Source organism: Caretta caretta, chromosome 17, assembly GCF_965140235.1.
Source record: "Caretta caretta isolate rCarCar2 chromosome 17, rCarCar1.hap1, whole genome shotgun sequence".
Classification (NCBI taxonomy): domain Eukaryota; kingdom Metazoa; phylum Chordata; order Testudines; family Cheloniidae; genus Caretta; species Caretta caretta.
The window spans coordinates 11,459,260-11,747,617 of NC_134222.1; the positions used below are offsets into that span (position 1 = coordinate 11,459,260).

The 288,358-nt window shown below is 41.6% G+C and overlaps 1 protein-coding gene and 1 long non-coding RNA gene across 2 annotated transcripts; both read left to right on the forward strand.

Moving 5' to 3' along the window:
• The first annotated feature begins 1,681 nt into the window (after window positions 1–1,681).
• Window positions 1,682–60,644, forward strand: WSCD1 (WSC domain containing 1). Its single transcript, XM_048824119.2, has 9 exons — window positions 1,682–1,944; window positions 14,673–15,381; window positions 24,453–24,567; window positions 27,438–27,622; window positions 38,086–38,207; window positions 50,387–50,564; window positions 54,179–54,343; window positions 56,408–56,608; window positions 58,272–60,644. Exons 2-9 carry the CDS (start codon window positions 14,955–14,957, stop codon window positions 58,622–58,624), a joined length of 1,746 nt encoding a protein of 581 aa, XP_048680076.1. The 5' UTR covers window positions 1,682–1,944; window positions 14,673–14,954; the 3' UTR covers window positions 58,625–60,644.
• A 36,652-nt stretch (window positions 60,645–97,296) lies between these two features.
• Window positions 97,297–223,110, forward strand: LOC142069513 (uncharacterized). Its single transcript, XR_012665368.1, has 3 exons — window positions 97,297–97,470; window positions 142,397–142,505; window positions 222,861–223,110. It is a non-coding gene; the product is annotated as an uncharacterized LOC142069513 (long non-coding RNA).
• The last annotated feature ends 65,248 nt before the right edge of the window (window positions 223,111–288,358 follow it).

Consider the following 288,358-nt stretch of genomic DNA (forward strand, 5'->3'; position numbering starts at 1 on the left):
ACAAAATCTTACAATATACTGCACAGAGATGAGCCCAGGTCATAGCTCCAAACTTCAGGTGTGTTTGAAATCCAGATCTGCATCAAGACTGGAATATTTTGCAAATGTTTATAACGAACAAACGAAACCATGGGTTTGACCAGTTGTGTGGTGACTGAAATACAAGTACAATTTGCCAGCTTGCGCCTCTCTCTAATTCAGAGACTCAGGACTGAGTGTTAGGGGTCTGCTGTTGGTGTGCTTTCTGCTCAAATAGCGCCACTGAAATTAATGGGCTAGTCACAGAGTAAGGCAATAAGCAACATGAAGAAGATTGACAGACTTATATCCTAAGCAGCACCAGAGACCCTGACTATCCTCTCTAATTAAAGTTACAGGTATAGTGTTTGGATTTTTTTTTCTTGGTTAGAAATAGGGTTGCCAACTCTCCAGGATTGTCCTGGCATCGGCAGGAATTAAAAGATTAATCTTTAATGAAAGATAATGTCATGGAATGAAATCTCCAGGAATTTGTCCAACCAAAGTTGGCAACCCTAATTAGAAAGGAATGTGATTCTGTATTAGAAATCTGAACACTTGAGCGTTGAGGATAAGAGGCAATATGGGTCATTTGTAGGATGACCAGACAGCAATAGTGGAAAAATGGGATGGGGGGGGGTAATAGGCGTCTATATAAGAACAAGTCCCAACAAACAGGACTGTCCCTTTAAAAACGGGACATCTAATCACCCTAATTATTTGAAATCCAGATCCAAAATTGGATCTGAGTTTTGCATGTAACGTCCACAGCTATAATGGTCTGATCCAAACATGCTTGAATTCGGGAGTGGTCCAAATCCAGGTGCAGAGCTGAATTTGGAGCTCACTCCCAATCTCTCATTGAACACTGTTTTAATACCATTTCTGTTGTTCATCTCTGTTGTTTTAATACCATTTGAACAAACAGGACAAGGGGCACCAAATACACAGTGAAGATGATATTGCCGATCAGTCAATCTTATGGACAGCCAGTGAACTGTCTTTCAGCTCTCACATTTATAAATAATTTACTTCCATCCACCTGTGCCTTGAATAACAAGATGCTGTCTGAAATCTCTGAGCCTGTGCTGGAACAATTTCTGCAGAACCATGTGCCTGTATTTCTCTCTCACCTGTTGGGAATGCATCTAGGAAAAAGTGGCACCAAAACAGATCTGATCCTAGTGGAAAAGAGGCATAAAAAAGCCTCCCTTCAGATGATAGTATTAGATCTTCTGTGTTGCGGATGATTAGATTTATTTGCCTTCCTGGACAGGTCTACAGGTAGAAGTCTATAGCTGTGAACGAAGTCTATAGATTTCTATAAAACAAATGTGAAGGAGGGGAACTTTTACAGCTCACTTGAAAAGGGAAAGCAAAGCACACAGATCATGGCTGCTTATTTTGACACAGTACAACATACTGTGCGTGTCATTACTTCCCTTCAATTTTACATGCACAAGAGCATGGGTTATTTCTCCCTGTTCTGCCCTCCCCAACCCCCCACACCAAATACAACACTCTAAAAACAAACATCTCTGGTATTTTCAAATCCTAGCTCCTGAACACTGGTCTGAGTCACTAGGACCCTGGAGATCTCCCAGCTTGGCAGCAGCAAAGACTGGTGAACAGTGAGCATGTGCAGACAGGATATGATCTCTTGCTGCTTGGTTAGTTACTGATATAAACAGCTGGAGGTATTGAAGTGCAGAGCTTAGATACAGGCAGAGCACTGAGGGGGTACTCAGGAGGATTACAGCTCTGTGTACTGAAATCTGGGAGGCAGAAGAAGGATTAGTGGGGAAGGGCAAAGAGAGAAGGATTTATCAGGTTTTCAGATATGCATTACAGCTTTTTCTAATATTTCACTGGATTGTCTAAGACTCTGCCTCACAATAATAGGAGTTCCTTGACCATAAAAGAAAGGTAAGTTTTTCTTCTTCTTTTTCTTATATAGTTGAATTATCTTCTTCTGGAAGCCATTCATATGCTGGCCATCACACAAATAATAACCAGACAACTTTTTGCAGACATTAGGGCATTAACATACCTTACAGACCCAAATGGCTGTTTGATTTATTACATTTATCCATGCCATCTCAAGCATGCAGGGCTTAGCTGCATTGTTTGTGAAGATTGCAGTTTGCTGCTGAGATGCCCTTCCCAGAGCAGCTAGGAAATATTATACTTAAAAAGTAGGAATGGATCGTATGTGTGTGTGTTTTATAGCATGGCAAGGCAAATTAGGAAGCATTGTTTCTTTAAGCAGTTTCAGAAGCCCCACTATACCGTATAAATAGAATCTAATAATTTTTGGTATGCGACTCTTACGACACTTTGGCTGTTTAGGGTATTGTCAGTTCAATGTATTTTATTGCACACAGAAACTGCTCTCATGTTTAGCTTCTGTGGGATGTGCAAATCCATTCATCGTGCATTTTCTCCAACAGTCTCTTGGAAAACTTCAGCTTGTAGCAACACAACCATATTGTTTTTCAGAAATTGCACATCATTTGCTGTGTCTTATTTTGAGTTTCTAACATCAAAGAGATGTATGTTACACTAATGTGATTTACCTTGTACTAAAAGACTTTCCAGCCTCCAGATGACTTTTTGTAGATGTCTCTTTCCGTTGTTGTTTTTGAAGGTATGTGACAGGTTTCATGCACTCTATGTGTCTTTATGGTACACAATACTCTGTATACACAGCGCATCATGTATATGCATGTCTGCGTTTATTCCACAGTGGTGTGGGTTCATTCTCCCTGATAATCAAGTTATTGGATCACTGACCTATAAAAGGTGTTGAGTGTTGTTTTTCATAAACCCTACATATCACTCCAGCACACTGAATGTTACAAACCTGTCATTTTAACACTTGCCAAGTCACTACTCTATCTCAAGCTCAACGATCTTTAACTTATTGTTACCTTTGGTGTGATCTCTCGCCATGCCTTCCTACAGGGCAGGGCGATGGTCTGTAAATGATCCTCTTGACTGACATTTACTTATGATAACAAATTATCCTTGTATAAATGCACTACCCAATTAGAGAGCTGTTATGATCGGATTTGCACAAGTTAAATGCTGACTTCACAACTCAATTGGGTTGTAGCTCTGTTGCTATTTGGTAACATCACCATTTACTTTTAAGTAAATGAATTTAGTACCAATTGTAACACTGCTTATGTTGTATACTATATACCAACACCTCCATACAGCATGTAGTGTGTAAACACATATATTTTAACATTGACATGATAGTTTAGGGATTTTGTACATTTTTGCTGCCTGATATCTCTGCATAAATTTTTTCTGCTTTGCTTAGATCAGCGTTCAGAATTATTTAAAAACTTTAACATGATACCTGTGTTAAGATAAACTTGGTGGGCAGATTAAATTATACAGCCTCTTCACTTCAAAAATAATAGGGGGAAAAAAGTAAACTCAGTTAGGCATTCTTCGCCAGCTGCAGCATTTGCCCTTGGCTGTGTGGAGAAATTGTGTTGCTCCCATCCCACTTCCAGTTTGCTGACTGACTTTATATTGTGTTTAAAGTATAATAATTCATTTGAGATCCATTACTCACAAGACTTGCGTCTGCATCTGTCACCCTTTAAAGTATCAATGTGGCAGCGTTACTCAGGGATTAAACTTTACTAATGAGTTGGGTAGGAGGGCCCTTTTACAAAAGGGGAAAGAAATAATTACAGTTAAACGAAGATGAAGTGAACCCCACACTGATGTGTTGCACCTGCATCTTCCATTGATTTCAACTAGACTTATGGGTGCTTAGCACCTCAATGTCAAGGTGTGAGGGCCAGATCCTTATCTGAGATAAACTGGCATAGATCAGTGAAGCTATGCCATCTTACATCAGCTGAGGATCTGGCTCTCTACATTTACATCAAAGCCTCTCTGAAAAAAAAATCAACTTTTAAAAAAAACAAATGATTTCCCGCCCAAAAGCTTGCAATGGGAATTCATTGAGAGTTTCTTATTATCATTAGTTTCTTACAGGTAATACTCATAGGATACACTAATTTCTATGGAAAGGGGATGTTAGAGTTAAAAATATCATATTTTTAAAAATATTTAAAGCAACATTTTGTTTTTGTCTAACTCATGCAACCAGGGGTGGGTTTGGAAAAAATGCAACCTTAATCTTAAATATAATTGTTTAAAATACATCATTACTAAAGTAAAAATAAATGAAAATATTTAGTAACTGTCAACTCTATACAGTGTTTGACAGAGTGTGGTCCCAGGAGGCTGTATGAATAGTCAACTGCTACCAATTCACAGTTGTTAGCCAAATATTTTTAAATTGAGATCATTGCTTGAGCCACAAGTAAATATGATTTTGCTTTTCTGCTATGCAAAAGGGAGGACATGGCTGAGAAAACCAATGAACAATGCAACCAGACTAACATAGAAGGGGCTGAGGTGCATTGGTAGGGCTGTGTGTGATAGCTTTCATGGCACTTGTTTGCAATATACCAGGCTCAAACCAAGGCTATTATTCTGTCTCATGAGCACTGTGTTCACTGAGGTTAACTAAAGTGCATTCCTGGGAATGTTAATGAGTCTAAGAGCTACAGTCTTAATACAGGCAAAAGTCCCTTTGACTTTAGGTGTGAACAGGAACTGTAGGATTTAGCCCTATGTAGCTATACTGGTTTTTACCAGCTAAGGATCTAGCCCTATGTTAGCTGATGAAGAGAAGTCCATTTGTCCCTGTATCACAATCCTTCCTTTGTGTTTATTTAGGTTTATGGGATATCCAGCTTTCTGAGCTTCTGAGGCATGATTGCTCCATGAATTGTAAACCTATAGCTCCCATTGATTTCAGAGGGAGTTGTACCCAAAATTGACCGACCGGATAGTTAAAGCCCTGAATTTTAATTCTGAAGCTGAGGCATTTTATATTCCTCCCTGTATCTCCCCTCCCTCCCTCCATCTGAACAAGAAAAGCCTCTCTGAGACTTGACTTTGTTATTTTCTCAGTGTATAAACTTTGACTTGTGCCTAGAACTGAGCCAACCACAGAGCTTATCATGAATGAGCTAAACCACAATCTTGCTCCCATTGAAGTGAATTGAAAAATTTTCACGATCTTCAGTGGTGTAGCACCAGATCCTTACTGGGCATCATCACTTTGCCTGAGGTCATACCTCCAGGGTCCTTAACCTTTGTCATAAGTGTGCCCTGCTGCCAGGTATACTGCAGGCTTGACCAAAATGCTTCAGCAAGAATTCTAATTCTGCTTTAAGAATAACCATCACTCCTAGAGTGCCTCCTCCCATCGATCTAAACCAAAAGGCACTCTGAAAGCCAATCTACTGGATTCTAGATGAGTCATATCTGAACGTAATATTGTAACTGCCAGAAAAGTCAATTATCAGCTTATCTCCCACAGACCGGTCTCTTAGGTTGTTTCAAGTAAATGAGCTATTTCGATAACTCTTCTTAGAAAAGCTTTGTTTTTGTTAAATAAAAAAAGAAGAAGAGAGGAAAGCGTGCTGGAGAAGCCACCTGTTTTTCTTGCATTTGCATCAACCACCAGAGAACACTGTGCAACAGCTGGGACAGCCATGCGAGTGCCTTCTTCAGAGGCCTGATCAAAAGTCCATCAAAGTCAATGGGAGCCAGTGGACTTTGCATCAGGCTCTGTAGCAGCAAGATTTTTCTTGTAAGCTCTCTTTATGATGTTGTGATTTTCCACTTTAACATGAAATCCATCACCAACAGTATATTTCTGATCCTAGGCAACAACGATAAGATTTGTCTGGTGGGAGAACATGGAATATTCTCATTGCCCCAAATTGGGAGGGTGGAGTGGTTGGAAACATCACCTTTGTGCGTCCTTCATTTGATTTCTGACAACTCAAACAAAAACCCCCACCCATATTGGAAACTATGGGGCAAGCTTGGTATTCACTTTTGCAGTAGTGGTGATGACAGATGTTCTGCAGAGTAGTTCAATCATTTAGAGCTTTACACTCGACACGAGCCACAAATTAAAGCTTAACTTCAGGCATGAGGCTGGATCAACTTTGTGACTTTTCCCTTTCTCACTAGTTTGTTTTCAGCCTTCTGTGCTCTGATTGAGCCTACATTTCATTATATTAATCCTTACACTCCCCCCCCCAACCATAAAGCCTCAAGAAAATGACCATCTATATCCAAAAGACAGGCTGCAAGCCAAAATCTATTTTTGTTAGGTCTTGAAATCATTTCCAAGCTGACTACATTTGTCTTCAAAGAGAGCTGACAAAGGAGAGGAGAAATGTGGGAGACAGACGGGTTTTTTTTTCTAAAAATAATGTTGCTCAGGCATCCCATTTCATTTAGTTTAGGATACAAAATAGAACCTCACCTTCATGCCAAGAACTCTGCATTTGTAAAATCCTGCTGTTCTGTAACTACATTGTGGTATTGACCCAAGTCTGAGGTGCGCAACATAACTTAGTAACAGCCCTGAAAAGGGAACAAAATTCACCTGTCAGTCAACGATGCCTCTTCTTCAGGTTGTCATCTCTGAAGCCTGAAAAAAGTGAGTAGTATTCCCCAAAGGTTTCTGTGGTTACCCCTTGGCTGGGAGGATAGAATCTCCAGTGTCTTTTTTTTTTTAAATGGTACTAATGCATGCCTCATGTGATTTTTTTGTTTTGTGGTCAATAGGAAAAGTGACTAGTGCCTGTCAACTGCTGTCATTTTAGGAGCATATTATCAGCCTGCTTTTCCTTGTATCCAATTCTTTATGGCATGAAAGAAAATCAGAACTGTAAATGCCTCAGGTCTGATTTTTAGCACTGTCAAGGCACAATGGGATGCTAAGCGCTGAATGTTTTAGAGACGGTGGGGATTAAATGTGCTCTCACATTTCTTGACACTATGTGTAACTTAGTGTTGTGGAGACACTAACTACAAGCAAATTTTCAAAGCTATTCAGGAGAAGCAGTACATATAAATCCTTCAAAAAAAACCAAACACACCTCACTGTGCACATGTTAATGATGTGTGGGTGTTAAAAATATCCGTTACTCATGTCATTGCTATTAAACATTTATAGAGCACTACAGGACACTTTACAAGACAGAGGCCTACCACTACCATCAGGAGGGAATTAGATTAATAGGGCCAGATCCTCATTACAGTGAACGGATCTACATTGATTTACACCCATTAAAATTCTGGTCTATAGGTTGTAACTGCGCCAAGGCAGATACAGTCTCACTCACGCATCTCTGCAAGTCACACCAACTCTAGTATGTTATACTTTTTGGCATGACAGCCCCAGAGGCAAATCTTGCCCCCTTGTGCCATGGCTATGGGGGACTTAGAATTACACCGAGGGGAACTACATGGAAGGGTACAGGATTTCCGGTGACTGGGCTGGGGACCATGCCTCTAGACTGCTACAGAGCCGAGTAGAATGATGGGATGAGGTGGTCTACAGGAGCTGGAGGTCTGGGTGATCCACTTGTCGCAAAGTAGAGGTGTAACACCAGCTGTCAGGGTTAATGTGACCTTTGGGTTGCAACAACCACCACTGTACTGCTGATGCCAGTGCTTTGTGGATTGTAAGGTCTTTGGGTCAGGGTCTTTTTATTACAGGCATGTATAGCACCTAGTAATATGGGGCATTTATGCATTATTGTAAAATAATTAATGAACGTGTTCGGGGGTGGATTCTTTCCCAACCATCCCCACAAGCCCTCTTGTGCCACCCCAGACTAGAGTTGAGTGGGAGGACTTGACCGCTAACAAATTAACATATCTGGTATGATTTTGAGCCATCTCCTTCTTGAGTGGCTATTTTCAGGCCTGGTGGAAAGAAACGTGACTTTAGCTAGTTTAGGAACCAAATTTGAACCATATCTATTTTGAGGTTCTGAATGTTCAGATATTTTCTCACTTCTGGTATCTTGCTAGGAAATGTAGTGTTGTAAGGTTCTCATGGTAATTCCACTGTGGCCAGAAGCAAGAAGAAAAACTAATTGTTCTTGTGAAAATTCTACACAAAATTCTGCAGACATAAGCAGTTAGAATAGGCTACAGATGCCATAAGTGTTCAGACATTTCAGCACTTATCTGATCTGAATCTGGCCTATGAATATTTGGAGGTTCACCCATTGCTAATACAGTAAGAAAGGCTGTGCTTTTTTATATATTAGGAACAGAGGAATTTTCACACTTGATCAGACCCAAGGTTCCTTTGTCCAAAAATACGTCTGACACTGGCCAAAATAAGACACCTCAGAGAAATACAAGATACCGTATACTGGAAGATCATGGAATTATGGAAGACGATCCATAGAGGGAATTTCTTCCTAAATCAGGTCCGAAACCAAGCATTAACGCACAGGAATTATGGGAGTTTATATCCCTTCATATATCTTGACTAATGTCATGGTGGATGTCTCATTTGCCACAAAAATGTTTATTGCTTTTTTCAATCCTACTAATCCTGCCTTCAATGATATCTTGTGGCAATGAGTTTCACAGGTTAGTTATCGTTTGTGTACACTGGCATTTACTCTTCTAGATTACATTGTACTTCATTGTCATTGAGTGCCCCTTTGTTTTTGTATTATGAGAAATAAGAGCACCCAATTTACCTTCTCCATGCCATTCATTGTTTTATGCCTTTATTATGTTTTCTCTCTACCCTGAACAATCCCAGTCCTGTTATTTCTCTCTTCATTAGGAAGCATCTCCATCTCTTCAATCATTTTCATTGCCCATCTCAACCTCCCTTCTGTTTCTACTGTAAGTTTTTTGAGATGGTGTGATTAGAACAGATCCTGATATTGCAGGTGTGGGTGTAGTCCAAGTACATAATCACATATTTTCAACATTATCCTCTATCCCATTAATTATACACTCTAACAGTCTGATTTCCTTTTCTGACTGCCATGGGACTTGTAGCATTCCTAAACAGGAATCCCAAATCTGTTCACCCAATCTGTGTTGTCAATTAATCTGGGGCTAATAGACATCTAAAAAGATAAGTCCCCTGTCATATGAAAACAGGGGTAAAAGACTCTTCTGCTACTAAGGAATGCCTTTTTCATATTGATTCCAGTAGTTTAAAGTGAACATTTATATACACAAGACAAATTTCCGATTAGCAGATCTCACCATGTCTTTCTTATTCCTTATTTTTTTAATATAATTGTCAAAAGTGATGTTTTTCTAGACTTACTCGGGAAATACTGAAATACACAGTTCACGGAAAAATCAAATGGCATTTTTATATGTCAGTGGCAATGCTTGCTAGTGGCACTCTGCTGCTTTCCCACTAACAGAAACACTTACTTTTTGTGAGCTGTACATTTGCAGTATTGCTCCAGTGGAGTATTTTTGCAATTTGCCTACAATGTACTTTTCTGACAGCTCTATTAAGGGACACTGGATTTGGGGCTAATTTACACACATCACACTGCCTGTGCTAAAATTCACTTCTGACATTTGAAACTTTTTAAACAAATGGACAGGGTTCGTTCTTTATTTGGACCTATGAATAGGGGAAAGGAAGCTAAAACAGAGAGTCTGCGAGTCTCCCATTTTTTATTAATCCAGCCCGATTCAGGAAGATAGGATTTAATGTTAAATTATTTTGCATGGAATAAGGATTTATTATTGTACCTCTTTTCACCCCTCTGCTCCTCTTCTGTGAAAAACAGAGGAGCATAGCATTCATACTGTTGTGCATGTCAACTGATGGCTGGACACAGCAGTGCTGTCAACCCCAAACTTTCAAAAATTGTGTCATTCCTCCAAAACATATCATGAAATTAGCTTTAAAATCATGAGAGTGATGCATTTGGGGTCCATTTGATTCATCTTCTGGTTTCTAAGCCTTTAGATCATACTTGCATCACGTTTCCAAGATTTTCTCTACAGCTGTAAGGGCTAGAAATTGCCTTTTTTTTTTTTTTAATGAAAGCTGAGATTCTCCTGTAATCACCAGACTTGAGCTGAGGCTTTCTGGAAAATATAATACATTGACAGGCTCACGATGGAATCGAAAGAGTTGGAGTTGTACACGAGAGTGGATGTAATCAATATAGCTGAGCTCCCCCTCAGTGCTCACCCCTCCCATTTATCTCTAGTCCACGCACCAAATATGGTCTGTAGGTTAAATGTTTGTGAAACTCTTGGGAAATCCATCTGCAGTAAATAAATAACAACAATATAAAGCTTCCCTCTTAGTCAACACAGTGGGAGCTGTGCTGAGCGTCTTTTAGATTGAAGTTGTTCTTCTGCATATGTTAGATGTCTTGTGCGTTCTTTGCATGCTCAATAAACAGGTGGCAAACATAAGGCTAATTCATGGCTTTCCATACTGGTGGGTGGAAAGAGAGGGTGCTGGTAGTCCCTTTCCAACAGTGCCCTGACACAAGAGGCAATCAGAATGTGGCTCTTTGTGCTCCGAGTGGAAGAGCAAGGCCTGCTAGCACTACCAGCAGCACTGCATAGCCCAAAGGGGTTGAGTCTGGCCAGACCCTTCTCCCCAGACACCTGATGGGCATCACTAAGGAGCAAACATGACACCTTTTCGAGGCAGGTGTAGCAGGTATCGCTGTTGAGTGAACCACCCTCGGTGCTCCTAGATACATTGGACTTGGATCCTCTCCCACTGTTTTACACAGCTTACCTAAATATGGAGTGACTCCATTGAAGTATGTGGAAATAGAGCAGTGTAAAATGATTTTAAGTGAGAGCAGAACAAGGCGCATTATACAGTGTTTGGGCACAATGCCTCCATCCATTTGCACTCAGCTTCTACAGCTGCTTCTAGCCACCACCATTTTCCAGTGGATCTCAGAGCCATGATGTAGCTCATAGGGTGTTGCATTATTTCAATGCCACCATTACACCATTGCAGGGGGGGAAGGCTGGGAAAAAAAAAAAAGAGGCGTACGCTGCCAGAAGGAGACTTTTCTGTGATTAGCTGACACAAAGAAATGCAGGTGTTTACAGTTCCCCTGCTAAGGGTAGAGATAAGACACTGGTAGCACTATCCTGTTAAATATGACTTCCCCTCAACTTATTACCAGTAATACCCTAACCTTTCGGAGTCATTGGTATTTAGCACTAATCTCTGCAAGTTCTGTCCCCCTTGACATCCATATAATGGATAAAGCCTCTGAGGTTGGAAATAGGTGTTTTTTTCCCTCTGCCCCATAAACAAAAGTGTGAATATCCATGTGTAGGTAGATAGGGCATTGAATGGGGAACTGGGAGACCTGGATTCTGCTCCAGGTTCTGCCACTGCCCTGTGGCCTTGGGCAAATCATATCAGCCCAGATCCACAAAAGGTATGTAAGCCCCTAATTATCTCTTGAGACCTGGACCAGCCCGCTTTGTGCCTCAGTTTCCCCATCTGTAAAATTGGTCCCTTGTAAAGCACTTTGAAATCTTTGAATGAAAAGTGGTAGAGAACTACCACCTATTGTAAACTAAGTATTGTGCTTGTCAGAGATGTGTGTTTTATTTCTTTTCCACCCAGCAATGCATTTTATTCATGTTCCTTGAACATTTTCCGGGACCTTGGTTTGAACCATTTTTCCTAATGATTACTGGAACTTTTTTCGAATATCAAAGAAAACCTTTAATTAAAAAAATGGGCAAAAGTATTGTGAATATATGAAAAAAAATCTATATATTCATGTCTCAGTTGCTAAGAAAAAAGATCATAAAAACATTTGACTATATATGATTGCAATAATCATTGCCTTAATAAAGAGATCATAGTATTGAATGCTATAGCATGTTAATAATTGCAGTTATGAAAATCTACATTATGAATAGGTTTGGAAGGATTAGATTTATTGGTAAATGTTGGTAAATGTCAATTTTGCTGCATACACACACGGAGATGAAAAATATTTCCATCAATAATAATAAAAATTTATAGATGGGCAAAATAAAAAAAAAGTGGGTTGAGATCTTAGAGTTTAATTTAAGGATATGTACTTGGTATAATTTGACATGTGATGTTGACACTTTGTATTTTAATAGTTATAAAGCTTTAACTTTTTGAATCTCAACATCTATTAAAAAATTATCTGACCCCCCCGATTGTCTCACCCCTCACAATTTCCTGCAACTGTGAACATTTAAATCAATGAAAATAGGAAAAAATGCTTACAAAACAATTTTGCACAACTGTGAAAATTTAAATTAACAAAAATTCTTAAAGAAACATTGATATTATCTATCAAAATTATTAAAAATATTAATTCTGACAAGCCTTTTTATGAATAGACTCAGACTTTTGTGGATCTGGGCTGATGTGATTTGCCAAGGCAGAAGGAACCATCATGATTATCTAATCGGACCTCCTACACACACCACCTACTCCTGTAATGGGCCCATAACCTCTGGCTGAGTTACTGAAGTCCTCAAATCTTGATTTAAAGACTTCAGGTTTTCAGAGAATCCATCATTTTCTCTAGTTCAAACCAGGCAATGACCAAGACCCCATCCTGCAGAGAAAGGTGAAAAAGCCCCCAGGGTCTCTGCCAATCTGACCCAAAGGAAAATTCCATCCCAAGCTGAAATATGGTGATCAGTTAAACACTGTGTGTGTGGGCAAGTCCCACCAGCCAGACACCAGAGAAAAAATTCTCTGTAATAACTCAATGCCTTCTCCATCTAGTGTCCCATCTCCAGCTGTTGGAGATATTTGCTAATAGCTGTCACAGGTGGGCCCCCCATTCCCTTGGGAAAGCTGGTCCAGAATATCACTCCTCTCCCGGTCAGAAACCTTTGTCTAATTTCAGCATAATTATAAGAGTAATAATCTGCACTATGTAATTATTATAAATAATCTTCTATTAATCTCAGTATTTATATAATCCCATTGTCATTTGAGCACTCAAAGGTTTTGATCAAAGATGTTAAATAACTTAATATTAAGGGTCAAATCTTCAGCTGGTCTCAATCAGCATTACTGAATGGAGCCATGCTGATTTGCACCAGTTGAGGATCTGGCCTTAAATAGTTTATCAAATATGATGTGTCTTTTGGAACACATTGAATCTCTCAAAAGTTTGTCAGCTGAATTATGGATGTGAGCTGCAAAGTTCCACAGTTATTATTGGTGAGAAAATGAGAACTGCTTGTGAAGTTTGACGTTTGAAGAAAATGGAATGGCAGATATGAACACAGCAAAATCTTACCCCATGTCTCAGATGCTACTCAGCCCTGTGGGATTAAGAATTGGATACTTTGGTTTTAAATTAAGAGCTCTCTAAATCAGGTCATCAAAAACCTAGTCAGCCAAATCTGCAAAGTTGGAATGTATTGACCTTTTTTCCTAAACCCAATCTGCTATTTAGGAAAAATAGACTAAAAGGGGATTGGACAAAAAGAATAGATGGTCAGATGAACTGTAATATCGTTTTGAATGAGAAAGGTTTACCTTTCATTGATTGGTGGTTAATAAGCAAAGAGCTTACACAACTAAGCAAAAAGAGAATGAAGGAGAAATTGTACATGATCATATATGTTTTAGCAAGAGGCATATAGAAGCATCCTCAGATATTTAATCAGGAACTGCAAAGTGTGGAGGAATGCTATGAAAAGAATGGCAGATGAGTGGACAGCAAGTTTCCTTGTCCTGATGCTGGTTTGGAGGGTTTCTGAATGCAAGTTAAACAAGAGCCATAATATTTTCTTTTCTGGAACAAACTGCATCTTTTCTCAGTGCTTTCATGGTTCCACAGAAGAGCAATTAACCAGGAACTCAGGCAACATATGGCAAGATGCCCATTTTTATTTGTTTCAGAAGGTTAAAGGTTACCTAGATCATAAAAGAGCTTTTTCTTGCTTGGACAATCCCGTCACTGTGTAGATCAGCATAACTAACAGCCTGGCAAAGCCCCAAAATAGTCTAGAAATATTTGGAAAACTTTAAAAGAAAATATAAGATTCCATTAAATTAAAACCTATACATATATACATACTCCCATCCACACCCACTCACACAAAAGGTACATAGAAACATACACTAGATTGAAATTAGTGGAAACTTTAGCTTTCTTTTAAGTTTGCAAGGCACAAAAATACACTCTCTCTCTCTTTCTCTCTCTCTCTCTATATATATATATATACTGGAGCTATCCTTCCAGCATAAAGCCTCATTTTATTGTGATTCATGGAGATTAAGAATTATTCTCTTATCCTTTGGGAGCTGATGCCATTTCGTTTTTCTTCACCATACACCCACACTGCTGTTTTCTTCTGATCTAGATTTGTAGCTTAGCTACTGTAACACTGAAAAGAAAGTATCCAATAATATCTTCCTATAAAGATGTCTATATTGTGACTACCTGGTTCCAGTCAGTAACAAAGACCGGAGATGTCAGCTATTTACCAAAGGAAATAAAAGGACTTACTGTTCCAAACATCCTGAGGAGACTATTCTAATCATGCAGGTGTTTCGTATACATTTCAAGTTTAAAATAAAGAAAAATGTAAAATTAGAAATCTGTAACTGGATCCTTTTTAAATCAGTCATTGTACCAGGATTATTGTCTTTATATGTTTAGCTAAAATAAAATAAGGGGGAAAGAACTCGACATGGTAAGTGTTTGCTAATGGGATCAGAGCCAACTTTATTTTTCTTCATATTTCAGGTTTCCTATCCTTTTGGAATGTGATGTTATAAAGTGCAACTGGTCACAGTTATGGAACTGTTCATAAGTTCACCTGAACCAGATCAGCTGCCCAGAAATCCCACAGTTCTATGGATATAAAGCATGATGCATTGTAGTTGCTGTTGCTACTGAAAAAGACAATTTTTATGGGGGAGGATACATTAAAGTGATGGGATGAACTTATGGGAGGAACTAATACAATTTCAAACAGTGATTCCAGGGCCGTTCTGAAGGCGTGAAGTGCCCAGTTTCAGTAAGGGTATGGCCAAACCTTTTTTCAGACTACAGAAATTTCTTCGGCGGACCCAGTTTCTGCTCTTCTTTCTCACAGCAGCTTACCTAATGGCTGGCAGCCTTCTCCTATTGCAGCGATCCCGCTTGGTTATCCAACAAGGCACACGTGGGACCTCGAATATTCAGGTCTCACCGGTTTCAGACATGGTGATAGGAGTCGGAATCCTAGATACCAGAACAATGCAAAACCCTCGTTTGAGTTCTAAGCTTCTGGTGGACATGGATGTGCTCCATGACCCAACATCAGATCAGAGGTACGGGCCACGGTGGCTAATATCCCGGAACTCAGAACTGAGACAGTTAAGAAGAAGATGGTTTCACAGGTTCATTAATGAACAAGAACCCATGCAAGCAACGGGATCTAAGGTGACGCAACATACAGGTGAAAACAAAGGTAAGGGCTTTTCCCAACTTCCATTTTCTGTCACGTAGGACTTTGTTTCAGGCAAAGATTGATACCGTTCATAAGCATGTGAGAGTTATTCTGACTCCTTCCAAGAATGTATTTCTGTATTAGCTCTTGAGCATTTACAAACCATTTTATACAAACTAAGTATATGTATGGTTTCAGAGGCTTCTAAAACCGTGTTATTCTGTATCAGTAAAAACAATGAGGAGTCCTTATGGCACCTTAGAGAAAAATAAAGGACTCCTCGTTGTTTTAAGTATATGTATAACAGCCCAAAATATTTAGGATTCTACAATCCTCACTTGTTTGAGTAGTACCTTACTCCAAAAGTAGTCTCACTGAATTTAATGGAACTTCACAGAGATAAAAAATGCTTCATGTATGATTAAGGAGGTCAGAATCTGGTCATAAATGAGGAAATAGTTACAAGCAGTGCCCCAATCATAATCCAACTCTATGATTGAATGTTCCTTCATGTATGTAAAGCTGTAGATTCTCCTATGTCTGTCCAAATATACGGCTGCCAATGCAGCCTTCTGTGAATGGTTTCTCAGGGGTTGGACTGTATAGCGCAGATTTATTTTATTCTTCCTTCAAGCAAGTGGAGATGAAAATTATTAAATTGGTTTTCTCCTCCCAGGATCATCACGAAAGAACAGAAAATCCTGGAACTGATTGAACTCTTCCTGGGTATTAGAAGAGTTTGCTGGAACATAACAACATGAAAGCAAACTGAAAGGGGAATGTACATCATTGCAGCAATGCTGTGAATTAGAAGCCAAAGCACAGGGTACAAGATTGTGTGTTTTCACCTCACGGTTTAATAATAGTCTAAATGGAATGTCATCAGATTGATATAAACTAAATTCACCTCACGGTGAGCCTGATTGTGCCACCCTAACTCATGCTGAGAAATACATACATGTGCTGCCCCATTGAATTCAGTGGGGAAACAGGCATGACCAAAGCATGAGTTAACACAGCAGAATCAGGCCTTATATTTTCTCTTTTTGTAAAACACAGACTAGTCTCCTTGGGCTTGATTGTACCTTTAAGGCCCAGCCCGGCATTTGGATCAGTGCAGAGCTGCACCACCACAGTGAGGGTACTGGAAACCATTCTGCCTCTCTGAGCTCCCTGGTGCATTGTGGGAGTGAGTGCAAACTGCTACTCCCCTTTAAGGGGTACAGGATACTCTCCCCATGTGACTGTCTGGTTCCACAGGCTGGTGTGGCATGGAGGGAGGGGAAATGGAGCCTTGTCTTGCTGTACTCTCTTCCCCACTTTCGGGCACTGTGTGACCTTGAGGAAACCTTGCACTCTCTCTAGTGTGTGGAGCTGCTATTCTAGCCAGTCTTAAAGAAGGCTTCACAGTGGGATGAAGGCTCTGTACTCCCTCCCCACACATTACACAGCCAGAATTTCATAATTGCGAGCCTCATTTTTAGAGCATCCCCAGCCAAAGGCTCAGTATGCGGCCTGAAAATTCATAGTAAAAAGTCACAATGATTTTATATAGAATATCAACATATAGAATATCAAGTTAGGCACCTAACCCCCACTGGTTTCAAAGGGAGTTAGGCTCTAACCTGCTGAGGCACTTTTGACAATCCCATTAGTTTCCCATCTGCATCTTTTGGCGCCTAAATATCTTTGAAAAGCTGGCCTGAAAAACCTATTAGAGTACATGGGAAGACTCCCACTGATTTCAGTGGGAGTTGACTGTAATATAGCCAAGGCCTCTACAAAAGAACAGGTTAAGATGGATTCAGTCAGCTGCATTAAAGACAGTCAGCCTTAAACAGATGTAGGACAGGAGTAATGTGATCAAACGTGCTGCTTCATTCCGAACAAGCTGAAAGTGATAGGAAAGCCCTACTCATAAGACCTATCAGGGAATTACAATAATCAGAAGGATTTGAGTGACTGGTACCAGGTCACTACAGGATAAAAGAAGAGCACAGCCATTATGTGTACCATTATATGTTGAGCTCATTGTAGTCATCTGTAGCAAGTCCAGTAGGACGCTTTAAAAGTGAATGCGAGTTTTCAACACCCAATGATAGGGAGCCAAGTCTTGCGTAAGTATGTGGAAATAGTGGCAAAGGCTGCCACAACAACATGACATGGGTACTAATGACCCCATCTAAACTTCACTAGCTTTAGGCTGAACTGGGAAAGGCTGTGGTCTTCTGGCATGTTCCCTGACCAATAAAGACCTAGAGGAAAGGGACTCCAAATAACTAGACGTCACATTACCAACATTAATCAACAATATGAAGAGCATGTAATCCAAAGAAATAATATTGTCCGAAATTTTTGTCACAAAAAGATGCCTACTGGCTGCGCCCAATGTGGACATTTTTTGAAACTGAGACAGGAAGTTATGATTAACGGTGAAGAATAGATGGATCGAAGTATTGCAGATGGAATTCTCAGGCTCACGGAGAACCAGATTCTAACAGGACTCAGGGCTTTACAGAGTAAAACTTCACAGTTAACTGGCTTGGGCGGCAAAGATCATAAGGGTTTACGCAGTTTTAATACCATGGAGTCTAAGGGCATGTCTACACTTACCGGTAGATTGGCACTGCTGCAATCGATGCAGCGAGTGTCAATTTAGTGGGTCTGGAGAAGACACGCTAAATCGATGGGAGAGCACTCCCCCATTGATTTGTGTACTCCACCTCCCTGAGAAGCATAAGGGAAGTCGATGGGAGACACTCTCCTGTCGACACAGTGCAGTGTAGCCACCGCAGTAAGTGGATCTAACTACGTCGACCTCAGTTACGTTCTTCATGTCACTGAAGTTCATAGAATCATAGAATCATAGAATATAAGGGTTGGAAGGGACCCCAGAAGGTCATCTAGTCCAACCCCCTGCTCAAAGCAGGACCAATTCCCAGTTAAATCATCCCAGCCAGGGCTTTGTCAAGCCTGACCTTAAAAACCTCTAAGGAAGGAGATTCTACCACCTCCCTAGGTAACGCATTCCAGTGTTTCACCACCCTCATAGTGAAAAAGTTTTTCCTAATATCCAATCTAAACCTCCCCCACTGTAACTTGAGACCATTACTCCTCGTTCTGTCATCTGATACCATTGAGAACAGTCTAGAGCCATCCTCTTTGGAACTCCCTTTCAGGTAGTTGAAAACAGCTATCAAATCCCCCCTCATTCTTCTCTTCTGCAGGCTAAACAATCCCAGCTCCCTCAGCCTCTCCTCATAACTCATATGTTCCAGACCCCTAATCATTTTTGTTGCCCTTCGCTGGACTCTCTCCAATTTATCCACATCCTTCTTGAAGTGTGGGGCCCAAAACTGGACACAGTACTCCAGATGAGGCCTCACCAATGTCGAATAGAGGGGAACGATCACGTCCCTCGATCTGCTCGCTATGCCCCTACTTATACATCCCAAAATGCCATTGGCCTTCTTGGCAACAAGGGCACACTGCTGACTCATATCCAGCTTCTCGTCCACTGTCACCCCTAGGTCCTTTTCCGCAGAACTGCTGCCTAGCCATTCGGTCCCTAGTCTGTAGCTGTGCATTGGGTTCTTCCGTCCTAAGTGCAGGACCCTGCACTTATCCTTATTGAACCTCATCAGATTTCTTTTGGCCCAATCCTCCAATTTGTCTAGGTCCTTCTGTATCCTATCCCTCCCCTCCAGCGTATCTACCACTCCTCCCAGTTTAGTATCATCCGCAAATTTGCTGAGAGTGCAATCCACACCATCCTCCAGATCATTTATGAAGATATTGAACAAAACCGGCCCCAGGACTGACCCTTGGGGCACTCCACTTGATATCGGCTGCCAACTAGACATGGAGCCATTGATCACTACCCGTTGAGCCCGACAATCTAGCCAGCTTTCTACCCACCTTGTAGTGCGTAAGTTCGATCGATTTATCGCAGTAGTGTAGACCAGCCCTAAGTGAGATTCAGCAGACTGCACTGTGTCCATAGACTGTGGACTTCAGACCAACAGAAACTCCTAGACTAGCAAGAAACACAAAGCCAAGCTATTCCTTACATGTCTTGTGGTTGACTCAAACTTGTGACTGACCTGAGAATGTACCAAAACACTTAGGAATGAATCAATTTTTTTCAGCTAATAATTCTTCCCTGACATTGGTTCCCACATACTTTAATGTACTTCTGTCCAAAGGATGATTGTTGGTAAGAACCAACTGAGTCACCTGGGAGGTTAGTATTTAACAACTCAAAGGATCTCTTTTTTGATCGTAAAGACAGTACATACCCTGCTTTTGCTCACCCAGTAGATGACTGGTGATTTAGCAAGGCAAGGGCACATCCAGTACACGGGCTTGACAGGTTTGTTGTATCATGTGACGAGATTTGAGGGGAGGGGAAGAGACCTTCATTGAACAGGTTCACATTATGTTCACTTCATCCAGATTCCCTGTGATTTGTGCTTTCATGCTGCACATTTTTACACCCCATATAATTCTGATGAGTTTCAAGGTTCCCTCTGAAATAAACCTGATTTGCTGGCTTTGATAAATGCTCACACGCCCCATGACTTAAAGTCTGGACGGTGGAAGAAGCTATTAAGATGATAGCTCTGATTCTCCTCTCACTTACGACAGCTGTATGCTGTTCTAGCTCTCTTGACTTCAATTGATTTGTTGCAGATTAGCTCTGGTGCAGGTGAAGAGAGGGCGAGACTGATTGGAGAACTGAGAAAGGGTGGCCTAATGTGTAAGGTGCTAGCTTGGTAGTTGGGAGATACTGGTTTATTTCCCTGCTCCACCGTAGTCTTCCTGTGTGACCTTCAGCAAGCTACTTAGTGCCTCAGATCCCCATTTTACAGATTGGGAAAACAGCGGGGTGCTGTGAGGATAAATACATTAAAGATTGTGAGGTGGTCAAATACTACAGTAACGGGGACCATAGAAGTACCTAACATAAATAAGTATCTAAGGTTTGCTACCTACACTCACCAAAGATTTGACTTACTAGCTATTCAAATGCTATGCTTGAGCAGTTGTGGGGTGGACACATCAGCTAAACATTTGAGCAAGCCCACATGCTATCAGTATGAAGCCAAGAATGGAGGTGTATACAAATAAAATAGCCACTTTAAGGCGATGTGACATTTTATTGAAAGGAAATCACTGTGTGGAGTTGAAACTTCAGCAGGCATTATAATCACTAAGTATTTCATTATATCTTGGAAGGGATCCATAATGAAATAAAGAGCCAGTAAGTTTACTAGGAGAGGGGGAAAATAGCACACTCTATACATGGAAAGTTTAATTTTTAATTGATAGTAATTTCCAAAGACTTGTTAACAATGCTGTTATTAATATGGTCACTTCATGTACATTTGAATATTCAAATGATGAATATTCAAATGTGCATAATCCAGTGAGCTACAGCAATAAATAATCTCTTGGCTCTCTTTCAATTCGCAATTATAACATCAGCAGGGCACCAGATTAATGGCTGGTACTGGCATCGGCATTAACTAAGTTTATGGATATTTCAACATTAATGTATTTTAATGTAATCATTTGAAGAGCTCATAGTTCAACAAGGCCAGGATTTACAAAGGATCGTAAGGGTAAAATTTTCAAAAGCACCTAAATCCCATTTTCAAAAGTGACTTAGGGCCAGATTTTCAAAGCTATTTTGGTCCTAAAAGAGTCAGATTTTCAGGGCAAAGAGGGATTTTCAAAGGAAGATTAGGCTATGGGAATTATCAGTTATAAATCAATGGGAGTTAGGCACATAATGTACTTAAGTGCTTTTGAAAGTCACACTTGGCACCTAGCTGCATCTAAATACCTTTGAAAATCTGGCCTTTAGAGCCTTTGAAAATTTTACCCTAAGGAAATAAGGCACCCAGGACGAGATCCTCAAAAGGATGGGCCTAAAACCCATATCTGGGCTGGAGCACCGACTGAGATATGGGCCAAACTCACTTAAGCACCTTTAAAAATCCCAGTCTGAGTTTCTTGAGCAACAGTTTGGCCATTTAGATTGTAAAGACACCTTGGTGTGAAATTACTGTCAACACAATACACCTGGATCATTATTTTAAAAAATAATTTTCTGAGAGGGAAATTTTACCCTGGTGCAGAGAACCAGCGAAAGGTCTGCTTTCCTACTAAGATCATCACAGCATCCGTGATGCTCCTACAGTCTTATTCAAAGGATACAGTCTCCTCAACTTTGGTAGGGCTGGAAAAAAATTTGATTTAAAAGGGGAAGGCAGTGTCATGTTGTGTATAGGATGCTAGATGTGGTTCTATTCCGAAAAGGGGGTCAGCAAAATTTTTTGACAAAACTTTTTTTGTTTTTGGTAAAAAAAAATATAGATTCATATAGAATATGTATAATCGTTTGTGTCTAAATTCCACCCCCAATAATTCCCCTCTACAAAATCAAAACATTTTGTTCTGACATTGTCAAAACAAAATGTGAGGTATTTTTTTAATTCAAAAATGACTTCGTTTCCAAATTCGTTTTATTGTTTAAAATGTTTTTTTTTTTGAAGAGCTCAAAATCAAAACAAAACATTCTGTTTGACTCAAAACTATTTTTCCTCCCCAATTTGACAGAAATTTTGAAAACTGTCAGATCCGGGTCAACTCAGCAATGCCCCTCTCACCCCCCCCCCCCCATTTTTGTGGAATTGCCAGGTAACTGAAAAATCAGTTATTCACACAGCTGTAATTTACAGCTTTGCCACTGACTTGCTGCGTAACTTTGGACAAGTCATTCCACCTCTGTTTCCCTCCATCATCCTTAACTTTCTTGTCTATTAGGATTCTAAGCTCTTCCAGGCAGAGAATGTTTCTTCCGGGTATTTGTACAACACCTATCACAATGTGGCTCCTAAGTATTACTTCTAATACAAATAATAATAAATCGTGTGTGGAAGATATTTCCAGCTAATAATAATGCATATTTCTAGGATACTTTTTAAGAGATCATATGGCTTCATCGGAAATTATTGTCCCATTTCATGTTATTCCCCATTTGACAGACATTATCACTGAAACACCATTGCATTCTAAGGTCATGTGGGCTGAGTGATCATATAAGGTGAGGATTAAGGCAGATATTAATAAGTAGATAAGAGAATTATAGGAGTCTTCAGTGATGGAAATTACTCATAGAGGCTAGAACCAGGTATAATTTACATTAACTTAGATTCTCTTACACTATCTCTGTGTTTGACATGAACCCATGTTACATTTTCAGCAGCAACTGGTGGAATCAAGCCCCTGAAGTCAAAAGGCCCCATTGAAATATAAAAAATTCTTATTCCAGGTGCATAACTCACATCTCATTAACAGCCTTTTGTGGGTGTTTATTCACAGCTTGTGGATTTTCTAATTGCATGTTTGCAAATTACCAACGTGCAGTTCTTTGAAACTACTGTGGTGTGTGTGCCATTGGAATGCTGGATTTATCTTCTTAGCTCTGAATTCTCCATTTGACTCTGGAGTAACTCCCCCCACCCTGTAGTTTTATTTATTACTCTTCAGAATGGTTTTTATCAATTCTCATCTTATTTTCCCTTCCTGTCTACAGATTACCTGATACTTGTATCCTCTAATATTTATATTTTAATAGGAATCAAATTCCAGAATCAAGTTTCCTCTCATCCTTTATACCTGATGACTCCATGTACCTGAATGACTCCACTGTACATTATAAAGCCTCTTCATATTTCTTCTGGTGTGGAATTCTTTTCCGTATATCACAGGCTACACGTGGTTTTCATGTAGTCTGTTACTGACATCAAAAAGACAAGATGCTTAATATAGGAGATAGGCTAACTGAAATATTTTGCTTTCAAACGCTAAGTAACGCCAGGTGTATTTCAAAGGTCTCAATAACAGCGATGGGAGAGGAGGTGTGGTTCAATAGCATCGACAGACAGATAGCTCCATAGGTAAGGCTAAAGTTATCTTTCCACTACAGACTGAGTTTTCAATACATCCCTACCTATTTCAGAAAGAAACTCATCTTCCTGACACTTCTCACATCTCATTTCATTCCAGGGTAGAGTTTTTCAGGGAAGATTTTTAACAATCCAAAAAGGGTTTTCCAAGTCATGGTATTTGTGGAAATATACTTTCCCTTCACTCTGAACATTTTTCCTAACTCATTTTGTTGGCTTGTCATAGGCCATATCTTGACCAATTGCTGCAGCTGCTCTGAGCTGGTCTCCTGGCCCAAAGCCGCTACAGAGCTAGCTTACCTGGCTAAGGGGAATCCCAGGGAGGCATAAGGGCCAGTATGGCCAACACTATTCCCCTAAATAGGTGGACTAGCTATAGAAAGAAGGTGGAGTGTTGTTGTACTTTGTGAGTGTTACTGTGGCTTCTGGCTGGTGGGGGCTGTTACAGCCAGGTGCAAGTTAGATGCTGCCATAACTTGCGCTGGGGGCTTAACTTGGCCCTGGCCTGGCCCCAGGAGGGATGCAGGATAGGCTGCATGGAAGAGGATATAGGGTACTGGGAACATAGATGGGGCAGGGGACAGAAGTTGTGGAGGTGTGATGAGGACTCAAGACAGGATGACATAGAAAGGTGGATCAGGGATGGTGACCAGGATGGATGGAGGGCTCTGTTGCCATGGGTGATGGACAGAAGGAACTACAGAAGGGAGTAAATGAGTGTGCAAGGGTCTAGGAAAGACATCAGGATCTTATATTTTAAAATAATGTATGTACATAAGTTTCCTTTTCTCTTACATTTCCCTCCCCTGTCTACTCCCCACATACTCTACCAGATATAACCCCCACCAGCATTCACAACTATCTCCTTGCCTTTCTGTGGTGAGCCCCATCCTGACTTTGCCCCATCTCACGCAACCTTAACTTTGCCCCCTAGATTTCTTAGGGGAGTTGAATGTCAGCGCGACTAGTCTACGTACCAGCCCAGGCTACCAAACATATTGCTACTGCCTGAGCAAACAGCAAAGCGCCACGTATAACTAAGGGCCTTGAATTTGCAGTTGAATGTTCCAGAACGTAAGATTATCTCTAACTCTTGTGCTATTTCATGTACTTTAGGCACTTACGTTGGATGCTTCAGTGATGATTCCAGGGAGAAGACATTGAAGGGAGCTGTGTTTTATGACTTAAGAAAAATGACAGTATCTCATTGTCAAGAAGCTTGTGCTGAGAGGTAAAGAGAGATTTTTCACTGCACTTTCAACTGTTCTCCGATAACAAAGGGAACGTAGAATTGAGTTCACAAGGGGGAAGCACGTGCATATATTAAAGAGGAGACAAACCGTTTTGAAAACGTTGTTTACCTCATGCCTCCAAACATAAGGTTGCTTGGCAACACTGCAAGAAGGGGACTCTTTCACCTCTGCCTAATCACAGAAGGAAAGCCATTTTGGGGTCAGTGTCCTTCCCCAGAATTACATGGGAAATGAATGGAGAGTGCAGGAAATGTTAGCTAGCCCAATTTGTGGTCTAAACTGTAACGTGACCTACATACTTGTGCATGGGGAATAAGAGGGGGGTAAGAACCTTGGGTCTGGGTGCAAAGCTACTCCCCTGCTTACCTCAACTCTGGAGCAGGGGGTCAGAATGTTGGCTCTGCCCCCAGGCTCACTGGCCAGATTAGCTGAGCCAGCATGTGGGTCGGCGGTAAGAATTTATGGCAGGTATAGGCCTGCACTTCTCCACCAGCCTCTCTGCTCCCAGGGGCAAGAGGAAGCAGCAAAAGAATGGAGACTCAGAGGTGTGTCTCAGGCACATTGCTTCCTAAGATGCATCATCCCAGGAGTACCCTTTTGTGCTACCCATTGTTCAGGGCAATGCCTACAGTCACTGTGTAATCATGGGAGACTCGCTCTTGGGATATGCTAATTCCTCCAGCTGTAGCGCTTCCGGTTAGTGGGGCCTCACAGAGCCCCCTTATGGAAACTGGTGAGACACTTCCTGATTCAGGGGGACAGCTTGGAGTATTGGAATCGTTGATCTTGCTCAGGATTTAACTTGGTGCACAGGGGAATTATACTCCAGAGCAGGTGCTCACATTGGACTCAGGAAGCAAGGAAAATAAACCCCGCGTCCTCCGCAGACAGGTTTGTTCACCTGTATTCATGTCTCCACCTGGAGCCAATGTAAACCGCAGGCAATCAGCACTTCTACAAATCAGGCCATTTATTTAAATGTTGATCTAGAAATGTAGGAACCAACTTTTGGTGACCAAGATTGAAAACCTTTCCTTTATGCTTCCTAAGCTGCATTTGTAAAAATGCACAATAATAGACATGCCAAAAACAATCTAAATAGATAAGGCAGACAAAGAGTGAGAGAAAGGAATGGTTATTATCCCCATTTTACAGATGGAGAATTGAGGCACAGGGAGATTCAGTGACTTGCCCGAAGTCCTAGAGACAATGTGTAGAAGAGTTGGGAACTGAACCCAGATCTCCTGAGTCCCAGTCCAGTGCCTCAACCACAAAACCACCCTTCTTCAAAGCTTATTTAGTATTAACTTTTAGTAATGATGATTGCGATTACACCTATTAAATGAAAACAGGTTACATTCAGACGGGAGAGAAGCTGAAGAGGCAGATACAATAAATAATACTGCAAGTAATAATACAGCTCTGCTTGAACAGCAATAGGGAATTAGCCATTAACTCTTACATTTCTTTTTGGTGCGGTAAGTGGGAATCCCTTTACAAGCAGATTCTTGTTTATTGATTCTTGTTTGAAATATATTTAAGAATAATGAGCCAGACCTTAAGCTGATGTTAATCAGCATAGCTCCAGATCTCATCTTGTGTTCTCACAGCTGTGTGTGTGTGTGTCTGTGTGTCTGTGTGTCTGTCTGTCTGTCTCTGTCTCTCTTGGTGTGGGTAAGAAACTCTGAGTGTGAGAGGTTTCAGAGTAGCAGCCGAGTTAGTCTGTATTCGCAAAAAGAAAAGGAGGACTTGTGGCACCTTAGAGACTAACAAATTTATTTGAGCATAAACTTTTGTGAGCTACAGCTCACTTCATCGGATGCATTCAGTGGAATGTGAGAGAGTTAGAGAGACTCACCTTACGAGACAAAGGCTTTCTATTTGTATGGCATCATTTTGTACTGCCAGTTAAACTACATCCCTTCAAATTTTAACTTCCGTACAGCAAGCCATATGTTTGAATTTTTAACAGACACCTCCCTAATCAAAGCGGATTGCCCTTTCATACTTATTTTTGAGTTTTCTTATTTTATATAGCAACTGTTCACTGAAGCACACTTTTACACCTTGAAAGAGACAGCAAGCCTTTAATCTAAAATTGAAGTAATAGCCAGTTCTTTGTTTTGACCATTTGAAAGTTCCTTGACTGGATCAAAAGTGGCTCCTTGTAAAGGCTAGTCAAGATAGCTTCAGCAATGGAGTTTTCTCCTGTGCTGCTCTAAATGGTCCAATACTTTACAAAAAGTCACTGAAATATTTTGGCTCGACCAAGACCCATCTCCCCTGGAGCTGCGATGCCGTCACATCGGGCATTCTAAACTGGCCCAGACCTGAGCAGTGCTCGGATGAGAAACCTCCAGCAAACACGGACGTGTCAAGAAATGGTGCTCTGGTTCAGTAGGAGACACTCCTGAACCAATGCCCAGCATAGTCTTAAGGGCACTGTGCTGCTGGGGTGTCATTTGGCTAAGGCATGAAAATGAAGTCCTGGGAAAATATCACTATTCATATTTCCGTAGCACTTCTTTCAAAAGCAGGAGTATTAAAAACCTGAGTGCACTGGTCAAACTGCCTTGGAGACCTTTGTATTCTGCCTAACAAAATTCCCTGTTTACTTTCAACTGGATGTGTTATTCTGCACTTCTTGCCTATCACTGTTGTGCCGTGCTGTTATTCACTTTTTAACAGTTGCTGCCTTGCTCTCCAGAGTTGTCTGCATTTCTTGGTGGGGGTGGGGGGTATTGTGCATAGTTTGTATATACAAGTTTCCCAAGTTTGCCAACTGTGCAGAGGAACTTTGGAATACAAAGGGTCTAGCTGTATTCAAGGTATTGTTTTCTTCCTACAGGGCTTATACCTATGCTGGCTTGGAGTATGGTGCAGAATGTTACTGTGGGAACAAGCTCCCCATAATGATTGCAAAGCAAGAAGAGTGCAACAATGAATGTAAAGGAGAGAAAGGTTCCATCTGTGGCGGGGTGAACAGGCTGTCTGTCTACAGGGTGGAGGAACTACGGGCAGGGGCCAAACGACGTAAGTAACATAGCGCTATTTGATGAGTATTTTCTCCCAACAGGGACAGGGCATTCAGCATGCTGTCCTGAGTGATGTTCATCCCGCAAACAGGGCGCATCAGACATCAGTGGGAGGGCGGGGGTGGGGGGAGAGATTATCATTCAACCCTCCCATCCTGCTCCAGAGAATCCTTCACTGGGGTTTTAAACATGGCAAATAACAGAAGCATCTTTGCAATGTCAGCTAAGGGCATGAGCCCATATCTTCAAAGTTACTTAGGCAACTAATTCCCGTTGATTTCAATAAGAGTGAGGTGCCTAAGACTTTGAGAAGCTGGGCCATGATGTCCACTTATGGCTGGTGCCAGTATCTGGCTCAGCTAGGATGGTCGTTCAACTGGTTATTTAGGAGGAGCGTGAAGCATCTGACTCAGTTGCATCAGAGTTGCTACACAAAGAGTTTGCATAACCATGGGAACCAGTAAAATATAGAGCATTACGACTGTCACCTCAGCAAGAGTTCATCTGCAAAAAAAACCAGTCTTGCATTCATTATCACAGGGCAAAATGCAGGTGTATTAGAAATTTAGGAAACCTTATATTTCTTCTGCCATTCGCTTAAGAGAATGCATGTACCATTCTCACCCCAAACTGTCTCTTAAACAGAATCAATACATTTCTGTTTCCAGTGGTAGAGGAATATGCCTCTGTCTCTTCTAGATGAGAGCTGGTAATGATATGACACAAAGATTTGCTAGTTCCTAAAGGACACCTATTCCCCTAATAGCTGGAGTTTGTGGGGAGTTTTGCCTAATTTTGAGTCAATTCTTGTTTGCCGTTCAATTAGGATTTATCATGGGAGATAAAACAGATAGACCTTCAGACCAACATAAACCACATACACGTCTAAGCAGCTGAACAGTCTTTACTTCTACAAACCTTCTGATTCCTTAACGCTGCTATTTGCTGGGAACAAAACAACAAAGACCTTAGGTTGCATCAGCATATATGGTGAAAGAGGAGTCAAGATTTGTACAATAATGCACACTGCTATACATTAATTATAAATCACAGGTACACAGACCTAAATTGCCATGTCAGGCTGACAGGCACATTGGCAAGTTTCCCACGATTTGCATCACTGTTTAATTCTGAATTGGGTGTGTGTGTGTAAGAGCCAGACTGTGATGACTTTGCTCACCTTGAGTAAGATTTTACTCTGTGAATGGTCCCACTGACATCAGCAAGACTACTGGCCAAGTAAGATATTAATTAAGGTAAATAAGGATAGCAGAATCTAGCCCTGGAAGCTCTGTGGAGTGAAGTGATCTACGGAATACGGTCCACAAAGCAGATACAGGGTATGCTTCTGCCCCCTTTCCCACTCTTTTGCCTGTAACCTGGCCCAAAGGGTCAGTGGTAGAGCAGGTCCAAACGTTTCCAGTGGAACAGTGTTCTGATCGGATAATGCTGGTTTGACAGAATCAAAACACAGGAATGTGTCGACTGTATCTAAACTTTCCATGGAAACCAGGCAGGCTGGCAGGCCAGCCTCCTTAGTTTCTCATCAGCCTGCAACTCAGCCCACGAGGTGGTGGATAGCTGCAATGCCAGAGTCCCCAGACTCCCCAGCAGCCAACCTGATGGAGTTTCTGTATTCCTAGCCTCCGTTGGCCACCCAGCAGCTCAGCTGGTGGGTTGCCTGAGCTCCAAAGGTAGGTCTCCCCTGCACACTAAGCCGGGGTCTGTGAGACCTGAGCCTATGGACTCTGTGTTGCCAAGCCTGCGCTTGGAGCATCCACACCATATTGTAAACTTGGGTTTAAAATTGCTGGATCTGGGTCTTGCAGCCAATAGTGCTCCGTGCACACCTTCTGACTCGGGCGTGTCACTTGCACTGTAGCCACACTGCAAAATGACTGGGCTTGGACCTGAGTCACAGCAGGACTTGATCCTCCTCCCTCGCAAGATCCCAGGACCTGGGTCTTCAGTGCTCGCTGACCCAAGTAAGACTGATTTGTGTGTGAACGGAAGGGGGATTTGGGGTCAAAGCTGAGTCAGAGCCTGGGCTTAATGCGTAGTGTAGACATACCCCAAGGCTCTCTAGGTTGCCCGGCTCCCAAGCAGCACAGCTGGCTGCCAGGGCACCAGTGTGCCAGCCTGGACTCTTTTTAAAAAAGTCCATTTTGGTTCATACCACTGAAAATTTCACATTTCCAACATTTCGTTCTGATTCAGAATTTAAAAGAATTATGCAAATGTGAATTTGTCCACTGGGTGGAAGTCAGTCTTTATCAAGAGAAATCTTTTCACCAACATGGTCAAACCAAGGTATCTAAACTTAGATGCTTAAAACTCAAAGGAAAATAATAAACTAGTTACTGATTAATTGCAAGACTGATCCATCCACCATTGATAAAGGCAGCAGGAAAGTTGGTCTGTTCCTTCTTTCGGTAAAAAAATACATTACTGGAATCCACTTCTTTTCAATGTTGACTTTGCTTTCTGATGGTCAGCTGGGGATCACTTCAGTGGCATATTTATCAGCATTTATAAGTAGTCAGTGCCAGTGAAATTCACTTCTTTGCAGAGGTCTATGCATCCCTTAAGGCCTCAGAATAGGGCTAGTGTGATTTAAGGGATACAAAGGCCATCTGCTGGCCCTCTGCACTTAGATGAATATTATATAGTTTAAGTAATATCATATGCCCCTTATGCTGGAGGAATTCTTATCTGTGAAGTTAGAACCATATCCTGGCCTTTTTGTGCCATTCAGAAAGGAGAGGCTCTGTCCTGCAGTGTAGCTGCAATCCACGAAGCGATCATGGCTCCTGTCTTTGGGAGGGGGGGGGAGTGTTTGGTGCAAATGGAGGCACTAGCATGATGCTCTGGCTATGCAGAGAACAGAATGTAGAGCCTAAGCTGGGATGCTGGATGGCATGGGCCACGGCTCTGAAGCGGCACTGAACAGTTTCTCTTGGGTGCTTGACTGGCTGGTTCTTGCTCACATGCTTAGGGTCTAATTGATCGCCACTTCACTAGATCACTTCATTCTACAGAGCTTCCAGGGCTATATTCTGCTGTCCTTATTTACCTTGATTAGTATCTTACTTGCCCAGTAGTCTTGCAGACTTCAATGTTCAAAGAGTAAGGTATTACTCAAGGTGTGCAAGGGGATCAGGGAAGAATCTGAGGGGTCACAAAGGAATTCCCCCCCCCCGGTCATATTGGCAGCGATCTTGGGGGAAGTTTGCCTTCCTCTGCAGTAGGGGTATGAGTCACTTGCCAGGATTTTCCGGGTATCTCTCACTTAATCATTTCCCTGTCAAATACTGACGCAGCTCAGTCCCTTCTATTCTCTGCCTGCGGTACCTAATACTTTAGTGTTCTGCGGGCTGCAATGTTCTGGTCTCATTTTAGTTGCTGGGATTAGTGTGCGGGGTGGTGCTGGTGGCCTGCGATATGCAGGAGATCATGATCTAGTGGTCCCTTCTGGCCTTAAACTCTGGGACTCTAAATTACAAGCTGGGTCTCAGAATTCATTCATTCAGAATTCAAAAGCATGAGCACAAACAAGTGAGGCTCTCTGTGGTTTGGAATCACCACTCTTTTTCCCACTCACTTTGTTTGGGGGAAGGCTTTTGGAACAATAGGGGAGTGTGACTGCCTTTTGCACAGATCTTATATAAAAACAGAGTACATATCAGGCTGGGGGGGGGGCAGGAGGGCGCTTGAGAGGGCTTCCACCCATCCGTTGTGTTCCTTTGCAAGACCTCCTGGGATCAGGTATTTCAACAACAGCCATCTTGACTGAGTCAGGGCCCTCCAGAGCAAAAAGCAGCAGTCTCTACAGCTTTAAAGCTCTATACGTCGAGCTTGGCTCTGTTACCAGTGTGCAGCTACAGCTAAACACAATAGAGCCCATCATTTCCCTAGGGGCAGAATTTGGCCATCTATTTATAGATTTCTCCCTTGCAAATCAGGAAGACTAAGACAGAGCAATGCAATATGTTTAAAATATTATCTGTTGGCTGTGTACAGAGCCCGCTGCTCTCTGGTCCCTTGAGAATGTAGGTGGAGGCTGCTGGAGCTCTGGTCCAGATCAGATCCGATAGGATTCTCCATATGTTCATAAAACGTTTGTTTCATGAATCAAGTATTAATGTGGGAAGCAATGAGTCTTTCAGGAGCGTCGTGGGCAGCAGGGAATCTTCTATGCTTTTCTTTTTCTTTTTTTTTTTTAGTGCTGGGCTCTTTGTAACAGTCTGATCCTAGGGAGAGTTCTTTCTCCCCCTGCTTGTTATTTGGCTTGCACGTTTCTTGAGGAGCCCCACGGATAGGACAAGGCCTTCCTGCAATGTAGCTGGTATTATAGCTTCTGTTAAAGTTACAGGTTTCAGAGTAGCAGCCGTGTTAGTCTGTATCTGCAAAAAGAAAAGGAGTACTTGTGGCAGCCGTGCTACAAGTACTCCTTTTCTTTTTGTTAAAGTTACAGTTCATCTTGAAGGGTATCACTGGTCAGAGGAACAAAGAACTATGGCAGAGGACCACACAGCTCAGAGTGCGGGTTGCTGTAATGCTTTCTAGAGATGTCCAGAAATGTAAGTCACCCTGTTACCCTCTGCCTCAGCATAAAAAGGATCAGCTGGTGCTAGACTGTGTGGCAGCTCCCTACCAGCCCAGCAAACTCTGTAGGACTCCACCTGTCCTAACTTCAGTTTTCAGGTTAACCCTTGGTGTACTTCAGCTCCCAAATGCTGCAGAAGCATTTCCCTGCAGCATCCAGCCCCTCACTGGTTACTCACATAAATGATCAAGTCCACTGCCTCCAAGGAGACAGAATATACACACCAGCTTGCTGGCTCAGCTAAGGATGCACATCTCACTTGAATGTAACGGCACTGAGATGAATTTATCATATGAGAAGAATATGTTTAGTAACAGATTTAAGTGATAATAGAAAGAGATAATAAAACAAAGGTACAGTCACACTTCCTCATGACTAAAACTTAACTCAACAGGCTACAATCCTTGACTCAGACAAGTTTTTTCCTACAGCAACCTTTCCATGTCACCACCCCATAGGGCTGGGTATCCACCATTCATACAGTGCAAAGAGCAGTGGCCTTTTTGTTCCCTCAGTAATGGATAACAAAAGGGTTCTTTCCTCTTCTTATTATTATACTGTGTACCTTTGAGATATATTCTTTTGACGCATATCTCCATATAAAGTTCTTCTCCCTTGCTGTTAGTGCTAGTAAGAACATAAGAACATGTGACACCGATTTTTAAAAAAGGCTCCAGAGGCGATCCTGGCAATTACAAGCCGGTAAGCCTAACTTCGGTACCAAGCAGATTGGTTCAAACTATAGTAAAGAACAGAATGATCAGATACATAGATTAACATGATTTGTTGGGGAAGAGTCAGCACAGCTTTTGTAAAGGGAAATCCTGCCTCAACAATCTGTTGGAATATTTTGAGCGTGTCAAACACGTGGGCAAGGGCAGTCCGGGTGATAGAATGTACTTGGACTTTAAGAAAGCCTTTGACAAGTCTCTCACCAAAGGCTCTTACACAAGGTAAGCTGTCATGAGAAGAGGGAAGGTCCTCTCGTGGAACAGTAACGGGTTAAATGATAGGAAACAAACGATAGGGAGGGCAAAGGCAGAACAGGAGCCACATCACAATCTCTATGCCACCAGAAGATCCCTTGTCTTGAGGTGATCCTCCCATGGTCGGCTTTGTTGACGTGAGACCCATAATCCATCAATGATGTAGGGGAAGGTAGTCGTACCACAATCCAGAATTGAGGCCAAAGTCTTTCCACCAGAAATGATCCAATGGCCTAATTCAGGCCTTCTCTATTCATGCCCACAGGTTTTATCCTACATATACTGGGGTAAGGTCTGACAGCACTACTATTTATAGGGAACTGTACAGTGTAATTGAGCAAAAGTCAGACCGCAAGCACAAGAAACCTTTATTTTGGGGTCTGAAGCAGAGCTGCAATTCACAGAATAGCCCAATCACCCCTTCCAGCATTTGCGAGGCAATTATCAACCAGAGTCACCCTTCCCCAGACAGGGGTATTGGAGTGGAAGGAATTTATACCTCAGCCGGTGTGAATCATTACTGATCTAGACCTACTAAGGATCAGGACTATAATGTATTACACCTCTGATTCAAGGAAACATTTGGAGCCAGATCTCAGAGCAGATCCTGGTTGCTATTCACCAGCTGAAGATCTGGCCCCTAACAGATTTGAATAGAGTGGAGAAAAAGAGCAAGTGAGAGAGTTTCAGTTTTGACCGACTAATTCCCCTTCAGTGCCACCTTCCAGCTATGATGTCACCAAAGGTCGGGGACTTGTTGCGGGGTGGAAGATAGTGCAGGACTGGGGAACTGTTCTTGGTTAGGGGTTCTGTTTGGGGCCATGCAAAAAGAGCTAGAATATCAAAGAGGCCTGATGGAGATAGAGGAGAGGATTGGTGGGGCATGGAAGAGAAGGATGGGATGGGGATGGGGGAGCTTCTGGTTGGTTCAGATGGTGGAAAGGAGGAGGATAGGAATAAGGAAAAGGGAAGAGTGAGAAGAGACACATCAAAATGTGTGGCACAAATCAGATAAGTTTCAGATCAGCATGTGAACATTCTGATCGTCCTCATCTAAACTAGTAAGACTTAATAGGTTTGCCCAGTTCTAGCCTTATAACATACAGGCATGTAGGATGGCTGTTCTTTATAATCAGCTGGTCTGATGCACATTGGCATGTTCTCGTAGTGGGACAGCTCTGGGGGCAACCACCATGTCATCTCGTTTGTACAGTGCTTAGCACAATGAGGCCTCTGCCTGCTCTTCTAATATACCTAGTAAATTATTATACCACTGCAGTAGATGGAGAAATAGTTCATCTTGAGCTAGTACTTTGAATTGGATTGGTGTGGGTGGGGGAGGGAAATCAGAAAGGAATTTCAGCAGTTCCTGTCTTTACCTCTGTCATTCTCTAATCTCTGTCTTTCTTTCTCTGATGTTCTCCCTATATCTTTGCCACCTCCCTCCTACCTCCCACCCCTTCCACCCCACATTTATCGATGTATGATTCTCAGCAGTGCCATGCTATACGAGACTGAAAGCGGACAATGTGACAGGGATGGTGTGTTCAGATCACATGATAAGATCATCATCCACTGAGCACTGGTATCCTATCTAACCAAGCAGAGCACATCAAAAGCATGGCACAGAAATGCAGCTTCCTTACTGGAATAAAATAAATTACTTCTAGGAAACTTTAGTCCCAACTCCTCTCAGATAGCAAAACTGTTGGGGGTGGGGTAAATTGTCAAAGCTATGGGGCAGGGTTACATGGCCCAAATTATGATGAATTGCTTGGAAAATATTCACTTTTGTCTTGGGACAAATGGGGTGCTTATGAAATTGAAGTGAAGATGTGACATGGATGAGGGAAGATGCATGTATATGTATAGAGAGATCTAGCAAGGGATATGGACTCGATTTGTCTTTAAATGCAGCAAAGAGAACACAGGTTGCTGTTGGAGAATTAAAGACCCATGCTGGACCTGCACCTCTTCTCTTGCTGGTGTAGATAAGCAGTAACGTCACTGAACTCTAATATTAGACCCTGCACAAATGTGCACGAGATCAAAGTCTACCATAAGGATACATTCATCTGTGCAGGAGCCAGACTGTCTCAGGGGCTGATTCAAGGCTGTGGAAAGAACTCCCTCAGAAACTGAGGACCATCACAAATCTACCCACCTTCCCCCCCCCCCAAGTGCAAAGTGTATTTCTTCAACCCATTTTCTCTCGTATAAACACAGAAGTGTGGACATTTAAAAATAAACACTAAAGCTCCACCGCACATGCAGTTCTCCTGGGGCGAGGATGAGAGAGAGAATGAACCACACGACAGATCTTGCTCATGTCACTTAGTGTTCTAATGGGACGGGCTCATCTACGCCAGTGTTCTGAAAACCTGCATAGGATCAGACCCTTTGCCTCCTGTAATCTGATCACGTTAGTGTGTATCCTGCTCCTGCCTGTTTTACTCCTTGTTTCCTTATTCCTGTTGACTATATCTTGGACTCCACTTTTTTTTTGGCACACTGAGCTCATTTTGTTCCCCCCTGAAATAAAAACAAAGAAACAAAAAGATACTTTTTGCCTGAGGATTTCATAGATGGCCAGTACCCTTTGAACATGCCATTTTCCCATTCATTTCTCCCAGTCGTTGGGCATCCAAATCCTGGAAGTCACTTTGAAAATCTCAGCATTAAAAAATAATCATTCAGTTCTGCGAACAAAATGGTAACCATGGCAAGGTCAGCATTTGGCACTAGATACTGCAGAGTGGTATCTGGGCTAGCATAATGTTTTCTCATATTTAAAATAGGGAGATGGCTCAGTGGTACATGATGCTTTTAAATGGTGATCACTAGATGTGTATCATCAAGCTATTGAGATGCCAACACAACAGTTTAGCTTATCAAAAGAAGATCAAGAGGTGACTTGATTATGGTGTAAAGCTACCATGGAGAAATAAGCTCCTGGTGAGATAATACTGGGTACTAAATGGCTCTTTAATCTAATGGAGAAAGACATATCAAGAACAAAAGGCTGGAAGTTAAAGCCAGACAAATTCACATTGGAAATAAGGAACACATTTTAAACAGTTAGAGTGATTATCGCCTGAAGTGATAGATTCAAATCAAGACTGAATGCTTATGGAAGAGATGCTTTAGTCAGACAAGTTATTGGGCTCAATACAGGGTAACTGGGTGAAATTCTTTGGCCTGTGCTATACAGGAGGTCAGATTAGATGGTTGAATGTTCCCTTCTGGCCTTAAAAATCTATGATTTTATGCACAAAAGATTTTATGAGAGTGAAATGATACCGGCAGTGTGGCTTCTTCAGATCCCTACTGGGAAACAAACACATCACCTTAAAAATCGCATCTCAGTGATTACATCTCTGATTTCTTCCTCCCACTGAGAAATGTAAAATTTTAGAGTCCAGATTCTATTTGCATATACTCCTTTGTCACTGAGGAGCAATTCCATGGAAATCTGTGGATTTACTCTGAATTCACACTGGTGTAACTGGTTTCAGAGTAGCAGCCATGTTAGTCTGTATTCACAAAAAGAAAAGGAGGACTTGTGGCACCTTAGAGACTAACAAATTTATTTGAGCATAAGTTTTCGTGAGCTACAGCTCACTTCATCAGATGCATTCACTGTAAAATTGAAATCTAGGCTATGTTGCGAGACAGTCATATGCATGTAATCTCTTCAAGGCCCCAAACTACATCTCCTATTAGTTCAGTCCAATATTAACTATATTTGCCCATTTACCATGATTTTTGTTTTTGCTTTTTTGGTAGATGCACTATTGCCTAGTTGATAGAGCACTGGACAAGGACTCAGCAGACCCGAGTTCTATTCGCAGGTCTGTCACTGGCTTGCTGAGTGAGCTTGGGCAAGTTGCTTCACTTTTCTGTGCCTCAGTTTTCCCATCAGTAAAATGGGAAGAATGATATTTGCCTCCTTTGTAAAGTGCTTTGAGATCTAGGGTTAAAAGTGATGTAAAAAGTAGGTACTGTTGTTATGTGACTGGGTTAGTAAAATATCATTACTTTCTGTATCATCATCATTCACCTTCTCAAAGACTAGAAAAGCCAATTGCATGACTAGGCTAGTATATTTCCAGGCCAGGGACATTTGTCCCTATATGGTAAGTGGGATGGAACACTACACTCTAAGTACTAGCAAGACTCAGGGCCAGATTCTGATCTCAGTTACTCAGCTCTAAATCTGGGGTAACTTTACTGACCGCTTTAGTTACTGAGCATTTACACTGGTGCAATGGAGATCAGAATCTGGTCCTCAGGACTTCAGCAAAGAGCATGCATTCTCCCTGAATGACTTGTAAAAGCTGAGTTTAGATTTTGAAGGCTGCAGTGAGCTCATCTGATCTGAAACGAATGCAAGTGCATGGGAAGGGGGGACGTCTTCATAACTGAACAGATGTGCAGAAAGGCGGGTCCCTAAAGGAGCTTCTGAACTCATTTAAATTCCATTTCTTTTCTGGTGCAGATCATGGGAAGCTTTGTAGATTTTTATCAGGGCTTTTAAGCCTTTCAGGGGAAAAATGTCTTCAAAAGAAAACTGGGGCTTGCAAACAATAGGAATGCCCTCCACCAGCAGAATTTAATTTAAATTCTTCTCTGCAGCCCTACTTTCAATAGTTAGTATAGGGCTAAAGGGATGTGCTCCTTTCAGTGTAGCAGGACTTGCAATACATTTTCCTAGTGTCTCTCTATTTCTCTTATTTCTAAAGTACTCTGAAAAACCATATATATGGAGAATTTTCTTTAAAGATTCAAAATGAATATTGTCCTTTGTGATAGTGACAGGCTACTATGGATGCTGTTTTCTCAAGAGAAACCTATTTCATGTCCCTGCAGGGAGGAATGTTATCTATCGAGGATGTTTTAAAGCTCCAGAAAATTTAACAGTCACCTTTCCAGCCTCTTTGATACAGCCCAATTTGACGGTGGAGATGTGCTCTGAATTTTGCTCCAAGAAAGTAAGAACAGTTCTCATTTCACTTTTCTTTGTGTGTGTGTGTGTGTGTGTGTGTGTGTGTGAGAGAGAGAGAGAGAGAGAGAGAGTGTGTGTGTGAGAGAGAGAGAGAGAGAGAGAAAGTGTGTGTGTGTGTGTGTGTGAGAGAGAGAGAGAAAGTGTGTGTGTGAGAGAGAGAGAGAGTGTGAGTGTGAGTGTGAGTTAATTTATGAAGTAAATAGAGACGCTTAGTGCCTTTGGAGCTGTGGATTCAAAAATTAGTTTCCAAAGGACAGATTTCTTCAAAGGAAGCTCACAGTGGCATACCCAGTCTAATTATTATTGCTTATGTGGGGGGGAGGGGGGGAAGGAGAAATCAGAATTCTGCCACTAAAGATGATGTTCACGGAAACCAATCCTAAGTGACCATCCAATGGGCCAGCAGAAAGTCAATATTGTATGTCACATTACTAACAAGTACAGACCCGAAATTGATGCTAAATAGGACAAATTCTTCCCTTAGAGATTCAAGTTCAGCACCTTGTGTGTTCATTGTGCATATTGAATGGAAGAATTACATCCAGTTGTACCTCCCTCTACACTGCTTTGTACCTTGTGGGCCTGATTCTGATCTCAGTTATACTACTGTCAGTCACCCGTCACACTGCAGAACTCACTGGAATTACAGCAGTATAACAAAAAAGAAAAGGAGTACTTGTGACACCTTAGAGACTAACAAGTACTCCTTTTCTTTTTGCGAATACAGACTAACACGGCTGCTACTCTGAAACCTAGCAGTATAACAGTAGTGTATGGGTGATCAGTATCAAGCCTTGAGGGCCAGATCCTCCACTGCTATAAATTTATACCAGCTGAGGATTTCGGCTTCTGTGTTGCCATCTACACACCTTTAAATAAACAACAACAACAACAACTAGTAGTATGAATGGGGGAGAAATATTATCTGGTAGCATTTTACACCAACTGTGCACAGGTGTAAGGGAGTGGGTCCAAAGTGTCCAAAATAATTTGGACGACAATCTGATCATCATTGCTTTGACCTTATTTCCCTTTCGCACCAGCTTTACCGAGAGGTACCTCCGCTAGCTACAGTGGTGTTACTTAAAGTTTACCTGAATGGGAGGAGTTTAAGTTCCACTTTGAGTCTGGGAATGATTCTCCACTCTTTTGTGTCTTGTGTGACCATTTTTACAGTTGTCCAAGGTGACTACAAAGGATCTGATCCTCATTTACACTTGGGGCTTTAAAGTGGATGTAGATTATGTTTATCCCCACTTAAAGGCCCCTTTGTACTGCCACAGTGGTGTAAAGAAGCCAGAGTAATTGATAAAGTGACTATGAGCCTGATTCTCATTTACACTAAAGACACTTTGCATAGCTCTGGCAGCATAAAAGGAAGTGCAGTGCATTTACATTCACTGTAAAACCCCTTTACATGGCCAGAGTGGTGTGGAGCAGCCTTAGTTTAAATGAGAATTAGGTTCTACTACTGTTGTAACTGAGGCCTAGTCTACACTCAGTTTTGTTTGAGTATAACAGGTTGGGGTGTCAGTTTTTTTACTGAAATAACTATATTGGTACAACCTCAAGTGTGGATTCAGTTATACCAGCACAAAGGTTCCTTATACCAGTAGCTCATTCTCCTTTTCATATGAGTCTAAAGCTATACTGATAGAAGCACCTTTATACTGATATAATTGTGTCCACACTGCAATTAGGAGGGGTGAATGCAGCATGTGTAGACACGCCAGCTTTGATCTAGGTAGCTTGTTACAACTGCAGTGAAACCACACAGATGTTATCAATTTTTTTTTTCAGTGTCCCAATTTTTTGGTCAAAGTATAGTTAAGGTCCAGACTCCATAGAAAACAAAGCAACAATAATGATAAGTAAATAAGATTTTGTGGTCCATTCAAAAGCATCTGGCGGTCCAGATTTGGCCCCCAGTCTGCCTATTGACTACTCCTGCATGGCAGCATGGGCTGTACAGGCGGGGCCAGGATCCTGACTGGGTATGCACTTGAGGGACTATCCTATCCTGCCACAGCTTCACTGCTATTATTACCAAAGGTACCTAGATCAAAGCTAGCTCAGGTCTGCCTATACAGGTTGCAGTCACACATCAATTGCAATGTAAACATACCCTAAGGGGATTGTACTGCCCCTATAATGGCATAGTTAAAGTGATTCCACTTGTGTGTTTAAATAAACCCTGAGTGGAGAATTCTGACTTGGTAACATCTTACACCCACTTTATACTGGTGCAAATGACCACACAGTGGCTAATAAAAGTTCTGATACTTATTTATTGGCCTGTAGACTGACAAAGGGCATAAGAACATAAGAATGGCCCTACTGTGTTAGACCAAGGGTACATGTAGCTCAGTGCCAAGTGCCCCAGAGGGAATGAACAGAACAGATAATCATCAAGTGATCCATCCCCTGTCACTCATTCCCAGCTTCTGGCAAACAGAGGCTTGGGACACCATCCCTGTCCATCCTGCCTAATAGCCATTGATGGACCTATCCTCCATGAACCTATCTAGTTCTTTTTTTAACCCTGTTACGGTCTTCACCTTGGCATACATCCTCAATCGGCTCGGTTTACATCTGCATAACTCACTCCATTGACTTGAGTAAAGATGAACTGGTGTAATGGAGTGGAGCATTTGGACCAGGCACTTTCTATTGAAAGGAGGTCCTCCCCCCACACCCCAAAGTTGGGTTGTATCTTTGTGCAGAGGAAGATTCATTTTGTGATCAGATTTAGCCTAAAGCCACCCTCAGATGACATGGAGTAAACCAAACATTCAATTAATTTGTCTTCTAGTAACACAAAGTGATTAAAACTATTAAGGCATGAAAAACAAATCTTCATAATCACTAGGTAGAGTAATTTTAGCAGCTTTTATCCCATGATGGGGAGTGGGAAGTCTTTTTCCAGTCAACATATCCTTTATGCCACCTCCTCAGTTCAATGTGTTTCGAGAAAATGCCACTGAAGCGTTGTTCTGTGTTAATGAATTACCATAGTACGTGTGCGCGCATATGTAATACTGATATAAGGAGTATGTGGGAATAAGGGGTAGAGCAGAGCACTGAATTGAAGGACTCCTGGGTTCTGTTCCCAGCTTTGCTCTTTTTTACACAGGGACACGCAGGGAAATCAATCTGAACTACCTAAAAGTGTGAATTTTAAATGAATTCATTAAACCACATTGAATCTCTGTGTGGACACTCTTATTCTGAATTAAAGTGGCCTTAATTCAGTTTAGAAGTGAATTAAACTAAACCTAATTAAGACAACTTTAATTTGGAATAAAAATGTCCACACAGGTTTAATGGGGTTTACCTAATCCACTTATGAGGTGTAATTATTGCTTGTCAATTTCTGAGATGATTGTAGGGAAAACCCTGGAGAAGAAAAGTTATCATCATAAAATGCACTCAAACACTGATGCCTACATTTTCACAAATGACTGATGATTTTGGATGCTTCTGTTTTTGGGACACCTTAAAGGGGATTGGTTTTCAGAAAAGCTAATTCATGAGTACTTAGTTAAGATAAAGTCCTTAGGGACCAGATCCAGCTCTCACTGAAGAATATGGGAGGCTTTCTGTTGACTTCACTGGGAATTGGAACTTGTCTTAACTCAGTAAGATAATAGAAACTGGGCCAGGTTTTCATCTGTGTAAATCATCATAGCTCCATTAGCTTTATTTGTATTCCATGAGAACCCATTCAGTATCACAGCCCCATTGTGTTATATGTTTGTATTGCGCATAAGAATTTTTCCCTGCCCAAAGACCTTGCAATGTAAAATAAGCAGAGATTTTTATTTCAGGGGGACAGCTAATTTCAAGGTATTTTCCTTTTTACTCTTAGAACAGGCCAGTTGATAGAAAGTTGCTAAATGATGTTTGACTTTGTTGCAAAATGAACAGGCTTATTTTCAAACAAATCTCAAATCAGCAGCTGCACTTGAGGGATTACATTTTTCAATGATGGGCACTGTCTGTCTTTGCACATTTTTGTGCCTCTCTGTGCATTTTGGGTAGTTGCAACTGTGTCCCCCTGTCTCAAGGAAAGCTGCATCAAAGATTTAGCTGTGATCAGAGTTGAACTAATTATATATGCTTTTGATCTCTCAGTAATTCATTAATTGAATGGGTTTATAATAAAAAAGAGTTTGAGAGGCTAGGGTTAGGATGCATTTATGTAAGTGGTGAAGAAAATGCTGTAAGGAAGGCAAACAAGAATAATTAGAGCTGTTTGCAGCCTTATATTATGTCTTTGTGTTAACTAGAAAACCAATTTTAAAGTGCCTGGGCATTGATATTAATGGGACTCTGGTGCAAGTAGGCGACTCATATGAGCAGTGAAGGCTTGCAGGCCCTGATCCTGCAAATGTTTACACAAGTAGGAACTTAACATAAGCTGCTAGATTCTGCCATTTTGGGGCATGTCAGGTAGTAACTTACTCTACACAGGTGAAATCCTCGCTCTACTGAATTCAATGGCAAAACTCCCAGTGATATCAGTGAAGCCAGGATTTCACCCCATGAGCCCAAGTTTCAGTAGAATTGTGGGTGCAGTAAGGCTGGACCCAGCAGAGTGCTTAAGCGCATGCCTAACTTTAAGCATGTGGGTAGAATCATAGAATATCAGGGTTGGAAGGGACCCCAGAAGGTCATCTAGTCCAACCCCCTGCTCAAAGCAGGACCAATTCCCAGTTAAATCATCCCAGCCAGGGCTTTGTCAAGCCTGACCTTAAAAACCTCTAAGGAAGGAGATTCTACCACCTCCCTAGGTAATGCATTCCAGTGTTTCACCACCCTCTTAGTGAAAAAGTTTTTCCTAATATCCAATCTAAACCTCCCCCACTGCAACTTGAGACCATTACTCCTCGTTCTGTCATCTGCTACCATTGAGAACAGTCTAGAGCCATCCTCTTTGGAACCCCCTTTCAGGTAGTTGAAAGCAGCTATCAAATCCCCCCTCATTCTTCTCTTCTGCAGGCTAAACAATCCCAGCTCCCTCAGCCTCTCCTCATAACTCATGTGTTCCAGTCCCCTAATCATTTTTGTTGCCCTTCGCTGGACTCTCTCCAATTTATCCACATCCTTCTTGAAGTGTGGGGCCCAAAACTGGACACAGTACTCCAGATGAGGCCTCACCAATGTCGAATAGAGGGGAACGATCACGTCCCTCGATCTGCTCGCTATGCCCCTACTTATACAAGCCCACTGTCTTCAGTGGATCTACACTGCCATAGCACTGGAGTAAAGCAGCAGAGAATTGGGCCCTTTGAACTTCAGTGGGACAGTTCACATGTTTAAGTTTAGGCACGTGCTTAAATCCTTTGCCAGATCAGGGGCTGTGTCACTATGAAGGGGAGACTGACAGAATGGGGATGGATTGTAGTTGTTGATTAAACAGTAAAGGGAAGTCATGGCTGAATACATTATTTTGCAATCATTCCACTTTCTGCATAAGATATGCACAAAATCTGAATAATCAGGAGGCTGAACATAAAGAGTTGCAGCCCTTTGCACTCATGCTTGGACTCCTGGTGTGTTTCCCAGAACGGTTGCTGGGCTCTCAACGAGTACAGTACATTTGCTGAAAATTGTTCACTGATGAAGCCAGCTCCCTGTTTTTTTCCCTTCCCCGACACATGTTGAAGCCAAAAAGGAAGATTATATATTAATTTTTATGGAAATAAGCTCTTAGAAATTCCCTCCAGGATTGAAAATTGCTCTGCATTTTCAGAATCAAGTCATGTTGCTGAAACCTTAATGTTGTAAATAAAGTAACATTATTATCTGAAATTCTCCAGTCATTTTGAAAATGTACAGAGATTTGACAGTTTAATATACGTGATGAAACAAAACAGTTCAAGCAGTTGAAGGGGAGATCTTCCTTTGATTTAAAAATTGCCAACATATTAAAGTCAATGGCATTGAAGGAATGGGGAAGGAACTCTTATTATCTTGGGTTCTCTTTGGGGCTGGCAAATGTGCCAGAAACTTTAGTGAAAAATGCAATGTGTATGCTGAGATTGGCGACCAAGCCATGTTTTCAGGCTAAGCAAGGCAGCTCACATTTAATGTTGTTGGGGGAGCGATTTCTGAAATGTGGTAATTGATTGGCTTGACAGTTTTTTTCCATTTGTTTACAGGCCTCATTGGGGCTGACACGCCAGCTCACAGTATGAAGTAGGGGTGAGAGAGTAAAACCCTGTTTGTGGTTTTCTTAGGAAGAACCTTCACAGAGAGCCAAATTCTACACCCAAAATGGGCATTTGTGTTAACTTCAAAACTGATGTTAGAATGCATGAGCATCTGTATTCCAGCCAGTGGGAAAGCACTGGTTACGCCATCCTCACACATAGTGATGCAATCACAGAGTGGGGCTATCAGGAGTGAGAATGCATTAACTCAGCAGCTGCATTGGAAGATATCCTCATGATAATAAAAAGATGAGGGGCATGCCCATCCTTTCCCCCAAGGGTAGCACCTATGCTCACACAGCACAGACTATTCCTGTTAGGAGCACAAATAATAGGCACGGAGGCTTATACGTTGGTGCTGTATCTGGGTCAAGTTGAGTATGTGCATAAAGAGAGATCATTACTCAGTGAACCCCTGGCACTGCTCCAGATAGCTCCTTTGCTTGGAAGTCTTTAGAAAGATTTCTCCCTGAGGATCTAGGGTTTCAACACACAACCCCCCCCCCCCCCCCCCCCGCTTCATCCCCCTTACTGGATACAAATTCTCTGATGCATGTTTACGCACAGCATACTGGTAGAATTTGGCCCATTGACTAGACACAACTAGTGGAGGTACCAGGTACATTTAGCCACAGGATGTAGGATTCGTTCCAAGTTCTACCGCTTGTTTGCTGAGGCCAAAGCTCCACTGACAGCAGAGAACCCTGGGAAAGTCACTGAGATACAGATATAGAAAGAGCAACAAGAAATAGCTCCTGAAGTCAGTGGAGTCTGACCCGCATGATGCTTATGTAAGCAAGAGGAGAACTGGGCTTTTCGTGTCTTGCACTAGTTTGAAACACTGAGCCTAGTTCACCACCACACTGTACCTTACACACCAAACCAGAGTGGCAGCATTTCAAACTTGCTTTGTTGTTGGTGGAAACAACTGCAAAGGGGACAGAGGATGGTGAATCAGGACCATTTGCTTAGCTTTGCTTACACTTTTGCAAGCTTTCCATAGGTGCCATCTTGCTAAGAAAATGATGACATTTTATTCTAAACCAAATTAGGAGAGGAAATTTATGATTTTACCTATGCTGAAAAGCTGCAGCTCTGTTTGCAAACAGAAATGGGACCATTATGCCCTTGGACTGAATCTGCAAATACTTTTTCACAATCTCATCTCTCACTCAGTAAGCAAATGTTGGTAGTTTGGGTACAAATAGGGCACACATTGTATTTGACTCCTTATCAGAGGCTAAGCACTGGGGAAGAGCAAGAGATAAGCCACTCAGCAGTTTTGTCTCGTGCTTCCATAGATGAGAATCAAGATGATTTTTTAAAGTCATTTGCTAAAAGTGTAAAGATAGTGGCAGCTGAGCAAGCCATTCAAATAGATTCAGTGGAATTCAACCCTCTGTATGCTTGAGCAACCCTTTGAACTTCTAATAAATGCTTGGTCGTCTACATTTAGCTTCCCTGCTGCGTGCACGTGCAAATACACCCACACTTCATGCAAACATTTATTGGGACCCTGCCTTTAAAAGTTCTACAATGTCACTCTTCTATGGTAAAAAGGGGAAAACTCAGATTCAGCCATTTTGATTCTATATGTGCGTGTTCAGCAATGCACTTCAGCACATACTTCACTTTAACCACATAAGTGATCACATCCTTATTAAGAAGAGAATTTAAGCATGTGTTTAACTTTAAGCTCCAGCTTTAATGCCATTGACTTCAACATGTGTTTAGATGCATATGATACACATATAGTGAGTCTAATGCACCGGCTTTATACCAGTGTAAATTCATTGAGGTCAGCGTTTTACTCCTGATTTACATCAGTGCCAAACGAGAATCTGGCCCACCGGATTTTTCATCTCTTCCAGAATCCTTTGGATAGTATTTACTTTGGGAAAGAGGAGCTGGCTTCTTCTTCAGATCTGAAAATCTAGCACTAGTCCTGGTCCTACTGCCCTTGCTCCTTGACCTCACCATTACATGATGCAGTAAGAAGCCATACGGCTTTCCCTTTCTGCTCTGCCTGCTGGCTAAGCTTTGTAGCATTTCACCTATTTCACCATTCCCCGAGAGGGACTGCTGTGCTGACAATTCAATGCATTGCCATTAGAATTGGTTTAAAAATTCCAGTTTTTAGCTGGAAAGTTCCATAGGGAAAAATGCTCTCATTTTCATTGACATTTCCTACAAATTCTTTCCAGGTTTTTGGTGAAACACTGAAGCCAAAAACTGAACATGTTTTGGAAAACTGTTTTTGGTTTAAATGTTCCATATTTTTGGGGGCAAGGGGAATCTAAAGTTTTGGGTTTCAGTTTTTTTAATTTAAAAACTGGAAAATGGCATAAAAAACGCAATTTTCCCATGAAAATGTTGGCTTTTCACTTAAAAGCCATTTTTCTTCAAAATTATGTTTTCATGGGGAAAAAAAATCAGCCAGCTGTAATTGCCCCTTTCCCCCCCTGATGAAAATGTGGCTTTTGACAAAGGGAACAAAATCAGCCTTTACAGTCACATGACTCAGCACACCTGGCCTATTTAAATCCATTTGTTCAAAAGGCTGTGAGCGCCTTTTCAGGAACAGAAGCACTTTGCAGAGGGACTTTATGATAGGAGGTTCTTCTTAACATTGCAGATGTTAAAGAACAACACATCAGTTTAATTCTTAGGCAAGCATTGGCATAACTCCTCATTCCAGGAACTAAAGGATTTCCATCCTTGTAACAGTGAGAGATATTCACAGCTATAATCCAACAGGCTGTATTAGCATCCATATGGCAGGTGTTAACCCTTGTGCCCAGAAGCAACCTTGAGACAGGTTTCCAGAAGAGTTCCGCTCCTTTTTAGATACCTAAATAAGGGCCATATTTTCAAAAGTGCTAAGCACACAAAAGAGTGGCACTTATTATTTAGTTTCCTGAGCTTGTGTTTATTTATAAACACTATGCAGTCTCTCCTCCCCCTGCCTCCCATTTTCATATCTAAAATTAAATAAATATGCAAAACCAGAAAATTGCCAATTCCCATGTGCAACCTTGCAACAATACAAAGCTTTGTCCTTGCATAGTGCCTGTGATCTGAAGATCTCAAATTGTATTGCACTTGCTAATTAATATAGCCTCATAGTCCCCAATAAGGCAAGTATTGGACCCATTTTACAGACAGGAACACAGTAGATGTTCATGTATTGATAGATTGTAAGGCTAGAAGAGACCATTATGAACATCTAATCTGACCTCCTGTATAAAGCAGACCATAGAATTTCATGCATGTTGTGTTACCTACAGACAGTGTCACCAGTGATGGAGTCAGGATTAGAACCCCTCGGTCTCCACCCTCAAACATTGTGCACCAATTCCTGCACTGCAGTCCCTCTCTATAAAAATTCCTAGCATTTCTGTCCCAAATGTGCATGCCAATAGAAAAGTTTTTAAGGGGAAAAAATATCCAGTTTCAAGACCGAGGAGTTATTTTATAAACAAGAGCCCAAAAGAATATTTTTAAAAGGATGAAAAATGGGGATGTTGTTTAAATGGGGAGAACGTTCATAAACGTATGGGTTTTTCAAGCTCTCCCAATCCTTCTGCTCCATTCACACTTCCAAAACTAAATCACGTTGTTATAACCCTTCCCAACTGTGTACTTAAAGCATGTAAAATATACATCCCTGTGTTCCACTAGCTCTGTGCAGTAATCTGCCTTGTTTTCGTAACCCCAGTGAAGTCTATGGGCCTGATTTAACATTGAATCCAACCCAGGATGTGCTGTCATATGGAAGGGAAAAGACATCAGGGATTTTTAACAGATCTCAGGGTCAGATTTTTAGGGGCTCAGCACCCACAACTGGGATTAGGTTTTCAAGCGAGCTCAGCTCCCATGTAAGCATATAAATAAATGGCCAGATTCTCAAAGAGCTGAACTCTTGAAAATTTTGCCCATAAATATCACCCCCAGTGCTCTGGGGCGCTGAGAACTTTCGAAAATGTGACCCTTATTTTGGTTCCTAAATAGGAGCTGAGCTCTTCTGAAAATCTGCCCTCAATTGAAGGTGCACTTAAAAAAAAAATCTAGTCTGAGCTTCTTTAAAATCTGGTTCCTAGTATCTGGATGTGTTGTTTAATTTTATATATCCCCAGTCACACTTTGATAGCAGCATGGTAGGTATTGACCCACATGGTCTATGTAGTGTCATATTTTCAAAAATTCCCAAGTGACCTAGGAGTCACAGCCCCATTTTTCAAAATGATTTAGGGGTGCCTGCAGAGTTTAGGTGCCCACAGGGTTAGACAGCAGTTGAGCAGGAGTTTGGCGAATGCCTGTAGTGCCTAAATGTTAGACGTAGTCCCTCTTGTGAATCCCACCTTAGGTGCTTAGGTTTCCAACATTAAAGTCTAGGTGCCTAAATTTCAGCAGCTGGCCATGCGCAGTCACCTGCGTCCTGACACTACCAAGCAGCTCAATGCCTAACTCACATCTAAGCCCTGGGATTCACAAACAAGACATTCCCCTGCCCATCTTGCCTTCGGCACCCCGATCCAGTAGATATACTTTAAGAGAGCCATAAAGTAAAATTGTAGTATGAAGTATTTATTTCAAGGGCTGGTCTACACTGAAAAGGTACACTGGCCTAGCTACATCTCTCAGGGGTCTGTAAAATCCACACCCCTGAAAGACATGGCTAAGCTGACCTAAGCCCCAATGTAGACAGTGCTAGATCAATGGAAGAACTCTTCCGTCAATCTAGCTACTGTCTGTCAGGGAGGTGGATTATGGACAGCAATGGGAGAACCCCTCCCTTCACCATAGTGTCTACACTCAAGTGCTACAGCAGTGCAGCTGTGCCACGGTAGTGTTTTAAGTGTAGATGTAGCCCAAGACACAAGGGAAGTGTGTGTCAAAGGTGCCCATCCTGCCTCTTTAACAATGACTGCATATAACTGTGAATATGGTACCATAGATCTCCCACTGGCTCTGGAAACCCTGATTCCATGTGTGCTGTTACTTCAGTCTCTTTGTCTACAATGGTGTAAACATTTCTTCCTACTATATTTTTAACAGAGTTTGGTGTAAAACTGATTGCCTTTGTTTTTAAATGACTGTTTTCTGCTCATGATTCATCAGCTTGGGAGATTCCCTCTGAAAGCTATACAAAATAAACACTGTTTGGGCACTCAGACATGTGAATGAGTCAGACTAGGAGATATTCAGTTCTTCATGGTCTTCCATCGTTTTTGTAAATGTATTTAGCATTTAATTCATCTAAATCCCTGCTTTCCCCCTTGATCCCTTTCCTGAAAATAGAATTCTTGAAGTCCAAGGACAGTTTTCTTCTCCGCGGGCTCTATCCTGGCAATTGACCTCAATGGTTATTCAATTTTGTACTTAGTCTGGGCTAGATCCTCAGCTGCTGAAAACCAGAATAATGGTGCTGATGTTGATGTGGCTATGTTGATTTACACCAGCTGAGGAGCTGGCCTTTGGAGTCTTTAAATGGTGGATGAATATCTTTCTAAAAAGTTATGCTCTAGTTCAGCAACAAATTATTGGGATTAGTAATGTTGACTTTTATAGTAAAGAACATCATCATCCTCCACTGTAGGAATTACCAGATAGAATTCTATGGCCTGTGTTCCACAGAAAGTTAGAGTGGACGACTATAGAGGTTTCTTCTGTCCTTAAATTCCATAAATTAGTAGTAGAGATGGAATGTGTTTTGAATCTCCAAGTTCTCAGCAAAACCATCAGAAAAAGATTCAAAAACTTGTCCTGAGAAATGGACAACAGGTCTAATAGTGACATAGGTATGAGATTTTTAGTGAAAACAAATATCGCTTTGATCCTGACCATTTACCCTTTGAAGATATAGTTTTTGCTTTTATATTAGGAGTGTCCTTTTAGGATTGTTGATGCCATGGCATTTGCGTTCTGATCTGTTTTCTTTCTTGGATAGGAATTTCCCTTGGCAATCATCGGACGGCCAGAATGCTACTGTGGCTATCCCACAATGCATTTCACTCTTCACGACAGCGTGGACAGGTTGTTCTGCAGCAGACTGCAGAACGTCAGTAGTATGGCTGAGGTGCCAAGAGAAGAGAATTACTATCATGTCTATCAGACTCCAGTACAAGGTAAATGCTGCAACTCAGCAAGAGCCCCCGGAAGTCAATGAAGCTATGCCTGTTTACACCAGGTGAACATCTAGCCATAGAGGTGTTAGCGCTAATATCCAGGCCACATGCTGATTTGAATCATTGCAGCCTGCCTATACCTAAATTCCCTATGCAGTTTTAGTTGTATATGGTAGTCTTTCACTTCCTTTTTACCAAACTGATGTGTGATTTTGTCAGGCACTATTGAAAAATGGATCGTTTTCGAGCCCAGATATGGCAGCATTTCAGTGGTAAAGTGGTTCCAAACTGCTGTAGGATTCTTTGCTGTGTATGTGTATATAAACATATGTGTTAAGTAGCCTTAACATATATGTTTTATATACACACTATCCATATGTGTAATATAGAAATTAACACAACATTAACACTGTTTTATGTGATGTTTACAAGAGTAAAATAGCCATGCAAGCAAAACAACATGTTTTGGAAATCCCCGGCCTTAAAATTCCTGGATATTTTCATGGGCTTTTGATTTTTCAAACAAATTTAACGAAACAAATTAGAACTTTTCCTTCACCCTAAACTAAAACTACACCGATTTCGTGTTGAACTTCAATAAACCTCCTTTCAAAGGAGAATTTCAAGGATTTTTACAATGAATGAAGCCTTACAAAGCCCCTGTGGGTGTAAGTAATTATCTTACAGGTAGGGAAATTAAGGCACAGAGCTTAGCCTGCACTTAAACACTATGACTAAGGCCAGAAGGGACCACCGGATCATCCAATGTGACATCCTGTATCTCACCGACCAGCAACACCACCCATCACCTACACACTGAACTCAGCCACCGCCACCCCCCCCCTTGCCCAGAGCCAAACAATAGCTATGTGACAGTCCAAAATAGAACCTAGACTTCTAGTTCTGTGCTTTAACCACAAACCATGCTCTCTCTGGCTCATACATATTGCAATTATAGCTGCATTAAAACCAATGCTACCAGCATTTCTAATTTACTTGAGACATCTTCCTCTAAATGCTCATAAGCATCTAGAAGTAGGTTGGTAACATTGACAATAAGGCTTCAATCCAGCAAATCACTTAAAGTTAACTGGATACTTAAGCGCATGAGTAGTTTCACTGATCTCCGTAGTACTATTCATAGGCATGATGCTGAGCATATCTCTAAGAGCCCTGCTGGATAGAGGCCTAAACTTCTGCTCATAGCCCATTTTCACCAACACGTATCAAACGAAGTAGAGTAGGTAAGGCCCACTTCTGAGCATTTATTGGTTCACACCCCTATTGGACTGCAGCCCTCTGAACTGATTTGAAAATCCAGAGATTTAATTGCGCACATTTCAAGATATTTGGAAGTTCTAGTTATTTTGAATCCAGCAGTTCAGGCTAGGAATTTTCTCATTGACTTCAGCCAGAGCAGGATCAGGGTTCCAAATATGAACGCTGAATACTTCAGAACATGCTTTCATTTTAGAAATCACCCTAGGGAGGGATATTGGGGCACCCTCCATGCTGGATCATGTGCAGGCATTCGTCCACAGCAACTTTTAAATGGATGGCACTGCCTGCGATGGGATAAGGAGCAATGTGCAGCATTTCTTCTTTCTATTCATTAGAGATGACCATACATAGCCCCTTCATGGGTTATGCTCATTCCCTGTTCTGAGGTTAGGCAGGCATTAATAAGTATACGGATATAATGCCAAGCTCTCATGTCGCACTTTTCACCAGTAGCTCTCAAAGTCCTTTACAGAGGAGGCCAGCATCTTTATCCCTGCTTTACAGATGAGGAAATGGGCATGGAGAGGCAAAGTGACTTTCCCAAGGTGGAGACAGGAAGAGAACCCCGACCTCCCGAAGTCACTGTGGTGTGGCATCCACGAAGGCACACGGCCACATATCCGTAGACAATGCCACTAAAGTTGTGTAATGATTGTGAAACCTTTCAGTTCCACAATGTAAGATGTCCAAACAGATTCTAAAATATAACGAGAGAAAATAGTTCATCGGCCACCACTCTCTGTTTTAAAGTTGAATCCATTTCATGTGAACATATACATAGTCAGGGTTTGATCCTTTCTTCTGAGTGAGAAACGCTCACCCTAGACAGCTGACCTTACCTTCCACAGCATCCCTTGTTCTGTGGATTGAATTTTGAGGCTGCCAGGGGCCCTGTTTGCAGCAGATCTGACAGAACATGCTTGTGAGACAGGTTACACCCAGCCTTTTTGAAGTGCCAGGAAGCCTAATTTCTTTTGATTTCCATTTCAGCACAAGCCTCTCAGGAAGGATGTGAACTGAAGTCTGAAGCTTAATCCCTGCCCTTCCTCCCCCCCCCCCCCACCACATTGATTATGGCCAATTGACTAATTTTCAAATGCAACAGGAACATTCTTTACATACATGTTTACAGGTAGAATATGGGTTTTAAGAGACTGCCTTGAGTTAGGAATGGTGCATCACTTCCCTGCCCTATAAAGAGCCCTATACAGACAAAGACACAATCTTGCCTAGTGTTGTTCCATAGTGGGTGAGCAATCTGCCTCCATCCCACCTTTATCATTTGCATTAATTTATGGCTATTTTCTTTGCAAAGCACTCAGATGTTCCCCTGGGAGATAGCAAAAGGTATGGGACATACAGTTACATATGTAAGGCCAGATCTTCAGCTGGTATAAATTGGGATAGTTCCATTTTCGTATGGAGCTACACTGAGCTACACCAGCTGAGGCTCTGGCCCATATACTGCAGATAGGCAAGTATGCACTGATGCTGCATGACACATGACTGTTGGAGGATTAAGTGCCAAGGATGCATCATTCTGTAATGCTGAACCTGCTTCTGTAAATGGAAAGAGCTACATCTTCTACCTGTGGTGCTATATTTTTTAGTGATGCTTCTTTGCAAGCAGTGGTCCCGATTCCCTCCCCTCCCTCAAAATGTACCTACATCTTTTCTCTCTGTACATTATTCTGTAAACAGACACCATAGTCAGCAACTGTCACCAAGATGACATTTACACAGGTACAAAAAGAATGACTGTGGCTGTCCTGAATGGCAATTATATTTTTAAAACACAGCACATGCAATCTGTCTTGACTGCAATATTTTAGCACTGCTTTTGCGACCATGAAAGGCCTTCAAAGCATGGAATATTGCTTTGCTTTTGAAAATCCCAGGCTAAGAGGTTGAATTGAACTCTAACTTATAGGAAACCCCTCCTATTACAATGAGACACTTGATTCACACATCTAATGGCACATTCAGGCGGGCAGTGAACAGCCAGCCTGCCAGGCAAATAGCAGTTAAAAGCCCCTGGATGCATGTTTTTGTTATTAGAACCTGTAGGTAGGTACAATAATTTCCTGCAGTTCTAATAATAAAGCATTGCTTAACATGACGTCAGTCTCTTGAAAGCCTCCTGTAAAGATAAATTCTTTGGCCTGTTCAGGCTGAATTAATTTTGAGAAGTATCTGAATCACAATTGGACTCAAACTGATATCCTATGGTATACATAGAAAAAATGAAAGCAATAAACCTTGTAATCAGTAGCTGTCAGTAAAATAAATAAGAAGGCACCATGCTTACAATGAAATATCTTCTGTACTTACAGACACCCGATGCACAGATAGGATATTCCTCACTACCAAATCCAAAGTATTTGTTGCTTTGTCTAGTTTTCCTGGGGCCGGGAATACCTGGGCTCGTCATTTAATAGAACACGCCACTGGATACTACACTGGAAGCTATTACTTTGATGGAACCCTGTACAACAAAGGTATTGTTGTCGGAGACACGTGAAAACCTGAAATCAGCTTTAAACATGCACGTTTACTTGTCTCGACATTTGTTTATAATATTGATAGATGTATTTATTATAAAAACCTGTGTTAAAAATTAAACACGTTTGGAATTTGAGAGCACCAGCCTTTCATATATATTGTACAGTGTACAGAGACTGGTTGAATAGTATACATAAACCGATTCACATACATTTTCAAGAGTAAAAACTTGCTCTGATTTGTGGGGTCACATTGGGTAAACTATGCAAACTTGAGCATCTATTATCATCATCCCTGTGTGTGTGTGTCTCTCTCTCTCTCTCTCACTCACACACACACACACACACACACACACACACACACACTGTCTCTCTCTCTCTTTCTCCCCTTGCCCCATTGTCAGAACAGGCCCATAAAAAAATTTTCAGCAACAAATGAGCTGCATTCTTGGGCTAAGATTTTCAAAGGCACGTAAAGAAGTTGGGCCACAATTTTCCAAACTGACTAGTGGCTGTGGGCCCAGCAAAAGACAAATTAAAGGGCCCTAAATTTTTTAAAGTGCTGAGCAGCTGTCTTCTGAAAATCATCTTTAAGGTGTCTCAAGTTGGGCACCCAAAAATCACTAAAGAAAATAACAGAATGATAGAAATGTAGGGCTGGAAAGGTCCTCAAGAGGTCATCAAGGCCAGGCTCCTGCACTGAGGCAGAACCAAGTATACCTAGAACATCCCTTACAGGTGTTCATCCAACCTATTCTTAAAATCTTCCAGAGATGGGGATTCCACAACCTCCCTTGGAAGCCTATTCCACAGCTTAAACTACCCGTATAGTTAGAAAGCTTTTCCTAATAGCTAACCTAAACCTCCCTTGCTGCAGATTAAGCCCATTACTTCTTGTTCTACCTTCAGTGGACATGGAGAACAATTGATCACTCTTTTCTTTACAACAGCCCCTAACATCTCTGAAGGCTATTATCAGGTCCCCTTTCAGTCTTCTTTTCTAAATGATTTAACATGCCCAGGTTTTTTTAACGTTTCCTTGTAGGTCAGGTTTTGTAAAACCTTTTATCATTTCTGTTGCTCTTCTCTGGACTCTCCCCAATTTGTCCACATCCTTCCTAAAGCGTGGCACCCAGAATTGGACACAGTACTCCTGCTGAGGCCTCACTAGCCAGGACCCAAGACTGACTCTTGCAGGACCCCACCAGATATGAATAACTGACAACTACTCTTCAAGTACAGTTTTGCTCTTTCAAGCAGTTTTGCAACCGTCTTATAGTAATTTTATCTAGACCACATTTCCCTACTTTACTTATGAGAGCATCATGTGGGACTGTACAAAAGCCTTACTAAAAAATCAAGATATATGATGGCTCTTACTTCCCCACATCCACCAGGCCAGTAATCCTTTCAAAGGAGGAAATTAGATTGGTTTGGCATGATTTGTTCTTGACAAATCCATCCTGACTATCCCTTACAACCCTATGATCTTCTAGGTGCTTATAAATTGTTTAATAATTTGTTACAGTATCTTTCCAGTTATCAAAGTTAGGCTGAGTGGTCTATAATTCCCTGGGTCCCCTTTGTTCCCATTTTTACAGATCGGTTCTGTGTTTGCCATTCTCCAGTCCTCTGGGACCTACCTATTCTCCATGAGTTCTTGAAGATAATTGCTAACCATTCTGAGATTGCTTCCACTAATTCCTTGGCCACCCAAGTCGCATTTATTTACAATTATTAATATTGTGGTAGTACCTGGGAGTCCCAGTCATAGACCAGGACCCTATTGTGCTAGGAGCTGTACAAACCTGGGGGGGGGAAGGTGGTCCCTGCACCAAAGAGCTTACTGGCCAAGGAAAATTAAGAATTAATAGTCACATAGCTGGTCATTGATAGAATCAGGAATTGAATTCCAGACCTCCTGACTCCCGATCCAGGGCTCTATCCACTAAGTTACGTTGTTTCTTGTAGTTGTTAGAATTTTACACCATTAGAGGATCTTGTTTATAACATGAAACCTGAATTTTTTTAAAACAATGAAACCCTCACATTTTAAAACAGGTTTTAAAGGAGAAAAAGACCACTGGAGAAGCAGGAGGACTATCTGTGTAAAAACACATGAAAGTGGCAAGAGAGAGATTGAAATGTTTGACTCCGCCATCTTGTTGATCAGGAACCCATACAAATCTCTAATGGCAGAATTCAACAGGAAGTGTGCTGGCCACCTGGGATATGCAACAGATAGGAACTGGAAGAGTAAAGGTAACATGCCAAGCCATTGCTAACCAATGGGTGTTTAAAATGGCTTTCAAACAATAAGGCTTGAAAGTGGGGTGCTATGGGTGTTGCTCGTAGGGCAATGCACCGAGGGCCTAATCAAAAGCTCATTAAAGTCCATGGGAGTTTTGCCACTGAGATTAGTGAACTTTCCATCAGGTCCTAGGGCAGAGGGAGGCCCCCAGAAACCTCAGATCTGAATTTTGGAGGTGGTTAGAGTCTTAAACCACATCATCTGTCACAGAAAGAGAGCACAGCCCCAGGACTAGCACAGCACAAAGGATAAGCAGCCTGGCAGAGAGAATTTCTCTTTGCAGAGAAATCCTGCACACAACCCATTTAACCAGGCTGTATGCTGTGGTGAGGATTTCCCCCGCAGTATCTAATAGGTGAGATATATTAAAAAGATTAGTTTAAGATCAAGGATATGATGGAACAGGATTTGTTGGGGTACATTTGTATGCATTTTACAGGCATTACTGTAGTACAGATTAGTAATAATAAGACTTGTTGACCGTTACTCAGAGCCCCTGGACATGTTTTAAAAATGCAGCCACCATGCTTCATTTTCCTTTTGATACTTTCAACTAGCAAAGCAAATGACAACTTTAAATTCCCCACTGAATGCATTGCTACATTCATACTTTACCATGCTAAAGAATTCAGCATGGGCTTCTCCTTTTGTATATCCTGAGCATTAGAATAAGGGATGGGCAAACTGCACAATCCCTGTTGGATGTTCTCCAACATTGTATGTTTCTATCCTGAAACCCTGGTTCCCCCTTATCCCGCTCAACCAAGGACCATGCGTTTACAATTTCACAAACAACACAAATGATAGGAGTGGAGTGGAGGCACTGGGTGAAAGAGTTACCTAAGATCAGGCACATTAGTGGTAAGAGCTGGGATTAGAACCCAGATCTCCTGACTTCCTGTCCAGTGCCCTCTCTATTAGAATCACTCCTAATAAATAAATTAGGAATAAAATAAAATAGGAATAAATAGGAATATTAGGAATAAAATAAAATAAATAAAATAAATCGCTCCTAGTAAATAAATGTGCTGCAGGTTTCAATATACCAGTGTACTACTTGTGAAGAATTAGGCAAAGGCTTTCTAGTTCAAGCAGGAATTAGCTCAGTGAAGTCCTATGGCCTGTGTTATACAGGTCAGATTAGATCATCGTAATTGTTCCCTCATTTCTGAAAATTTTATAGATTTCCTCCCCACACACACACCCCTTTCTCTGCTTCTATTTTTCAACAAGTTTTCTAAGCAACATGCAAACTCAGCAACTTTCATATTCAGACCAAACACACAGAGTTAGTGGAGGGGCTGAAACTAGAGCTCATTTTAAAAACAGAGAACATTTTCTACTAAAATGTTTAAAATGTAAATGAAATTTCAAAAATTTGAAAAAAAAATCATCTCACCAGCTGTAGGTCAACCTTAGGCAAAAAGAAGTCAGCCGTCCCTGACAAACAGGACAAATACTGCTCCAATTTATACTTTTGCTGCCCCATTCAGCAAGATCAGATTTTGCCCCATTCTATTGCTGCCCCAGGAGAATGTTTGGGAAATTATTAAAACACAGTGTGGATAAAATCTAATATTTCCCCCCCTTCCCATCTCTTTCCCCAATGTACAGAATGGCCAGACTTTGTCAACAGCTACGCCTCATGGTGGGCCTCTCACGTCTTAGACTGGTTAAAATATGGAAAACATCTTTTTGTTATTCACTATGAAGACTTAAAACAGAATCTCATCCCCAAGCTGAAAGAAATGGTGGAATTCCTAAACATGACGGTGACAGAGGACCGACTGCTCTGCGTCGAAAACAACAGAGATGGGAATTTCAAGCGGTCAGGTGCTAGGCAGAAGGATTTTGAACCATTCACCCAGGAAATGAAAGATCTTATCAACAGCTACATCCTAACAGTGGATGAAGCGCTGAAAAGAAGAAACCTGACAGGGCTGCCAAGAGAATATGTTCCAAGATGATATCCCAGTTGCAGTTAGCTGTGTTTTTAAAATAAAATAAAAATAAATAAATACGAGACCAGAGCTTTATACCAGCAAAAGCAAAGATATTCTTGGAGTCTGCTGAGGAATGCAAATTCTCTCCACTCTTGGATGTTCTTCAGGGGCATTAAGTGCTTCAAAAGGCAAACAATGAAGGACGGAAATTGGGTTATAAACCAAGGAAAAAGCTATTAGTGTCTGCCTATGTGTGTCCTTCCCTATATAAACGGCTACAAATTTAACAGTTTTGCACTGCTAATTCTGGAAAAGGATTCCTTCTTCTCATCCTTACTGCCTACTAGCAATACCTGTCAAGAATAACTTGAGATTTTGCAGTGCTTGATTTGGAAATTCATCATACATATGTATGGAAAACCCTCAAAGGTGATAAATATTTTCATCCAAGCTTTTAAGTAAGTTAGTTGCTTTCTTTTTAAAAATTTTCCCCTCCCATCTCCTAAATTCTCTAGTTGCCAACCACTCATCCCATACATCCTCACATTAGACTTTTGTTTGTGTGCAAGGGAGAAATAGAAATATACCTGCGGTGAACACTTCCACAGAGATATGAATGGTCAGATAAACCTTGTCTAAGGCTCACCTTAAATACCTAGGCTTGGACTGGTCCACTAACTTGTCAGAAACTGCATTGTTGCATGGTAGATCTGATTCAAGACTGACCTTGGGTTTTCATCATAATATGGACTCAAAACATGTGCCAGAGGAGATATTAATATAATCTCCAGGAGGGAGGTGCATCCTGTCTCCAGCTTGCCTCCAGCTCTTTGGGCTGGAATCAAGGAGAGTGGTGGGTCTCCCTTGGTGGTAGGATATATAGCCCCACGCAGAAGGGGCCTGAGCAGGGGAAAGAAGGAATTTCCAACAGGAGAAAATGATGATTCATTATAAAGGGATGGGCAAAAAGCTCCATGATATCATCCCGCTCAAACCAGCCCCGAATTCAGAGGCATACCTCAGGCTTGGTAAAGGCCCCATTGTATATTATATCCTTGCTGGGTTGAGAAAGGGTTGATGAGATCAAGAGAAGAACAAAGCATTTCATTTCTGTTACGAGTGACACTCAATGCCTGAGTGGGAACCCTTTGTCTTTAAGTTTATGGTCTCTACAGTCGGTCTTGTCACTGGGCCTGGTGTGCCATTTGGGCCCAAATGACAGCTTAGCTGTGTATAGTGCTGAAGAGTCAAGAAAGTGCTTTTCTATTGCAAGGATAGTGGCCACAGTCAAGTGATTAAAACTAATGAGTTGGAGGATGGGGAAGGTGGCACTGGCAGCCATGGGAGAACAGAAGCTCTATGGGTGAGCAGTGCTGCTAGTAGACATGGTGAGTGAAGAGGACCATGCAGCGTTCTGTCACACAGCATGCTTGTTGGCCTCTTAACAGACAAAAAAAGTCCCACCTGGGTAGATTCACCCCTTCCAGACGTCTAAGCTCTCTAGGTAAAGACTAAGCTGCTCACTGTTGTCCTCAAGAGCCATCTCCAGCTTTACTCCCAACCTCTTAAGGGCTGTATTTAGAGTTAGCAATGAAGTAACTTTTCCTTTGAGACAACGTAGGTCCAGTATGTAACTATGGTTGTTGTACCCTGAAAGGCGGATGATTTTCCAGGTTGGGATTGGGGGTGAGGGGGTTAATTCCATTATGCTTCCCTTCAGTGTGTTACATTTAATTCTTGAACACATGCAGCAACATGACACCAATTAGCTTTGTGCATTCAGCTAAGAGCCACCCTTGGTATCAGCAGGAGTCACACATGAAGCTCAGAGACATTTTATCACCCTACATGCTTTGGGGCTAGGCCTGGAAGGTTGTATTACTCTACAGTGTATTTGTTCATGTTAACTTTAAAAAATTCCCCCGAACCCCAATGGAAAATTAGTTTTAATAAAAAAAAATAATAAAACAGTTTATATGAAGGGAGCTGGCCCTCCTTTGAGTATGTACCATTAATGCTTTGAAAATATAGTAAATCAAGCACAGTCTGGTCTGTATCTTTTATAAGTTTTCCTTGTTTGTGCTCTGCATGCAATTGTCTTGTTTCTTTCTTCCTTCCTCTGAAGAATTGCTCATTATCATGAAACTAAACTACACAGTAGTCCCATCTCAGCTGGAACCAAAAATGGATGGAGACTTTTTTGCTTGAGTGAGGAGAGATATTCTGGTATGAAATGGAGGAAACTGCCCACTATGTGCCTGCTTTTCCACTCTATTTCTGAAGTTGACACCAGTGTAACTTCCATTAATCTCAGGGAAGCTGTTTATGAACACTGTACACCAATGTGAGAGAGTTTACAGTGAAGCCCAATAAGTCTAATTCTCTTCTCACTTACATGAGTAGTAAATCATAAATGAAATCAATGGAACTATGCTGCTGCAAATCCAGTTTAAGGCACATGGAGGATGATAGAGAGAGAAGAGTGTCCCTGGACCAAAGAGATTTTCGAGGCTCCATTCAATTCTAATTAGTTTTAAGTGGAACCCAGGTAACCTTCAGTATTTTACTCAACAAGATATGCTAAAAGAAAGTAAGAGTTGTCTTTAAAACATATACCAATAAAGATATGGTGGATACAGACAGATCTTTGAAAGGCTTTCCTCCTATCTTATAAATTAGGAATACAGTAGTGCCCAGAACTCTTGGTCAAAAGCAGGGCTTCATGGTTCTAGATGCTGCACATACAGTCCGAAAGTGAGGGAGAGGAAGCATTTCTAGATAAAATTTTCATGAGCACCTAAGTGACGTGGATCTTACCTTTCAGGATCTTGGCATAAGTTCCCATTTTCAAAAAGGGCCTAGTTTCCTTAGGTGCTTTTGGAAGTTATACCCACTATCACATTTTAGGGATGGAGAACTGACAGATACAGAGTGTGTCACTTGCCCAAGGACTTTTATTGATTTCAGTGCTCACTGGATCAGACCCTCAGTACATCCACAGCCTTACTCACCACATAATAATTTGTTTCAAGCAGTGGGTAACTAATACTGCTGATGAAAATCCAAATGGGAAGCAGTTATGCATACAGAGTACGAACAAGTCAGTCTGTGTGCACCAGTCTCAGACATTAATGAGAATTGGCTTCATAGATCAAAAGGCAGTATATAGTCCCATTTTATTTCAGAAAGCCTAAATCTTCTCTGTCCACCATCTCACTAGCTTTTTAGCTAGAGTGGCGTTTACCCAGAACATGGGTACAGCAATGTAACAAAGGTCATATAATTTTATTTTAAACTGAGGGGCCTGGCAGCATCATTTGAATTAAGATTATGTTAGTGTTTATTTTATAAGCCATGTTTGTAATAGCTTATAACACAGCTATTTTCGTTTACATCAGGGCAAAAGAACACAACAGAAGTGATTAACCTAGAAGCAATAATAAAAGACTGATTTAAAATGTGTTGGTTATGAGAAACATGGATTCCATATAATTCTAGAAGAAGGAAGATATTGTCACTTCTAAAAAATTATGAACACTATACAGGGTCTTCATTTCAGTGCATATTGATTTAGTCGACCACATTCTCCAATGGTGTCATAAGGTGTCGGCAAATGGAAAGTGGACGTTAAGACACTAAGAAGTCAAAACGGTACCATTTTATGCCCACTTTGTAATGAGTGCACATGGTGCAGGGCAGTGAAGTATCTAGTCTATAATTGTTTAGGCCCCAATTCCTCAAGCTGGTCTGCCCAGGCAGACCCTGGTGTACACAGAAGCCCCCTTGATTCCAGTGGAAGGCAGTGTTGACCAGTGGATAAAGCACTGCACTGAAACACAGGAAACCTGGGTTCTATTCCTAGCTCTACCCCTGGCCCGATGTGTGACCTTGGGCAAGTCACTTCCCCTCCTTGGGTCTCAATTCCACAGCTGTAGAGTGGGGATAGTGATACTGACTGCCATTGTAAAGCAAAGGTAAAGTTCTACTAATGACTATTATTCTTCTAAGGCTCTATGATGCGAGGCAGATTGCAGGATCAGAGCTTTAGAATGTAATGATCCCACTTAAGGTACAAGGCCAAGAGGAGATAAGAACACTGGGCTCGATTCTTGTTTATACTCCAGGCCTGATTCTCTCTTACAACTCTCTGGCAACACAAAAGGGCCAATATATTACCAATGAGACTCGGAGCCAATAAGTTGCCAATGGAAGTTTTGAAGGTGAGTGGGTGGGATTGTTAGTTTTAAAAACACTTTCATCTTTATTTTTATTATTTTCCCCAATATTTTATTACCACTAACAAAGCAAAGAAAAAACCTGCACCAATTTTTGCAGAAACTGGCTGGAGAATGTATATGTAGTGCAACATACTTAGGCGCACACATTAAATTTTTCCCTTTATCATTGGTTGAAGTCACATGTGAAGAGGCCCATTTGCAAATCGTCACTGAAGTACCCAAATGAATATTTGGCACCCACTGATAACTGTTTGGGCTTCAATATGTGGGATTTATTCATTGAAGTTTGGCCCCCAACCCTGAAAAACTTGGGCTTCTCATGTGTACAAAGTTACTTATATGTTTAAGCCATTGCAGATTTGAGGTTAAAATTTGGTGTGAAATTAAATGTTAGTGGATTCCTTCTCTAGCTGTGCATAATTTTTTTTAAAAAACTGAAAAGCATTTGGATAATTTCAATTCTGTGCAAGTGAGGAAGAATAATAGGACAGTTCAAAAACTCTTGGAAGAAAGCCGTTCAATTATGTGAGCATGTTGTAATGAAGTCTCAAGCTGGCTAAAATTAGATCTTAAAGAGTATGAATATGTAGTAGCATTTTGCATGCCAAAGTGGGTTTGTTTTCCAAAAAAAGTAACACTAGCTAACTTAGGACCTGCCTATACAGGGAGCTATTCCTGATTAACTATATGGTGAATGCTCTGTGGAAGTGATTCAGAATAAGGCACTCCTTTTCCAGAATTAAAGCATCCACGCGTCAGTCAGAAATAGTTAATCCCCTTTAAATTAACACCACACCATATTCTGGTTTAATTTTCCTGTGTGGACCAGCTCTAAATCTTACTAGAAAGACATATATAGTGCATTCTCCATATTTATCAGTGGATAAATTAATTTATGCAAAATATGAATTAAGAGCATTTGCAAATGTAAAGAACTGTTCCTGCACAAAAATACATTAGCACCTTGCACCAAAATGCACTTTTTCACAAGTGCAGCTGGCATGTCATTTGCCAGTCTCTAACTAAAATTTCTGAGTTAGTGAAGCTGGACAGGAGAAACAGCATTTATCAAATGAAGGACCCAGAGGCTCTCCTTTTTACTATTATTATTTTAAAAAGTAGCAGCAAGCAGGGATTTGTCAATCTTTGCAATGAGTTGATGCATTCATGCATCTCAGACAGTGTTCTACAAGGGTATCATGCACTTATATTTTTCAGACAGCATTATGTGCTATGAAATTATTCACAAATATTACACTGCTCTGTAGAACCTGAAAGCTGCCGTGTCTAATGAATAAGACCCAGCCAGTGCACCTTTACTCAGCGTGGGCTCGCTTCTTTAACTCAGGTATGAATCAGAAGTAGCTCTGTGGAATTAAGTGGGCCCAATTCACTGTTGCTCTGCACCTTGTGCAGCCATGTACACCCTTGTAAAGTGAGTATAACAACCTATCAGATTAGCATGATGGCATTTTGCACTGATGTGAACGACTACCCAAGGTGAAGGGCAACAGAGAATTGAGCCCAACTAGGGTATGTTGGCATAAAACTGGTGTAAGTGAGAAGAGATGGATAAGGCCTCAAGTTAACCTGGCCTTCCTTCCCTGGACCCAGGGTTACAGTTTTCTCTGACCTCAGTGCAGGTAAAGATTTAAAAAAAAAAAAAGAATCAGTACAGTCAGCAATTGAGAAAGAAGCTACCAAATGAGATCTGTATAGCCTATTGACCACTTGACTTTTTACTCAAAGTAACATTAGTGCGTAACATACATAGGTGTAAATTCAATCATCAGAATTCAACAACTAACAGAAAGGATCCATTCTGGAGAGAGAGCAAAAAAATCCATGCAACAGAAAGACTCCCATTGACTTCAGTGGGCTTTGGATCAGGACTTACAGAACTCAGACAAAATGGCAGCATCAGATGCAGTTGTCTTCTGCATCTCACCCTCACAAGTATGTACCAGCCTTGGCTTAGGGACCATTGATAAAGTTCTAAGGGTCTACTTAGGGATCATCTCAGATGAGTGAGCCCTCTCAAAGGTTACATTAACATAAGAAAGGGGCTGAAAACTATGCAGATGCAATTTTCAGTTCACCTTCAGCAATGCAAAATAATGCACTAAACCTAAGCTCAGCAACCAGAATCTATGTATAGTACAAATGCTGTATTATTCATAAATTGAATTTATGAATTCAATTAAATGAATTAAATAATAAATCCATAGGTTTGTTCTACCCCAAAAACTCTAAGATGTGAACGTAGGGCCAGACTCATGTGTACAACCTGCCTGCCCCATGCCAGTTCAGTGATGCAAGTCAGCCATAAACCTGGCAAAACCAGTCAATTAGGATGTGTTTGCAGCTGCTTTGCAGCATTGGAGTGATGCAAAGAAGCCAGAGTGTTTTGAATTTGAATTACTTGATTTGCTTTCTTTCTATCAACTTCAATGAAATTCATGAAGCTTACAAAGAAGAACTTTCTATTCAATTTTAAAAAGCAGGAAGCAACCCTAACAAGGCAGGTTTTCCCATACTCTCCAAGCTCTAGGCTTATTATTTTGGACCTTAATTAACCAGGATGTTTTAGTTAGAAAAATAGGTGTTTATGCCATAAAAAACTATGCTGATGTTCACCACACATTCTTTCCTATTTTGTATTCATAACCAGCCTATTAGAAGTAAAAACACGCACTCAATTCCCCGAACTCTCAGATTTTCCTCAGGAAGTTAAAGCTATGATGATTCATAAGCAGAAAAGTAAACACAAGCTCTATATGAAAGGAAAAAAGTTTCAATTTTTTTAAACAAAAGTTGCAGCCATAAATGCTTTCAAAGTAAGCTTCCCTCGGTCAAATTACAACATCTTGCCCATTACTCTGTTAAGCTTCAGTTTAGTCTGGAAGCAGAGTTGTGAAGGGTTTGGGTCACATCTGCTTCTGAGTGTCTTCGTTTCACATTGGATCATAGTTTTCCCCATTCTCATCTCTAGTTCAGACTTGGATGGACCCAAGAACTGCAAGCAAGACTCCAGCCATAACCACTAAGGCTGACCTGGCCTTGTACACATTTCTAATGATTTAGGCCTAGTCCAAATCGCACTGGCTCCGATTACAGCCATTGTTGGCTAGTCACACATTCGCAGAGATCAGATGTGGGTGGTCGTGTCTAGGGCTTAGGCCTGACTCCTCCAGTGGTTGGACCAGGAGCCAATAGCCAGGAATAGGAGCCAAAAGGTCTGTCATAGGCCAGATGCCAGAGCCATAGTCACGAGTCAGGAATTGGAGTCAAGAGTCAGAGCTGGGTTACCTGAAGTAAGGCAAGGCTAGGCCAGGCCGGGGCAAGGCTTGGTCTGAGACAGGAGCTATCAGCTACTGCAAGCCAACTGCACTCATCAGGTTGCCAAGAAACTGGCTCTGCTGCAGGCCCTGATTCCTGACAAACATGTACCTTAGCATAGACAGATGTAGTTGCTATTTGCACCACTGTACTGCAACCGAGGTAAGCTCCACGCCTGCAAATGGAGTGCAATATAGAGTTGGGGGTTGCAATGCTGCAGCGACACCAGTGGCAGGTCAAGCAGGCTGAAATCCAATGTTAAAGCTGTAGGACAGCTGTCAGGACAATGACTGTCAGGACAAGTTCTTGCCAAACCAAGCTCTTGAAAGACCAAGCCTTTGGATGGACCTAGGCTGACTCTCAAGCATTTAATGGAATTCAAAACAAAGTGAATATTGTTTAGCTTGGCTTTTATTGTGTTTATTTCAGTATGGCACTTCCTGTGGGGAAAACAGGAAACAGCAAACTCCTGTACATGGCTTACCACCTGCTAACGCACTGCCTGGGAACAGTGTCATTCTATTGGTGGGAGGGCAGGACTGGGTATCTCGACTTTTATGAACCACACTTCCCAAGAATCCCGCAGTTTGGGACTCAACCAGGATCAGGGCTGCACTTGGCCTGTAGCCTCCTCTAATGGACCAACATTCTCTGTTACAGTTCTTACGGAAGGAAAACCAGGTAAGTTTTGCAATGTTATGTTTTGACAGTGATAACCTGACACTGCCGACATTGCAGAGGATGCACAGTGGTTTAGTTTCATTTTGAAATATTCGTCTTTTAAAATTTATGTATGATGCTAGTTGCATCCTGCCTTGGAACCTCTGGGAAACCACCTAAGAAATTTTGGGAAGATCTTTGGGAAGATCCTGCAAACTCTGAGCTTCAAGACTTCTCCTCCCTGTGCTCATCACCAGCCTTCATATTTAATTCCAACAGTTCTGTGCTGCCTTATTAATTTTCCATTAAACTCATTTCTGTTGCAATCTATTATTCACTGTTAAGTCCAAGCTACTACTCCACTATAGCCACATTAACCTCCATAAAATAATTAAAGGCTGGATTTTCAGCAGGAGACCTTGTGTCACCTCTCTGGAACCTAATATGTCTTTCAATGGCATGGATTATAATGAGATGTTCAAATATAGAAAATTGAGTTACTGCTTGTTTCAGTTATGACATTTATCCAGCTAGAATGATCCTTTCCTTCTGACCTTGGTAGTTGAGAGTAGTCTTTAAAGGAAGCTATCCTTTTAATCTCTTATTTTATTAGCATTTAATTACTGTAACAAATTTTCAGACATACAAATTCTATAAGGATTTTAATTCAATTTTCCCCCCTCAAAGTACAATATGACAAAGACCAATATATTTGTTTGAACTTTCTTCACATTCAGGATTAGTGAAGCATTTCTATCTGCATATTTGTTCCGTTGCCTCCCCTTATGGCACCTGTAAAATATATTCTATTTATTTTTAATTAAATGGTTTCTAGTGTCGGGACTTGTTCATAGCTCAGTACAGTCCATTTCTATCTACTAAGTTTCTCACTAATTCCATTTTACTAATAGAGTAACTTTCATAGTATGTGTCCAGGAAAGTGAGAGAACCACATCAGAAGTTAAATCATTTCTAAATGTGTGGCATGATTGCTGTTAATGGATCGTTATTTTTGTCCAAGGCATATTACATCTATCCCACACTCCCACAAATGAAAAGATATGCAATTAAAGTGCATTATAATGAAATGTTATGCAACAGAACTGTTACAGATCCAATTTTTTTTTAAAATATTTGTATTTATATGATCAATTTTTACTCATTTTTTGCATTTCTTATTTAAACCTCCAAGCTTTGTCTATTCTCTTATTTGGACCATATGCTACTCTACCTTATGCAGAACAAATAAAGATAGTCAACATTAGACTGAAAATTCCTTATGGGTGAAGTGAACCCCTGTGCAAAGGAGCAACACAAGGTGCATGCAACGTTTCAGCATCCAAAGTAGGCCTTACATTAGGTGCAAAGACTTTAGTGCTTTGCACTGGGATGAATATCCCCTCATGTGATGAGGGAACCACTTGTCACTCTGTAAGGGAAGAATAAAAGAACCTGTGTGCATCAAAGCACAGTGATATTTCCATAAGGGATTCATGTCAGACTGGCAGTGAAAGCTAAAGATCCACAACTGTTCCATGGACTGGGTAAAGGAAACTGTGCACAGGAGAGAGCTGAATCAATCCCCCTCCCATCCCACCCCAATTTGGAGAGTGAACCAAGAAAGCCAGGGGGAAAAAAAACCCCTTGTTTGTCTCTCACCAAAATGGAGCTCTCCATTTCTCACCAAAACAAAAATAAATTTTGTTATGGATTAAAAGAATACTAGAAGTTAACTTTTTAAAAATTGTTATTGATCTTTTGTTTTTAAGTTAAATATAGCAAAATTTTTAAATGAAAAGTCTAAATGTTTAATTTCAAAATAGTTGAAATGAAATATTTTGACTTTTTCAGGAGGAAAAACAAACAGAACATGACACTTTTTTGGCCAAAACCACTTCATAGCTTTGGTGCATCCAAAAGACTGTTTTTCAGTGACTTTACTATTCACCAAAAACTTTTTTGCACAGCTCTAATGATAATGGTAGGAGGCCTTTCAATGTGTAGCTCTAGTGTATTATGATACACATATGAAGTCACTATCCTATTTGAACATGTTCTGTCTTGTGGTAAATACTAAGAAAACATTCAAGTTACTTTATATCACTCAGAGAGCAAATTCAAAGAGAAAAACTGTTTAAATTTAAACTAGTTATTGACAGAATGTGCAGTTTGCATGGACTTAAAAAAACATAACAATTTAGCAGATTGTTCCACCCAACTGCTATGTTCAGTAAAACTCAGCTTAGAACAACTCAGCCCTAGGGGCAGTGGAGAAGAATGCTGGTAAATGAATTTTTGTTCCACATTGTATCCACTGGGTATGAAATATCCAGACTCCCTGGAATTTGTTTAATATCACCAGAAAGTCAAAGCGCCTCAGTCACCTGAGTCCCCTGTGGTTTATTGAACTGGAGGGAGGAATGGTGTTTTGTCAGATGAAACCTGGAAAGCCCAAGGTATCATCTTCATCCAGTGTAAGTCAGAAGTAACTTCACTGGAATTGATGGAGTTCTGCTCCCAGTTCCTGCCCACTTTGGGTAAGTAAATATGAAACCCACGATAGTTTTCATAAAATTAAAACCTTGCCAATACCCTTGGCCAGAGCTCCTCCTCCCATGCCAGTGTAGCATGTTGTCCACCTGGTTGCATTTTGGTGGTGCTGTTTGCAGTTAGCACCTTTCATCCTGATAACTGCTACGTTATTACAAACTGTAGTCACTCTTCCATCAATGTGGTATGTCAGGAGAAATACTCCACAACTGGGCCCTTTTTATTCAATGACTGGAATACAACTAGTTACCATAAAACCACTGCAAAGACAGAAGAAACAACCATAGCTTCTTTTTCTTTCTGGTGTTGAAAGTCTTCATTAACCTATAGTGCTTCTAAAATGAAGCACTTAGCATTTTCTTTGTCAAATTATACAGCTCATTTCATAGGAGAAAATTTTCATGTCACAATGGATAAGAAAACAGGTAGGGAAATGATTTAAAGGAAGCACCTTGCCAGTGACAAGAACATTTCCTTGAGATGAAGTAAAACTCCATCCTTCATGAAGCATCAAATATGCTGGAAAATGAACCATATCTTGCTTGCTGGCATACTTTAACAGTTTTCCAGAACGTCATTTTAATAAATGCAGGCTTGTGAACGCATTTTCTTTAACTGTATCCCTTGCAGAAGGGATTGACACTATGGGCCACATTCATACAACTTAAGTAAATGGATATACACTTGTGACGAGAATCTTGCCCTGTGATCACAGAGGGTTGTAATTTGTAGACCCAGCCTATCCCTGAAGCTAGCAGGAGAACAAGCTAGTCCTTCCTGTCCATTTAGAAAAGGGCCCACAGCTCCTGGCACTGAATGCAGGCCAAGTGTGGGGAACTGTTCACCATGCACAATACTGAACTGGGGCCCAAATCTGGCAGAAAGATCACTCTTTCAAGGTCACTCAACAGGTCAATGGCAAAACAGAGAAGTGGGTTCTATTCCCATGCCCTAAAATGAAGGCCTAGAGTATTAATATTCAGTCTCTTAAGTCTCTGGTCATTCACCAACACCAGAAATTCAAGGGTGTCTTTCACATAGAAGAAGGAGATGTTCCCCATCTCTATCAATTTCTCAGCCCCTTATCTCAAACACATTGGTCAGCCTTGTTTTCAGAGCTTGCATAGTTCAAAAGGCCTCCAAACAATTCTGCTGAGAAGAGGACATAAGGATTGCTATATTTTAGCAATGGTTATGCTGCATGATTTTTTTTTAATACTTCACTATATAGAACATTTGTTTTCTTAGAAATGTCTCTTTTGCAGACATTCATTTAAATGGATTCTACTGTACCTGTTTTATGCCTCTTCATTCCAACAGAGTTTAAATTAAGCTTTGAAGTTTGGTGAGAAATCCCATCGGCATAAAACTTCAGTGCTATTTCCTGAGTACGAGGGAGTTTAAGAAAAACAAAACAAAACAGCTCCTCTTTTCTTACTTTGTTTTCTACAGCCTGATCCCAAAATGGCTGACTTTGAAAATAACCTTAGCACCTAGCCTTATGCATTATTCATGATACTAAAACATGTAAATATGGTTTCTAAAAGGTTAAAGTAAAAAACTGCTTTCCTGCACAGGTCACAATTATTTAATATTCTGACACTGCCGCTTACTTCGTGAATATTAATTACAAAAAAGTGACCTAAAAGCATATTTCCCCCCCAATATCTAAGATGTAAAGATTGCTTGAAAAACCTGGAGCTATAAATCTGTGTAAGATTTATTTTTAAAAAGCGGGGGAGGGGGGGAAACAAAACATTAAAAATCCATTAGAATTTTGTAGAGCAGTTGGATTACCATTTAATAAATATTTAGGCTGCTAAAAAGATCAGTTTGTTATATTTTTCCTGTCATGATTACAGTCTGCGGGGATTGGGAAGAAGTAGGTTTTAGCCTTCAAGGAGAATCGTTGCAATTTGTACAAATTATAAAAATGAGACTTTTTTTTATGACAACAACCACCAGGATGCACCTGGGAAATATCGAATATTCATGAGCCTAGACAAATTTAAGTTTGCCTTTCCATATACTGTACCTGGTGTGTGTGCCAACTACCTTACACAGAGAAACAAGCAATTCATTTAAGTTTCGCAGTATGGCTATGAGTTCATCGAAAAACAGCCTACTGATAAAACAACAGATGTGTTTAATATTGGGGCAGTAGAAATAAATTATATAAGAGCACATTGGGTTTATTGTAGGTAGATTTATTCTCTCATCTCTCTCTAGATATAGCTATCTAGAGAGAGATGAATTAGCACACTGAAGTTCAATATTGCAGACCCTTATTTACATGAGCTGTCCTTAGTCAGTTGTTCCACTAAAATCAACACATCACTGACAGGCACTTAGATACCATGCCAAAGGGCATGGTATTAGAATCTAAATAAATAGCAAGGACTAGTCCCATAAGAAACTCTTTACAGGAATAGGATTGCTGTACTTCAATGAGGTAGCCAAAAGTGATTGTTATGTGAGTGGGTGTGCCATATAGCATTCCGAAGTCAATTCATTCATACTTTGTAATCCCCATAATGTACTGTGGTGAAGATGCGGCAGCATATCTTTGTGATGCAACAGGTCTTGGAACAAAGTGAATGTAAATCTATTTGCTCAACAATAGAGCTGAAGGAGTGAACAAAGTATTACTTGAGTGATCTCTTGCTGGGTATCATTATAGATATCATCTTTTTCAGCCACTGGCAGTGACAATAAACTGTGTTTAGTGTCCTAAATTTGATAAGAATTACAGAGCAGACAATATACTTTCAGATGCATGCTTAACTTCCCCAGTTCTCTGTTTGACACAAAGTACTGCAAATGCAAAGGAAAAAAGCAAATGTAAACTTTTTATGCACACAGGATTTGATCCAAATCAATGGTAGTCCTTTCATAGATTTTAATGGGCATTGGATTAGGCCCACAGCCTAATCTGTTTGGTGAATTAAAGGTATAGGACCTGAGTCGACTCTTGATTATGTTAGTGTAAATCAGAGTGACTGTACAAGGAGTCAGTTGAGGAAACCAAGTGTGAGAAGAGAAGACTCACCTTCGGACAGATGCTCTGAAGCTGTATCATTTAATCATGCTTTAAAGGCCATATTGCTCCATTGTGACCTGAAAGAGAAAAAGCAAACTCTTAGTGACAAAATATAAACAGGAACTTCCGATTCAAAGGAGAGTGACTTTGTGCATTCTGGAGACTGTAAAAGTTTTAGTGGGGTTAGCATAAGAGAATGATAAAATTTATAGCAATACTTTGATCATATTTTGATTCTACCAGAGGCATCACATATTGGGTGGGGGAGGGGAAAGGGGAAGAGAAGAGGCAGAAAAATAAAAAACAAAAACAAGAACCACCACCACCAAATCACTGTTCGTTAGCTTATCCCTGTTTTCATCCGTTTTCTAAGAAATACATTGCTGACCAGATCCACAGTTGGGTGGAAATCAGAATAGCTCCATTGACTTCAATAAAGTTATGCTGAGGTTTGATGTAGTAAATTGTTAGGGATGAAATTCATGCCCGCCTCCCACACACACCAAGCAGAACAAGCCCCAGTTAAGCATTATTCTGAAGATTTAAGCGGTGCAGAAGGCCAGCATAGTCTATTGACAAGAGTGAATTTCACCTGTAATGCATTAGATTCTTCAGCACACAAAAATTATCCCTGCCACACTGCAGTCACAAAAACCTTGCAGCAGTAACACAGGTTATCAAGGGATCCATTGCTGTTGGGAAGAAAATGATCAGTACCATGTTAAGTGGAATTTAGATGGTACAGCACTTCAACCTGCAGTAATCTTTACAGGTAAAATCCCTCTGAAAGCACAAGGTATAAGATTTACAATGCAGTTGCACATGGACTTCCCTTTCTAGCCATTTAGGAAGATCTTCCCTGCCTTCCTTTGGAATAGTCTCTTCCTACTGTCTTCATTTGTCTATATCTTGAGGTAGGAGTTTGAGACCTCCTGCCTGGGTCAACAACAGGATTTGAAGCCTAGATCTTCTGCCCACAGCACACTCCTATACCATCAAAGCCAAAGGAAGAACTCAGTCAGCTGTCAGCAGTAGTAAGTTTGTATCCCTAAACTGGGCTATGTGACACATGCTGTACCAGGATGCACATATAACCCACACTTGTATCAAAGATCAGGCCATCTCATCGTGGACTAGATGGATTTGATTAACCCATTGTCAACACTTCTTAAGTCTTTGCCCTTTAAATACAAGCCTCTCTGCTCCTCTATAACAACATCTCAGTGATTTTTAATATCGTGCATGCAAGATCATTCATTAGGAACAAAAGAAAGATGAAGGAAAGCGTAGGTCCTGTACTTAGTGGGGAAGAAGAGCTAACCATGGACAATATCAACAAGACTGAGGTATTCAATGCCTATCTTGCTACAATCTCACTAAAAATGTAAATTGTGACCAGATACTCTCAGTTAACATTAACAACAATGGAGAAGGAATGAAAACTAAAATAGGAAAAGAAGCAGTTAAAGATTATTTAGATAAGTGAGATGTATTCAAGTGAGCAGGGCCTGATGAAATTCACCCTAAGGTATTCAAAGAACTAGCTAAAGCAATCTCATAACCATTAGCAATTATCTTTGAAAACTCATGGGAGACACGTAAGGTCCCAGAGGACTGGAGAAGAGAAAACTTTGTTCCCTGTTTTAAAGATAGGTACTAAGAGCACCTGTGGAACTATAGACCAGTCAGCCTAACTTCAATATCTGGGAAGAGATTGGAAAAAATTATTGAACAACCAATTTTTAAGCACCTAGAGGATAATAGGGTTATAAGGAATAGCCAACATGGATTTGCAAAGAACATATCATACCAAACCAACATAATTTCATTCTTTGACAAAATTACTGGCTTACTAGATGGAGGGAAGCATTGACATGATATATCTTGATTTTAGTAAAGCTTTTGACACACTCCCACATGACCATCTCATAAGCAAACTAGAGAAATATGGGCTAGAGGAAAGTACTATAAGGTGGGTGCAAAATTGATTGAGACACCACACTGAAAGAGTAGTTATAATGAGTTTCTGTCAAACTGGGGGTAGGGGAAACATAGTGAGGTTCCACAGGGTTCTGTCCTGGGACTGGTACTATTCAATCATTTTACTAGTTACTTGAATGGAGAATATGCATATAAAGTTTCCAGATAACAAGCTGAGAGGTGGGGGTGTTGGTGGGCATTGCTAGCACTTTGGAGGACAGGATTAGAGTATAACACAGCCTTGACAAATTGGAGAACCTGTCTGAAATCAAAAAGACGAAATCCAACTGAGACAATTACAAAGCACTACAGTACACTTAAGGAGGACACGAAACAAAACAAAACCAACTGCACAAGTACAAATGGGAAATGACTTGCTAGGCAGTAGTACTACCAAAATAGCGGATCACAAATTGAATGAGTCAACAATTGATGCAAAACAAAGGCTAATATTCTGAAGTTCATTAACAGGAGCATTGTATGTAAGACATGGGAGATGACTGTGTTGCTCTACTCAGATGGCGTACTGTGTCCAGTTCTGGGCACCACACTTTAAGAAAGATTTGGACAAACTGGAGAGAGCATCCAGAGAAGAGCAACAAAAATGATAACATTTTTAGAAAATCAGACTACTGAGGAAAGGTTAAAAATCTGAGCACATTTAGTCTTGAAAAAAAAAGAATGAGGGGCATCTGATAATCTTCAAATATGTTAAGTGCTGGTACAGAAAGGATGGTGATCAATTTTTCTCTATATCCTCTGAAGGTAGGACAAGTAGTAATTGGCTTAATCTGCAGCAAGGGAGATTTAGGTTAGATATTAGGAAAAACTTTCTAACTATACAGTTAGTTAAGCACTGGAATAGGCTTCCAAGGGGTTGTGGAGGGTTTTAAGAACAGGTTAGACAAATATCTGCCAGGGTGGCCTAGGTGTACTTGGTCCTCTCTCAGCGTGGGCGGCAGTGGGGAGAAGGATTACATATCTTGTTGAGGTCCCTGCCAGCCCTAAAGTTTTATTATTCTGTGCCTTATTGCTAAGGAAGTTGGAAGTTTCTGTGACAGCTTTAATTTCATGGTCTTCTTGATTGGGGAGTTTACAGTGAGATTATGTTAAAATTAAGCATGATGAATTTTCGACTTCCAGGATGAAATTTAGCATACATTTTCCTAATACATTCTCTCCACAACAGCTTGAGTTCTCACCCACCTAATGGCCACTCTGAATAGTTTTTTAAAACGGATCAGCAGTCCTAGTGCTATGAACAGCTTCGTAATAAAATGTTCATGGTTTGTGAGTAAAAATAAGTACAGGAATAATACTCTCTATATAATGTGAAAGTACTGCACATATTCTCAGCTATACCCACACAAGGCAGGATCAGGACAGGACAGCAAAATATTTGCAGGCTTGTACAGTTTTAGAAGTTCAACTGTAGATCTGACTAGAACAGTCTCACAGCAGAAAAACTGCATTTAAATGATATGGAAGAACCCCAGGAAACTCTCATCCTCAAACACTACAAGAATATAAGACTATAAGTAGGATAACATTAGCCCTTCTCTGATTAAAAGAACAGTCTTTGCTTTGGCATTGGCACGCACATCCATGGCATTACTGTAAGTGCTAATATTTCACTGCAAAGTTCCACTCATGCTGTACAATATCAAAGGTGTAATTCTGCCTATCAGAACTGGTACACTGTTACTATTGTCACTACTATTATAGATACCAAACAGGGCACAATTATACTAGGCATTGTCCAAGCACATAGGGCCAGATTTCTTTTTTCAAATTCAGTAGTACCTTACCCAATGGGTTGTTCCACAGAAGCCAACGGGACCACTCTCAGAATAAGATGCTAATCCACATGAGTAAAGACCAGTAGTAAATAGACAATCCCTGCCATAAAAAATATTGCCAATCTAAATGACACATACGAAAACACTTAAAGTGAGTTAGTGCCAGAATTTAATCTGATAAGAAACTTGTGTAGAGGTGGAGACATTCTCTTTATAAGGGCCTCATCATGAGGTCCTTACTCAGGTAAGCTTCCCTACTGAGTAAGAAATTCATGGCCGGGCTCGAAATATATCACTCTCATGGATATACAGACAGACTTCCATTTGACAAATATTCACCAGCTGAGAACAAGATTTGCTGGGGGATGGAAATCCTGGTAGCCCACCATAACATATTATGCAAGATATTCCCCTCAGCCTACAGGATATTTTCTAATGCTTTGTTCAATGTATCTTAAGGTTGTGAGTTGGTGTGCTTCACCAGTATCTGCATGACTCCCAAGTTAATGAAATTGGCATAGCCTGGTCTCTTATAGAGATCATGGCAGCTTCAGTTCTCCTTTCTCTGGTTCCATCCCATTTTAAGTGTACCAAGTGAATGGGTAGGTAGCAAAGATTAGAGCTGGCTGGAAATCTTGCACCAACATGTTTTCTGGGGTTATATTTGTTTGCTGGAAAAAGCCTGTTAGTTGAAACCAACAATGTTTGTACAAAAAGGTCAGTTTCAATAAGTCTCCTGAAAATGTTGGAACTTTTTAAAAAAATTCTCCAAATCAGAACAGCCTATTTCAATGTTTTCTAACCAGTTTCATTTTTCAGTTAGAAGTTATTTGTATAAAGATCAGCATCAAATGAAACATTTTGATTAATCCAAACAAAATCAAAAATCTGATTGGGTCATCAGTTCATGAACATTTTTGGAATTTTGACTTTTTCCCATCCTAATTTGAGATGGGAAACATTTTCAAAAGTCTCAGAGGAAAGGAAAACCATTTCCCTACCCACCTCTCCCGAGAATACACATTAACCTGTTATATTATTTGATCTTATAGGTTTCTCACAAGCCCCCTAAAATTGTCTTTCTTGTTTCCTCTTCAAATGTAATTTAGCTGGACACATACCTTTTTGTATTGACAACTACACAATAGGCTCTAAATCTAAATGATCGTTTTCAGTGTCATTACTGCATAATTTGTGGGGTATTACTGAAACAAAATTGTAGGTTCCTGGGCTGTTTCCCCAGCCCAAGAAAGGCCACAACAACACCCAGAGTCTCATTTAGGCTCTTCTCTGAGGGTATGGTCCAGTCTCTAAATATAAAACTTAGATAAAACATCAAAATAAAGCAAGTCCTCTGCTTACCAAAGATTTTCCCCTTTGCCTTTCTCCCTGCTGAACAAAGAATACTCCCTCCCAGGTACCCTACTTCAGTACCCACCGCAAGAACCTATCTCCCTTTCCCACCTCCAGCTCCTTCTCAGTTGAGCTACTTGCTGGCTTTTATAATCACTTGATCCCTTCCCAGCTGGGTCTGATAACTGGCTGATAACTGGCCAGCCCCAGGCCCTTAAGGTGGCAGACCACCATGTAACAAAACCACAGGTAAAAGTGCAATGCATGTTGGGATTCTCTTTTGTCTATATCTGCCTCTATGGCTCCCTGTCAAAATACAGGATACTAACACAGGGTATGACTGTGTGTAGGGACTTATGTAGGTCAAAGGGCATGAATCAGGGATTTTGTTTGCACAATTTTGGATGCTGAATTAAAAAAAGGGGGCAGGAATTGCATTGTGACTGATTTTTTTTTTTAAATAAAAGTTTAAAGAAAACAAACTTTGTAGAAGATTGTGACGGGATCAGATACTACAGTAATGGGGGGCCATATATGCACCTAAGGGTACAGCTGCACTGCACGCTTCTTTCAGCAAGCATGCAGAGAACATACATAGATATAAACAGCAGTACAGATGATGAGGCACAGCTTACGTGAGCAAAGACACGTCTGAAGTCTCTGGGTACGTACCTGAGTAGATACCTTCCACAGTTCTCTACGCACCCAAGCTGCATCTCCCTGTCTACACTGCTGTTTTTAGCAGTGTAGCATCCCATTGGCTTTCCCTGCTGCCTCCTCTCTGCCAGAGCCTTTCCTTGCCGCAGTCACCGACACACGTCGCTACAGTAGTTTCACTGAAGCATGCAGTTACATGCCGCTGCCGCCCCTGGTGTATAGTGTAGATGTAACCTAAGATACACGTCTTATTTCAGTTGACGCAATGACAAACTGGGAGCCCCCTTTGCCCATTTTAGTAGAGTTGGCTGGAGGACACCAATTCTATTTCATGTCCAAATGGCAGTTGCCAAGTGGAAAGCTGAACTTTTTGAGTGTATCTGGCTTGGTGGCTAGGGTGCTTGCCTGGCCTGTGGGACATCCAGGGTTAAGACCCTGCTTTACCTGATTCAGAGCAGCGATTTCTCACCCCAGATCACTCGGACTCAGGCAGAGGAGGGACCTGAACCTGCACCCCTGACTACAGCATTTGAGGGAACCTCCCCACTCCCCCGCCGCCAAACCAATACATCTTCCACCAAACAACATGTGTAACTGAAAATCTTCCAAGCAGGTGTACATTTTAGTAGAAATATGAGAGACTGGATACAGAGTGAACCATCATCTCGGCCCTAAAAGGAGTTTCCTCCACAGCGGTAGGGCAGTATGTGGATTAACAGAGGATGCCACTCTTTATGGTTGGGCTAGCACCAGCAGGAGAGTGAATTTGTGTGGGGGGGTGGAGGGTGAGAAAACCTGGATTTGTGCTGGAAATGGCCCACCTGCTGATCACTTTAGATAAGCTATTACCAGCAGGACAGTGGGGTGGGAGGAGGTATTGTTTCATATTCTCTGTGTGTATATAAAGTCTGCTGCAGTTTCCACGGTACACATCTGATGAAGTGAGCTGTGGCTCACGAAAGCTCATGCTCAAATAAATTGGTTAGTCTCTAAGGTGCCACAAGTACTCCTTTACTCTTTATGGTTGTCACAGTCTGGCACATTTCTTCGGCACTAGGAAAAAATGTAAAAGTCTCATTTTATCTACATAGAAATATGTATCTAGATATAGACAAATATAAAGGGAATGTATATTCCATACACAAAGACCAGGCATGGCTAAGTGAGTTGGGAATTGGCTAGAGGACAGTTGTACAGTACAAAATGACAGTAATGACAGATATTTGTTTCAGTAGATATCTCTGCACTCTCAGAAACCAGCTAACCTGGTGGTAGCCTATCATTCTCGTGGATGGAGGGTTATGGCTAAGAAGAGACAGCTGGCACCCTGCAGCGTAGGCTTAGCCTGGAGTAAGTGGAAGGTTTGTAGAGGACACAGCTGGAATCATACAGCCGTAAGTTTGACAAGGAGTGAGGAGGTTTCCCACTTTTGGATAATTGGGTAACAGTGAGATCTCTAAAAAAAGGAAAGGAGTACTTGTGGCACCTTAGAGGCTAACCAATTTATTTGAGCATAAGCTTTCGTGAGCTACAGTTAGCTCACAAAAGCTTATGCTCAAATAAATTTGTTAGTCTCTAAGGTGCCACAAGTCCTCCTTTTCTTTTTGCGAATACAGACTAACAGGGCTGCTACGCTGAAACCAGTGAGATCTCTATTAGTGACAGGTGAATCAGGGGTACAATGGCTTGAATAAACACTCAACAACTTTATTCATGGCTTGTGGCTGCAAATCTTACAAGAACAGACTATGTCACTAAACTTCTGGCATTTCTTGTTTCGAATCAGCCCTTACCAATAGTTGTATTAATTGTGGACTGTTTAAATTGAAATAATTTATTGCTATCTATCATATTTGTTTAGCTATAAATTATGAGAAAGGACCCAGCCCTTCAATCCCCGTGAAGTTAATTTTGTGGTCCACAAGAGAGCTTATATTTGATGGTTGAGGGTCTATAAGCTGCTATATAGCTGGCTATATATTTCAGCTGGGATGAAATCAGTGGAGCTTCAGTGATTTACAGAGGCTGGAGATCTGACACAGTATCTTCAGTGTTTATTTTAGCGGGGGTGGGGGAGGGCATCATGCATTTCTGAAACAACTTGAACAATGCAGGCTGGGTATTATTCATTTCTAACCCATCTGGTGGTAGAAGTGAAAGTTGAATCTGTAACAACTTAAACTATCTTGCAAATTCTATATTAAATCTTATTAGATTGCTGAAATTTCCCACTACAAATATATTCATGTGATTGATATTTTTAGATGAAATCAGTCCTTTTAAAATTCCTGTTGTGGCTGGTTAAGCATATAATCATAAAAATATAAGGCTGGCAGGGACCTTTAGAGGTTATCTAGTCCATCCCTGTCATGTTGAGGCAGGACGAAGTAGGCCAAGACCATCCCTGACAGATGTTTGTCTAACCTGTTCTTTAAAAGCTCAAATGACAGGGATTTGACAACATAACAATAACAGCCCTTAACAGAGTTGAAGATTGCTATCAGCTCCCACCTCAGTCTACTTTCCTCAAGCCTAAACCTGCCCCCTTTTTTAACCTTTCCTCAGTGGTCATGTTTTCTAAGTGTTACTTTTGTTGCTCTCCTCTGGAATCTCTCCAGTTTGTCCACATTTTTCTTAAAAGTGAGACACCCACAACTGGACAAACTAGGAATATAAATAGCAGGTAAAACAAGTAACCATTTAACCTATTGAAAGTCAATCGGTTAAACGTTTTACAGGGAACAAGAGGTGCAGGCTCTGCTGGTGTCCGGTGGCAGCAGCCGAGCCCCATGCATGGGGCCAGCAGTCGGGACCCCGGCGCACCCAGGGTGGCAGCCAGGACTCTCAGCGCATGCGAGGGCAGCGGAGTTTAACTTATCTTATTGGAAACGACAAGGATCAAGCTTATGGGTTAGCTGGTTAAACTTTTACATCCCTAGCACATACTACTCCAGGTTGGGCGGCACTTTTTAAATGACATTGGATAAGTTTGGGAAAAGATGAATACTTCTGAGTCCAGCACTATTCTGCTGAAATGAGGGTCCCTTCTACATATGGATGCCTCAGATTACGGGTAGCATGTTAAAGATCTTGCTACTCTTCCTGGACTTATGCACAAACCCTAAGAGCACACTTTGCTTTACTCTATGTTGGTGTTATGGCTCCAATCACTGGGCAACTCCCAAAAAGTTAATCAATTTACCTTCATAATGCCCCTGTAAGGTAGGGAAGTATCCCACTTTACACATAGAGAACTCAGGCACAGAGATATTCAGCGACTTGCCCAAGGCTATACAGGAAATCTGTATAAGAGCTAGTAATTGACCTCAGATTGCCTCAGGACCAGTCCAGTGTCTTAACCCCAAGACAATTCTCACAGGTTAGTGGTGTGCAATTATTCATACATTTGCTATATCTGGGGAGGACAGTGCCATTGATGGTGATAAGCATGTCTATCATGCCCCTGGTTAAGTAATGATGGAGGAGGAGACTTTTTGTGATCCTCTTGAGTTACACAGAATGAAAGGTGGTGAAAAGTCAGGGTGTTTCCTAGAAAAGCCATAACCTAACTCACTGGAATCAGCCTATTTCTTCAAGTTAAAATGCAGAATTTCAGCTTTGTACCCTAAAAAATACTCTATTTTTTTATATTAGTGGAGTGGAAATCACTTTATCGTTTGCACACTTGCAAGTTACCTTTAATCCAAGCCATGAAAAATTGAAATGTAATGGTGCTTTTGAAAGAGCTATGGCTTCCTCTTACATTTCATAAAAATGAATCGTCATTGAATATGTATAGAACAAGCTCTCGGGGAGAACAAAACTTTTCCCCCACTCAAAGGCTAGGCAATAAATTTTAAAGATACCTAGTATCAGATTATAAATTTCTGGTCCATCCAGCCAATTTAATCTGCACTGAAGGGGGTGGGGGGGGGAGGAATCAAAAATATGACTAGCTTCTATTTAACTAATATCTCAAATATTAACTAAAGATTAGCTAGTAGTCAGGGATAACAGCACAAAATTATCCTGATAATGGCTTTCATTCCATTATTTTGCTGCTAGAAAGAGATATTGATTAGAAACTCTTGGAATGGAACTAATTGAATATTTGAGCAAATTTAGCAGCAACTGCTGAGTTATAAATGTAGACACAATGTTAATTTTGAAATCATTCCAGAGATGAGTTCTGGATACAGGCAGAAAAGGCCCACTGCTAATCACACATTCAATTAACAGTTGGTTAACCACTGTCAAGTTTTTTTTGTAGGTATCACATCACAGGAGAGTTTTAAGGACAGATCTGAAGGAGGACAATGAGGTATCTTTGTGCACGTTTATGAGGCAATCCTTCCCCACATGAGATGCAGCATGAAGAAGTTAGCTTGAAAATTTTGGCTTTAGATCAGGCCTAAAGTCCTTTAATTGCCTTTTCCAGCTACAGTAGCTTAGTTTACAAACAATTAATACATTTCTTTACAAAATTCCTGTTCTTATAAGAAATCAAGGAAGAAGAGTGAACAGGTTTTTAATAGTAATTTATTTCAACGTAGGCTTTAAACTCTCAATTTATATTTGTCACTGACAACATTTGGATTAATCTGTTGCTCTGTGTTTCTCTCACTGCTGCAAATCCCTGAAGGTTAAGGAGGAATTGATATACATAGAGAACTGAATCTCAATTAATGCAGGCTCTCGCTAATTTTCCAACACGTAGCTAAGAAACATTTTAATTTGCCACTGTTTCCTCATTGCCAATCCTCAAGGGGAAATACTTCTACATATTCATTTTTCCTCAAGTCTGTATTTATCACTAAAGATGCTTGCAATCTACATGACAGAGACAACTAACGCCTGGTTCTCCCACCTTCCCCAAAGTAAATATTTCAATAAAAATAGGAAGCAATTTAAATATTAGCATGAGGCTTCCAAATGGATATAAATAATGCCCCAGCTGGTCCTCAGTCAACATTTTTAAAGGGGAACATACAAAATTAGCCAAACAAACCCAATATAGATACTGAAATTATGCACTTAATTGTACAGTGAACCATGTACCAATATTGTTTCCTTCCATTTTAAACAGACAGCATATTTTTAAATAAAGATAGAAAAAACTGATTAAATTCATACCCATAAGATTGCTGGTCTATTAATCACATTATAAACATCCTCAGTGCTTGTGAAGGGTATAAAATTGATCCACACTGGTAGACTGTACTCCTAAGAAACATTAATGATAAATTTCATCACTGTGTAGAAGGCATCACATATACACATCAGGACAGCTCTCCCAAGTACCCTGAGAAATTATTCCAAATGATTTAGACCAATCACCGAATACAGTCCCTCAAGAATATTCGATTCTGGTGGCCTACTTTTTTAGCAAGCAGGGCTTGCAGTCTTCAACAGAGATTATTGACTTACTGTCCTAAGCGTTAAAATCAACAGCCAGCAAATCATATGACAAAGCACCAGGAGTAAGAGTTAAAGGAACTTTAAAAAATTTTTTCTAAAATAACTGAATCTCTAAGCATTGATTTCTTGGCAACAAGAATTATTAAAAAGTTTATCATCCTTCCCTATTAAAATCTTGACCTCTATCCTGGCTATAAGCTTTCCTTCAGTTAAAAGTCAAACAAATGAGAATGCTTTGCTTCCAAATTCTTTGAGAAGCTCCTTTGATTAAATGTAAGATACAGTTTTCCTGAATTTCTTGTTTCATCGAGGTCTCATTTGTCAAACTATTTACACTTCTTTCCTGAGCTAGGGAATTCAGGGTGCCTTAGATCTTAGAATGATTAGGCTAAAAGAAGAGAAGAACCATATGCTCATTTTCCACAGTATGTGGCAGTTTCCACAGTATGCATCCGATGAAGTGAGCTGTAGCTCACGAAAGCTTATGCTCAAATAAATTGGTTAGTCTCTAAGGTGCCACAAGTACTCCTTTTCTTTTTGCGAATACAGACTATCATGGCTGTTACTCTGAAATATGCTCATTTGTGGCTCTGGCCGATCTCCATTAACTTCACTAGAGCTACACCGATTTATAACAGCTGACAATCTGGCCTGTAGTCTTGGCAGCTAAATTTAGCCAACATATTGTTTAGGGTGGGAGGTCTTGCTCTACTGTATAGAGACCATTCATCTGTATATCAAGTCTATATGTCTTGTGTCTGCCATTGACAAATGCCTGATGCTTCAGATCAAGGTGAAACCCCCCTAAAATGAATGTTAGAGAATACAGTACAGAAGGGAGGAAAAACCTTCCCTATGATAATCAGTTTACATCTGGAAGCATGAGATTTCCTTAGCATGCATAATTACAGTCTATATTAGTCTTGGTTATTAAAATTACCCAGCTTCCTTTTAAAAAAACAGCCATGCTATTTGATTTAGTAGCTTCCTGTGATTGTATGGGCTAAATTAAGCCCAGGGTTATGACTGCTTCTACCAGCCAGCCAAACTCAAAGCGGAGTGTCTGCTCACAGGGGGCACAAAGGCACCTGTAACTCTTCCATAGGGATCCCGCCCTAGTTTGAAATGACTGTGGAGGAAACATGATTAGTCCAGTTAGCAGATGTGCTGACTCAGGAGATGCAACCTTCGCCAGACAGTCTGCCTTATGGCTAAAGCTGCCCTCCCGGGTGGGCCTCCCAACTGGAGCTGGTTGGAAAGTGGAAGAGAAGCTTGCATGGAAAATTTTGACTTTGCAGTGAAATATTTCAGTTCTGAAATGCTACCACGGTGCCTCAAGGGAGTTGTAATTCAAGTGCCTCCTGCTACCCATTTTCCTCTATAGGCAGGGCTCACTGGTGAGGCTGCATCTCCCATGATGTGCTGTTATGTCCCCCGCTTTGCAGCCTTGGCATCTCACTTTGTGATGATTTATGGGAGATGAATTCCAGCTGGGGAGCCTAGCACATTGTGTCCCCATTCTGGCCTAAGCACCCAAACCACAACCCACACTAGGCACTTTGCTGACATAGCATTTTAGGCTAAAATATTTCTGGGTTTTGATGGAAAAATTCAAAAATTTCCACAGAAAGCAGATACTTTTGTGAAATAAAATGTGCTTAGTTGAAAACCCCATTTTCCATTGAAAGACAGTTTTGGCAGATCAGGCAGTGCCATAAGCTCTCTTCCAACCTGGAGGGGGGCGGGGGGGAGAAATCACAAGATCAGCCACTCTTATCGATTGGGGATGAGATTTTGAAAAACATCTAATAACCTGAAAGCACAAGTCCCACTGAATATCATGTTGGCTGCCAAGCTTTTATGAAAATCTGGCCCTAGCTGTGAGTTCTGAGAGCTTGTGTTTCAACACAACTTGTGGGTAAAAATTTTCTATTGTACCTAAGTGAATTAAGAGCTTAAGTCTCATGGAAAGTTGATGGGACTTATGGGGCAGAACTGAAAAAACCCCCCACAAATTTTGTATTTGAATCCCCAGACTGGTGATGGCTTCCATTGTGAGCCAACTCCAAAAGTTGGAGGAGCTTCCCCCCACACACACACATCCAAGTTACAATTTTCAGTTCCAGAGTGCAATTTTCAATTCAAATTAGGACCTGTTGGTAAAAAAAAAAAAAAAAAAAAAAAAAAATGCACCTTGCATCTGAAAAGGAGATCCCCTGTAGTTCGGAGCCATCCTCCAATGAAAATCATTGGACTGGATTCCGATCAAGGAGTTCAAATTCAGAATTTGGGTTTCAGTTCTGACACATTTCTAATGATGATACACTATGTAAACCAAACTGTTCTAAGTAGAAAACATTTCAATTTCTTTAACAAAGATAAGATGAGCTCTCAAATAGCCTCATTTTCCCTCAAATTAAATATACCCTTGTCAAGGTTCCTCCCCCACTCTGAACTCTAGGGTACAGATGTGGGGACCTGCATGAAAAACCTCTTAAGCTTATCTTTACCAGCTTAGGTCAAAACTTCCCCAAGGTACAAAATATTCCACCCGTTGTCCTTGGACTGGCCGCTACCACCACCAAACTAATACTGGTTACTGGGGAAGCTTGCATGGAAAATGTTTGGACGCGTCTTTCCCCCCAAAATACTTCCCAAAACCTTGCACCCCACTTCCTGGACAAGGTTTGGTAAAAAGCCTCACCAATTTGCCTATGTGACTACAGACCCAGACCCTTGGATCTTAAGAACAATGAACAATCCTCCCAACACTTGCACCCCCCCTTTCCTGGGAAATGTTGGATAAAAAGCCTCACCAATTTGCATAGGTGACCACAGACCCAAACCCTTGGATCTGAGAACAATGAAAAAGCATTCAGTTTCTTACAAGAAGACTTTTAATAGAAATAGAAGTAAATAGAAATAAAGAAATCCCCCCCCTGTAAAATCAGGATGGTAGATATCTTACAGGGTAATTAGATTCAAAAAACATAGAGAACCCCTTTAGGCAAAACCTTAAGTTACAAAAAAGATACATAGACAGAAATAGTTATTCTATTCAGCACAATTCTTTTCTCAGCCATTTAAAGAAATCATAATCTAACACATGCCTAGCTAGATTACTTACTAAAAGTTCTAAGACTCCATTCCTGGTCTATCCCCAGCAGAAAACAGCATATAGACAGACACACAGACCCTTTGTTTCTCTCCCTCCTCCCAGCTTTTGAAAGTATCTTGTCTCCTCATTTGTCATTTTGGTCAGGTGCCAGCGAGGTTACCTTTAGCTTCTTAACCCTTTACAGGTGAGAGGAGCTTTCCCCTGGCCAGGAGGGATTTCAAGGGGTTTACCCTTCCCTTTCTATTTATGACAACCCTTTTGAATTTTCTCATGGTTAACCAATGCATTCTTTTTAGGAAATCACTTTGGAAAGAACCATACTGTCTCTGCACAAATCTAACAATCAAGGAACATTCAACCTCTTTCTGGCTTTGGAGAAAAAGAATGTATACACCACTGTGCTACTAATTCATTAGTCTCCTATAGCGGTGCTCCAGGCCAGAGGGTCTCCTGCTGATTTCCTTACAGAACAATGCTTTGCATCTCCATGATTTCTGTTTACTGTACAAAAAACAAGTAGATTGTACAAAAAAGAGCATAATCATGCTCTTGTGCTATTGTACCATTTGTTTGGTTTTGTATCTTAAGTAGAGAGTAAAAATACAAGCTTTAACTAGGAAACCTGCTATCAAAGATGACAATTTTCCTGTGAGCTTTATTTTTATCTCCCTGAATTTTGGGCTCTCTGGGACAAATTTTAAAGAGTCACAGTAGAGCAGTTTGGGAATTTTTCAATGAACCATTTTTTGGTGGTGGTGGTGGGGGATGGGGGTTTGCTGAAAAATGCCAATATGTCAAAATTTAAACTGTTTGCAAAACAGAGTTGGTTTCAATACATCTCCCAACTCAACCATTTTTAGGGGGAAAAAAGTTTCAAAGTTGTTGCAGCATCCCTTTTTGACATTTTGAAACAAGAAAAAATGAAGTTTTCTGCACTGAAACAACCCTAAATAGAAATTTTAGATTTAAAAGGTTGAAGTTGAAAACAAAACAAAACAGTGTTTTGAAATGATCAAACAAAACATTCTGATTGACAAACCATTTTTGTTATTAGCCAATTCATGAAAATATTCAAGATTGACTTTTTGTTCCAATCATGTATAGAAAAACACTCATGGGACAGGAAGACCATTTCCCACTGAGGTCTGGACTAAGGTCAGATTTTTAAGTACACAGAACCTACAACTGGCCAGAATTTCATAAGAGCTGAACGTCCAACATGATCAACTCATTTGAAAATTCTGAGCTTGATGATTGGGGGATCATTATTTGGGGCATGATCCTGCAGGGTGTGCTGGGCACTATAGCCCAAGTCACTTAAACCCTTAAGCCCAGATGCAACCCCATTAAAGTCAACATTATTCAAGTAGTTAGCATGTGATTAACAGTATGTCTACACTGTAATTAAAAATCCAAGATTGGCCCATGCCAGCTGACTCAGGCTTGATGGGCTGTTTAATTGTGATGTAGACATTTGGGCTTCGACTGGCATGGGCCAACTGCAGGTGTCTAATTGCAGTATCGATATAGCCCAATCCAGTGCAACACTTAGGGTAAGTGCTTAGCCCCTTGCAGGATCAAGCCCTTACATCCCAGTCTGGCAAAAAGTCATTCATAAGTTTAATTGTCCATGAGCAATCTCATTGACTTCAGTGGGACTACTGCAAGAATGTAAAAATAAGCACATACGTAAGTCTTTGCATGATCAGGACTTAAGATTGCTTTTCCTTACAGACCCAGGTTATTCTGTGTTTGTAAAGTGCTCAGGCATTGAGAAATACTGCAGCACCATCACAAATCATATTGTCAATACTTGAATGAAATAACTTATAATGAGGGACATAAAACAACTTTAAAAGTCATGAGCATGCAGCTTTTAAAAAACAAAATTCAATAAAAAAAGGTAGAAGTAGCCATGGAAAGCCTCCAAAACACAGGAGATGATCAAGTTGGATTTCCAACAAGTCAGGCATGTTCACTCTGAATATCTTGTGGCCTGTGAATAGGTTTTGGGGAAAAGCCAAGAGGGTTACAAAAAGGTGATTTTATTAGCTCAGATTAGAGCCAGTATGGCATGGACCGAGGACTCCATATTCACCAGAGGAAGCAAAAGGACAGGCTGACAATGATCCTAAAAGGGTAAAAGCAGCATGGGGAAAAACATTTAAGCACGCTCCTGAGCGGGGAAGCTTTGACTCAAGAACCACTCCATTAATGGAAACCGAAGTGACATAACCATTAGGAGGCAACATCAAAGCAGCAGCAGTACAAACTGACCTTTCTGGGTCTGAAAATGATCACTTCAGTTTTCTCTGAATTTAACTTTAAACTAAAAACCCATTATGTGCTCCCACTTGGGCTCTGTCGGCTGTTTGGGCTTCAAACTCTGTATCTGAAGAGGACAATTTGAAGTTCTATTTATCTCCAGCCAGATGCTTTGTTTGTTTTGTTTAGAACAGACCCTAACAATTCCTTGCCCAAGGAAATGAATACCAGTGGTCATATATTGCAAGACTATGGAACCCTGCCTAAATTCCAGTCCAGCAAGTCCATGTACAAGAGGGAGACAGCAAACCCTAAATTGCAAACACTACCAAAAGTATAAATAATGGCATGAAAAACATCCTTGGAGTTTATATATATATATTTTGTTTGATCCACCATTTTTTTCTAAGTTAGTATTTTGGGCCCCACCCCACAATGAAATCAGTGGGACTACTCGTAATAGTCAAGTTAAGTAGGGGTGTGAATGTTTGAAGGAGTAGGGTGTTATATTTCAACATATGCACATGCTATTTATTCAGGTCAGGTTCCCAGTGCCTCCCTGTTTAATGTAGTCTATATCTACCCTATATCATTATTATATACTACTACCACCCAGTCTAATATAATTGTAAGTAATTGGCTTGGGTTTCCAAATTTTTGGAATGTAAAGTCGGCTTCTAAATCCATATTTAGGACCTGATCCTGCAAGTCCATATGGACAGATGAACCCTATGTCTGGGCAGAGGGGTTGTCAGTGGGGGCTTCACACAGGCTACTAGCGTGCACTTACACAGATGAGGTTGCAGTATAGGAACCTAAATAAGGCCCTGATGCTGCAAAGACATACTCCTTTTACATGCTTCAGAATTGGGGCTTAAGAGCCCAGATTTTCAAAAGTGCTGAGCATCTGGCACATCCTATTGACTCTGTCTAAGAGAAGATACACCCAAACCTTAGGGAGATTTAGAAGTCTCATAGTGACATCAAAATTTGCACTTTTCTTTATTAAAAAATCAGTTATGTATATGAGAAATACTGACCTGCTAATAGATCCATGAACTGAATGCCCTTTGAGATCCAGTTTTTGAATATCTTGATCCATTTTCTAGCCTACTTGGGCATCATTTCTGAAAGTTCTTCCATTTAGAATAATTAAAGAACATAATAACAGACATAAGAAGGTTTATTTATAAAAAGAGACAAGAAAGAGGAGAGAGTTAAGATGGTAAAAGAAATCATATATATGCAATCACTGCAAAGTTCTTGGATCAGGTATGTTACAGACTGCTGCCTTGTAGAGTATCTGGTAACTTCCCGAAGATTGGAAGGTCCTCAGTCCATTGATTAAAACACTCCCTTCAGTGTAAGTCCATAGTCCAGAGATCAGAGCAGGAAAGAGGCAAAATGGAGATGCTGCCAGGGTCCTTTATACCTTCTCCCACATGGAGGAAATGCTCTGTCTTAGTTTGTGGAAAATTACAGGCACAAGATGGCATCCGGGGTGACATGAGCTAGTCACAAGCCCTTGCATGCTCGGATGCCTCATAGGAGCAGCCATGACCCATATTCTGGCTAAAGCATCCACAGGAAGGCTTGCCAGGTGGGGACAAGCTTTTTTCGTGGCCTATTGAGAGTTAAATGTTCTTTAATGGGTCATCAACATGGCTAGTCTATTCACAATGTGCTGTCTCACTTCAATGTAGATTTTACTTGGTGGGTGGTACTCAGGAATACAGCACCTATGTAGGATGCCAGTACATAGTCAATATCTATAACTTCAGATACAAAAATGATAATGCTTATAAACAGGATAATCATTTGATAGATTGTAATTTTTCCATCAATATCTTACATGACATACTTTGTACAAGATTTGTTGTACAACTGTCTAACAATGGCAATATTAATTATATAAATGGTCACGTTTCACTCATACAGCATCACAATATGCATAGGTTATTGTTGTAACACTCAAACTGGTAAATGTGAAAGTGTGACTAGCCTGGCCACACTGAAGTCAATGGGAGTTTTGCCAAGGACTTCAATGCGGCCAGGATTTCACCTGAAGTGATTTTAAATGAATACAGTAAACATGTCAAATCATATTCTAGGCAATGCACTATAATAAATGAAATTTATATAAATTTTATATAAATTATACATATAAATAAATTTATTAGCAGAACTGGTTTCAATATTAAAAGAATCATAGCATTCTGAAAGGTAGCGGATAGTGTTTTTTAAGTACAATTTCCTCGTCTGAAATCCATCCGTTTTGGTGTTTCTTCTCAACCATTTGTTTTGACCACTGGATATCAAACTCCCCACACTACCCAGCTCTCATGCTCTTGTTGTTATTTCTGTAGTTTTTTTTGTATTAGGCTCTTAGATCAAGTATTGCCTTTACTCTTGGGGAAATATTAGCTCACTACGTGCTCTGAGAAACTGTTGTAAGATAATTAAAGTTTCTCATCAGTAGTAGCCTGTCACTCCTCTTTACAGGTTTACTTTCCCATTCAGTTTCCTCAGGAAATTCTACAGGAAATTCCACAGGAAATTCCACACTTGTCTTTACCAATTCCATCTCAATGGCAGATTTTGTACGCTGATATTCACAGCTACAGCTGTAGTAAGTGGAAACCTGTCCTAGAATCTAGGACAGAGATCTGGTACAAAACCAGGGCAAGACCATGATCTCGCTCCACATGACATGACCAGTCAACGCCCACCTCTAGACACATTATGGGCTTGATCCAGCACCCCTCAACTCCATGAGAGTTTTCCCCATTGACTTGAATGGCAGCAGAATCACTCCTGTAAGAATATCTGGTTGCACATAAGGCCAACACAATACTCCATAGGGGCCTTGATTCAGCAAAGGACTTTAAGCCCATGAGCATGCTTTAAGTGCAACTTGTGTTTGTGCCTCAAGTCAGTCAAATGAAAGGTGCTGGAATCTATAGGCGAGAACTCTTCCACAGCATGACTAAGAATTGCTACTACAATTTATCAAAACTTTTTGTTGGAATATGCCCATTTGTCAAAACCAAACTTTTCGCAAGAAAGTGTCAGTTTTGACTAATTTTTTCTACTCACATTTTTCTGAAATTGTCAAAGTGAAACATTTGGATAAAAATTCTGTTTTGAAATGACTGTTTAGAAATGTAAGCTAATTATGGTACAAATTTTTAAATGGTCAAAATCAAACCAAAACATTTTGTTTGACCCAAACCTCTGTGTGTGTGTGTGCACGCGCGTGTGCATGCACATCAGAGATTGAAAATTTGAGATTTCAAGTTTGTCTTGATTTGGGATGGGAACAGATTTTGAAATCTGTAAAATTTTCGCAGGATGGGAAAAGCTGTTTTCCACCCAGCTATAGCTACTACTGACATTAAGGTTTCCACTGCTCACACTGAGAGGCCTAGACCATTTGTCAAATTGTAACAACAAGCTCCATATTTGTCTTTGGTTATTCCACTTTATTCTAATGTTTCCCTCTAGCAAGAGTCTGCAAATTTGTTTTAACTATTCTTGTTTTTTAATATAGATATGCTGAAGATGAAACACCTGGCTTCCTCTTTATTTCATCTGCAAGTGTAAAGTTTCAAGTGCTTTTCTGAGGTGGCATTGTAATCAGAGTAATTATTGTAGGGCTTAATGTAGCTGGAAGCAGTATATCAAAGAGAATATTATAATAGATCTTTTTCTTTTAAATGTGGGTTAACAGGTCATTTACTAACCACCACTGATTCCATTAACTGGAAATTATGAGTGGCGTAGTAATTACCAATGAAAATATGGGTAGGAAGAAACACAAAGCTTTGATTAGAAATAGGTTTTAGACATTCTCCAAAGGAAAAAAGAGCTTCAAGAACGCACTTTAGATCTTGTCTGCACTTGAAAGGCTCCAGCAGCACAGCTGCAGCACATCTGCACAGACCTACTGATGCTGACAGGAGGGGTTCTCCTGTTGGTGTAGGTTATCCACCTCCACAAGAGGCAGTAGCTAGGTGGACAGAAGAATTCTTCCATCAACCCAGGGCTGTCCACACCCAGGGTTAGTTTGGCTTACCTATGTCTCTTAGGGGTGTGGATTTTTCATACCACTGAGTGATGTAGTTAAGCAGACCTAATTTTCTAATTTAGACTAGGACTTAAGCTTTCCTATTCAGAGCAATACTTAAACACATGAAACACCTGGCTTCCTCTTTATTTCATCTGCAAGTATAGAGTTTCAAGTGCTTTGTGCATATCTTAAATCCAAGTGATGGCAATAGGAATGAAGCATGTGCAATTTTAACCATATCTTTAAGTGCTATCCTAGATGGGGATGCTTTTCTGAATCTGTTGGTCTGACTGGAAACAAGAAAAGGAGGACTAATGGCAACTTAGAGACTAACCAATTTATTTGAGCATAAGCTTTCGTGAGCTACAGCTCCCTTCGTCGGATGCATCCGATGGAGTGAGCTGTAGCTCACAAAAGCTTATGCTCAAATTAGAGACTAACCAATTTATTTGAGCATAAGCTTTTGTGAGCTACAGCTCACTCCATCGGATGCATCCGACGAAGGGAGCTGTAGCTCACGAAAGCTTATGCTCAAATAAATTGGTTAGTCTCTAAGGTGCCACAAGTCCTCCTTTTCTTTTTGCGAATACAGACTAACACGGCTGCTACTCTGAAACCTGACTGGAAACACTTTTCTTTAATCATAGAGCTTTAAATTCACCACTACACTCCAGTAAGACAAAGGAGTCAAACAGTAAGCTCTATGGAGCAGGCACTGCCTCTTATTATGGGCAGGTCTCTACTTACAATGCTGCAGTGAAGAAGCTACCTACACCAACGGGAGGGCTTCTCCCTGTGGGATAAGTAATCCAACTCCGAGAGCCAGTAGCTATGCTGACAAGAGAAGCCCTCCTGTCAACGTGGCGCTGTCTACTCCAGGGGTAAGGTCAGTATAACTACTGGTATTTTCCACACCCCAAAACAACAGTTATACCATAAGTTGCTGGTGTAGACCAAGCCTGTGTGTTTATACTGTGCCTCAGACTGATCTCAGGGTATGTCTACACTACAGCAGCTGCACCAACGCAATGCTTCTGGTGAAGATGCTCTACGCTTACAGGTGAGAGCTCTCCTGTCAACTTCAGGGGTGTGCACAGAATTTAAATTTGACCCCTTGGGGGTGGGGCACAGGAACTTGCTGCTCCCCCTCCCCACCCCAGCTGTGGCCATGGCAGGAGCTCACCACTCGATCTTCCCAGAAGTTCTGTGCCCCCCCCAAACGATTATTGGGGGTGACCCTGCTTGCCCCCCCCCCTTGTGTGTGCCCCTGGTCAGCTTAACTCCTGCCTCTGCAAGAGAGGGTGCATATGTTGGCGGGACAAGCTTTTAGGTCAATGTAAGGTATGTCACCCAGGGGTGTGGATTATTCACACTCCTGAGCGACATAAGTCATTTGAGGTGTAGACACAGCCTCAGTTAGGAACTTTAAAGGAAGTCCAATTCATTTTATAATATAATAAAACGATAAGGGTGCTCCGTTTCTCAGGCCCCAAGAAGCCAACCTCAAAAGGTGCGCCTCACTCCATCCCACCAGTAATGGGCTCTGTCACTTGTGTCTCATTGGCAAGATTTTGTCCTTTATCCTTTGGAGATCTTCTCACTGAATTGCCTAGCCTGAATTGCTTATCATCTGCAAGGCAAGAATTTTTGTGTGATTAACAGGCCAGTGCATTCTGAAAGCACATGACAAATGGCATCTTGCAAAAATGAGGTTGACACCAATGCTTTTAATAGATTAAGATCAGAGGTTCTAGTGAAACCATTCACCCCTTTGTCACCTTTAAGGAACCATAATCTGTAAAAAGGTCAAAAGATTCTATTACCACGGCAAAGGACCCTGAACTCTTATTTTTAATCCAAGATGTGGATTCAAACTAGTGCATTTGTACGCTACCTGCCACAGTGTTTTTGAAAGCTTAAGGGCACAGAGTGCTTGGAAACTAGGTGCAAACTCTGCACAATAGCTGTATGGCATGCTATATTTTCAGCAAGCCACTCCTGAATTTGGCTTTGCCTGGTTTCCAGCTACATTACGAAAGCTTCCCACACCTCTTACTCCGCAAACTCAATGCCAAATTGTCATGGACAAGCAGCAAAGGTCACAATAATTGTCAGAGACAAAGAATTCCTGTTTAAGTGCTTAGCAAGCATTTTACTCAATACTTCCCTGCCAGTAAATTGGGGGAGGGAGGAAGAGTTGCATTTGATACAATGTGTCATTTCCCTGATACCATTTTGCTTTTACTTAAAGGAGAAGAGAGCCCTCCGAACAGCAGATGGCATTTAAGGCCTAATCCAAAGCCCACTGAAGTCCAGGGGCGTCTTTCCATCAGGCCCCAGCACTGAATTTTTCCATCCAGGATAGTACTATGTGAGAGGAAATAAAGGAATGACTATGGTATGAAATTCAATTATTTGTTCTGTGCTGTGACAATACCAGTTCACTTACTGTACCAACTATCCTGTACTGTAAAGAGAACACTGCATACTGTTAAAACAGAAAGAAATGAAAGTGGACCCTTCCCTCAGCTAGCAGCTAGCACTGATGCTTCTGTCAAAGGCACATTTTTAGAAAACAATGAGCCACATAGATCACTGAGGTCTTTTGCACTGCTGAAAAAAAAAAAGGGGGGCAAAAAAAAAAAAAGCATGATTTTAGATCTTATTTGCCTAAACTATTTGCTGATTTGTGAATAGCTTCAGTTGACCCAAAACTGCATTGGGTGAATATGCTATTTGTCTGAACAATTTTGCCCAGCTCTACTCAGCACCTACAGTGAGGCTGGGTTTACCAAAGTGCTAGTCTCTCAGTTAGGCACCAAAATACACTGTACATAGTAGATGTCCAAAATGAATCTATTTTTATATGTTTTTTCCATATACCTATATATCTCTGCAATGCTTTATTAATCTAGTTGTGCCAGATTATTTTAATTGATAAATGATTTAAAGTGTATTGGTTTTAAATTAAAATTCAGTAATAATGTGAATATACTTTTTGACCCCATATGAAAGAGGTGAGAATTAGAAGAGGTAAAGATTATAGGAACTGGAATTTGTGTTAACCTAAAATTGCCAGAGGATGCTTACACATTCATATATTGAAAAACAGGCAAATATCCATGAAAGAAAAACAAACTCGTTTATCATGTAGTGAATCCAACCAAAAGCAGCCACATCACTAAGAACCAAGAGCCAGTCACCAATTTGAGGGACAGTTGGTAATTATCATTTCATGATTAATCTGTTGGCAATGGGCAAGGTACAAAACCACTTTTTTTCATTAGCTTTAGAAAAATGTCTAACATTGTAGGACATATTTACTGCATATGGTAGAGATGCCAGAATTTCAAAATTTTAGCTTTGTACAGGCTTTAAGACATGAAAACCTCTAAGTCAGTGCAAAGCAAAATTATCTATAGTCACATGAGCTGAATTCTGCAGTACCCTGTGTTGTTCTGTTGAGGTCACTCATACACAAGTAGGTTGGATTGTACAAGATCAATCCAGAATTGTGCGGTCACTCTTTTGCTGAAGGGACATCCCAGTTTTTCATATGATGTCCTAGTGTCCTGGGAAACTCTTGTGGGATACTCAAGTGTCCAGCTTTTTGTTTCCTCTATCAAAACATAGTAAGTACAATATTTTTGTCCAAGACACTAATCTATTGATCAAAATTTGCTCGGTCTCTACCAGGAACAAGCCATCCAGTAGAACAAGTATTCAGTGTGATGAAATGTGTTTGGAGTGAATAGAAAAGTCCAATGAGTGTAGATACTAGGAGAGCTGTTTTCCTCAAAGAGAATGTTAATAACTTATTCAGGCACTGAGTTAATGGGGAAAAATATCCTCTATTCTGAGAAATATGCACACATCGTGGTTCAGTCAGAATTTGACAGTATTGGGAATAGCACCCATTTGAAAACAAGTACTTTTTTATTTTATAGGACTATTTTGTGGCCCTAAAAACGTCCCTACAACAGTGCCTGATTTTTGATTTTGTAAGTGTCCGTGTAAAAATGCTAGATGACACTTACCTATGGCACTAAATGGCTTTTCAGGCTGGTGGTTCTGCATTCACATACCTCAAACAGAAGCCAGACATCTTTGTCTGGCAGCTAGAAACTATCCAGGGGTTTGGGAACTCCCACCCCATTGCTTCTCTCCACCCATTGGCACCCTATATCATCTATTTTAATTAATTGTTTAGCAGTGTCTCACTGAGCCTAATAAGCGAAGTGACACTCTGCCAGTGCTGTGCGTAATAAACCCTCAGGCTTGACTCTATATGGTGTAGAACTTCTGTTCCTTCACAGCTGAACAGCATTTTTGAAGTGGCAAAGACAGGGAGGAACAGTGTGAAGAGGAGCATGAAATAATAAAAGTAAGTCCATTTACACCCTTATATTCCTAGCATTTTTGGAAGTGTCAGTGTAATTACTACCAAAAAAAGGACAAGAAAAAGAAAAGAAAATCTCCCCTCAGGAGGAACATCAATTAAAGGAGGCAATTTTCAACATTTCTGTTCCCCCGCCCCGACTTTCAGATGTAATACAAACGGTGCGACATCGAGACTTGCATTTCAGCCAAGCATAATGACAGGACTAAGGATGCACAGCAGGACCAGCTTACAGAGCAAAATAGATTTGAGTGTGATCAGCATAACAGCCATAATTCACAGGGTTGCAAGCAAAGAAACAAACAGCAAAGGAAGCAGTTACTGTAATGCATAAGGCCTCTATGACAATCCTGAGGAACTCTTTAATTACCCATTTGACCTTGTCTCAGTTTATTTATTAAAATCCACAAGAGACCATTGCTGGAATAAATACAGTAAAGACAGAGACACCCACTCACTAGATGCTTGATACAAGACGGTCCTGTGAAGCACATATTCAAAAGCTGCCAGCAAACCTAAACAACCCTAAAGCAGGCAACTTGCTAGAATGGACTAGACAAAGTTCATTACAGATCCTTTTAGGCTAGATCCTCAGCTGGTATGAATCGGATGAGGGTCTAGTCCCAAAACCACAACAGCACTGAAACTTCTTCTATAGGTGATGTATAGGGAGGTAAAATTATTGTAACTAATTCAACACGACCCTTCGGTCAAACAGGGTTAATTTCTACGGCCTTGGATGAGAATCATAGAATATCAGGGTTGGAGGGGACCTCAGGAGGTCATATAGTTCACCCCCCTGCTCTAAACAGGACTAATCCCCAACTAAATCATCCCAGCCAGGGCTTTGTCAAGCCAGACCTTAAAAACCTCTAAGGAAGGAGATTCCACCACCTCCCTAGGTAACCCATTCCAGTGCTTCACCACCCTCCTAGTGAAAAAGTTTTTTTCTAATATCCAACCAAAACCTCCCCCACTGCAACTTAAGACCATTACTCTTTGTTCTGTCATCTGCCACCACTGAGAACAGTCTAGATCCATCCTCTTTGGAACCCCCTTTCAGGTAGTTGAAAGCAGCTATCAAATCCCCCCTCATTCTTCTCTTCTGCAGACTAAATAATTCCAGTTCCCTCAGCCTCTCCTCATAAGTCATGTGCTCCAGCCCCCTAATCATTTTTGTTGCCCTCCGCTGGACTCTCTCCAATTTTTCCACATCCTCCTTTTAGTGTGGGGCCCAAAACTGGATACGGTACTCCAGAGGAGGCCTCACCAATGCCGAATAGAGGGGGACGACCATGCCCCTCGATCTGCTGGCCATGCCCCTACTCCTGGAATCCCATGGGGGATTCCACTGAGACTGGTGTGTGCTTCCTGGCCCAGTTATTGTCTCATAAAACTTCCATTTACTGCACCAAGGCCTTGACCCAGCAAAGCACCTAAGCACATGCTTAAAAACTTTAAGCACGTGAGTAGTCTCACTGAAGTCCATAAGCTACGTAAGGGGCTTAAAATTAAGCATGTGCTTAAGTGTTTTGCTGGACTGAGACCTAAGCACAGCTCTGTTGGACTACAGTCTGGTGCAGTATATTTAAACTTTTTACCTGATGATATAAAAGTTCCCTTCTTTAAATCCGCCATCAGTCCACTGCTGGAGGAAGGCTTCCTCCATTAAGCACTGCTTTCCTGACTCTTGTGATGTATCTATCCAAGCAACTCCCATCTGCTTGTGTCTCCATCTAGCTCACAGATGTCCTGTGTTTTGTAATCCCTGGGACACCATTCTAAAGCCCTTGTAATGATTTAGAAATTGAGGCATGTGTGCTTAAGAGACTTCCCCAAGGTGACACAGCAAGACAATGGCAGAGCCAAGAATGGAACCCAGGACATCTGAAGCTCAATACCTGTTCTAAACACTAGACAAGACTTCCTGTTGAATCTATTAACAACTGCCTCGAAATACCGAGTTTCTAATTCTGAATGTGCCAGAGTTGCTCCCTCTGGCAAACATTCCCATAGTCTCCAGTGCAAATCAGATGAAGTCCTAATCCTTAAATAGCATGAAAACAGTATTAAGAAATGTGCCCAAACAGTAATATGGTGATAAGCAGTGAAAGAGCATGAAAAACCATAATGAGCTCAAAAGGAGTAAGGACCATGTTAAATCAAGACTGGATATCTTTTTATAACAGATATGCTATAGCTGAACCAGAAGTTATAAGCTTGATGCAGAAATTGAGTGAGGAACTAGGTTTTGTTTTAGGCAGGAGATCAGATCATCAGAATGGTGTCTTCTGATCTTGAAAAAAAAATCTAAGAATTTTGTAGTCCGTAAAATATGCAAATACACAACCAGATCTGAAATGCATCCTTCAAATTCAGAACTCCAGTGAGGAGATGAACAAAGTGTCTGAATTTACTGATGAGCTCACACATACATATCTGAAATTAACAGCCACAATTTAGAATGTGCAGCTATCAAGGAATTTTATACTGAAGTGAGAAAACCTGAAGTGTGCTCTAGGAGGTCAATAAATAATTAACAAGAAAAAAAGGCAAGATGAGATACTCAAATGGGAAACAGTGATTCAGAGCAGTATTAGAAGAGAAGATTATGGCTGCAATAGCTAGACTTTGGCAGATAAAAGAAAACACTATGTAAAACCAAAGGACCCAAAATCCAAGACTACCAACTCATGAAGTCAAGACTTTAATCTAACTGTCCACACCCCATTCCAATTACAAATATCTTTCTTAGGTTAAGGGTAGTCATGTGGGAATCTGTTTCAGGCCCTATTCCCACAACTTGATCTCTGTAGGCAGATGCCATAACACAAAAATGGGGGCATTAACTTTGTGCTGGCAGGCTGCACAGAGAAGTTTCAGGTGCCTAGATCCCACTGACTGTCAACATGCTCCCTCACTGTGAACATTAGAAACAGATCAAGAACGTCTTTGAGTGATGTTAAAATCCTAAAGAAGAGCTACTGTAACACCGACAGACCCCAGTCATTGGTGGGCGGGACTGAACTGGGGACCTTTGGAGCTTAGTGCATGAGCCTATATAGCATGAGCAAAAAGCCAACTGGCTGTTAGCTAAGGCTGTAGAGCAGACTCATTTTCTCTCTCTCTAAGTGGTCTCGGTGCCACTAGATGGGACAGAACACCACACCCAGAAGGTGTGTGGGTTACACTACCATACTTTGTCCCATTTGTAGTGAACTCAGAAGTTGACTTTGAATGTTTCATCTAATCTTTATTCTATAATAGACCCTTCCTTATCATTAAATTGCAAATGCCTTGGAGCAGGGAGAGAAATCTTTGAGTGTCTGGAAAGTGCCTGGCACTATTGTATATAGATCACCACTAATACTATTAGTGAAGAGTAGGCAAGATCCTCAGCTGGATTCATTAGGGTAGATCAGATGACAATTTACACCAACTGAGAATCTGCCCCTTTGACTTCAGAGGAGCCATGCTAATTTATACTATACTGAAAATATAGTTCTACAACACTAATGATTAGAGCTGGTCGGGAATTTTCTGATAAACCACTATTTCCCTATGGGGAAAAAAGGTTTAGGCAAAACCTAAACTGGTAGCAAAACAGTGTCAAGTTTGACAAAATACCCGACTACATACAAAAAAAGGTGGCTGAAAAAAATTGAAATAAAGTTTCACTTTTTCAAGCTGAAAAGGACTTTGTTTTGAAATTTTTGTAAATTTGCACTAAAAAAAAAAGTCAACACTGAAACTTTTAGAAAATGATCAAAATAAAACACCTGACCCTAATCCCCATTATTTTTAATATATTCAGGTTGCAATTTTTTCCCCCACAATTTCAACTTTTTGTTCCAATTCGGGACAGGAAAAAAAATCCAGAAGTGTTGAAAGACTCGAGTGCCTTTTCTTTAGCAGAACATTTCCCCTTTAAAATTCTGGTCACTTATTAACTGTTTTGTAATTTCGTTGGTGCAATCCATAAACTCCAACATGATACTCTTCACCCTGTATGCTACTGCATACAGTGAAGTCTGTTTGGTAAGCTTGGGGACTGTATAAGATACAGATAGGTACATTTTCAGTGGTGCATACAACTCCAATTACAAAAGCAACATGAGTGCTTTGAATTTTCCAGGCAGATATTGTTTTCCATAGGTTTTTCTCTTTTTTTAAAAAAAAACAAACAAAAAACTGATTTTTGGACATTGGCATAGGAACCTATTAATTTCAAAAGGTTTATAAGCCCTCCGAATATTTGGTTTTATTTTTCAAGTTCTCAAACGGATATTATAGTGCTTCCCAGCATGGTAGCCCTACTAAGGTTTTATTGCTTGCTATGCACTTTGCTTTTGACATTGTAAAAGGTGAATAAAAAATATAAAGTTTTGATGGTAAAATGCAATTTGTCATTAGATATGGCATATTATAGACCTCTCCGTCACTGCATGATGTATTTGACACTGGGAGCCAGCCAGGAGTGAAAGTAACTGAGACCACTTACTGGTACGGGGTGAGGCAGCTCCGGCCTTGGGCAGAAGGGGGTCAGCATCCCCCAGCCTTCCAGGCTGCCTGGCCCGCGCCGCCCAGGGCTCCCGGGTTTATTTAAAGGGCCTGGGGCTCTGGACACTGCTGCTGCAGTAGCGGCATCCAGAGCCCTGGGCCCTTTTAAATTGCCAGCCCCAGGGCAGCTGCTCGCTTTGCCCCCCGTCCCCGGCCCATCGGGGTGGCCCAAAAGAGACAGGGACATTAAAGCACTGCAGGGTCCTTTGCCGCAGCAGCGCTTTAAGGATCCTTTAACGTTGCTGTCCCTTCCCACCCTCCCTCGGTGGCCCTGCCAGTAAGGACCCCACCAGCAGGGCCGCCGACAGGGGAGCAGGCAGGGCTTTCATGGAGGCTGGGTATGGGCTGGTGCGGGTTCTTACTGATACGCAGTACTGGCCTGTACTGGTTCACGTTCACCCTTGGAGCCAGCTCCTCAGCTGGGGGGTCAATCAACTCAGCTCTCTTGACTTGTCTGAAATCTGCCTGCTGGGAGGTTCAAACTTTGCTCTGAAGTATCCAGTACTGGCTGATGTCAGAAACAGGATGCTGGACTAGGCGGACCTTGGGTCTGTTCAGTATAGCAATTCCTATTTTCCTGCGTCCCTATGATTTTAGTGGTGCTATGCTGATTAACACCAACTGAGGATCAGGGCCACTATTTTTGTGTCTTACTTAACTCCTGTCTTATATGTATTCAGGTGGATGGAAGCCAAAGTTTTTCTCTCCACAAGGTCATCAAATTATATTATATATTGTCCGTATTTCATATATCACACTGCAATCTTTTTTGTTGTTGCTGTTGCTATTTAATCAGTCACTTTAGTGCACTTCTACCAACAGTTTCTTTGAAGTAATGCTAACCTTGCCAAGTCAGATAAAAGATTATTTAAACAGACTAAAGTGAGAGGAACTCCCATTTTAAAAAAAAATTGCCTTCTGTGTACTTACTTTCATCTGCTTGATCTTAAATTAGTTGGCAGTCTTCAGTAGACAAAGTAGGTCATTCATAGAACGTTTGCATAGGTATTGGTAATTGGTATATTACAGAAAGTGAGAATATACATATGTTGAAATAATATGAAGGTCGTGGCACACAATGACAAACACCAAGTGAAAGGAGATACACTTTTCCCTGGGGATACTACTGAACAGAGATTTTATACTGACTAAGGCTGAATTTAAAAAAAGAACACTAGTGGTGATTAGCCTGTAAATGGAAGGATACAGACTATTGATGCGTGACTACTTGAAATTCAAAAGGTTTTGCATTATATTAGGCGGCCCCATTCTCCTAAACTTAGACATAGGACTTAAAGACAAAGGGTCCCTTTTCCCAAGTGGAAATAATTAAATTAAAAATGGACCTCATAAACCTGCCAAATCTGAACCAAAATTCTCCAGTGCAATTACGTCTGCCTGAGTCTGCAGAAAGCCTAAAACAGCAGCTCAAAAATAAAACAATTCAAACTGCTTCCATTCATCAGACTGGTGTGTTGACTTTAACTTAATGACAATTTAAAATGTCAGTGTTAACCATTTGCTGCTGATCAAAGCACATAAAAGATAGAATAGAGAATCATTTTATGAAGATTGCCTACTGTGAATGGCATATTGACATTTTGGTATCACAAGAGTTTGGATAGAGTTTGGTTTGTAGGTGGAGATTGAGAAAGCACTCCTAATTTTTCCCCTCGTTCCTCTGATAGAGGAAAATATTAATTTTCATGAAGCATCGGAAGGACTGATTTTAAGCTCAATTTCTCATTTCATACATATGAAGCTTTCGTAAAGCTGCTCCTAACTTTCACTGGTGCGAGATTATAAGGAAACCAAGAGTAGAACAGAGGAATAACTCTCTCACATGATTTGGCACAGATGATAAATAATGGTAATGTTAAGACACCAAATATCAGATAAATAGATTTCACTTAATTCATACAGAAGGAGGATTTAGTGTCATCTGTCTGAATAGGATAAAGGAGACGTTTACCCATAATATTCAAGAGAATTGCTCTTTATTAGGGATTCAGTAAATGTCCCAAGTCTTTGAGATACCTACTAGGTACTGAAGCCAATGGTTCTGTCTATCTGTGGTACAGCTATTAATAAATAGCCCCAGCTCACAGATAATCCTTATCAGTAGATCTCTAAGCACTTTACAAAGTAGGTAGGCATAATTATTCCCATTTTTATAGATGCAGAAACTGAGGCACAGGGAGGTGAAGTGACTTGCCCAAGAAACCCAAAAGGCCAGTGAATGAGTAGGGGATAGAACACAGTGCTCTCGAGTAGCTGTCCAGTGCTCTACCCACAAGGCAACACTGCCTCATCATCATAGTATTTGAGCTCCTTCCAATCTTTAATGTCTTTATTCTCAACACGTTTGTGAGGTGAGACGTGCTATTATCCCCATTTTATGGATGAATAATAGAGGCACAGAGTGGATGTCTACTCTACACACTAAACCTAGTCTGTCTCTGGTTTGAGCCCAAGCCCCTATTCCTTCAAACACACAAATCAGTCTGATTCAGGTCCTGGGTCACAAGACCCTGCCGGGGGATGGGTCAGAGCCCAAGTCCAACTGTGAGTCAGGTCCAAGCCCCTCATTTCACAGTGCGAGTGCAGATGAAGCTGCAAACCCAGGTCAGAAGGTCTGCATAGTACAGCGTGGACATGTTAGCGCAGCTGTGACATTCTGGTCCAGCAATTGTAAACCCAAGTTTACAATGCAGTATGGATGCTCAAGCACAGGCTTCAAAACACCAAGTCCACAAGGCCAGGTCCCACCCCCCCAAGCCTAGTGTGCAGTGGAGATTTGCCACCTGCGGCTCTCCCAAACTCACAGGAATTCTGTGGCACAGGAAGGAATTACGGCTCAAACTACATTAGCTGCATAACTGGCTCCACAAGTAGCTTCTCCAGGGAAGCAATTCAGCGCTGAGCACTGAACGAATCCAAGGCCTATGCACCACTTAAGCCCAACTTAAGCCTTCAATAAATAGAGTTTAAATGAGAATTTGGGGGCATGGATCAGCATTCATGTCACGCTCCTGTCAGTACCCGGCCTGGGCCAGGGAAGCTAATGAGCCAACCAGCGGACCAAATTCGGTGATGAATCCTGGTGAACGTGTCACCTATGGCACATTGTGCATACGCTAAGAAGAATGGGAGTTAAGTGGAATATCGACCTTGTGCTGATCCTCTGCATAGGGATGCATTTGACTGAAGGCGATTAATTTGGGGTGTCTACCAAAAAGGTAGGGCTTTTTCCCCCATGTTCTTTAATAGCGTTTTATCAGAGGGAGCTGTGTAAGACTCAGGCAATAACTTCGGAGTGTTCAGTAGAAGACATTTAATGTCAGTTAGTTAATTTTCTAGCTTGGTAAAAACCTGAAGGGATGCTCACAGCTTTAACATGTGTGCGAAAGAATAAATTCTAAGGATTTAACATGCAGAGGCACACTGATTTTCTCCCCCCCCATTCCTCACACCCCTCCTCCACCACCCCACCCCCAAAAAAGCCATTTAAACAAGATCTCTGTGGAGGTTAAGATCATGCACCATCATACCAGGAGTGGCTTCCGCGATTGACTTGATAAGCGGATTAACAGCTGTGAAATTCATCTGGATGATATGCAGAATCCCACAGATGGCGATCAATGCCAAATCCGAGTCATTGCCTCACATTTGACAGTTTTTTCTTTTCAACATGTACGTATATAACCTCTCACAGATATTAGAGGCATGTAATTAAAATAGCAAATGCTGAAGAACCCATATTTGCCCATAGGACCAATACCAGCCTTTCCGTCAGGGCTCAGCTTACTCAGACTATGTGAAGACTTGGCAATCAGCTTGTCACTCCTCAGAGGCTACAAAATGTCGTTCCTTAGGCGACCGACATCTACAGATGCATTGTGCATTGTTTGAAGGGCCATCCCTACAATGACATGAATAAAACAATTTAGGGGGTTTTTTGGTTTTTTTTAATATAAAACACACACTCACGTGGGGCTCAATTCTCCCTTGCCTCTACCTTCTGTAGTCATACCCCCGCTTTCTGCAGGTGTATAACCTGCTAATCAGAGTGGCAGCATTTTACACTCATTTGGCAGTAGAGTAAAATGTGCAAGGCTCAGGACAGTATATAATCAGGCTGAGAGATTTGCCCCCTCAGTGGAGGTTTTGGTATTGACGTCAGTGGGAGTGGATCAAGATCATGCCATGTGAATGGATGGCAATGAATGCTACAGAAAGCAGCAGCGCCTCTCTTTAGCCACATGGGCTCCCCACAGAAAACCATCTCACATTCAAGGTTTTAGGGCCATTTACACCAAGGATTCTTTAAATCACTCTGGCAATTAAAAGGGACCTTGGAGGGGGGAAGAGAGAAAATCTGGCCCTCAGTCTTTATACTCAAGGTGCTTAATGATCTGGTACCTCAAAGATTTCCTAAAGCAGTTAACAGCTTCATTCTTCTGGCACAATGCAATTGTCTCCTGGAAGCAGAAGTGAAAATAAGCCTGGCTTCCCTAGGCCGGTGATTTAAAGGGCCCGGGGCTCCCTCCTGGGATCCCCGGGCCCTTTAAATTGCCACCTGAGCCCCGCTGCTGGAGCCCTGGGGTAGCGGCGGCAGGGCTCTGGCGGTGATTTAAAGGACCAGGGGCATTTAAAGGCCTCGCCTCTTCCGGTTGAGGTCACATTTCCTGCTCAGGCCTCCGGCCTACCAATAAGTCCTTTAATTTACTTTCACCCCTGCCTGGAGGGGTCAATTTTGTTTATGCAACTAAACCTTGCGGGGGGCTCGTTTAAAGACCGCGAGCTTCTGCAGTACCTGAGAACTGCAACAAGCCTCCCCGCTACCGCATGAAATATGAGACCAAGCTTCATTCCCAGGCCTGTGATCATTAATTCATTTTAACCGCTGAAATCAGCCACACAGAGAATATTAGTATTTCTGCATATACCTCTTTCCACACTGAATAATTCTACCAGTAATTATTATGAGTGACATAATACCATATTGCCGAACAACGAAAACAGAGCCAAACCTGCTCCCTGAAAAACCCACAGCACAAATCTAACCTGCTACCCACTTAGGCATTAAATCACAAACTCAGAGCTGATTGAAAAGCCTAGTCAAGTGATTTCTCTCCGCTGTTCTTATGCCTGGGACATAAGAAATACAATTTACCAATTAGTGATAATAGATCTTGCATCACAACAGCTTACCTATGTGGGCACAAGAGAGGGAGAAAGATACAGGATATAAAATAGTCATGACTTTTTTCCTCCATTTTCAAAATTGTCTTCTCTCCCCTTCAGAGAAAGGCTTTAGAACCATTTGGAAGACATAAAAGCCTGTACAATCTTTGCCATGTTTTTAATATGCAAATACAACTTTCTTTGAGAGTGGCTTATTTTGGATTGGCTTAACCTTGTTCCCAATTGACTTAAACTAAGCTAAAATAAGTCATTTTAAACCAAAATTAGATTGTCCACACAGATGTTTACACTGGTGATTTTTAGAACTGATTTAAACAAACATCTTAAATTCTGTTGCTGCAACCCTGAATGCATGTAAACCCTAAACTGAACTGCAATAAGCCAGTCAAACCAAAATAAGCATAGCTGCACACAAATGTATAATGGTTTAACTGTATGTGTTTACAAACAGACATTACATTAAGTTGGTGCAGGCCTGTGTGTGGACAGGCCTGACTCTTTACCAGTACACCAGCAGAGGCATTAATTTACTCATTAATAAGGTCTCAAAGTATAATTACACTCTGAGCGGAGCTATATTTGGAATTATTTATTCACCCTAGATAGAAGGCTGGAGTCCTATTATTTTAAAGTTTGTTCTTTTATCTTGGCTTCAGATGAAACTGCTACAGATTTATCAACAGCCTCACATTTTCCAAGTTTCCAAGGTTCTTGCATTATTCAAAAGATAACCCTTTCTGTAATTCATTCTTTACAGAGAATAGGTAGCTTATAAGATTATTCTTAACAAGAAGCAGTAGTGTAGGTACAAGAGCTGACTTGCCTGATAACATGTACTGTTCTAGCCATGGGAGATGCAGATACAGTAGTATACTTTCAGTCACCAGTTGTACAGTAGAATAGGTATTTTGATAACAGCCTTACGACAGGCCAATAGAATATTGGACTAGATCTTACTCTGTTCTCTCACTGGTTGCATAAAGGTGGGAGGAAAATGAATGGAGAGATGCTCCACACACAACATGCACTAGAGCAGAATCTCTCCCAAGTGCTCAAGTGAAAGGACCAGCCAATGCACTAGTCAGCCCACAAGCAACAAGTCTGCCCAGTTGTGTGTTCCCTCAGGATTGCTCCATGGATCCTTGTCCTGGCCAGCCAGCCCCGTAGGATGCTTCTTCGGACATCTCTCTCCTAGTCACTATTCCCCGGACAAAGGAGATTTTTAACTAATCACTTGTATGCACAAATATGCACGTAAAGAAACAAATTGCTAAGACTCAAAGCCCGGACATGTAAACACAGGAGGAACAGTGCAGCTGAGCCACAGCAGGGGGAATATGGGGAAGGATTCTACATCAGGAGGATTAAATCCTGACTCTGCTCGCAGTTGCACCAGGAAAGTGAGCAAAACGCAACATCCTTCAAGATGGCACTGCCTGATCCCTACTCGACTCAGCTATGCCACTTCCCGCTCGCTTTGGGATGGATCACCTCAAATATATAAAATGGCAGCATCCTCGGTGTTCCCATAAGCGCAGGGGCGGTGATTGTTCCTAGCCCCCATTCAGGGAGTGCAAAGTAGACAGAATATTCCATCAGGTTCAGTCACCATTCCCCCTATATTCTTATTCTATAGCATTTTACAGTAATGTAAATGGTGCAGGGCAATGGAGAATCTGGTCCTTCATACTTTCTCCTTCCTCCCCGCCCAGTGGCTTATAGAACCTTGCATGTGTAGGAGAATGTAATGTCATCTATGACATTTTGAACTGAGGCCTTTAACTATGTACAATATCTTTACACTGCAGCTTGACATGTAACTTTCTTTAGCATGTTCCCTCCAGGAAATAAGGCTTAGGAAAGATGCTTTTCCTTTCTTCATTTTCCATCCTGCCCTCTACCCCGCCACCATAGCTTGATAGACACTTATAAGCAGAGTTCAACCTGATGCTCAACAAGAAATGCGTGCTTAAATGCTCCACGCACCAGTGTTTAACAAGGATTTAATGATTTTAAAAAGTGTTTTTAGTAAGTTGTAAATGTATTTTACAAAGTCCTTTCGCTATTTATAATAAATGCAGCCAATGAAAAGCAATCATTACACTGAATAATTTTTGCCTGTTTAAAAGTATATTTTATTTATCATTCTTCCAGAAGGGTGCACAAAATACACTTTTCAGGAAAAATGACTTGATACCGACATACAGCAGAACTACAGAGCATCAGGTTTCCTCCTAGGTTCATATAGTTTGTGCGTATCTCTTTATTTGCACAGAATTTTTTTAAAAAATATTCAGAAATCGATACTGGCAACAAACAAGAGTGATTATGATAACTGGGCCAAACTAATCTCTGGTGTAACTTAGCTCCAATGGCATTACAGCAAGGATCAGTCTGGCCCTATGTTTAGCTTTGTATAAACATAGAATAAAGTTTAGGGGAAAGAGGAAGGGGAAATTAATCATTTTTCTGTGTGTGGTGAGAATGAAAAACTTCCAGGATCAGCATTAATAAGTGCTGTGGTAGTCCTTAGGACTCCCAGCCAAAGACCAGGACCCAATTGTGCTAGGCACTGTACTAACAGAATAAGATCATGGTCCAATTTTTTTCTAGACAACAGTAAGTTAAAATGCACTATGGAACGTTTAAATCATACCAGCAGGGTCCCCACAGACCATTAATGTGCAGCATGTTAGTGCAGGTTAGAAACCACATCCCCATAGTGTGCATTACCCCCCAATGTAGACAAGCTCTAAGAATCAGATTCAGTGGACCTGATTTTCTCCTGCCACTCACGGTAAGTGATGAATATTATCCTTCTGCACTACATTTACTACAATGGTGCAAGACAATGGAGAATCTGGCCTGCTGTCTGTCCTTTTAGTCTTTACTGAAAATATTTTGCCTTCTGTTTTTTCTGTGCAATTAAATTGTGATGAATTAGAATGTAAAATAGCTCTCTTAGTAACATATAGTACTTATAGCATTTACTATGCTTGATGGTTCTGTCACCATAACCATATTGTGATCTATAACAAGAAGGATGAAAATTAAAAGGATTATATTAGTCACTTTTAAATGCCCACTGACAGGTTTACCCACATTTACAATCATTGCTTTTACCATGTTCAAAATACATTCATAAATTTGGGCTAATTAATTTTATTTAACCGCTCTGCTCAGTTTTCTGTTGGTGTAGCAAACAGGAAGGGACTTTTAAAGAAGAAAAATGTTACACCCATTTCATCAGTACATCCTGTGGGCTTGGATTTTTAAACACACTTAGATGCTCAGCTCCCACTAGGTGGAATCCTGGCCCCATTGACACAATGGCAGAAATCCCATTGAGTTCAATGGGGCCAGGATTTCATTTGTTACATTTAGTGAGATTTGGGATCTAAATTTCCTTGGTCTCTTTTGAAAACCCCAGTACAGTCCTTACACAAATACTCAATGCTCAAATGCTCAAATAAATTGGTTAGTTTCTAAGGTGCCACAAATACTCCTTTTCTTTTTGCAAATACAGACTAACACGGCTGTTACTCTGAAACCTACACAGATACTCTGACTCTAGTGGGATTTTTTCCCTACAGGCTAGATTGGGGGGGGGGGCGATATAGGGAGAAGGGGACAGGCTTTTTCCACCTTGCAGGGCTACCCAGGGCTTATACTGGGTAATGTGGGAGTGCACCAGGGACTTGATCTTGCACTATTTAAATGAATGGAAACTTTAATGTTCCCTAAAGCCAATTTGGGTCAACAACGGGGCAGAAAGTGAGCAAAAAAAAAAAGCAAAGCAAAGCATAGCCATAACTTCACCCTCACCTCCTCCTCCCCCAGTACATTGACTTGCAGCGAGTGCAGCTGGAGGCAGGAGGGGTTGACTGCTTTGGAGAAGAGCAGGGAGTAAGCTGACCCCTGAATAGGTCTGTAGCAAATAATTTGCTCAAATGGCTGTGGAAGAACTGTACTTCAGGGGGATAGCTCTGATGCTTTCTGCCTCCTGGTCTTCTCCTGGGGGGTGGTACATCTGCACATTTCTCCTTGTTCAGAGCTGTACATAAAGCACAGTCTCGCCCTATGTAAGGAATGCAAGAGCAGAGCCTCAGAAAACGTCACTGAAGTAGAAATCTAGCCAAGAGTTTATGCAGCTTCATATTCTCTGACTTGGAAGTATTGTGGGAACTTGAGAAACAAAGCCGGACTAGTAAATTCACTTTTTGAATTTTAAAGAAACACATGCACACACACACACACAAGTAGTTCAAGACTTTTCTAGTGAGCAGTTACACTTCGTAAACTTGTCTTCATTTAAATCCCATCCAATCAAGCTACCATAAAGTAAAAGGAATATCGGGTCTTCCAAAGATGGAGCAGCAGCGGTGCAGAACATGCCCGTACAACTGGCGACAGCTGGCAAATGCGTGTTTTTGTTTTGGGCTTAACCAGATTTATTTTTCAGGAGAAGGGTAGGGTTTTCAAAAAAAATCATCATATTTCTATCCCCCACCCCCCACAGCTGATGGGAGTTTTCAGTAATATGCAAGAGGGCCAAATTGTGGCCACATTACATTGGTGTAAATCAGGAGTGACCTTTGAAGTCAATGGAATTACTTTCTTATGAAACCAATTTTAGTGGGACCAGAATAAGGCCTACAAAATAAAGTGCTGATATGAACGGCCAAATCATGGTCCTGTGGAAATCCATGGAAGTTTTGCCACTAAATGGAATATGCCCTTTGCCAACAGCATCTATGCATAAAGCAGATCTGTTACACTCATTCAGATCTTATTCCTAGTTTCATGTGCCAATTCACGAGGGACAGTCCCGATTTTGGGGTCTTTTTCTTATATAGGCTCCTATTATCCCCCCACCCCCGTCCCAATTTTTCCACACTTGCTGTCTGGTCACCCTATAATTCACCCTATTTCCTTCTTGATAGTGAAGAAAGAGAATTTGGGCAGGACATTGTTTTGGATGGAATTGGTTGAGTACAGGTGCTGCCATCCGTCTGACAGTCTCCAGGATTTTAAATGCCTCCCTCCCTCGGCTCTTCACCAGTCCTCAATTTTGGCCTGTGGGTAGTTTGTTCCTTTACCATTTGTAGGAGACACAGAACCCATTGTGGTAATGATAGAGAGAGACACACACACCACAGCCCTTAGTACAGTGGTGGTATAGGTCCTCCTACACCCCTGGCTGATCCCACATTTAATGTCTCAGTAGCACTGCAGTTTAAGTTTGCCAAAACTGGGTCCCACTCACTCAAACATCCTACCATTCAGTGACTGAATTTTGAGGGGTTTTGCCATCATTTGTGCCAGGTCTGTGAAGATAGTTTCCATGCTGTTTTCTGGTCAGATCCCCCTGAAAGCCAGAGATGGGGCTTGATCCTGCACCATTAAAGCTACAAAGAGTTTTTCCATGGACTTGAACTGGAGCACAGAGTAAATGGACGGCAGCAGAAGTCAGCACTTCTAACTCAAAGCCTGATTGATTGCATAGGAGAGTAGGAACCAACAAGGGACATTCTGGGGTGGCAGCACCTAAGGGGGCTCACACATGCGTGACCCATGACCAGGCAATGGCACAACTCCCAGTTTAGAATACTCATGCACCAAGTGTGAACGATTTAGAGTAGATGCTGACCAGAGCGTGGATGCTTATTAAATAAGGGAAAATGTGCACTCATTTTGCATAGTTCAACAAGTCAGCATACAGTTTTCAGTCGTTACCCAGCCAGAGATAAGCAAGATAAAACCCATCAGTCTGAGTGGTCAAGGAAACAAAAACCTGTAATAATAAAATCATACATAACCCACACACCTCCTGGGTGTGGTGCTCTGTCCCCTCTAGTGGCACCAAAACCACTTTATCTCTAAGGGCCATATGGCTTTTCACTCATGCATTTAGCTCCAGAGGTCCCAGTTTCAATCCCGCCTGCTGACAACCAGGGTCTGTCAGCGTTATACATACAAAAATAAATATGCTAGCATGTAGGCCTTTTCTTCTTGTAGTCCATCTTCCACTGCCAATAAGGTAAACCCATACCCACTACATCTGTCCCCTTCTAGTGGTGTCTGGGCCCTAGAGAAGTTCATCAGCCTGGCTACAGCATAGGCTAACAGAATTGTGTCTTTTAGCTCAGCTGGTAGAGATTCATGCTTTAAGATCCAAACATCCCAGCTTCTCTCTCTGCTGATGACCCACCCAGAGCAGGTCATGAGAATACATTCTATGGCTCATATTTTCAAAGTTGATGAGTGATTTCGGCTGCCTCACTGTTTGGGCCTCCAATCTCAGGCATTTGCAGAGGGCTGGAGCTCAGCAGTTTCTGAAAGCGATTCCCATTTGCACACCCAAAAATGGAGACTCTCAGAATTACTGGAAATTTTTGAAAATGTAAGTCTAGATGACTATTCTGTAGGGTTTCAGTCCCTGGCATATTCTCTAGTAATTATTGTGGAGGATGGCTGAATTAAATGAGATGTATGGTCAAGAAATAGTATTTCCAGAGTTTGAGTGCAAGAAAATAATACTGTATGTAGTTGATGAATACCAGAGACACTCAAGAATGAAAATGTGCAGAAATTAAGTTACCCATTCTATGGCTAGTTTACACTGAATTTCCAAAATTGTGTTGTTTTGGAGACACTTTATGCATGGCATCTTTAATTATGATCATCATAATAGGCTGCCATACGAACTAAAGGCAAAGGTAAAGCTTAAAAAAAAAAAGGGTGTCTTCTTTACATTGCTTGCAATGTCCTCAAAACAGATACATGAAGGTGCTGGACAACAGAGCAACCAGCTTTTTGCTGCATATTCTACATTACTGATTTAGAAGCTCCCTCCCTCCTCCACCTAGATGCCCAAGTGCATGAGGTGAAAAGGGTTCTGGCAGCCATAAGTCGGGTGCAAAATAGCATTGCTGGCAGGTAGATGGCATCTTGCCTTAGCACAAAGTGCCATCACTATACCTATCTAGCATTGGAGGGAATGGATTGTGGGTAGCAGGCTGTAGTTAGCTAGAATGGAGGAGTGGACATGCTCATGGCCCTGTAAGCAAATACCATTCAATACCAGGTGGGGACAGGGGAAATCTGTACTAAGTATCCTCCTTCTCCTGAGGTATTAGTGTTAGCACCTGTGACACTGAGCCAAAAAAAAGGGTTAAGCAACTAGCTGGACCATGGTCATAGCAGCACACAGCCAGAGAAGCAGGATCTTGCACACTGGACAGGTATCCAGCTATGAGACCCTATTTGCACTGTTTAGGCCTATAGCCATAAGGCCAGGATCCAGCCTGTGGTAAGCCTGGATATTTATCTGTCTACTCCATACAAGGTGACTGTAGGATCTCTCATTAATAGGTAGCTTAAACACTAAAATTACATTCAGCAAAATGCAATGAAGTCTTCCATTTTTCATATAAAAAATAGCAGTTCCTTTGAATACTAATAGGCTCATCTTTTCCTCGTAAGCCATGGTTCAGATTTGTAATCAGATGTTGAAGGAGGAAAAAGGGACCTCAGTTCGGACAGCCAAATAATTTTACTGTTCAAAAGTTTTTGGAACCTTTCAAAGTATAATGCCCAACAATTTGTATTCCAAATACCTCCCTTATAAACTCAAGGATTGCTAAATGTTACGTATCTCAGCTTTAACACCAGTGACCTTTCCGCAAATTAGTGACACAATCAAACACTGATGAGATCATATCTTTGACAGAGAGCAATATTTTAGTAACACTGATATGTGCTCTTATCCAGTAGGACTTCTACTTCTGTGGTATTAGAAGAGAAAAGGAAATCCCATTAAGTTGTATTAGAAAAACTGATATTCAGTCTCCAGCTATGTGAATATATTTGAGCACTACAAAGAGTACGCAGTGAAAAAAAAAGGGTATGAAATGAAAATTCAGAAGGAAGAACAGGAATCTAAGCAACTATGGAATATAATCCCAGCCACAATGTCGTGCTGATTATAATTCTATGTCTTGGACATAACTGAAGAAGACCGAATTAAGATTTGGAGGCTATACATGATTTGAAACTGTGCTTACACTAGCTGAGGATCTGTCCCAGTATGTGTGAATAGCAGGGACTGAATGATTTATATCTTGCCTATGGTTTGTAAGTGTCCAAAATGCATCTACAGGATTCTTCCTTCCTCTTATGGGTCAGAATAATTTACCACAAAATAAAATGCATGATCAGGATTAACTGGAAAACTTCCTGTGCATACAGTATTTCCAGAGAATTGCTGTAAGTATACAGGATGTTGGAAAGTTAACACTTTAAATTTACTACACAGAGGCTGAAAGAGAGAGAGAGAGAGAAGGAGTTAAGAATTTGTGCTGAGATCATTCAGATCCCAATCCTGTGAGATGAGTTCTCTTAATTCCAAGCACCTTCACCTTGAAAGATCAGGTCCCAATTGTCTGATGGTAGTAACAAAAGCAGGAGGGAAACAGTAAGAGAAATCTTACTGAAAAACTAAAAATTATTTAGTTTAAGATAAAAAGGAAGGGCCACAGGGAGCACATTGTGTGATATAGCTCAAATGACAGAAAATCCTTTCAATACTAAAACATCAGAATGTCAAGTGTCAGTGGAAAAGGAAAAGCAATCAGAGAAAACGCCTTCCAGACACCACTATGTTTAACCAGATTTACTAGTTGTCTCATGTCTAGCTCCTAACAATCCAGGACACACAACAACAAGGGATGACATCTAAATTCTTATCATGTACCCATCATAATACTAGATCCCCTAAACAAGAATATTAAAGTAAACATAAGACCACCTTTATATCTTCTCTGTATCTTTCACCAGGACTCCTTCCAGGTAGGATACTTCAGTAGAGACTGGTAACACACACACAAAAAAAAACCCCAAAAATCTTGAGTTGCTCAAAAGTTTGAGTTTCAATTCCTCCCTCCCTCCCCCCCCAAAAAAAAAAACGACCCCAGCAATATACTGTGAAAATATTCATAAAAAGGAGTGTTTCCATTTTTCATCCAGCTCTACAAATATCAAAAGGAAAGAAATCACTATTTCATTTTCTTCTAGAGAAAGATGGCTCTGGTCCAAGGCAAACCGGGGGCTTATCTATATGCACCATTAGTGCACAACAAGCTGGGGTGTAAATCTACCCCATACTAGCCTGCCCCACTCTACGTGAGCATGTGGACCCTGCTACTATGCACTGGAAGTTCCCTAGTGCACTTCAATCTAATCCCATTTCAAAGTGGGTGGTGAAATCAAAGCAGCACACTGTAGAAATTTTAGTACATGGCAGCAGGGTTGACATGGTCACGTAGAGTGGGGCAGGCTAATATGGGGTAAATTTACACCCCAACTTGCTGTGAACCATGTCTGAATAGACAAGCCCTGTCTGAAAATGCATGCCCATGTTTAATCTTCGTTCCAGATTGTCAAGGTTCCGCCCCCACTCTGAACTCTAGGGTACAGATGTGGGGACCTGCATGAAAACCTCCTAAGCTTACTTTCACCAGCTTAGGTTAAAACTTCCCCAAGGTACAAATTAATTTTATCCTTTGACCCTGGATCTCCACTGCCACCACCAAACTCTAACTGGGTTTATTGGGAAATGTAGTTTGGACACGTCTTCCCCCCCAAAATCCTCCCAACCCTTGCACCCCACTTCCTGGGAAAGGTTTGATAAAAATCCTCACCAATTTGCATAGGTGACCACAGACCCAAACCCTTGGATCTGAGAACAATGAAAAAGCATTCAGTTTTCTTACTAGAAGACTTTTAATAGAAGTAAAGAAATCACCTCTGTAAAATCAGGATGGTAGATACCTTACAGGGTAATTAGATTCAAAACATAGAGAATCCCTCTAGGCAAAACCTTAAGTTACAAAAAAGACACACAGACAGGAAGAGTCATTCTATTCAGCACAGTTCTTTTCTCAGCCATTTAAAGAAATCACAATCTAACACATACCTAGCTAGATTACTTACTAAAGTTCTAAGACTCCATTCCTGGTCTATCCCCGTCAAAAGCAGCATACAGACAGACACAGACCCCTTGTTTCTCTCCCTCCTCCCAGCTTTTGAAAGTATCTTGTCTCCTCATTGGTCATTTTGGTCAGGTGCCAGCGAGGTTACCTTTAGCTTCTTAACCCTTTACAGGTGAGAGGATTTTTCCTCTGGCCAGGAGAGATTTTAAAGGGGTTTACCCTTCCCTTTATATTTATGACACAGATCCTACAGCAGTGGTGGGCAATCTGTAGCCTGTGCGCTGCACACACCTGTGGCCCGCGGGCCACTAGACTATTTGTTTACATTTGCATGGGCGCCCACAGCTCCCAGTGGCCACGGTTCCCAGCCAATGGAAGCTGTGGGAAGTGGTGGCCAGGCCCGCACTGCTTCCCATTGGCCAGGAACAGCAAATCACGGCCACTGGGAGATGTAGGTGGCCATGCAAATGTAAACAAATAGTCTAGTGGCCACTGCTGTCCTACAGTCTGGATGGATTCCTGCACCCATATAGGGCACCACTGGCTTCAGTTGGACTCCATAACATTATGGACCAGCACATGTGTAACACCGACAGACCCTGGTCATTGGTGGGCGGGATTGAACCGGGGAACCTCTGGAGTTTAGTGCATGAGCCAAAAGCCAATAGTCTCTTAGCTAAGGCTGTAGAGCAGACTCATTTAACTCTGTCTTTAAGTGGTCTCAATGCCATTAGATGCGACAGAACACCACACTCAGAAGGGGTGTGGAATACACATGAATCAGACTAAGTCTGGTACCTTAGAGGTCTCATTCATGCCAGCTGCTGACCTTCAATTCCTATTGGCCAGAATTTTCAGAAGGGCTCAGTACAACCAATTGGGTGGGGCCAGACTTTCAAGAGAGATCAGTTCCCATTTCAGCACAAAAGTACGTGGCTGGGTTTCCAGAAAAGCAGCTCAGCACCCTGGGTGCAAGACTCTTCCAAAAATTTGCCCGTATGAAGTGGGCTGTAGCCCACGAAAGCTTATGCTCTAATAATGTTTTTAGTCTTTAAGGTGCCACAAGTACTCTTGTTCTTTTTGTGGATACAGACTAACACGGCTGCTACTCTGAAACCTGAAATGAGAGCTACTGAGCAGGTCTGAAAATCAAACCCTCTTTAGGTACCAAGTGGGAGCGGAGCTCTTTTAGAACTCTAGACTTAATTTTTACCATTTGAAATTTGGCCCCTCTATGTTCAATGAGAGTGTAACACTGCCTCATCAAGCCACGCATTAAGTTTTTTTATTACTGTTGGAAGCTGCCTTTTTAAACCACACTTTTTCTACCCTATGCTTTGCATTTCACTAAGACTGCAGCAAGCATAAAATTGTACCATCTTTCCAGGACTTTACCTTCACCTGCAATACTTAATGAAGCCATTCTACTGCTTAATGATGCTATGTAAGTAAGACTTCGGGTTGACTGCGTAGGAATAAAAGCACATCAGGGTCATGTCACAGCTGAAGTACGGTTTGGTAGTTAAAGGCACATGAGCACAATGAAATGGGCTGGTTTTCATTCTGATGTCTTCTTCCCACATCTAGAGTCATCATAAACTTACAACTTAAATTAAATATCTGGAAAAGAAGTCTACAAGTGTATTCTGTAAATTGAAGAACACAGTAATGGTGTGCTTTTATTTTCTGCACCCCATTAATGTAAATTCTCACATGACAACAGCAGAGTCCTTCTAAGTGATGATAAAATCATGGTAACAATGCCCATACAATTTAACACAGTTTAATTGAATAGTAATAAGATAAAAAGTTTTCATAAATGATTGCATATTGTAATACGAATGTTACTTTTAAAGCATGCCTTATAGATATAAGTTTTTATTTAACTCCTTTTAGCCATCTCAACTATTATACGCCACTTGTGTCTAACATGTTTATATTTTGATAATTTATTAGCCCTGTATAAGTACCCCTTTAAAATAGTGTGCAACCAAATCTTGCACTGTTCTCCTCCCCCCAACCCAAATCAATATTCAGTGCCAAGAATCTAGGGTGCCCTTGGAATATGGCAGAACTCAGATATAATTTTTAGTTCATGATACATGCAAGCCAGTAGGATAGCTAACCAGCTCAGGAAGGATCAATGCTTCACTACAGTATTGCCTCAGCACCATAATGTATTGAGAAATGTGGGCATCACAGAATAAAGTAGTTCCTTTGCCCCTCTCAGGCTGTGGTTCCCAGAGGTTTTCCCTCACCTGTTTCAGCCAGTGCCCTGTCCCAAGGACTCCCACAGGAGCTTTTCTACCGCTTGCCAGTCTCAACCCTCAGACCAGCTACTTAAGAGTCATCTAACACCAAGAGTCTTTTCCTGCATATAAGTTTCTGCAATAATCTACCTGTCCTGTGCAGTTCTCTAGCTCAGCTGACCGCTTGCTGGCCTTTAGAAGAATCAGGTGTCTACAGGGTGCCACCTGACTCCTAGCTCCACAGCCTAAGCTGGAAGACAGTTGATTAGTGATAGGCGAGTCTGGGCCACCTCCTCTGAGGGGTTTGGGGTGCAGGAGGGTGCTCTGGGCTGGGATCAAGCGCTTCAGAGGGCAGGAAGGAGATCCTGACTGTGGCAGGGGAATAGGGCACATGAGGGGGAATCAGGACTAGGGTGGCACTTACCTCAGGCAGCTCCCAGCAGCACCAGGTCCCCCACAAGCTGCTACGGAGAGGCATGGCCAGGCAGCTCTGTGCATTGCCCTATCTGCAGGCAGTGCCTCTGCAGCTCCCATTGGCCATGGTTCCTGACAAATGGGAGCTGTGGAACTGGTGCTTGGGCAGCATGCAGAGCCCACTGGCTGCTCCTACGCCTAGGAGTTGGGGGGGGGGGGGGAGAGAGAGAAGAGAGAGAGAGACACAGGCATACTGCTGCTTCTGGGAGCTGCGCAGCATCATGGCAGTCAGGGAGCCTGCCTTAGCCCCGCTGCACCACCAAGTCAGTGGTGCTGACCGGAGCTGCTAAGGTCCCTTTTCGACCAGGTGTTCCAGTTGAAAACTAGACACCTGGAAACCCTAATTGTAAAGCCTTTCCCAGAGCTAGGAACCTAAGTGGTCCCCCTCCCCGCTGAAAGAAACACCACAGGAGGAGCCTGTCCTTCTAACATCAGCCCACTAGTTACTGCACTCAGCTGGGATGTGGAAGACCCCAATTCAATTCCTCCCTTTACTGTATACAGAGAAGAAGGGATTGGCACTTAAATTTCCCACCTCTCAGGAGAGTGTCTGGGCTAGAGAGTCAGTCACTCTTACTCACCCTCTGGCCCACTGCATATTTAAATTATTTATACACAGTGGAACAGAGCATTTGAGAGAGAGTCACCCCTCTTCCCCCACATGGATAAGAATATCCCATAGCCCTGTGGTTAGGTCAAGCACTTAAGAGATGGGAAACCCACATTCAAATCCCTTCTTAATCTCAGGGAGATGTCTTTTATGGACTTCTCTATTTGAAGTTGAAAGCGCTCAGATACTATGGTGATGGAGATAGATGATGCAGGTTTGGGGCTGCTGGTATAAACTTGCACAGCTTGTTTGCACCAGCAGTGATTTTGGCCTTTGATGTCTATTTAAAGAGGCAGATGAACTCCCCATTCATAGGTGTGATTTTCAAAGAGGCGTAAGGGAGGTAGGCACCAAATTCACTTAGTCTTCTTTGAAAATCCCAGCCTGCATTACTGTTCTGAGCAAGGGGTGGGGGCGGAACCACACACAACTGTTTAAATTATTTTCTTTTTAACAAAAAAAGCTCCCGTCATCACCACTCAGTGAAAGCCACTTGCTACTCAAACCTTTGCAAATAGAATTATCCATTAAAAGCATGTAATTTCCCACTACTTGTGCATAAAATGGAGGCAGGCTTTTCCAATCGACTGCGTCTCTGCCATTAGCCTGCTGTTTTTACACAGTGCCTCCACATGCCAAATGATTCAGGATGTGCATTCCCCTGCCCAGATCTTGACTGCTACATAGTAATTGCAGAGCTGGGAACGAAAACTTTACACAGCCTGCTATGATTGATGCAACTTGACTAAAGCAAAAAAAACCAAAAACCCACCCACACACAGGCAAAGCACACATGTGCAATTGGGTATTTAAAAAAAAAAAAAGGAATCCAATCTTCCACAGGCAGATTATTATTTTATTTTAGCTGCTGATAAAAGGGGTGTGAAATAATTCAGATCATTCATCCAGTGTCTGTGGTCAATGTATTGGTTTCTTTTAGTTCTTAGCTTTGCCAAAAAATCTAGCATTTCCATGAAAATAATTAGAATGAAATATAATCTAAACTTGCATATACAAAAAGAGAAAGATTTGAGAAGGTAGATGGACAGGCACAAAAATATATAGCCAGATCCTTAGCTTGTATAAATCAGCATAGGCCTAATTTTAGGGAAACATGAGACACATAATGAGTAAGTAGCTGGATGTTTCCATTAATCAATCCAAAATGGTTCTTGTATTTGTTTTCTGTTTCCATCGTGTAATGTGTATGAATCTGAGCTCTTAATTGAGACTCGGACATTCCGAAATAATTGTAAGGATTTCATCAATGTATATTAAATAATTCACTGGAGCCAAAACCCACCATCCTCCAAATATTACAGCATCATCTCTGGGGAAATGGGTCACTCACTGATCATAGAAGCTTCTTTATTAAATTGCCTTCAGTAAAAGAGTGATGAAGATATGTATAGGTGCTTAGAGCTCTACATGTGTCACCAGTATCTGGGGAGTTGTAAGCCTGAAGGAACTAATCTGGGCTGGGTTGGGGGGTGGGGGGAGAGAAGAAGAGAAGAGAGAAACTCATCCTCTGTTTTAAGGATAAAGAGTAACAGTGGTAGATGTTATGTTCACATATTCATTACCCAGGAGAATGGAGGCCATTACTAAATAATTGAGATGCTATACTATAGCTGTTGCATTAATCTCAGAGGATCTGTTACAGACGTTTTTAATCAGATACTGAGTAAGGCATAAGAACGTCTGGAGCATCTTTCTTCACAAAGATTGCAAAAAATGCAATGATGGAAGATAACTGAGTGAGTGAATGTATTATTTCATTATTTTTCTAAGCTAAAGTAAGTTGTCGGGCTATAATTCAGATCTATGCCACAAGTACTACAGCAGCAAGTGAAAACAGATTTTTTTTTTTTTGGAGGAATAGAACCAAGGCAAGATGTAACCATAGTTATTGTAGACTTCAGCATAAAAGTTGGAGCTGAAGCATATAATAGAAGATCCCCAGGACAATATGGACAGTGGCTGTAGCTCTTACCTGTAGCATTCTACATAGCATATTGAGATCATATTTCTCAGAGCTTCGCAAACCGACATCAAGGGCAGTGCATATAAAAATCAGTGACTATGGCTACACAGTGCCGACCGACAATCTCAGATTAAGAATAATCTATGGATTGCTGTATACATTTGTGGTATTTTGATGAGGAAGATCATATGTATGTGATGAATTTATGTAGCAACCAAGACAGATGAAGTTATTTTGCCTAATTTCAACTCCCCTCAAACGGTGCGTGTTTAAAATTCACATCCTGCTTAGGGGAGTTTGAAAGGAGAGGAGAGACAAAACCCAGTGAAAAATTAAGCAGTCAGGAAGAAAGAAAAACTTCAATGAAAAAACAGGCAGTGTCCAACATTTTCAAAAAGTGACTCTGGGTGCCTCTTATTTTGGTGTCTAACTCAAGAGAGTTAAAGGAGCCCGATTTCCAAAGGGCAGATGCTCTAACAGCAATGAAAATGAGTATCCTTTTAAAGGTAGCTCAGTTTGGGCACCCCAAAAAAGTCTAGGCATCCAAAAATTGCTAGCTATGTTTTGAAAATTTAAGGCAGTGTGTGTGTAGACACAAACACCCCATATATGGGACACTAGGGAGGGTCAAAATTTTTCAAATGTCAAAGTTTTGACAAAAAATTCTCCCTGTTTAACAGAAGAAAAAAAAAAGGGGGGGCATGCGTGCGGCTTAACAGGGGTAAACGGTGAGGTGACAAAATTTGCAGGTGATACAAAACTACTTGAGATAGTTAAGTCCTAGGCAGACTGTGAAGAGCTACAAAAGGATCTCACAAAACTGGGTGACTGGGCAACAAAATGGCAGATGAAATTCAATGTTGATAAATGCAAAGTAATGCACATTGGAAAACCTAATCCCAACTATACATATAAAATGGAGTCTAAATTAGCTGTTACCACTCAAGAAATCTCTTCGAGTCACTGCAGATAGTTCTCTGAAAATATCCACTCACTGTGCAGCGGCAGTCAAAAAAGCAAACAGAACATTGGGAATCCTTAAGAAAGGGATAGATAATATAAGAGAAAATATATTGCCTCTATATAAATCCATGGTACACCCACATCTTGAATACCACATGCAGATGTGGTTGCCCCATCTCAAAAAAGATACATTGAATTGAAAAAGGTTCAGAAAAGGGCAACAAAATGATTGGGAGTATGGAATGGCTGCCATATGAAGAGAGATTAATAAGACTGGGACTTTTCATCTTGGAAAAGAGATGACTAAGGGGGGGGGAATTTAATAGAGATCTATAAAATCATGATTTGTGTGGCGAAAGTAAATAAGGAAGTGTTATTTACTCTTCTTGTAACACAGGAACTAGGGGCCACCAAATAAATATTAATAGGCAGCTGGTTTAAAAAACAAACGGAAGTATTTTTTCCACACAACGCACAGTCAACCTGTGGAACTTCTTGCTGGAGGATGTTGTGAAGGCCAAGACCATAACAGGGTTCTCCTTCCTCCTCATATGCTGCAAGCAACTAAGGCACTTGAGAAGACAACAGAGGAGATTAGCCCCGTCTTAAGGAACAAACCTGTATATTAAGGACTGCAATATCTAGTAGGGTGAGAGAAACTGCTTAATCTAGATGTTGCTCAGTCAAATAGGATTGAGAGTTTAGACTGTGTGCTTATATTTTCTTTTGGTAACTAACTCTTTTTGCTTATCACTTAAAATCTACCTTTTATAGTCAATACATTTGTTTTACTGTTTATCTTTACCAATGAGTTTGTATGAAGTGTGTGGCAAGTCTGCTCAGGTTTGACAAAGGCTGGTGTATGTCCACTTTCCATTATGGAAGTGGTGAATCAATTAATAAATTTGCACTGCTCATCTTAAGCAGTGCAAGGCAGTATATTTCTGAGGCACAAGGCCGGTGCCTTTCTGTGGGATTCATGAGTGGCTCTGGGCGTATTCATGCAATCTAGGGGAGGTGCAGGTCCACATGCTGTTGTGCTGAGTGTAACAGCACCTGGAGGGGCTTGCTGCCAAGCATTGTGAGAGAGCCCAGGTTGGAGAGTTAAGGGGGTACAGAGGTCCCATGGTCCCAGGCTGCACCCCGGAGATCCTATCACAGGTGCTATTTCATAAATAAAGTCTTTGCTTGGAGAATATTTGTATTTTCTCATTTTGCCTTGAGTTGACTGATATACTAGCAACCTTTGTAGTCAAAATCAGGATTGGTGTCAAATTTTCACTTTTTTGGTGTGTATGGTCTTCAGAGAGAAAATTAGAGAGGGATATATATGACAAGATTGTATTTATTTTTAAAGGTAAATCTTTGAAACTTTCAGCAATATTTTAAGACCTTGATTCATCCAGATACTTAAGCACATGGTAAGTATTAGCATATTGTCTCATTAATATTGAAGTTGTAGCAGGCAGAGTGGTATGAAACAATGTTAAAGAAGCCGAGAGATCTGTCTTCCATGCTCAAGCTTTACTATTTGTCCAGCAGCATCGCAGTGTAACTCTCACACCTTCTGGGTGTGGTGTTCTGTCCCATCTAGTGGCACTGAGATCACTTAGAGAGAGAAAATGAGTCTGCTCTACAGCCTTAGCTAACAGCCAGTTGGCTTTTAGCTCATGTGGTAGAGCAGGGACAGCCAACCTGAGCCTGAGAAGGAGCCAGAATTTGCCAATGTACATTGCCAAAGAGCCCCAGTAATCCATCAGCAGCACCCCCCCCCAGCCCCGATCAGTTCTCCTCCCCTCCCGCCCGCCAATCAGCATCTCCCCTTCCCTCCCTGCACCTCCTGATCAGCTGTTTCGTGGCACGCAGGAGGCTCTTGGGAGGAGGCGCGAGGGCAAGGCAGGCTCAGGGGGGTGGGAAGAGGTGGAATGGGGGCAGGGCCTGTGGCAGAGCCAGCAGTTGAGCAGCTAGCACCCCCGTCACACTGGAAAGTTGGCGCCTGTAACTCCAGTCCCAGAACTGGTGTCGATACAAGGAGCCACATATTAAACTTCTGAAGAGCCACAAGTTGGCCACCCCTACAGTAGAGGCTCATGCACTAAGTTCCAGAGGCCCCAAGTTCAATCCTGCCTGCCAACGACTGGGGTCTGTCAGCGTTACACCAGCACTTACCTGCATTCTTGAGCCACTTGTCCTTCACTAATCTAGGTCCTGAAACCTGTCCCTTTTACTCCAGTGCCACTTATCCTATGGTCTTGAGCAGCCTCACTGAAATCAATTGGAATACTCACATGCTTGAAGTGGACTTCAGTGGGATTACTGGTGTTTTAAGTTACACATGTGCTTAAATAGCTTGGGGCCTAATTCACAGAATGAAAATCTTAGTACATAGCTGAGGGCCATATGCAATTAGAAGAAACTCAAGTAAGGTCACATGAGCCCCTGAAACATCATTTTTGATTTGGTGGTATAGAGAAGAAGCTCAGAGAATGGAAAAAGAACCAAATTGTCATTGAACATGGCTGTATTTATCCATTCTCAATAAGCTTTGTTTCTATTGTGACCATAATATGCTGAAGTGTCCTTGTCCTGATCTCTATGAATTCAAACTCCCTAAGGCCTATTCCAAAAAACTCATTTGTTAGGTGTCCCAGTTTTGTACCCATGGAAGGGGCTAGACATACAGCCAATTAATTAGAGAGCCTTGCACGATGATAGTTGTTCCAGTAATCCCTGCAGCTGGGAGGTTAGAGAAGTGCAGGGGACTCTCAGGAAAGTATTAAAAGTAAGTATACCCCATAGATGGTTAAAAAACCAAGATTAGGATTTGATTTATATGATTAATAAAGTGTAGTTCTCAGAGTTACATAATGTGCACAAATATCAGGTAGAAATAAGAAAGGTAGAACTTCAGCTGGGATAGGTTTGCAGGCTGTGACAGAACAAACTCAAGCAAACCAAAATATCACACTACTGTACTTAGTTCTATAACTAGGAAAATAGATCAATGTAGTGGAAGAAACTTAAAGTAGGCATGACCTTCTGATAAACCAAGGTGGGTGAGGTCAATAGGTGTGGTATATTAACCAGTTAGCTTTTAAAACTTTGAAGGCCTAGCATTCACTTTAAGGAAACAAATGAGCATGAATTTGATGATCTTACTTTAATATCTTGGGAACATTGGGCCACAGCGAAAAATACAAACAGAAGACACTGTCTGAGATTCCAGCTCACCAATAGTAGGGTCACTTCTGAACACTGCTGCTTGTTCAGGACTGAATAATGCCTGAACCTAGTTTAAGGGTCATGTAGACCCTACGCCGCTCCCCCCCCCCCCCCCCGTGATTTCCAGATGATGTGTGCTTAGTTTACAAGTTTTTACTGACAGCCATCCCTGCAAGCTCAACCTGGGATCTGAGGGTCAAATGGGTTCCTCCTTCATCCAGGGTTTCCCATGGAAGTGGATTGCACAGAACTTCAACCCTGTTTAAAAAAAATTTGGAATTATATGAGCCCCACACAGATTTTTGGATTCAACTGGCCTGTCTTGCCTCAGTTAAATTAAAAAGGCTCTAAAGTTGAGGGAAGGCAAGTGACACTTGACAGCTGTTTTCACTTTTCCTTCCCTCTTCCTCTCCATGCTTTACTTGAAAGGAGTTCATCTTAAATGCATTGCTGAATCAGGGCCTAAATTAAGAGTAACTTTAATTATTGCTATTAGTTACATGCTTAAAATTAAGCACACAGTTTAGTGATCTGCTGAATAGGGCTAGATTTACTCACATGCTTAAAAGTTTAAGCATGTACTTAAATTCTTTGCACTGGTGTGTAATAGAGGTGCAAATCAAGCCTGTCAACTTTCAGTGTTCAATTATTTTAATAAGCTTTGGGGCTCTTGCATATACATTTACATAACTTGGTCTCCGTCCTCATTGATCCCTGGCTCTCTGCAAGGTTGCCGTTTCATATACTCAATTTTCAGAAGCAAGCCTAAGTTTAAACAAAGGCTTGAAATAAAATTTAAAAAAAAAAGAGTGAGGAAACCACTGATTATATCAGATCAGGACAGCTTCAAAAGGAACTAGCTATATATTTCCAGATGTCTACTACATATTTATAGAGATAACACTAAGTGTAAATATTGCACTACATTTAGAAAACAATCACTGCAAGCCTTTAAGTTTCATAACCTGTCACGTAAGGCACCTATATATATCTCCAATCTGGAGGAGTCCAGGCCAAGGGAGAGTCATACCAAGAAAATGAGAGCAATATTGTTTCCTTCATTACTTATTGTTGTAAATGGCTGACCTTTCTAAAAGTGAAGGATAATTTGATTTTCCCCTTTCACTGTTTGCTTGTATTTTCTGAAATTAGCTTACCCAATATTAACGATCCAAGATTCTCCCCCAGAATTTACCCAGCAGGTGTAATGTGTTAAATATGTACATTTTTAAAAGGAAAGAGAAAGAAAATAAGTTATTTGTTGTTTTAAGTAGTAACTGCAAGGAGAATCAAATAGACCAAATGCTTTTTTCTTCTAGACAGCAAGTCCCAAAGCAATAAAGAGGAGAAACACTTCCATTAATTTCAGTTTGGAAAGATCAATACTAGTGACACCAACTAAAACTGATCCTTTTCTCTAAAGATCCAATCAAAATTGGAGTAAACACTGCCGCTGGAAACAAAGCTGTAAAATATTTAAACCCCTCTTAGTAATTTTTTCTTTTATTAGAATCAAGAGATGTCCAGCTGCATCCTGATGCTAGCTTCTTGTGGCCCCTGTTCACTTACTCAGCCGAGGCCACAGGAAAGCACAGGAAAACAGAAGTTGGTAGGCATTAGCATCTGCTTCCCAGGATGCAGAGCAAAGCTTTAACCCTTTGAATACTAAAAAGGAACAACTGAAAGCGTCTCAAAGGTTTCTGGTTTACATTTCCTGAAAACAACTAAATTTACCATTTGTCACATTCCAGTGAGATGTTGCCACCTGCCCTGCAACCTTGGGTGCTTCAGTATTTTACTGCTGTAGCTCCCAACCGGGGCCACTCACAGAGTCTCTGTGTATAGCTACAGCTTTGGTCCAGCAATTTTGACTCCAGCAGCCTGTCAGTAACACACCAGTCACAACCTAGCCTCCACCAGCCTTGGTTACTACTTGCTGGGTGACCCAAACATATTCCCAGACCTGAATTTTCCCAAAGTCTGTTTTCTGCACTGTCCAGCCCTCTCCTGGACAGTTCAGTTATTAGAGGTCTGTTGCCCCTGTAAAGTGTCAATATTCAACAATTTGCTACTTTAACTGGAGTTATCAAACCATTCAGTTTAACATACAGCACTGGATTACTTTAGATAAAAAAATAAAAGTTTATTCAACTACAAAGATTTAAAGGGAATACAATGCATTAAAGATAGAAATGGTTACAAGAAAAAAAAGCAGCTTTCTAGTAACTAAAACTTAACAAGCTAGCTAGTCTTGATTCATGGTAAAATCCTTACCACACTTTCAGCAACAGGACTGGCCAAATTCTCAGGACAGGATCTCCCACCAACAGAGGCAGTAACTTCCCAGGGGCAGCTCAACCCCCACCCCCCGCCCCTTTCCCCAACCAACCACCCTCCCTCTTCCTGCTCCAACTCTGCCCCCTCCACGCCACTGAACAGGGCAGGTGGGAGGCACTGGGTGGGAGGGGGAAGAGCTGATCCACTATCTGTGGGTGCTGAGCACCCATTCCTCCTCCATCCCCCAAATGGGAGCTCCAGCCCCAGAGTGTGCACAGAGTCTGGGCCTATGTCTACCAAATTCAAAAGGCTGGTTCCTTTGTCATTTTAGGTGAGAAAGAAAGAACCTGGGGTGCTTTTGCCACTCATTTTTATAGTCCAGTCATGCTTTTGAAATATATTATCCGGAGGGTTACCATTAGATAAAGTTCATTCCAGCTATGAGGAAGGAGACATGGAGTCTCATGGTGAAAGGTTCCATGTTGGTGGTTTGCTAAAATACAGATCACTCTGTTCCTGTCCCCCTTCATTGCCAAAAGAATGGCCACTTGACAGATGATTACCAATCAACTTTGAGGACGTCCTTTGTCTTTGAGAAAGGAGTTTACCAGACAAGACTGGGGAGTGGTAAACACGTAGTCATAATTTCAGCTTATGTTCATAATTCTAAATACACATTCCATAATACATTACACAAGAATACAGATCACTGTTAGTTTTTAAAATGATACCTTACAAAGTATTTTATACAAAGATTACTACAATAATGTATAGGGTGTGAATACATGGGTGCTTTTGGTCACATTATTGGAGCAGGCACACAGAAAGGGATTTGAGGGTCATAGGGGATCACAAGCTAAATATAAGTCAGTGTAATGCTGTTGCAAAAATAAAATAAAATAAAAAACAACACACACACACACCCCATTCTGGGATGCATTAGCAGGAGTGTTGTAATCAAGACTTGAGAAGTGATTCTTCCGCTCTACTCCATGCTGATTAGGCCTCAGCTGGAGTATTGTGTCCAGTTTTAGGCACCACATTTCAGGAAATATCTGGACAAATTGGAGAAAGTCCAGAGAAGAGCAACAAAAATGATTAAGGGAAGATTCAACAAACCCAATTTTTTTCAGTCTGGAGAAGACAAGACAAAGGGGTCATGGTAACAGTTTTAAGTACATAAAAGGTTGTTACAAGGAGGAGGAAGAAAAATTGTTCTTAACGTCTGAGGATAGGACAAGAAGCAATAGGCTTAAATTGCAGTAAGGGCAGTTTAGGTTGAACATTAGGAAAAACCTCCTTTCACAGTGGTTAAGCACTGGAATAAAATTGCTTAGGGAGGTGGTGGAATCTCCATCATTTTTAGGAGCAGGATGGACACACACTTGTCAGGGATGGTCTAGATAATACGTAGTCCTGCCTTGAGTGCAGGGGACTGGACTAGATGACCTCTTGAGGTCATAGAACTGGAAGGGACATATTGTCAGTACACATTTTCATTTAAAAAAAAGCCATTTTTAATTAAAAACATTTAATAATTTGACTAAAAGGAATTATTTGTTTCCTGTCTAAACTGTTGTGTAGTTTTGCTGAGTGCTTCTGAACAGATACGTTTTGCACCAAAGGTGCACACACGCATAAACATAAAGACTGGGATTCTCAGAGGTGCCTAAATCCCATTGAATTTCAATGGTAGTTGGGCTCCTGATTCCATTAGGTACCCTTTGAAAATTCCAGCTTTGGTACATAGTGTGATGATTTTCTATTTTATTGTCCTGAGTCACGTCTGGGGCATCTCGCTGCCATCATTGTGCTAGGTGTTATGCTAACAGAACAAAAGACAGGCCCTTTCCCATGATGACAAAGGTTAAGTAGACAGAATCCTACATAATCCTATAACTACAGTGCTAGGTTGTTGAGAGACTTGTTTCATTTTAAAGCGATATTTCAAAACTTGAAAGGTGCTATAGAAATAGCATTATTATGGGTCAAGTTTGCTGCTGGTGTAAGCAGGCTCTGTGTGATGTAAGAGGCCATGGAGGAGGTATTCTCCTTTACATGAGGAAAGAATTAGTCCCTCTGTGCAATATTCCCTCCCTTTCACCTCAGCATGCAGAACAATCTGCTCCATTTCATCCATTGCCTATTAATTTTACAGCTATATTTTTTGGTCATTTGCACTTAGGAAAATGTGTGTGCATGCAGTACATGGCTTGCCGTCACTTTATATATTAAACCTCCTTTCAACTTTGATTGCTCACGGAAGCCTTTCATAATCAAGGGAAAGGCACTTGTGTACATCCAACGCCCTTTGTCATACTTATTACATTAATTGGAACTGATGGAGTAGGGGTTGCAGGAGCTGATTTCCCTATTCAGTATAAAGCTGCTGCTCAAATGAGAGCTGATCTGCTTTGAAAAGGCTTTCCCTTTAATGCAGCTAGTGATGTTTTGTTAAAGACAGACATCCACTATTTAATGCTCTTTCATCTTTCAAAAGTGAGCAAATACTTGTAATTAATTTAATTATGGTAATCATGCAGGTGTCTTGTGTGCTTTAAGATGCATTTTGATTTTCAATATACAGCATTCTAAAGGGGAATAGAGAATTCTCTTGGTCCACAATGTAAGAGATTGGAAAGAATTAATTACAAATAATTAATAGTAATATTAGCAGTGTATACTGTACTAATGGGATGACAGTGTGTGCTCTTAGCAGGTGTTGATTCTGCTGGGGAAGTGTTCAGGAGGCTCCCTGAGGCAGGTGGCTCATTGCTCTTTCTAGTTATGAAAGTAGAAGATCTCTAAACAGAAAGGTTCTACTGTGCAGGCTGAATACCGTAGCCCATACATAGGAGTCCTGAGAGCATCAATTCAGATCAGAATTAGAGCCGTGTGGGAACCAGAATTTCCTTGTTCAGGGAAATTCTGCATTTTTGTTCAAACACACCCAAGTGAAATTTCACAGCACAATTTTCAACCAAAAATCACTTTGAAACAAAATGTTTGTTTTGAACTTTATAATATAAAATCAACTTGGTGTTGACTTTTTTCAAATGAAAACTTGAAACATTCCATTCTGATAAGATCAAACGGAACATTGACATTAGTGAAACATTTCATCTGGATCTCTTTTTCAAATGAAATTTAATTGGCATTTTCCAATGCAAGAATATTCTGTCAGAAAATTTGCCTCGCTCTAATGAGAATATGGATGACTTTGGCAGACTGGCAAGGGGGGAGATTGAGTGGTGTTACCACAGTTACCATTTCCTTGTGGACTGCTCCAGGATGCAAGTCCCAGTGACATTACTTTTACATCCATTATGTGAAAGTGCTAGTTAATACAGATTCTGTAGTCCCAGCAGTCAGAGAATGGGACAAGGAATTGTTGTCTATAGTTCCACTAAGGGTGCTAATATACATCTGTTATAATGTTATTGGGAGGCACCATATAGTGCTGTTGTAAATGGTCTTGCTAGTTCGGTTTTGCTGAATGTATATTCAGGTAGATCTAGGAGAAATGTTGAATGTCAGCTGTTGTGCCATTATTTTTGCATGTTGTGTATTAAAGTCTTTACAGCCTGATATTTCTCTAAGGAAGACTATGTTTTAGGTGTAGCTAGTGTCCACAAGTTACACTGTACATGGTGTCATCATATGGTGTCAAACACTGAAAGGTGTCAATACTGTATGCTGCTAAGCAGGCTGGAGAGGTTCAGAGCACCCTCAACTCCCATCCAAGTCAGCGGGTCTTGCGGGCACCTCAGAAACGCTCAGCACCTTGCAGAATCAGTTTAAAGGAAGGACAAACTAGCCAGGAATGTGGAGTTTGCAGGAGCTGAGCTGGCCAGAGTTAACTGGGAAAATATGAATCTGCCAGAGGAGTAAATAAAGCATGCAGAGCTCATTTTTAAGTCATTCCCCTGATATCCACACAAGCAGAGGAAATATTACACTCCCCCAACCCAACAGACCTAATCCCACCATCACCGTTCTGCAAGTGTGGAACAGACAGCGTTCCCCTTTGCTTTCAATGGGAATTTTGTTTAAACGAGACTAGCAGGTTTGGGGCTCAACTGGGAGGGGGGAAAGTAAACCAACATCAGAAGCAGATGAAAACTAACACTTCTTGGGAGGAGCCAGGGCTGTGAGGCACCCTGCTATCACCTACACTTAGTGTTAGGAAGTCTTGTCTATGCCAGTTGTCAGTTCACCAACCACCAGTCTCGGGCTTCACAAGCACAGCCTTCTGGGCCTCCCTGGGTCCCACAGCATAGGCACGATCTAACTCCAGAGTCTTCTGAGCATCACCCTGGAGTACCCAGCCCCTGATCCTCTGCTCCTAAAGGAACAGTACACCTACAGTTTACCAGTTACAACTTCGATCACAGCTCCACTTATATGTTTATAGTGAAAAACAAGTTTAACAAAGATCAGTGATTTGAGAAGCAGCAAGTAGAATTAATGGAAATGAATTGTTACATATAAAAAACCCTACACACTTGACCACAGAAAATGAAGGGTTTTACATATAAAAAATCCACCACACACTTTCTAGAGCCTAATTTAACTAACAAGACTGTCATACTGACCAAAACCTCACCCCAAATCCCTTCAGTGTATCACAGTGAGGCTTGGCTGTGATCTTCCATTCATGAGGCACGTCATGCTGTCCTTTTGCCTCCTCGGTGAAGAGATGCAAAAAGCATGTGTCTGCCTCTACAATTATAGTCCAAAAATCCATTGTCTTCACTTGCCAACAAGTGAAAGCCTGCTGCTTGTGTTTTCCTGTTTATACTCTCCCCTGGAGACTTTACAATCAGAGCAAAATATTAATCAAGTGATTTCAAATAGGCATTTATTGTGAGGTATACAATACAAAATTTTTACGTAGCCAGACAAACATCTCTTGCCTGAAAAGGGAAAAAAAAAATTCTCACCTTTTGGTGAACAGCCCCAAGAACAGGTTTTTCTCCTTACATATTATCCACATTTCACAGTGATTATGATAACCAGCATGTCACAGGCTTTCAGTAGAGACCTTACATGTCACTTTCATCAACTAGTATGTAGATACCAGACCCTGGGGATCCCTGTAATCTGTGCCCTGTGACAGTGGGAACCAGGAGGTCCTTAGGCAATAAATGCCTAAACAACAAAAATCCTGACTGTGTGAAAAATATGTCTGGTAAAAACAGAAATCCCCTTCTCCGCCTGCCCAAATAAAGCATGACAGAAGCAAAAGTTCTCAAAGAGGAGGTTTTTTAAAACTTTGCAGGAAATGTCAATAGAACAGGATGCATGGGCAGTGGTGTAAAATGCTAGTTTCACTACCTTTGGGATCACTAAGTCCAAAAATAGGATCCTATTGTGTTAAAGATGTTGTGATAGGCATCCTGACAGCCTAGTAAGGAGGAAGTTTGAGCTCTTCTGGGCTTAGACACACCTGCAAGGCTTGTGCCACCTGCAGGGAGGAAGCTTAAAAAGGGAATGCCTGCCACAGGAAGGAATGCTGCAGAAAAGGATCGGGGGGTGAGGTCATAGTAGATCACAAGCTAAATATGAATGAACAGTGTAACACCGCTTTTTTTTTTTTTTTTTGAGGGGGCAAACAAACATTCTTGGATGCTTACAACACTCTTGATGATACAAGACATGAGAAGTAATTATTCTACTTTATTCCATGTTGATTAGGCCTCAACTGGAGTACTTTGTCCAGTTCTGTGTGCCACATTTCAGGAAAGATGGGGACAAATTGGAGAAAGTCCAGAGAAGAGCAACAAAAGTGATAAAGGTCTAGAAAACCTGACACATGAGGGAAGATTGAGCAAACACAATTTTTTCAGTCTGGAGAAGAGAAGAGTGAGAGGGGATAACAGTTTAAGTACATAAAAGGTTGTTACAAGGAGGGAGGTCAATTGTTGTCCTATCTTCAGAGGTTAATAAGAAGCAATATGCTTAAATTGCAGCCAGGGTGGTTTCAGTTAGACTTTAGGAAAAAACTTCCTGTCAGGGTGGTTAAGCACTGGAATAAATTGCCCAGGGAGGTTGTGGAATCTTCATCACTGGAGATGTCTTAAGAGCAGGTTAGACAAACATCTGTCAGGGATGGTCTAGATGATATTTAGTTCTGCCATGAGTGCAGGGGACTGGACTAGATGACCTCGAGTTCCATTCCAGTCTTATTATTTATGACTATCCCCAATCAGGACATTTTAAAAAAGCTACAGACAAACCAGGACCCAGAGGGTTGAGGGAGACAGATATTCTCCCTTCAATTGTTCATTTCTTGACCCTCAAGTTCTCTACCTCATCATTCCACTCTGCCTGCCCCCCTTCCTTTGGCCTTCTCACCCTTGGCAATTTGCTTAGCTACACAGAAAGCAGCGTGTTCAGAATTTAGCTGACAGTCCTCATGTTTTACCCCTTCACTTATTTTTAAAGAAAGCAGGTCAGGAAGGTTTTGAGAGCTCTTTTTTGCCTCCTAATCTAAGTAAAATAAATCAATCCATCTTTGCAAAGGTGTGTCTATGCCATGAAGGAAGACTAGTAAAAAGGATTTTCAGGTAAAGAATCCCAAATCGGACATGATTACTAAGCTGTAAAAGAAAGTAAGTGGACCATAAAATGATGCTAGAATTATGCATCATCCCCATGTTACTTAGCTTTGATTTTTGAATTAAGAAGTCTGCTTTAATAGTCACTCGGAATGACTAATTGTTACCTTCTGTTAGTCCCATAAGGTACCCAATAGCTTCTTTATATTTCAGTAATAGCCAGTCTCTTTAAAGCAAGACCTCAGATCACAGGGAACTCATGAAGGAGTTTAATGGTACATTAAAATGATGCTGAATTACATAGGAATTTGCATGGATTTGCATTTTACATTCATATTAATGCCAGATGAGTTCATTATGATTCATATAACAATAATGAATGCTAAAGGAATAAGTAACAATCATTATGTTACAACTGTGCCGTAATCCTGTCTCTTTGCAGTTTCAGGCTCTTAGTCTCAAAAAAGAAAAAAAAAAGGGGGGGGGGGGAGAATTGGTTACCATCACTCTGAGCACTGTAATGTTGTTCTATTATTGTTGCATTGGCTCAGCTCTCTTGCAGATGTTTTACTAAGTGCTGCCTGAATATTTAAAACAGTTATCAATTTGCTGTGTACGTTTACACCTTACTGGGACTCAAAGTTGCTGGACAATCCCATCAAGGCAATATTTTCCCTCTTGCTCTACATCATTTAATGAATTTTGTCTTTGTCCCTAGCACTTCAGAAGATTATTATTATTATTCTGATTCAGGTAGGAGGATGCCTTTCACATGCCCTACTTGCTATTTTCATTCCCAGATTTTAAGCCCATAGTAAGCCTCATTGGTGCGCATCAGCAATAGTTTTGATACATTGAATTGGAGTGCCTGGGCCGTTAGTGGCCGGTACATTTTAGTTTGTTCATGTTTTGGGCCTCTCCCAAAGCATCAGTACAACAGGAATAAAATATCTGATAGTGCCAAGTATCGGAGGGGTAGCCATGTTAGTCTGTATCCACAAAAAAATGAGGAGTCCAGTGGCACCTTAAAGACTAACACTTATTCGGGCATAAGCTTTTGTGGGTAAAAAGGCCCACTTCTTCAGATGCATCTGAAGTAGTGGGGTTTTTTACCCATGAAAGCTTATGCCCAAATATATGACATTGGACTTTCCCTGTACAAATTTCTGAATAAAATAATTCATGGTAAACATCCGTGAAACCATGAGAATTTGCAAACATATGCACACCCAAGCAATTTCCCCAACAGTCTAGACTTTAATGAACAAATCCTATAGAATTCAATAGAGGAAGTGAATCTTTCTACAGGTCTTTTGGAACACCCTCTTTACAGAATATGATAACATTTATGTAGAATTCTAGAAGATGGTGTGGGGAAACACTACAGATCAGCTTAGTCTTTATCCTATTGACTTGATCCTTATGAAGGTCTATAGGACTTTTCCATAAGGGAAAAAAGGTGAAATTCTGACTCCTCAGTCAATTGGAGTCTTGCCATGGCTTCAGTAGAGCTGGGATTTCACTGTAGGAAGCCACGCATTGTAGTGACCCAATTGTGAAGGAGTTATTTTTAACATCCAACCAGCTCTAAGTACAGGGATAGTCCCTAAGAGCCAGATTCAAATATATTCACTCATCATGGATAGCATCCTACTCCACAAAGAGCCCCACTTGGTGTCATTGGGGCTCTTCTAGGAATATACTAGAATTAAGTGGAACAGAATCTGGCTTGAGGCAACCACCACCTTTGGTTCACAATGGTAATGCCTTGCTCAGGGAATTGCAGTGTTAACATATCTATGTATCAGTTAAAATTCTATTATACACACGTGCACGCAGATACGGAATGTATCCATACATATAAATAACCAGAAGACAACAACTCACTAACTCTCCCCAGCAAACCAAACAAATAATGGAAGATAGAAAACAAACCGTTTTGTCATTCAACAGGACATCAGATCTGATTTCTCAGCAGGTGTCAAAGGAAGCCAGCCTGGGGAAAAAAAAGTTTCCTCCAGAAATGCATTCTAGCCTCCGTGTCTGTATGTTGATTTAAAAAGTTAAGAGTTCAATTGTGTCAATTCAGAGCCAAATACATCTTTCTAACTGCTGACATCCCTAATTACATGGATCTTAATTTTCTAAAGATAGGAGCACTGACTAATATCAAAGGGAAAATATTAATGATGCTGAAAGACAAGACATGTTTCTGCCAGAATTCTTAATTGAAAAAGATTTACTCCCAACAGCATAACTATTTTCTAGAGATGTAAAAAGTACTGCTATGTACCTGTCCGACTTACCTGAGATGGGGGTGGGGGGGAAGAAGAGGACTTCTTGAAAGCAAGTTTTAATGCATTGTTTTGATGGATCAATTGAATTACTTACTTGTTTGCAACAAATTATGGCCAACTGTTTTTTATGTTGATATCCATAAGAGCCATGACCAAATAGATAAGCAATTTGAGCATTTGCAGCTTATTTACTCTTTGGTTGAATCCTGAGAGAGGCTGAACACCCAAAGAGTGACATCCTGACCCACTGAAGTCAATGGCAAAACTCCTCTGGATTTCTTTCAGCCAGAATTTCACCCAACATGTTGATACATAATGAGACTGGAAACACACAAGATCTTGTGCATTCTAGACAGGAGACCCCCCCCCCATTCAAGATTTATACTGGAATGCAAGTCCAGAATCTATCAGAAAGAGGAGACTACCTTTTGCTGCTAGATGTCACTCAATGGCATCTCCCGAGGAACATTATGGGAGAAAGTGGAGTGGGTGGAGTGGCTGACTTGGTGATGAGGATGGGCAGTCTTGTCAGAGTTGGTGAAAAGAGACAGCAAGGGACTGAAAAGAAAGCTGTGCAGGTAGGTGGACGGAAGGATGTGACTTTCCAATAGTGCTGCACAATCGTATAGTGGTGTAATTAGTAATGACTACTTACAGGAGTGACACTTTGGATTTCAAGGCACCTGAAGTCATGAAGAGTTGTCTCACTTCAAAAGGAGAAGACCCATCTTTTACTGCTCAGAATGAGTAGAAAGGGCTTGATTCTGACTTCATGACACCCTGCTTTAGTATGACATGAATACATTGACTTCCTGTCTTGCACTTAGCTCACTCATCTAATACTCAGGGCAAAAGTTCAAAGTTGTCCCCAGGAATAAGATTCACTTTAAGTCTATTAAATATTGGCCATATTCTACAACACTAATCCAATGAGTGGTCCCAGTGGGTGAAAAATATCAAATGACAGGATTGGAAACTGAAACCCTATTTTTAAAAAACCACCATGAAAGTTGTTTAAGACTTTTCACAAGCACATCATTAAGGCAGGATTTAAGAGAAAAATCGTAGATTTTATACTTTTATAAAATGTGAGCTGGTGATAGTTCTTTTTTGATTCCATTTCTGCTCATCTCCATTAGTGATTCTTCTGGACATTAAATTATCTTTCCTTAAACACAGTCGGCCCTGGTGAAGATTCAAGTGCTATTTCAACACAATGTGATGTTTGAAGCCAATGGAATTACTCCAGAGAACATGTGTGAATTAAGGTTGAGGGATTGGGCCCTATATTTGGCATAGGGTTGGGGAGGACTGTCACAGGCCTACCTGAGTCCTTACTCTTGGCCACTCACAAGGCTGCTGAGAGGAGATACAACTGCTAAAATTCCCTGGTGTGTGTCTGAAAGGAGTTCAGGCACTCCCACTGTCTTAGGCCCTCTGGGCACTCTTGGGATGCAGCCAGTCCACATTGCATTTCCTCTTGAGTTCTGGAACCCTTCAGGCTCTCTATACCAGGGGTTCTCAAACTGGAGTTCAGGACCCCTCAGGGGTTCATGAAGTTATTACTTGGGGGGGGGGTGGGGAGAAATCAAGAGCCGTCAGCCTCCACCCCAAACCCTGTTTTGCATCTGGCATTTATAATGGTGTTAATTATATATATGTAAATAAAAGTGTTTTTAATTTGTAAAGGGGGAGGCGTCGCACACAGGCTTGCTATGTGGAAGGGGTCACCAGTACAAAAGTTTGAGAACCACTGCTCTATATCTTAAACACACCCCTCTGCTTGAGCCAGTGAAAAAAAATGGCCAAAGGACCCCTCCCCCACCAGATCATCCCCTACCCTTTTATAACCTTCCAGTCCCTCTGTTAGGTGACTCCCAAATCAGCCACCTCAGGAGTCCAGCCTTAGATTCATTTGCCAGGCAACCTCTCCCCTGACAAAACAGTCCTCCTGGTTGGGAGCCTGCCTATTGTCTGTTTGTAGTTGAATAGAGGATTAGCCTGCATGGATTTAATAACCTTAACCATCACACACACCCCCCTTTGGAACTTTAGTCCAGCATGATAGTAAAGCACAAGCACAAAACTCAATTTTGCATGTGAGGGCTTGCAAGATAAAGATACATACAGAGTTCATAATCTCATATAGAATTCATAAATTTTAAAGACAAATTCCCTACATTACTGCAGGGACATTGAGAAATATGCACAGAAGACCCTGCCATTTCAACCTTTGTAGCAGCATTCTTTCACAGCTCTCGCTGCATTACTTTGCTGCTGTAAGCCCCTGGTAGGAACAGCACAACCTTAATTTTCTCCCCCACATTACTGTGGTTAGATGTATATACACATCCCATTGTTTCCATGGATACCAATGCAGAATCCCTTATTGGATAAGAAGTCTTCCTGCAAAATATTTTAATATCTGTAAAGCGTAGCACGATCTTTGAAAAATCCTGCTAGGCAGCTCACAGTACATCCCGCTTCCTTTAATAATGTGTGCATAACATGCTTGACAGCAAGGCTGACTTCTTCAGTTCCGTAACATTCAACATTGTGTTGTCTTAAAATGAACTTTGGAAGATTAGATTATTTCTCTCTGCTGGCTCTTTGGGGTTGCTTATGGTTGAATGGGTTTACAAGTTGACATTGCCCTGGGTTTCCATCAGGCTGAGTGTGTCTATAGGTCACACTGCTAGTGGAAGCTGTGAGAAATGAAAAGCCTCATACATTTTTCCCCTCTCGGATGTTAGCTAGAGGCTGATGTCAATAGAAGTGATGTCTTACTGATTGAAAAAAACAACAAAAACCAAAACCTAACTATATAGCAAAGGTCATGCCCCCCATGATTATGCTGTATCAAATTGCTCCTGCAAAGCCAGGGCTCATATTCCTATTTGCTTCAAGAGAAAGATGTTCCTAGTTTTGTTCAGTACTAATGATTTACAGAATTAACTCCCTCCCCCGACCCCCACAAAAAAACCAACACCCTTTAAAAATTGCACGTGAAGGCTAAATGACCAAGTCATTGATACTAAAAATCCACCTCAGTGCAGAGGGATAGCACAAGTCCTATAGATCAAGTAAGTCCAATTTAAGCCCTATTTGGATAGGTTAAGTGGGAGGTACGTGGTGCTTGGCCTTGTGCTGGTCCTCTGCACGGAGGTAAATTTCACTTAGGGCTTGTCTACACGCAAAAGTTGTACCCCTTTAACTATATCAATACAGTTAAGGCAGCGCAACCATCCCAATGTGAATGCAGTAAGTATAGAGTATTCCTGCAGGGGAAGAAGAATAAGCTATAGTGGCATAAGGCACTTTTATGCTGGTAAAACTGCATCCACAGTAGGGTCTATACTGGTGTAGCCACCAGTAAAACAATCACACGTCTAGGTGACAGGTTTTTTTGCCAGTACCAAAACTCTGAATCCTTAACAGGGGTTGAGGGGGAAATGCTCACTCTGCAGAGGCCTGGCACAAGGTCTAGAAAGTACTTATAGCCTAATTTGTGGACATAGGGGGTGCATTGCCCATATGTGGGTTGTCTGCACAAGGTAAATTTCAGCCTTGGTGTCCCTGTTCTGCTTAGAAGACTAAACGATTGGTGGGTATTTTAGTGAAAAGCACAAGTAGTCTTTCCAGGCTAGCTACTCCGTTGGTGTAAGTCAGTGTATTTTTATTGATATCAATGCAGTTGCACAAGTTACTGCCAGCACTGAATATCAAATTAATGGAAATTATGAGTGATTAGAGTCTTCATTAGGATTATGAACCAAGACCTATATTTGCAACATGAATAAATAAAATATTCACTTTTGCATCTTTTACCTCCGAGTCCCCTTCCCATTAATGATAGTGGGACTTGTACTAAAATTTTGCCCTTCTACACACAAAAATAGGAAACTAATTATTAAGACCACCAAGTTTCTTAATGTTTAGACGTATTTTTGTTCCTTGATGTCAATATTTTCAGTCCCCACCAGAAGCAGGGCCCCATTGCGCTGTGCACTGCATGGACATAAAGTACAGTCCCGGTTTCTTAGACATTATTCAGGCAAAGGCCCTTATCTTCTGTTCCAAATAATTCCTGTGTTCACATAGGATGGAAAGCCAAAAATTAAGACAAGACGGTATAAAAACAACTGGGGCAGGGGAGGATGAGAGTATGAATGATGAAGAAAGTTACAAGTTCTTGTTATGCGTAGCCACCCAGATCATTTGGAAGGGTTAGATAAAATTAATTTCTTGTTTAGGAAATGACCATGTAAGTCTTGTCACCCCAAGCTAGGTTTTTTTGGTCAAGTGATAAACTTCTGAAGATCTTGATTTATACTGGAATCCCCATTACAATTCATGGCAGCGTAAGCCTACAGATGTTCAATATATTTATCTGAGTTTGCCTCCTCCTACTCTACTTCCCCCAGGTAAAAGATCTCTTTTCAGTAGCAGTAAATGAAGACAGAAGCACTGTATTGCAGCTTCTCATTGATCCACTCTGTATCTGTTTCTGCCTAGGGCCTGAATGCCAAAGATGATTCCTGAACATGTGTCAGAGCAGATACTCTGCTGGAGACTCAGGAAAACCTTTTCCTTCATTTCTCAGTCTGCTTGCATTCCTAACATGGTAGGTACAAAGAACAGGAGTACTTTTTGCGGATACAGACTAACACAGCTGCTACTCTGAAACCTGTCATGGTAGGTACAAAGAAAAGGAGTACTTTTGGTACCTTAGATTAAGACTAACAAATTTATTTGAGCATAAGCTTTCATGAGCTACAGCTCATTTCATTGGATGCATTCAGTGGAAAATACAGTGAGGAGATTTATATACATAGAGAACGTGAAACAATGGGTGTTACCATACCCACTAACGAGAGTGATCACTCAAGGTGAGCTATTACCAGCAGGAGAGTGGGGTGGGGGGGGAACCTTTTGCAGTGATAATCAAGGTTGGCCATTTCCAGTTGACAAGAACGTCTGAGGAACAGTGGGGGAATAAACATGGGGAAAGAGTTTTACTTTGTGTAACGACCCATCCACTCCCAGTCTTTATTCAAGCCTAAATTAATTGTATCCAGTTTGCAAATTAATTCCAATTCAGCAGTCTCTCGTTGGAGACTGTTTTTCAAGTTTTTTTTTGTTGAAGAATTGCAACTTTTTAGGTCTGTAATTGAGTGACCAAAGAGATTGAAGTGTTCTCCAACTGGTTTTTGAATGTTATAATTTTTGATGTCTGATTTGTGTCCATTTATTCTTTTACGAAGAGACTGTCCAGTTTGACCAATGTACATGGCAGAGGGGCATTGCTGGCACATATCACATTGGTAGATGTGCAGGTGAACAAGCCTCTGATAGCGTGGCTGATGTGATTAGGCCCTGTGATGGTGTCCCCTGAATAGATATGTGGGCACAGTTGGCAATGGGCTTTGTTGCAAGGATAGGTTCCTGGGTTAGTGGTTCTGTTGTGTGGTTGTGGTTGCTGGTGAGTATTTGCTTCAGGTTGGGGGGCTGTCTGTAGGCAAGGACTGGCCTGTCTCCCAAGATCTGGGAGAGTGATGGGTCATCCTTCAGGATAGGTTGTAGATCCTTGATAATGCGTTGGAGAGGTTTTAGATGGGGGCTGAAGGTGATGGCTAGTGGCATTCTGTTGTTTTCTTTGTTAGGCCTGTCCTGTAGTAGGTGACTTCTGGGTACTCTTCTGGCTCTGTCAATCTGTTTCTTCACTTCAGCAGGTGGGTATTGTAGTTGTAAAAATGCTTGATAGAGATCTTCTAGGTGTTTGTCTGAGGGGTTGGAGCAAATGCGGTTGTATCTTAGAGCTTGGCTGTAGACAAACACCTACAAGATCTCTATTAAGCATTCTTACAACTACAATACCCACCTGCTGAAGTGAAGAAACATTTGCTGAGGACCCAAATTAAGGGTTTGACAAGACTAGGTTGACTGTGAGGAACTCCAAAAGCTAAATAATTGGGCAGCAGATGGGTAGATGCTCACAGTTCTAACTCACACCAGTTTTATAATCAAAGCTACTAACTGCTGGCTTCTCGGGTCCTCCTTTTGGAAATATTCTGCAAGCCCTCCCACTGCCAGGTCTGCAATGTGACTCAGACAAGCTAATAGTCAGATACTAATTAGAAGATAGAAAGTCTTCCATCATCATTTCTATTAGCCCCTGGAGAGTCTAACTCGTTGGTGTTCTGACTAAGTGGCCAGAAAATTGGGATAAAGCTATTCACTTACCCAAATACTCATTGTGTCTCAGACAGTGTAAAGTAAGTTTCAAGTCCTTCTGCTAGTTTCTTGTAAGAAAGGCGTTTGCTTCTCCTTGACAGCTGGTTCCTGGGTTGTGATACTTACCATACACCTCTTGTAAACAGCCCCAGGTTCTTCTTTCCAAGAAGTCAGACACTTCAGCTACCCAGGCAGGTTGAAGTTTTCACACAAGCTCTCTCATCACTTAAGCCCTCAAAATAGGGCTGAAGTGAAGCTTATCTACCCTTTGTATTACTCTGGAACTCTAGGTGCTAGTGAGAGGAGATCAGGGCCCCACTGTGCTAGGTGCTGTAGAAACACAGAGTTCCTCTTCTGGAAAGCTTACAATCTATGTGACATAACTTGGCCTAGGTGTCACAGTAGTTAGAGCAGCAGAGCTGGGACTAGAACCCAGATCTTCTGGTTCCTAGTCTAAGGACTAGTGGGTGCAGTACTAAAGAGCAAACAGGAGTTATATGTGCTCTTTGCCAAGAGCAAATTTCATCTCTTCCCCCCTCCTCCCCCCCAAAGGGCATGTTGGGTTGACTGTCCTGTAATGGTTCATCCCCTCCCTAGAGAAAGGAATAAGTTGTTACTTGCCCTCCTGATTGTTTCCAAGTATCTGCAACCTTCTAAGGGCAAAGGCTCTGTGACTGGTGCCTAGGATGGGCCATATTGAGAATGCCACACTCAGGGCAGACTGCAAGAAACAGGTCAGACAATCCCCCCAAACTGGTGGTTATTCCATAATTAGATTCACCAAGCCAGTAACAAAAGAGCTTCTGCAGCACCACACTGGTTAACAAGAAGCCAAACAGTTCCCTTTAGGCAATCCAACGCTTGGTGCCCATCCAGACAAACAGGTCTAATATAGTGACAGGTTACTGAAGACCCTTTTCACCACATGTGCGGTTCTACTAATCCCAAAGGATCAGACACTTACCCCCAAATTAATACACATCTCAGATTTTACCCAAATATCACACTGTCAGCCAAACTGAAGATTAAGAATAGTTATAAATGGTTAATAGATCATATATACACACACAATTATGAAGTCCTCGTATCAGGTTTGGAACAGTGATGAATAGACAGCTGGCTTGCAAATTCTCTCTGGTAGCTTCCAAAAGGTTGGAAGATCCTCAGTCTATTGTTCTCAAAACACTCGTTTTAGTTCTAAATCCACAGTCCAGACAATTGGAGCAGGAGTGAGGCAAAAAACAGGGATGTCACAGCTTGCAATTTATAGCCCAGCCCAGGTACATGGAAAGTTACTGGCCCAATACAGAGTCCAGGGTCACATGAACATGGAAAGTTATTGGTAAAACATGGAACCGAGTGTCCTAATGGGCCATCAACACAACTGTCTAGCCCTGTCGTAAATCTACCTGGGGGGTGTCACCTAGGCATTCAACATGTTTGAGACAGATACATAGCCACTATTCATAATTTCAGATATAAAGATGCATGAATATAAACTGGACTATCATGCTTAGCAATTCGTACCTCTATTGATACCTTACATGACATACTTTGTACAAGATTTACGAAAACTGTGTAACAGTGATATAAATGGCCACTTTTCTTATAAACGGCATCAGACTTTCCTGAATATTCCCTGTGATGTCCTGCCCTTTAAATGGTTGGGCACTCTGTACACAGTGCAGAGCCTCACTTGTTTGTTGCCAGAACAATAAAGTTAGACAAAGCTATTTGCGGTGTTTACCTCCTTCTGTACTGGGTCCAAGTATAACATTCCCCCATCTGATTTTTCAATGGGGTGCCTTCAAGAAGTTCATTGGGGGATTAAAAAAAAAACACACACACACCATGAGTGAATCATTTTCTCCTCCCCCACATGCATTTTTCATTGCAGTCATTCACTAAAAACCCACCTTAAGCTTCAGTTATTAGTGATTTAATGAGGAGTCTTTTAATTATAACATCTGTTGTTTTAATTACCAAAGGAATTATAATTAGACTCCCTGTAGATTCCTGCTGCTAAACCAGAGGCTCAGAAAACATTCTTGACATCAGTAGAACATATCAGGTACTCAATAGGTGTGACACCAAGGAGTGTTGCCTGTCATTTGGAAAAGTCAATCTTAATTTTAATTAATCTCTTGGGAAAAGAAAAAAAAAAAGTGAGGCAAAGCTGCTAGAATTCCAGATACAAGTGAACTCAATGTCTTGAACTCTGACATGTTCCTTACACTATTAGGCTTATTGGATTGCGACATAAAAAAAGCAAGCCACACTACTACTTAAAAGGCTTCACCCCCCCGTTCACCCCCCCCACGGAAATATTTACTGGTTTTGTGAATGACTGTTCCTCTCACTTTTCAATTAGAAGGGGAAATGAAGAGCTATATTGACTACAGACCAGTCGGTTTACTTTAAATCAGACCTTTCTTTGCACAATAGAGTGAAGACAAACAGTGTTGTGTAGAACCACTTTGAGCAGATCTAAACAAACTTCAGAATTTCCCACAGAATGGAAATTCTGATATTTCAACATTTGTTTCATTTACTAAGTGGGAAAAAGTTGAAATTTTCAAGTTTTCTGCCAAATAAATTCAGGAAAAAAAACAAAAACCTCTTATTTGGGAATGCTGAAATATTTTGTTTTGACATTTTTGCTCAAAAACCAACCATTCCAGCATTCCCAAAACCAAAATGTTTCATAAACAGTTTAATACAGGAATCATTTTACTACCACCTGGCACTGATGGAGGAATAAGGAAGTTTCCTGAGGGTGCACAGCCTCATAGCAGAGCAGTTTATGGCAGGAAGTGAAGTACACTTTCTCCAGTTGAAATTATAGGATTAAAAATCTCTCTCCTTCCTGTCAAACACAGTTTCAATTAACATGGGGTGAAATACACTCCTGTGCAGAGAACAATGCCTGCATACCACTTAAATCCCATTACAGCCTTTAAAAACTGAACTTAGTGATGATAGTCCTTGCACCTGGTTTCATTTTGATTTGTTGAAATGATCCAGAAAATCCCCCTTTGGCAAAAATTGCCTTTTCCATCAGAATGTCATTCTGTTGGGAGATTCCTGGCCAGCTCTATTTCTGAAGGTGGTATTCATCTTGTGTAGAAAGCCAGTGCAAGGACTATGCACCACTTAGGTTTCCTCTGCAGATTAGGATTTGGAGACATGGTTACCCCAGGTGTATTTGGGGTGTGCAATTAAAAATTATATTTAAGTCTGTTTAGATCTCAATGGTACATGACTGACATGGTCTTCAAGCAGTTGTTTTAGCTGAATGCAGTGAGTAGCACTTGACAGGTTATTGACTTTCTGTACCACACTATTAAAAATCAGGACAAATTGGTGCTCTTCATTGCCTTTAAATTCTCCTATCAAGTCTGCACCTTAAGTGATATGAAAGTTAGTTTTCAGAAGAAATGGTCCTTCAGAGACATTCAAAACTGCAAAAGGTTAAATTAGAACTACTACAGCACAGCCATGAGATAGCCAGACACGGTCCCTCTTATGCTGTGCACACATCAATTGGCACAGTGGAATAGATTTTTTTTTTAAGTGGCATGAAGATATTCCTATCCATGGACCCAGTTCCTCTCTCCAGGTGAGTCTTCATTTATGAAGAGACATTCAAACTGTTAGCAATATGGTCCTGAACCAAAGCTCACTGAAGTCAATGGGCATCTTTCCATGTACTTCAATGTCCTTTGGATCAGGCCCTGCATGGCCATCTGTGCTAATATCTGTCTGGAATGTTGGCAAAATACTAAGAAATAAAAATGCCTGATAGACAAGAGATTTAAAAGTTGCCTTAAAAATGTAGCTTGTTTGTGCTGTCCATTTGAGTTATACAATGCATGGGGCTGAGGAATCACCAAGAATGGAATAGACAATTATTTGAAGACTGGATGCCATGGCCACAGTTATCAACATTACCACCACCTCCCCATTATGTAATACCTGGTATTGTGGGTCATTAGCCGGGGACTGAACCTGAAGTGCTGTGCTTCTACCCTTAAAGTAGTGGGAGTCACATGTTGCACGGATCAAACGTTAGATGAACGTGAGACACACACAGCATTCTATACGGATTATCTGTACTGGATATTTATGATGGACCTGTAGGTCGCCTATTAAGTAGGATCATAAACATAGGAGAGGACTCTGCTGTCAAAGACAGACCAGGGAGCATCTTTTCACTATCGGAGTGCAAGCCCCTCAGACCTCACTCTGAAGCAGCTCAATCTTAAGATTTGTTTAACCCCAGCTAAACAATGTCAAACATTTAAATGCCCCCAACCATGCAATTAAATCAATGGCAAATGGGGAATTCCAGCAGACAATACAATTATTGTATTAATTACAATAACCCCAGTTTCTAACTACTACAACACAGAGTCACTAAACAACAAAAAGCTAGGGATTTGCCATTCAGCCCTTACTTCCTGCCTTTATATAGGTAGAAGAGCCTAGAGAGAGTTAAGACACATGTTGCTTAACTCTCAATTTCCAGCCAATCTTTACGCTGATTAAATCTGTATAATTTCTTTACATTACTGCTCAGTATGGGCCAGGTGTTTTCCATGCACTCCAAGACTCCCTGTGTTTCAAGGAGCTCACTGTCTATGGATAGACAAGTGGACAGATGTTAGTGGAAAGGAAACAATAGATATTTTATTTGCAAGTCCGTTTGAGTTGCTGTGAGTAGGTGGTTAGAAGTGGATTGTTAGAGGGGATTTAAATCTGCACAGGGTAAGGGTCACGTAGGTAATCTCAGGGACGTCATACCATGAGGCAGTGTGGTACACTGGATAGGGCAGTGCCATACCAGTAAGATTCTATTCCTAACTCTGTACCAGGTGACCCTTTCCATCAGGGGGGAAGTGGGTTAAGGAGAGGATAAGGCCAAGAGAAAGGCATTTTGTGGCATTCATGGAAGATATCAAATCCAGGCTCTGGCAAAACAAGCCAGGGAACAAATTATGGAGTTAATCTTTCAGTGTGTGCCTTCCCATTTAAGCTGAGTGAAAGGGTGGGGGAAATCTGTTTGCAATGCCGCTCCTGATCCCAGCTGAATAGTATCTCAGGTAGCCAGGACCTCAAAACTAGTGAAAGTTTGAGGGTGAAAACCTGTTTTAACTCCGAGGAGGCCAGGATTTCACTTCTAGTATTTCTAGTTAGAAGAGATGGTACCAGATGGGGGAATGTAGGTTTTGAATATCCCATAGTCAGGGGGTGTTCAGAGCAGCCCAGTTAAAGTTGAGGCTGCTGTGACATTTGGATTGCAACCTTCTCAAAATCCAGGTTTATCCTGCAGAGATCTTGAGCTCATTTCTGATCAGTATTATCATTGTGCAGCTACTAGATTTAGGTCAGGGGTCCCATCTTGTACGGCAATGAGCACCTTCAATGAAGTGCCAAACATGTCCTCCCTTTGGGAGTTAAAGACTCACTAGTGTCAGACTTTAGGACCATGCAAGAGAGGTGTCGGAACTATTCTGACTTCCACCCCAGCGTGCAGACCAGATGGTTTTCTTTGACTTGGTCTCAGGGCTACACAATCGGAGTGGCTCTCTGACAAAGGGGCAGGCAAATCTTTCTTATTTGTAAGAAAATAAAAAGCAAACCCCAAGAAGGTGCAGAGTATGTGGAAAGTAACTTACTGGTGCTTGGGGAAAAGTGTTCAGCAGCTACCCTCTTGGCTAATGCACATGTGATTGAACTTGGGACCTCCCACGTGGAAAGCATGAGCTTCTACAGTTTGAGCTCAAGAGCTCTGAGAGCTGTTATCGACCCATAGTTTTCTACAGATTGGGCACACACACTGCCCAGTGGGTTACAGTGGCATGAGGCTCTCTATTTTCAAGGATGTTTCAGCAGCAGTACAATACCCAAACTGGGAAGGCATGAAGACTTGGATAAATATGAACCTTTTGAGAGTTGGCTGCAACCACTGTGTCTCTTACACATCTCTCATCCCTAACTAACAATCACACACCACATGCTTTTTAAACTGAAAGAACAAATGCTGGAGCTCTGAACATTCAAAATCCATCCTTTCATTATGACAGATGAAATGGCTTTCATTTCATAAGACAACGACACTGAGTCTAGAAAAAGGACAGACCATCTTTTGATCCATGATTTGCTAGTTGTATCAGCCTCTCGGGAGATAAGAAATTATTGCCAAGTTAATTCAAGCTGTGTGTTGCAATGCTGATTGAAGTGGAAGGGGACAGAAACAGTTGCTAAATATCAATAATTTCATGTACACAATTAAGATGCAGCCAAGAATCCTTTAATATAAATAAAATGAGGTGAGCAAGCAAAGGGATTCAGTGATATTGCTAGGTTAAATCTCCACCTAAACACAATATTTGAAGATTTCTTTCTTACTCCCAATCCCTTTTAATATTCACAGTTGGTATCTTGGCAAGAAGTTTCCAGTTCTGAAACATTGTTTGAGCTGAGTAGCTCAGGATTATCTGATAAAGCACTGTAATATGGGACAAATCTCTATAGACATGTTTACTACATGGCTCTGATACCTTATCAAAAAATTATTCTAAAAACAAAAAATATTGAGGGTAAAGTGTCAGTCATGTCTATCATTAGAAGTTAAAGTGTAGTCATTCGCCATAATTTGCTTGCTTTGATATTAAAATAATCTGCATATATCACAATTTTTCATAAGCAAGATCTTTAGACAGTAAAGAGGTTGAACAAAGTAATGAGAAGACAGGCTAAAGAACCTTCTGTCACCTGAGCCAACTGATCTCTCAAGGAGAGAAGTCAGTGTCTACTGAATTCCTGAGCACCAGGAGGAAGATCTGGGGGGGGGGAGGCGGGGGGGATAAAATTTAACTTAAAGATGGACTGTCTGCTACATAAGGAAGGAAGCTGACAAGTAGCAGGTGTGGATTGATCAGAATGGCCCTGCCTAGCTGAAAGGACTGCTGAAACGTTTATCATCGTTAGTCGATAAGCAATCTGCAAGGATCACATGGAATTTTCAAACACTAGATAAGGACACTGGGTTTCTTGTTTTAATTAAGTAGATTGAACTAGATTAGTTAGTAGATTGAGCAGTCCAGGAACTATTAAAAAAATCCAATAAGATCTAGTATTGGAACAGAAAAATGTAGCAACAACCTTGCCTTGGAAAGTTAGCCATTGTTACTGGTCAAAGAAATCTCGTGTGTAGAGTTAATGATGGAATGTTTTTACCTGAAAAAAAAAGTAGGGTTAGAATGGCTGATCCTTGGTTAGAAGGAAATGGAGGGCCGTACTACCATTTGTTTTTACCATAATCATTGCTGTAATAGATCCGACCAGTTGTTGACCTAGTCCAATAGTCAATGCTTCAGAGGCAGGTGCAGGAATCCCCAAAATGGATAACTAGTGAAATATCCTTCTGTTAGGGGAAGTTTTATCCTAACCCAGACAGTTAGGATATGTCTACACTGCACAGTTAACCCACATTCTTATCTGTGTTTTAACCAAAAGCTCCCTACTGTCCACACTGAAAAACCTCTAACCTGGGTTTGGAAGCGTTTTAAGACCATGCTAGCTGGGCAGTTGGGGGTGTGGATTAGGACCCAGACTCTGCTTTAACTTGGGCTAGAACCCACCCAGTTTGCAGTGAGGATGCAGGCTAAGACACTTAAACACTGGTAATCTTCCAATAGCTTTCCCACAATTCCCTGAACAGGACAGCCAAGGTCTGCCACTATTAACACAGAGAGCTGGGAAAGAATCCTAATGTGTCTCATCACATGGAACATGACCTCAGTGTTTCTGCATTCACCCATTTGTATCTAAGAACACAACACCACCATTAGGGATCTGCAGTGGGGATGCTCACACCCAGGATTTACATCCTGGTAAGCCTGTCACCCTATTTAATTGTGCACCTTAGAGACAGCATTAATAACTGGCAAGAGGGTTTATACCCCTTGTAATTTTGTATCCAATCTTATGGAACTGTGAAAGATCTCTTTATGCATGTTTGAATTGTATTAAGCTCTTGAATTCATTGATGGAGTGGTGTGTAAAAATAAACATTCCCTTTTATTTTCCCTCTCCTCCCCAAATCTCATGATTAAGGGATCGAAGTTTCCTTTCTGACTTGGGTTGTGTGCACACAACACCCATTACAGCAAAGGGAATTGTATACATTTTACCAACAAAAAAATTTGATCTTTGGCCATTTAGTTATATGCCTGGGGAAAAGCGACCAGCCTCATAATTTGCAGGATTCCAAGCTGCCAGAGGGATGGATAAGTAAGTTAATTCTCTTCCTCAGAGAGGGAAATATGAAAAAGATTGCACCTGGTTGGATGAAGGAAATAGAAAGACCTTAAGCTTTACCTTAGATCCAGCTCAATTAAAAAAAAAAAAAACACATACACACTCTTAGGCATGGATGCTGGAAAGACTTGCACATGTGCTCAAAGTTAAATGCATGCATATGTGAACACTCAACTGTGCAAAGTTAATTACATGTCTGAGTCTTTGCTGGTTTGGTACCTTAGACTACAAGATCCTCAGGGCAGGAACCGTCTCTTACTATGTGCCTAGCACAATGGGGCCAATGGGCACTACTCCCGCATAACAAATAGATTAATATTAGTCTGTTTGCAAACGAAAAATTAAAGCCTATGAAAAAAGAATATTTAATTGGCTATTTCAAGATCTTAGTAATCTGCTTCCACTCTAACTTCTGGCAAATCTTTGTTTCCTTTCATCTCTTCTGTAATGGTGGCATTTATTACTGTTATTTTCTCTTACCTGGGCAAGAAATCACCATCTAAAAGATTCTATATGTCAGGAGGCATCCAACAGATTGTAGCACGCTGCACTGCGATGTTAAAACTTAACAAATGATTTGATGACCAAGTAAGGAATATATATTATATATACATACGCACACACTCACCTTGTCAGATTGTGTCTGACCCCATATCACTGCTGATTTAAAATGACACTGTTGACCTCACTGAACATAATTCGGCCTAATGAGAGGACTTTGGAAGGGAATGAGAGGAGATTTTATATTCTTGTCTGCAAAACTGGTAAGTGAGAAATAAATAAAATAAGCAATGCTGTGTTTGATTCCATGGGCTCTTAGGGCTGCTGTGGATGTTCCAGCCCTGGAGCACCCACAGAGTCAGCGCCTAGGATCCTTCTGCTTAGGAGTGACTCAAGTCTATAGTCTCTATTTTTCACACTGCCCCTCCTCTGCGCCTATTTTTTGCGTTCTCTTTCCTAAGTGGGATACAAACCCAACTTGAGAGGTAGAATTGAACTTTCAAACTCACAACGTTTGCATGGTTTCCACATGAGGCAAATATCCCTTACAAGCACTAAAATAATAGTACATTAGAAGATTAGTATTGTTTACCATTTACTTCATAATATTAAAGCAACTAGAAAGTCATTTGTTTATCTGACTATAGACCTCTTTGGCATGCAGATTAGACTGGAAATCCCATGAGGATAGGCTCTTGGAGAAATGTCTAATCCTAAATCGGGTCAGAAATGCTACTGCAAGAAAAGCTTCTCATTATTTTCAGCCCATCCAACATTTGGTTCCAGAAACAAGAAGTGCAGAGGCACATGGCGGGGGGGGGGGGAGAGAGAAGGAATCATTGATCGTCAATGAGCCACAGAACGTGCTAGATTCAAGTTCTATTTGAGTGACAGGCAAAAGTTCAGGTCAGTTCTAACTTTATCCAAACCTCCTCACCCATATTTTTAGACCTATGCTTCCCCATGGTTACTTGTATAAAACAGTTTCCGTAGTGCCTGCCACAAAGCGTGCGCTGAACACATGTTGCTTTTGTGCCACACATTGCACAAGATTTGTGTAACCCCCAGTGTGGCTCTCTGCTCTCCTCTAGTGACTGGATGGCATGTAGGTTTAATGAGTTAGCAACTGGCTATGAGCTAATAGACCTGGCCTCACTGCTCAAGCAGCAGAGCCTTACAGATCTAGAGGCATGACACTCACCCAGAGATCACATCCGTGGTGGCAGGTACTGGAATTTCAGCTGTGGTGGACCTTTCCAGCTCAGAACAAGCTTCCCTTGCCAGAGCATGGCACGTAACCCACGCTCAAACACTGCTTTAGGCACAGCCCTGAACAAGAGGTGCCATGCAAGCAGCACCTCCCCAAGGGTAGCCCCAGGAGGTGTTGTGCATCAGACAGATCCTCCTGAGGCACAATCCCCTTGCTCTGAGTGGGGAGGCTAATAATTTGCTGCTGGCCAAGATGGACAGTAAATTACAACATCCCTGCCACCAGCTCAGCTGCACTGTCCAACACACTGGGAGGGGTGGAGACAAAGCTCTGCCCATTCTACTCCACTCCCAGTGTGCAGGCACACCTCGCACACTTAACTCCTGCATTCCCAACCCCCAGGTCTAGGAAGCCTATGCAGGGGTATTGGGGACATTTACTTTGCATAGACAAAGCCACAATCAAGCCCACTGCTAAATTCCAAGGATATTCTGTCTAGCTACAGCAGCAGAATACCCCCCCCAACACACACAAAAACCCCAATAATGACAAGCGACAGCAGAATGAACTGATTCGGGGCTGGACTTCTGAGTTGCTTAAGTTATTTCAAAAGCAGTTGAAATCTCTACATGGTTATTATACTGGTAAGTGCAAAACAGAATAGGAAAAGCAGATGTTATCTTGACCCCTACTTACAGGAGACCAAGAGCGGATTTTTATTTTTGGCACACAATCTGAACATATTTGTCACAGGGAGGGGAGAGAAAAAGGACAGCCACAGCAAAGCCAGCTGTACAAAAAAGTATTACTCTTTTGCTTATGTGAGTCATGAACATAACACATAACAGAAGAAAAACAGGAAAGTGATCTCTGATTCCGTCCATCTACTTTGTTTTTTCCTTGTTTCAGTGTTCTCTTTTCTCCAGACACTTCACTAGCCTCTCTGTTTAGAGGTTTCAGAGTAACAGCCGTGTTAGTCTGTATTCGCAAAAAGAAAAGGAGTACTTGTGGCACCTTAGAGACTAACCAATTTATTTGAGCATAAGCTTTCGTGAGCTACAGCTCACTTCACTGTTTAGAGGCATCCTGTTACGTCTCCACTAAGGCACTACTTACAAACCTCCTGTCTGTAGTACATGCAGCTGCTGTTCCTGTTTGCAGTGACTCACAATGGTGAGCTGCATTCATTACTGTCTGGCGCCACACTGGCATCGGATCTCACAAGTTAAGCAGAACTTGGTCAGCTCTTGGCCATTCAGCAGAGCATGGTCATGTAGACAAGTCTTAAGTCTCATAGCACCCCAGAGAGAGAGATGGGAGAAAAAACAAACTGCTTATAGCAAAGCTGAAGCCAAGATTTCTGGTCTTCAGAGCGCAACTGGGGTCTAAATGAGGAAAAATTATAGGAGCCAGAACTATAGAGCAAGTAGTACAATCCTTACCTTCTGTTTGTGCCTACCAACCCAACCATTCAAACTGCAGCTGGCCTGGAAATGAAAAAAACAAACCCAAAGCAAAAAAACCCCAAACATTTTGAAAGAAAGAAAACAACAACAACATTGTTCTAATTAGGAGCAAAGTAAAAACATGAATATATTTAATGGGAAGGGATTGCCAGAACAATCCTGTTTCACTGTATGCCACAGGGTGCTGTACTCACCGTTGACTAGCACCTCCTCCTTGTGTGCTGGGGATTAGCTTCGCAAGGTCCAATGCCCCTTCCTGCGGTTGCATGCCATCTCTCCGCCTCACCCTCTCAGACTGCAGCCCCTCCCTCGCTCCATGGGCTGCTATGGTCTCTTCGTGACTCAGCCCTGTCACTATAGATGTTTTCCCCCCTTCTGGGATATCAAAGTCTCTTCAGCAATCTTAGGGGCAATCCATTTAATCACTACCTCAGTGTTAAGCAGTTTTTCCCCACTCACTGTCCCATAGTACCATGTCCTCAGTGGGGAACCTGGGCCCACCCTCAACTCTCTGTTCTGGCTCAGGGGCCTTCTAGTCAGCAGCTAAAGTCTTTTCCCTTCTAGATCATTCCAGCCCCTTTTCTTACCAGTTGGCACTCTTCCCCCAGGTCTGCCAGTCTCCCAAATCCCTCCTCCCAGGGAGTAACTATAGGCTGCCTGTCTCTGCAACTACCAAACTCTTCTCCCAGTGAATGACTGAAGACTTTCCCAGCAGCCCCCTGTGTGTCCATTTCCCTCTCTTTATACACCCAGCCCCTCTTCTTCCTCCTCAGCTGGGCTCCCTCCATGACTCAGGGGATTGCTTAGTCACCTGAGTCCTCTCAATTGTGGCCTGTCAGGCTAATTACCCCACTCCTACACACACACACACAAACACACACACTCTCAATCTACATTAACCCTCTCATAGCCAGTGTGGAATGAACACCCCATCCCCGGGTAACTGAAAGTGAGTGTTTCACTTTGCCAGCTGCCCCCCGGAAGTCTTTTTCTCCTGGCAGATGAAAGTGAAATTGTCAACAGCCTTGTAGACAAGCAGTTGAGGAGCAGTCATTTGAGTTTTCCAACAAGAAATCAAACTTTTTTCAACAAAATTGAAATTTTACCTCAGGAAATTTTGGTTTTGCAAACCAGGATTTTTCCATCAGAAAATCATTGCAACAGAAAATTCCCAACCAGCTCTAGCACTAATACAGATTAGTATATGGTTACTCTGGCATTGCCCTCAGGTAGAACAACTCTGGTCCATCCCTTGAAGTGAAAGGGCGACACTCAGTTCAGTGATACACCTGCACTGTCCCTTTTGCTCTTGGAGGCTAAGACTTTCTGTGCCTTTCACAACACTGGCACATTACCTGTAATAAACAAACAAGGGCTCAGTTCTACACTGCCTCACATTGTGCACAGCACGGGTCCTCAAGTTGGAGGGCTCACAATCACTTGTCGTTCCCACATTGCTACATGGCTTTCCAGTCACATGGATGTCCTGATAGCCTCAAAGAAGGACATACTGGTATAGAAAAGCTTAATAATCACTGATGTGTCTCGCCTGCCTAGCCTGATAGGTGAGGCAAAGTCTAGTCTGAGAATCTTCCCAGGACACAGGAGTGAGCTACAATGCTGAGCAGCTTGATGGTGCTAGGTCTTAAGTATCAGTTGGCACGTGACTGGCAGAAATTTAGGCACTTAGGAGATTTTACTGGCAGAAATTTGGGCGGCTAAGGTCTTTAGACACCTATAGGGCTAGATGGCAGCTGAGTGGGGGTTTTGAGAAGGTCAGTGGTGCCTAAATGTTGGACTTGGGTGCCTAAAAGGGCATTTAGGCACCTAAGTCCTGTAGTGAATCTAGACCCTCATGCTTACGAAAATTCCATTAGGTGTCTGCCTCTTTAGACTCCCTTGAAAGTCTGCCTCAAAGCCCTTTGGCACTCAAACTCCTCAGACGCTTAGGCATTTCTGAACATTTCCCCCATCCCGATAAAAGGGCTCGTTTACACAAAGGCTCAGTCTGCAGCAGGCTGGGATGTGAATCTACCCCACGGTAGCCTGCCACACACTAAAGATACATTGACACGATGAGCTAGGGGGGTGACTCCCAGCTCGTGTAGACACACTCGCACTAGCTCTCATTGATCTAATGTGCTACAAATAGTAGCATAGGGTTAGCCATGCCAAACACATACCCCCCCGAACCCTGCGGCTACATACTCAGCATGGCTATACCCATGTGTCACTTGTGACTGCAGCTAACCTACTATTTTTAGCACATTAGCTTAGTGAGCGCTAGGGTGAGTATTCTTGCGTGAGCTGGGAATCACCCTTAGCTAATCGTACTGATGTAGCCTCAGTGTCCATGTGGACCCTGCTGACACGCACTAACAGTTCTTTAGTGCACTTTGATCTACTCCCATTTCAAAGAGGGGTAGAAAGAAGTACACTCAGGGACTTATGGTGCATGGCCGCAGAGTTTACATGGACATTTAATGCATGGCAGGCTGGCACAGGGCAAATTCACTCCCTGGCTTGCAGCAAACTCACTGCTCATGCGGACAAAGCCCTAGGTCCCGAACATCTCAGAATAACCACTTTATTCAACACACACACACACACACACACAAAAAAAGCTGCTAAATGGTGTGATTGTATGTAGACTGCACCAGACCAGACCATCACACAGAAGCAAACGCAATGGGTGACAGGTGGCCATAAAATCTCTTCTAAGGGTACTTTCTCCATGGGTGAATTAAATAGACCAGTTTAAGAAGGAAACTGGAAAAACAGAAACTTCTGTAGCCCTATCATAGGAGTCAAACAAGTATCATTCGCACCATATTACAGATCACGTATCACAGTAGTTACCTGAGCTCACTTCAGAAAAAAGTCAGACAAGAAACAATGTTTCTAAGATGGTAGAACCAAATCTCCTCACTTAGCCACACTGGCTTTCAGAATGGATCAGCCAAATCTATGTGGTTGGCTATCTTGTCTGTAACTGCTGCTCTAATCCTTCCCTCCTAAATCCAGGAGTAGATTTCAGAAGTTCTGATTCCTAGCATTTCCATCGCTTTCTAACAATTAGTTGTGTACTGTACAACTATTGTGTTTCACCACTACAGAAGCCATATCATCAGCATCTCGTTTGAAAAAGGGCAGGGGCAACTACTCCATGAGACAAATAAAACTTCTGGGAACCCCCTCCAAAATAGTTACCTGGATTTATTTGGAAACTTGTATTAAGAGAAAGTTACAATAAAATGTTAACATACTATATCGTACATGATTTATTCCTTATTCAGGATCAGGTTACTATTCACAGAACCTGGCTAAAGATTCTGGCTTGCTGGCTGGGGCGCCATCCTCCTCCCGGTACAGTACAAAGGGTAACCAAATTTCTAATTACCTACCCTCCTGAGCCATGCTTCTCTTGTGTGCGTACCTGGTGTGTGTGGAGGGCTGGGATGGTAAAAGAGAAGCAACCTATATATACAAAGAAAAGATTCAGATTGTATAGCAGTGGGTAAGTGGAACAAAAAACAGATGGTGATCCTTAATGATGGTGCCAAAGAAACAGTAAGTAAGTGGGTTGTAAGTCTATGTACATGTCAATCTTCCTGCCAGTTCCAAACTTTAAAAACAAACAAACAAACACACAGACAAAGAAAGAATGAACCTTTAAATAATAGAGGCGGCATTGACTGAGAATGACAAGCTTAATTGTGTGTAGCAATTTTCCAGCCAGTCTCATGCTGGCACTTTGGAACTCCTAGCTTTCTGTACACCGTAAACACAGATGTACACTAGCAAGAGTAGCAAAATGGAGATCTTACAAATAAGGGAGTCAGGTACTCTTTAAAACATATATAATTCATGCATACAAGGTGGGGCAAAGGCAGCATTTTATCTATATAAAGATGTGAGACTATGTTTTAAAAGAAGCCTCTGGATCTGGCTCACAATATTTGTATATTTCAATTCAATGAGACTTGATTGACATGACAAGCTATGCAAGTGTGTAACAGAGACAGACCCCTGAGGTCTCTGTCAGCGAGCAGATATGACCCATGCAGCACAGAGTTGCACACTGTGTTGGGGATTTGATCCCCTACAACTATTTGTCATTTCTGTCTAGCTCTAAGTCAGTGCCACCTCTCTGCATTCTCCCATGGTCAGGCATAGTTCTGCCTTTTTGGTTTTCAATTAGACTTATTTTATGGTTTCTGATAATGTGAGGAAATATAGCTCATTCATTCTTGTATGTGGGACAGTGGAGTAGACAGGGTGTGTTTCTTTGTTTTAACCTCTCCTGTCACATCAGGGGCACAGTTTCCCTGCTGTGTCTCAGCAGGGGTTTAGGCAGGATTTAGACTATGCTATTTCAAGGGGAAGCAGTGTTGTCTAGCAGATAGAGCACCAGCTTGGGACTCAGGAGTCCTGGATTCTATTCCTGGTCCTTGCCTAGGAAATAACCTGGGACAAAGCATTTAACCTTCTATAAAATGGGGATAATGTGATTGCCTTCCTCTGTAAATGGCTTTGAGATCTACTGATGAAAAGCACTACATAAGGGATAGGTTTTATTATGCTGTGCCTCCTGATTTCCATCTGTAGTTTGTGATCACTGATTCTGTATTTGGTGAGAATCTGACTTATTTTTGCACATCACTGTGATGAGATATCTGCTACTGTAGCAGCCTATTGTGATACTGTTTTGGATTTGCTCCTCCCGGTAGCTTGTATATTAGTATTTAGGAACTGGTCTAGTATTCAGAACATATCATTTGCAGTTTGGATAGTCTAGCTATTTGATGGGGAGTAATAGGTAAAGAGGGGAATGCAAAGTAGCTGCGGTAGAGATAACAGCATTAAATCTTTTGAAGAAATAGCTATTTGAATTCTAAAACAATTTTTTTTAATTCAACCATCTTAAAACTAGAGCTGGTAAAAATTCTCCAAAATAAGAGTTTTTAATTTTCATTTTTGATCAGAAAGTAGATGGATTTTTTGCATGTTTTCCAACCATCAAACTGAACAATGTTTCAAATTTCAATAAACATTTTTGAAATATTGAATTTTGACAAACAGAGAAGGAAGAAATGTCAGTGAAGTTTTTTCAGTTGCTTTCCACATTCAAGTTGAAACCTTTGATCTTTATTAGTCAAATACTGACAAAAATAAAATTTTAAACTCAAATATTTACCCCACAAAATTCCAGATCCCAACCCACCAACCCAGGGCATGGCTACACTTGCAGATGTAGAGCGCTGGGAGTTAAACCAGCCTTTGGAGACCGCAGCAGTGGAAACGCTGCCATGTGTTTACACTGTCAGCTGCAAACGCACTCGCATGGCCACATTAGCAGCTCTTGCAATGGCCACAGAGAGCAGTGCCTTGTGGTAGCTATCCCAGCGTGCAAGTGGCTGCAACATGCTTTTGAAATGGGGGTGGGGTGGGGTGGAGTGTGACAGGGAGTATGTTGTGTGTATGTGGGGGGAGAGAGAGTGGGTTTTTGGGGAACTGAGAGCATGTCAGCATGCTGTCTTGTAAGTTCAGACGGCAGCAGACCTCCCTCTCCCACTCCCTCCCCTCTCTCCACACACTCACAGCAAGCAACATTCCACACTAATGGCTTGCTTTGTCCCAGAGCAGATAAGCAGCTGGCTGTCAGAAATAGAGCTTTGAAAGGGCATATCCGCATTCCTGAAGCGGAGTTCCAAACAATGGCAAGAGTGGCCACTTGACTTCCGGGGATTATGGGACGTTTCCGGAGGCCAATCGCAGTAATATAACTCCTCGTTCACACTGACGCCCGGGCGTTTCAGCCAACGCGTAGCAAGCGTTATGCTTCTCGCGGAGGTGGAGTACCAGGAGAACTCCAGCTGCAGAATCCAGAGGCTCCAAGTGCCTTGCCAGGGTGGACGGGTCATGAGTTAGGGCACCTGAGGCTGCTTTCACGTGCTCTAACTTGCAAGTGTAGCCAAGCCCTCGGGACATAAGTGAATACACCCACCGTAAATATTTGCAATAAACTACCCATGAATAATCTGTAGACCAAGTACTATTTTCAAGTGAGAATATATCGGAGAAATGCCCAGTATGTTCATGGACAAATCGTAAGCAGTAATAAAAGGTGAAATGACTCAGCCTGAATTATTGCCTCAGCTCTACAAGTCACTCACCAACCTTGGAGCACTTTGATGGGTATTTTCTATTTCGACTCCGATGCATTTAGCGACAAGTCACAATTACTATTGTAAGAATCAGAGGCACTTAGTAATACCTTCAATTAAAGATTTCAGTTGTCTCAAATAAGCTCCCTAATATGCATTTAATAAGATTGCCTATGTTAATTATATATCAATTTGTTGCTAAAGGAGCACTAAAGATTTAATAAGAGATAAATCTATCTGTCCTGTAATTAACTCAAAGCTACATAAAGGAATAAGGCTGAGATTCACCCCTGTGTAGAGGGTGAGCATTAGCCCTATGCACCACTTCATGTCCTCTCAATCCTTAAAGATTTAAACACGGCATCAGTCTTGTAGTGACCTTTCTGGACAATGGCAAATTTCACCCAAAACATGTAATGATCTTCTTACCCTTACTAGATACTTGCAAAGAGACTTTTTAATGCATGTAATACTTTACATGAAACTCAGTACCACGATAATTAGATAAAAATGCACATTTAAATATTATGCACTTCAACTGTCGCTACTTTGTTACATGGCAATTAAACAGAAGAAAGACACATTCCTTTAGAATTTGAATGTGTTCATTAGGATCTAAGTGCTATTTGACTCTAAAGCAATAGCAGCCAAGCAATTAGAAGTATATGGCATGAAATACAACGTGTGTGTTTATCAGCTGACATTTCACATGTCGCCAGCTCCAAGGCTGGCTTCACCTGAATCCTGGGGCTTGGGGCGTGATTCCCAGTAGCAGAGCCACAGGAGCACGGGCAGCAGCAACTGGCTGCAGGAGCTACCTACCCCAAGTATAAGCCCGCCCGGATCCCCTGGATGAGTGCGCACAGTGGTTAGCCCATGCCATCACCCCCTGCTGCTACTCACCACTGCCCATGCTTCTACCACGACACTACTGCTTATAGCATGCTACAAGTACATCTACAGGAGCTGGGAATCACTGCCTGAATTCCAAGTGTAGATGTCACCTTAGGGTAGCAGTAGGAGCAGGGAATGGATGTCGTTTTGGCTCCCCTTCTGGGTAGAATAGCTCGGCCAGTATGGGAGCAAGATAGCTATTTAGGCCCTGATTCAGGAATGCACTTAATCATGTCCATCCCTGTTCAGGAAATCACTTTAATGGAACTTAAGCTCAGGCTTAAAGTTCTGTTAAATTCAATGGGATCTAAGCATGTGTTTTGCTGAATCAGGCCTTGCTGCAGGCCTGTACTTGTACATTAGTGCCCCCCGGAGCAAAGGAGGAGAATGGGGGGTACTGTCACTCAGAGGGGTGGTATAGTGCCTCCTAGGGCTTCTTCTAGGGTGGTGCAGCTTTCACCTCTCCCTGTGTTCAGAGCTGTGTCTGAAGTGAAACTCGAGCCCTATATTTTTCCATTTGCATAGCATCCCACTGCAGAATGAAGAATTAATGCATTGCTACAGATGCACTATCATTTTAATTCTCTTTCTTTTCTTATAATTAATTGTATCACTCTGTAACTGTCTCAGTGAAGACGATATGAGCTAGATTATTCTAATCGCTGCAAACATCCCCCTCATAAATATTATTAATATGCTCAATTGTCCAAGGCAAGAGACTAGCTATCACTTAACACATGCAGAAACATAAAAAAATCATCATTGATTTGGTGGATCAATTTTTGACAATACCTAATCTCGGTAATTAATCTTAATAAGATTGCTTCAAAAAAAGGAGGAGGGGGGAAGAAAGTGTTTAAGCAGCATTACATGATTATCACTGTCATTTTCATATGCAAGGGTTGCCTGATTGACAATGACTTTGGGTGGGGGAGATCTGTGAGGAGATGGGCTATTTGCCTGCCCTAACAGGCTGGCTGCCTAAGATCAGAAGAAAGGCAGAAAAGAGAAGCTTCTCCTAGTATAATTAATGATATGGAATTAGTTATAATAAGGAAGTGTCATGTATTACTTTTGTGATATAAGATGCTTGCAGCAGTGATAACAATGGGATATCAGTTATCCTTTTAAGTGTCTTTACATCTGATAGGTCCATTTTCTTTCCTCTCTTGCCTCTGTTTCAATTTATTTTCATGAATTTTGTGCTCTTTGGCACAGACAACCTGAATCTGCCAATTGAGGGGCGAGGGGGGCTGGGGGGACAGAGTGAGGGTAGTGGCTTCAACAGATATTACTGAGCATGCTCAATCTCTGTAAGCATCCTCCATACAAGCCAACCAGCAACTCGGGAGAAGAGGGTGGGGAATGTGATCCCATGTGACCCCACCTCACACACATCACCTCTGCTCATGAGAGGGATCAATGGCCCTGCTGAGCGGTCTGAATCCTCTTGACTAACACACGCACAATACATACAAGCTTCTCACACTGCCTTGCTCAATCCTCACCTAGACAGGCCGCATTAAAAGGTGAGAGGATAGCTCCATCTCTATTCTGTATTCAGTACTTGGCCTATCTGCTGAGATAGTCACCTACAAGCTTGATCCAAGACAATGGGAGTCTTTCCACTGACTTCAATCAGTTTGAGAGTAGGTCTAAGGCCACTAACTAGTATCGGTTGTTCGAAGACGTTTTCTGCTATGTGGAAAATGGCCTAGGTCACCAGCACATTTTATATAGGCCATCAGTCATTTATTGTTGCATTCCTCTATCTATCATACTTATAATACCCCAGATATTATGGTAATGGTATGCCTCAAATCTTTACTGTATTTATCCTCAATTGATTCATCCTCCTGTGAGATGGGAAAGTAATGGGGAATTTTAATCATTTACCCCACTAGGAGGGTTGTCCTTCCATAGTTAAGATTCCACACTGCCTAAACTTAAGAAGAAAAGGTTAGGCTAGCCCAAATCTAAAAACAGGTGAATGCACTTATACCACAGGTAAATAAAGCTGCTTAGGAATTTTTCAACCAATTTTTTTTTCATTGAAAAATGCTGATTTGTCTAAACCAAATTTTTTCATTGAAAGGGGTTGGTTTTGACATGTTTCTCAACATCAAAATAATTTGGGGGGGAGAAAGCTTCAAAATTGTCAAAATGTCCTGTTTTGACCTTTTTGAAATTTAATATTCTGGTTCAAAATGACTTTTCATTTCAAAAGTTAAGCTGAGGAAAAAATTTTAAAAATAAATGATCAAAATGGAAACAAAACATTCTACAGTTATTAAAACAAAACATTTTGACTGACCCAAACCAAGAATGTTTGGTGATTTTTTTTTTTTTTTTGGTTTGCAAAAACTGGGGGGGGGGTTAACTTTTTTGTGCAATTCAAGAAGGAAACATTTTTTGAAATCTTGAAAATTTTCACCTGATTGGGAAACTGTTTCCTGCCCATCTCTGTGTTTAAGTGAAACTCATTCAAGTTTTTCCAACCAAGCATGGACCACAGAACAGAATTTAGCCTTACATGATTTGAATATCAGAATAATCAAAAGACAACTGTACTCTTTAAACAAAATATTACTCAGAATAAAATTAGCCCACATTATTGTAAAAGGAACTCAGAGAAAAAAAAATAAAGAAAACCTGGTTAAATCAAACCCAAACATGCCACTGATCATCAGCTCTCTAAATCAAGAAATCTGGCAGATTCTCCAAGCAAGAATCAATCTTCCTGTCTCTGTAGTAAATCCTGCAATACTTTTTCCAGCTGGGGTTAGAAAATGTAACTGCCATGCTGAAGATTTATTGGAAAATATTCCGCCACATTGTTTAAATGTGATGATTCACAGTGCTTTTAAACAGTAGGTCAAAACAGCTGGAGCTATACTTGGTTTTAGTGGAAGAGCATAGGACTAGTTTGCTCTTTTTACTTATCAGCACAAATCTCAAGTTAACTTTCTTATTTTTAAATGTTTATATTCAATGACAGCTAAAAGCCTTAGTGCCATATAAAACTGTGCAGAAACATCAACCTTGCATTCCATCCGTCAATGCTACGCTATGAATCCAGGGCTATATCACAAGGAGCATATTGGCCCTATGCTAACGTAACTCATCACAAGATGTGGATCTTTGTCTTCTCTAGTGGCTGGTCCACATAACAGTCTGATGCGGCTTACAGCTAGGTGATTGTGATGGATTTCCCCCGGGGCTCCACTTGGAACTAGGGGACCACTGAGTCTGCCTGACCCACCAGCCTGGGTTCCCTTTGTACTGTATTGCTATGCAGCCTGTCAAGCCCTTCTCCAGACTGCAGGCTGCACTTTACCTGCACACATACAGGTAGGGACACACTCAGCTGCAGCTATACACACAGTGCTGAGATCAACTCTGCATGGGAAGGCTCAGCTAAGGAACTGGCCAGTTACTCAAGTGCACACCCCCCTCTGGAGTGTAAACTCAAAATTATACCGTCTTGCACAGCACAGTGTCAGCTCATGAAATTTGCCCCCTCCCTCAATGTGGAAAGGAATATACACAGCTTTCTGTCCCAATTTATAATTTCCACACACACTGGTCTTAGACAAAACAAAAACAAGTTTATTAACTACAAAAGATAGATTTTAAGTGATTATAAGGGATAGCAAACAGATCAAAGCAGATTACCTAACAAATAAAACAAAACACAATCTAAGCTTAATATACTAAAGAAATTGGCTATAAGTAACAAATTCTCACCCTAACAATTGTTTTAGGCAGTTTGCAGAGATTATTGAGGGCAATCTACACTTGCCTGCAGCTCAAAACTCCAGGTATTTCTTTCACAGGCTAGATCTCCCTCTAGTCTGGGTTCAAGCCCTTTCTTCCACAGTTCAGTCTTAGGTGTTTACAGCAGTCATCTTGGGTGGGGAGACAGTGAAGAACGAATCCCCTACATAGTTTTTGCATATGGGGGGAATCCTTTGTCTCCCAGTTTGATTCCCATGCCTGGTCACTGGAAAAATACTAGTATTGTCATGGAATCCATGTCTCTATAGGGCCATAGCAGCCATGACTCAGAGGCTGTTTGTAGCATCCTCAAGAAAGCTCCCCAGTGGGAGATAAACATCTTCTAAGACTGATTGTTCTCTCTAATGGCCCATCCCAGCAAGCCATCCAGACTGATTGCATTCTGTCTAATGGGCATTTCCCAGGTGTAAACATATTTGTAATAGATGCATAGACAATATTCCAAACTTCAGATACAAAAATGGTACATGCATACAAGTAGGATAATAATATTCCATAAATCATAACTTTTCCAATGATCTCTAATGTGACCTATCTTGTATAAAATACATCATTGTGCCATAATTGTATCATAATAATATTACTATGAAGAATATGTGGCATAAGGCCACAGTGATTTAAAGCATGAGCCAATACACACAGAAGTCACAGGAAAGATTTCACAGGATCAAATCCTCAGACAGCAAAGACTCATGCTTTTAGAGCTAAATATCCCAGGTTCAAAGCCCACTGTTGGCCTGAGCAGTGTTGGTTATACCAACATAACTTAACACAGCCAGGTGTCTGGGTTCAGAAGCATCTTCCAGCACTGTAGTCATTAAGCTGGCTCGGTGCACATGATTGTACAGAAAGTAGGCTGAAAACTAAGAGAAGAGTTAAAGCCTCTGGAGACTTTATTCTGGTTATTCATGAATCTCAGGAGACTCAATGGAGTATCTGGGCCCTGTTAGTGGGCCTTGTTCAGCCATCTGGGCCATGTTAGCCCACAGATTGTCTCACCTTACTCCAGTGTGCACAGTTTTTTCACAGCTCATTTTCTTGTTTCCATAATAGATTAAATTACTCAAAGTAGAATACCAGAACTTGGTGGCGTTTCTCTCCCGCCTTTCTGACTTATGACTGGCTTACTTTGCTAAGACACTAGTTAGTCATAGTTTGGTTTCATCTTCACCCTCAAGGTAGGTCTACACTGCACATTCCTCTCAGAGACATGTACACTACACGTCCACCAGCATGAGTATAAATAGCAGTGTAGATGGTGGGGCACTGAGTAGGTGAGTCGAGTAAGGACATGCCTGAACCCTGTGGGTACGTATCCGGATATGGACCCTACTCGCCAAACAACAGTGTACATGAGGGAGGCACTATTTTTAGCAGTGTAGTGTCCCACTGCCTCCCCTCTGCCAGAGCCTTTCCCAACCGCAGGGAAATGCAGCAGAAGCAGGGAAAGGCTGTGGCAGCTCTCTGCTTCCAAGCCTTTCCCCACTGCATCTCCTTGCCAGAGCCTTCCACTGACACGTGTAGCTACAGTGTGGATGCGGACTGTTTTCCACTTCAACGTGTAGCCACACATATCCTACCCGCCACTGCCAGTGGTGTGTAGTGTCAACAGAACCAAAGGCACACGTATCTTTCTCCCTGCACTGTCTCAAGAGTTCTTGATGATATTGTAACGTTACCTACTATCAAAAAGAACAACCCTGTCCAAGGACCAGCACACATGCTTTCATTTCCACACATTAGAGCTGATTGAAAAATGTACTATTTTTCTCAAAACACAGTCTGTTTTTTTTATTTCCCTGCAATTTTTCCCTGAAAAAAAATGCACTTTTGGGGGCCAGGTGGTATTTGGTTTATGAAAATTGAAAAATGTGGGAGTTTTTGGATGTTAGTAAACTAAACATTTTCAGACTGGGGGTTTTTCAATTTTTTTTTAAAAACAAACTTTTCTCATCTTGATTAAAAAATTCTGGCACAGAACAGAAGAACATTCCCTGCACCTCATGCACTCAATTGCACTATAGCAGATTCAAAATGGATGGCCCTTGGTGCGGGGACTGTCTTTCTGTTCTGTGTTTGTACAGTGCCTGGCACAATGGGGTCCTGGCCCATGAGTGGGCCTTGTAGGTGCTATGGTAAAACAAATAATAAATAAAATATTGTAAAATGTATTAGTGTTACTCATGTTTATTACAGCAGTACCTAGGGATCAGCCAAGAACAGGGCTCTATTACCAGGCACTGCACAAACAGAAAGCAGTAGAAAGTCCCTGCCCAGAAGAACTTACAGTCTAAATAAACAAGAGAGACAGAATAGGTGAAAAGTGTTCAAAACACAATGTAAGACTTTCTGTGCTTTCTACTTCACCTTTCAGTTTGATCAGTGGGCAAATATATAAAGTGACCACGCACACAAACGTTGGCATAGTTGCCTGGTAACAGTTACCAAGTATTTTGGTGCTGGTACCATGGGCAGAAGTTTCCAAGGGTCCTCACTGACAACCATACACACTAAACAGAAAGCAAGGTGAGAGAGTTAGAGAGAGATTTCCTCAACCAAACAATAAAATAAAAATAAGTAATAATAAACGTGCAGTATATTGCTTTAGCGTTTACTCAGCTCTCGTCTCCCTCTTACACCTCTGGGATCTCAAAGATCCTTTTGAGAAGAGAACAGAAACATATAAGTAGATGGGGAAAAAACCAGCAAGTGTGTTCAGAGATAGATATTTTTCTTCTATCATTATAGTTTCCAAAGAGAAAGGAGCAAATACAACAACCACTAAGAATAAAGGACAGATGTTTTGGTATACCGGGCCTTTTCTCCCCAACCCATCAGAAATGTAATGAAAAAGATTAGACATTAAGGATTAGACATTCATGTGGATAACAAGACTATGCAGATAATAGTAAACATTTTAAAATATACAACACTTTCGGAAAGGATATAAATCCTCATGTATCAGAGCTATTGAGGGTCAGAAGGAAACTTTCCCGAGGGGCAGTTTAAACCATTACTAACTTCTGCTGAGTTCCATGCATCTTCCTTTGAAGGATCTCAGGCCGGCCATTGTTAGAGACAGGATATTGGACTAGATGGACAACTGATCTGGTCCAGTTATAGCTATTCTTATGTTCTTGAACCTGCACATTGATCCACATGGACCTACCCCTGTGCAGTTCCATTTCTGCAAGATTGGGGGCTTTAACCAGGATTTTTAAAAAAAGCTTATTCAACACATTGGATTTATTATATTAGGTGAAATCCTGGCCCCACTGAAGTCAATAGGAGTTTGTCCACTGTTGTGTATGTAAACATAGTGGATACAGATATAACAATATACCTCCCTCTCTGTTCTCCTTTCCAATTTTTTTTCTCCATATCTTCATGTGCTAAGACTGTGAACTCTTTGGATAACAGAGTGTCTTTTATTACATGTGTGTTCACGGTGCTCAGAATACTGAGGCTCTCTTCAAGTATGGATTGGGGGGGTGGAGGGATTATTTTATAGAAATATTTTGAAAATTTGAACTTTTGATAAAAAGAATTCAAAGCTTTTCACGAAGATTATCTGCCTCTTTTCAACCAGCTTAGAGAGTAGCAGAAATTTTCCAAAAATATATGAAAATTTTCCATAAAAGTTATTCGGGGTTTGCTTATATTTTAACCTTTAATGGGGTAGAACCCACCTCTCACAAATGCCCCCGGCTCGAGTGCGTATGCCTACACTGTTAAGTCTGCGGTGACCTCTGTTCATGGTTTATCAGGCAGACTTCAGTGACTTAGCCCTCTGGCCAAGTCTCGCATACAGTCTGCATGCTTGGGCTCTGTCCCAGCAGCCAGCCAGGAGCTACCTCTTGCTCCTCAAGTGCTGACCAACAACTGATCTGTCCGTGGGCCTGCTGCTCCTTCAGTCAGGCAGCCAGCAACACAGCTCTCACTCCTCCAGCTTCAGGCAACAACTGACTGTCTCTAGTACTGCAGCTCCTTTTATATGGCCCTGCTGGGTCCTGATTGGCTGCTCCCTACAGCCTCTCTCCAAATGGCTGCTTCCCCCGCAGCCACTCTGGGCAGCCTGGAGGACTTCTCTATGACCCCAAGGCCTCCAGCTGCGGGCCTCTGGGCCTACTCCAGCCTATCATATACTTGCTGTAGTAGTTTTACACTAAAAGAAAGGGAGTACTTGTGGCACCTTAGAGACTCACCAATTTATTTGAGCATAAGCTTTCGTGAGCTACAGCTCACTTCATCGGATGCATAAAGTGGAAAATACAGTGAGGATGTTTTTATACACACAGACCATGAAAAACATCCTCACTGTATTTTCCACTTTATGCATCCGATGAAGTGAGCTGTAGCTCACGAAAGCTTATGCTCAAATAAATTGGTGAGTCTCTAAGGTGCCACAAGTCCTCCTTTTCTTTTTGCGAATACAGACTAACACGGCTGTTACTCTGAAACCTAGTTTTACACTGCCAAGCACAGTGGATTCCCAAACCTGAATAGGACCTTTTAATGCTACAATACTAAACAGAGTTTTGTAATGTATATGATTAGTTTTAAGCATTTTGTTCCCATTTCCAGATTTTACACTCCTTCCATTCATTTCGGCTCAGGCTGACAAAGCACTTTACAAACACTAAGCCTCATACCACACCTGTGGTAAGGTAAATGTGAGAATACCTGCTTTAGAGATGGGCAAACAGAGAGGATACATGGCTGCTGAATGCCATACAGTAAGTCAATATAAATGAAGTACACTGAACATACTGATAAAACAGAGGAAGAAAGGTCTTGTCATTAGGCTACTGGACTAGGACTCAGCATGTCAGGTTTCATTTCCCAGCTCTGTCAGACTCTCTGTGTGACCTTGGATAAGTCACTTAATTTCTCCCTGCCTCAGTTCCCCCCCACCCAGACACACACACACATCAGCAAAGCTGGGGATAGTAACACTTCCCATTCTTTGTCATGTCTATTTAGATTGTAAACTCTTCAGGGCAGGAGCTGTCTCTTACTATATATTTGTATAATGCCTCTCTGAATGAAGCCCTGATCTGAGCTGGGGTCTTAAGGTGCCTTCAGTAATACAAATAATTAATAATAATTATTATTAATAATAATAATAATTACAACACATTGTTCTCTCTGGTTGTAAGATCCAAAATCCTATTTCTCTTATGTTTTGAGTAGTGTGCTTATGCAAAGACAGGGTGTATTTAGTGTGTATGGAAGGACAGGATCTAGTCAGTGTTTATAGGGGGAGGGATAGCTCAGTGGTTTGAGCATTAGCCTGCTAAACCTAGGGTTGTGAGCTCAATCCTTGAGGGGCCATTTAGGGATCTGGGGCAAAAATTGGGGATTGGCCCTACTTTGAGCAGGGGGTTGGACTAGATGACCTCCTGGGGTCCCTTCCAACCCTGATGTTCTATGATCCTATAGAAGGATCTGTTTTATGTAGGATGCCTGCTTGCCTTCAATTATTTTGCATAGCTCTCAAGTGTAGAATGTAGTCGACATCACCTTAGGCTCCAAGTGTCAAATACCCAAATGTTCCACTTCTCAAACAAGGATGGAGAATTTATTTAAATGAGCCTGAGAAATTCTGGCTAAGGCAGAGCAACCTGCAGCAAAGTCAGAACTTTTCTTTTCCCCTTTCTCATGGTCCTTTGACAAATAGAACTTTAATGCTGAAGTAAACTTTGCAGCAGCAGCAGTTGGCAGAGTCCTCCAGGAGATGTCAATGGTCATGCACTTGTTCATGCTAGCAGGTGATGTATGTTTCCAGCACCCGAGGAAATGCACCTGCCAGCTCGTCTGACATCCTGTCACCTCCTAGGGAACTGTAAAGATACTGCTGAAAGCACAGAAAAGGTCAGCTCGGGGAAGAATATTGGAAAGGCATGTACAATGAAACAAGCAACAACCCAAGGCTAAATAACAACCCTTCTTCCCACCCTCTCTCATTAGTGTCATAGCTGTGAATTGAAAGCCCAAAGCACTGAGAATGTGGTTGGGATAAGGAAGTATATCAACCATAGTAGAAATCATTGGAAGGTTTTCTCAGATTTCATGGAACATCGTAGTAAATCCATAGCACCAATGTATCCCAAGCAAGGTTCAACAAGAAACTTCAATGATTTTCCAGAACTAATCCTGAAGTATTAAAAAGAAAGAGTGGGGATGGGATAGGAATGCACTCCTGGGATTAGTAAACTATTGAAAATAAGTAGGGTAATTAGAATAGTTCCGTCTCACTTCATTTCTCACTCATTGTCAGATCTCGTGAATGAAGCAATGTCAAGACTGGTTAGTACTGTATTCTGATGGGTGCCCCTCCTAGCTGAAGGAAATGATGGTGAATCAGTAACAAGTAATCTTCCCTTTGAAGCCCCAAATCAGCAAAGCACTTTAAAGCACATGCTTGATTAATCTCATTCCTAATCAGCAAAACATTTACATGTTTCACATCAATGGGAGGGATTTAAGCATGTGTTTAAGATTAAGCACATGCCTACGTGGCATCTGAGTCAGTACTGCACCAACGCCCCAGCATTATTCATGCCTTTTAATTAAAAGGTAAAAGTGAGGTTCTTTGTCCACTTGTGATGATTAAAGAGCTGTTGGAACATTTGAGGTTGACAGTTTGTGTTAATCCTGGTGCCCTGGCCAAACTCCAGGTTGGATAAATATATTCTAACTTTCTAAAATTCTCCCCTGCATTGTTAGTTGGTTAGTTCCTGTCTGAAACTGATTTGTCATCTTGCTCTGCACAGCTGAACAGGTGCAGCATGCAATCCCAGGGGTGGCTGCATTTCACTGGTGGGTGAAATGATTGCTATATATCATTTGTATACCCACTAAGATTTTTTTTAAGTGCATCCTTCAGGATGAAAGGCTGTATAAATGCAAGATTTATATTGGTAGTCTGTTATACAGAGTAAGAAAGAGGAAGGTGCTAAACATTAATATGAGGAAGAGGCACTGTTCAGGGCATGGAACTTAGCCTTGAAAATTCCTTTATGCTGAATGAACAATTTAATTTTTGAGCTGATTCGGAGCGCTGTAGAGCTCTCTCTCTTCAAGTGAACTTTTTCTCTAGACCTCAGAAGGAGAGAATTGATTTCACTGGCACTTTGAAAAGGTGCAGTATGTTTGCTGGTGTGGAGAAGAGAGACCGGGTTACTAGTGTAGTTTGAAACTCTCTTCCCTATAATGGCCTTTCATGAGATTTAGAGTTCAGTTTGGATTTTAATGAGAAATATTGGGTGCTTGGCAGGAAAGCTGAAGATTTGGTTTCTGTTTCAAAACACACATAAGTATAACAACAGCGACAGTGTCTGGAAAGTTTTACGCTTTAAGCATAACGCTATCCCACCGAATCTCTTTATTTCATGAATGGGCATGTAATTCTTCTGCCAAAGGGCTGTATCCATTAAGAATTACAGCCATAGCCCCACAGCTGCTGGCCCAGTGCTTTATCCACAATAAGGTGGTAGGGCAGTGAATTATAACACCTTGCGGCTACTCTGGTTGCATGCATTTAGACCTGGTGGAAAAAAAAATTCCCTTTGGAAAGTTTGGACAAAAATGAAGGGGGGCAAAAAAAGCTTTTTCAGATACATTTTCTGCAGACCTTTTGATTTTTTTTCAGCCAAAAACTAGTATATTTAAATTTGGAAATGTTGCCGTGATGCCTCCTGTTCAGGTGCTTCATGACTACATTCTCCTCTAAAGGCTGGTCTTCCTGATCAGACTACATCTCCCATGATGCACCACAGTCTCTCTTCTTGGACATGGAAAGCAGTGCATCATGGGAATTCCTGACCAGGATGTATCCAGATGAAGTCGAGACAGGGAGTTACCACTAAGTGGGTATATAAAGCAACCAAAGTACAGCTCCCATAGAATCACAGGGTTGGAAGGGACCTCAGGAGGTCATCTAGTCCAATCCCCTGCTCAAAGCAGGATCAATCCCCCAATTTTTGCCCCAGATCCCTAAATGGCCCCCTCAAGGATTGAAATCACAACTCTGGGTTTAGCAGGCCAATGCTCAAACCACTGAGCTATCCCTTCCCCCAGTGAGATGCCATGGCAGCATTTCCAAATTAAAATATTTTGATTTTGTGTTGAAATATTTTGGGGTTGTTTTATTTTAAAAATGTCAATATTTTAAGCAGAAATCAGACCCTTTTCACAAAAAAAATTTGTTGTAAACCCAATTTTCCATCAAAAACAGTTTCAACAGAAACTTTTAACTTAGCCCGGGACACACTATCAGTTAGGGCTAGAGCCTCACAGGTACTTTACTCAGCCATACAGGTTGAGGAGGGTCCCTTACTCTCCTGCTTGGTCCTGCTCTGGACTGTGACTCTGGCCAGAGAGAGTCTGGAGGAAAGTTGAAGCTGCTTGCTTATGCTTGCCTCCCGAAAGGAAGCAGGTGCAAGGTAGGAGCAGAAAAGGAGAGTGATTGATTGGCTACTTACATCAGTAAAGATCAACATGAGCACAGAAGTCCACCAATGTGGAGCAGGTTGCAGGACTGGTACCCTAGACTATTAAAACATCTACTGCATCTGTCTCCTTGGATGAATGGAAAGTAAAGGTGGGATCTGAACTGGTATTATAAATCAGGGAAAACAATTTCCCTTAAAAATTAATCACTCCTGACAGATAATATGATTGTAGCATCTCGACAGCCTCCAACAATTAATTAATCAGCAGTTTTCAAAAAAGGTATTGATTTGTTGTTTTTCATAAACCCGGCATACTAGATTGAAGATGAGACAATTACAGAAAGCAAGGGAAGAAAATAGGCCTTGATGTATCAGACAAACACAGAGGAGGCTATGTTTCTGGCAGAACCCTGGTGTGTTCGTGAAGGTCACTGGCACCGGAAAGACACATTTAAAACACATGCTGTGAAATGTGTCCATCTAATTAATTCATCTAAAAGAAAAAAAAGCAATGAAAAATGCTCCTAAAATTGTCATCTCTGCAATATGTCTGTCTATCTGTGAAGTTTACATCGCCCCCACCACTGCAGTTTCTGAGTGCCTCGTAGTCTTTTATGTATTTTCTTCCCAACATTCCTGTGAGTTAGGCAAGTCCTGTTATCTCCATTTTAAAGATGGGGAACTGAGAGACTAAGTGACTTGCCTAAGGTCAGGCAGGAAGTCTGTGTCAGAGCATGGAGGTGAGGGCTGGAGTCCCAAATCCCTGGCTAACACCTTAACCCTTGGACCATCCTTCTGCTCGCTCCTCAATGTACTGTGATTAAATTGCTATGAAGTATCAAAGTCATGGAAATAAGGGCTAGCTTCTGCCACCCTGACTCACACCGATTAGTACCTCAAAACACAGTATCTTGTTTGTAATAGCCGCTCAGGCAGTACGGTGCTAGTCAACATGAGTCAGGGTGGCAGCATCTGCCTCTTGGAGCCCAAATAGAGAATTTATGGTATGGTCATTCATGGGAGAAAGGTGTTGGAGCGCGTGCAGAATACTGTAAAATAACAGCTTATGAATGTTTAATGCACCACTCATGGGCAAATACAAGTCAATAAATTTGGGGTGGGATTTTAAAAAGTTCCTGAGTGGCTTATTATTAGGAGCACAAGTCCCATTGTTAAACTAAAGTAACTTTGGTGCTTCTGAAAGTTTGAACCCATTGATACATTGGCACTGCTGAGTTACATTTTTATGTTGTTGGGTTTTTGGAGGCGGGGCGGGAGGGGGCTGTTAATTTTTCAATAGGGGGTACAGGTAGGGTGAGGCCTGGCAGGAATGGAGAAGTCAGTCAGAGTAAGGGAGTAGGAAAAGGAAGATGAACAGTGACACCTCAATATGTGTCTGTCTGGTTATTATCCGCAGATAGGGATTTATAGGCTTTATGGCACAGGTGAGGCATTTGAAATTGGATATGGAAGTGGGGCAGATTATATCTCTTGAATAAGAAATAGCATGGGAGAAAATACTATGGCCAAAGATATTTTGGTTTCTAACTTCTGGGCCTAAGATGTTTAAAGAAAAGCTTCTGGTGGGTGACAAAGGCTGGGGACATTAGCAGGGGATGGTATCAGTTCATCAGCAGAGAGGTAGATTTGTGAATCATCAGCAGCTAAATAGTAGTCAAAGCCATGCCTGTGGATTAAAGTTTAAAATTTGAAGCAGAGTCCAGAGTTACTCCCTACCAAATTATAATAAGGCTGGTCAGACATCAGGCCTAAGTCATTTAACAGAATCCTTTTAAAAGATGAAAAGTAGCCAAGCTATTCAACCCAACCAAAGCACCCCCTTACCTGAGGCTTCCTTCAGGTGAGTTGCTTTAAGCCAGCTCTAGTTCTTTTTATAGGTACAGAAAGCCTTGCTCTTTTTTGTTCTTGTCTTTATTAGAAGTCTTGTTCTGAGGATGAAAGGAGAATGGCTTTGGGGAGGGGGAGCTAAGGGGGGGTTATGTTGTTGACCTTTTCTTCTTCTAAGTGGAAATTCACCAGCTCTGGCTTTTATCATCTAAGCTGTTTCAGAGAAATACCTTGTGGAGGCTCAAGTGGCGAAAGATAGAGCACAAGCTGAAGTAATGTACTACCAGTGTCCATGAAAGCAGTATGCTTTTTGCCTTTAGCGCGGATGGCCACAACGGCAGCTTTTGACAAAGGTGAGGGGCCCCAGTGGGAAGCAGCACTGCCAGCTTTCTTAATCTTTTTCATTCCTAGCTTATCCAGCATGGTGCAGCAGAAGAGGGAGTAGGGTGGGGAGGAATTTAACCTAGACAGCAGATGAAGGTCAACATCACGGAGCTTGCAGAAAACAAATATGAAGTCTGAAAGGTTTTTCTCGGATGTCCTTTACCTTGCTGAGCAAATTACATTTTAATCTGTGCTTCCTGGCTTGTGTTGGTATCAATTAAAAGAAAAAACTGCTTGATTTAAATCTCGAGATAGATTATTTTTCGCTCTGCATTGCTCATGTTGTTCTCCAAATAACCTCATGTACCCGGCATCACTAATGCATGACACTGTGAATGGAATTGCTGAAATATGGTGGGTGCAGAGCATACCATAGATGGCAAGACTTAATCTGAGCAAAGTTTATATGTAAAGCGGCAGATTCTCAGTTGGAGTAAATTTCATGGCTCCATTGACTGAAATGGAGCCATGACAATTTACATGTACTACAGCAGCCTGAAAATGTCTCCCATAGAATGAGTAGGAAATGGCGGCACATTAACCGTATGGGCTAGATTGAGCCTTTAAACTCAGTCCTGAGTAAGAGTTGGCACATAGGGGGCGCTCCTAGAATATGCAGCCAAGAAGGAAACATGGCTCCACGTCACATTTCCTCCCTAGCGTCCCTCTTGCTTTGCGGGAGGAATAAGTCATCCTTGAAAGGGTGCAATTTACCTGCCTCTTCATCTCTGTCCAATGATTAAGGAGGGTGGAACCACGGCATGCGTGGCCCATGTGCTTGTGAGAAGAAGAGTCCACGGTCTCAAACCCAAGCTCCCAACAGACTGAGTAAAGGGGGCGGGGCTTACTCCCACACTCAGCTGAGTAAGACAACAGGTGTGGCACAGGGCTATTTGGAAGCTGATATACTGTGGGTATTTTGCTGACCATGCTCTTTGCAAATAGAATCCTAGACACACTAGCATATTTTTACACCCCTCGCATCCCCTTGAACCCAGTACTTCTTGTGATAATGATGCAATCTTGGAAAGGCTGATTGGCGGATTCCAGGCTATCCATTGTGAAATTCAGACTTACCGGTGGCAATTCATCTAGAGATATCAGCATTATTTATTCATTACAGCAGATGTGCATCTCTCTCTACAGGTGCATAAAAGACCCAGTCCTCGCCTTGAGGAGTGAACAAAGATGCTATAAAAGCAACAACAGACCATAATGGTGGGGGGACCAGGGGAAGTGTGGGAGGACAGAAGGAAAAGGATAATGATCCCGGGGAACATATTTTCCCAAGGGAAGCAGAGAGCATCTGTATTTAGTACACCACAAAGATTGATGGTTGTACATGTATTGAGTTAGGATTTTTTTAATAAAGCTTTATTTTAAAGTTGTAGATGAAATTCGTGGATGAAGGACCATCTTACATGGGGGCGGGGTCATTTTGCAAAATCTTCCACCGATTTTAAGGCCCCAAGGGGTCATTAGATCATCAAATCTGACCTCCTCTATGGCACATGCTATAGAATTTCATCCAGTTACCCCTGTATTGAGCCCAATAACTTGTTTGACTAAAGAACATATCCCAGAAAGGCATCTAGTCTTGAAAGCAGTGCATTTTAAAAGAGTGATTGGAGCTTTGCAGGCACGCACTTTGATACTTCCGAGGAATTACTGATGCTTAATACTATTCTAGAGAAACAACAAAGAGTTCGGTGGAAACTTAAAGACTAACAGATTAATTTTAAGAATGCTTGATAAAGATCTTGTAGGTGTTCGCCTCTGTCTGAGGGATTGGAGCAAATTCGGTTGTATCTTAGGGCTTGGCTGTAGACAATGGATCGTGTGATATGTTCTGGATGGAAGCTGGAGGCATGTAGGTAAGTATAGCGGTCAGTAGATTTCCGGTATAGGGTGGTGTTTATATGACCATCACTTATTTGTACTGTAGTGTCCAGGAAGTGGATCTCTTGTGTGGACCGGTCCAGGCTGAGGTGGATGGTGGGGTGGAAATTGTTGAAATCGAGGTGGAATTCTTCAAGGGCCTCCTTCTCATGGGTCCATATGATGAAGATGTCATCAATGTAGCACAAGTAGAGGAGGGGCGCTAGGGGACAAGAGCTAAGGAAATGATGTTCTAAGTCAGCCATAAAAATGTTGGCATACTGTGGGGCCATGCGGGTACCCATAGCAGTGCCACTGACTTGAAGGTATAAGTTGTCCCCAAATCTGAAATGGTTGTGGGTGAGGACAAATTCACAAAGCTCAGCCACCAGGTGTGCCGTGGCCTCATCAGGGATACTGTTCTTGACAGCTTGTAGTCCAGCCTCGTGTGGAATACTGGTGTAAAGAACTTCTACATTTATGGTGCCCGGGGTGGTGTTTTCAGGAAGATCACCAATGCATTGTAGTTTCCTCAGGAAGTTGGTGGTGTCTCGAAGATAGCTAGGAGTGCTGGTAGCGAAGGGTCTGAGGAGAGAGTCCAAATAGCCAGATAATCCTGCTGTAAGAGTGCCGATGCCTGAGATGATGGGGCGTCCAGGGTTTCCAGGTTTTGGATTCTAGATACTATCTTCTACCATGCTCATCACCACACTGAGTGCCTTCCAGCACATTAAGCAATGTGACTATGCATTTGTCACACATTGTGCGTTTGCTCATCCTCACACCAGAGGGAGAAGTACGTGCAGTGGAGTGTCTTGTTCTATTAGAGTTTGGGGGAGTTTTTTTTTTAAATATACTTACTTATGTTAGAGAAGGCAGGTTAAAGAAATGAGCTTTGCATTTGGAGGGGAGGGTGATGAGGTTTGTGATGGCTGGCATAGTTCATTCCACAGCCTTGGACCAGCACCAGAGAAAATTTTGTCTCCCCCATGGACGTACTTTACCCTTGCGGGAGAGAGTTCCATTGTGGCGGGTGATCCAAGGGATACAACTATGAGGAATGGGATGGAAACTAGCAAAGAAAAATACATGCTGGATAATGGAAATAATTTGCTATGCTGAAGCTTGATTCTCTTTGATGGTGGAATTATCTCACAAGGAAAGGGGTGGAGGTGGTGCCATGCCTAGGGTTGCCAACTTTGGTTGGACGAATTCCTGGAGATTTCATAACATCACAATCTTTAAAGATTAATCTTGAATTCCTGGAGACTCAAGGACAATCCTGGAGGGTTGTCAACCCTAGCCATGCTGGCTGGATTGAAAACTACACTGGAGAAAAATACAAGGATAAATCTAATACTGGCAGAGAATTAGAATAAGTGACATAATAGTCTTTTGCATCTATGACTGTGTGACATATATGGGGTGTACCTGTCCTGTAGCTATTGCCCTTTTAACATAGCTTGCTATCACCTTCCTCTCCAGTCACACAGACCTTGTTAGGGTTAGGTTGTCAGCTCTTCCTTTACGAATTTCTACTGAAATTCACTATAAAATAATCAATTTTGGGATATATGTAGAGAAAGATTCACAATTTGTCAAGTGAGCTGCATCCTAAAGTAGGAATGGAGAAAGAAGGAAAGAAGTCCAGAGAGTATGGAGAACAAAAACAGGGATTTTCAAAACCACCTAAGATTTAGGAACCTTAATCCATTGACATTCATGGAAATTTGTCCCTCTAAATCACTTAGGTGCTTTGGAAAAATCTCACTCAAAATTATAGACCTGATCCAAAGCCTACAGAAGTCAATGGAAAAAACTCTCTTTGCTTTATTCAGCAATGGATCAGGCCCTACCTGAAGAAGGTCTACTCTTAACTGGCTGTAACAGCTTAAAGTTATTCATAATCAAGTTCTAAATGAAGCCCAAGTGAGGTTTTGTGCAGCTAAAAGTAATGCTTCCTGTAGCTAAGAAAGCTCTCTGAAATAGAAATAACTACCCAAAAGAACAAGAACACCACAGAGAAGATGCTTTGTCATCTTGCCAGTAGACCGAGGAATAATTTACTCTATAAGGAAAAAAAACCACCCTAAACTCAACTATTATAAGGAAAAAAAACCACCCTAAACTCAACTATTATACAACTCGTCTAGGAAGCACCTTTTCTAGCAGCCTGAGAAATCTGGCAACTTCTTTCATCTGGCTTCCATGGCAATCCCTGCCTTGAGCATATGCTACTGTAGCGCTTTATCAGCTTAGCCTTCTCCTTGCCAAACAGGTGGGTGAAACTAGTATAATTTAAGGGGAAACAAAGGTCAGGAGCTATTTGACCATTTAAAATGCATTCAATTCCCAATATGAACTTTGAAAATGTGATCAAATCCCCAAGTCAAATGCTGTGATCACGAGGGCTGTCAACATTTTGAAAAGGACCCAGGTATTCAAATTGTGCATATTCAGTGTGACATTATGCATGTGGTTTTATACAGCTTTTTTATTGGTAGAGGCAAATAACATGATAGATTGGAATTAGGTCTATAGTGTGCACCTCTAGTGCAATACATGGCTTAAATTGCCTAATTGTGTAGGTTTGGTCTATATAATAATCTCTCTCTGTCCCTCTTGCATGTGCTTTCAAATGGAGTGGCTAATTATATGTAAGTATCTGATTATTCTTGTTCGCCTGGTAGTAGCGCATAGGAGTCATAGACCAGGACCGTCTTGTGCTAGGCGCTGTACAAACCCAGAACAAAAGGTTGCAATGGTTGTTTTGCACTCTCACAGAAATTATAAACATTTGGCTGGGATTTTCAAATGAGCCTAAGGGATTTAGGTGCCATAATAGATGTGGTGGATTTTAAATAAAGTGTGCTTGCATCTGAATGATAAAAATATATAACTAAACATTTTGAGCCAATTAAGGTGTAGTAGCTGGATTATAATATTTTAAAAAATTGTCCATGCAGTTGCCATAGAAATACCAGATGGGATTTTCAAAAGCATCCAAATGACTTAGGAGCAAAGGTCCCCATTGATTTTCAGTGGAGTTTGTCCTCAAAAGCCCAGATCCTTAAAGGTATGTAAGCTCCTAACTTCCACTGAAATCAATGACCATGGAATAAAAACGTATATAGAACAGAATGGAGTGGAATATAAATACCTTTGAGGAGTTGGGCCAAAGTCACCAGGATGCTTTTTACAAATCCCATCCTGTTGCTGTGGATAGACCTGTGACAGGGGAGGCGAAAGCTGTGGGTTATATTCCTGAGTCTACCTGGAGGCATGTCGCTTCACCAGTCTGTGCTTCAGTTTCCCGATCTGTCAAGTGAAAATGATGATCCTTTTGTGAGATTGGCAGAGACCTTGGGGGGCTTTCACCTTCCTCTGCAGCATGGGGCATGGGTCACTTGCTGGTTTTAAACTAGAATAAATGGATTCGCTGTAGCTTGAAGACTTTCAAATCCTGATTTGAGGATGTCAGTAACTCAGCCAGAGGTCATGGGTCTATTACAGGAGAGGGTGGATGAGGTTCTGTGGCGTGTGATAGGCAGGAGGTCAGACTAGATGATCACGATGGTCCCTTCTGGCTTTAAAAATCTGAATCGAAATGCTCTGAGACTGATGGCTGAAAAACGTTATACAAAAGCTAAATATTAATATTACTTGATATTAAACAATAATGTGATCTGTCACATTTGAATTCCAGAGAAAAATACTCACTGAAAGGATCTGATAAATGCTGTCGCCAGTGATGCAAGGATAGCATTGACTGCATCTGCTAGCAGGTTAAAAATGATTTCTTTGGCCCAGAATTTTGCCCTCGATTTTCACGTTTTCAACTGACATTTAAGCTCAGTTCATAATTTAATGTTACCACTTTTGACTCCATTCATAACGCAAGTGGTGCCATTTACATGGATTAGCCTCTCTTTGGAAGCGTGTCCAGTATATCCCTGCCATTCCCTCTGCTGCTAATGGATCTCAAAGGTGTACTTTTTAAATCCACTCCCTGCTTGCAGTGTATGGCTGAGAGTGACGTTTGCCGCTTTCACAGTCTGCAGCGAGAATGCCTGTGCCGTCTGAGTGAAGCACTGGTTCCCATTGGCTGGGACTTAGCCAGGTTTGTCGTGCCCAGATGGAATGTCAGACGTGTGCATAGAAGCGACAACTGCAGGTTGGAGAAATGACTGGGTTGTTGAGGCCGAGACAGCAGCTGCCTGAGCCTATCTGTGCAATAAAATAGCTCCAAATCTGGGGACACAAATGAAACTTGCTGGTGGACTGACATAGATGTCAAAGTCACATTATCACTGACTTGAGTGCAGCAGAGTGTACTTGCTCCAAGGGGAAGGCAATACCTAGAATTCTAGTTCATGTACGGCACCAGGTACAGCGGTCACCCTTAAGAGCCTAATCAAGTTAAGTGCCTCTCTTATCTTTAGGCACCTAAATACTGTGGAAAATCTGCCCCTACATCACTTGGACTTAGGGTCCTAAATCCTATGGGTGCATTTGAAAATTTTACCCACAAATAGACTGTTTTATGTAAAGTTGAACATCTAGAAAGACTGCATGATCCAGTGAATAGGGTATTGTCCTGGGATTCAGAAAGCTGGATTCTATTCTTAGCTCTATCACTGATCAGGTGTATGTCCTTAAGCAAGTCTCTGTGCCTATTTCCTTTCCCACCATTTGCCTGTTTTGTCAATTTAGATTGTAAAAGCTACAGGACAGGGACTCTCTCACTTAATCTATGTACACTGCCAAATACAACAGAGATCTCATTTGGGATCTCTGAGCATCATAACTATAAGTCAACTTTTTCTTTCCAATAGTTAAAGTCATTTGCAGCCAACAGTCTAAACCACAAACATGCTTCTTCCAAACCCAGAGTTGCCACTCTCTTTGGCTGCCGAAGTTTCATTGCTCCCTGTACCCTCTTCTCCTTTGTCATTTATACCTCATGATGTTAGCCCAGTGCACTCTGCAAGATTTGCACAGACTCTAAGCTGCACTGAAATATACCTCCAGTTGTAATTTCAATAAATGCAGCGTTGACACCTTTTCATATGTAAAATACTGAAGCTATTGCTCGTTTGGGATTATGGAATCCCTGCTGCCTTGAAACATTAATGCAAGAAAAATATGGTCATTAACTAAGAATGATTTGCATGTTTCCAGTCCTCTTTTGATCAATGGCTTTAAAAAAAATGCTAACAACTGCAAACAGCATAATATTGCCTCCGATTTATTTTGGCTGAGAGACACCTTGGCATTACTGAATCCATCATGTAACCATCCCATATGGCTGGGATAAGAGCAGACAAATAAAGAACCACCAAAGACACATTTGAATGATTGGAATCCCCATATCTGGCCTGTGTGCCATTGTTTGCAATGACTTGAATAAAGAAAAACACCATGAAAGGATTATTGGGCAATTGTGTTCCCATCAAACAGCCTTTCAGCTTTCTGTGTACAAAGCAGCCTGTCACTTCTTTTTGGTGGTGTTGTGAATGTTAATGAAGATGGCTGCCTTTGCCACTTCGCTGAGGATGGAGAGTTGGTGGGGACAAGAAAGAAGTAGAAAATGGATTGTCGGAGTCACAAATTTCTGGAGGATATGCACCTCAGAGTTTGTGAGCCTCTTGACGTGCACCCAGTCCAAATCCCAGTGAAGAGATAGCAAGTCTAATGGATGTATTAGGCGATAAAAAGCAGTCCAAGCTAGTGAAATACTCATTTTCACATCACCGGTAGAATAAACCACTGCTTGCCTGTCCAAAAGAAGACATACTCAGAACTGCAGGCTATATCCAATCCTTCTCTGATTGAAAAAGAGATAGAAAACCCCCCATTGTTTAAAATGGAAGCAGGATCAGACCTACTGTGGCTGTTTTCCTATCTTTTTTGAGGGAAAACTGACTCCTTGTGGAGAACAGCACCATCATCTGCTCCTTTCAGCCTGACATTTCCTGTTACATTCCAATGCAAAAAAGGAGGAGCTGGCATAGTAGGACGGAAGGAGACAATTTCTTGCCATTTAGCAACCATGAGATTTCATCCAGCTGGCCAAGATAGCCTCTTATCACGTTCACCAGTAACTGTATTGACTTCAAGGGAAGACATGCTGTCCTTCCCATCCAGCATGTGAGACTGTAGAGCGGAGCCAAGAGGGCAGACCATTCCCACTGGGTTGCCTTGTTATAGCAGTCAGCCAGTGTAGTAGTTCCTCAAAAAGAGGGTCTCTCATTGGTTACTCCTGGTCCTTACAACAGGTGCTTCTTGGGTTCGCTGGCTGGGGCAAAGGACAGTGCAAGCAAACAAGGCAGCTCCTTATAGCTCTACCCTCTAACTCAAACTCCAATGTGCAATTGCTCCTGATTCACAGTGGTGTAACTGACAGGAGAAGCAGCCCCTCTGTATCTCTAGATTGTATCAGGTACTGGCCAATGGCATTTAGATAAAGCATGCAAAAGAATTTTGGATTCACCCACCTCCTTTTAGGAGGATAACTATACTTTGCACTTTTTATCTGTGGATCTCAAAGCAACTTATAAACAAACACATTATTATACTCATTCAACCAGTGTGGCCAACTTTTATGATTTTATTGTGAGTCTTTTGATATTTGGCGTTTTTTCCTAAATTACCAGCTGCTGGCAGCAAGATATTGCATAGACATCTCAGCTTCCATGTTTTTTAAATGTACATTTCTAGCCCTCAGGGTGTTGGGTAAGTGCTCAGAAATGTGAAGCAAGTGCTCAGAAACCAAAAGGTAAATGAAAAGAACCCAGCCAGTACTATTTAAAAAAAAATCATGATTTTGATGTAAATCTCATGAAATTTTGGCCCAGCACGTGACTTTTGAAAACTTGGGGTTACCCATCTGTTAGATAGTATTGCTAAGCTGAGGTCCAGAGAAGTTAAGTGACTTGTCTAAAACCAAGGTGGAATATAGGTACAAAGCAATGGACCAGTGAGCCATCAACTCCAGTATTGCGTGACACTAGCCCGCACCAGATACGTCAGAGGCAGGTGCAGAAGTTATGGGCTAATCTGTTCACAAACAAGTTTTCCTCCTTAACCCCAGTAGTTAAATGTTGGCTTCTGCCTTGAAGCCTCAAGCCTTATTTCCCTTCCAAAACTCTTGGTTAGTTTAATATGAACATATGGGCCTGATTCTCTGATCTACCGGTCTGATAACATAAAGGGAGCTTGAGATCTGGCCAGGAACAGCTGGTTAGTGCCAGACCTAGGAATTAATTCTGTGAACCCAGAAGATGAGTCACTATCCTTAACTACTGGATACTCTCCCTCTGTCTCTTCAGCAGTGCTTCTCTTTGCTTCTAAGCGGAAGCTTTTAGGAAAACTGTGTATTAAAATAAATTAAACCCTTGCCCCACTTGTTCTTCGAGGTGCTAATCTATTAATATGCCATTGCAATCAATAGGACGTTAAGGCAGACATAGTATATTCAGGAGCCGAGCAGGTGTGGTCTAACTGGTTGTGCCTCTTACTGTATATTAAGCCACCCAACGGGTGGGCTCACTAGAACTACATTCTTTCTTGCTGTATGTGGTATAATCAACAGCAGAACAGCTAACTGCAACCTTTACATGCCTTTACAAATAAATTGGTTAGTCTCTAAGGTGCCACAAGTACTCCTTTTCTCTTTACATGCCTAGTTAGTTCAGCAATAACAGAAGAGCATTCTGAATGGATAACCTGTAACCCATGGCAGTAGCCAGTTAGAAAAGATCATCTTTAGGTCTAAACTCCTCAGTGTCCTGTTAGCAATGTGACTTTCCTTTCTACTGACTTATGTTATAATCTCCCATTTGCAGAATAATATTTCAGGTCAAACTTTCAGGGGAGCCCAACCCCCCCATAGCTCCCATTGTGGGCCCATAATAAAGTGGCTTCCCAGTGGGGGCTGTTGAGTAGAGCTAACGGAAAGTTTTCTGTTGTAGATGGAAATGAGCTTTCAACAAAATGGAAGTTTCCCCCCCAAAATATCAGTGTCTGTCAAAAAACAAAACAAACAAAACAACTGTATTTTGTGGAAAACTGAAAGTTTTGGGTTTTTTTTTTAAAATGAAAACCAACAAAAAATAATGAACATTTTCAACCCATAGGAAAAAAATAATGTATATGTTCCTCAGAACTGTTCACGAGACTATAAATAATTTCACAACCAGCTTTAGTACTGAGTATGTTTCAAAGTCTCATCACTTAATTTGCATGCCTAAATCGGAGCTTAGTCTACATTTTGGCCTAAATCTGGTCCCGAGTCTACATTCAGAAAGGAAAAATATCCACTTATGCTTTAAGCAGGTACAAAGTCTGTATGGCCCATATTTTAAAGGTATGTAGGTGTTGCAATGCAATGCCTACATACCTTTAAATGTCTGGGCCTTTGACTGTATTTACACATCCCTCTCAAATACGTGTCTGACAAAAATTCTGCACACACATCAGTACATGCCCGACTATTCTGCTGACTTGCAGGGAACAATATCATATATGGTACAGGACCATCAAGCCACACAAAAGGAAAAATCCAAATCACAAAAGAAAATGCAAGAACATAAATAAAATGGAATGTCATGTGAAGTACTGTTGAATTACTATTTATTTTACAAAGCTGAAAATAAATCAAAGGATCTCAGAATTACTTATGTAGCAGATTTAAAAAAAAAAAAAAAAGCATTATTTGTACAAGCTCCTGGTAACATTTCCCATTTAATAGCCAGTGAATTCTGCAACTTAATTCAAATATGAGCAAATGCTGCGAAATGCAAACTGCAAGTGTTAGGGCTGGACGGGATTTACCTTCGCTTGCAACAAAATTTTCAGTAACCCCCTTTGCCATCATGCTCTCCAGGCCCCAGTTGGATCTTTTGTTCCAAGGTTTGCTGATTTCCCCCTCTTCTTTCTCAGTAGGTCTTTACAGTGGATTAATAAGCAGGCAGGATTGTGCCCTGTGTGAGGTAACTGGAGGCAGCTTGAGCGCAGATGGGATTGGTTCCAACGATTATACATGCAGCAAGGAAATTTCAGTAGGGGGTGAGACAGCTTTCATCATGGCAGGTGCTCCATTGATCGGGCTCACTGCCATCTCAAGTTCATTGTCAGCATTGAGGGATGCTCAATGTGGGGGAGGGATAGCTCACTGGTTTGAGCATTGGCCTGCTAAACCCAGGTTGTGAGTTCAATCCTTGAGGGGGCCATTTAGGGATCTGGGGCAAAAATTGGGGATTGGTCCTGCTTTGAGCAGGAGGGTTGGACTAGATGATCTCCTGAGGTCCCTTCCAACCCTGATATTCTATGCCCTGAATCAGCAATAGAGGGGCCCAATTAAAAAAAGTCAAACATTAATAGTGCTTCCAGCAGTTTTCATAGGTGCTAAAAAATATAGGGTCAGATCCTCAGCTGCTGTAAGTGAGAATAACCTAGCTGAAGTCAATGGAGCTACAGCTATTTACCCCAGTTGCAGAGTTGGCATCCATATTTTAAAATTCTCAGGCACTGCTGAAGAGCCATACACCTCATCTCTTCTTAGATGGCAATGATGTGGCCTAAACATGCAAGTGTGGTTGCTTAAAGTTTGACAGCTAAATCCATCTTTGGGCACTCAATTAAGTGGTCTGTAAATCAGAGGGACTGAGCCCCCAGTGCTCTCAGTGAGAGCTGCAGAACTTAGATTGTATGCTTCATAGTATGCTTTTTGGGGCAGGGACCATCCTTTTGTTCTGTGTTTGTACTGTGCCTAGCACAGTGGGGTCCTGGTTCATTACCGCAATAGTAATGAAATATAATAAAGGTTTTGGCACTTCTGAAAGTCAAGACTTTTAGACTGGCATCTTAATATGGATTTAACTTTCTGATTTAAGCCACTCAGATTTGAAAATGGTGGTGTGTTCCTTTACGTCCACAATGATTTCAGCATCATTGAACGCAAAATCCCCACCTAGCCATGTGGTGCTTGGGTTGGCAGAAGTATTGTCCAGATTTACTGCTGGGCATTCACACACTTGTCAAACACCTAGAAAGAGTCTTGTCTCCTTAGATTGTAAGCTCTTTGCAGCAGGAATTGTCCATTACTTTGTGTATGCATATGTGTAAAAGAAGGGCCTGGCATAATGGGGCCACAGTCTTGGTTTGAGCTGATACACCCTACTAAAATAAACAACCAACCACCCATTTGAGAAATAAAGGGAGGAGCTTTTGATTAGCATTAGTTTAGCACCTATGTACATTATTTCCCTCTCTTTCTTAATGTCTAATTAAGTCACTTGGAGCACTCTTTTTCCTACCATCCACGTCTGCATAACAGTAATTGTAAGTAATCTGACACTCCAAACCAGGCGATTGTTTTATTGCCCATAGGGTACATACACATTTGTTCAGTATATTACTACTCATTTATCAAATGTCAGTGCGGCTCGTTTACTAGCACTCTGCCTGCTGGGCACAGAGGATTGTATGATTTTACATTGCCTACCAGATTTGCTTTCACTACTGTTCAGGAGAGTTTTGCTATCATGTTAGATGGAACCAGCATCTCTCCAGCCCACTTCTGGTAATCTCAGATCCCAGAACACATCTTCTATTTTAAAATCCAGCTAACTAAAAGGCCAGGCTCTTGCCACTTTTAGCCACACTGAGTAGTATCTTACTGTAAATAGTCCAATCACATTCAGTGGGACTACTTGCTGAGTAAAGTGAATATGAATAAGTAAGGCTATGATTATGTCATGGAGGTCACAGAATCTGTAACTTCCATTGACCTCCATGACATTTTCTGCCCTGGGGCTGGAGCTCCCCGCCAGCCCCGCCCTCGCAGCTTCTAGCCCCCAACCTGGTGGGGGGACCCCACACAGCTGCCCAGTCGTGGCGGGAAGCCAGAAGGATCCCACGCAGCTACCAGGGGGATTCCCCTGCAGCTGTCCAGCTGCAGCTACGGCCAGCAGCTGAGGGACCCTGCAGCTACCAGCAGCGAGGGGACCCCACAGCAGCCCTGCCCTAGAGGCGGAGGGACCCCGGAGCTCCCACACGCTGCATCAGTGGGGGACCCAGGAGCCCCAACAGCAATGGGTGCTGAACCCATCTACCCCTTTTATCAGGGATATTTTTAGTGAAGTCAGGGACAGGTCATGGGCTGCCATGGATTTTTGTTTATATCCCATCACTGTGCATGATTTTTACTAAAAATATCCCTGACAAAAACTTAGCCTTATGAAGAAGGGCAGGAGAACCTATCTCCAAAACTGTGCAAAACCAATGGACGCGTTTTCCTGTAAATAGCTAGTTTTACTGCTTAACTTCAAGTAATATATAGAACAGAAGATGGCAAAAACCACCATCATTAGGCTAGACTGTCAAGTCTACCTCTTCTGAAATCCAGAATACAGTTCCTTGAAATAAGATGCATCACATATTCCATGATATTGCACTTGCTTTTACATGGAAGATGCAGGAAAAGTTATAGCTATTGAAGTTGTCCATCTTTGGCCTGATTTTTTTTTTTAAACAGGTCCTGATCACCCACCATTCCAGTTAAAGAGAACGGGAATTGCAGGTTCTCAGCAACTCCGAAAATCGGGCCTTTCAGTGTCTCAGGTTAGGCATCCAAAATTCATTGGCACTTTTGAAAACATGGTTCTAGCTGCAGCCTAAACAGAAACCAAGCTGAATACATGAAACTGACACGCCCTGCTGAGCATGGCGTACAAATCCAAGAGCGCTGCTGCAAGGATTAGTGTTCAGAAACAAGGCTATTTCTGAAACGCTGCCTCATTTCCTGTGCTGTCGGAAGGGGAGAAAGTTGCTTATCTCGGAGTCAGTCAACTCATTAATGACATTTACTGACCTATTAAAAGTTTAGCCCGCTCCCGATGATGCTGAGTACTATTATCTCAAGCTTTAACATTCATTCGGGTGAAATTTGCCCACATGCAGAGGACCAGCATGGGTTCAGATCCCTGCTTAAGTCCTATTAAGACTTGAGAATAAGACGGGGACTTCGTGCTTAGGCCGTGTGCTAGGCCTCTGCAGACGGATGAATTTCATTTTAGGTTTCTTGAGGTAACATCTTGGCCCCATTGAAGTCAAAAGGGGTTTTGTCTTTGACTTCAAATGGGGTCAAGATTCCATCCCTCATCTTTTGGTATTCCCCACTCACGTGTATATGCCTTAGGGCAATTCTGCTTCTGGCCTTGATTCAGCAAGACCAGGTGGGTAAAGGAACGTCTTTTATTGGACCAACTTCTGTTGGTGAAAGAGACAAACTTTTGAGCTGCACAGAGCTCTCCTTCAGGTCTGGGAAAGGTCATCCCAGTGTCACAGCAAAATGCACAATGGAACAGATTGTTTAGCATAAGTAGTTAGCACATATTATAAGGGACCAGCCACAGTAGAGTGGACTGTTAACACCTCTGCAGTCATAGCACAAAAAGGGGTTTTGTGGGTTACAAATGCTTGTAATAAGCCATAAAGATAGAATATCCTTGCTAACAGTGACTTTCCCTGACCTGAAGAAGAGCTCTGTGTGGCTTGAAAGCTTGTCTCTCTCATCAACAGAAGTTGGTACAATTAAAGCTATTATCGCACCCAACTTGTCTCTCAAATATCCTGGGACCGACCTGGCTATGGCTACACATGGTTCAGCAAGGTATTTAGGCATGTGCTTCACATTAATATCCCCAATGAAGTCAAAGGACCGACTCAAGCACACACCTAGCTTCAAGCACATAAGTACCTTGCTGAATTAGGGGCTCTGCTCATATATTATAGGGTGGGAGGGTTTTTTTTTCTTCCAGAATTAATAAACAAGTTCAGAAAAAAAATCCCAACCAGAAACATAAAAATTTTCTCCCTTCCTTTCCAGTCACAGCAGAGATAATGCATGCTCCCTCCAAATCCTTACACACTGTCACAAGGCAATTTCCTTCAGGGTGTTTATTCACTATTCAGGTCATGTCTTATTGACTATATAAATCTAATGTGAAAATAATTCCTTAAGATAGCAATATAATGAGAAAATAGCACACCCTGTCCAAGAGCGAGTGTCAGTGAAAGTTTAAAATGATGTTTTAGTCTGTGTGTTTCTCTTTTCAGGGGATGTGGTATGTTAATTCTAAAACAGAATCAATGCAGTCATGTACAACACTACCAGTCTCTGCTTGACTTCTGTGGAAAAGACACAGCAAGGAAATGGGACTTCCTAAATATTTCTTCCAGGCAGTCTCTGTTTGTAGCAACTCAGCAGTCCATTTGTATTCAGGAAAGCACTTGAGCACCTGCTTACCTTTAGGCATGTGCAAAATCCGGGCACTTGTAGTTAAGCAACAGCTAAAGTGCTTTTGTGATGGCCACCATCCTGGCCAACACCAGGGACTGATCTAAAAGTATCAGTCTCTACAGCTTCAGCTAAAGACCCAGGCTGTAGCTGAAAGCTGCAACCAACCCATATTCTCTATGGATTGGACGAACTGGGGACACAACATACACATACACCGACCAGTGGGTTACAATTTGCTGAGTAAGGAAAGACTTAAGCATGTGCCCAAATGTTTTGTTGAATTAGGGCCTCAGAGAAATCCAGATAGAAAGACACTCGATCATATCCTGCAGTCCCTCTTAATGCAAAAATCTCTTGTATAGTCAATGAAAGTACTGCTAGGTGGACTACATAATTTAGCCCATTGTTTGCTCAAAATCTATAGCATTTATAGAGCAAAAAAGGATTGGATTAATTTTTTTAAACAGTACTGTTTCAACACTATACTAATGCAGATTGGGGAACTATTAGTTCATGCCAGGAAGGTCTGTACTGGCCAGTTAGTGAACACCACATCAGTGGGCTTTAGAAATCATACCCTGTTAGCACATGTTGCTGTGTTGCGTAGACAAGCCCTGAAAGTCTCTCTCTGCGTCTAGAAAATTAGACCTATATTTTCAAGAGAGACTAATAAAGTCTTGTCTGCAGATAAAAGTAGTCCTGCTTTAATTAATTATACTAGTATACTTCAGGCAGTACACTCTACCCATAATGGATGCAGTTATACCAGTATAAAGGTGCTTATACTGGTATAGCTTATTCCCATGTGGGAAGAGGAATACACTATACTGAGGTAAGGCATCTTTATACGGGTGTGATCCCTCTACACGTGGGATTATAGTAGTATCATTATATGGGGGCAGGGTGTGTGTGGAAATCACACCTCTGACTGACAGTTATATTGGTACAACATCTGTGTGTAGACCAGAGACACATTAACACCCGAGATCATGAGTCATTTTTGAAAATATAGACCGAACAAGACCATTTTAAGGCTTCTGATTCTTTGAGTTCTAGATATTTGGCCACAGAAAAAGCCTAGGACAATAGTGTACGTGACAGAATTCCTGACATTTATACTCTGTGGTCCAGTAACTTCCTTCTTGTAATGATAATAATGGGCCAGATTAATCACCCTACTCCAGATTTGCCCTACTGTAACTCCATTAAAATCGACTGTGTTAGACCAGGTGTTAACACTAGAATAACGTTGCCCCTTTTTTTACCCTAGGGCCTAGTCAAAGTTCAGGACCCTGGGGATGTCCCTATTGGAAGCAGAAATTGACAGAGTCTGGCAATTTCTTTGATGTGATCCTGTTAAGTTACAAGGAATGTACAAAGTTCTGTGTCTCTGAACGCAGAAGGAAACAAGAACAAAAAGGATCAGTTTCTTAGCTTATAGCTTCCAAGCCTCATTAGCCAACAGTAGACCCCTCTTTAACATTTTTCCAGGGTCACATTGTGTTTACAGGATCCTGCTGGGCTTTCTTGCCTTTTCCCACCCCGTTCCCAATTTGTGTGTTCTCTTCCCACCCCACTATACACAGGGACCCAAAACAATACTGGGTCATAAATTCCTGAGAAGGTTCACACACATTTTTTTCTTAGGTGGAGGCTGATGCTTACAGTTAGGTTAACTACAGGATGAGTTCACACCTACCAATTTCAACAGGGTTTTAACTCAACCCATAACAAGGTTTCACCCAGTTCATAACAGTAACATACTCTGGTGAATCAAGCCTATGAAGCTTCTAGCTTTCAAGTTACACTAAAATCCAATTCCAACCCTCCCTTTGTAGAGATGCTGTGAGAAATGGCTCAGATGATGTTATAAGTCACAACATCAATGATGAGGGCATGAAGAAAAGCAATAATAACTCAAGGATGGGTAAGTGGCAATTTGAAATATGCTCTGGTCTTTTCATTTATGGTGAGCACTCTTGCTATTATTCCATAAATAAGCAACAACACACCCAGTTCAGATTGAGATAGATGCCTTAGCAAAACAGCACTCTCCGCTATACTTTAAGAGTTTGCCACATAATGTTCTTTTGGCTGTGTGTTTTATGGAGTGACTGTGGCACTGACTGAATGGTTTGTAAGCATTCATTATGGAGATCCAAGGGCAGGGGGATAAACAGAGCTACGTGAGTGCTAAGCTTGTTTCACGCTCGAGAATGATTGTTTTAAAGCTTTAGATCATCACTGACTATACTGCATCACTACAGCATTGTATATAGGAAACTTTAGCTTGTAAACTTTAGCATAGTCTCAATGGCTATCAGAAGTAATTAAGTACCAATCCAAATGGGGATATGGTTTTCAGTAAAAATAAAAATCAAACTTGACTGGCGTTTCATTTAGGTGTGGTCTACATGGAACAGGTTCAGTATCATCTAAGGTCTGAACTTAAACCAATATAGCTCTTATTTAGATTGTAAAATATTCTGGACAGAAACCATCTACCATGTGTTTGTACAGTGCCTAGCCAAAAGGGGCCCCATTTTTGGTTCGCCCTTAGGCTATCCATACTAAACAAACATAAGGATGGCCAGACTGGGTCAGACGAAAGGTCCATCTAGCCCAGTGTCCTGTCTTCCGACAGTGGCCAATGCCAGGTGCCCCAGGGGGAATGAACAGAACAGGAGATCATAAAGTGATCCAGCCCCTGTCGCCCATTCCCAGCTTCTGGCAAACAGAGGCTAGGGACACCATCCCTGCCCATCCTGGCTAATAGCCATTGATGGACCTGTCCTCCATGAATGTATCTAGTTCTTTTTTGAACATTGTTATAGTCTTGGTTTTCACAACATCCTCTTGCAAGGAGTTCCACAGGCCGACTGTGCGTTGTATGAAAATAGACTTTGTTTTCAACCTGCTGCCTATTAATTTCATTTGGTGACCCCAAGTTCTTGTATTACGAGAAGAGTAAATAACACTTCCTTATTTACTTTCCCAACACCCGTCATGATTTTATAGACCTCTATCACATCCCCTTTAGTCTCTTTTCCAAGCTGAAAAGTCCCAGTCTTATTAACCTCTCCTCATATGGCAGCCGTTCCACACCCCTAATAATTTTTGGTGCCCTTTGCTGAACCTTTTCCAATTCCAATATATCTTTTTTGAGATGGGGTGACCATGTCTGCATGCAGTATCCAAGATGTGGGTGTATCATGGATTTATATAGAGGCAATATGATATTTTCTGTCTTATTATCTTTCCCTTTCTTAATTATTCCCAACATTCTGTTCGCTTTTTTGACTGTCTTATTCTCTCTCTCTCTTTCCTAATGGCTCCTAACATTGTTAGCTTTTTTGACAACCGCTGCACCTTGAGAGGATGTTTTCAGAGAACTATCCACAATGACTCCAAGATCTTATTAATAATTACTATAGTCTGCAGTAACATATAGGAGGTCCAGTCATGGACCAGAACCCCACTGTGTGGGGGTGTTGTACAAACACAGAACAAAAAGACAGACCCTGCCTCAAAGAGCTTACAATCTAAGGATTGTTATAACCCTTGTGGGACACTCGTATTCCAGTATAAGAATAGCTTCCCCGCCCCCCCCCACATTAGCTTATGATGCTAGCTAAGGGGTAGAAACTAAATAGAAAAAGCCACTCTTATCCCAGAATAAAAGTGGCTTCTTGTCAGATTTTACCAGTGTATCTCTATTGGCATAGTGGTAAAACTTTCCGGTGTAGACAAGGCCTTAGACCTGCTATATACTCCACATTAATGCTCACAAACTGTAGGCGTTATGCAGCAGTGTCTTATAAGGCATATGATTTGGGGAAGACTTTTTCTCTCAGAACCACATAGTTCTCAAATGTGATATGGAGCCCTTGCTACATGGGCAGACCTTCCACTGACAACAGTGGGAGTTCTGCATCTGTAGCAAGAACATAATCTCTCTCTTTTATAGGAACAAGGGGAACTTTTAATTTATTACCATGAAAACCATCAAGGAATTGTAGGTATACTAAATCTTCTCAAGGAAATGAAGAAACTGTTACCACTGACATGAGGAAGCATCTCTTCATAAAGGGAAAAATGCTAAACCCCAATAATAAGCACAACCACTAGTGGGCCAACCCACCCCACTTCTTAACAAAAGAAACAAATGGGCTGTGGGAAAAACATGATCAGACTGCGTTTAGCACTAAAGATGCACTATGAGATCGGATCCGATGCATTTCTAGCATCCTCTGCAGTCCTAGATAATCGCATAATCAAAATTGCAATAAGTTTACAGTTTTTGCTTACTAATTAATAGGTATCTTATTGTTTCTATCTGCTACAGCCTGTTGATGGTGTAGGTTAGGTTTTCTACAAAAATATTTTGATTTTTTAAAAATAAAACATGCTAAAAAATCATTTTATGTGGCAGCTCTTATATGGAGACACGTTTACCTCCCTTCAACGTTGTTTGTTATTTATTTTGCAGGTGCCTTTTTCCGAGGAGATTTACAATTTAGCATTACAGTTGTTAAAATACGTATTATATATAAACAAGCACGGTTAGATTGTAATGCTATAGAACTGTAGTAATAATAAATAATAATAGTGCAGTATTAATAGAAGAGCATATGCAGTAAGACAAATAAGAGGGAAGTACAATACATGAAGAGCAAAAATAAAATGCAGTCCTGATGTTTCGAACGAAAGCGGTCTTATTTTTTCCGTTTTGTTTGTGCTGTAATTATACCTTAACCAGGATATAAAATGTAGCACATTATACTATTTATGTCACAGTTGTACTCTGCGAGATATTGAAGTAGTATTTTGATTCCCCTGCCTCTTTGGCCTTGGCCTCCCCACTTTTATCAAGGTTCTGGCGGCACTGAGCACAATGTTGGGTATCTGTAGGACAACAGTCACCGGTAAAGACTTTTCCAGAGTTGCAGACACACAAACTATTTTGGAGAGATCCATTCCCTCCCCATCCATCCTCTTGAATGAAAATAAGGGATAATGGTGCATTCAATCCGCGAGCCCGCCACTGACACTGCCAAAAAGGGGGTCAATGACAGTGCTGGGTTTGGACTGAAAGTTGTTACAATCTGTTAGATAAATGTGAAGGTCCCCTTGCACTTCCCAGTTGGTGGCCATTCTGTAAGGGGGAACTGCACTGAGCACCAGCACAAAGCCTATGCACCACTTAAGCCCAATTTAAGACCATGGCTAATAGCTTTCCTCCAATTGCCTCTAGGACTGAAATGAGAATTATGTGGTACTCTCCCACAAGGGCAAATTCCACCCTAAATCGTCACTGAAGCACAGCCTAGAACTGACAGATATTTGTTTACTTAGACTTGTAGCAAAACTAACACTTTCCAACACAGCCGGTACCTGTTTGTTTCCCCCTTTGCATTCCACACAAAGGAGACTGTTTTATTTTTTTTTAAACAAGCTCGAAAGCAGTTGCCTCCTTGCTGGCACCCACACAGGCTGATCTAATCAGCACTGTAAATGATGAACATGTCATTTCCATGCAGACACTTCTACATTCCAGCAATATTATGAGTACACTTTTATAGCTATAATTTGCATAAATAAAACAAATATGATTGTTATTACTGAAGGACAGTATATCAAGGGGCCATCTATTTAAGGGAATGAGACAAGAGGCAGAATGGGGCTCATTTATTCAGAGATATGGGTAATCTAACAAATGATCTTAAAGCCCTGGTTCTGTGGCCAGGAAGCTTGTGAAGAAATATTGCACTAGAAGAAGTTGGTGATCTCAGATTTTAGGATATTCTGGACTAACAGGCTAATTTAAAGAGCAGTTTCATATTATGGGTCAGATCCACACTAGTGTAAATCAGCATAACTCTACTGACCCATAGGAACCTACACCACTGCGGATCTGGTACTATATTTCTCTTATCAATCTTTAATTACACAAAGTATTTCCCAAGCCAAATTTTCTCTTCCTTGTAAGACTTACCCCATCCATTTTGTGTCACTAACATTATCAATGGACATCTTTATCCTTCTCCTTCTGAAAACAGAACACTTCTCACTTCTGTCTCCCAAACACATTTCACATTGTTGGCTGTATATTCAGATGCCAAAGTAGATGGATTTCATTCTTCCAGGGACATGCACATTGGCTTTGACATAATGAGTGGCTGCATAACTATTTGCAGTAATTTCCTTGCATAAGCTGGCACATATTGTCACTATGATTTTTTTTTAAACAATTTGGGCCCTTTGAAAAGCAGAATTGATGCCTGATGCCAAAAAAAAAAAAAAAAAGTCTCCCTTCACTTGAATTTATAAAGCTTGTTGTGCAAATTCAGTATGGAGGGAATTACACAGTTGATATGCCCAGTGAAAAGCAAACCTCCATAAAAACCAATATACTAGACAAATATTGCATAAGTATGACTGTACTGTCATTCCGTTCAGATAATACTGTACACTAGAAATGCTACAAGCATAGCTAAGAAGACCAAAGAACCTATGAGCCAGAGGGGCACACAGATGCTTTAACCTGAAAGTCAATATTTGGACACCTGCTTCTTTTATTAGCTGAATGCCTGCATAGTTCTTGTCATTAACAGATGGGCCACATTCAGATGACAGTAGTTCCAGATATGAGGCTAAAGAACCAAAGACGTTGATCAGCTGGCCTAGTGACACAACCACCCCAAGAAATGAGCAATGTAGATAGCAGGAAATACTCAGGATAACCTTGACAAAACCATGGGACTTTTCAGGACCCATTCATGTGTCACAAACTCATGTGAATGTATATTCTTCAGTTTCTATTACGCTGTCACAGGGTGGTCCCCAGTGAGTCTCTCCTCCTGCAGGTACAACCACACTTCACTCCAGGCCACCTCCACTGGGCTTCATTAAGGTACTCTAGCAGGTCATTGCCTGTAGTACTATGGACAAGCCCCAGTTAGATTCTCCCTCTTACTTCTGGGGAGAAAGGGAGCAGTGCTAGCAGCAGCCAGCTCTGTCTTCCATCAGACTCTCTACCCAACCCACTTCCAGGGCTTCCTTCCTCTCCATTTATCTGCACCCAACAGCTGAGGTTGCTGCTCCTTCTCAATAGCTCTTCAGCAGTGGCCCATGTTAACTGATCCTCTATTTAGGTTCCCATTAACCCATGTTGGTGGGGATTTGAGTGACAAGATACTGAGTCAACTCAGTACCCTGTCACGCATGCCTTTGGGCCATGTGCAGATGGTCGGGTTTCCAAAGCAGCTAAGTTGATTTTAGATACTTAGCTCCCATTCGGCCTCACACACTTGCAGATGCTCCTCATCAACATCCTCAAAACGACCTCATTATCCACCTTCAAGTCCCTCTTAAAAAAAAACTCTCCTTTTCCGTGATGCCTACAAAAAACTTGACAATGTTTAGGCTGCTGGCATGCAGCGGTCACTGCCTATCAAGTCAGCCAGTATTGTCTCATTGTTTCCTTGTGCTTCCCCATTGGTTTGTATCCATCTGTTATCCTAGATTTACAATGTAAGCTCCTTGGGGCAGGGACTGACTTTTTGTTCTGTAGATGTATGCATGTAGCAAACTGGGGTCTCTGAAATTGTAATCATTAGTGAATAGGTTTGGAAGAAACAAGGACACTGCCTGCTTGGATGCATCCTTCCCCCATCACCTGTCTTCCTCATTAAACTCACAGCAAACTTATTTGAGATTCTTTATGAAGTAAATGTTTTTCTGTTAACTTACTTGTTTCTTCAATAGCAGACTGGATGGAATTGGAATGGGAAGCAACACGATATAGTGAAAAAAGCTGTTCTCACTGTATTTCTAACTGGGACAAGAGAGCAAAGTGCCAGAAATCCCCAAAAGACTTGCAGTGCTGGCTACTCAGTCTGGCTGTGTTGATTCAGTGTGGAACAAATAACACGCTCAAACGTTTTACAGCTAGATATTTTGGCTGGAGTTTTCAAAGGAGCCTAAGGGAGTGAGGTGCCAATTTCTCATTGACTTTTAATAACATTTGAGTGCCTAACTCCCAGAGGTGCCTTTGAAAGTCCAAGCCTTTTCATATCATTGCATCTGTAAATGCCACACCATTCCAGACTCTAGAAAATGACCCAGTGCAAGAAAATCACAGCTCTCTGTATTAGCCTTCAGTATTTCTGATAAAGGAGGACTCTGAACATGAAGTGGCATGGTTTGCTCACTGCTCACATTTCCATGACAGCAATTTTCTGCATAGTAACTGCAACACTAAAACTACATTGGGGTGATGCATAAGAACCCTGCCTGCTTTAGCATCTCTGACAATGCAACAGAAATTCCTGAGCTCCAACAGTCAACCAACATGGGGAGAGAAAAAAGCCAATTGAAAAATAAGAAACTATTGCATATTATATGCTCAAAGGAATCTTCAAATAGCAGCAGTAAGCCAGGCAAGAAAACATGTTGACACACAATTCTGGTGGGGCAGGAGTTATACCTGGAAAGGGATGACCAAACTGCTCCACTGATGTGTTAATCTTGGTCATCAAAATGGTTAAGGCCCAACCATGCAATTGCATCTACATGGGTTGAACCCTGTGTCCTAATGACATCCACGCAATTTCAGGATCAGAGACACTGATTTTTCTTTTCTCTTTAGTTTAGTCTATTGTAATATAAGAAGATCCCAGCTTTACAGACAGAGATTTTGCGGATTTGAGTTACACACCATGGCTCTAAAAACTCAAACTCCTTAATTACAGATAATAAGCGCTACGGGGTAAGCTTTGGAGACTTTCTGTAGCAAGGCCAGGTTATGAAGTACTTGGGTGTTAGACTCAGAAACAAAATAATAATTGCACTTAAGTCTTTGAGACTACTCTCTCCAGGGCTGCCTGGCTTACTGAGTTCCTCTAGAGTTAGAGGTTTTCCTTCTGCAGTACCCATTTTATGCCCCTACTCTATCAAAAAATATGACAAAAGTTAGGCTTCTGCCAACATGGGGGAATCTTCATCTGGTACTGCTGGTTATACACCAACTAGTGGGACGGGGCAGAGTGGGGAAGTGGGTGTACGAGGGGCAGGGGCAGGGCATAGAGCGCGCCAAGCAATCCTAAACAGGCACACGTGGCCTGACTCAGAGCCTAGTGCAGTCAATGGGAGCCATTCTTCCCAGTGTCAATTAGAGTGAACCTGGGGCTGACCCCAGCAATGCAGGGAGTAAAAAGGAGGCATTGCACTGCCTCACCCACACCCCTCAAGGGACCAATCAAGCGTAGTCAGTGGCAACTAAGCACAGAGTCCTAGATCTTTAATTTGTACAGCCATCCAGAAATGATCAGACATCATGCTGTCAGTGATTGTTGTATGTCAGATACAAAGTGTCTGATAGGCCCCATTAAAAATCCCAGACAATATCTCCCAGAGATCCTCCTCTCCTACTGTCGGAGTCAGTTTGAGCTCCCACTTTACACTGATGTAAAAGCTGGAGTATCTCCTGCGATGTCAGCAGAATCAGAATCTGGCCCTATTTATATTTCTCTGAAAATGATTTTTATTGAGATGTGGAGAAAAAAATATTGGATTTAGAACATGGAGATCAGGAAACAGTGTTTCAGACCCTCACTGTAACAGCTGGGCAAGCAATTTACAACATATTACAGTGTTAAGTGTTGTTTAATCATCGTATTAAGGAAGGACCATTTTGTGCCCATGACTTTGAAAATTACGGTAACCGGATTCATGCACCGCGTCCAATGCCACTGCTTTCTTTATTTGGGTCAGTGGAGTCCATGGTACCACAAACCCGGTAATACTCACACCCCGCAGAAAAGCCCATGTGCATTAGTTACTCCATCTCAGAAGTGGAAGAGTTTCATTTGGTGCTATGTGCTGAGCAGATCACCCTGGTGTGTTATCCAGGACCTCGTTACACTGATTTCTCCATGGACCATAACCACTTCTGGGCAAACCATATCGCTTCTTCCTGTGCCACAACCACACTTGCTGACCATCTTTAGAGGGGTCTTTCCGATAGCTTTTAGCCCAGCGCAAGCCCTACGTACTACTTCTGTCTACTCTCACCTAAAGCTTCAGGTGAGAGTAGAACTGAGATATAAGTGGTCATAAGCCTGGTGCTGACCCTCTGCAGATGGATGCACTTTGTCCTCTATTCTTGATTCTATTTCAGTCAAAAGGAGCTTTGATAGTGACTTTCATAGCAGCAGACTAAGCCCTGGTCTACATTAGGAGTTGAGGTCGAATTTGGCAGTGTTAAATCAATTTAACCCTGCACCCATCCACACGATGAAGCCCTTTTTTTTTTTTTTTTTTGACTTAAAGGGCTCTTAAAATCAAATTTCCATACTCCACCCCCGACAAGGGGATTAGCGCTTAAATGGGCCTTGCCGGATCAAATTTGGGGTACTGTGGACTCAATTCGATGGTATTGGCCTCCGGGAGCTATCCCAGAGTGCTCCACTGTGACCGCTCTGGACAGCACTCTCAACTCAGATGCACTGGCCAGGTAGACAGGAAAAGGCCTGCAAACTTTTGAATTTCAATTTCCTGTTTGGCCACCATGGCAAGCTGCAGGTGACCATGATGGAGTCCCAGAATCACAAAAGAGCTCCAGCATGGACCGAACGGGAGGTACAGGATCTGATCGCTGTATGGGGAGAGGAATCCATGCTATCAGAACTCTGTTCCAGTTTTCAAAATGCCAAAACCTTTGTCAAAATCTCCCAGGGCATGAAGGACAGAGGCCATAACAGGGACCCGAAGCAGTGCCACGTGAAACTTAAGGAGCTGAGACAAGCCTACCAGAAAACCAGAGAGGCGAACGGCTCCTCCGGGTCAGAGCCCCAAACACGCCGCTTCTAAGATGAGCTGCATGCCATTTTAGGGGGTTCAGCTACCACTACCCCAGCCGTGTTGTTTGACTTCTTCAATGGAGATGGAGCCAACATGGAAGCAGCGTTTGGGGATGAGGAAGATGATGATGATGAGGTTGTAGATAGCTCACAGCAAGCAAGCGGAGAAACTGGTTTTCCCGACAGCCAGGAACTGTTTCTCACCCTGGACCTGGAGCCAGTACCCCCCGAACCCACCCAAGGCTGCCTCCCTGACCCGCCAGGCGGAGAAGGGACCTCTGGTGAGTGTACCTTTTAAAATACTATACATGGTTTAAAAGAAGCATGTTTAATGATTAATTTGCCCTGGCATTCATGGCTCTCCTGGATATACTCCCAAAGCCTTTGCAAAAGGTTTCTGGGGAGGGCAGCCTTATTGCGTCCTCCATGGTAGGACACTTTACCACACCAGGCCAGTAGCATGTACTCGGGAATCATTGTAGAACAAAGCATTGCAGTGTATGTTTGCTGGCATTCAAACAACATCCGTTCTTTATCTCTCTGTGTTATCCTCAGGAGAGTGATATCATTCATGGTCACCTGGTTGAAATAGGGTGCTTTTCTTAAGGGGACACTCAGAGGTGCCCGTTCCTGCTGGGCTGTTTGCCTGTGGCTGAACAGAAATGTTCCCTGCTGTTAGCCACGGGGAGGGGGGAGGATGGAGGGGCTAGCCATGCGCTGGGGGGGAGGCAAAATGCGACCTTGCAACAAAAGCACATGTGCTATGTATGTAATGTTAACAGCAAGGTTTACCGTGAAAGAGTGTACCCATTGTTCTATAAAATGTGTCTTTTTAAATACCACTGTCCCTTTTTTTTCTCCACCAGCTGCATGTGTTTCAATGATCACAGGATCTTCTCCTTCCCAGAGGCTAGTGAAGATTAGAAAGAAAAAAAAAACGCACTCGCGATGAAATGTTCTCTGAGCTCATGCTGTCCTCCCACACTGATAGAGCACAGACGAATGCATGGAGGCAGACAATGTCAGAGTGCAGGAAAGCACAAAATGACCAGGAGGAGAGGTGGCGGGCTGAAGAGAGTAAGTGGCGGGCTGAAGAGAGGGCTGAAGCTCAAAGGTGGCAGCAGCGTGATGAGAGGAGGCAGGATTCAATGCTGAGGCTGCTGGAGGATCAAACCAATATGCTCCAGTGTATGGTTGAGCTGCAGGAAAGGCAGCTGGAGCACAGACTGCCACTACAGCCCCTGTGTAACCAACCGCCCTCCTCCCCAAGTTCCATAGCCTCCTCACCCAGACGCCCAAGAACGCGGTGGGGGGGCCTCTGGCCACCCAGCCACTCCACCACAGAGGATTGCTCAAGCAACAGAAGGCTGGCATTCAATAAGTTTTAAAATTGTAAACTTTTAAAGTGCTGTGTGGCCTTGTCCTTCCCTCCTCCACCACCACCACCCCTCCTGGTGCTTCTCTCCTCCACCACCCCACCCAGGCTACCTTGGTAGTTATCCCCCGATTTGTGTGATGAATGAATAAAGAATGCATGAATTTGAAGCAACAATGTCTTTATTGCCTCTGCAAGCAGTGATTGAAGGGAGGAGGGGCGGGTGGTTAGCTTACAGAGAAGTAGAGTGAACCAAGGGGCTGGGGGTTTCATCAAGGAGAAACAAACAGAACTTTCACACCGTAGCCTGGCCAGTCATGAAACTGGTTTTCAAAGCTTCTCTGATGCGTACCGCGCCCTCCTGTGCTCTTCTAACCGCCCTGGTGTCTGGCTGCGCGTAACCAGCAGCCAGGCGATTTGCCTCAACCTCCCACCCCGCCATAAACATCTCCCCCTTACTCTCACAGATATTGTGGAGCACACAGCAAGCAGTAATAACAGTGGGAATATTGGTTTCGCTGAGGTCTAAGCGAGTCAGTAAACTGCTCCAGGGCACTTTTAAAGTCCAAATGCACATTCTACCACCATTCTGCACTTGCTCAGCCTGTAGTTGAACAGCTCCTGACCACTGTCCAGGCTGCCTGTGTACGGCTTCATGAGCCAAGGCATTAAGGGGTAGGCTGGGTCCCCAAGGATACATATAGGCATTTCAACATCCCCAACAGTTATTTTCTGGTCTGGGAATAAAGGCCCTTCCTGCAGCTTTTGAAACAGACCAGAGTTCCTGAAGATGCGAGCATCATGTACCTTTCCTGGGCATCCCACGTTGATGTTGATGAAACGTCCCTTGTGATCCACCAGTGCTTGCAGCACTATTGAAAAGTACCCCTTGTGGTTTATGTACTCGCCGGCTTGGTGCTTCGGTGCCAAGATAGGGATATGGGTTCCATCTATGGCCCCACCACAGTTAGGGAATCCCATTGCAGCAAAGCCATCCACTATGACCTGCACATTTCCCAGGGTCACTACCCTTGATATCAGCAGATCTTTGATTGCGTGGGCTACTTGCATCACAGCAGCCCCCACAGTAGATTTGCCCACTCCAAATTGATTCCCAACTGTCCGGTAGCTGTCTGGCGTTGCAAGCTTCCACAGGGCTATTGTCCCTCGCTTCTCAACTGTGAGGGCTGCTTGGTATTCTTGCACTTCAGGGCAGGTGAGAGCAAGTCACAAAGTTCCATGAAAGTGCCCTTACGCATGCGAAAGTTTTTCAGCCACTGGGAATTGTCCCAGACTGCGGTCCCACCAGTCTGTGCTTATTTTCCGGGCTCAGAATTGGCATTCCACGGCATGAACCTGCCCCATTAGCACCATGATGCCCACATTGGCAGGGCCCATTCTTTGAGAGAAGTCTGTGTTCATGTCCTCATCACTCACGTCACCGCACTGACGTCGCCTACTCGCCCGGTATTGCTTTGCCAGGATCTGGTGCTGCATATACCGCTGGATAATGCACGTGGTGTTTAATGTGCTCCTAATTGCCAAAGTGAGCTGAGTGGGCTCCATGCTTGCCATGGTATGGCGTCCGCACAGAAAAAAAGGCGCGGAACGATTGTCTGCCATTGCTCTGACGGAGGGAGGGGCGACTGACGACATGGCTTACAGGGAATTAAAATCAACAAAGGGGGTGGCTTTACATCAAGGAGTATTTCAGGCAGGACTTCACGGAGGGATGGAGGGAGGGGGGGCAAATGAGTACAAAATGAATCTGGTCTATTTCTTGTTTTGATCCACTTCATCTATCTTTTACATCTTTGGCTGGCAGCAGATGGTGCAGAAGGACTGCAAGCCATCCACATCTCTTGGCTGCTCGGCAGAAGATGGTACAATAGGACTGCTAGCCATTCTCATCTCCTGCTTGCCCGGCAAAAGATGGTACAATAGGACTGCTCGCCATCCATATTGCCTGCCTGCTCACCAAAAGATGGTAGAATAGGACTGCCTGTAGGACTAAAGAGAGTGACCTGGTCGAGTCACTCCTAATGTAGTCCCTGCACCCATGTCTGCCCAGGCACTCCTGGCCGACGTGGCCAGGAGCACCTCAGACATGACGATGACTGCTACCAGTCCTAATGTACCGTCTGCTGCCACAAGCCAATGGGTTGCTTTTGCTGTGTAGCAATGCAGTACCGCGTCTGCCAGCACCCAGGAGACATACAGTGACAGTGAGCTGAGTGGGCTCCATGCTTGCCGTGGTATGGCATCTGCATGGTAACTCAGGAAAAAAGGCGCGAAACGGTTGTCTGCCGTTGCTTTCACAGAGGGAGGGAGGGAAGGAGGGCCTGATGACATGTACCCAGAACCACCCACGACAATGTTTTTTGCCCCATCAGGCACTGGGATCTCAACCCAGAATTCCAATGGGCGCGGAGACTGCAGGAACTGTGGGATAGCTACCCACAGTGCAACACTCCGGAAGTCGACACTAGCCTCGGTACTGTGGAAGCACTCCGCCGAGTTAATGCACTTAATGCACTTAGAGTATTTTGTGTGGGGACACACACACTCGAATATATAAAACCGATTTCTAAAAAATCAACTTCTATAAATTCAACCTAATTTCGTAGTGTAGCCATACCCTTAGGCTCTCTAACAATTATACATTGTACGTATTTGATGGGAGCCCACTCACAGCCGTTAACCAGGAATTATACTTCAGTCACACTTGTTTTCATGCATCTTCCTAATCTACTTTTTTCTATTTAGCACTGTAGATACAAAACTAATTAGAAAGGTCTCCCTGGAGCGTTAGTATTGGGGAGAAATAGGAAAAGGCGATATTAAAATCCTTTTGAATATTCATTCAACAGTGAAATCCTCATTCTGTTTAGTATTGTGGATGTATATTTCAAAACAAAATTGAGCATCAATGTAAACATTAATTATGGTGGTGATGTTTTATCTATAACAGAGCTAATTTCTAAGTCATCATATGATTTACAAATCCTGGTACATCATTGTAAAGTTATTTCTTATGCAGCCAAGGCAATAATTTAGGTGAGCTTTGTATTGGTATGGCTTGTAGCATCTGCTAAAGATCTGTCAAGTGTCAGGTGCATGTACAGTTTACTAAAAGCAATCAAATCCTTAGAAGTTAGGGTTGCCAAGCCTCCAGGATTGTCCTGGAGTCTCCAGGAATTAAAGATTTATCTTTAATTAAAGATAATGTCATGTGATGAAACCTCCAGGAATTCATCCAACCAAAGTTGTCAACCCTATTAGAAGTCCTATTGCGCATCTGAGCATCTATTGGTTTCAAGGGGAATTGCAGGCACTTAGCACATCTCAGGATTTGGCCTAGTGATAACATGGGCTAAAGTGGTGTAAGGATAAATTCTCAGCTTGGCTACTACAAATTCCTCCTCTATTTCCTGACCCCTTGAATTCCTGCTGCCAAGACATTACAGTTTTCCTTCCCCTTTCCCTCAAAACTTTGCTTCTCCTGCTCCTCCCCATCTTCAAATTTTCCTCACTAGCTTTCCCTCTACCTTTCCATACAGCTCATTTCTCCTCACTTTTAAAGTCCCGCACCACACTTTTCCAGAAAACATGTCTGACCTTCTTCCCAACCCTCTCCGGTACGTCTACACTGCAGCTGGGAGGTGTGAGTCCCAGCACAGGTAGACACACTCACACTTGCTCAGCCAAACCTGCGTGCTGAAAATAGCGTGGGTGCTGAGGCACCAGTGGCAGCTCAGGCTAGTCACCTGAGCCCAACTCCCTGGGTCCCTGGCTAATCCAAGCCTCCACCAGTGCCACCGTGGCCTCTCTGCTATTTTTAGCTAGTGCAAGTCTGAATCACGCCTCCCAGCTGCAGTGCAGACATACTCTCATGGTTACTATGTCCTGCCCCAGCTACCCTCTTGACTGCTCCTTTGTTCCCATTATGGATTCCTCTTTCTGTACCTTTTTCAGGCTAGCTACACCTTATGCTTTCATAGAATCATAGAATATTAGACTTGGAAGGGACCTCAGGAGGTCATCCTGTCCAACCCCCTGCTCAAAGCAGGACCAATCCCCAATTTTTGCCCCAGATCCCTAAATGGCCCCCTCAAGGATTGAACTCACAACCCTGGGTTTAGCAGGCCAATGCTCAAACCACTGAACTATCCCTCCCCCCAACCCTCTGATAGATGTGCATGCAGTGCTTCCCTGCTGCTCCTTCAGATCTCTCCTAAAATTGCCACCTGATTTATGGAACCTGCTTTGGATATAATTGTCATGGTTGCTATAGTATAGTATACTGGTGTTAATATCAGCACGGCACAAAATGTTCGTGGCCTGTTATTTACACTATATTTTGTTTAAGCCTTTGGAATGGATACTCTGAGGCTGGAAATTCATGCAATGTACCTATTGTGTAACATGCTACGAGACACCAGAGCAAAATTTTCAAACTTGGGCAACTAATTCCATGTTCGGGTCTGTCAAGAAGCGGTCTGCTTTACAGAGGTGCTGAGCTCCACAGCTCCCACAGAAACAGGAGCTGTGAATGCTCAGGACCTCTTAAAAAAAGTGTCAGACGAACTTAGCATTTAATGAGAAAAGGAGTACTTGTGGCACCTTAGAGACTAACCCATTTATTTGAGCATGAGCTTTCGTGAGCTACAGCTCACTTCATCAGATGAAGTGAGCTGTAGCTCACGAAAGCTCATGCTCAAATAAATGGGTTAGTCTCTAAGGTGCCACAAGTCCTCCTTTTCTTTTTGCGAATACAGACTAACACGGCTGTTCCTCTGAAACTTAGCATTTAATATTAGCCACCCACGCTTGAAAATATTTGCCATATGCATCGGCATCACTGTAGGTCTAGACCAAAGCCCACTGAAGTCAATGGAAAGACTCCTATGAACTTCATGAGCTTTGGCTCAGGTACTGTCATAAATTACTATGTCTTGATAACAATTTGCCTTTCATCTCTGGATACCTGGGTTCAAAGTCTGTTCAGGTCACAAGTGAGTTTAGTGTCTCTGGTGACACTTGATTTGTCCTTAACACAGAAGGACTTCAGCCTAAGCCTGCACAGTCAGAGAGTCTACCTCTGTAGGGGCTTAAAACTGGAACAACAACAGTATTACAAGTCAGGATTGACTTGTGGGGGTTTGGGAAGTTTGCTCAATCCCTTCCAACACTGTCTCTAGCTCACGCCAATGCAATCAGTACCTCAAGCTCAGGGGCATTCGGTTACAAAATGTTTAGAAAATACAAAGGTGAACACACACACTGAAAGTTATTAATCCTAATCAATGACTGTAATTTAAAATTAGAGTTGCAGACAGGTGTTTGCCTGTGATTCAAAATCCACCAAACAAGCTCCTGCGGGATCATGAGGAAATCAGTCTTATTCCTCCAATTGTCCATCAGGCATGTGTTTGGCTTGCATTGCAGTATTATGACATTAGAGATGAATAGAGCTGAAACATTTGGATCCAGACCAAGACTTTAAATTTCCATTGATGTTCAGCTGTAGGGGCTTTGTTTTGGACCATGATAAAGTTAACAACCAGATACCATATTATAAATTTGGATTCATGTTCTGCAACACCTACCAATACCAACAAAGTTTAGGAATGTTCTGGGTTTGTTTCAGATCCAGCTCTTCTCCCAGTGTGACATTACAGCACATTGCTGGTATAAATTAGTACAGTTCACAGCAACTGAGGATCTAGAGCCAGATTTTCAAAGATGGAGATGGGTGTCTAGTTGGATTTACAAAAGTGCCAAAACAGATTAAGCGCCTAAATCCCATTGAAAATCACTAACTCACTTAGATATTCAGGTAAAACCCACTAGGTGCCTGTCTGCATCTTTAGATACCAAATGCCTTTGTAAATCTAACCACTGGTGTCAAACTGCCTCCAGGGTCTTCTGAAAGAGATTCGGGAGACTGCATCACAACAGCACCAATCCAAAGATTTGGAAAATGTAATTAATGCAGAATTAGGGATTCCTAGAGCTGGCTCAAGCCATTCCAGAACATGGAGGATGGCTAAACTTACTCCAAGGCCCTTTGTTTTCTGAAGAGGGATGGAGGATATACACAGTACGTAACTGGTTTTGGTGCATCTAGACCAGTCAGATAAACAGAGCAAAATATCATTGCTAGCAACCTGTGTCTTTTTCACCTTTCACCAGCAACTCATTGGTGAGCTTGAGGAGGGATGTGCCAGAGAGTGAGAGGAGACTGCTTAACAGTGTCAGAGCAATGAGGTATTAAAAAAAAAACAAAAACAAAAAAAACCACGAATCACTATGCGTTGAGCTAAGTCCTCTGTCACAAGGGCGGACGGCTATTCATTTTTAAAAGAAGAGGTTTCTCAAGCTTCTTACTTAAAACTATTCCTCTGCTTTCCATACCAGAAAAGGAGCAGTAGACCCAGATCACTGTTATCAGGCATGAATTGTAATGTACGTGTACCGAAAAAAAAATCAATTTTTATGGATTGGCTGCCTTAGGGATTTCATTCAAAATGATCATCTTCAATTTTATTAAAATCAATAGGAGATTTTATTACAGTATAAATTAAATGAGAGGCTATTTACTCCTGGGACACCAAAAGCAATAGTAAGAAAACTGCTTGGAGCTATGGTATTCATCCAGATGTCTTAGCAATGTTATCTATGTGCAAGCATGGAACTTCATTTCTTTTTTTAATACAAAACATAGCTCATGAAACTCTGACGCTTACCAAAGGCTACACAAATATTTCTAAAGGCACAGGCTCTCTAAAGGTTGAAAAATGCTGAGAGCACAAAAAAGAGCTACAGAAAATGATTTGAGGGCTGTACAAAACTCCTTACGGTCAGAGACTTAAAGAGCTCAATCTTTTTAACGTATTAAAAAGACAGAGGTGACTTGATTACAGTATAGAAGTACTTCATGAGGAAAAAATACAGGTAGTAAATGGTATTTTAATCCAGTGGAGAAAGGCATAAAAGAACCAATGAGTGGCAGTTAAACCCAATCAGTTCAAATTAGAAATCAGGTGCACATTTTTAGCAGAGTAATTAACCATTGGAGCAGATGGATTCTTCATCTCTTGGTCTCTTCTTATCAAGACTGGTAGCCTTTCTGGAGGGTATGTTTGGTCAAACACAAGTTAATGGGCTCAATACAGGGGCTAATGGTTGGCCTGTGCTAAAAAGGAGGTCAGATCTAGATGATCTAATAGTTCCTTCTGGCATTAAAAATCTGTGAATAAATATAGGAGGCTAACTGAAAAGCAGAGGCTGAAGGAGGAAAAGAAACACGTGAAGTAGTGTTGACTGTTAGTGTTGTCAATAAAGATGAATCCTTAAGGATCGCAGTAGCCCTTGCATGGATATCAAATGCTAAAATTGGAGAATACATTTCATAGGCTTAGATTTTGCCACCCTCCTGAGTATTGCCTCATTTCTCAAGTAATCCCAATTTCCATGGGATTGATTATTCAAAGACTAGTGCGTGCTAGCAAGTATTATGTAGCATCAGTAAAGATGGGAAAATATGGTCCACAGTAAGTACAAAAGTTGTCAGAGGTGTCGTCGGGATAGTATTGGAGACTAAAAACCTCGTTTGTTCACAGGACAAAAGTAATAGGTAGAGCAGTCTCCACTGCCAGGTGAATGCTTAGCCTCCTCCAAAAGGCACAAAGAGTGCCAGTAGCTTCCAATATAGACACTGAACTCAGACTATTTCATCTTACACGGGCCACAAAACCACCATCAGAGCCATACATTAACTGGTAACAAAGCAGCTGCTACACAGCTCACTGAAATGAATAGAAAGCCTTTGGATTATTAATGGAGGGAGCCTATAAAATAAATGCACACATCAGAGTAGACTGATTTCCTACAAAACAAGCATGCTTTCCTGAAAGAAAGCAGTTTTAAGTCAACTGGACTACATGAATACAGATGGTCTTATGTGCAGCTAGTTATAGAGCTAGATTAACAATGTGCACACAGCTCATCAGAGACTAGCAGGCAGTTAAAGACCTATCTGTCCCTCCTAGATGGATAGATAAACTCAACATAATCATTGCCTTCCAATCTATGCAGTTTCCCACTTCTACACATTATTGGCTTCAATCTGCACAAGGTGGATGGAAAGATGACTTTTTATACGGCTATTCAAGTAGAGCAGCAGAAGACAGACTTATTTTTTAATTGAATGCACTGCTAGCAATGTGGCAACAATTCACCTAAGTAGCTTCAACTGCCCTGAATTTCCAGAGGAAATCAACACAGCAGCTGCATGAGCTATCATTGTGAAGCGCACTAATGATTCTATCCTGTGCACACTTCTAGTAGAAAGGCAACTTATTAGCAAGGCTTTCTGTCCATTCTGTAATTTGAAGCTAAAAAGCTGTCATAATGAAACTAACTATGAGCACCGAATGATACTGCATATGGCTAGCATGCTGGTTTTCTGGCTGGTATCCACATTTCAATGGGATGTCAGTTTCATAAGTCTGCCTAGAACATTAAGCCCCAAATGAGCAGGTTGTTTAAGTGGTGTTTGGTTTTGCTTGTGGGGAGGGTGCGAGGAAGAAGTCTGAGAATCCCCTTACTCTGAAAGTCAAGCGGGATTGAGGAGCCCAGGAAGGGCAGAAGACATCATATTGATGACTAGCGTTGTGGGGTGGAGCTCAGAGCAACGAAGATGAGAAAGGCATGAGGAAGGCTACAGTATCCTCTCCTGACAGGGGCACTCTGTTAAGGGGGCCAAGGACCGGAAAGACCGAAAAACTACAGAAGGGAAGTGAGCTGCTGCGGTAGGGCTTGTCAAAGGGGCAAGACCCAGGGAAGGTAGCCTGGAGGTTGGTGTTCCTAAAGAAGAGCAGGGAGCTGGGGAGAAGCTAGACTTTTCTGCAAAGACTTGAGCAAATGAGCTCAATAACTGGGATGTCTGCTGGATGAAATTAACTAGGTCTTTTTAGCAATACTTATTAAATTCCCAATAGGAAAAAATGGACAAAAATCTCACTGTATGTCAGTGGGGCTCGAGCTTTTCAGGTCTAATATTATGCAGAGGTAACCACCAATAGTTTGTGCGTGGCTTGAACAAAAATAATTTCTCAGGGATTTTGAAGAATGAAAACCAAAGCACTCTCATCTATTGTGTTTTTCATGTTCATCTGGTTAATGATGTCTTAATGTATGTATTTATCTCACAAACGTAATGATAAACAGGTGCTGAGTTCCCATTACATAAACCAGACACAGTAGAAGCAGTCCTACTGTACTTGGTAAGTGTGCAGGGATGAGTTGAGAGATGTGCTGCATACATCTGTCGTTCTTTAATTAATGAAACACTGATTCAATTACTGATCTGCTTGCTAACCTGAAAATATAGCAGTGCAGAGAGAATTAGCAACTAGAACTGGCCTTTAAATACAATGGGGCATTTTTGCTACTCTCACCAATATATAGTAAAATGTTCCTCATCTGCCTAGTAGAACTACATTGTAATAATAAAAAAAAGGAAACGTGAGCACATTTCATATGATAACACATTTACAAAAGCTCTGTGCCTGGTGAGGAGAGATGGACTTGTGGTTAAAGCACTGAACTAGGTCTCAGGAGATCTAGGATCAATTTCTTGTCCTGCCACAAACCTCCGGTGTGACCTTGAGCAGGTCACAATCTCTCTGAGCCTCAGTTCCCCTCTGTAAAATGGGAGCAGTAAGACTTCCTTGCCCTCTTCATCTGCCTTGTCTACTTATAGACTTTAAGGCCAGAAGGGACCATCATGATCATCTAGTGTGACCTCCTGCACATCACAGGCCGCAGAACCTCACCCACCTGCTCCCGCAATAGGCCCATAACCTCTGGCTGAGTCAATGAAGTCCTTAAATTTTGATTTAAAGACTTGAAGTTACAAGTAATCCGCCATTTACTCTAGTTCAAACCAGCAAGTGACCAGGTCCCATACTGTAGAGGAAAGTATGGGAAAGTTGAGAGACTCATGAAAATTAGATGGGGAACTCAGCAGCACCGCTCAGAAGGACTCAACACTTACCAAGATCAAGCCCGTATACCCACACAACCCCGAGTCTTCTGAAGGTGCAAGGTAGCCCAAATTCAGGGTTAAGTGGAGTTCCCAGGGAACTGCATCTATGTACCTTTCATGGGTTGATTGGCCAGCATGCCACATTGCTGCAAATGATTTGAGAAGGGCTCACAATCCCGAGGTTTTTGTCAGCCCATGGCCATACCACAGATATAATGCAGTTAATAGGATGGAGGGAACCAGGAGGGACTTTTCCAAGCTAATCTACCCGCCTGGAGAACAGAAAGGTTTCTTGGAGACATCGCTTTTGAGAACTGAAATTAAAGAAACACAGGGTTTTGATGAATAAAGCTTTCTTAACCTAGAGAAATACAACTATTAAGATACAGTACAGTTACTGATCTCCATGCTCAATGACCCCCAAATGACTGAGTGTCATTAACTCAAATCTTTAACTCCTAGCAAAGATTTGGATAGGCTGAGAATAGGTTTTGATACTGGATTATGCATGTCAGACTTTACCCACGACCTGAAGTTTCAGGAGGCTAATTAGGGAGTGATAAATAAAGAGGATAGGTAAGCAAATTCCACTCATAGCCAGGGAAAGTTGGAATGTACCAGGTGCAGAGTTACATGAATTATGTAAATCTCTGTTCAACCAGACCCTTTGTACGGAAATAATTTGTTTAGGGCAGTGGTTTTCAAACAGTGGGTCGCGACCCAGAACTGGGTCGCGGAACGGAAGGCCCCCCCAGCCCCACTCCAAAGCCTGCACCCCCAGCCCAGAGCTTTGACCCCCTCCTGCACCCCAACTTTCTGCCACAGCCCTGAGCCCCCCCAAACCCAGAGCCACCTCCTGCACCCCAAACCCCTCATTCCTGCCCGACCCCAGAGCCTGCACCCCCAGCCCAGAGCCCTGACCCCCTCCCACACCCCAACCCCCCTGACCCAGGCCAGAGCCCCCTCCCACACCCTGAACCCCTCATTCCTGGCCCCACCCCACAGCCCTCACCCCCACGCCCCAACTCTCTGCCCCAGCCCTGAGTCCCTCCCACACCCCAGACCTCTCATCCCAGCTCCACTGAGCCACGGGCATCAATTTTCTGCAACTGAGTCGCCAGAAAAAAAGTTTGAAAACCACTGGTTTAGGGTATTCGTTGCTCATGACGTTAATGGACAAACATAAGATGAACTGTTTGTTAACATCTGGTATTTCTCCATCTGCCTGGGAAGCAGGTACCTTTGATCCAGCACCAGCCAGTATAAGATCAGAGCCCTCCGGTAGTTTGGATTGATCAGATGTCTGCATCAGATTTGCAGCATCCTCAAAGGAGCGAAAGGAAGAAAGAGGAAAATAAAGTGATTTCAAAAATAGGATAGCGTTGAACAGCAAATAAAAGCCAAACAACATTTCCTCACTACTGAGATCCATCCAATTAGTATGAAAGGGTCAATGGATGTGGATAAAGAAAGAATAATCTCAATGTTTTGTCTAAGTCAGAATATTATTTATATATGAGTTTCAGGAAGTTTTGAATAAAATCTTTGTTAGGTCTTCTAATTTTCATGCATCTCTCAAAATTCTACTGACCCATATTTAGTTGGGATGTGTATAAAGTCCTCACACTGATCAGATCAGTGCAATAAACCTTGCGAACAGGCCTCTGTCTATGGTGCACCTTTGAATATGGGCATCTGTAGCTTATAGGGTTAGATTGCCTATATTATACCCACTCCTCTGCATGTTGGGAACCCCAAGATGCACAGTTGCAACACTCACACTATAGGAACTCTTCTATATTTACAAATAATTTATTAATACATTTAGCACAGTCACAAACACCCCGACTCAATAAGGTAGACAGAGATACTACAGAACGTACATCTGCACATCTATATACTCACACAATCCCTTGAAAGAACTCCTAAGAGCTCACACTTCCATAGGCAATCACTGTTCTTGTATCCATTGTTGTTCAACCTTAGTATGAATATGTAAACCCGAATACTTGCTGAAGGATATTGTAGCTGGTCAAGCACCCCTTGCTGGACACTCACCAGACTGCTGTATTAAGACCCACACACCTAGCTTGGGTGCTTTTTTAAGCTTCTCTGGGTCTCAGTAGACACCAGTCACCATCTCTGGCCTCTCTGGCCCACTCTTCCTGGGCACATACTCTGTTTGGTATCCCTTTTCGGCAGTGGGATCCAGTGGCCAAGGTACTCATCACTCTTGAATGTTTGAGATTTGGACAAGTGTCCTTTCAGAGTTCTAGGTTTTCTCTCCAGAACTTCACTCCTCCAGGTCAGCCTTGTCTTCCAAATCATGGAATCTCCTGTCAGCCCCTGCAGCCCGTTTCCTTTAGCTTTGTCTGGTCCCACAGTTATTAACATGTCTCCTCTCGCTCAGGATACCTGCATCAACTTCTCAGGATAACACTACATTACAAGTGCTGCAGCTATGCCACTGCAGAGCTGTAGTGTAGACATAACCTGAGAAGTTAAGGAGGGACTCAAATAGAAGGTGTTTTTCTATTGCCGTAGTAAATCCACCTCTCAGAGAGGCAGCAGCCAGGTCAACAGACCCTGTAGCTAGGTCGACCTACGTTTTAGGTGTAAACCAGATCTTTGAAAGCCTTTGAGCTTTTAAACCCCTGCTCTGAAACCTCTTTCTCTTTGTCCCCTTCTGCGGACTTTCCATTTCTTAAAACCCTTGCTCTCTGCAGACATGCTGGATAAAACTGGTTTCACCTAGGGTGCAGTCATCCCATTGTTCTGCTCAGGCAAGACTTATTCAGGTGTTGATGGTCTTTCATGACCATCCTATTCACAGACAGACACTCAGGAGCTCCTCCTTGTCACCTTAGTGCAAGGAGTATGAGGCAAGAATACAGTAAAGAAAATGATAAGGGTTTAAACAGAGTTCATCATCTCAAACAGAATTCATATGTTGTACATAGATTCCACAAATCATCATAGATGTCCTTTGCAAACCTTGCCCAGCTTCTCACTACTCCCTGAAATCATTAGTAGATGATTTTCTCCATGCTGGTGTCCATAGACTTTCATTTATTTATTACTCATTATTGGCTTGTAGTCCCCAGCTTCAGCTGTGGCAATGAAATGCAAAACTAAATGGAGCTTTTGCAATCGGGAGGTATCAATCCATCCCCAAGTCACAGATGCTGATTGCAAATATTCAGTGATCAGCTCATCTCAAGTTTCCTTAGAAATGTTTCGTGAGATGCCAACTAGCCCAGAGCTATGGGCAGATGCTGCTCTCACTCACACAGGTGTAAATCTGGGTTAAATCATATGCATTACTCTTTGGAGTTACTCCAGATTTACACTGATGTCAGAGCAGAATTCAGCCTGAAATGCACTGTACCTTGCTGGGTCAGATAAGATACTCTTAATGAATTGTGCTAGGAGTCAGAGAGGGAATGTAAGAATTGTGCCAAACAGCCATTAGTGCTTTCACAAAGCATTGCTAAAGAACAAACTGGCATACAGGCTGAACCTTAATACTATACTAACTGTATTGTGCTAAATACTTCCCTGACTTAAGCAGTTTGGGTCCATGTCTTCTCAAGCAGTAACCTCTATCTACTTAGACTGCCAGACAGGTAGATAAGAGCTATAGATCCTCTTAGACATTCATTACACTGGTAGTCTAGAAAATGCCTGCCTTTTAAAGGTTAACACAGATTTCTAAAAACAGATTGAGAAAGCTAAGTTCCCCATTAATATGCCAAAACTCTGGAAACACTCCAGGAAAGATGTAAAATGCTTTATGCATACAGTAGCTGAGGGACTATCCATGATAACAGCCAATATTCTGTCAAAGTTGATCTTGTAATCACTCAAATTGGGCATCAATGCTTGAAAGGCTATTGTGTGATTGCTTCACTCTACCAAGTCTCCATATATCAGGGGATGGTTCACCCAACACACACATGCACCCTCAAAAAAGAGACATGATATTATAAATAAATAAATGGCCAGGTCCTCAGTGAGGATCTGGTCCAGAAATACCAGACAAGGTACAGAAGTGAAAACAAGAATTTTTCAATCATACAGAAAATACAGTTAGCCGCAAGTTTATATGGAGATGATATGGACTAAGAGATCTGTGACTACCACCATTAGATGCAATGGTGCATGGTAGGAGGGAGCGGGAGGGGAGAAGACATCCTGAGGATTATGCATCCCATTTTTAATCTAGCTACTAAACTAGAGATAGTATTGCCCACTGTAGATTGGAGTTGAGAACTTGGTTCTTCTATTCTAGGCTCTGCAACTACCTGGTATATGGCCTTGGGAAAGTCATTTAAGCTGTCAGTGTCTCACATTGTCATGGCTTTTATAGCAATCAAACATTTCACTGCTCCCTTGTGCTCCCTCGCTTGTTTCTCATATACTTAAGCCGTGATCCTAAAGAGAGTTACACACACAGTTATCTTTACACACAGTCAACAGGCCTACTGAAGGCCGTGGGGCTACTCACAATGTGTAAAGGTAAACTTGTGTGCAAGTCTTTGCAGGATCAGGCCTTTACATGTCAGTTCTTTGGGGTAGGATCCATCTTTTCATTATATGTGTGTACAATGCCTAGCATAACGAGTTCCTGATCCTGGACTAGGGCCTCAAAGCAGAATATATTGCAATCAGTGGTTATTAGAGTTCCTGTGCATGAATAATAAGTCATGGAAATAACTGATAGAAATTAGACACAGCACCTTCACTTGTAAGCTGTATGCACTTGACGTTGAAGAAAGTCAAGGACTGGGAGTATTTATTAGAGTCAGATTTAATATGGGCAGCAGCTGGGCTAACTTCCCACACACATTTCATATCCTTTCTGTTTAAACTCTTGCACCTTTAATAGGCACTTTTCAAACTCCTTGCAATGTCACTGCCAGCTTCACTACTGCCATGGATACATCACGGCATGTTTTCTAAACTACTGGGGATGGAATTTCCTCCAGGGACCTTAAGCTATGCTGATACGGCATGGAAAAGTTTGAGGAAAAAATGTTCTCTTTGAAAACAATTCTGCTTATATAGCAGTTATCCTCGGCAGATAACATGCCTTGTTCTTTCTTTAATGAGAGTATTTGAATGAAAACCAGATCATTGCATCCTACAAGTTCATCAGCTCTTGCTGTTTCCCTCTTCCCCCTTTTTGAAACCATAATCCTTTGGTTTGGGACAACATAATTTCTAGGTCACTAACTGTGATGTCACAAACAGAGGATTATGAATTCTGGCAGGAGAATAATCAATGGAGATCATTAACTCTTGAGATACAAAGATCCTGTTTTATGAAACGTCACTTAGTAATAAAGAATGGGAAAGATAGAAAGTGTTGGTTACAGTAACTGGATATAGTTCCATGGAAGTAAACAAACAGAATACTCTGAGGTCCTGCCCCACAGTATATAAGCAACACAGTTTCTCTCAGTTGTCCAGGAAGCATGCGTTACCAACAATGGGAGTTCAGGGAGATTGGAGACATACAAAAGCACTTCATGCCATGTAGAGATGTTACCCCACATGGACAGGTGGAAGATGCTGGCTCCTATGCTATTGTAGAAAAAGAATTGCTAGGAGACACCTTTCTTCTGGAGCCACCCATATGGGTTCAAAAATGAATCACAAGAACAGGCGTCAGCATGAAAGACCAATCAACTGTCCTTCTCATGGTGCTTACATTAATGCTCTCTCCCCCATGACATTCACTCTTGATTATACACAACGGATCTGTGAGTCTCTCTCATCTGTCCAAGGAATAACAAACCTGAAAGCTCTGCCTATACAATAGGATCTGGATGTTATTTGATTCATGAAAGTTCCTGTGCGCTTAAGAACATTATCCACTAGAACAGAAGAAAATGGCTTAGTCATACGCACTTTTCCATACTCCCCCTCATGCCAACTGCCTTCTGACTCATTTTGTGCATAATACATTTCCAAACAAAGGTTAAAGTAGCAGAAAACCAGCCAAAAGCCAGCCTTTGACATATGTCTCTCCTTTGCGTTTGAACACCTTGTTTTCTTTTCATCTGTCTAAGTACTTATCTGGCTACCATTTCCATATATCTGAGAGCCTCCCAAACACTTAAACATGAACAACAATAGCAACAGATTTTCTGACAGTTCCTTTCAGCCCTCATATTAGAAGCTCTCTCTTCTCCACCCCCCGCCCCCACCCCGTGTAGTGGGGGTGTGTGTGTGGAAAACTCACTTGGGGGAAGCTAAGATGTAGGAATTAGTTTTCCATTGCATTCTGAAAGAGATGAGGTACAGCTCCTTTGTGTACCTCTAGCGCCTTTGTGCTTGGTTTATTTTTAGTATGGTGCCATGAGCTGCAGCTCACTTGTCTAATCAGAAATTAGACCATGTGTTCATTCATCTAATGTACAGTTCAGCTGAATTAAATGTTGCCTGCAGCACTAACTAAATGTATTCACTTATTAATTTTTTTTAATTACAGGTTTTAGAACATTATATTTAATTACAAGAGCTCAGTGTTTTGTTGAAAATATAAAAACAAATAGAGAAACTGTTTTAGAAGCAGAATTCTGCCTGTTATATTTACTGACAGGTTAAGAAGCCTGACCAAAATTGAGATACCCACACGTGCCAAAACACTAGAACATGTGCTTAACTTTACGTATAGAAATTGTCTTTCCCCTTGGCCATATTAAAATGGCAGCTATTTTACATTAGCGAGAAAGGTCCCTCACCAATAGGAGAACTCATGTACTCAGAGTTAAGCACATGTTGTAATGCTTTGGAAAATCAGGATCAGACTGCTCAGCACCTTGCAAGATGAAGGCTTAAAAACAAGAAGTGAAGAATGCCAGGGGAATTGAAGGTAGGAAAAGGTAATTGCCCAAATAGAACCATCTAAAAAATGCTATGGGATCTTTCATGTTCAGAACTGTTTGGGAGCTCAGTTTCACATCTCCTCTGAAAGCCCAGTGACACCTAGTGAATGGAGGTAGCCAAGAAAGCAGCTTCTTAAAAACAAATCTGATAAAAGGTAGCTAGCTCTGAGGAGGAATTGCAAGGGACCTTTCTGTCTGGTCTAAAAATAGCTGCAATTTTAATATGCTCTCAGAGAAAGACATTTATGGATGAGCATGACTAAACATCTCAGACACATTCCAGCTGTCACAGCATCTTGTCCCTGTATCTCTTAACCCCCTCCCCTACTTCTAAGGCTCCAACTGAGCACTACTGAAAGAAACGAATATACACCACTGTTTTCTTCACAGCCAAAAAGTTTGTGTAAAACATCTTTATTAAAGGAAAACAATGTGCAAATAAGATGCCTATTTCTAACAGTGATGGTAATTAACCACTGGAATAGATTACCAGGGGATGTGGTAAATTCTTCATCGTTTGAAGTCCAATGAAGGTTCGGTGTCTTTCTAAAAAAGATTCTCTACTTCAACCACAAGTTGCTTGGGTTAAATACAGGAATAACAAGGTGAAATTCAAGGGTCTGAATTATGCGGGAGATAAGACTAGAGGACTGTAATACAGTAGTCCTTTCTGACTTTAAAATCTTTGAAAATAAGGAGGACATTTATTTTCAGTGTTCCTGTCTTCACAACAGACTAATATTTCATTAGCTTCTTTACTGAAAGGCCTTATTCTTGCTGGGTTTTGTTGGGGTAATATTTGTTGGGAAGGTTAGTGATAAACTAACGTCGCTGTCCCAGTACAAACTCCTAGTTTAGACACAATGCACCTGCATAAACTGAGGTTTGCACCAGTGTGGCGTACCCTGGCAACACTTCATGCACTGCATCAGCACTAGGACTTACTCTTGTGCAGCTATCTGGATGGTGCATAAAACCCCAGCATGGACAAGGCCCAAATTTCCTAAGATTCTTGACTACGACCTTAGGAAAATATGCTCCGCTGGTGTAAACCTCATGAGCTAAGATTTTCAAAGGAGTAAGAGTTAGGTATCCAATGCCTATTAACTTTCAGTGGGAGCTGCACCTCCAGCTCCCTAGGGTCCTTTGAAAATCCCAGCTACTGACTGCAATCACAGGCATCAGGTAGCAATATTAATTCTAAGTGTGGGGGAAGTAATAAATAGATGTGATTAAAAATTACTAGATGTAACTAATCTTTCATAGATGTAACTGCTAATGGACTGAATTCTATTCTAGCAGAGTTCATTTTGTGGCTCTTTTTCTAGGTGCTTAACAGACCAGGATAATAGAATTGCAGTGGAAATGTTACTACCGGACCCTTGCACCTCAGCCTCAATGCAACAGAGAAGAAATGTGGGATACTGATTTGGTTCATAAAATGCAGGGCAAATGACCAAAATAGAAGATGTAGCAGAAATTAGTAGAGTGGAAAACTCCAAATGATGTGCTAATAATCCCTTCCATTAACGCAGTGTCTGGTGACACGTTTTGTAATTCAATACAATTGTTAGCACATTAGGCTGATGGGGTAAGACACTAAAAGGTCATTCTGAAAGAAAAAACAATTTCATGTCAAAGTTTGTTAAAATTCTGTTAAGTTCAAAGCCCCCTCCCCCCCTCGCAACATTCTCTTTGTTTTTTTTAGCACAGTGGTGTCAAGAATACAGGTTGTACAGTAAATGAAAATCAGCTTTCATAATGGGCTTCAGTATCACACCTTGCACACTACAGCCTATTCTCTAAAAATAACACAAATGACAAAAATGAAGGCACTTATGGTCTGATTTTCAAAGGGAGTGAGCAACCCCAGCTCCCACTGATTTCAGGGAGCTTCAGTTACTCAGCCCTCTTGGAAATCAGACGGTTACTGAATAGAACATATTAAAAAGACACTAAATTGCAGCATATATAAATGTATTATTCTCTCTGTATGACTGCCATTTGATGGGGAAGAGAGAATGGGTAGTGGCTAATTTGCAATGGCCAGCTAATGATCATTGCTAACCAAAGAGAATTTCTACATAATAAATAGAATAGAAAGGACAGGGGGCAAATTCTGATCTCACCTTCATATAAATTCATAACAATTCCATTGATTATTCACTTCTGGTCTCTCACTATCAGGATCCCATCAGTCAAGTTTCATATCAGCATTGGGTAGCTTATTCCATGCATACAGAAGGATTGGGGGATTCATTTCCCATAGATATACCTAATAAAATAAGCTCACAGTGTTTATAAAAGGCAACATTAAAGACATTAAAGGCAACCACATCTAGGTCAGTTTGTGCCGATGGAGTGAGAATGTACATCAAAAGATGGCTTAATGGGCTACTTGGGGATTATAGAGCACTTGTGGGCTCTTGCTCTAAACTGATCCTTGGGACCAGACTAGTAACCTGAGGTTCTACCCCATGGGCAGAAAAATCCATCCTGAGGATCTGGCTCAAGAGTTCTAAGAGTTACCCCAGTGGTGTCTGAGATATCACAGTTCCCCCCATACTTGGATTAGGAAATAACTGTGGTGGTATCAGACATATTGGCAAATGCAGACTTTTGAATGGCAAAAAGCGTACATGGGAATGACGAATGAAGCTAAACCCCAAAGCATACACAACTGGTGCTCCTGGCAATCATATGTAATGTTATAAGATAAACTGAGAATTAAAATACACCACACTGTCTAAACTTCAGGTTTGAGTGATTCGGATTTACTCGCAGTCTGGGAGCTATTCCTGGGGACCTGATTTATAGAGCAAGAAAGTCAGAACGTTTGTTATTCAGTTTAGTAAAATGGAACAGCAGCATACTTGCCTGACAGGCATAGGATTTCAAAATATGTCAAACAGGTGGCTGTGTAGTTGCTGGTTGTTGGAGAGAGGGCATGCAAACAAGCTGGGCTCTGATTCCAGGGAGAGGATTGCTTAGTTATCCTCTTCGCACAATGTCGGTGAGCAATTTGAGGGGCAGAAGGGAGGGAATGTGAAAAAGAGGATAGAATTTGTTAAGAGGATTTATACCTTTCATCTCTGTGAGAACTACAGAATCCAAGAGAGAAAAAGCACAAAGCTCAAAACAAAACAAAAAAACACTACACACATGACTCTTGATCATCTGTTCAGACAGAATGGAAACAAAGTCTTAATTAACTCTTGATGCAGTATCAGAATAATGATAAACGATGCCATGAAAGCAGAGAAATGTTTTCCATCTCCTGCATTTGATTTCTGCTGGGGAAGATGGTTCACCCCTTGGATTTTCATGTACGCATCCATCATTCTAAGATTATTACACTTACCTTCTTACACAGAAAATTATGTCTTAAGAAGAGCCTGGTGCTGAGGCTGGGGTAATCCTATTTGCTTTTCATACAACAACACACACACGAGACTCTTAAGAATTTGCTCTTAATTCAAGCTTTCTGCTTGCCATTTATTACTGTCACATATACTGTTTATATTGATCAGTCATTACTAGCTGTCTTTACCACTGGAAGCATCAGACAGCTAAAAATACCTCGGGCTACAGCAGAAGATGGATGTGTCCTTTCAATAATAAAAATTATGGGCCAAATTTTCTGCTGGCATAATTCCACTGAAGCCAATGGACTTGCACCAGCATTTGAGCTACGTGCCTGGATTCTCAGTAATATTATGGGTATAAATGAGTAACAAGGACATAAGTGATGTTTAAGTCCATTTTAAATCCCTTTACATACACAGCTAGAGTAGTATAAAGGACCTTCACATATCTGACAGTTCAGGCTGATACATTTACATATGGATCTATCTAAAACGATTATAGCCTAAGAGACAGTTGTTACTTATACGCACCCAAGCAGTAATCTTTTTTGTGATGCATGCATTCACTGTAGTGAGATAGTGTAAAAGGAGAAAAAATGGTGGAACCCTCTGCCAAAACCCCAATGGCAGACTGAGCTGGTAGGTGGAGGAGCTGAGCATAAGGTCTGCCACTTTGGATGGTATATTAGACCCACTGGGCCAGATGGTAAACTTGGTTGCCTCAGTGTAAATCCAAAGTAATTGTACTGAAACCAGTGCTAGTACTCTGGATTTACACCAGTGCAACCAAGATTGCCATCTGGCCCATTTCTGTCATGTTCAAAGGTACCAGCTACCTGGAGTTTTGTCCCCAAAGAGGTTTAGCAAAGATCTCATATTTTCCCATTTTAGATACATTCCAAGAAAGTCCTGGAATAACACATCCAGTATGTGAACTTAACTAAGGAAAATACAGCTATATTTCATTGGTCTCTTTGAAGCAGCACACTGGCCAATTTCCTTTCTGCTTGCAAATTCTCATTTGGCCTTATCTTTGCAGCAAAGCAGAGAGATAGCACATGTATATTTCACATCTAATTTCTATCCATTTTTAATAAAGAAAATCTGAAGAACTGTTTTGTTCAAAGAGCTGTCTTCCATAGGATATAAGAAATGGGGTGTCTGCACTAACAATTTCTATCAAACAAGATTTTGATTGACTTCAGGGACAATAATGCAGCATATGAAGAAATTCCATGAAGTCAGGAACCTATACTCCTTTGAGGATCTGGGCCATGGTGCCTCCAATTTATATTATACATAGAAATTACACATGCAGTTCATCTATTACCAAAAATCATGGCTCTGAGCCTCAGCCAGTGTAAAATCTGTATACCCCCAGGAGGCTGATAGAACTCTACTAATTTACACTGTCTGAGCTTCTGGCCCATTATACGTATGGGGCCATAAATATATATGGCCTTTTACAAACATGGAGTAAGATATGTTCCCTGTCCCAAAGGGTATGTCTACAGTGCATTGAAAACCTGGGCTCAGACTCAGGTTTGAGCCCAAGCTCCACTCTCACAAACACACAACTCTGTCTTATTAGGGTCAAGCCATGTAATTTTGCAGTGTGGATGCTGCTCAAGCTGAAAACCCAAATCAGTCTTTGCACCGGTCTTTAATAAATTTCATCTTGTTGATTTCAGACCAATTCTCCAATTTGTCAAGACAATTTTGAATTCTAATCCTGTTCTCCTGGGTGCTTGCAACCTCTCCTAGCTTGGTATCAGCTGTAAATTTGATATGCATCCTCTCTACTCCATACCCAAGTCATTAATGACACTCCTGACTAGTACCGGATTCAGAACTGCCCCCTGCAGGTCCTCTCTGTTCTCACCATTGAGAATTAACCATTGATAGCTACTCTTTGAGTACAATCTTTCAACCAGTTGTGCACGCACATTACAGTAATTTCCTCTAGCCTATATTTTCCTAGTTTGCTTATAAGAATGCCATGTGAGACTACGTCAAAAGTCTTACTAAAAATCAAGATATATCACATTTACAACTTTCCCCCACCCACTAAACAAGTAACCATGTCAAAGAAGGAAATTAGGCTAGATTGGCATGATTTGTTAGTGATAAATCCATGTTGGCTATTACTTATACCTCCATTATCTTCTAGGTGCTGACAAATTGGTTTTTAAATGATCTGTTCCAGTACCTTTCCAGGTATTGAAGTTAGGCTGACTGGTTTATAATTCTTTGGGTCCTCTTTGTTCCCCATTTTAAAGACAGGTACTATGTATGCCCTTCATCAGTCCTGCAGGACCTCACCTGTCTCCTGTGACTTCTCAAAGGTCACTGCTACCAGTTCCAAGATTGATTCAGTTAGTTCTTAAAATTCCAGGGAACAATTTCATTGAGCTCTGCCAACTTCTGAATACATTTAACTCATCTAAATAGTCTTTAGCCTGTTCTTTCCCTGTATCGGCTTGCTTTCTAGCCCCTCATTAATATTAATTGTGTTAAGGATCTAGGCACAATTTACCTTTGTAGTGAAGGCTGAAGAAAAAAATAGACCTGAAACACCTCAGCATTCTTAAAGTCATCCATTCTTAGCTCTTTTCCCATGGAGTAGAGGACCGACACGGTCCTTTGTCTTTCTCTTACTTCTAATGTACTTATAGAACCTCTTCTTAGTGCCTTTTATGTCCCTTGCTAGGACTAACTCATTTTGTGCCTTAGCCTTTCTAATTTTGTCCTTTCATATTTGTGCTATTCTTTCATACTTGTCTTTAGGCATTTGTGCATCTTTCCACTCTTTGCAGGATTCCGTTAAGCTTTTTCAAATCGCTAAGGAGCTCTTGCTGGAGCCATATTAGCATCTTGCTGTTCTTCTTATCTTTCCTTCATATCAGAATAGTTTGCTGTCGCACATTTAACACGGTCTCTGAGAAACTGTCAGCTCTCCTGCACTCCTTTTTTCCTTCAGATTTTCATCCCCCGGGACAGTACCTACCCATTCTATGAGTTTGTTAAAGTCTGCTTTTTTGATGTCTATTGTCCTTATTTTGCCACTCTCATTCCTTCCTTCCCTTAAAATTGTGAAATCTATCCTTTCATCATCACTTTCACCCAAATTGCCTTCTTCCTTCAGATCCATCACTAATTTGTTCTTGTTCATCAGAATCAAGTCTAAAATGGCTGCTGCCTGGTTACTTCCTCCACTTTCTGAAACAAAAAATTGTCCTAATACATTCCAAGAAGTTATTGGACATTTTGTGTTTTGCCATACTACTTTTTCAGCAGATCCTGGGTAATGGAAGTCCCCCATTGCTACCAAGTTTTGTGTTTTGGATATGTCTAGAAATACCTTATCCTCCATCTCCTCCTGATTTGGTCTCTGGTAGACCCCTATCATGACATCATCCTGTTTTTTCTCCTTTTATCTTCACCTGAGACTTTTAACTTGACTGCCTCTCACCTCCTTGTGGTGAGATGCAGAGCAAATATATATATTCTTGGTGTATAATGCAACACTTCCTCTCTTTCTTCCTTGCCTGTCTTTCCTGAACAAGTTCTACCATTCTATACGTATACTGCAGTCATGAGATTTATCCCATCAAGTCTTTGTGATGCCAACTAAGTCATAATTTAGTTTATATACTAATACTTCCAGTGATTCCTCTTTATTCCCCATACTCTTTGCATTTGTTTATAGACATCTAAGATGTTGAGCAGATTCCTCCATTTTTAATCTCTTGTTGCTCCTGCAACCCTACGGTAATTTTTCATTTTGCCCCAACATCTAGCCCTCTGTTAAGGTCACTTTTTTTATAACTACTTATTGGCTTGTGTCACATGCCCCTTTTGAACATAGACGAAAGTGCTCCTCACTAGATTGGTAAATCGATGTATGAAAATATTCTTCCCCTTCTTGGTCAGGTGGACCCCATCTCTTCCCAACAGTCCTCCTTCCTGGAGCAGCAGCCTATGGCCAAAGCCCTCCCCTTTAATACCATCTGCATAGCCATACTTTTCAGTGTTCTAGCACTGCTAACCTACTACTATATTATTACGCAAGATACCTTTTTCTAACTGGTCTATCTCATTCTTTCATAAGGCACCTGTGTATGATATTGTGCCATCAATTGACATGGCTTCTAATCACCATGAGGGCCTTTGGAGAATTCCTAAAACGATAAGCACAAGCATTTAATTTGGAAGTTGTTTAATGTAGTTAACAAGCAAATGGGTTTGGGAATGAGATGTATTAGAATAAACAAAGTGAATATACTCAGACCCTGTTCAGTTCAAGATTCTGTCAATCTAGTTATGTACACAAATCTAGAAAAATAATAAGGTAAACTGTACAAGGTAATAGTAGTCATTATTAACACCTACTGGGTATCTGGGTAAGAAAATGTTGAGAACATCCTTGGAAGAGAAAGGCATGTGGTTTTATTTCTTGCCAACAACCCACACGTCATTAATTTGTGCATTTAGCCATTCTAATTAATGAGAAAACATTACTTGAAAAACAATGTTTAAATATGTTAGGTTTAATTGAATCAAATATTTAATAGCCCTGTAATTAATCTTCTAACTGTTAATGAGTTGAATGATGGCTCTCCTGCAGTTTGATTTATAACATCCACCTGACTCTGGAAAGTAAGCTATCCAGCACTTTATTCTACATTTATGCATTTTACATATGCATTCAAATTTAGGCCAATACTTTGCACCATATGGGCCAAATTTAAACATGTTGTAAATGGATGCAACTCCATTAACTTTACCCTTGAGCCTACACTGGCATACACCAAAAATCATACTTAGAACGTATGGTCTATAATGCTTTTCATTTATAAAGCAATGTTCAGCAATGAAGGACTGGATTCTGGCAGGCTTCCTTAAACTGATCTGGACTGATATATGGCAATCCAGCTCAAGTAAGGGGTCCCAAGAGCAAACATTAATAAAATATTAACAATAATCCATGATTTTAGCTGGTGTCCTTGAAGAATTTATGGACGCCTGGCATGTGACATCAGAGATAATTATTTCTCTTTTCCTTGTGTCTTCTTTCTCACATATTCATTTTATCCTCCCATTTTTTTTTCTCTTCTTCCCTCCCACTCACCATTCCCCAGATGATGGGATGGATATCACAGTAAGCCACCCTTATGGTGAACAGTAGGACTGCGAAATGAGAGCATCTGATATAATGGGCAGAAAGAATTTAAAAAGAAGACAAAAAGATCAAGAAACATCATTTAAGATAGACACAGCACTATTACACACGCAGAGTGCGTGCGCATGTATTTCCGTTATCCACAATGTTGTGACAGGAAAATGGCTACCCTGCATTCTGCGCTCTTCTTTGCGACACACATTTCTCTCTCCACTGCTAACATTATCACAGTTAAAACAAGAAGTAGTGCTGTATGCTGATAAGCCCCAGGGGAAGAAATGTCTGTTGACTTTCTGAATTAACAACTTTCAATCCTACTTAAAAAGAAGTCATTTTGACAAGCCGATGTATACGATTATTTATCAGGCACGACAGTGCTGTACAATGCACTTATACTTCTGTGCTATGTATCGTTTCCTCAATAGGGTACCCATAATATAAAAGAACGCCAGATCCTCAGCTGGTGTAAATGGTGATAGGTCCATTGAAGTCCACAAAGCTTCGCCAGTTTACAACAGCTGAGGCACTGGTCCCTCGTTTCAATAATCCAGTACGTTAATATCTCAAAAACATGATACATGTTACATCCCAAAATATACTATTACTACATAGCACCTAAGACAACAATGCTGGAGCAGGGCCACATTGTGCTAGGGGCTATACAAATACAGAACAAAAAGATAGTCCCTACCCCAAAGAGCCTGCAATCTCAGTAATATTTTCAATTTTTCCAAGAAGCTCACTTTCACTGGTGACCTGAGAATACACTATGTACACAGAAATCTACTGTGGCACCAAGTTTTTTTCCTCCTGTGTTATATAAAGTACCAATTGAGTTAAAGTAATAAAGAACAAGACCTACAATTCTGAGCTTTCTGGGAGAATTCAAGTCTGACACATTGAGAACAAAAGCCTCAGGCTTATTTCCAAAGTGCAAGGCAATCTATTGCGTACAGAGCTAGTTCCTAATATATTTTTCAAAATTCCAGTGATAACAGACTCTTTTTGCTGCAGTCAGCTATTAACATATGAAGATCACTCAGGTACTTAAGTAATTTTTCTAGATGCTTGTGCTGAAGACTTCAGAACACCTGCAATTTGTTAGATGGTATGTCAGCTTCATTCTACAAGAGCAGAATCAATCAGTCTGCTGTTAATAATGCACGACATTCCTCTTCCAGCACAACGTACTGCTTGTGCATCTTTGCATTACGTCTTTATGCACGGATTTTCCCTATTAATTGCACACCATGCTTGACGTTTAGTGTACTAAAGTCTACTGCTACTGATGGATCATGGATTTTAAGTTTCAAAAGGATTCTTATCTTAAATAAAAGGAGAATAATTAGGCCCAGATTATGCCACTCTTACTGTATGCATGAGCGTATTACAATCCAACACTCCTCAAATAACCCCACTGAAGTCGATGGTTCTTATAGAATTAGGTACTATTCCATCTGTGTAAGTTTGGTAGAATCTGGCCCCTAGCCATTGATGACTGCCCCACCAAAAATTCAAATTGGATTCAAAATATGACCCAAAACTGGGGTATTTAGACAAACCTCTCCTCTACTTTCCATATTTCTCACTCCCTCTAATTCTAGCTCCTTCCCCGTCACCTAATGGGCCCTGATCTTCCAGGCTCCACCGCCCCACACCAAAGGAAGGGGTCTTGCCCATATCCAACTCTCTAGCCCCTCAACAGGGTCCTCAACCTTTTGTGATAATCCATCAGGTCTGGCATATTCTTGCTGCTCTTTGTCCAGCTGCTCTAGTCACATTTTATGTTCTCTGGTACGATGGTGGTTCAAAGTTGCTCCAGAATGAATTCCCCCCCACCCCCATTTCTGATTATGGACAATCATAGAAACATAGGTCTGAAAGGGACTGCATAAATCATTCAGTCCAGTCCCCTGCACTGTGGCAGGACTAAGTGCTACCCAGACCATCCCTGACAGGTTTGTCTAACCTATTCTTAAAAACCTCCACTGACAGATTCCACAGCCTCCCTAGGTAATTTGTTCCAGTGTTTACTACCCAGTTAGGAAATTTTTCCAAATGTCTAGCCTAAATCTCCCTTGCTGCAATTTAAGCCCATTACTTCTTGTTCTGTTCTCTGTGGATAAGAATAATAATTTATCATCCTCCTCTTTATAAGAACCTTTTACATCCTTGAAGACTTATGTCTCCCTTCAGTCTTTTCTCCAGACTAAAAAACCCCAGTTTTTTCAATCTTTCCTCATGTTTTCTAGAGCTTTAATGATTTTTGTTGCTCTCCTCTGGACTTTCTCCAATATGTTCACATCTTTTACAGAAGTGTGGTGCCCAGAACTGGACACAGTACTCTACTCCACTTAACAGCACTGAGTAGAGTAGAAATATTACTTCTCATGTCTTGCTTACAACACTCCCAGAATGATGTTTGCTTTTTTTTTTTTTGTAACAGTGTTACATTATTGATTCATATTTAGTTTTTGATCCACTGTAACCCCCAGATCCTATTTGGCAGTACTCCTTCCTAACCTCTAGGGCTCATAAGATATTGAAGACAACAATGAGTCTATCACTGGTTGACAGGCCACCTGAAGTTCCACCATGAATTAATTTTGCACTATAACAACAAAAGTTAAAAATACCTTGGATGCAGTAGTAAAAAATGCAGGACAGAACCAGTCTCAACCTTCTAAGAACTTTGTGTTTGTTCCGTCTCATTTTCTTAAGCTGTTCACCTACTCATAATTAAGAGTGAACTAGTTTTTATCTTTTTTGTTCCTTGTTGTACCATGAAGAACCGTGAAATCATTTAGCAAGGACTGACTATTCTGTGTTTGTACAGCACCTAGCACAATGGGGTCCTGGTCCATGACTGGGGCTCTTAGGTGCTACAATGATAAAATAATAAAGGACATTGGGCAGAATTTTGAGCAAATTTGGTCTGGATTATGGTCTCATGGGAAAAAAAACCTCTCAATTTTTCATGGTTCACATGATACCTCCAACAAGCAACAATGTTGAGTTTCATTGAGTACTCCCCATTACATTAAGGTTTCCCTTACCTTCCTTGGTTTTCCCCATCATTTTCACTGGCCCAACAGTTATATCTCCATTAGCTTTCAAGATAGGTGCAAGCCTGGAAGCCTTATAATCAGCATAATCAACAATAAACCGTGAAATTAATTTGACTTGTACATAAATGTATTAAAATGGTTGTAAAACAGCAAAATTTAACAATAAGATATACTTCATCATGTATTATTTATCCCCACACCACTAGCTCATTACATTAGGAATGCATAAAGCAGTTGCTGCTCAGTAACTAAGTCAAATTAATACACAATTAAAATACAAAATGAGACTGAGTAATTCCATTTAATCTCCTTGTTTACAGACCCAAATGTTAAAGGGGGAGGTGACTTCCAATCTGCCTGGGAGGCACGATCACCAAATCTCCTCCCCCAACACTTAATTGACACTCTTAGGCAGTCATGAATCCATGATGCCACATGCATGGGAAAGCAAACCCTTGTAGCTCCGAATGGTTACCACATAGACCTTGACTTCTCTGAACCAATGAACAACGTGACCTGTCCAGAAGTAAGAGTGGTAGGAATCAGTTCACATGTAGGTTTAGTTTCAAACATTTTTATAATTTAAAGTGAAGGTAGCTGCAATAAAAGATGCAAGGAAATCTCTCTTTTAGGCCCTGATTCAAAACCAATGGAAAGACTTACTGACTTCACTAGGCTTTGGTTCTGGCCCTTTATCTTCTGTACAGGTATATCAGAGAGCAGCAAGGCCCCTGCACTACCCTGCCAACATACATACGCACATGTAAGAAGTTGTACACTTTTCATGAATATATTGTTACACTGCATACCATGTCATCTTTTAAGGTTTCCATAGATAGCATTCTCCACTCCATCTACCAAGAAGATACATGAGTGCCCTACAAATCTGGAGCAGTTTTAATCTGAAACAAGTTTTCTTTACTGCCCTTCTTTTCAATACATATGGCAAATGTTCAAGTACTTCACTGATATTGTACTTCCACTCCTAATCCTTCCCTCACCTAATTCCAAGAGGAAGCAAAGTGAGGTGATTTTTTTTATTTTTGTTTGCTACATTTCTCATTGGCACAAAGGGAAAGCTAAAGCAAAGAGATGGGTGTAGGCCCTGTTGGAGACCTTGGCTTAACTAACAGTGTGAGCCAAAGCTGTAACTCAGAGTAGACCCGCCCTTGGCAAACTAGCAACACACCAGTTATTGGCTGACACCAAGTAAGCACATTCCTGACCTAAAAGAATGGTACAAAAACCCCCAGAGAGCCCAAGTCACGGCATCAACACATTCCTAGGAAATAGTACAAAAATACACACAAACCCCTCGTAAAAGTAAAAGAAAGAAAAATGTTTGGTTCGAACTAGCAAGTATAAGTACAAAACAACAACAAAAAATATATAAAATTTAATATGTAATGTATTTACATTAACGTGAAAATAAATAAATAAATAAAAGGGGTAGCTTTGTGCCATCCTAGGGGACACACTTCTGGTGTCCCAATTAAGAGAATATATTGTCACAGGCATACATGTGGTAAGGTACTAATACCATGCTTTATCAACAATGAACCTGGCCAAGGGGCAATGGATCCTTAATTCTGCCCTGAATAACAACGCTTTTCCCAGATTCAGCAAAGCACTTAAGCAACATGCTTAAATCTAAGCACATGCTTAAGTCCCGCTGACTTCAATGAGACATATGCTCATATTAAACATTAAAATGGTCCCTTCTGGTCTTGAAATCTGTGACTATGAAGTACTTTGTTGAATAAGGATGGGTTGAAGCACATGCTTTGCTGAAATAGGGACTTAGAAGATATGGCACATACAAAGCACAAGAGAAGAGGGATACAATCAAATATATACAGTCTTTACATAAATTACCTTTTAAAAATCACTATAATTAGAAAAATCATAGAACAGGAAGGGACCTCAAGAGGTCATCTAGCCCAGTGCCCTGCACTCAAGGCAGGACTAAATATTATCTAGACCAGGGGTCTCAAACACATGGCCCGCAAAGTTATGTCCTGCGGCCCACCATAGGAGCCAAGCTCCCCTCTGACCACATAAGGAATAGTTACAGGTGTTTATATTTTATTAAAACCCCTCTTCACATTACAGTTTTTAAAAAGTTAATACACTGACTTTTAATAGCATACTATATTACTCTTCATTTTTTTCGACTATACTTTTGTATTGCTGTATGAAAAGGTTTCAGTGATGCAGCCCTCAGGCCAATGTACTAGTCCTCATGTGGCCCTCGTAGTGATTTGAGTTTGAGATCTCTGGCCTAGATGTGTCAACTATCCAGACGCACCCCATGCCATATTAATCAGTTGGGCTCTTATAGGTGGAGCAGCAAATGCAGGCTTTGAAGAAGCATTTGAAGGAGAAGAAGGATGTTCCATGGGAAAGGGGCAATATGAAAGAAGGCACAGAGTTGTGTATGAGAGACACTGACACTTGCTGATGAGGCTGATGTTATTGGCCAACCAGAGCAGGAGCCATGATATGAATGCACTTGGGTGTATAGTCACCATCAGCCAAAGGGTTGCAATATTCTCTGAAAATCTCACAGAGTATCAGTGCTGTTTTCTAGTTTTGTGAATGGACCTGCATAAGCATTTCACTTCCTAATTCAGTAAATACCTCCACATCTTCTACACTTACACACAGATGTCAAATGTGAGGGCTTCAGGCAAATCAGACACCAGATTTGGATATCAGTTGAAAACGTACAGCAGCCTTTAAGACTGTCCAGGCATCTTTTAATGAAATGACACCGAGGAAAAGGGAGAGAGCTAGGATTATGAGAATACAGTATTTTTAACAGAATGATTCAAGGTTCCTTGCAGACGGTTGTTTTGATATTAGGGCAAGGGGATGAGGTGCTTGCTCACAAGTGGGAAATATTACCGGTTAGCTCAGGCAAATTTCACTGGCTTTGCAATGACACGTCAACATTGTGTGCAGTTGTGATTTTGCAAAGAAGCACTTTTTGAGTAGTTAGGTTTGTTTCAGACCATAATGATCTGAGATATGGTGAGAAACAAATATATGCACACAAACAAGAGGATGGATGTCCAGTGATTAGGACCCTAGCCAACAACTTGGGAGACCTGGGGCTCAAGTCTCTGCTCTGCCACAGCTGGCCTGTGTGATCTTGGGCAAGTCACTTAGCCTTTCTGTGCCTCAGCTACCTATCTGTAAAATGGGGATACTAGTACTTTCCTACCTCACACATGTGTTATGAGGATAAATACATTAAAATTATGACTTTGGGGGCCACATAAGTATAGTAGTTAGACATATCTACAGAGGGAAATTAAATGTATTAACACATTTAAAGAATGAGTGTAGACACAATCAGACCTCAGATTCTGGAGTACTAGCACAGCTCCATTAACAGGAATGGAGCCACACCAATTTACACCATCCAAGAACCTAAGCCCCCATGATAGGTGGTCTTGGAAAACCCTAGCTCCTCAGGTTCACCCATCTGGTTACTCCCAACCAGATGACAATTTTGATCAAGTCAGTCCTTTTCAATAGTGAATCCTAAGTTATGCTTATTATTGTGTTAATTTATACAGACTCACAAAATGTAACTTCCCAGTGGTTTTTGTTAACATACTTCTTACCCAAACACCACTAGTTTTCATTCACTATTTTCTCTCCTTAATGTTAATCATTCAGGAAACTTTGCTTCCTCTGCGCTAAGCTTCTTGAGCAGATTCCATGTCGCGACTATCTCGGCTCTCCAGCAGACAAGCTGATTTTCAGTGAGGCTCACACTACAATGGGCCAAAACCATTATAAATAACTAATGGCACTGTGAACACCAAGACGGGCTATCAGTCCTTCAGGAAGAGGAAAGCGGCAGCTGCTTTTCTAGCTGTTGTGATGTCCCCTCCAGTTCTCATGGAAGTATATAAATATAAAATATTGCAGCTATCACCCTTTGGGGAATCCATTTGGTTCTCAGTTGGTATTCATGGTTTGCAAATATGGATCTTTAAACAGTCCACTCTGCTAAGCGGAAGCCAAATGAAGATATATCCTTGCAAACAGGGTAGTAAGCATGTCAAGTGATGGAGGTATTTTACGAATTAGTGGAGTGAATGTGGTTTCCTTAGAAAGAATCGCACATGCAGGAACCTTTGCATTAAAGAGTTTTTAACTTCTGCAGATATTTGTAGCTATAGTTTCTAAACATGCATTAAACCTGGTTAATCTTCGATTTATATATACTATGTCTAACTATCTAAGAAATCAATTTTTATAGAGTCTAGACGTGACATGAAATTTATTGAAAGGTTTGGGTGTGGTTTTTTAACAAATTCTTCCTTCTTGGCAAATAGAGTTGTGCAAACGAATCAGCCTCACAAGCAAGCACCAAAATAAAGATTAGTACTTCCCCCACACAAGTACCATAATTGCTCTAAGGAGCATTAGAGACCTGCTGCCAAAACACTTTGAGCATCTCCATTTGCCTTTTTGTCTTTTAGGATTATGTAGTTCTATTTATATAGATTAACATGACCAAACAACCTAACCCAAAGCCCATTGATATCACTAGGCCCTTTCCTGGAGGCTTTGGATCAGGCCCCTAGAGAAGTGTAGACAGTAGGTTTCAGGGAAGGTTTTAAAAGGCACAGACAAGTTGTCAACTTACACTGGCCTTCTGTAGAATCATGAGCAACAAACTGCTCTTTTGTCTTTGAAAACTTCCCCCTACATGCCCATTTAACAAACAGACATGAGAAATTTCACTAAAGCGACACAAAAACCCTGCCCTCTTGTGGTTAAACTAAAGATGGATTGACACAGACTCTATTTGCTGAAGTGTACATTCCTTACAGAACAAAACCTAGCCTTAATGTTAACTATTCCATATGCTACATAGCCAGAGGTAGGATGATCACCCAAGAGCATGTATTTTTATCATGCAAATGAAATTTGTGGGTGCCTTGTGGTTGTTTTCCATCTGTCTTGGCTGCTTAGGCTGTCCAGTTCTAGATCCCTCACAGCTGTTTACAGCCCCCCCACCCCCCATATGCAGTTGGAGTACACCTGCTAACAGGTGCCTTACATCTGCCTTAAGTTGGCTTCCTATGGCTCCTTTCTGCGTATTCCTCAGAAGGTAGCTGCAGTGGCAAATATTGCTGTCCTTTTAGCCATTTTGTGATGGAATATGTGGAGTTGTGGTCATCCCAATTCATACCAAGCCCACTCCTTTGGATGCAAGTGAAAGTTAGGATAGATGGGTGGCAATCATAGCAGTCCGGCAGCAAAATGTACACAGAATGTCAGAGCTAAGTATGGTCCAATAAAAAGATATTACCTCACCCACCTTGTCTCCAATACCCTGGGACGGACACAGCTACAACAACACTGCTTACAATGTCTTGTTGTGACATTTTAAATGACAAGTTTCATTTTTTTGGTTTGGGTGTGTTTTTTTAAAAAAATTCAATAAATGTTTCAAAATGATCAAAACAAAGTTTGACTGGCCCCACCTTAAAAAATTCAGATCAGTCTGAATATTTGAGGTTTTTTTTTACTTTTCATCCAGTTTCAGGATGGGAAAACATTTCAAAAGTCTCGAAACTCTTGTGGGATGGGAAAATATTTCCCACCATCTCTAATTGTGAATGGCTGATATCTGGGTTCATCTTTCTATTGGTCTACTGCACACGTTCATGTTAATTACTGAGGTTGCGATTGGAGAAAAATGGTGGGTTTGTTGGTTGCCAAAAAGTGTTTTTTTGGTTTGCGCCTATGTAAACTTGAACATATCTGCTGCACATACCAACATAAATAACTTGCTATCAGGTTATATTCATTATAGTCATGATGTTATGTAGTCGTTTCTCTATATCATGTCCTCTGTCATTGTACTTGCCTGTTATCTTCTCTTTCAATGTACATTTCCTTTCATTTGAAAAGGGAAGTTTTAATTTTTAAAATATTGGTGTGAAAAGGAAGTTCTACAGAAAAATTTAGAGAGTTAAAATTCCACTTTATTAAAAAAAACCCATCACCCAAACACTATAGTATAGAAGTTTTAAGGGCTGAATACCAGCAAAGCATTAAAAGAATTTTCTGATAGTGAATGTTTTTCCTGATTTTCACCTTAAAAGGAGAAAAATGATCAGTGTAAGTGTGACAGAATACAAGCAGAAGCCATGAATTCTTAGACTCATGACTGTATAGAGCATGCAACATTATTCAGCTCATGAATAACTCATCAATAACTGTGCAGTGGAATCTTTATGCAAAGGTGATTCTCTCCCTCCCCCACACCACCCCTCAACTTGTTTAAACACCAAACCTTTTCAAATTTCAGTGTTATATTTCAAATCCGGCATATAACTTGCTGATTCAGATACAGCTGCTGCCACAGCCATTCCTAAGGGCCTAATAAAAGCCTGAAAATATCCTGCACATCAATGAGTATGCAACATTGGTCCTAGGTAGTGGCACTTATGATTTGCAATATTCTATAGGCCCGTTTACTTTTATTCAAGTATTTATTCTTAAGAGTCTGATGTAAAGCCCATAGTTGGAAAGATTCCTATTTGACTTCTACTGACTTCAATGGCCTTTGGAACAGGACTTCCATGCATATTTATTTATGAAAGATAGAAGTGATAGATCTATCAGAAAACCATAAAGACATCTGTCAGCTGAAGCTTCAGCATTGCTCCTCTATATGGGATGGATCCTTGGAAGTAATTGAGAAAACGGTCATGCATTTCTGCAGTGCAGCATTAGGTTCTATGAGAGAAGATTGTGTAGCTACCACGAACTATGGCTCATCATTACATACATAATAAACATACCAAAAACCTATTGCTCTGCTTTTCAGAGATGCTCAGCATCCACAAATACTACTGAAGTTCAATAGGAGCTAAAGGTGATTGGTCCCTTAACCGTAGAGATGCAGCAAAGAGGAGTAAAGGAATAAAGAATATTTGGGGACTCCCAGAAACAACCCTAATAATTAAGTGTAGAGACTTATTTCCCCAACTGTTACCCATTATAATTTTTTGTTCCATCAACTCACTAGTCATATTATCCCGTGTTTGCTACATCTATGGCTTTGGGTCATGTCTGTGAAATATTACATGGGGGGAGACGTTGCTTTGAAAGCTTCTGCGGTATGTGTCGTCTGACAACATCCAGGGCTATGCAGACTGTAGACAGCCATCCCGCATTGTCGTCCCAGTGAGAGGCTGCATGAGATTAATCAGCATTTACTGGTGATTTTCAGCTCCAGAGAAGTGCACTGGATCTTCACCTCCATCGGAAGAGAAAAGGTGAATAAGATTGTAGCTATTCAAAGCCAGCACCGTTGTATCGGAATTTCCTTGATCATAAGAGATCTATGCCATAATGTGACTCACAAGGAATCATGTTGCAGGATAACTGACTTTCTTTTCGCTTTTCCATATTAAGCTTAGTGACAGGTGGTGGCTTGGGGTGGGGGGAAGGGGCCTGCACATTTTTATTTTGCTGTCCCTGCCGGTTTTCTACCTAAGCCCCCCAGTGACACACACAATATTCTTGTTACTTCCCAACTCTTGCGATAGCAAGTTGAATATCCACAGGGTGTCATGTTTTCTGTCCAAAGAAGTCAGATAATTGAATAAATGTACCCAGGCTGACGAGAATACCGGCAACACTAGCATGTTTCACTAAGCAAGAGAAAGAACACCACTCTTGTTGCAGGCGACACCAGAAACTTTGACTGCTCAGGATAGCTACCCAAAGGATGGATGTCCTGAACCAGGACATCATTCAAGTTCACGCTGAAGTCATCCTAGTTGGCAAAGCACTTAGGCCCTGATCCGGCAAGGTACTAATCAAGTGCCTAAATTTAAGTCTGGAAGCACTCCCGCTGACATCAGTGAGACTATTCCCATACATGATGTAAGCCATGTGACTTGCTGAATTGAGGGCGTTGTGAGCAGAAGTCACTGTGCTGATATTGCACAAGGCTTTCTTTAAAGCATGGCTCTGCCCTGAAGAGTGTCTTTGTTCAAGTAGCATGTTCCTACACAGTAGAGCTACTGTTGGCAATCTGCCCCATCAGTTTCTCTCCCAGACTCCTAGAAGTTCCTACTTGCATAAGAAAATCGGTAACCTAAAGCCTGACCCTTCACTCTTTGAGGTCAATGGCAGAACTCCCACTGAACTGGGTTCTAGCTCCTAATGATTGGGCTACAGTATAAGAACCTAACCAGGAATGAAAATAAATCCTCTCAGAAAGCAAGTGCTTCTGAGATCTCCTGCCCAAAGTCAGACTCAAGAGATTATAGCTAGCTCACATAAAGCTTGAATAAGCATCCAAACTTTTGGCTGTTTAATTAAACAACCTATTGAGGTCCACTCATCACTGCACGTAATCTCTGTGGTGTCTGTAGCCCTCTGACATAATGCATCTGAAGAACTCAGCCCTGAGCAAGGTCAGCACAAAGCTTAGGTACTACGTAAGTCCCACCTAAAGTTCAGTCTAAGGCCCTGATTCAGCAAAGCCCTTAAGCCCCCTTCATTTTGATGGCTTCATTTGGCAGTTAAGCACATGCAGAAGGGCCCAGTTTCATAAGGTACTTAAACATAGGCCTAAATTTAAGCCATGGCAACAATTGTGGGTTACTACGGACTTGAACTGGATGTGAATCACTGTATACTACTGCCACTCACTCAATTTGGCTAGGACCCTCTCCCTCCTAGTCAATGGGATGATTCAGGTTAGGCTCAGGTTTAAGTAACGTGCTGTGTCAAAGCCTAACTCCTTTGCTGCATAGGGATAACTTTAACAGGGGTTTAAATGTTGTGCTGAATCAGGTGCCTATGTCACATCCTGACCCTCTGTGCGGAGGCGGGTGGGGGGGACGGGGACGGGATGACGATGACAATTTCATCCTAAGTCTTCAAAATCATGAAAGAAAAATCTGTTTTACAGGAAGTGCAGGTTTTGGGTGGGTAGAAAAAAAAATGCCCAGCTTCCACTGAGAATATTTTCAAGTCTTATCTCTGCAGAGATAAGAGTCCTAAAATATTTATATGAAGAATTTCATGCTTCAGTGTGAACCCCATTGTAACACTCACAAGGAAGATATCTCCCCCTCCCAGCTCTCTCTCTCTCCATACACACAAAATAAACTGATAGCATCCAGCTAGGCTGAATAAATTTAAAGCTACTGAGCTGAAGAATTACAATTGCCCAGAGAAAAGCATAGAGTGAAACAACTTTCTTCTTTACAATGTAGGATGAGTAATGGAGCATAAATGTGGGACTTGTGTCAGTCGGGCCATCACAGGAGCTCAAATACACATCTCCCAGAAGATGTCAGCTGGATCTGAGGATGGATGAATGTGTGTATTAAACCTTAGGAAACAATATAATTATCAGATGACAATAATAATGTAATCATAATGCGGACCTATCATACAGCATGAAGAAATCAAACAATTGTAAGATAGTAGGTAGTATATGATTTATGTAAGTGGTGTCAAGACCATAGAGATGTTAAGTTCACTCTAAAGATGGGATATATTTCACACCAGACTGAAATCTTGTAAGGTCTAGATTCTGCTCCCTGTACTTGTGTTGGGTAAGGTAATAGTTTACTCTGCCAGTAAGACCATAGAAATCAGGATGGTAGAGCTTGGCCCTAGAACTCCAGTCTTACTCTAGCGCACGTATAATAATCTTTACTTATAATTAGACCATCTGTCTGCTTTTTAATGCATTTTTTTAATTAATGTGGATACTTGTGGCAAATGCTGAATTGGCAGGATGGGGCTTTAAATTGCTACTGCTATAAAACAAACACAGCCCGGGCAATGGTAATGCAAGCTTGCCATAGCGCTGCTCTGCCAATGTGTCCCTGATCCAGAGGGACCCCTGCTGGAGACAGGTCTCCATAGCCATTCAGGCCTCATTTTTTCTGAGGGCACAGCTAATTAGTTTACTAATTAGTGCCTCTTGCAGCAGTGGGTTTGCAACATTCATCTAAAACACAGACCGTGACCACCAGCTGGTTTCACACAAGCCAAAACCACCAACTACGGCACTGAATTAGTCACTCCTGACCTGAGGGCTGCATTTGAATCCCACATCTAGAAATGTCCATCAAGGACAACCTAATTTGTCCATCAAGGACTGCTCCCTGGCCTCCTCATTGTAACCCTTTGTTAATTTCTGATCATTTCTTGATTCCATATTTTGTTTTGCTGGTTATATTTTAATTTATTCTCTGCTATTAAACATTTTATATTGTGGTAATGGCTACAAGACAACCAGATCAAGGCTTTGTTGTTCTAGGTGCTGTATAAACATGCAATCAATGACAGCCTCAGCCCAAAGGGCTTACATTCCCTTGTGTTGTCTTTCAGATCGTATCAAGTTACTGTTAGCCATGATCTGAGCAGCAATTTCTCTACATACAGGAAGATTTCCCCCCCCCCCCCCCCGAGTATTGCTTCACTTCAGCATTAAAGTTTTTGCAAAAATTGCACTGCAACTATTTCACTCTTCCCTCTTTAGCATACACTCTTTTTCTGTCACTTTTGAGCCCCGTCTCACTGCTTTTAGGCCTCAATTCAGCAAGGCTCTTAAGCACATGCCAAACTTTAAGCATGTGAGTAGTCGCATTGGAGATGGGGGTGATTTTCAAAGTCACATGGGAATGAGACGTCCAATACCACTGACAGTCAATAGGTGTTTGGCACTTAATTGCCATTTTTGCCTTTGAAAGTCTTCCACAAGGAATACTCATACGCGCATATTAGGCACGTGCTGAAGTACTTTTGCTGAATTGGGGCCATGATATTTGCAGGATGGAATTACTGTCTCCATGATCAGCTTAAAAACATTCAAAAGCTCAGGTTCAGTTGCACAAAAGCAACATATACCACCATGCGCATGCCTCCTCCCCAAATCAACAGTTAAGAAGGACAGATGCTAGGAGATACTAAGGCCAGATTGGTGGAAGGGTGAATCCAAGTTTGAAAATCTTCCTGTTTGGCAACCCTGTGGGAAATACGTCTCCTTCTGCAATGGTTAGGGAGGGGCCTTCAACCTCCAACCCTACCACCTGGCAATAGGAGCAAGAGAAATCCCCACTCTTTGGGAAGATGGAGAGAAATGGTCTCAGAAAGCACCTATTGAAAAGTGATCATTACCATCTTCCACTTCACTTTGTGTATTTTACTGGGGCACACTATAGATACATCTCCTTAAGGGGCAGACTATCCTGTCACAGGCCCCAACTGAGTCCATGGGCCCATTATTCTAGGCACTGTATGTAAACATAATAAAGCACAGTTCCTTCCCCCAAAGGACTTACAATCTAAGTGGATAAGACAGGGTGTGGGAAAAGGGATAATTATAATTATCCCCACTTCAAAGACAGGGAACCGAGGCCCAGAGAGATAAAAGCCCTGATCCTGCAGAGACTTACACACTTACTCCTGGGGTTTGCTGGGTTGAGCTTCATGGTCCAAGTTCTCATAAGAATATGAGCAGGCTACTTCCATGCAACTAGACACCACAGCCAGTTCACTCTCATCCCTAGACAACCCCATTGGGTGACCAGAGGAGGAAAGCTGTGTGAATTTCATTTTGTTGGCTCTGTAAGTGAGGTGTGCTTTGCCTCACTGTAGACTAGATTGAGGGGGTTAGCCCCCAGAATCCATGGAGAACCTGCCAAACCCATCTGTGCTTCAAGTTAGCAGGAATCCGTGGGGGAAAATTGTGTTTCTCCCTCATTCCCCTGTCACCACAATAAAGGACAGTGTTTCCCACCCTGACTCTTGCTTATCCCTGGATCTCCTCTAATGATGATGGGGGCTACAGCATTGAGAGGTAAGGTAGAGTAGCATGAGGTTCTAATAACTTTTAAGCATACATCCCCTGGAGCTGGATGGAGCACAATGCATATAATGCCCATCTTCTCCATCCCTGCCCCACATACCCTGCCACCTTCTTCTGTACATATCCCCAGCCCCCAAGGGGCTGCACAGGATAGTCAGAGGGAGGAGGCTGCTGCAGGAACAGTTGACTCTCCTTTCCATGTGAAAAGGGGGTAAATATACACTCACACAAAGGGACATCTCCGTGTATAGGTCAAGGGAGCACAATCTCGCCTCCAAGGGCCAGATTCGTAATGGCTGCATTCAGCACTGCAGTGTCTAACTGATTGAGGAGCCTAAGTTGCATTTTCAAGAGGGAGTTAGGCATTTAGGAGTCAAAATTTCATCAGATTTTGTGCCTAAGTGCCTAAATCCCATTTGAAAATGAGATTTAGGATCCTCAATTAGGCATTAAAAAGCTGAGCGTGGCAACGCCTATATAGCTTTAAAAATCTGGACCCCAGTGCCTAATCCTGTAGTCCTTCCTCAATCAAGACTCCTGTAGCAGTTGGCTTAGGCAGAATGGTCTAGTGCAGGGGTGGGCAAACTTTTTGGCCCGACGGCCACATTGGGGTGCAAAACTGTATGGAGGGCCGGGTAGGGAAGGCTGTGCCTCCCCAAACAGCCTGGCCCCTGCCACCTCCCACTTCCCGCCCCCTGACTGCACCTCTCAGAACCCCGACCCATCTAACCCCCACTGCTCCTTGTCCCCTGACTGCCCCTTCCTGGGACCCCCCACCCCAAACCGCCCCCTGGGACTCCACCCCCATCCAACCCCTCTGCTCCCTGTCCCCTGACTGCCCCGCACCCTATCTACACCCCTGCCCCTGACCGTCCCAGAACCTCCACCCCATCCAACCGCCCCCTGCTCCCTGTCCCCTGACTGCCCCCCATGACCCCCACCCCCTTACCATGCTGCTCAGAGCAGCAGGAGCTCACAGCAATGGCGTGGGAGGGGGAACAGCGGGGGAGGGGACGGGGGTGAGCCTCCTGGGCCAGCAGCTCAGGGGCCAGGCAGGATGGTCCCGCGGGCTGGATGTAGCCCATGGGCCATAGTTTGCCCACCTCTGCTCTGGTGGCTAAGACTCTGGGACTCAGAAGACCCAACTTCAATTCCTGGTTCAGCCACAAACTTCCAGTGTGAATGTGGGCAGGTCAATGTGGGCTTGTCCCAGAGTGGGACTTTCACTGCACTGCAGTAGTGCCCACATGACGAAGCTGGTGTGCTGTAGATTCACACCCTGGCTTTCCAGGCAGACAAGCAAAATGGGGTAATACTTCCTTTATTTTCAGGCCTATGGTGGTCAGAGGGGATCTCGTTACTTACATGCCCTTCCTGGGCCTGGCAAAAGGACAAACCATTCAAACCTGAGTGCGGGTACATGAGAATTATATTGCCCAACTTATCTGGTTTAGTAAATGGCCATTAATTGTAAAAGCACTAATGTCACATGACCAGATGCTAAAGCACTTTGGAATTGCTTCATTTCCATTTACAAGAAGAGAAATTACTCACCAAAATTTTAATTTAAAACATTTCCATCTCAGTAAACAGTTTATTTAATGAACTCTATGTACAGCAAGTCAGCAGCACTCAGCACACTAAATTGAAGCTATTTCTGTAGATAATAAAAACCAAGGAGGAGAGTCCTGGGATTATGATCATACATGATACTTTGTTAGTGTGGTGAGACAAGGTATATATCTCAGTAAACAAAAACAACAGGCAGCTCCTTACAATGGACTAACTTCTAAAATTAAATGGAGAATACGGAGGCCATGGCTCAGCAAAACATTTAAGCACATGCTTAAGGTTATACCTACATTGAAGTCTCATTAACTTCAACGAGACATAAGAATTAATTAAATTTAAGTACTGAGGTAAGATCCCAGTTCAGGAGAGACCTTAACCATTTGTGTAAGCCACTGGCCAACTCACTGACCCGTAAGTCAAACCAACCTCTCCACAGTGACAGAATGTCTGTCTCTTTCTTCAGTGTTTTCCTTATTCAGCAACATAGTTCAATGGCAATTCAACTAAACACAAATTTTCCTGGGTTTCAGGAAGGAACTATAAAGTCTATGGACCTGCTACTTGGCCTTTCCTAGAGCCTCTGCCCATTAAGAGTTCTAACCCTCTCCTCTGGAAGTATCTCCTAACAGACCTTCTACCTGACTTTAGCAGAGACTTGCTGACCTTGCATCTCCCTCTCTGATTGAGCAGGTTCCGTTTCAGAACCTTCCAAGCAGTTACATGATCCTTGGTCACCCATTTCACCTAGTCAGGCAGAGCCCTAAAACAAGACACTGGTTCACATGCATGTCTCTCAGGACTAGTGCCCTGAGCCAGTGGCATTAAGTCCATTCCTGTTCAGGAAACCACTTAACATCTGCTTAGATCTGATTGACTCCCTCATTTTTCCCCAGAATGGGTTGACTTCAACAGGACTTAGACACATGATCACATTTTACTGAATAGGGATGCTTTCCTGAATCAAGACTTAAATGATTAACTAATCAGGGATGGCTCAATCTGGAAGGAGGCTATGTCCCTTTGGGATTTGCCATGATGATGAGAGACAGAAGCATATGCTTAAAGTTAAGCATATGCTTAAGTGCTTTGCTTAATCAGGGCCTTAAGAAACATTCTGAGAGATGATAAATTGTGGGGATTATTTAACCATTTGACTACTGCTGACACCAGTGCCTAGTACTGCTCCCGGCTCTTACACTGTTCAATTTACCAGGTACACCCAAATGTCCCAATGGAGGATCCATTTAACATAACTTTGCAAAACTGTCATGAATCTTTTCCAGCTTGGACACAATCTACTAGCACACCCATTACCATCATCAAGACAATGAAAAGCAAATATTATTTTATTTGCCAATCAAACAAAAAAAATCCACCCTGGATAAGCCAACAAGTAGAATTTTGCACTTTTTAAAAGTGCACAAAAGGACATGGAGGTTGGGTTATAGGCGAAGATAGGATTCCATTACCAAAAGAGAAAGTGGGATGATGTAGAATTCATTTCTATGATACCACCACTGCCTTTCCCCCCTTAAATTAAAGGAATATATACAACTAGGACAATAACACCAGGGAAGCAAACTGGAAATACAGTCATTACCCTGTCATCCTATTACATATGCCAAACAGATCATTTGTATACCCTGATTGCAGACAGCTTAAAAGTTTTGATCTGTTTCTTAGGAGACAGCATGCAATGAAACATCATCGTGTTTGGTTATTTAGTAATATGCTCCCCACTTTTTCTGTAAAGTTTAAAAAGGTCATCCAAGTTTTAGTTGTGTATCTGCCCATGGGGAAAATATGTGAGCTTTTCTATCAGTATCAAATCCCTCATGAGTGTGTGCCATCACCTCACAGGGATGCACTTATAGTGAATGGTACCTTATGCCCCGAGTAGTCCCACTAAAGTCAGCTGTACGTGATGCAATCAAAATAAGCATGTTACAGTTTGTCCCTGAAGAATTGCCCCCTGTAACAGGGTGCACTCACCTCTCACGAGTACCTCCTGGTCGAGCGTGTGCATGCCTGCAGTTTTTTCCTCGGTTTCCTCTGCTCATGTTGTCCCAGTTGGCCACTGCGCTGATCAGGTGGGTCTTCAGTGACTCAACCCTCCAGCCTAGTCACACTCTGTCCATATGAGAAACAAACAATTCCTTTCCAGTGTACATAATCCACGACGTCCTAGTGTCCTTCAGCCCTCCCCTAGTTCAGTCTTCTAAAACAGTCCAACAGGGCCCATTACAATGCCCTCACTTGGTCAGGCTAGGTTACAAGGCTCCTACTCTGGAACCGAGCAGCACCCTGAGGGCTTCTTCCCTGGGGACTGCTCTTCTCTACTTGAATCCACAGTGACCCCAGCCTTTCTGCTGAGCCACCCCTCTTGGATTCAGTTCGCTGACCATAGCTTCTCGTTGAGTCAGTCCCAGTGGATCCCCCTTCCCTGGGGTGCCACAGTTCTAATTCCCTTCATTAAGGCATAGTCACTTCTTCCCAGTGGCTGGTGGGGAGGCCCCAGTCCCACCCACTCCTCCAATTCCCAATTCAGGGACCCTTTAAGTATAGCACCCCTCATTGTGTCCCTTTATTAATTGCTGCTCTATGTTTCCCTAGGACACTTCCCCTTAGCCTGTCTTCGTTCAATCCCAGCAGCCAGAAGCTCCTTTCTCATTCCCCCAGTCCCTGCCAGTAACTACCCGCTTTGGCCCTTGCAGGCAACCAGCCAGGAGCACCTCTTTCTCCCCAGGTCCCTACTAGCAGCCAGATCTCACACTAGCCTGGCAGCTTTTATATGGGTCTGCTGGGCCCTGATTGGCTGCTCCCTGAAGTCTCTCCCATTGGCTACTTCCCCCTGTAGCCACTCTAATCTGCTTGGAGGACCCTTTTACTGCTTCTTTCCTGGACAGGTGTGGCAGGACCCTGAGGCCTCCAGCAGGTGGCCTCTGGGCACAGTTCCCCCCCATCACACTCCCACTGACTCCAGTGGGCATTAGCTCAATGCCCTACTGGGCTGCGCTCTGCAGCTGTTAGAAGAGGCATATTGTTGAAACCTTTGCTACCTAGGCCATTCAGTGGTTATTCATATTAACTATTGTTATTAATAGCAATGTAAGCGTTTACTTAATGCCCATCATCATGGTATATTACAAGGCTTATGTTGAAAAATCTAAGACCTCAATAGTGGAGGTGAAACTCTGCTGCCAGCAGTTTTACTAGTTGGCTCGGAAACAAAGGATAACTTTGGTTTGGAAGTCCGGGGGAAGATGCAGGGCCAGTACAGCCATTTTGGTTGGCTGCAATGCCTTGCTAGGTGCCCCACTTCTGCAGCTTCTTCCTGCCCATTGTACACTGACTGGGTATGGCTATGCATAGGAAGGCCAGTGCTGGTTCAGGGAGTGTACATGTGTAATCATCCAGATGTCACCTCCTTTTCCAAGTCCAACCAGAATGTGCCTCCAGGGCTCCTCTCAGAGAGAGCTGGCATAGTGGCCTGTGCAGGTGTGCTAGAGGAAACCAGAATGGGGCAGAAAAATTCCACTGCTGGCTTTAGCAGTTCTGATGTTTTCCTATGTGGAGCACTGGCTAGAATGTGCCTCTAGGGTTTTTTTGTTTGTTTGTTTGTTTTTTTTAAATGGAAGAGTCTTTGATGGAAAGGTCCTGTAGAATGTAATGGGGATGAAACCAAGAGATTGCTATAGAAATTACTTTAAAAACATACAAAATATTACTGGGAATGATGGCCTCTCATAGAATTCTAGAGCAAGGATAATATCCTATAATAAGATCCATAAAGCCTGTAGAAAATACAATAGCCAGATCCTGAGCTGGTGTAAATCAATTTCACAAGCAGAGAAGTTGGCCCACCACTTGGCATTATGTTCTAAGAGGACATTTCCATCAGGGTTTGTTAAGTGCCGAAATAAAGAGCCAAACATCTGTAAATAAAGAGAAAATGCAATTTCAGCTTGCAGGAGTGTAAAAAACAAGAAGTCCTTAAAAGAGTTTCAACCTGAACAAATATCCTTCTGAGCCTGATGCTGCAGCCCAACTAGGTTATAAAGCTTGAGAATAATGGAAGTAACTCCACAGTCTGAAGTATAGTGATGGCTATAATTTTACATTGCAGATTTCTTATTCTGTTGATCTCCTTAGCCTGGATGCTTTAGAACAACTGAAATGGATGAAGACAAACAGTGTCATTGTTCGCCCTCCCCACAAAATTGCAGTTCTAGTGCCATAAATTGTGATCTCTATAGGACTAGAAGGAGCCTGCTTTTCAAAGAATTATTCTTGCGTTTGTAAAAGCCACATGCTGCAATATATTTAATAGAATATACTTTTTATAACGCAGCACTGAGAGACCTAAAGCATTTAGTAATAAACTGAGAGAGTAACTGCTGATTTGCCATTGCTGAAGCTGCGCTCATAACAACATTTAAAGTACCATATTCAATAACAGCTTTTCCTCACAACACATTGATTTGTGGTCTCTTCGTCGAAAAAGCTACCTGGCTTCTTAATATCACTAGCATAAAAGTCGAGAACCGTTTGAACATTTGTTCCTTTTTGCTTTCATTGGCTTCCACCTGTTACCTATCAGAGTATTATCCAGTCAAGCTCACTGTGCACTAGAAGAGAGTCTTCTCAGAAAGCAGCTCTTTAATTTTACCTTCTTCATCATTTCACTACAGTTTTTACCTGGGACCCACATGTAGGTCTGTTTGATCTTTCAACTGGAGTACTTTGATTTTAATGGACATTAGCCCTCATGTTTACTTTAGGGATTGCTGCCTATCGGCTTTGCATAGCAACAGCACCTTTAAAAGCAAATAGACTCAGTCCATCAATTAAACACTGCAGCCTGCATGGAGGCAGAGGTGCTGGAACAATTTGTATAGTGGGGGTGCTGAGAGCCATTGAACCCAACTGTAAATATTATGGAAACCACTTCAAGCCAGAGGGTGCAGCAGCACCCCCACCATCCCTAGTTCCAGGACCTATGCACGGAGGGTTAAATCTGATACTACTGAAATTAACAGCAACTCTCCCATTGACTTCACAGGGACTAGGATTTGATCCTAAGAATTATGGCTTCTAATAACAAAGGGGTACTATACAAGTGCTCAGTTCACACTTCTATGGTAGCACCCTTCAGCCACGTATCTCAAGGTGCTTTCCAAAAACAGGTAAATATTATGAGCCCCACTACACAGATGAGGGTACAAATGTGCAAGTCCCCAGTCCAGCACTGACTTCAACAGTTCAAGTTTCAAAGTAAGCATTGGTCAGGGTAGTGTCAGAAATACAGCCTAGGGCCCAGATCCTCAAAGTTTTCTAGGAGCTTAACTCCACTTAACTTCCATAGATTTCAGGTGCCTCAATACCTTTGAGGATCTGGGTCTAGGGTCCTAATTCCCCACACAAGTTGATACTGCCTCCCTTAATAACCAGCTTTAAGGACTGATCTAAAGTCCTTTGGTGTCTCAGGTTCTCAACTTGGGGGACACAATTCACATGGGGGGGGATCATAAAGCAGGTTTTTCCACAGGGTCATGACCACCTCCCTTTTCTTTATAGCTAGATGGGTGGAAGGGGGGAGTGGGGGCATCCCAACATATGTTTCTGCTGTAACATGGAATCAGAGACTAGAAGAGGTTGAGACGTCTTTGAGAAGTGGGCAGCATAAAAATGTAGGAATGTATGTTTATTTCTATCATATCAAAGTATGTTTTAAATGCATAGGCCCAGATCCTCAGCTGGTGTAAGTCAGTATAGTCAATGGAGCTACACCAGTTTACACCAGCTATGGACTTGGCTCTAATATTTTATTCTAAGACTGTCCTATGAACATGACCATGTAGCCCGAGCTAGTCTATCCCAGGCCTGTAATGGAGAGTTTCTGAGCAAAAACAGCTCTCAACACTATCAAAGAGGTGAAATCCCATCCCAAACTGGAAAAATTAAAAGGGCATGAATGCAGCTTCTCAACTTCACTGCAGCATTCAAAATGATCAAGAATCATAAAACCATATGCACTTAGCCTAATTAAAATATAAAATTTCAAATTGTGAACAAGACTAAATTAAAAGTAAGCCAAGAAATGTCACCCAAATGAAAAGTAGCTCTTCAAAGTTTCACAAGAAAAGGAGGAATTATGCATTTTCCCAGACAGGCCATAGCAATTACAGCATGTGTTCACAGCTCAGGGGCCTCTGGCAGGAATGGGGCCGTTCTTCTTTAAGTCTCTAGCGTCACCATACCCTGAAGGCAGGAGTGGAGGTGCCATGAAATGCCTCATGCCTGAGATGGGACACGTTATCACACAGAGTGCTATCACACTGGCATGGGAAGGAAAACATTATGGAAGGGGTACTCAAATGGCTCATTGATACTTAATATGGGCAATGTGCCCACAGCTTCATTATAGCATATCAAACCCTATCTTTGACACTTCTATGCCCACCCATTACCAAAGTAGCTGAGCACCTCACAGTCTTTACTGTATTTATCCGTACAATGCCCCTGTGAGTTAGGGAAACACTTTTATCCCCATTTTACAGGCAGAGAACGGAGTCAGAGGGACTAAATGACTTGCCTAAGGTCACAAAATTAGTCTGTGGCAAAGCAGAGTTGAAGCCTGGTCTCCCATGTTTCAGGCTACTTCCCTAGCCACTGGGCCATCCTTCCTCTCTAAACCGGTTGTGTCAAATTTATGCCATGTAGAGGGCCAGTGCTAGGCCTATGCACCACTTAAGCCCTCTTATGTGGACTTCATATGGGCTTAAGTGGTATATAGACCTGTGTTGGTTCTCAGTACAGGGGAGAATTGTAAACTGAAGCAAAGTCCTAGCAGCTGCTAAAAGAAGGAGTGCTTAGTTATTCTTCTTAGCCATTCCCCCTTTTCCTGGTCCTGACATGCCAGTCAGGAAACCAAAATAAATCTTTCGTTGGCTGTGAAGGAAGAACCTCTTCCCACAACATGGTTGATTTATAAGGGGATATTCATCTTGTTGCACAATGAAGCATTCCATTAAGGATGTGTGATCCCAGCTAGTGTCCTTGATGTTCCCTAGAAGCAAGGGGGGGTTCAATGGCTGCTCATAACTCAGCCTGTTGCGGGGAAAGAGTCTCTCCCTGCACCTGTAACTAGAAGACTGCTGCTCATTACCACACTGTGATACAGGAGTGGGAATGCTATACAGCAATGCGGGAGTACATGGTGATGAGGGAGGGGAAATCTTTACACATCATGACACTGGTGCATCAGGATAATTGGAGTTGATACTTCACATTACTTTTTACAAGTCTCTTCTGTAATAAAAGGACGGAATAACCCGATTTCTTGATGTGTGATTAAGATGTAAGCCTTGATTTCCTCCCATTGCAGGGCATCCTGGCTAAGCCTCTTTGACAAGCACTCATTTTTCAGATCAATGCTTGGTATTAGCTTGCATGGTTAGTTTTGTTCTTCTATTCAGAAGGGACATTTGATGCATCCTGACAGCTTTATCCATATTTAAAAGTTACTGTTGGCAGATACATGGGTAGAGGTTTACTCCTATTTCATCTGGCTTGTCAGCTGCTGAAAACTTATTGACAAATACCTACTAATAACCCGAGAGAGGGAAAAATCATATCCTGAGCTAAAAAGAAGGCACGTGCTACAGTTTTAGGGACCTTCCACAATACAGTATTGTCCCTCGCCCCCTCACAATTTTAGTCCAAAGTTTTCAGACACAGGTAACATCAATGGGATTCCCAGCTGCTCAGCACCTCTTAAAATCAGCCCTGTAACTTGCACATCCTCAAAGGGATTTATGTGCCTTACACCCATGGGAGCCCAGCCAGGTATTTCCATGGTGAGCTTTAGCCATATAGGGGAAAGTTCTCAAGGGCACAAATAAGTGTCCCACCCCCATTAAATTTAAACTGTAACTTAAATTCTTTGACTTTCAGTTGGCATTGGGAATCTAACTCCCATTCATGCCTTTGAAACTATCCACCATAAATGCCAACAGGGTTAAGCAGTAGAATAGAGGCTAACATTTAGTTGGAGTCAAAACATGTTTTAGAAACACTGGGGCAAATCTTAAAGTGCTGTAGCACCATTTGATTTCAATGCAACATTAGCTCACAGTTTGATCCCTATGGGGTCAACTTCATTCCTGATGTAACTCCATGAGGTTGGTCTGATGGCTTTACGCTCTCATATTACCTAATTTTTCTATGATGGGCTGGTTACTCACTCTTCAAAACTTTACTGGTATGACACACATGGAGACTTGAAGGAGATTTAGGGGTTCTGCCTGACCATCCCTGGAAGTGTTTCCTTTATTTCCCCACCCTGCGTTGTAGCTTGAATGGAGGTTTTTCCAACTGCTGGCTATAATTTATGCTAAACAAGGAGAAAAGGAGTACTTGTGGAACCTTAGAGACTAACCAATTTATTTGAGCATAAGCTTTCGTGAGCTACAGCTCACTTCATCGGATGCATACTGTGGAAAATACAAAAACATCTTCTGTACACACAAACCATGAAAAAAAATGGGTGTTTATCACTACAAAAGGTTTTTTTTTTCCCCCACCCCACTCTCCTGCTGGTAACAGCTTATCTAAAGTGATCACTCTCCTTACAATGTGTATGATAATCAAGGTGCCCTCACCCATAAGTATTTCACATTTGGGGACAATGTATACCTTCAAATCAGCGGCACTGCTATGGGTACCCGCATGGCCCCACAGTATGCCAACATTTTTATGGCTGACTTAGAACAACGCTTCCTCAGCTCTCGTCCCCTAATGCCCCTACTCTACTTGCGCTATATTGATGACATCTTCATCATATGGACCCATGGAAAAGAAGCCCTTGAGGAATTCCACCATGATTTCAACAATTTCCATCCCACCATCAACCTCAGCCTAGACCAGTCCACACAAGAGATCCACTTCCTGGACACTACGGTGCTAATAAGCAATGGTCACATAAACATCACCCTATACTGGAAACCTACTGACCGCTATTCCTACCTATATGCCTCCAGCTTTCACCCAGACCACACCACACAGTCCATTGTCCACAGCCAAGCTCTACGATACAACCGCATTTGCTCCAACCGCTCAGACAGAGACAAACACCTACAAGATCTCTATCAAGCATTCTTACAAGTACAATACCCACCTGCGGAAGTGAAGAAACAGATTGACAGAGCCAGAAGAGTACCCAGAAGTCACCTACTACAGGACAGGCCTAACAAAGAAAACAACAGAATGCCACTAGCCGTCACCTTCAGCCCCCATCTAAAACCTCTCCAACGCATTATCAAGGACCTACAACCTACCCTGAAGGACGACCCATCACTCTCACAAATCTTGGGAGACAGGCCAGTCCTTGCCTACAGACAGCTCCCCAACCTGAAGCAAATACTCACCAGCAACCACATACCACACAACAGAACCACTAACCCAGGAACCTATCCTTGCAACAAAGCCCGTTGCCAACTGTGCCCACATATCTATTCAGGGGACACCATCACAGAGCCTAACAACATCAGCCACACTATCAGAGGCTCGTTCACCTGCGCCTCTACCAATGTGATATATGCCATCATGTGCCAGCAATGCCCCTCTGCCATGTACATTGGTCAAACTGGACAGTCTCTATGTAAAAGAATAAATGGACACCAATCAGATGTCAAGAATTATAACATTCATAAACCACATGGAGAACACTTCAATTTCTCTGGTCACGCGATTACAGACATGAAAGTTGCGATATTACAACAGAAAAACTTCAAATCCAGACTCCAGTGAGAAACTGTTGAATTGGAATTCATTTGCAAATTGGATACAATTAACTTAGGCTTGAATAGAGACTGGGAGTGGCTAAGTCATTATGCAAGGTAACCTATTTCCCCTTTCTATTCCCCCCCCCCCCCCCCCCGTTCCTCAGATGTTCTTGTTAAACCCTGGATTTGCGCTGGAAATGGCCCACCTTGATTATCATACACATTGTAAGGAGAGTGATCACTTTAGATAAGCTATTACCAGCAGGAGAGTGGGGTGGGGGAAGAGAAAACCTTTTGAAGTGATAAACACCCTTTTTTTCATGGTCTGTGTGTATAAAACATCCTCACTGCACTTTCCACTTTACGCATCCGATGAAGTGAGCTGTAGCTCACGAAAGCTTATGCTCAAATAAACTGGTTAGTCTCTAAGGTGCCACAAGTACTTCTTTTCTTTTTGCGAATACAGACTAACACGGCTGCTACTCTGAAACCTAAACAAGGAGTCATCACAGCCAGCCTACAATGAGCCAGCTGTCAGGCATCTAACAGGAATGGTGGATATGAATCCATGGTCCAGTTTTTCCAGTGCACAGTTACAAGGCATTTGCACTGTAATTGCACTGAACTTTTTCTGTTTATTATATGATCAAAGGCATTTGGGGACACCTCCATATCTCACACTTTCTATTTTTGCCTACAAAGGGTTAGCATGGTTGGCCCAGGCAGGAGCCATTTGCAGTGTGACTAGTAGCTGAAATTTTCCTTAGCTTCATATCCATAAAAACTGGCAGCTGTGTGTTGATCTCAGACAATATGTCTCGTTGGTTTGCTGGTCTGATGAAGAATTTCTCCGGTAAGAGTGACTTTTACCTGTATAGGTAGAGGCTACGAAACAGTCTTGATGCTAGCCGTGAACAGAGACATTGAAACAAACCCTACAACATTTCTAAAGAGGGTGTTTGTTGTTTTAATATCAGCAAAATTAACCCAAAGTGAAATAAATGTCTGCAAGTATAAATATTATGTAGCTTAAAATGATGCATAACAAACTAATTACCTTGTTCTGCTATGAACATCTCAAGAGAGCAGACATCTTCATGGAGTGTCTGCTTGATTGGGGAGAAATACATTTTTAAGATGCATCCGATGAAGTGAGAGCTGTAGCTCACGAAAGCTTATGCTCAAATAAATTTGTTAGTCTCTAAGGTGCCACGAGTACTCCTTTTCTTTTTGCGAATACAGACTAATGTGGCTGCTACTCTGAAACCATTTTTAAGAGAATATTTTTTAAGTCTAGCTATAGTGATGATCAAATAGCAGCAGCACCATAAGGGGGAAAAAAACCCAACAACAATGGTTTGAAAGGGTCTATAAATCTACTATCTGGCATATTGGCGGTATGTTATATAGAGTAATGGTCAATACTGACTAACAACTGAAAAATCAATTGGAGCAGTATCCCCAATGACTCTTCAGATAAAGAAAGAATATAGATCTCTATGAGATTAGCTTACATACTGTATATACTGCTGACTCAGAGAATATCAAATGTTCATTTTCTGGCTATATATAAAAATATTATCATTTACCATCTGGAAAACTGATCACAGACTGTACATAAAAAAAGTTAGAAAATGGATCATACTCAAAACAGCAAACAAACAAACTTCTGCATGCAGTCAATATGTTTGTGTGCCTGAAGCCATGATGAGCAGAGACACACGAACCTATAAAGGGGAAGGGAAATGGGAGTATCCCCCCCATTAATGGGTTCAAATATTAGTTTCATTTAGAGAAATCATGCCACCAATGTATTCCCAGTGGCATGGCTTTGAAGGGCAGACCCCCTGATTTCATAGCACACTATCTGCAACTGAGTGGCACATAAATGCAGTCTATAACATATCCATAGGGCCCTTTAGCTGCCTAATAGGACAGACATCCTAAAGCATTTAATAGATTACATTTATAATAATTAGGTTGGAATTGTGATGATGAATTTTGACAGCTGTAACTTCTGCATGGTTAGGATTTGAATGAATAATTGGATATTATCCTACAATTCCTGTACTTTGTTTACAAGAATTTAGTTTCTTATGATAAGCCCTAAAATAATTGAAGTTAGCATTAGTATTCTGGCAACTCTATACCTTAGCTGTAGACTCATAGCCAACAAATTTTAAAAATAGACCCATTGCAACTTACTGTAGAATGTTCCATTCTGAGTTAGACTGTGGTGTTATTTAATAAGGTATAGATTCAATACAATTTAGAGTTCAGACCTTTAATAATAGGATGCTAAGATTTTCTACAGCTGCATTGGTGTCCAAAGAATTGTAGGATGTATGTTATGCAGGCTAGTTCATAAAAGGATCTCAGAGAAGCTGAGGCTAAAAAGTTGCAGACACCTTATTTCAGGCATAGTCAAATAAAAGACAAAATACAGTAAAGCTATAGTATATTCTCTTTCATTTAAAATCTTAGAGAAATGTAAACTTGGAGGATAACTAGATAGTGCCATCTGCTGAAAAGTAGGGGAAACTCATGGAAATGTTTACAGACATTTGAGAGAAGATGCCATTTTCCATGGGAGCTTCATCTGAACCTTAATTTACACAAGGTTTTCCAGACAACCACCACTATTTTTCAATTATCAGAGCTGTGCTTAAATATTTGAGCTGGACACCACCTCACTCAGTACACTGAAAACAAAAAGCCTGGGGGGAAAAAAAGCCCACTCCTGCTCTGCACCAAACATGGCCACATATGTGCTATACGTTTTTATGTTGTGTTTACATCTTAAACCCTATTGTGGTTTTTTTTCCGTGCCTGCAATCTAATAGTTGATATTTCAAATGAAGTTTAATTCATCTTTCATCTCCTTTTCTTGTTACCAAGCCAACCGAACCATTGCACATTAAGGTTCTTCAGAGGTCTGCCTTTGGCTAAAATTTTGTATATATTGGAACTGTCATACTGGATCAAACCAGTGATCCATTCCATTCAGTCCAGTATCGTGCCTGAGAATTGCCAGTACCAACTACGTCAGAGAAAGATGTATGAAATCTACTAGTGGACAGTTACAGAATAACTTCCCCATAAAAAACAGGTTTCAGAGTAGCAGCCGTGTTAGTCTGTATTTGCAAAAAGAAAAGGAGTACTAGTGGCACCTTAGAGACTAACCAATTTATTTGAGCATAAGCTTTCATGAGCTACAGTGAGCCACAAGTATTCCTTTTCTTTTTCCCCATAAAAAGAAGTCTCTTTCTCAACCCAGGCAACTAGAGTTTGGTTGCAGCTGTCTGTCATGATAGAAAACATGCGCTGACCATGGTGCTGAAGGCAGATGCATCTGTTCTCTTGAACTGGTAGTGATTTGTTTTTGCAAGGGATACAACTGTCATAATACAATATTATTATTAGGATGTTTTACTGCTTCTGGAAAATGCAATTATTCCCAGGTTAAGCAATTTAAATGAAAGGTAAAACAGACAAAAAATCAGAGTAATATCAAGTGTTGATGCAGCATAAGACAATTTGCATTCTGTGCACAGAATTAATTTAAATTTAATTTACTTATACTTTAAAAGAATGAGATAAAAGGATCCAATGCTAATGTGTTAGGCACCCCTGTGTAGACAGAAAAAAGAGTAAATCACCACAAATGAAGAATTCACAGTTTTTGCATTATTTATATGACAGTAGCCTCGGTGATCCCAAAAACCCATTGTGCTACACACTATATATAAACATAGTAAGAAAGTCCATAGCCTGAGAAACTAGCAGTGTAAATCAATAAGAGAGACAGTGGGTAAAAGAAAGGGAGTAGTATTATTATTTCCATTTTACAGATGGGAAACCCAGACACAGAGAACTCTAAGCTTAAGATTCTGCAAACACTTATGCATGTGCTTAAACTTTATACCCATGAACAGTTATGTTGCTTTCAAAGAGTCTCCTCATGTGCATAAAGTTAAACATGGGTGTAAGTATTAGCAGGATCAGGACTCAACTGAGTCATCCAAGGTAAAACAGGATGTCTGTTTGAGAGCCAGGAGTTGAAACCTGATATTAAGCCCCAGCCAGTGCCTTAACCACAAAGCCATCTTTCCTCTCTGGAGGAGGCACCCTAGAAATGGATCAAAAATACTCAGATGGGTCTTCATTAGTCTAGTTTTGTAAATGCAGTTCTCTAAAAGATCTCTCTCTCTCTCTCACACACACACACAGGCCAAATTCTTGGCTAGGCAAGAACATGCCACGGAAGTCAAGTAGCTAATGCTCACTTTCACTAGTGGTGAATTCAGGGTATTAACAAGTCTGTTGGAAGAAGTTTCAAATCTCCTGTGCCTTGGTATTATTGCCTTTATATTCCAGATGAGTAAGGGATTTACATTTCCTCTATGTATTACTTTAAAAATAATTTACAAGCCACAATAAAAGTGTTATGATTGCATTTAAGTGTGTAGGTGGTGGGTTTTGTCAACTCATTCTTTCAATGCAGGTGAATTCTTTTCTGACCCCTTGCCCGAGCTTTCATCTAGCTCTATTCTCTTTTCAACTCTTCTTCCTTGCCCTGAAAATGGTAAAAGGGACCCTTTTAGCAGGTTTGATGCCTTGTGAAATCTTCCCTTTGATGTGATGATTTCTTCACAAATATTCTCTTGGCTGCATTTAATGGAATCTTTGTGCATTCATAATCTAAGGAACTGCATACAGAATTACAAATAGAATCATTCGCATGTCTGATGCTATGGGCATGCGTTTAGGATGCAGCACCAGCCACTCAGAGGTACTGAGGGACAATGTAGGGAAGAGCTGTTTGGAATGTAAGTGATGAAGGGCTAATTATATGGAACATATAAACTTTCTTGGCAAATTTTTGAACATGGATGGGAAAATGTAACCGATCCATAGCTTTCACATCCTCTACTCCCCAAAAATAGTTTAACGTTTATTTTGATTCACAGTGCGCCTCTCCCTGGCTCTAGGTATTTGAAAAGCCCTAAAAAAAAACCAAACACCCACCACAACAACCAAGCCAACACAAATCAAATTTTGCCTACACAGCAAAATACCCCAACCTCTCCCCCAAATTCCATCCCTTGTCCTGCTCTCTCCCCCTTCTTGTCCCAGTTCAGAAAGATAATTATGTGATTATTCCTAAACATAGAAATAGTCCAATTAGTAGTTCAAGCATGGAACTCGTTGCAGGAGTTGGTCCATAAGCCAAGTGAGGTCAACCCATTTGGGTCACTCAGGGGTGAAAAATCTACCCCCCTGATTGATGTTTTTAAGCCAAACTAATCCCCAGCATAGACAGTGCTAACCTGATGAACGAGTTCTTCCTTCAACATAGTTACTGCCTCTCAGGGAGGTGGATTAACTACAGCAACAATGGGAGAACCCTCCCATAGCTGTACATGGTGTCTACACTACCGTGAACCCTGTTATGGCCCTGCAGCTGTGCCCCTGCAGTGATTGACACAACCTTAGACTGCGTTCAAAGATTCCAGGAGGAAAGGGATTGGTGACTATGGGGCAGAAGGAGCAAAGATAAACATGACCTGGCAAATCAAAACACCAAAGTTCTTGATCATCTAAAATCATTCCCTTCTGTGCGGTCTTCCGATTTCTTTCTTGTAAGTCTTCCGTAGGCCTTTCTGTACTCTCACAACACATCTATTGTTTATGTCCTGGATGCCTTCATGGGTTGGTCAGCAGCATTGTGTAGAATGCCCTTCTGGTAGAGTAGACCCGAGATTTAAAAAACAGGGTTCTTTGAGCCCAACCATTTTCTTAAAAAAAAAAAAAAAAAAAAAAAAAAAAGGTCTTGTGTGGTCCTTAACTCATTGGTAACTCCATAAGAGTGGGTGGAGTTCAATCTGGGATGTGTTTATTTTATTTCTGTCTTGCTCCCTCTAAGCAAGCAAATTGAGTAAATCTGTATACCCGGTGACTATACCAGCCCTCCCCAGCAGACTTCAGCTCCCCTCCCCATGTAACAGCATTGTAATTCCAGTGTTCTGGAAGATTGAGTTCATTCATACTGGGGAAAATCCTGCTCACTTCATGCATGCTAGTATTTCAAGTGACAAAAAAAGTCAATGGAGCTATTCACAAAAGCAAGCAAAGGAAGGTGTGAACTCATGGTTTTTGGGTTCTGGAGTCCTGGTTCATGACAAACTCCCAGGCATTACCACAAATACAAATAAATCATGTATCTTGTCCGAGGACCTCAAAGCCCTTTAACTTTAAACCTTGTAATTAAATTTTTTTTAAGGGCAAGCCACATACAAGTGAAACTACAAACTGTGAAGTGACTTGATTAGAACAAAATGTTTTGTTACAGTTACAAGTGACTATTGGTATAGGGTATATTTTCACTAGTGGCGCACATGATGGGGCAACAAACAAAGGGTTAGATTCACCAGTACACTCTGGCCACATTGTGCTACTCTGCTGATGCACAGCAACTGCAAACCCATTTTCACTAGCCAGTTAGCCCCTAATTTTAATTCTTATTCATGTGAATATTTTCCACTCCAGGCTCCTAAACATTAAGTAATTCTCACAATACCCTAGCTATCATCATCTCCCATTTCACAGATGGGGAAACAGAGGCACAAAAGGTTAAATAATTTTCCTGAGATCACAAGACAAGAAATTAAACCTCAGGCTGGCAGTGCTCTCAAGGTATTCTCCAGCATATAACCCAGTGCCCCCCGCCCCAATCTGGGATCTCTAGTTCTGCTTTTTTCAGTGTGCCACCCTGACTGCGCTGAGATCACCCTTCAGAAGGGCCTGCCCTGAGGTCTGACATTCTCCAATGCTGCAATGAATTGGGGCGGATTTTAACCATAAGAGTTCTTTAGTTCTTTCTTGACTCGTGTGGTGGGGTTATAATACAATCATGAGCTGGCATGACTGGGATTGGGCTCTATTGTCAATAGTTCTGTGAGCACCTGAAGGGATTTTTTGTAAAGAATGAAACCAAAACTACAATAGTCTCCACCCTATGCATTTTCTTCCTGGTTCCGGGGAGGGGGCGGGGGGGGCACACTCAAGGTCTACGTAAGAGGTTTCCCACTCAATCAGATTTCACTCAAGCTGAACCTACAGGGAAGTGAAGCTATCATTATTAATAGCAATGAGTTGGCCTGCTTGTCATCACGCTTTTGACCAGCTTGTAAAGGCAATGAGATAATACCTGCTTTTACATGAGTGCTTCTGTTAACAGCAAACACGGGCTGAGGAAGGTCTGCCTGGTTTCTAGCTGAGGCTGCAGCCTCTAGTTTGAAAGACTGTGGATGCTGAGCTGTGGGCATGGTTGACTGGACCTGAGAGGGGTGGGGGAGGAGGGGAGAGAAAACCCAAAACTTTCAGGTCAGTTAAATCATGTCCAAAATTTGGACTGCAAATATCATTCAGTGAGCTGGTTCTAAAGGCTGAGCAAGTTAACGTAGCTCCTTCATCAGTGACATTTCTTTAATGTTGTGAGCGGACATTAGCTTGTTTAAGTAAATGGAAGGAAAGCCTGAGAGAGATGGTAATCCATGTGGAGAAAGGGTTCTCAGTGGCTGGCTTCTGAGTATATTTAGAGGATTTCAAATGAGGCGGAAAGGTAGGGAACAAATGCTCTGAGCTTAAGGCCTGTGCCACTACAAAACACTACTAAAAAGTAGATCATAAATCTAGACCTATTCCTTGCTTTCTCTATCAAAGCATTTGTTTTAGTTGTGGATTCTTTATACGCATTAGACGCAGAAACAAAATAACAGCACATACCACGAGTGAGACCACATTTTGCCAAAGTGTCAGTGACTCAGAAAATCAACTGCATATTGGACCAGTTCATTAGGGCTTATACATAGCCTGATTTTCATTTACACTCAATCTAGTGGTGTAAAGGGTTTCAAAGGTGGGTGTAGATCACATTTACACTCTCAGTTTAAATCCTCATTACACTGCTAATGCAATGCAAAGCATTCTTATTGTAAAACAACAAGCAGGCCCTAAACATCTCAGGCAATCCTCTTCAAAACTATTCCACTGTCTAATAATTTTCACTGACACTGCACAAACCAATCAACAGATCTGTGCTTTGGTTCATTCCTTTCCCCCTAGTTCAGAGATATTATTAAATAATAATAATCATTATCCATCATCATCATCATCACTGATGTCTTTATAGCACTGCTCTTGTCTCTCTTGCTAAAGCCTTTGCCCAGAGTCCTCAGTGTATTTGGCCAGTCCAAACTGGTAATGGCAAAACAGGATTAGCAACACACGTCTTCTCACTGACCATAATCACTCTTAGTTCATCTCATAGGGCCGGTTGTCTTTAATGGCATTGCTCATGGTTTTCTTTGCCAGCAGCCTGCCAACTCTGAGATAGTGTCTGTGACTTCTGGGTTGATTAACATTGATGATGTTCTTCTGACAGAGATTAGCACAAAGCGGTGTCCTTTTCTGAAATACTAGGATTTTTGAATATGGCAAAATGATATGCTTTCCTTAGGCATATGCATCTCTTGTATCCAAGATTATAATGCTGCAGCAGTATATGCCACTCTATAAAATACAGCAATAGCTGTTATCTGACACACCTACACATTTATTTTAAAATGCAGTAAATTAAGGTGCTACAGGCAGCTTTGTAGGAGGAGGTTATACACTTATATATCCATTATTAAGGGGAACAACTGCACTTGATGGAATATATTTTTACTCAAAAATGGGCAGTAATATCACCCAATGGCCCATGTTGTAAGACAGGGATTAACCACAGTTCACTTTCACCAATAATTTAGAGTTAGATCAATACAGATATATTTATAATGCAAACAAAATATGATGGACTGGATACTTCGCTGGTGTAAATTGGCATAATTCTATTAAAACTAGTGATATGCGAATTTTATACCAGCAGAAGATGTGGCCCAGTTAATGTAACGGTTTGCTTTGACAGATTCCATAAGACAATCCTGATTAAAATCCATAAATGAATGTACATCATAAGCGAGGAAATGTATCATGTGTTCACACAAAAACATCTCTTTAGCATCTGTGTAAACCTCAGCACCCGTTTATATTTGGAAATCTAGAGGGAATAGTGTTACTCTGTTACATGATCCTCTGGGGCAATTGTACAATGTACAGTGGGAGTACTTTAGGGAGGCAGGGGAGGCTCTCACTAGTCTCATTTGAATCAGATACATGAAAAAAAAATATTTGTTGCTGTAAATGGATTGAATGGACTTATCTTCTATTCCATGTACTTGTTTAGGGACAGTTTCTGCCAGGGGTACTCCTGCTGGACCTTACAATTCAAAACAGTCCCAGTGAGATAAGTGGGGCTACTTCCCAACTAAGGTGCTGCTCAATCTGAATAATAATGGCAAAATTTGACTCCTACAGATTTCACTAGCCTCCACTGAGAATACATGATGTAATCAGGCTCACAGCGCCATGTGTTTCCTTAAGGTCTATTGCATCTCAGCCTACCATAAAAGTGCAGGAAGGATACAAGGCATCTTCCAACACCTTTGCCATGGCCCTCCCCATGAAAATATCAGGCACACTGCAACAGCTGTCTCTGCATTCTGGGCAGCATGGGGTCTGTTCTTCCCTAGATCCCTGGTCTTGCAAAAATCACTCTGCATGGGGATAAAAGGAGGTAGGGTCCTATCTCCATCAAGTTGTCTGCACCATCCAGAGTGTACAGATTGTTGGAAATTTTGACTGGACTTTTCTTTTTGTCCAAAATTATCAATTTGTCAAAAACAAATTTTTTGGGGGGGAGGAAAAAGGGTAAATTGACAAATTTCCCTTGGAACATTGTTTTGAAAAGAATTTTTGAAATTGTCAAAATGCCCCATTTCAATATTTTCTAAATGAAGAGTTCCATTTTTATGTAAAAATAACCTTTCCTATAGAAGTTTAATTCAGAGTAATAAAAATGCAAAAAGAATAAAAGACTACATTGAACCAAATTTTAAAGGGAACTTGGTATCCAAATCCCTTAGGTTGGCTGAGATTTTTCAAAGATGAATAGCCTGAGTTTTACAGGTGTCAATCTCCTGTGTCTCCCACTGATTCAAAAGGGGATTTGTAGGTGCTCACCACCTCCAAAAAAATCAGACCATACGAAATGACATCCTATATATTATGCCAGGTTGTCAGCTGCCATTGGGTACAAAGTTGTTCTAGTTTACACTATCTGAGGATGCAGCTCAATAGGGTACCACACTGTGGATTTTGTATTACAATAATTCTGGCTGAAAATCCTCACCCATCATAATTTGCACAACATTCCATTTTAATTCAGCTAACCAGAAACAATGTCACATATGGCTTATGTATGTGTCCTGCTTTCTGTAAAGGATCTTTGAAAAATACTCATGGTGCTGCCTTGGCTAGAGTGCAACGTGACAGGGTTTGCATTCCTAATACAAGCAGATCTATACGACACAGATTCCGTTTCATTTTAATCTTGAATGTGAATTGTGTCCAGATATCATAAAACATAACAGAGTTCATTCCAAAAAGAGATGAGTTTCTGAATGTAGTAATACACCCATGAATATTTTATACATTAGGATTTCCAAGATGCCAGGGCCTATCGGTAAATATCCATTTTCAGATCTTTCATTCCACACATTGTTTTCCATGATGAAGTCACTCCACTAGATGAACTTTCTCTATTGTGCCACAAGAAGCTGACAGATTCAATTTACATGTGGCCTTCTTCTGCATATACACTGTACATTACAATGCATGCTCACTGTGTCCATGGTGAGTGATAAAGATGTCTTTTATTAGTCCTTTTCAGCTTTAGATTGTAGAAGCCGGAAAGAGGAGAAATGTGTAAGGAGAAGCAAAGCTAAACCAATTTACTCAGTGTGCTTTACTGGCTGGAAACAGCCCATGAGAACATAGCAAAAGGCCAGATTCTGATCCACTTATTCATGTTAAGCACAGCATCTCACTGCACAAGCTGTCCCATTGATTGCCGTGAGACTAGTGAAATGCATAAAGATATGCATGTGCTTAAGGGCTTTGCTGGATCAGGGTTAAAGCAGAGAATACCACTTACTTTTCAACCCATCTTGTAGGCCGAAGGCTGTGTCTTCACTGCAAAATAAGGGGTGTTTTTACACCAGTATAGCTATCTTAGTGTAAAACCTAAGTGGCGACAACTGACAAGGCACTGTAGTTTTTAGCTTGATGTAGCTAGACAAAGTCAGCCTCAGGTGGAGTATAGCTTGATCTCAGTTAGCTACATTGAGATAAGAATGACCTGTACCTTGCCTCCATAAGGAATTTACACTGAGATCTCTATCTTGATGGGAAAAAAAGCCAACCCACATCTTGTAAGACAACCCAACACACCGTCGCTCTTCTACCACTGTGATGAGAGAACATCAAAAGGCTCAGCATTATCGAGCCTGATTCTCCATTGCCCTACGTGTGGTGTAGTTGCTCAAACCTGTGCAAAGTGGATGTAATATGCTACCAGATCAGACAAGTAGAATTTTGATCCATTTTACAATCACCTGGGTAATGGGTAAGTGTCTACATGAAGTGCAGGGCAGTGGAGAACCAGGCCCATCGTTTAGATAGTTACCAAAATGTGGGGATATATATCTGAATTATCCCAACCTTCAAAGCCCCCAAAACTACATCCAAGGCTGTTCCTCCCCATATAGACACCCTGCATTCTCCTTCATATTAACCACGACTGGATGAAACAGCTGGGATGAAATTGGGACTATTCTTGTGCTTAAAGCCATAAACATACTTAAGTACTTTTGTGGATTGGACCTTGATCTTGTTTAACTTGTTCACCTTTATGATGAGAGCATTCCAAAGACCTCTGAAAAGCATACTGTAGTGACTTTCAGATGCTTATCTGAACCTCTTGAGTCTGCAGACCTGAAATGGAAATCTCAAAAGACATAAGTTTCCACTTGTTTCAGCTTCCCATTAGCCCAGAAATATAAATTTTCCCATGGAATTTGAGGGCTTCTGCTTCCAAACAGAGCTACAGGAAATGTAGAAACACAAACATTGAAGTAGTAACTTTAAGGGATCCATACTTCAATTCCAGGAAATGGTTGAGAACAGACTCAGTTTAAGTTTTGGGTGAAAGTTCAGGTCAGTCTAGGTCATCAAAACTGTTTCATCCACCTTTGTTTAATCTGAGTGATGAATCAGTGTGGATAAAAACCTAAACTACTTTACCTTGTCAGGAGTAGTGCTGAGTATAAAGGCCAAAGCAATTTAACCATTCAAGCCATTCCAGACTTCACTAACTCTTTTATAGTTTGTCATTCCTCCCCAAAAAAATTTATAAACAGAACATGAGGCCAAGTCGCACCAGCAGTCTTAATAAAATGAATGAGCAATTACTTCACCTAAGCATAATGACAGGTTTCAGAGGAACAGCCGTGTTAGTCTGTATTCGCAAAAAGAAAAGGAGTACTTGTGGCACCTTAGAGACTAACCAATTTATTTGAGCATGAGCAGAAGTAAAGAAACAGATTGATAGAGCCAGAAGAGTTCCCAGAAGTTACCTACTACAGGACAGGCCTAACAAAGAAAATAACAGAACGCCACTAGCGGTCACCTTCAGCCCCCAACTAAAACCCCTCCAACGCATTATTAAGGATCTACAACCTATCCTAAAGGATGACCCAACACTCTCACAAGTCTTGGGAGACAGGCCAGTCCTTGCCTACAGACAGCCCCGCAACCTGAAGCAAATACTCACCAACAACCACATACCACACAACAGAACCACTAACCCAGGAACTTATCCTTGCAACAAAGCCCGTTGCCAATTGTGCCCACATATCTATTCAGGGGACACCATCACAGGGCCTAATAACATCAGCCACACTATCAGGGGCTCGTTCACCTGCACATCCACCAATGTGATATATGCCATCATGTGCCAGCAATGCCCCTCTGCCATGTACATTGGTCAAACTGGACAGTCTCTACGTAAAAGAATAAATGGACACAAATCAGATGTCAAGAATTATAACATTCATAAACCAGTCGGAGAACACTTCAATCTCTCTGGTCACGCAATCACAGACATGAAGGTCGCTATCTTAAAAACAAAAAAACTTCAATTCCAGACTCCAGCGAGAAACTGCTGAATTGGAATTCATTTGCAAATTGGATACTATTAATTTAGGCTTAAATAGAGACTGGGAGTGGCTAAGTCATTATGCAAGGTAGCCTGTTTCCTCTTGTTTTTTCCTACCCCCCCCCCCCCCCGATGTTCTGGTTTAACTTGGATTTAAACTTGGAGAGTGGTCAGTTTAGATGAGCTATTACCAGCAGGAGAGTGAGTTTGTGTGTGTATGGGGGTGGGGGGATGTGAGAAAACCTGGATCTATGCAGGAAATAGCCCGACTTGATTATGTAAAGAGTTGTCACTTTGGATGGGCTAGCACCAGCAGGAGAGTGAATTTGTGTGGAGGGGGGGGGTGGAGGGTGAGAAAACCTGGATTTGTGCTGGAAATGGCCCACCTGTTGATCACTTTAGATAAGCTATTACCAGCAGGACAGTGGGGTGGGAGGAGGTATTGTTTCATATTCTCTGTGTGTATATAAAGTCTGCTGCAGTTTCCACGGTAAACATCTGATGAAGTGAGCTGTAGCTCACGAAAGCTCATGCTCAAATAAATTGGTTAGTCTCTAAGGTGCCACAAGTACTCCTTTTCTTTTTGCTTCACCTAAGGCTACTTTTAAGGTTTCTGAACCTGCTAGTGATACATTCTACTGATAGCTGTTTAAAGATTCCATGTTCCTATAGTTGCTACTCACTTACAGAGAGCAGAGTATTCAGTGGGGTGAATGGAATCCCTTAAATGTATTTATTAAGGATTTCATATTAATCTGATTTTTCCCCCTCTGAAGAAGAGGGCTGCGCAAGCAGTCTCAAAACTGGAGACCTGCAGGGACTTGAAAGAAAATAAGTTCCCTAACAGCAGCACAATTTACTTAACAGCTTTCCCTTGAAAAGGAAAATGGCATGAGTGAAAAGACCAGAATTGCAGTAGCTTAAACTAGAATAAAAGGAGGACTTGTGGCACCTTAGAGGCTAACAAATTTATTTGAGCATAAGCTTTCATGAGCTACAACTCACTTCATCAGATGCATTCAGGGGAAAATACAGTGGGGAGATTTATATACATGGAGAACATGAAACAGTGGGTATTACCATACACACTGTAACCAGAGTGATCACCTAAGGTGAGCTATTACCAGCAGGAGAGCGGGGGGGGGGGGGGAGGAGAGAGGGAACCTTTTGTAGTGACAATCAAGATGAGCCATTTCCAGCAGTTGACAAGAACATCTGAGGAAGGGGGGGGGAGTTGGGGAATAAACATGGGGAAATAGTTTTACTTTGTGTAATGACCCATCCACTCCCAGTCTTTATTCAAGCTTATGTTAACTGTATCCAGTTTGCAAATTAATTCCAATTCAGCAGTCTCTCGTTGGAGTCTGTTTTTGAAGTTTTTTTTGTTGAAGAATTGCAACTTTTAGGTCTGTAATCGAGTGACCAAAGAGATTGAAGTGTTCTCCGACTGGTTTATGAATGTTATAATTCTGGACATCTGATTTGTGTCCATTTATTCTTTTATGTAGAGACTGTCCAGTTTGGCCAATGTACATGGCAGAAGGGCATTGCTGGCACATATCACATTGGTAGATGTGCAAGTGAACGAGCCTCTAATAGTGTGCCTATGTGATTAGGCCCTATGATGGTGTCCTTTGAATAGATATGTGGACACAGCTGGCAACGGGCTTTGTTGCAAGAATAGGTTCTTGGGTTAGCGGTTCAGATTGACAGAGCCAGAAGAGTACCCAGAAGTTATCTACTGCAGGACAGGCCCAACAAAGAAAACAGAACACCACTAGCCATCACCTTCAGCGCCCAACTAAAACCTCTCCAATGCATCATCAAGGATCTACAACCTATCCTGAAGGACGACCCATCACTCTCACAAATCTTGGGAGACAGGCCAGTCCTTGCTTACAGACAGCCCCCCAACCCGAAGCAAATACTCGCCAGAAACCACACACCACACAACAGAACCACTAACCCAGGAACCTATCCTTGCAACAAAGCCCATTGCCAACTGTGTCCACATATCTATTCTGGATATTTCTGGAATATTTACAAAGCCCAGAGCCACGGGCATGACTCAGAGGGACTTCTGGCTTGTCCATAGAAGCATGAAGTTTTGCAAGCAAAACTCAGATTCACACTTTGAGCTAACTAGAACCTTAGAGGCAGAAATTTCAAGGCTGCTTATCAGAAGTGGTATAATTATAAACCTAGTCAATTGCAGAAGTAGGAAATGCTGGGTTTGCAAAAAAGCAGATCATCAGAATCTGGCAGCTTGAGTAAAAATTGGTCAGAATCAAAAGCCAAAGGATTGCTTTTAAATTTAAAAGCATCTGGATATTACAGTAGCCTAATCAAATTCATGGGAGATACAAGTGTCAAGTGTAATGAAAGGGGCCAGCATTACTCAGGAATACATGCCACATGCAGGAAACACAAAGGATTGAAAAGGTATACAGGGAAAGCATTTAAAAAGGGAAAATAGGGAATGTTCTTTAAACAAAGATATCAGAGGTGCCAAAATGAAAAATGATCCCAATGCACTTCTTGGCATCACTCCCCAGCTAACAGGGCAAGGTTTCTTAAGTGCATGTATAATATGAATAGTGTGTTTTACTAATCATATTGGCAATTATAACTTTCTAAAGAATGACAAGAGGAAATTAAAGATACAGGATAAGGAAACAGCAGGGAAATGGTTATCAGCTATGGTTTTTCATTTGTCTTCACACATGAAGAAACTGGACATTTGCCCAAAATGCAGGTTCAAGTCCTTACACACCAATCCAGCCTCTTTGTGCCAGGTCAAAGAATCCCTAAAAGCCTTGTATCCAGCTAGGGGAAATAGAGCCGGATTAAGGTAGGGGCTTTCGGGGCTGCAGGCCAGGGCCCTGGTTCTAGGGTGACCAGATAGCAAGTGTAAAAAAAAAAAAAAAAAAAAAAAAAAATCGGGACAGAGGGTGGGGGGGGTAAATAGGTGCCTATATAAGAAAAAGCCCCCCAAAAAATCAGGAGTGTCCCTATAAAAATCGGGACATCTGGTCACCCTACCCTGCAAAAATAAATCACAGGCAATGATCGCCAACTCCGGGCTGCTAAAAGTCCCATGGTGCAGTGGGGCACTTGGGCAGGCTGCCTGCATGCTGTGGCCCCACACCATTCCTGGAACCAACCAGCTGCTAGCATGTCTCTGCGGCCCCTGGTAGGAGGAGGGGAGGTGGCGCCGCATGCTGCTCCCCTCCCCAGCACTGTCCCCCTGCAGCTCCCATTGGCTGCGAACCAGCCAATGGGAGCTATGGGGGTGGCGCTTGCAGGCATGGGCAGCACATGGAGACATGCTGTCCCCCTCTCCCCGGGGGCTACAGAGACATGCTAGCAGCTCGCAGAAGTGGTGTGGGGCCAGGGCATGCAGGCAGCCTGCCTGAGCCCTGCTGCGCCGCTGGCTGGGAGCAACCTGTGGTAAGCGCCTCCCAGCCAGAGCCTCCACCTCACACCCCCTCTTCCACCCCAACCCCAGATAAGAATCCCCTTCTGTACCAAACTCCCTCCCAGAAAAAAGACTTTTATACAGGGGCCCCACAAAATCTAATAGCCCTGGGCCCACAGGAGAGTTAATCTGGCCCTGAGGGGAGGATTTCCCTAGCGCAAGTACTGTGGTAAACAACTGTTAGACTGCCTTCCAAGAATCCCTTCACAAACCCAGGCATAGAAGGTGGGACTGGAGGCAAGCAGGGGCACGCTGGGTACAGGGCCGCAGCAGTGCAGTGTGCTTTTGCAATGCCATGGCCCATAGTACAGCCCCAGGGCTAAGTTCCAGCCAGGGGTCACTCCAGCCCCACAGGGCACAAAGGTGGCTTAAAGCCATGTTAGCAGCCCCTCCCACTAGGCTATGAGTTCTGTGCTGTGCCTTTTGGAGCTGCACCACGGAATCTTGCCCTAAAGTTTTAGGGGTGGAGCACGAGGGAACGTAGCTCTGGGTTAACATTTAAAACAGTTGTTAAAATAAAAGCACAGAAAGTAGCTAATGCATCAGACCCTGATGACCTGAAACATGAGAGAGTGCTCAGGGAAGCAGTGATGGGAATCCAAACAGCTTAAGTAGGTAATTTTACAAGCTCAGAGGACAACCCAAAGCCTGGAACATAGCCAACATAAGAGCTAAGTCTGCCCTCCAAACTATACAAGGAGGAAATGTTCTAGATGATTTTGAAGAATTGATGTGAGCTCATTATGGCAAATTCTACAGCTAACCTTTGCCCAAGTGTTAAATAAGAAAGAGGGGATTATTATTTTTCCCCATGGGACCTGACTAGCACCCAGGAAAGACCTCCAGAAATGTCAGTGATCATTGTATGCAACATCCTTGTAGCATCTATTGTATGGCTATAGAGAAGGGCATTCTTGATCTCTCTTGGACCAGCGCATTCTCCATGCCTACAGTGTTCATCCTCAGTTAGTAGTGCAAAGACTCCCAGAAATATCGTTGCTGGTAAAAGATGAATCAGTGTCATGCCACAGCAATTGCTACATGACATTTCTGCTGAATACTTAATGGGCATGCAAGATCTTGTTGAGGCTGTTACTGCCAGGATACCCGAAAGGGATTGTACCTATCTATGCAGTTAGATTTACAGAAAGCTTTGACATGATTCCAAGTCTGGGATTAATGTGGAGTGAGGTTATAAAGCAACATTACAAAATAAGTACAACACTGGGTCAATGGACAGATAAAAAAAAAAAAAAGATTACCCTTAGCCTTTTTGTAAGCCTGAACGATCAGCAATTGGTTACTATCTTTCAGATATCAAAATTAGGATTTGTAAAAAAATAATGAACCAGATCCTCAGCTGTTTCAAATCAGTGTAGCTCCAATGCCTTCCATGATCTGCAATACCTAGGAATCTATCCCAATATGTTACATAGCACCTTTCATCCTAAAAGATTTCAGTGTTCGTCACAAACAGTATCCTGAAATGCAGCAACTCCTGGGAAAGAGAGGTGCAACCAAGCAGATAACAGGTACCTTGCACACTGCTCAAAGTTGGAGCAAAGAAAAACCATAGCTGTCCTAGCAGCAGGATTTGCCCTTGTGATTCTTGTGAGTTCCTTTGGGAAAAAAATTTAAAAAAAAGAGCCATGAGTTCTCTGAGGGTTGTAAACAAAGCTATCAGTTAAAATCAGGTAATGTCTTCTTTAAAATGAAATCCCCATCTTCAAATGCAAGAAAAATCTAAATATGAAAACCCCACTGAACTCACCAAAAGAAGGAAGCTTGGGCAATTTCAATCTCCAGTAGAAATTACAGTTGTGAGCTGTATTGCTTGCAGGAAACCATTTTCTCTGTCATCTCACTGACTGACAACTCCCCAAACATAGAGTACATTTCCGCATGAGTAGGTGGAGGAGGGACAATTGTAACAGCAAGTTTGCATACTTCAAAGGATGAGAAAGCTCCCCATAGTTGAATTCTGGGAAAGGCTTAGAAAGCTGAAGTTGACAGTAATAATTATTCTGTGGTCATCTGAATCCAGTGTACTATCTAATAGTACAATATTTAGCATGATACAATATCACTGTTTGAAACTGCACACATCTAGGCTTTTTGCCTGGTAAGTTTGTTTTGTTTTTTTTAAAAAACAAAAGTTGATTTGGGAGGAGCTCTGTACTTTGAAACTTCACAGGGGAACCCTTAAATATGACTAAATTTCAGCGATCCCTGTCCCTAAGCCAGGTCTTGATCCAAAGCCCCAAGAAACCAATGACAATTTTTCCCACAGACTTCAGGAGGCTTTTGTTCAGGCCCCGCATTCATAATCTTATCTCTTCTGTTTCAACACATACTGGCTAACAGGATTCAAAGTGACACTTGGGTTTCTTTATTACAGCATTAACAGTTTGCTGGTGTCTAGGAAGGCTCACCCAGCCTCATGGGACATTCACAACATTTCCATGTGGAAGGCATTGGGTTTCCATTTTCCAGATTGGGAAACCAAGGCATGAGGCAGTTCAGTGCCATTTCCACAGGCACAGAAAAGATCAGTGGCTAGCAACAGTAGTAATAGTATTTGGCCATTTGTTCAAAACACTGTGCAAGTATGAAGTGATCCTCACAGCACCTCTGTGATGCAGGTAGGGGGAGTATTATTAGCCCCATTTTACAGATGGGGAAATGGAATCAGATGTGAAGCAACTGGCATGAGACCATGCAGAAGGAGTCCAGTGTTCCTGACTCCATGTCTGCTGCTCAGTCCAGCAAGGCACATTCCTTCCAGGTTTATTTTAATCTTACAGGACAGTAAGGCCACATTTTCAAACCGAGCCTCTGATTTCACCTGCCTGGGTCTTTGGTGACATACCTGGTGCCTGAGGACCTGTGGCTCCATTTAGGTAAAAAGATAGTGGAAAAATCAGGCTGCATACCAGGCAATGCAATGCGAAAGGCCTTTTTTCCTTGCTTTGGTCCAGCAATTCCTTTATCTACCTCTGGTACACCGTTGTACCTCAGGACCGGATCCGCAGCTCCTGTTAATCAGGACAGCCCTGCTGAGGTCAGCGATGCTATGCTGACTTACATCCACTGAGGATTTGGCCCTGATCATTTGCTATAATAAAAACATGTATTCGAACAGAGAAAGATTTTCATAGCATCTTTTCCGTGTTGCCAGATTACAGATCTGAGAGCCCTTCCCATGCCTGTCATCTTTTGTCACGTTCTGCCTTCATGTATATTTTGATACCCACCATAAAATTATTGCTGTCAGTTACAATGAGATTTCTCTGGAGAATGCTCATTGCCTGAACATATTTAGTGAGTGATAAAGGAGGGCTGTGATTATGGATTCGATGTGTAAAGGGAGTACTTTTAGTATAGTATTAATGCATATGATCCTGTAGGGCTCACAAGATATAGACAGTAATGACTGGGACTGCTTGCGAAAGAGCATCATTAGATCTCCCGGCACAGTGCCCTGACTGACAGCACAGAGAAAGGCTTTTGACTATTTCTCTCAGAAATATGAAGCATATCCAAAAGGTCCCAGAAGATACAACTGTGCCCCACTTTTCAAGAGCTGAATTGGCCTAAGACTCCCATAGGGTCTAAAATAGGATTGAAAAAAGGCTAGCGATTTGTCTTAAAGAAGGGGCTGTTACTCTTCTCTTGATCTAGAGTCTCTTAGATGCTTGTGTGATATGTTTTTCTGGTGGCTTCAGCATCCCCTCTTCCCTTACCCCTTCTATGGTCAAATCATCTAGCTGAGATAGCTCTGTTTTAAAACTAAAACGAAAACTCAGCTTAGCCAAGCAGAAACAAAGAAAATTAAGGCACCTTTTTATGTTGTGTGGTGGGCAGGGGACCCACTGACCCTGCTGTACTTTCTAAAAGGTCTGTGTATTTATAATGTATGATGCTTTTAGTGCTTCCTCATCTTATTTCCCAGCTCATTTCCTTGCTCCCAGAATACCCTGTGCTCAACTTTCCTCTTCCCTACAGATCCTCATCTGTCCTCTGACTTGCTGCTGTCAGTGTTTCCCTTTCACAGAATGTCTGAGTTAATATAGCACATACATTGTTCTCACATTGTTTGCTCAGCAGAAATAACACTGCTGCAAAGAGAAAGCGATTCTTGGTGTTCTTGACTGAGTAGCACAAGAAGCAATCTGTACAATAGTCTGAGAAAAAGCTGTAAATGTCTAAAGTGATGATAAAACGCTTCCTCTCCAGATGGGTTCAAGTAACCAACGCTCCCACTTTAGTGAAAGGCTTGTGGTTTTGAGGGTTTTTCTTAAAGCCTCAGCTTTGGAGTTGGGGATTACGTGAAACTCTCAGTCCCCATTTAAAATAAGCAAGTTTCTAGCCCTCATGGTTGTGGAAAAAAGCTTGAAAAATGTGAAGCCTAATGGCTTATAAGTCAGAAAGCAAATAAAAATGCCCAAATTTGTTATTTTTAAACCCGTTTTTTATGCCATCTCATGATTTTGGGTACTCATGATTTTTGAAGGTTTTGGTTGGGCAATAGTGAAGCTGTAGAAACTTATGCTTAAATAGTTGACTCAGTATTTATATACAAGTAAGCACTGTGAAATCAGGCAGCTTCGCAAGACTCTGGTTACACAAAAAAATTAACACATTTTAAGAATAACCATTGCTTATTCTGTGTGAAGAGAAAAGGAGTACTTGTGGCACCTTAGAGACTAACCAATTTATTATTTGTGTGAATATCCCATTGGCAGATCTCATTATGGGGCTAAATCCTAAAGCCTTTACTCAGCGTTTAACAAGTCTTTGAGATAACTGTTAGCAAATGTGTATGGCAACTACTGTAGTAAGCAATCCTCCTTATAAATACTTTGCCTGATTTGTTATGCACTTATGGTTAGTATTGTAATATACTTCCAACAACACTGAAATTGCCTTCATCGACAGCTTTAAGTTCGGTAAAGGAACAGCTATACAGATTGGTATTAAATCCACATTTACCAAATGGAGATTCATTTAGTTTCAGCATTGCAGTAGGTCTGTTCCTATAATATGCTATAGCATTACAGTTGATTATAGTCATTATTGATTGTGGCAAAGATTTTATCCATGAGTACTTAATATTTTTTTCCCCTGTGATGGGTTCAATATCAAAAGAAACTTTTATTGCTTCATAATTGTTCTCCTATTGTATCCAAATGGAACACAGAATATTAATTTAGATGCTGTTTGGAGTGAAAATATGCCCACTGATCTACATTCCTGAAGAGTAATGAACTGTAATGCATTGTGAGATGAAGTTATGCCTGTGGCAGATGAATTCTCTGTAACAATTTTGTTCAGGAAGCTGTAAGAACATTGAATTGGTTAACATTACTATTAAGTAAAGAATAACTAATTTTAGAGAATCCCCCTCCTCACCCAGTGGGTGATCAGAAATTGTTCCCATTCCCAACATGCTGGGGGGGGAACCACCCTCTACCCCCCCCCCCCATGATGGGAAGCTGCTCAGTAGCAACCCCCCTTTGCCTCCATTTCTATGCCAAGATAGAACAAGGGTTCGCCATAGCTGCACTATGACCCCATTCCCAGAGCAGCAGCTGCTGCAGCATCCCTCAGTGGGATCACTTTCCTCCCTGAGTCTTGGTGCATGGTTCTTCCCCTTCTGGCGTGAGCGGGGGAGGGAGGGCACCAAGCAGCTCTGGCATCCCTTATCCCTCACCTCCATGCAGGGTGCTCCATGGACTTCCAGATACAGGCTGAGGGAGGGGGCAGAGAAGGAAGTGTAGCAGATGAACTTGGCATGAGGATGTGTGGGGAGACACACATACATGCTGGCCACCACTGGCCCAACACAGCTTAGACAGAAAGGGTAATTCAGTCTATGCGGTATTATCTTTCCCATCCACCCCTTCAGCACACACCCTCCCAACCTTCCCAGGACTAGCCATGGGCCTGCTGCGTGCCTAGCAGTATGACTTGAATGAAGCCAGACTGACAAGGGAGCTGGCTGGAGTGGAGTCCAAAGCAAACTGTCCAATTTCCCTCTGCCCGTCTCATGATGTTACAATAGGATCTTTGAAATTTTCTCCAGCAGAACCCTCTCCCACTGTTGATGTTTCTTCATTTGTTTTTTTTTTTTACCTTGTTCCCCTCTCTGCCCCCACAGGAGAGGTATGATCAAGGCCCCTGATTCTTCAGAGAGCCCAGCTTTTGCTTGGGCAGGATACCCAAATCCTTCATTGACTTCCACATAGAGATGCATTAAATGGCCACCTGCACACACTGGGGTGTGTGAGGAGTCTAGCTCTGGCTCCACATTTTACAGCTTGAGCCTCTGTCAAATATTGAGCCAGATCATTCCTTCCATCAGAGAGAACGCATGGGATCACTTCCTACGAGAAGCTCAGTACTTGCTGATGCGACAGCATCTCAGCATTTGGTGTAGAGTGCCATTTTAGGGCATACTAACATCTTCTACTGCATCTCAGAAGGTAATGGGTTGTCCTGGGGTAGGAGGAAGGTTTAGCAGATATTCTCAGTCATTTGAAGTCATTGCAGAGTACAGACATTTATCATATCTTCTGCTTTATGTATAAGTGTTCTCTTCTGGCCCAATTCTTGCATTGTATAAAGTGCACAAATGGTCCAGGGAGCTCAGTGTCTCCCAAGTAGTGATCAGCACCTTGCAGATCAGACCCATTAACTCTTGAATTCACTTTATTGTAAAAATACTTCTGCATGTAGAAAGCAGGTAATTTGATTTTTTCAGTGTACATTTCAACTTAAAACTAATCTTTTTTCTAGCTTAGGGATTTTTACTGATCCCTGCAGATAGGGGCTCACTTAAGGCAACTTTTGGATAAATTTTTTAAGCTTGGTTTTGTTTAAACATTTGGTTCCTTCAGCTTCTAGTTCCTTTGCTTTCTGTTCTCACCACATTACGCCTCAATTTAGGAAAGCGCTGACAGACATTTAACTTTAAACACATACTTAAATTTCATTGACTTCAGTGGGACTGTAAGCACTGGGGTGTTTTTCTGAATTAGGGCTTTGGCTTGGAAGGGACTTTGTAATACTTGTCCTATAAATTGGGTACCTTTTGGTTATTCACTTGTGATTAAGTAAGCTACCATTACAAACTCCCAATTTAGCTTTTTTTTTATTATTCGTCAAAGGCAACTTGTCTAGAGGTGAGCGCTTTCTGATTTCCATGATGACAGGTCAATTTGTGTGCTGGAAATGATTACTATTTATCATCATCTTTTGTATTATAATAGCATCTAAAGTCCTCAGCTAAGTTTGGAGTGAAAAGATCTTCTGCTTGCCCTGTACAAACACATAGTAAGAGATAGTGCCTGCATCAAAGAGCTTGCAGCTGGAGCTGGTTGGGACTTTATTTCCCCCCCTCCCCATGAAATAACTACAAAGTGTTTATTTTCATCTAAATTTATCATAAAAATGGAGAGTCCCCCTGCTAAAGTGACACTCACAGTTGCCACAAATAAAAGTGGCATTTTTAAATTAATAGAACTTTTCCAGGAAAAGTTCTGTTTAATCAAAAAAATCCCAAACAACAATTTTCCATTGGAAAAAAATATTGATAGAAAATTTTTGATCAGCTCCACTTAGCTTCTACAGCCATGCCAATGTAGAAACTACATTCTAAATCAGTAATTTAGCTACCCTGAATAATTCCTCCCCTTATTTTTATTTCCAGGCCCTCAAGTATTTGTAGATCATCATCATCTCTCTTCTTTGACAAGCTGCATCTATCCAGTTTTGTAAGTTTCTCTCATGCCCTTTAGCCTTTTTATTGTCATTTCGGATGCTTGTCATAGGATGCTTTCAATTTCAGCCATGTCCCTTCTTTTTTTGAAGAGCCTAGACTAGGTCATGATACTCCAATGAAATTATTACCTTCCTTGTCTCACAAGTGAGGTCTTGCATATATACCTGAGAACTGCATTTGTATTTCCGTTCTGCCATTACGGCATCATTGCTGTGTCTTAGTGGAGTCTATGGACACCTCCACCCTCCCCGTTGGCTCTGCTAAGTAACACTAATGTATTTTTGAAGAGTTTTGGGGTTGAGTGGCTGTATGCATGAGGCACTTATTCCTCCCCCACAAAAAATAAAGGCCCAGATCTTCAGCTGGTATAAATCAGCATAGCTCCAAGATGCTGCCTCTGCCATTACTTATCCTACAAGCATTTCTTATTCAAATATTGTGGTATTCTACAGAATAGAGATGGGCTGTACATTTCAGGTGAAATTGGCATTGACTTCAATGCCACCAGGATTTTACTCTTCATCTGTGACTCAGTTTGCCCATGTGCAAATTGAGGATGATAATCCTTATTTACTTTACAGGAATGTTGGGAGGCTTAATTAATTAGGTATGTAAACTTCTGAGAGGTGCTGGAATAGTGCAAATAATTATTGTTCCGAGGCATTAAACCTAACCTCTCTCTGAAAAGGAGAGAAATAGCATTTGGTAGCTGATTTTTGTTCTGACGTTTAGAATCATAGAATATCAGGGTTGGAAGGGACCCCAGAAGGTCATCTAGTCCAACCCCCTGCTCAAAGCAGGACCAATTCCCAGTTAAATCATCCCAGCCAGGGCTTTGTCAAGCCTGACCTTAAAAACCTCTAAGGAAGGAGATTCTACCACCTCCCTAGGTAACGCATTCCAGTGTTTCACCACCCTCTTAGTGAAAAAGTTTTTCCTAATATCCAATCTAAACCTCCCCCACTGCAGCTTGAGACCATTACTCCTCGTTCTGTCATCTGCTACCATTGAGAACAGTCTAGAGCCATCCTCTTTGGAACCCCCTTTCAGGTAGTTGAAAGCAGCTATCAAATCCCCCCTCATTCTTCTCTTCCACAGACTAAACAATCCCAGCTCCCTCAGCCTCTCCTCGTAAGTCATGTGTTCTAGACCCCTAATCATTTTTGTTGCCCTTCGCTGGACTCTCTCCAATTTATCCACATCCTTCTTGTAGTGTGGGGCCCAAAACTGGACACAGTACTCCAGATGAGGCATCACCAATGTCGAATAGAGGGGAACGATCACATCCCTCGATCTGCTCGCTATGCCCCTACTTATACATCCCAAAATGCCATTGGCCTTCTTGGCAACAAGGGCACACTGTTGACTCATATCCAGCTTCTCGTCCACTGTCACCCCTAGGTCCTTTTCTGCAGAACTGCTGCCTAGCCATTCGGTCCCTAGTCTGTAGCTGTGCATTGGATTCTTCCATCCTAAGTGCAGGACCCTGCACTTATCCTTATTGAACCTCATCAGATTTCTTTTGGCCCAATCCTCCAATTTGTCTAGGTCCTTCTGTATCCTATCCCTCCCCGCCAGCGTATCTACCACTCCTCCCAGTTTAGTATCATCCGCAAATTTGCTGAGAGTGCAATCCACACCATCCTCCAGATCATTTATGAAGATATTGAACAAAACCGGCCCCAGGACCGACCCTTGGGGCACTCCACTTGATACCGGCTGCCAACTAGACATGGAGCCATTGATCACTACCCGTTGAGCCCGACAATCTAGCCAGCTTTCTACCCACCTTATAGTGCATTCATCCAGCCCATACTTCCTTAACTTGCTGACAAGAATACTGTGGGAGACCGTGTCAAAAGCTTTGCTAATGTCAAGAAACAATACATCCACTGCTTTCCCTTCATCCACAGAACCAGTAATCTCATCATAAAAGGCGATTAGATTAGTCAGGCATGACCTTCCCTTGGTGAATCCATGCTGGCTGTTCCTGATCACTTTCCTCTCATGCAAGTGCTTCAGGATTGATTCTTTGAGGACCTGGGACAAAGTGTTGTGGCACAAAGAAAATGTATTGCTGAGTCTTCCTTATGAGTAGTGAAGTGAGTGGGTCATTTGTCTGCCACAAAAAGGCAGGTTTTTTAGGCTCAACCTGATCCTTCTCTCAATTTCCTTACAACAAACCTTCAAGAGAAGACCTAAATCTATAGGCATATAAATCTTGACCGAAGGCCCATTGTAGTCAATTGGAGACTTTCCACTGACTTCAGTGGGTTTTGAATCACACCCTTATATTCCATGCCGATAGATACCTTAGAGGTATCACTGGTAGATTAGACAGATGAGAAAAAGAAGTCATTTACTCCAAGGGTAGACCCAAATTGTATTGACTCAATCACCATAAAACAGTCTACACAAGATGGAAAAGCCTTGATTGGGTTCTAATCGAGAAAGAATGCCTTAAGTGGATCTCATTACAAACCTGCATTGAGCATTAAAAGATCATTAAGAGAGCTTTTACCCCTTTCTGAAAACTATAAAATATCCAGAAACAAAAGGTTTCCTTCTAGCATGAGGTTTAATGTTTAAATACTTTCATGAATCTGACATAATCCATCAGTCTGCAATATCCCACTATGAAAATGGAAAATGAGATTTACTGGAAAACTAGATCCAGAATGATATCCTGGAAATAATTGTCTTATTTCCAGATGAGTCATTTTTTTATTTGCCTCTCTCCAGCCAAACTTCAGTGTCAATCATTCATACACTGGAAATATTTACAACTGAGAAGCTTGACAGAACAGCCAGTAAGGCTAAAATGGAAAGGTATCACAGAGAATCTATCAATTCTGAAATATGTAGCATTTATGGCTATATAAAATGTAAAGTAGAGTTTCTATATTGGGCCAAATCCCCTGCCAGTGTAAATAGGCATCACTCTGTTGATTTCAGTGAAGCCATGATGATTTCCACCAGCTGGGGGCTGGCCCAGGATTTTTGTGAACACTAACACCAACCTAGAAAGCAAAAAAGGAGAATGCTATGCATGAGAGAGATCAAAGAAGGGAACGGGTGTCCATTGCATGAAACATTGGCTATTAAAACTGAATTCCTGTATACTTACCTATATACCTCCTGTATATTTACTGAGGTCCTGTATATTTACCTTCATATAGAGGGCTTTGTGTACCCCATAAGCCCCATTAAGGCATCAATTCAGTGCACCCCTGGTGTAACCTCCCCAAACAGCTGCTGTGGAGGACCAGGCACAACTTCGTTTTCCCAGTTTGGGGCAAATTTATGTAGGAGCACAACTTTTCCAATGAGATTGTTTGCAGCAAATATAAAAGAGACCTGCCCATTAACCTGGCTCATTACAGAAATCTAAAATAGTTTTGTTCTTTTCTCCCTGCAAAAATCCCTCTTTGAACTTTAATATTAAAAACAGGAGGAAATCTGGCAGTCAGCAGTATTTTGCTATTGGTTTGCAGTGGTTAGTGCAGTGCTTTTGTGCCAGGCAAGGACCAACAGTGCCAAGTCTTTCTACTCTGGTAAATGCACCTCATCTGCCCCTCTGATTTCACAGCGAGTCCGGTTCTGGTTGGCAGTCATCCTCTGGACACATTATACAGAGTGCTGTTGGTGCACTTAGTCTGGAGGCTGGGGAGGTAGGAAATAGGGCTGATGTGTTCTCACACTGGTGAGAATCAGGAGTAACTGAAGTCACTGGATCCGATTCTCCATTGCCTTAGACCTTGTCCAGTCACCTTTACACCTGTGCAAAGTGGGTATAAGAGGCCACCCCCTTCTAGTGTAGCAACATTTAGTCATTTACACCTCTGCAGAGTAGGTGTTAGACATGTTGCAAGGCAAAGGAGAATCAGGTCAATTGAGTGTGTGTGACAGCCACCATCTTGGCTGACAGTGGAGAAGTGAACTACAGACCTCCAGTACTAATGAATCTTTAAGACTTCAGGTAAAGAGTCAGGCTTTCATGCTGAGAGGTGTAACAGACCCTTATCCTTAACGGATTGGGCACAGAGAGGGACATAACATACACTGAGCAGTAGGTTACATTTGCACAGAGCAGGACATGAACTAGAGTTTGGTGAATAATGGATTTTTTCACCTCTGGGAATCAGAAAAAAATTAATTTCAGTTCAAACGGAAAACAATTTCTTCATCAATTTTCAGCAAATGGAAAAAAAAGTGTTCAATGTTTGATGTTGGAGTTATTTGGAAAAAAAATCAAAGTTTAAAAGAGATAATTTTGAAACAAGAGCATTAACACCACCACTCCCCAGAAGTCAAAACATTTAGATTTTTTTCCTCCAAGGTTTGTGTTGTTTTGACTGAAAATTTGGTAAACCCAATATGAATTTATGAAATATGTTCATGTGGCTGAATCTGCCTTTTTTGCCAAAAAAGTTTTGCAGAAAATTTTGCCCAGATCTATGCAGAATGCACACTGACCAGGAGGTTACATTTACACCAGTGTATAAGTGAAAGGAGACTCAGACCCTTGCTGTCAGGCCAATGTTAATTTATGCATGCACATCTTTTCAAAGTTCTCCCATAGATTGCAGGCACCTGCTACACTACCTGATCTTTGGCTCTGTTCTGACTTGAGGGCCACTAGGGAGAAGCATCTCCCCCATTTGTGTCTATAGGCTAATATATTGTACCAACATAACTTAGTTTGAGCCAGTTGAAAACTTTCTATTAAACAGCTAAAAAATGCAAGCTGTGCAGTTAAGAGTTTGATTAGAAAACCAGGGATGGGGCCTGATCCAAATCCAACTCAGGCCAAAGGAAACCTATTGACTTCAGTGGGAGTTGGATCAAGCTGTATTTTCCCATTAAAAAAACAAAAACCCAAATCCCAAAAGCTTAAAGCACAAAAGCAGAAACAAACATTCTGTTGAAGACAGATGGCCCAAACTGGAATCCCAAATCCTCACGGCTGCAAAAAAATTCAGGGGCGAGGGGTAGAAGGTTGGAACTGATCCTAAATCTTCCTGCTTATTTCTCAGTAATAGTTTGAATAGTTGAATCTGAACACTGAATCCAAAAGCCCTGAATTCTGAAGGGCTATTTTAATCTGGATCCAAGTCTCTGGCCAAGTCTTCAGCTGGTATAAATCAGTATAGCTTTAGAGAAGATAGTGGAATTACACCAATTGACATCAGCTAAAAGGTCTCAGTCTGGACACATCTGTTTGAAATAGCCCTCAACAACATACAAATCCAGCACAGTTGATTCTTATTACCAAGGACAGGAAAAGACTTGTTGAACAGGAGCATTAACATTCCCAAAGCCTTCCAAGGCGAGCAGTGGGGGCAAAAAACATAACAGGCTTCAAGACTGCGCTTGAAAAGTTTATGGAGGTGGTGATAGGAGACTGCCTACAATGGCGTGTAGCTGATCCGCAACTGCTAGAAGCAAATATCTCCAATGGCCAGTGATGGGACACTAGATGGGGAAAACTGAGTTATTACAGAAAATTCTCTCAGCTGTCTGACTGATGGGTCTTATTGAGCACCATATTAGGGTCAGGAAGGAATTTTTCCCCAGGTCAGATTGGCAGAGACCTTGGTTGTTTTTTTTTCCCCCCCAACCTTCCTCTGCAGCATGAGGCACGGGTCAAATGCTGGTTTAAATTAGTGTAAATGGTGGATGCTCTGTAATTTGAGGTCTTTAAGCCAAGATTTGAAAATGTCAGTAACTCAGCCAGAGGAGTTATAGGAGTGGGTGGGTGAGGTTCTGTGGCCTACAATGTGCAGGAGGTCAGACTAGATGATCATGATGGTCCCTTCTGACCTTAAGGTCTGATAGTGTGTTGAGCTTTTTGTAATCAGATTGGATTTTTGTGCATTTCCCCATCTTTCAGGGTTAGCTCCTCAAATGATTGTATTAGCATCATTTTCAGATCTGGACCTGAACTAGTTCAGGAAACAAGGAATGCATCTTGAAAATGCCCAAAGGAGTAAAAACATGAGTTTCACAATCTTTATTTTATTTTCACAGCCTCATACCACTAAAAAAAAGTTATATATGCAGGGTTGCTAAGGGATACCAACTCATATGACTTTCACCTAATTTAGAGGCAAAGCTGTAGCCACTGGAGATTTAAAAGCATTAACTGCATGCAAACTAATGGTCAGGACCAGACTTACACAAGGGTTGTGTCATTACTCTGTACTTTGTTCACCTGTCTGAGGGCTCCTATCAGTAGTGATCCTGCAGCTTCTCTTTACTTATCAGACTGGCTCAATGTGACACAGGTTTACATATGACAAGTAGCATTCACCCTCTTGCTTGACACTGAAGCTGAAAAATTACTCTCTCTCCAATGATTGTACAAAAGCTTTTGCTGATCTTGTGAGCAATCCAGGGAGATGTGGCTGTAGCTTACTGCTATTTCAGAGGAACAATTAAAGGCAGATTACTGTTGGAGAGACTAACTGCGATTTTGTGAACAAAAAGAAGTTATGATTCATCGTGCCTTCTGGCCAGGGCAAGTGTCAAGCTGCAGTTATCATAGGTTTGGAATTCTTTATCCTAAAGGGACATAGTTTTAGGGGGGTGGTCTGTGGGAAAGTGTGCTGGTGGAGCATCCTAATGAAGTCAACTCTCCCCCCTAAATAGGTCCCTCATCCTTCGTGAAGGGAGGCTCCAATAAAACACACATCCAGCTTCTGAGGTGTTAAACCCTGCAAGGCCACAAAATCAGGTTCTGTCTGCTGGGGCTGGATATTTGCTTATCTTCTTGACTGAGATCCTAAATTTGATCTCTTCTTAAGGTCTTCAAGGAAGGTTAAGCAATGTAAATAAATACTGCTAAGGTACATTAACTCCACTGAGGAAAAAATATGATCCCATCATAAACCATTCACCCAATAATTCTTCAAAACCTTAAGTAATGCGATCATTGCCATCAATATCGCCCAGCCAAGATAAAAATTGATTCATTTGAGTCTTCAAAAATTGCTCTCCATTCATAGAGATCAGACTGTGCCTGAACCTGAAATAAAACAAAATAATTGCAATGCTCTCTTATCCCAGAAGGAGGTAAACACAAGCAGTAAGGGCCCTCATGCTGGGCTCATATCCAGATCTAACTCACTCATAGGTTGAAACAATATCCTGGATCCAAGCACCACAGAATTTGGGGAAATTTCAGATCTGGACATGGACTTTCCAGCTCAGATCCAGCTTTGCTACCTAGGCTTATACATAGAGGTACAAAAGAGTGGTCTTACTCACCACAAAGAGTAACTATTATTGTTTCTCTGTTGCAAATGGGAAAACGTCACTTGCCCAAGTCCACTGCAATAGTTACTGTGACAGTTGGGACCAGAAGAAGATCTTGAGTTCTGGGTTCCCAGTCCAGTGATCAGACCACTAGATTGCACTTCTCTTTATATAGAGAGATTAGGTTAATCCAAATGTCATTTACATAATAGTATCAGCTCTAGGCCAGAGCCAGTTATAGCAAAACCAGTCACAAACTCTAAAGATGCAACTATATATTGTCTACACTATATATGTAT

Excerpts from the sequence above, each read along its gene's own strand:
- WSCD1 (XM_048824119.2), top strand. The coding sequence starts at position 14,955 with ATGGCCAAACCTTTTTTCAGACTACAGAAATTTCTTCGGCGGACCCAG. Across the intron at positions 24,568-27,437 it reads CAAGAAGCTTGTGCTGAGAG|GGCTTATACCTATGCTGGCT; the intron begins GTAAAGAGAGAT and ends TTCTTCCTACAG. Across the intron at positions 54,344-56,407 it reads TGGAACCCTGTACAACAAAG|GTTTTAAAGGAGAAAAAGAC; the intron begins GTATTGTTGTCG and ends ATTTTAAAACAG.